Below are 267,735 nucleotides of genomic sequence, written 5' to 3'. Positions count from 1 at the left end.
TGAGCATCCAAGCTTTCTTTTGCCCGAAACCCTTTAGGATACACACACGACTGCCAAGCTTTGGCAGGCTCTGTCCCCTTCTCCCCTCAGTCCTCGGAAGGCCAGCGGGGCAGTGGCACAACGAGAGCCTTGCTGCTGACACTTCTTGTTGGTCGTGTGTCGGCACTCGCCTCCCACCCCTTCCGTCCTCCCCACTTCTCGCCGCAAACAACTCTACCTCTCCTGCATGCCTAATGCAAGCACTGCAGACGGATGATTCAGCACCTGGAGAATTGCAGACGCCTGAGATATTATTTTGAGCATCTTGGGGCAGCTCTGGGAAGGAACAAGGTGGATGAGGGTCCTGCACTCTCCCATTTGGCAGTCGTGTCCCTGCGTGGCCAGGTAGGTGCAGGATGCAGCCACGGGGCTGCCGCCTTCCTGGTGGCTTCTTGGCTGTGGATGCCAGGAGTTGAAGAGCCTTTTTTTCCACCTGCCTCAAGAGGTTCCCCCGGCAATGATCTCTCCCTGCATGTCCAAGTGCCTGAATTTGTCTGGTTTCATTCCCCACCATTGCCTTTCTTCTTCCTCTCGTGCTGCAGACGAGGTGTCCTCAAGGTGGGCATCACGATGGAAGAAGAGGATTATGACAAACTATTACCAGGGAGCACTTTCTCCCTGTTTGTTTTTTTTGTTTGTTTGTTTTTTTTTTTTTTGTTTTGTTTTGTTTTTTTGTAAGCTCAAATAATGCAGAACACATCCACAGAGATTTTGTCTCAGGTTTAGTTTTCCCCCAAAACCTTTAGTGTGTGTTGAAGCCCAAGACATCTCCAGCACAAATATTTTTTTTTTTTTTGAAGTTGTGAACGCCTGAAAAGAGAGGTTTAGGAGAGAACAACCTTTAGTGTCACTTATAATCTCCCTGCACGAGTCTCTGATATCCCTTGCTCAAATGAATACATACATCCAGCTTTTTCCCGGGCGTCCTTCAAGAAAATCAATGAGGAAACAGGATTTGCCATGCTGGTCTGGCTCGCCTAGGGTCTTCTCTTCAGAAGCAACTAGTCTCGTGCTCCAAAGGTGATAATCCTGTGCCAGGCACTCAAACATTTCTTGCAACAGCCTGATGGGGAAAGAATTCCTCTCAGGGCACTGCACCCCCCTCAGCATTTAAGTGAACGTTTCCCTGCCTTTGCCTTCACCTCATCCAGGTGACCTGGTCTCCTGTTTCCTTCTGGAGAGGGCCCACAATTTCCCGAGTCTTCCTCTGATCACAGATGCTCCTACAGGAACCTTTCTGTTTGACCTTGATGTCTCTGGCCAAATTTAATTCTAGAAGGGCTTTGGCTTTCCTAACCTGCTCTCTGTCTGCTTGGGCAATGTCTCTATGTTCCTCCTAGACCACGTGTCTTTGCTTCCACTGTCTGTAGGCCTCCTTTTTCTGTCTGAGTTTGTCCAGGAGCATCTTGTCTTTCCCTGTAGACCTCATAGTGGTTTTGTCTGACTTCCTCTTCCAACAGATATCGGGGTGCTTGCAGTCCCCCATGAGGACCAGGCCTTGTGGAGGTGAGGCTGCTTCTATCCATCCATAGACGGCCTCACCTGCTTCATCTTTTTGATCGGGGGGCCTGCAGCACACCCCCAGTATAATGTCCCCTGTCCCTGCTCTCCCCGTAACCCTGACCAAACACAAAACTCTCAACCCCTCGCCCATCCCCAGGCAGAGCTCCGTGCACCCCAGGGGCTCCCTGGCACAGAGGGTGACGCCTGCTCCTTGTGTCCCCCACCTGTCCTGCTGGGGCTGTTTGCCAGCCTGCTGCTGTCATTGCAGGGCTCTCCTTTCATCAAGGAAGCCGTTTATATTCCATGAAGCTTGATGCCTGTCCCCCTTTCCCCTGGCAGGGCCAACCACCCTTCCCTCGGTGTTGTCACTGCGACTCCAAGCCACATGCTCCATCTGTGTGGGAGACACGGTGCCTATTGCTGCCTGCAGGCACGTCCCAGCACACACGAGGTTGCTTTAACTTTACCCTTCTGCCTTCTGTTCACCGTCTTCCAGAGTTGCCCTTTCCAACTTGCTCCACGCTGCTGTCTCCAGGGTCTCTCCAGCTCCAATCTGGCCTCATACACTGGCAGTTCCCACTCCGAGGTAGCTCCAGTCTGTCCTTACTGGGGCTGGACGAAGCTGGCATGGTGGCAATGGTATTCATCTGGGTGTTCGTGGAAGTCTGATCTGTAATGGGCTCAGGTCACCATTATTTCTACCCAGCTGGGGCAGCTTGAATGTATTTCCTTTAGCAGACACCCTGCTGAAAGAACAGATCGCACACGGGGTGCAGACTCACTGCCCAGCACAAATCAGGGCTGCAAAGCCTCACGCCCTGCCACCACCGTGGTGCTCCTGGCTGCACCTCTGGTGAGCGAATCCTGTCCGTTTGCAAGATTTCCTCTCCCACCGGGCACACGGAGCCACGCAGATTCTTTAATGACAGCTGAGATTTGTGAGTGTTGACTTCATTATTCGGTAATTAAAATATTCCAGCTTCATTGCGACACAGGAGTGCATTAATCATTTATAGTATTGCGTTTGGATTCGACACCTTAGCAAACTTTAAAAGCAGCTTGTGCCGTGTATTCTGCTGAAATCTGGAAATTAAATCTCAAAATGTAGTAGTTCGTTGGCTTGAAAGATAGGAAAATGAGCTAGATTCACCGTGAAAAGAAAAAAAAATAAAAAGGAAAAGAAATAAAAAGTATGAAAGTCTTCTAAAAGTGACTCTAACCCAGCCTGGCTCGTGGATGCACCCGCTGCCCGAGGTGGTGGCACTGGGCCTGGAGGGGACGGCATCCATCTCCACGCATGACAGGGGGCTGGAGCTTGGCATGGCCACGCTGACCCTCTGTCAGCCTTGATGCAGCTTTGCAGAGTTTTAGCTCTGATAATGAGATGGGTCCTTCATCCTCGCTCAGAGGAGGGGCTCCTCGGGGGGCATATCTGGGCTGCAGGAGCTCCTTCCCCAGCCCCTCTCCCTCTTCTCCACGCCACCCCGTGCAACACGATGTGCCAGCTCCCGGAGCATCCCCTGAGCATCCCATCCCAAACCTTTCTCCCTGGGGGCAGGAGGGCAGGAATGAGGTGGGCCAGGCAGGTTTGGCAGCATCACTGTCACTGCAGGGAGTTCGGCAGCACCGAGTGCCCGTCCCCCTCCTCTGCCTCATCCGCTATTATTGGCAAACGCTCTGAGGGCCTGTTTGTGTGAATCTCTTGCACACAGTGGGGTTCCCCATCGATCGCTTTATTCCTTCCACCAGCTCTTAGGAGGCCCCTGAGGCTGTGTCTTTTCCTCTTGTCTGTGTCCTGAGACGAGCAGAAAGGACAGGGGGCTGGGGCTGGGGCATGACTCGCTCTTGGCCTGTGCTGTGCAGGGTGTTTCGGAGGTAGGGAGGAGAGGGGAAGCTTCACTTCGGATGTGCTTCCTGCAGGACCTGCCCTTGAGCTGGCAGCCACGGCAACCTCAGCCCCGATCCCCCTCTGGGTGGGGTGTCCCCATCCCCATCCCTGTCCCCGACCCCTTTCATCGCCAGCGCCACCCCCTCTGGTCCCTTCACAGCCCAATTAGCTGTTTGCTTCAAGTACCGCTAACCTCACTTGATAAGTTTACCTAATTGCTTCACTTAAGTTAATTACTTCTTGGCTGAACAAGAAAGCAACATAATTGATGTCAAGGCGTATTTGTCACTTTGATTAATGCCCTGGGAGCCGGGAACTTGGCCCTGGCCCCGCACCCTTCTGTCCCGACCATGGCCCTGGCCAAGGCTGGCAGCGCTGTGCAGGACAGCCCAGGGGCAGTGTGCTGGGGATGCTCCCTCCTCCGCTGGCCCCTGGGAGCTTCCAGGCTCTGTCTGTAAATCCCTTTACACGGTCCTGCCTTGGAAGCCGGGAAGCAGCCCTGTGCATCCGTAATGAGAGCAGCTGCCCGCAGCGTGGGCGCTGGGCACGTTTCGTGTTCACCTGGCAGGGAAAGAGGCAATGCTCGTGGCTCCGGGCTGCCCTGGGTGGCCTCAAGGGGACAACCCCCAGTCAGATCCACACCGAGTCCTGTGAAGTACTAAATTCAGCCCCTGCTCTGGCTGCCTGCGAGCTGGCACCGGGATCAGGATGTGTTCCTAGGTGATGTCTTTGAGTCCTGGCTGTTCCTGGGGAATTAGGATAGGCAGCGGGATGCTGGGCTGAGATCTCTCCTGCTAAATGAGGCTGGAGGCAATTGACAGGGAGTTTGCACCCTCTTCTTTCTTTCAGAGGGTTTATTTTATTTTTCTTTCCCTTTGCATCTGAAAGGAAATGGACGGAAGGATTTGAGGCAGTAGGTTAGCTCATAAAAAGCTTTCCTCGGGAGCGGCTGCTCACCGGACTTGGGGTGAATGCCCCAGAGAAACGCCTCCCGCTCCAGCGAAATCTTCCTCCTGTGACCTGCACCGAGAGGTGAACTTTTGTGGGAAAGAAAGATAATCCCCTTTGCTCACCGGGACTGAAGGCTCTGTGATAAAAGCTTTATTCAAGATCAAAGACATATTCTTTTTCCTTTTTTTTTTTTTTTTTTTTAAACTACTACCTTAAACAAAAAGTTTGGTTTACGCTGGATTGGAGCTGCAAGCGGTGACAGCTCCAGAGCTCCTCTCCTCGGCCACGCTGGTGCAGGGAGGCGAGGCGCCGCGACCATTATCCCCGCACAAAGAGGGTTCAGTGGCTCAGCTCTGCTGCCCGGCGCATGAAACCGCTCAGGATTCAGGTTCCCTTTCAGGCTGGGGATTATCCGGGCAGCTGGAGGAGCCTGGGGACTGATTCATGTTTGATCTTACTCAGCAGTTTCAGCTGCGAGAGTCTCAGGCTCCGCTCAAAGGTCTGGGAAGCCGCCTGAGCCCAAGGCGGGGTGAGACGAGGGCTGGGGGTGCTGTGCCCGTTTGTGCTTCCCAGGCCACGAGATGGCTCAGCTACAGGCTACAGGGTTGTGTCTTCATAACCACAACCCCAGCACCGGGGCCCTTTTTGTTGCTTTCTATCCTGCCCCTTCCAGCTGCCGACCCTTCTCTGCAGGTCTGGAGCCTAATAAAAGGCAAGGCTCAGCGACACTGCTGAGGGCATCCTCTATCAGCACTTGGGGGGCACCCTGAACTCTGAAGAAACCCAGAGGTGTTCCAAAATTTGGGGTACCCCACATCACAGGAGACCCGATCTGTGGGACATCCCCGTCACCTCTCCCCTGCCTCTGGACACCCTTTAGGCGATGTTTCAGGATGCCTCATCCTGCAGGACAGAAGGGCAGCTGCACGGTGAGAAGCTCGATCGGCAGCCCCACGCATTTCAAATGGTGAAACAAATCCCACGGGAGCCTGCTTCCACCCTCAGCGCTTATTTTCCCATCACAGCCACGTCCTCCTGTCTGCAATATGACCGAGGCTCTCGCTCACTTCCACAGCTACATCCTCTCGGTGTTTAGTCCGCTGTAAGATTAGGTTCCATAGGTCGAATCGTGTGCTCGGGATAACTCCTCTGAAGCTAATGGACTTATTATGGTCCCTCAATTCAGAGCTAAGCTCAGCAAACCTGGTCTGAGTTCGCCTAGCAGCGGAAAAATCTCTCTCCAGGAATAAAATTCACTCTGTCTCCTGCAGTGCATTTTGCAGGGAGATAAAACCTCACCCCTCTGTGAGCCCAGCCCGGCTCTGCAGCACCCACACCTGGAGCCAAGCTGTGTGTCCCACCTGCATGTGGCGAGGAGCTTCAGCTGGTCTTTGTCAGCCCGTCGTGGTGAAAATCCATCAGTGCCCCCCTGGGCATTGGAAAAGACCAACTCGCCTTGCACCGTTAAAGAAATAAAATAATTTGCATGATCTTTCAGATTGCAGCTCCAGCTGTTGAGCCGCAGCTCTGGAAGTGTCACCGGGTTTTGTCATGTTGTGGGACACACAGAAGCACACGTGCGTGTGCACGGGGATCCCCTCACATCTGAGCATCACACCAAGGACTCGCTGGTGGCTTTTTGGGGATCACGGTCCCTTTGCTGTGCGTCTGACCAGGCTGTATTTTTTTTTTTTCCCCTTTTGGTAAGTTCTGAGACTCCAGCCACCTGCAGAGCCAGGTGTTTTTTCAACACCTCCTTCCAGGCAGCTGCCTGGTGATGGAGATGTGACTTCCCTGGGCTGGGACGAGCACAGGGGGTGTCCCTCATGCCACATTCATCACACGCTGGCCTGCTGAAGCTGTGCAAACACTGACAGCCCAGCAGAAACAGGCAGGGATAGGGACACTACACCCCTGGTGCTGGGAGGTGGGATGACCAGCATCCCTCCAGCTGGCTCAGGAACAACTCTCACCACATCAGTGTTAGGCTGGGAGAGACCACAGAGACCACTCCTGAGGTTGAAACGAGAGGAGAAGGAAGGCCAGGGGACCCCAGAGAGAAGGGATTAGCTCACACAGCTTTGGGAAAGAGGGGCAACTTTCCTTGTCCTGCCCATGAAAGCTGTGGCCCTACCAGCAAATGTTTGAAAAGGGATAGGGATTGCTCCTGATCTCTAGTGGGCACAAGTCAGCAAACCCTTCACTAAGACTCACCTTGGTCAGAGTGGAAATCAGCACGATGTCCTTATCAACCTCTCCAGAGCCAGGGCTAATATAGACACTCGGTCCCACTACGCATTGCTGGGCTCTGCATGAACTCTGTCCTTGATCAAAGGAGGGCAACTGACCATCCCCAGCTCCTGGGGAAGACTTTTCTTGCCTGTGACAAATACGTGGAAGGTTCTCATGATGTGGGGAACGGGTGCTCCTCGGGGCTGGGCCAGCAGCGAGCTTCTTTGCCCTGTCCCCTCTGCACAGTGCCGGGGCTGGCGGGGACGTGGCCACGAGCTGTGCAGAGCAAGCTCCCTGAAAGCAAGACGGGGAGAGGTGGGCAGAGGAGAAGGTCACAGCCCAAGCCTCTTCAGAGGGAAATTGTCCTTTTCTTTTGAGTCGAAACTCCACCACTGAAAGGGTCACTCTGGACACGGGGGACCTGGCAGTGTAGCAGCTGATGGAAGTGCGCTCTCACAGGGTAATCCAAGAGCTCTAATGATCTGCCTTTGATCTCCTATTCAACAGGGAGATTTATTACAGCTTTCATTTCAAGTCAGAACTGATGAATTTCAGTGGACCTGTCGAGTGGCTACAATCTGGAGGCATTTATCTTTCAGGAGGAAGCGACAGTCTCCTCTCTTTGTCTCTTGGAAATGATAGGGGGGTGACATGGCACCGGGAGACACCTGCTGCGTGGCACCGAGGTTTGTCTGGCTCCCTGCTCGAGCCCTGGCACGGCAGGCAGTGCTCTGGCCTTTTCTGCTCCGGTGCAGTGTTAATTACTTATTGCACTGTTAATTACTTATTGCACCTTGCTCTCAGTCTTCCCAGCTTTCATGGATACCCTGCAGAGGCTGGGGTCCCACGTCAGGCAGCCTGTGGCATAGGGCTCCCCGGGTCCCTCCCCTGGGGCTGGAGGAAAACTGTGTTTCTCTAGCACAGACCTGGGGACCCGGTGTCCAAAAGCATCTCACCTGGTCTAAATGTTTTCTCTTAATGTCTCTCTGCCAAAGGTTCGCAGCAGCAGGGCCTTTGTATGAGCTCTGGAGGGGCTTGGGCCCCTCTCCAACACATGGAAAAGGTGCTTTGTTCCCAGACCAGAGACCTTTGCTAAATAACAACAATTTCATCATTGCTACAAGCCACGAAAGAGCTCCCAGGTGTTATCTGAGGCTGCTTCTCAGGTAGGACCTGCTCTGGGCACCTCTTCATGCTGTCCCTGCTGCTCCCTGACTGCACCAGGTGACAGCTATGGCAGGAGTGTGTTTTCTGCTGCATTTTGGTGCTGGTTGGAGGTTTTCCTGAAATGAGAGGTGTGTGCTATTATTCAGCACCCGTGACTATTTCCCCCAGCACCCAGAGCTGGTCCCATTGCTTCATTTGGCCTCTACCTCGTCCCCACCTCTTGCACCGAGGAACCAGCTTTCACTTGGCCACTGGCTGCACCTTCCCTCAGCACAGAGCAGTCACCACGCTTGTCCTTGGAGCACTAAACAGGCGATGACAGCAGCCCCCCAAGCTCCCATCGCTGTCACGACCCCGGCAGGTCTCAGCACCCCTGGGGTCCTGCAGGGCTCTGCCTCCTCCCGCGGGCTCTGCACTGGCGGCAGCTCCTCCGCAGGGCCCAGCGCTCTCCCTCCTCTGTCAGCAGACAACAAAGAGGCTCTGACATGCTTCTGCTCCTGAGCGGGGATGGGGTCTCCTGGGACCGCCTTGGCTGCCTTCCCTGGCTCGTCTTGACTTTGTGAGTGGTTATCCGAGCACGCTGCCAGACCCACGAGCTCCACAGCAGGCCCTCAGTGCTTTACTCCAGCGGGACCTCTGGCAGCAACGTGAAATCTTTCCTCTCCTTTGCTCCAGGGATCTTTCCTCTCCTTTGCTGTCCTCATGCACATCCACGAGCTTTACAGATGTGGGTCCAGAGCTGCACATTCAGGCTGTGTGACCCGCTCTCCGTGCCTTGTCCCCATCCATCTCCAGGCTGCCCTGCTGTGGCCGTGCAGCCCAGCAGCGATTTGTACGTGTGGGTGGCAGGGGAAGAGCCCCCCGTTGTCAGCCTGTCCCCTCATCCATCCTGCAGACAAGCGGCTGCCTGCCTGCCTGGCAGATAGCACCGGGAGGGCTGCTGCTCCCTGCCAGGGACTGCTAAAGAGCAGCCCCCTTATTGATCGGCCCTGTCACTGCTTGAGGGATGTGTTCCTGTGACGAGACTCCGGCATTAGCAGGCTGCACACACATCAGCTGCACCAAAGGCCACCGAGGCCTCCTTCCTAGGCAGGTACAGCAGGGACAGGGCTTGGGGCCACCTGCAGTGACACCTCCAGCCCCAGGGAGCCGGGGAATGAAGGTGGCTGAGGGTTATGGGTGTGCAGGATGGGGGGAAGACCAAGATGATCTTGTGTCCGGGGATTCAGGTGAGGAGGAGATGCTCGGTGCATGTCTGTGCTCACAACAGGAGTGCGGCTCACCGTGGACAATAAATGTGTGGATCCTTCCAGCTCATGCCCTGTGCCTGCCATTTTTCATGGGCTTCAATATCTTCAATGGCATAAAGGCTGCAGGAGCATGAGTGGGGCTACAGTGTTTATTTTTTATTTTATTTTATTTTATTTTATTTTATTTTATTTTATTTTATTTTATTTTATTTTATTTATTTTATTTTATTTATTTATTTATTTTTTCATTGAGAATGCTGATTTGCTATTCTCCAAGCTGTTAGTACGAAATAGCTGGCTTGGACAAAAATACCTCTTTGGAAAAAACTCAACATTTCTTAAATGACCTCTCTGGATGTTGTCAGAAGTCAAAAGCTCAGAATCTCTTCATTAGAGCTGGGCTGTGCTTTGACAGGTGAGTGTTGGCTCCTCTTCTCCTGGTTGGAGTTTGAAAACTTGTTCACAGTTCTTCATGTGCTCGTGGGGACTGGGAAGTGTTCACTGGGGCCACGCTGCTTTCTTGTTACAGCTTTACTGTCCACTTGCCTTCTGGACTGCTTTATCTTTTTATGGGGTCAGTGCTTTTTGATGGGCACCTTGCACCTTGCACCCTCACTAATGTGATTGCCTGGCCAGGCAAAGACAGAGTTACAAGCCACATGTGGTTACAAGCCAAATTTGTGGCTCACCTGGGGAAGATGGTCCTACAGATGGCAGGAGCAGGAGCTGGAGGGGAGGGAGGGCTTTGTTCTGCCAGCACAAGGGAAAAGGGCTTGGCTGAGGGTAGTAGATTTGGGCAGTGTGGGGCAAAATATGGGTAGAGAGATCCTTCGATCACTGGTGGAAATATCTGACTGGTAATTCTGTTTTTTGGATGGTTGTATCTGCTTCTGGGAGAAAAACAGCTACCCAATACCCGTGACAAGTCGTGATGTGCTGCATCAGCCTTTATATACTACGTCAGGCTCTGCCACCACCTTTCCAGACTCTGCTCACTCCTGTTAATGGGCTGATTGTTTATCTCTGGAATGGGCAAATAAGATATGGGTAGGATTTTCACCTGCCCCCTCATTAACATAACGCTGAGCAGGGGAGCAGGTCTGAGTGGTGCTGTCAGGCTTCGTTACAGGAATCCAGCCCAAGGAGACACGCAGCTTTGGGAGCTTGCTGCAAGGCCATCCGTCAAGCCAGACCCAACCATCCCCATGCGGACAAAATGTCAGAGCCCCAGCAGAGAGAGGTGAGCACATGGTTCCCCCTGCCCAGCACAGGCTGAACTGTACTCCCCTTAATCCTCCCGGAGGACGTAGCTCCTTTCCTGGGTAGCATCAAAGTGATCTTGGATTTCTGGTTACACACCTGCCTCTCTGCCCTCTCCTGGGGAACAGCCCGTGGCAGAGGAAAAAATATTTCAAGGGCATAAAAGTCAGCTTGTGAACACCAGCCCAGGAGACAAGATCCCATGTCATACAAGTGATCCTGGCCAGAGCACCTGGGCACAGCTGTGTGTGCTGGTATGGATGTGGGGATGAGTGGACAGGGTCATCTTGGAAAGGGCATCAGACAAAATCCCCTTCCCTTCCATGCACTCTCCCACTGAGGTTTTACATTATTTTTCTGCATTTTGAGCTTATCAGCAGGTTATTTTCTCAGTAAAAGCAAGCAGGTTTCAACAGAGAAGTCCCAAGATCACTTTTGGAGGAGTGCCCCATGTGGGGCATCGTGTCCGTGGTGCTGGCCCCTGGGCTGACACCGTGCCCATGCCTGGCACATGCATTCCCCTTTCCCTCTTGAAGTCCACTTCATAACCCCGCGTGATGCCAGGGACACATGGGCTTGCCAAATCACTGAGAAAATGTCCTGAAAAGGGGGTCCCACGGCGTGCAAGGCTCTCTGGGCTCGGTGAGGGGGGATGTGTGGGGAGCTGGCACCCAGGCTGGCAGGAGGCTGGGGCGTGCAATGCAAAGTCTCAGCCTGAGCCCCTGCTCGGTGCAGCGCTGCCCCTATCACCATTAAAGCAGAACACGGTGACAGTTTAAGCCCTTTCTCCCTAACGGGAAGTGGCATGCAAAGTGAAAGGTTAATGAAGGCAGCCGTGCCTTGCCGACTCCGAGCTCTCCCCATCCCCAGGCACCCTCTCTTGCTCGCCTATTAACACCCGTGCTGGATGGCTGGGCCTGGCTGCGTTTCCAGCACAGGAGGCGGTGGTGCAGGGCTGGACAGGAGGAGGCACCAGCTGCTCCTCTCCTTGCATGTGTGGATGAAAGGAGCAATCCTCCACACGTCTGGGTGGGAAGGCCCCTCGCCCTGCTGCTCTCCTCCTGGTGCAGCAGGTGCCTCGGGAGCTGAGGATCACAACAGCAGGAACAAAAAGCACGACTGCTATTGTCATTCAAGCTCGGTGGCAAAATCGTGATCTAGAGAAGGCAGGTTGGATTTGAATCTCCAGCTTGTCCAGCACTTTGCCCGAGGTGACCAGTCTGCATGATCCCATATGGTCCTCACCTGCCCCATCCAGACACTTTGTGCTGGACACAAGGGTGGGAAATGCACCCAAATACCAAGAACTAACCAAAATGGTGGAGAAAAACCTCACTACTCACCTTGATGTATTATCTTTTGGATCTGTACCTTCTTGTACTCCTCCGTCCAAAATCTAGGGCGAATCCCCAGTAAGCAGCTAACAATTTGATGCAGACATTCAGCCCCGTCCTGCAGCGACCTTCCTAACAAAACCTTCAGCTAAAACCTCAGTTCAAGCACCAAGCGTGCTCACAATGGCAGAGCTAATCTCTCCGTCTGTGCTGGTACAATTTGCATTATCCCAGGGAAATGTCACAGGTTACATGCTCTGGGGCAAGTTCTGCTCCATGTTCTCCTGCGGTTCAAGGGGGAATCGGCCACACTTCCTGCCTCTGACCTACCCTGATCCTCGCTCAGAGCCGTGTGAAATCTGCAGCCAACAGCACAGTGCTCTTGGCTCAAAGGCATGATGTGTAAAGACACAGGAGTGTAACTAGTGCCACTCAAAATCCCATCACATCAGCTCGGTAATGAAAGCAACAGCTCTATCCAAAAGCAGCTGACATCTCAAGGTTTTGGGCTGACGTGGAAAGCTCTGCTTAGAGATTCAGGGCAGGCAGAGGAAAGCGGATGCCCTGGGCTAGCAGGGCTGGGGAAAGAGCCAGCAGTGGCTGTCTGGGAGCCTCCTGGGTGGGCAGCATACGGTGCTCAGCCCCTCGGGGCAGGGAAGGATGGTGTGAGGCAAAGCCTGGGAGAGAGCAGAGTGTTGGTACTCATCCTAGGAGCAGCATTTCTGGGCAAATACCTGGGTCGGGCTGAGCTGGAGCTACATGTCAACCCAGTTTTGTCCGTGCTGAGGAATAATCACTGATGGGAGATGCTACAACTGGTCTTGGGGCCACCAGCCACCACTCATGGAGGGTCTCATGGGCTTTGAGTCCCCGTGAGCTCTTGTTGCATTCATCTCTGGCAGGCACCCGCTTTGGAGACACAGGGCACGCAGGGTTTGGGTTGGGGGAGTCACTACTAGGAGGTTAGAAGGGTTATTAGGGTTACTAACCCTAACTCTAGTTAGCAGTGATCGGGAGGACTCACTACCCTCTTTTTCAGGTCAGTGCCAAGCATTAAAGCAGAGGAGCTCTGCCTTCGGCTCTGCTGGCTCTGCTGCAGCTTTCCAGGGCTGGGTTCCCTGCCCCAGTATCCTCAGGACCCTTCCCAGGTGCTCTGCTACCACTGGGCAGCAGGACACAGCCTCCTGTCTCTCAGAGAGGCTCAAGGAAAGCACAGCGTGGAAAAAGACAACTTTCAGGAGAGCAGAGGGGAGTTTTCATCACATGGATCCTGGCTTTGAACCTCTTTGGGTGCCTGCGCTCTTGCCGCAAGTCCTGAGCAACACTCTGACTTCACACCAGTTCCTGGACTGGAGCAGGAGAGGGCCCCTCTCTCCTTGCTAATGAGGCAGCTCTGCTAACGAGGCAGCCCCTCGTTAGCATGGGCTTGGGATGCTGTGGCCGGCAGGTTGGCTCTGAGGGCAGGAGCACGGGGACAGCACTGACCTGCCTTTGCTGTCTCCTCTCTGAGTGCCAGCCCGTCCCCCTTAATGGGGAGCTTTGAAATGACTCTTTCATTTATCCTAATGCAATAAGAGCCCGGTTTGAGTGTGGTTTTTGTGTCGGAGCAAACTGTCTCTGCTCCCTGGAAAGGCAGTATTATGCTGTCTCTCGCACTCCAATATGCTAATACACCAACTCCCTGCAATTTCATTTTCAACAGGGACTAATTTAAAAGAAATGACCAGCCTGCCAGTGGACTTCAAAGATATCTTTTGATGAGTTTTAGCAGCTTCAGCAAAACTCTAATTTGAATTTCAGTGGCTGCCGTGTGATTTTCTCGGTGACAGTTAAGAGAGATGATAGCACCAGCTCCATCTGTCATTGGAGCCTCTTCTCTTCCCTCTTTTCACTGATTTGTTACAGAGGGGGGGAAGTGGAGAGGGGAAAAGTTGAAAGAGAGGGTGGTGAAATTCGGGTGCCCTTGCACACAGAGGGGAAGAGGAGAGCTGAAAGGCTGGGAGAGGTGCGGAGGGGATGGGGAGCAGGCGGGTGGCTGGGCAGGGCAGGGTGCTGAGGCAGTGCCAGGGCAGCCCTTCCAGCACAGGCAGTGCACTGGGGGGTTTGACAGAGCAGTGTAATGGCTCAGGCAATCTGGGTTAAACTGATAATGGCACAGAGGACGCTTTCCCAGGGAAATTAGCAAGCCTTTTCTGTCCAAGCTGGCTGCCCAGGCCAGGAGCCTGAGGAAGACGAGCTCTTGAAATGGAGAAAAATGACAGGTTTGGGGCTCATCTGCCAAAAACTGTCTCTGCCAAGCTGTGTGCAGCCCCTGCAAACCTATCCCCAGGGAGTTTCGATCCCCTTGGTGGTTCGATGCATTTTGTGGAGGTGCAGCAGAAGACGGGCAGTGCTGCAAACAGGCTGGTGTTCATGAGCCAGGACTGGGGCAACGCCACCGAGACCCAGTCCTGGTGAAAGACAGGGGTCAGGGCACCACCGGGAAATGCCAGACAGCAGGGCCAACGCAGGGACTCTGTTCACGTTGTAGTTGGTGAGGGGTTCTGGCCTCACCTGCCAAAGAGCCACAGCGGCCTGTCCTCACCCCAGCACCGCACGCATTTCTCCCTACAAAGGCTGCAGAGCATCCTGGCTGGATGCACGGCCCAGCTCCCCCTCGCCTCCTCTTGTCTGGAGCTGCCCCTGTTATGGTTGTCACCAGCGATTTCATGCTCCCTCTTATGTCTTTAGCTTCCCTTGTCAGAGACAGCTTCATCGTTGGCTCCCCTGTGCCGTGGGGAGTCCTCTCACGCTGAGCTGGCAGCTCTGGGGGCAGAGGCGCTGTGGCCTTTTGTTCACAGAGACCCAGATTTACAACCCCTGTCTGATGCCTGTGGACAGAGCCATGGCCGGGTGCAGGAAAGCACAGGTCCTCAGCACCCGAGCTTGCCCCCATCTCACCGGGGAGCTCTGCCCTGGGTGACAGGAGCCGCTCGGGCCTGCTCGGGCTGCCGGGGCATTGGGCCGCATGGGAGCAGCTGTCAATCCCGCTGTAAACCCCAGGCAACCTGCTCAGGGCCTGCTCAGCCTGTGTAAAATCTGGGATTACAGACTGGCTCGAGTGCCCCTTGGTCCCGATTACAGCTGCTTCTTGAGCCCTGGGCTGGGAGTCCTGCTGGCAAAGCCGCGGTTTTGTGTGTGCTTTCTGGTGCCCTGCACCGCTGGCTGGTTGCTCCCAATTCAGGTTTCTTAGTGCTGAGCATCCTGCTGGTGCTTCAGCCAGCATCGATGCCTGGCTGGGCCCCTGCCCTGGCAGAAAAGCCCTGAGAAGGGAGATCCGTGCTCCATGTGCTGGTGAAAGTCCGGCCCCTGTACCCTGGGTCTGTGTGCTCCCAAAATATCTGGGAGCCCAGCACCACGGGGGTCAGTGCCTGGCGGTGCTCGTGTGGGACACGCCATGGGGCCAAGGCGGAGTGGCAGGACCTCGCGAGCTGGAGGTGGTGTCTTTCTGCTGGGCCTGCCTGGAGGAGGTCCTGGAGATGCAGCTGAGGACCATCCTTAGCTTGGATCAGCCGCACGGATGCCCTGCCAGCTTTGCAGGGTCTCTGCATCATACAAGAAGGCAACGAGGCAAGGAATGATTAAACCTGAAAAATAAAAAAGGGGAAAGAGAGCAGGTAGGTGAGACTCCTGGAAGGCAGCTACAAGGCAAAGGGGAGGTTATACCCGAGCCTGCTGAGCCTGCAAGCTCACGGGGTTGGGGCCAAGGCTGCTGGTGGTGCCAGCATGGACAGTGACACTGCCCCGTGCTTCCAAGCACGCCCCTCTTTTCAGGTTAGCACAATTAATCCTACTGCTAACGAATGCAGCCCTTCCCCGTACCACCTCCTCGGCCGTGCTCTTCGAGCAGGCTCCATGCGGCCTGGAGACCCCCGGGGGGGCAGGCTGGGGGGCTGGGGGTCCCTGCTGCCCCCATTGTCTCCCGCGGCAAAGAGCTGGGGTTGGTGTCCTCTAAGCCCATCTGACAGCCTCGCCGGGGCTCTGCAGGCAGAGAGCGGTGCTCCCAGAGCCACCCGTCCCCCTGAGAGCCGCCGTGAAATCACTCCGACGTTAGGCACTTCCTAATAAAGCTGTCACAGACACCCCCATTATCTCCCGGCTCAGCCCCCTGCCCTCTGTTTAACCAGATAATCCGCTTTTTAAAGATACACTTTCCTCTGGCTCAGTGGAAGCTCAGGTCTGTCCCAGTTCCTTGTCACCGAGGCACGCCGAGGAATTATCAGCACGCAGGGCTTTTTTTATTTCTCTTTGTCATTGTGTGATACTGAAAAGTCTATTTTGTGGCTAATTATGCTGGCATCTGTGTGCCTCCCTTGGCGTGCATTTGAGCTTGTCCCTGCCGCAGTGGAACCGCATCTTTTTCCATTAGACATGCAGAGCTCAGGCCTGAAACTTGCCCCAGCCCCATGCACAATGCTGATGTCTGGGGGCTTCATCCATCCTTTTGTCCCCAGCCCTGGGAATTTCCCCTTTCTCTACCGGGGCGGGTTTTCTTTTCCAGCAGGAAGGTCTGCCACCAGACAGGGGCTGCAGTGTGTGCCTGGGCTTGAGAAGGTTCCGGGGCCCAGACTGCGAATTTTGACTGCGGTTCCCTCCCAGCAGAGGCCAACCGAGGGACATCAAACGGGGCTCCAAAGCTGGTGACAAAAAGCTGAAGGTCAGGAGGCACTTCTGTATTGAAGTACTGGCACAGGCTGCCCAGAGAGTGGAGTCTTCTCCTTGGAGAGCTTCAAAAGCCACCTGGATGTGGGCATCCTGCTGGAGCAGAGGGTGCCGGACCTCCAGGGCTGCCTTCCAAGCTCAACTGTCCTGTGATTCTGTGGCTCCTGGCATGGCTCTGCAGGGGAGAGGCAGGGTGGAGATAGTTAATCCTAAAACTGTGCTAAAACTGTACAGTTTTGCTGGGAGGCAGGAGGGTGGCAGGGGAGAGGCCACCACAAACCCCACCACTTCCAGGCTCTGCTGGTGGTGCTGGTCCTTCTCGGGGTGACACATGGACATGACCTGGAAACCCAGCTCAATAATTGTTCAGTCATGAACCAAGAGGCTTCAAAGACCAGCTATAATTGCTAATGCTTTGATTAGTCTCAGGGGAAATGTGGTGTTAAGCATCGCTCCATGCTCTGGCCACGTGAAAAAAAAAAAGCAACGTATCCGCCTAGAGAGGTTGTTGATTTATTTATGGACTGAACTACCATCTCATGGGATGATGAAGTATCTAAACGACATAACCTTGCTGAGGCAGAGCACCTGTGACACCTACAGACCTCACAGAACCGCAGCCAGCTCCAGAGGTAATTACCCAAGTTCACACCAACGCGTCTGGGGTTAAATTACTGCTTTGGAGAACTACTGGAGCAACACTACGGATTTCTGTCAGATAAGGTGTGTGACATTGTTTAGCGGAATAAAAAAGAGCCTTATCAGGCGTGTGCCAGCCCGAGTGTTTATTCAGCTCTGCAAGCAGCCAGGCTGGCCGCAGCTGAGGCCGGCCACCCGCTGTACCACGGCTGGGGGAAATGCTGCCCTGCGGTGGAGATGGGTCCCAGCACTGCTCTGCTGGGTGCAGCAGAGAAGCTGATGCATGCAGCATGAGCCTGGCCTGAAGGAAGCACTGCTAGCGTGATGCTGGCAGTTTTCTGGTGGCTGAGATGGGACCACACTGTGCAAGACCCACGGGTGGAAATGTCTCCGAGCTGCTGCTTGATAAACAACTCTCCTGTGTGGAACCACAGAGAGACACATGGCGCATCTTCTTATTCTGGCATGAAAGGATGAAAAGACAGAAATTAAAGAGGGCAGTGCAGCAGCTGAGCAGAGGATCATCTGAAGCTGGGAACGAGACCCTCACAATCTGTTCCTCGGTGTTAGAGATGCCCCTGCATCAACACAGGGCCTGGGAACTGCAGCGATGAGCTCTCCCCGGGGGATGGCATCTCCACTGAAAGGGAGGAAATGAGTTTTCCACATGCATTAAGACAAGACACGCCAGCATGAAGGAAGATGCTCCACGTGCCCAGAAATGCACGGGGGACTGCTGCGTCCTGGTGTCTCATCACAGAGGATAGAGCAGAAAGTGAAATCATGAAAATGATAATGGGTGGAGAACGATTTCCACATGAGAAGAGAGCAGAAGGGAGCTATTTAGTTTGAGAGGGGATGAATGAGAGCGAGCACAGTGAGATGGAGATAATAATGAACGGGACAGGGAAGACACGTCTTCTAGTCACCCTTGCTAGAGAGAGAGGTGCCTGGGGAAGTAAAAGGGCCCTTCTTGCAAATGGATGCAAGAAAGTACTTTCTGGCAGAGCAACTCAAGTGGTCTGACTGTAGGACTCGGGGCTGCATGAAGCAGAGGGCAAATCACCAGCACTGGGCAAGGCAGGAGACGTTCCCACCCCACCATGTCACTGCCAGGTTGCACCCCAGGGCGGTGAATGCAAGCAGGGAAAGCAGCCTGCTGCCTTGCAGGGCACTGACAGCACGTATGGCTGGGCAAGGGGCTTTGGAAATTGGGAAATACTGCCTGAGAAGCTGCTGGGGACAGTAAATTAAAGGTGATGGGGAACCAGCTGCCAGGGACCTGCGTTGCACAGAGGAGGGGGTGAGCTGAGCAGTGGAAGGATCCCTATAGGCTTTAGGACTGGTCAGAATTGACTTACCCACCTACAGGGAATGGGGAAGGAAAGGAGCACCAAGAACATCTCTTTACGTGTCCCTTCTGTCACCCTTCAGCATTAGAAAAGGATGTGGCTCCTGGGGCTGCTGAAGGTTCATGGTGTGCCAAGGGAGTCACTCTGTCCAGCCCTTGGGGAGAGAGGGAAGACGCCAGGTCCCTGTTCCCTCTTCCCGAGGCCAATATCAGACTGCTGGAGGAAGGGGTCCACACAGCCCCGTGCCTCTGTGCTGCTCCTGAACCCACACGCTGAAAGTGGCAGTCCACGATTTTCCCCGTCCCCGTTTTTTTTTTTTCTTTTTTTTTTTTTTTTTTTCCTGGGGCTGCTAGCGTGACAGTCCAAGAGGCTCTGCTGCGGTGGGGAGGTGCTTTGCACGGCATTTCCATCATAATTCTCATCCCCTGCTGAGCAACTCTGCCCTGGCCTATCTGTCCCCGTTTGGGCCAGATGGAGCAGGTGGGGGCGGAAAAGACCCCCGGGGCTGCTCCTCCTTGCTGCATCCCCACAGCATCCCCTAAGGTTTTCCCAGCCACGCTCTGCTAAACAATCCCACCGTGTAGTCTCGGCAGGGTGCAAAGCAGTTTCTCTGCCCTGTGGTCCTGCGCTGGCCCGGTCAGAGCAGAAGCACGGTGGTGGCAGATCTTCCACTTGGCCCCATCCTGAACCGCTGAGCGATGCTTTTGGAGGGCTCGGGGTGAGCTTCAAGGAAGCCCCCCGGCTGCTGCGTTCAGAGCTGCATCTCCACAGGAGGAGGTGGGTGGATCAGAGTTTGGCTTTTCTGCCAGGTTGGAAAACAGGGCTTATAAACCAACACCTGGGACCAATCCAGAATAGTGGTGGCTTTTATTTTTTCTTTCTTTGCCCTCTTTTTTTTTTTTTTTTTTTCCCTCCCAGCATTCCCCATAAATCAAAAAGTCGGAATTTGGTTTAGATAAAACAAACGATTTTGGGGGCTTCAGCATTGTTTAAAGCTCAGGGGTCACAGACAAAAAAAAAAAGGATACAGAAGCAGGGATCTGGGGCTAAGTTTTAAAGACCACGGACTTTGCAGATGCCCTGCCAGGGGGAAGGAGAGTACACATCACCAGAAAGGTCCATGTAGCAGGAAATCTGAGGGACTGTTTGCATTTATTTACAGTCAGCATCTCTTTAGCCAAGGAGAGCTGCACCGGCTGTCCTCTCCTGTGACTCCTCGATGATCTTCTGGGCTGGTGGTGCCCAGGTTGGGGCATGGCCAGAGTGCATCAAGGAGGGCTCTTGTGGGCCCCTCATATGCACGGATCATTAGGACAGGTCCCCATGGTCTGGCAAATCCCTGTGCTTTCCAGCCAGGAACACCACCACGTTCGGACACTGACGGGGTAATTGCAATATTGTCATGACATGTAGGAGATCAAAGGCTGGGTGCAGGGGAGGTGGCAGTGATGGTAAGAATGACATGCAGTTTGCATTTAGAAAGCACTTAAGAAGCAATTATCCAGTGCTGGGAGCCCTGGCCAGAGAGTGTGGCTCATGTATTTTAATGCATATTTCAAAGAGATGAAGATTGGTGCCCAGCGGGAGGGCCGGCAGTCGCAGCAGCTGTGTGCAGTTTGCTCAGGGCCAGGCTGCACTGCAGTGGCCTCACGCAAAGCTGTGGGCACACAGACACCTCACCCCTGTCCCCGTGTCCCCTGTGTCCCTACTTCTCCCTGCAGTGCCATCCCCGCAGGCTGGGAGGATGAGGGGTGATGAAGAACCCGGCACTGCTCTGGGGCTGCAGGGTGGCTCCTTGGCCGGGCAGCGGGAGGTCTGTGCTGTTTCAGACGGGGTGCTTGGCTCAGCTTGGCTCTGACCCTTGTACAAAATATCATGAATCAGCCTTCTGATGCCTTCCCTGGTGCAGCCAGGCCCTCTTTCCCCATCTCATCAGCACGGCACCGCTGGGCTGCGGCACTGCCAGCTCCCCTTCTGCTTACGAGCGGGTGCTGCTGGTGCCTCCCAGGGAGAAGAGACCACCTAGGAGAGGCAGCCTGGTCCTTGTTTTCTAATTAGAGGCAGGCTTAGGGAGACTAAATGGGTTAACCAGTAATGAATAAATTATCACTAGTAATTATCTTCTCCAGCGCTGGCTGGAGTGGTAAAGAACACAAGTGATAAGCCCCGAACTGGGGACCTGTCATCTTCAAGGGAGCATCCCACCGAGACCCCCCTGCTGCCAGGCTCAGCAGGGCTGGGGTGAACAGAGTCACCCCAAGCTCCAGCCCCGTGGGTTTCCCTGGGGATGTGCGAGGAGAGGATCAGGTCCTCTAAGGGTTTCTGGTCAAGGGCCTTTCCCAATGCAACAAGGGGTGATAAGAAAGGGAGGCGGTGGTGTGAACCGAGGCTGGGCACTCACACTGGTTTATGAGCACGTATGGAGGTGTAGGAGTGTGTACTCCTGCAAGGTTATCTGATGGAGGACTTCTAAGCTGGGATGCCTGGGATTTAAGGGAAGGCAAGAACTTCTCTCCTTTGCTTTCAGGTTTACACCCCAAGAGGACCCAAGTCTCCCATCTGCTGTGCCAAAGCAGTTCTGTTCTGTTCCCTCCCTTTTGGTGCACTTGGGCCTTCAGTCACTTCGTTAATAGTCTCTGGAGGAGCAGCATTTTTTATGAATAGAGAAGAATGGTCTGGAAATCCCCAGGCCTGGACATTTTACAGGCAGCCTTAAAGACAGAGTGTTGTAAGTAAGCAAGGAGCTGCATTTTTACTGGGTTGGTTGGAGCCTTGCACTTCACTTCCAAGCACCTCAGCCGTGCAAGCACACATCTTCAATGGGCTGCTGGCACCAGTAGGGACTTGCAATTCACCTTCCAAGGCACCTGGTATAATGCTGAGACAGAGGGGAAGCTTTCTGGGGCTTGGGAAAAGCTCTGGAGCCAAAATTTCCACTCTCTAAGGCTGGGCTGCAATTCCCAGGTATGATCCCAGATACAGAGCCATCTTCTGAGTTTGTTCTCCATGCCTGATGCCTCGGGGACCTCACTAGGATAAAACCTTTCTCTCCAAGCCTTGGGGGAGGCTCTGCTGCTGCAAGAGGCTCTGTATTCAGGGCCCGTGTCTGTACATGCCAGCACTAACCACTGGGTGAGACATGTCTCTAACCCTGTGAGAGACATCTCTTTCTGAAGGTTGGGGCGCAACCTGGAAAGGTGAAATGAGGCTTTTTAATCTTCTCTGGAAGGGGAAGGTCTGGTGCTTCTCCCCCATACCCCCAGTGAATTGCTGGTCGCTTCTGCTCCTGTATAACAGGAGGTTTTCTCCTCTCATCCTTTTACTGCTGCTCTTCTGCATGTCCATGGGAGGATGCTAGAGCTCCTCCAAAGCTAGGCATGATGAAGCAGCTTTTCTCACTGCCACTGTAGGCAATAGGTTGCAGTAAAAAAGAAGGTGCTAAGGTACTGGTCTTATTTTTTTCACGCTGGCTGGCTTTGAAACCAGTGTTTTTCACTGGCAGCTTTCAGTTGACTCAGGCCAAGGAAGCTAATTACAAAAGTGCAGCACAGGAATCCAAGGCACACGGGAACACCGTGGAAAAAAAAATGGAAACATATGAAAGACATGGTTTTAATCAGATTTTTCTGAAAGAAAAATCTCAGAAGAGCTTGGGACTGATCTGTGGCTGGAGAACTTGCAAAAGAGACAGAGACAGAGAGAGGTCTGGTTGCAGAGCTACCTCCAAGCAGAGAAATCAGAATTTAGGAGGCAGCCGAAGTCACCCTGCCCGGAGTGATGACTTTGAAGGGTGAGTAGCACATAGCTCTCACGGACATGGTTGAAAACACTTGACACACCAAAGTGACCCATGGCAGAGATGCGAGCAGATCTGAAAGTAGGAATGAAACCACCACAGTGCCTGGAAGCTGCCTGTGCTGTGATAAGCAGTGAGATCTGGGCCCTAAGTACTGGAGGCAGGCAGGCAGTGCAGGAGGCTGCAGACACCAGCAGGTGCACGGGATGGATAAAGCAGAAGGTGACCGTGTTATTAGCTCGGGTGATTTCTTCAAAGGAGCCAAGGACAGTGCTGAAGTAGAAGGTGAATGGACTCTAAATCTCAAAGCCAAGGTAACTTGCTTTACTTTGAACGTGTATATTTAAAAGCAAGACAGAAAGTATCTCAACAAAAGGCACTACCTCAGACAAGGGTGAAGAGACTTCTCTCTGCGAACATGTGGATGTGACCTGAGTGTGCTGGTGATCAGAGGAGATCCTGCTTCTCCTCACACTGCCACCCAACTATCCAAGACCCGAGCCGTGTAACTGGAGGACCAGAGGAACAGAAGATGGTAGCGGGTGTCCTCCTGGGTCCACCCACAGAGCTTTGAGAGGTCCTCAAGGGCTTGTAAGGATGGCTTGGAAGAGATGTGGTCTGAGGTCTGGAGCCTCGGTGCTCTCAGATGTCCCAGCAGGAGCCTTGGTCCTGCCATGCAGCAGACCAAAGCCTTGGTTGGTCTCTTGCTAGCTCTTGGTGCCCCACAGGAGCTTGGTCAGCACAACTGGGTGCAAGTGGGGACCATGAGAGAAGAGCTTGGTTGTGATGTCCTCGTGGTGGGGCAGTAGAGAGGAGAACAACCTGTGGGGAAGCTGAATTGATTTGAACAGCTCCTTTTGGGGCTCTTTCTACTTTGCCTCATGGAAAGACTCTTTCTAAACACAGAAGGGGGGCCGCAAAATGATGACATGACCCAGACTTGTATATATTTAAACAACAGAGACAGCTAGCTGTCATTTTGAGCAGGAGGAAGATGACCCTTGTGTGGCTGTCCTGCCAGTCCCCAGGCACTTGTCTTAGGCCCTGTAATGTCTGCATTTTGCTGAAGCTCCCTTCTGAAGCCTCTTGCCTTCAATTTAAGTCCCCAAACCAGAGGACAAATAAATGTCATCCATGCTAGGGACTGGGTAAATCTCACAATATCTGAAAATGGGGCATGGGGGAAAGTGATGCCAGCATCTGGCACCGTGACCTCTTGCTCCTCACCTGCCTGCTGATGCCACCACCTTCACAAAACGTGGCACATTTTGGGCAAGCCCTTGAGGACTCCCCAGGGGCAAAACTCACACCCTGGGCTGTGAGGTACAGCAGCCGTGTTAGCTGTAAGTAGGAGATGGGCTGGCAGGTGGGGCTGCCCCGTGATGCTGTATGCCACGCTTTGCCAAAGCGCAGAGGCTTTGTTAAACAGCTCCTCGCTCCTCTCTGCAGCTTGGAAGTGCTTGCACCAACTTTTGGGAAGAGCAAACAGCCTCCTGCTGACCCTGAGCCATGGGACTCCTGCAGACCTGGCTTCTCAGCTGCGGTGACAGCGCTGCCCCAGCTCTGGGTTTTACCTACCTCTGATTCCTGTCTCCGAGCCCTTTCCTCCCTGTGAAACATAAAGCGTGTTCTCCCTGACCCCTTGCCACCTACCCTTGAAACATAGATTATATTCCTGACAATTTCTGAGCGAATCTGTTAATTAGCTCCTGCGACGGTATTAATTAGATATAATCTCTTTACAAAATTCCAATTTGTTTGTTCATCTTCTGCTGACCCTTGAACTAACGAAGGGCTTTTCACTGACCCCCCACACTCCACAGGGAGTTAAATCTCAGTGAAATAAGGTGGAGAGGTGGATGTTTGAAGAAATTGGGCTGCAGTTCTACAAGGTTACCCAAGGTAACCAAGTTATTTATGACTTTATATTATAGCCAGAGCAGGGTGTGTAGCTCCAGTCCTTCTTAAATAGTCCTACATTCAACACCCCAGATGAAGGAACACAGCCCCTGGGCAGGGGACAGGCTCCAAATTGTGTATGTAGAAGCCCAGCTTGTGGCACGGTCCCCAAAATAACTGAATTTCACCATCAGAAAGAGCAAGCACTAAAGCTAAAACTGCATCTGGGGACCCCAGGGTGTGCAACCCAACCTGGAGGAGAAGATCTTAGCTTGGCACTGTCCTCCTTCATTTCCAGCCCTGCCTTTGCGTATTGGTGGTTCCCTCCCAGATTTCCTAAGGGGATAAAAACAGAGACAGAGCTGAACCCCCCAAAATCACACCCTGGGCAAGCAGCAAGGAGCAGTTGTGCTGTTGTCTCACCCCTGTCCAGCACCCATCTCCGCAGGGGACAGAGCTGGCTGAGCTCTGATGTGCTGCGGGTATTCCCACTGCTGTTCCCTGACCTCTCGCCCAATTTCAAGTGGAGCTTTGTTTGGTTATTTTGCAGTTTCAAAATTAATTTTGGAGAGTGTCTCATTGTAGGCTTTCAAAGGGATTACGCCTGTGTCTGCCCAGCTCTATAATTAAGCCTCTTTGAGATTTCCACTTCTAGCAGAAACAAAGTGCTTGCAATAAAGCCGACAGTTTAGGCAGCTCTCAGTGCATTTTGTCTGTGGTGTGAAGGATTCCTGAGGTGGGGCTGGAGGTCTGTCCTGCCCATCTCATGGCTGTGCCATTGGCAGCAGGGGTTAGGGGCCAAGCAGAGATCTGCTTGGGACAGCAGAAGCTGGGGATGCTGGAGGGTGGTAACACGGTGTGCAACACGCTTCCAAGGGAGGCTGCAGGACCCTGGAGGTGGCTGGTTTGGGTTGTTCTGCTTTGTTTTCCATCTTGTCTCCATTGTTTGGAAGCCTCGAGGAGAAATAACCATGGAAGTGTCCCCTCTTGATGTTCTGGGGGATTTGTGTCCTATAGCACAACTAATTGGTGTGGCAGGGGATGGGGACTGAGGTGCCACCACCATCTGGCAGAAATGATACGGTTCATCTGTCTGGGACAAAGCCCCAGGGATAGGTGAGAATAAGCCATGCACAAGAGAGGAAAAACCAAGGACGGAGAGGAATGGAGAAAAAGTTGTGGAAGAGCCTGGGAGGAAAGAAGCATGAGCTGACTTCAGGAAATGCAGGGGGTGCTCCAGAGCAGGAAGATGCAAGGGTCCGGGGCATTTACCCAAAGTCTACATGTTTCAAACCACCTGCTTATCCCACAAAGCCTTTCCCTTTGTCATTATCAGAGCCACTGCACCCTGGAGGCTGGGATTAAAATACACACAGTGCTGCTTGGTGTTTTTGCAGCCCTTGGTTTATTAGCTCCAGTTAATTTTTGTTTGTTTGTAGCATCTTTTCCCGAGAGAGCAGAGGGGCTGTCCCTGCATCCCTTCATTTTCCAAATGTATGTGCACTGGATAGAGAGTAGACGCTTCAGCTGCTGCTCCCCTGCTTGGTACAGCTTTCTGCTGTGGTTGCTGACTCTCACAGTGCCACCAACATCCCTGTGATATTTTTGGCTGCTTTCGAGCCCCAGCTCCCGGAGAGGTGGTTATAACAGCAAAGCCTTCATGACCATGCAGAAAGGAGGCACATGCTAAAAACTGCAAAGCAAAGGGGAGATATTAAGAGCAATGGGGTATATTTGGGTGCAGAGAGAGGATTTAGGAGGGGGCAGAGATGGTCCGCAGAGATGTTCCCCAGCCATGCCTTCAGACAGGGCACAGATTCATATTTTCTGCATGCCTGGAAGTGACTGGGGCAGACCAGGCCTTACTGACTTAAGCACCAGGCTGCCCCATCAAGGCATGAGCACGTGTATCTGGTTGGGCAGCGTGGGCATGGCAAGGCTTGGAGATGTTGGTACCAAAAAATGGTCCCTGGGAAGCTTTTGCTTTGCTAATGTATACAGCCCCAGTCCCTAACAGCTTCGTAGCAACTGCGCACCCACCTTAGGGAGCAGGGACTTTGTTCTACTCCAGCAAGAGAGAAAATAGGCAAGAAGGCAAGCAGAACACCAGTGCTGTGGGATAAAAGAGCATTAATGCCATTAATATCCAGCAATCAGAATTTCTTAGAGAGAGAACAGTAACTGCATCCCCTTCTCTCCTGCTCATCCCTTGCTTGTTTAATGAAAATCAGAGACAGCCATTAAAGAGCTGCTTAGCATTTCAATACGTTTAATATCCTCACTGATAAGGGAACGATGGATATTACCAAAAGGCCTTTCTTAAACTCTCCCCTTCTGCAGCCAGCGCTCCTGGCTTGTGTTTGTCTCAATTCCAATTCCAAACCATCCCCTTCAATGTGGAAAAATTATGATAAGATTTTATTTTTTATTTTTTTTTTCTAATATAAAGGATATTAACACACAGCATGACAAGGAAGAAAGGCGAGCCAGGCCTGCCCAGCCCTGACCTTAATTAATCGGGTGCCGATTTGCTCAGCTGGCCGAGGGCCTCCCACAGTCGTGCCCCGTGACAGCTCCGAGCATGGCAGCAGTGGGCAGGTACCTCGTGAGAAATCCCAAATTCAGCTCACTCGTGGCACTGTGGCCACTCCACAGCAGCAGCAGGGGAGAAACCCAGAGGTGGCAGAGGTGACAGCGGTGGCAGAGGTGGCTTGGTGCTGCTCTGCCTGCTCCCCAGCACGGGCACCTTGCAGAAGAAGGGACCTGCGGGTTAGGAAGGGAAAAAAAAAACAGGGCACTGGGTAGGGAAAAGTGTTGGCTGCCCCAAAAGGAGTGAGACACGGTCCCTGTGGTGCTCAGCTTCACCACCAGGGAAGCTGTCCCAGCCCTGGTAACAGCACGGGAACTTGTCGCTGCCTGGGATGCTGGCATTGCAGGGGTATCGCTGCGGTAGATAGGACAGACGGACAGACATATCCCGGGGATATGGGGGCGAGCATCCCACCCCGAGCATCCCCCTCCCGGGGGTTGGGGGCTGTCCTGGCTCTGCCGGCGGCCCGACGAGGGCGGCCCGGTCCTGAAGGTGGTGCTGTTCCCCCGACGGCTCCGACACCGGCCCCAAAATGTGGTTTCGGGGGGGCGAGCAGCGGGGACCCGGCTTCCCCCGGCAGGGACACGGGGCTGGGACGGGCCGACATCGGGTGAAAAGCCGGCAGAAACGGGCAATAACTACCGAGGTACGAAAGGAGGGATTAACGGGGAAGCCCTCGAGGGGGGGCTCACCCTAAGAGGGGTGGTGGTAAAAGAGGCATCGCTGGGCTCGGCTCCCTCTTTTGGTGATCCTCTGTTTGAGCTGTGCTTTTCTCTCCCTGCAGCATCTGTAAATATCCTCCCTGCAGCGTGACAGCCAGGTGTGGGGTCTGTGGGATGTGGTGATGACAAGGGAGTCCCCGGGGAGCAGTGAGGTGGCAGCATGCAGTGAGATGGGGGAAGCATCTGGGGGGTGCAGACATGCCCTAACCCAACCCTAACCCTAACCCTAACCCTAACCCTAACCCTAACCCTAACCCTAACCCTAACCCTAACCCTAACCCTAACCCTAACCCTAACCCTAACCCTAACCCTAACCCTAACCCTAACCCTAACCCTAACCCTAACCCTAACCCTAACCCTAACCCTAGCGTGCCTGGTTCCTAGGGTGTTTGGGGCTCCTGGGCTGCCTTGTGACGATGCCCATGGCTGCACATTGAGCTCTTTTTTTACCTTGTGTGGAAAGGAGCTGTGTTTCCAGTTAGGAGCACCACGGGCTTTTTGCACACGTTTGCATTCTGCATCAGCTCCTGACAGTGCCCAGCCTCCAGGCACACGCACTAATTAGGTGCAGGTAGCACATCCTGAAGGCAAATCCAAGAGCCCAGTGGATTCCTAGTAGCCGTGGGCACCCCCACAAGACCTGGATGGCCCACATACCTGGGCTGGGGTGGCACCAGGGGCTGGAGAGCCTGTGCTGTGGGTTGTTGTGTCTGGGTTGTGCTGAAAGTCCACAGGGTCCCTGTTTTAAGACATCACTCTGGGAGTGGATACCACACAGCTCTGCAAGGCCAAAGCTGGCTTCTGCCTCCCCAGAGGTTAATTCTAGAGGTTGGGACTAATGGTGGCGGTGTGGATGGTGTGAGATGTCGCTGTCTGCCTGCCACAGGGCCACCGTGTCCTCCCCACGGCCCTACGTCAGGGCCCTGAGCCGTGCTGCGATCCCGCTGATGACAGGATCTCTCCAGTGCTGTCTGCAGACGGACAGCTTCCCAGGCAGCCAGTGCAAAAAAAAAAGCTGGAGGGACCTCGTGCCCCAGGCCGTTCCCAGGTCCTGGTGATGAGTGCTGCAGACAAACCCTGCAGGCACGATCCTGGGTGACTGAATGGGGAATTGTTGCAATCCTGCTGTGAGCTGGGCAGGTACAGCCCTGCAGGGAGCTCCTCTTGCTCCAGCACGTAGGAGGCTGCTGGCAGCCCTGGGCTCTGTCATCTCGGGGTGCCCCACCTGCATCTGTAGGGACAATGCTGGGCTCCAGGGTGGGATGAGTTTGGCCCAGGGGGAAGACGGTGTAGGTAGGTGGAGGGCTTGTGACCACTCTGAGTCCTCCCTGAAGCCCTTAAGTAAGTCTGTAGACATGTAGGGGGGAGATCTTGTTCAAGAGATAGGTCAGACCTGGGCTGACGCTTGAGAGAGGGGGAAATCCATCTTTCCTCACATGCCTTTTCCTGAGCTGCCATCACACTTCGGTCTACCCAGCCACGAGCACACCTAAGAGTAAATAACACCTCAGGTGCCATAGGTGGGGGTCAGCACCTGTGGTAATCGTGGGCAGGTGTTGGTCAGCACTCAGGAGGGGAAGCATTCATGCTGTCGACAGACGCTGAGTGTTAAATGCTGGGCAGGGTACTCACCTGCCTTGGCATCTCCAAATGGGAAGGAGGCAGAGGCTTCTTCTGCAGGGGGGATGCTCAGTGCTTGAGGGACCCCCATGCAGGGTCCTCTTACACACAGCCTGGCCTGGCCCACCTTGGTGAGGAAATTGTGGGGGTCTGTGTCCCCCAGGATCTGCTTTTGAAGAAGATGACCCTGTCTCATGTGCCTAATTGGTTATAATCAGGCTGGGTGCTGTCAGCCCTGGCTGTGCCGTCCCCTGCTCCCATGGATGCGCAGGGGTCCCTGGCCCAGGACAATGTGTCCTGAAAGGCACCGAGGTAGGGATGCTGCCCATCTCCCTGACCCAAAAATGTGAGAGGAATACTTGCCACGGGGTCTCATCCTCTGGGTGCACCAGGACTGAAGGGCAACCCCGTTTCCCTCCACGTGTGACTATAACCGAGCACATGCATCCCATTTTGCTGGCCGGGGGGGAGAAACCTCAGAGCTTCTCCTCTCTGTCCCCACAGCCTGGGAGAGGAGGCTGGAGCCACCATCCTGCAGGCTGGGCCAGGACAGGGAGCAGCTGCAGCGCTGGGCCACGGCGCAGGCTGGCGGTTCGGCTCTGACAGCAGCAGGACAGGAGCAGAAAAGAGCGACGGGGAGCAGGAGCAGCGCAGGGGCTGCTCAGCAGCAAGCACAGCATGACGAGGGAGGGAGGAAAAGAGGATGGCCGGCGAACAGAGCCAGCATTTGGGATGCTCCGGCTGGGTACAGCATGTGTGCGTGTGGAGCAGGAAGGGGGGCTCGCTGCAGAGCCCACCCACCCCATTGGCTTGCGAGCAGTGACAGGCAGGCTGCGCCCTCCCCGCCGAGCCGCTCGCCTGTGTGGATGCGAGCAATGTGCGCAAAGTGCCTGTGCATGAGCCGCCGTGTGCTGTAGCTCCGGGCGCTCGCTGGCAAAAAAGGTGCCAGGACAACCCCAGCTGCCCCATCCCGCAGCCGGTGGCCCCGCCAGACCATGGCATGGGCGCAGGGGGATCTGACGTCCTCGCTCTCCATCATCATCGCCTTGGCTGCCTGCCTGTCTGCCACCACCAGTGAAGGTAGGGAGTGGGGTGGCCTTGGTGTGACGGGGCAGCGTTGGGAGGGACACCGAGGAGCGATAGGGCTGGGGTGTTCGGATGTGTCGTCAGGGGTTTGCGGGCAGGAGAAGCTCACTTTGCTGGGCTTAGTTCTCCCTGCTCGCGGGGGAGCCGAGCTCCGGGCTCCTGCCTGCCCGAGTTTGCTAATCCCAGAGCTTTTTGCACAGAGGCTAAACTTCGAAGCCTGGGCAAGAGGACTCGATCTCTGCAGCAGCACCTGCCCGCTCTGCCTGTCCTCCCCTGGAAGGGCTCTGCTGCAACGCGCGGGGGTGGCTGTGGAGGGGACCAGGCCACAGGAGCCAGCTCAGCCATGGTCACCTCCATGGAGGCAGCTCGGGCGTACGTGCTGGCGGTGCAGCTGCGGCACCGTGAGCGGGTGGGCACGGCAGGGCCGTACGGAGGGTGCGGGAGCTGGGAGGGCACTCGGGTGGCGAACTGTCCTGAGGGAAAGGGCTGTAAACTTCTGAAGTGGGAAGCAGGGAGGCAAGGATCCTCTCCCAGCGTCTGTGTCAGCACTGACAGGCCCACACCCGTGCTCGGGGCCAGCCCGTGCTGGTTGCTCAGCCCTGCTCCTGCGGCTCGGGCCCCCTCAGCTTTGGCAGCGCCGTTCCCGTGGCCTGTCAGCCCTTTGCTTGTCTCCTTCCGTGCTGGCAGCGGTGTGACTGCTTCCCGGGGCTGCTGATCTTCATCACCCGGAGATCTGCTGTTCCCACTCCTGAGCGTGTCCTTGGCACCGGCAGCAGCATCCTTCCTCCCTCCTGCTACGCCTGAGAGCCACGGCCAGCACGGCGCAGCCCTCCGCAGCGAGCCCCGGTGCTGGCGTCCCTACCCGCGGTGTCCCTCCTGCTCCCTGCGGCCCTCCTGGCACGCCGAGGCCCACGGGCTGCCTCGTGCCCTTTGTGGCACCCAGCCGGGCTCTGCTCCTGCTCCTGCTGCCATCTCCCCATGTGTATTCCTTCCTCCCCTCCCACCCATCTTGCCTTCCTTACCTGTACTGATGGTTTCTAGCTACCTGCTGGTGCCAACCCCCTTTTCTGCCAGCTGCCCACGTCCTGGCACTCCTGCTCCTTTCCTGCCCTTGTGCGGTCTACATCGGGCTCTCACTGCTGGGGGATAGCTTTGTGGGGGGAGGAGGGGATCCTGGCCCCCCTGAGCCCCTACTCCACACCATGGCAGCTGCCTCGTGCCCCTGGCCCAGGGCTGGCGGTGGTGCAGGACGCTCCTACCGGGCTGGATCCTGCGCTCCCTCAGCCTCCTGGCACTGGCACGGGGAGCTGCAGTGCTCCGAGGGGAGCAGCGGCCAGCCTGAGCTCGGCCAGCCCCGGGAATGGGCAGAATATGAGAGGCCAATGGCTTCTTGCTTTCCTCCTTCCTTGGGTGGTGAAGGGAGCAGAGAGGGGAGCTGGAAATTCAGCTCTCTGTAGGATGCAGGAGGCCGGTATGCAGAGGAGAAGAACAAGTTGCCATCATCCTTCTGATGTCTGGGTACAACCTCCTGGGCTGTTCTGGCTTGCCTTGCTCTTGTTCCTGTCCCTGTGCCTGCCCCAAAAAAGGGGCAAAGCCCAGAGATGCAGAATAGCAGAGCGCAGGCCTGCGCTGGGGCTGTGTGGTTCAGCTCGGCCTGCGGCTGTGCTCTGAGAGGGGACAGTGCCTCCTGTAACACACACAGGCTGCCCCTCCTGCCTATAAGGGAGATCACTGGCTGCTGGCGTGGGTTTTACAGCACCTACAGGGGCAGCTGGGCCCCGGGCTGCTGTCTGTGCGCCCCTGGCTGCGAAAGACCTGGGCTTTCTGCAAGACATTTGGAAAGGAAAGCTAGACTCTAGCCGTGGGAAGAGGAAGGGGGATGCATGGGGCATGGGGTGAGCCAGGCGGTGTGGAAGATGCAGCAGGATGGCTCCGGGCTGTGGCGGTGTCAGGATGAGGCATGGAGCCCGGCAGAAAGCCAGGGGCATTCCCTCCACTGCCCCAAGGATGCCTGACCCTCTGCAGCCCCATAGCAGCGTGGTGCAGTTTGGCGTCCGCTGGGCTTGGCCCTACGGGCGGAGAAAAGCCGGGGAGGTGGCCTTGGGATCCCCAGCACCCCGCGGATGGGTGGACAAAGACACCAGCACCAGGGCCACTGCTGGGCTAACACAGGGCTGGCAATGGGGACGTGGGGAGGTCACAGCACAAACCCAAGGCTGCCCAGCCCAAGGCTTTGCTGCCCTGGGCACAAATATGTTGGCTGCAATGCTGGCCATGGCCACGGCAGGCGGGGGCTGCTTCCTCCTGTGCACCCCAACACACCCCGTGCTTGTGTACAATCTGCAGGGTGCAAAATTTTACAGCTGCAAAGCAAAGGGAAGGCCGGCGTGTGCTGTGCTCTGTGTGCCCGTGTTGGGTGGCAATTGGTACGCTGAGATGTGCGCTAACTTGCAGAAACTGCCTTGATTTTCTTTCCCTTCCAAGAGTTCCCAATGCCCTTCTCTTTCCTGAAAAATTATTATTTTTTTTTCCAAAATGTTTTGAGCTTATATTTGTCCCTTTTTTTTTTTTTTTTTTTTTTTTTTCAGTGGGTACCCTGGCAATGGGAGCTGGTGGTAAAAGGGGATCGCCGTTCTGTGGGAAATGCCCACATTTCGGTGCGGCAGCCATTGCAAAATGCATTGAAAGCCAAACCGCAGATATTTCCTAGAGAGGGGGAAATCCGCAGGATATGGAATATTTTCTTTGGGAGCATTGAAAAAAAAAAAAAGTGTTTAAAATTATTAAATTGCATTGGAGCACAGAGATAAAAAAAAAAATAAAATTATTTTAGTTATTTTCAATATTATGGCAATAGTGTGATAGACTAAAATATTGGCAGTATATACACTGAGTTGCACAGCACAAGTATTCACGCGGATATTTTATGTGACTTCCTGAAGTTAAATAATAAAATGTGAAATATCTTTGCTGTATTGAAACAAAATCAAATTAGCAGAATTTACCGCATTTTGGGCTCAGCACGCGTGTGACAAGAGGGTGTTTTCTGCTAGAAAATGGCATTTCGCATCCTGCTGCTGGGCTGGGGTCTGCTCCAAGCCGCTGTGCCTGGCTCGGCCTGGCTCGGCTCAGCTCGGCTCGGCTCTCCTTTGCCTCTCAGCTGGTGCAGGCACTGCAGAGGAGATGCTGCAGCACCCGGCGGGGGGACCTGCAGGCATCGCTCCTGGATTTTTGGAGCACGCAGGAAGGGCTGGGGCAGATGAGAAGCGAGGGGAAAGGGCTAAGCGGGGAGGAAAGGGAGGGAATAGCATCGCCTCTGAAATGGCCGAGGTACCCGAAATGTGGCCTTTGGGCAGGGAAAGAAAAAAAAAGGGGACAATTAGGGAAAAAATAAAAAATAAAAAAAAATGTGGGATTTGGGATTTGTGAAAATAGCCAAAGAGGCCATGCTTAACTGAGAGCCTTACCAGTGGTGGTGGAGCAGGTGAGAGGGGACACCTCGCTGCTGCAAAGTCTGGGGCAGCGGTGGGAGATGCGCAGGGGAAGGTGCCGAGACACCGACACGGGGATGTCCGTCTTTTCACCAGGCCACGGGGCCGGTGCTGGGGTGTTTTTGTTCCTCCCCACAGCAGGGATGGGATGCGCGAGAGCATCAGGGTCCTCGGGAAAACCCAGCGCCTTCCCTCGCTGCCGACGCAGGGGCTGGCGCGCAGCACAGAGCGGGGCTGGTGCCAATCTCCCCTGCTAATCTCTCGATTGTAATCTCATTAATTGCCCCTCTGCTCAAACAGAAAAAAGAGGTAAAACTCATCCGCGTATTTATTCAAGGCTCCTTTGCTAGCCCGGCAGCAGCAGTGCCGGAGTTGGGGCTGTGGGCTCAGCACCGCTCGGAAAGGCAGAGGAAATGGCTTTTTGCAGTGGTGGAAAGCCTTCTTCCGTGGTGAGAGCAAACAAAAGGGTTTTGGTACAGGAACTTTCGGTGGTGGAGGCTGTGGAGAAGCACCGGTTTGAAGTGGGGAGTTGATTTCAGTTCTGTTTAGAAATAATGATATTTTGGGGCGTGTGATTTTTTGTTTGCTCACAAAACACTGGTGTGAAGCAAATACTCGCATGACTGTAGGTGGGCTCGTGGGGAATATGTTTCTGGTCTCACCTTCATTTATGTTCTTCTCACAATAATAGCTTACGAAAATTCTGGAAAGCAAATCCCTAAATTTTCAGGAAAATAATGGAATGCACACAGAACGAGCCTACTTTGTGAGCTTCTTTTTTTTTCCCATCCTTGAATACTTGTTTCCTGAATTCCTAGGGGTTTATTTACAGTGAAAATAAATGGGAACCCATTTTGGTGAAGGCGGAAATAGATCTGATGAATCCTAATGTAAGTACAGCAGAAAAGCTGATTGATTACTTAGAGGGACAAAGGAACTTTCTGTTTTGTTTTATTTTTGTTTTGGTTTTGTTTAAGTTTTGTTTTATTTTATTTTATTTTATTTTATTTTATTTTATTTTATTTTATTTTATTTTATTTTATTTATTTTATTTTATTTCATTTCATTTTATTTCATTTCATTTTATGTCTTATTTTATTTATTTTATTTTTGATTACTGAAAAATTATTAGAAAATGAGATTTTACCTAAAAGGAAAAAAAAAAAAAAAAGCAACAAACGAATGCCCAGAGCCCCTCAGTCAGGGAAGAGGGAGACCTGCTGGGACTGATGTGTGCTGGGCACACAGGGCTCCTGGTTTTATCCCAACATCCCAACACCTCTGCTCTTTGTTTGGTTGGTTTCTGTGTTTCACTTGTCCCTGCTCGCCTCCGCTCGCCTCGCTGGCAGCTTTCAGCACTCCCTTTATCTCCAGAGCAAATCCATTCATATGATAACTCTATTCATACCCTGACAGTTTTTGATAGTTCGTGCTCCTAACCCGGGCTGTTAGCATGACCAGTGCTCAAAACTGCTCTTCTGACCCCGAGAAAAAATTAACCCCTTCAGCCCTGGTTGTTCAAAAGTGAGCGGCGGGATCACGCAGGTGTGTTTCCTTCAAAACACAAACACACAAAAATCCCACGTGCTGCTTACAAAGATGTGTGGTACCTGAGGTCATAAATAACCACCTAAAGGGCATAATCCTTTCTGGACCAGGTACAGTCACACCAATAAAGCCTAATGAATCGTGTTTGGCCCAGGAAAGTATCAGACATTTATCTAAAGGCATCAGTGAAGGCAGAAGCATCGCCACCCTTAGTAATTTGTTCCAATGGCTTATCAGCCTCCGTGTTAAAAAACTGGGCCCCTTTTTTCCCTAATACAAATTGGTCTGGCTTCACCTTCGAGCCATTTATTCTTGTTAGGATTTTCCTGTGAGATTAAAAAGCCCCTTGCAGCCCGTGCTTTCTCCTTGAAAGCACACGGTGTGACCAGGGTCCCTCGCACTCCTCGTTGCAGCAAGCCAAGGAGATCAGGCTCTGCAAGTTCCTCTCTCAGAGGTTTTTCCTCCAGCATTAGGGTTTTGCCTGTGTTCTCTGCTGCAAATCTGGATTCTCACATTTAAAATATTGGGAGTCTTAACAGCATCCACCTTGTGCTGTGCAGGCAGCAATTGCTGGACAGAGGCAACCACAAATTTCGAGTCCGGTGATAAATTCACCTCTATAACGAAGCTTGATACTGATGTCTTTCCTCAGATGTGGGATCTGTTGCATTAGGAAATTTTCCTCTACAAATTTTAGACTCTCACAATATTTCATGATGGGCAGCATGAGACAGACAGACCGTCTGCTCAAACATTTTTAGGGTTCATATTTTTGTCCTTGAAAATGGTTAAATTTAGAAAGGTATTTTTAAAAGAACAAAGTAATTGACATTAAAGAAGTTAACTTGCTTAAATAAACTCATCAGTTTACAAACAGCTAAGCGTGGTTTAGGGTAGCCAAGGAATGTGAAAGTAAATTTCCTCAGAGAAATCAGAGAAAAGCATCTGACAGCCTGAAATACTGCCATCTGAAAACTGTTCAAGTAATTCAGGTAAGTGAGCACGTTTGCAAAAAAAATCACATTTTCTTCGGGAATCCTCCAGGGAAGATAAACCTCAAGTCTTTGTCAGGACTGCTGGGATGTAGGAGTCAGCGGGACGAGCAGGGTGTCTGCTTCAGGATGCTGCAGGATTTGTTCTGCTGATGGACTCGGGCTGAGTGTGCAGGGCCAAGTCCACTCAACTGAGGGCATTCCCATTTACTTCTTATTATTTTATTATTTTTATTATTTTTTCAAAGTGCTGGAGCAGGGTTCTGGAGAGGCTGTGGCCAAAAATCTCCATCCGGGAGACTTTGAATGCTTGACTGGACAAGACCCTGAGAAACCTGATCTGACTTTCAATGTGGCTCTGTCTGTCAGAGGGGGTGTAACACAGACCCCCACAGGGCTGAAAATCAAACCCCACAGCCCTTCCGCTATTCTGTGACTTCCAGATTGAAATTGCCCAGTTTCAAAAGCCCAGCCTTCCTGCCGAAAGGGGAGAGCAGGCTGTGCGTAAGGTCGGTCACCGGGCAGCGCGGGAAGTGGCTGCGTGACACTGCAGGAGTCCCCTTTTGGGGTAAGAAATGGGGACAGTGCAAAACCCCAAACAGGCAGGAGATGGCTTGTGGTGTACAGACAGAGTGCTGAGCTGCTCTGGGACAAGGAGCTGTTTTGTCCTACCCAGCATAGGTGAGAGAAGAGAAGGGCAAGTCAGGACTGATGTGGGGACCTCAAAGGATCCAGCGACACAAACCCCTCTGGAAAAGCTCCTGTTTCCATGAGCATCACATAGATTTTGATTACAGCGGGCTGAAAAGGTGTATAATTTTTGTATAATTTTTAAAGGTGCTCATGACACTTTATTACTGGTGGTTTGAGATGTGCAGCCTGTCCCTGAGCTGCTATCTCAGACTGCAGCCTGGTGAAAAGCCGGTGCAGAGCTGTGACCTTCTAGCTCCTGGATTTGGGGACGCCGGTCAGGCCAAGATTCAAGATGCTGTCTTTAGAGGTCATTGTTGTTTTTTTTTTGGGGGGGGGAGAGCTCTGTAGGTGTGACTACAGGGCAAGACCTTTTGCTTTATGGGGTGGTGGGGTGCCCAATGGGGCTGGACGGATTGATTTAGCAGGGTACAGGCTTCCTTCTGCCAGCCGAGGGCCGTGCTCTCTGCCGTGCACTGAGCTGGGGACACTGTGGTGGAGGTGGCTCACAGGAATCCCATGGCTAAGTCCAGATCTGGGGACTTGGGGCTTGCAGAGCCATCCCCGGGCTGTCTGCAGAGGATGCTGTGGGGACCCTTGAGCCGCAGCCGCTCTCCCAGTGCCTGCCCGCTCCCAGCCGTGCCACGGTCCCGCTCCTTCCCCTCGCTCACATCGGGTGTTTCCATGGAGTCCTTTGCCTCCCTGACCTTTCTCACCCCCATCCCCAGAGCCTTTCCACCTCCTCCTCAGTCTTCTGCCCTGAATTACAACAAGTCCAGCCGCCCCTCAGGCCTGCAGCAGCTCCTTCCCCACCGGCACAGCTCCTGGGAGCAGGGAGGCACAAGCAGACGTGTGCCCCCCACCTTGCGCTGAGCCTCGGTGCTGGATCTGCCTCTCTACAGTCCATCCTCGGGCCCCACACCAGCCTGCATTTTCTAACATTTTCTAACATTTCTGGGTTATTTCTGCCCGGCTCTGGCTGTGCACCGTGTACGCTGCTGCTGCACGGTGTGTGCCGTGAGGCTGGGACGCACGCTGCTGCCAGAGCGCCGGCGGTGCTTTAATTTGGGTTGCCTAAGCCAGCGTGCCCAATTAGCCCCGGTGTCCCACTGCACACGAGCATCAGGAGTCTCAAACCGAGTAAGAAATGTGATCATTTTATGTCTATATTTTCTCACCTATATTTTTGAGAGAGAACATTTTTTTGTTGTTGTTATTTTTTGATGTTTGATTTTTTTTTTTTTTTTCTGGGAAAAAAAAAGCTGCCCTTGAATTTCAAGATTTTTAGCCTTGGAAATACTTTATTTTTAGTGTTTTATTTTGATTCTTTTTTATTTCATATATATATATATATTATTTCATGACATCTCAGTCCTACCACAGATTATGCTTTTGCACTGTGCATTATTTTACGTGATATCACGCAGGGTCTGGAAGGATCAGGTTGATCATTTTATTTTTAAAACCTGAGCTGTGGCTTTTTGTTAGCACTGATTGAACAAACAAGCTTTCTTCCTACATCAAAGTATTTCCTGCTCCTGGTATATTGAAAAGGGGTGACCCTCTGGGCTAGTCCTTATGGGCATTATTGCTCCTGATGCAGTAAAAAAAATTATATAAAATTAAATACAGGAAGTTCACAGCAATAATCCATAGGTCTGACAAGAAATCCTGAGATAAGAACTAGGGCACATCCAAAACCAGCACTGCTTTTTCATAACAATAGTTTGAACATTTTTCTTTTATATATATATATATATATTTTTTTTTCAGCCTGCTGCTGGCATTTCCAGAAATGCGGAAATCCCGTGTTCTTGATGGATTTGGTGACATCTTTTATATTTACCTAAATTTCCTCTCTGGGCAGTGGAGCCAGCAGGTTCCTGGTGTGAGCATCCTCGCTGCTGTGCCCTCCGTGCATGCAGCCTCGTGGACAAGCGGCTGCTTCTCAAAACCCACCCGTGTCCGGCACAAAGCACTGCCCTGGTGCTGCCTCCTGTGCCGGCCGGTGACTGCTGTGCTGGGAAGGGGGAGCCTGAAAGCGAAGCATCCCGTCCCATCTCCCCCCGATGCACTGAGGAAGTAAGGCACGGATTTTGTCGTGCGGTTTTGCCCCCTCCCCTCCCAATTTTGGGAAGGTCACAGCTGGCTATTCAGCAGGCTGGTGGATTAATTGGTGGGATACAAATAGCTGACCCGTCCTGGCCCCACCTGCCCCTTCAAAGTCCTGTGTGAGATTATGGGAAATGAATGCCGCTGGCTCTTGTTCCCCTCCTGCCAGGGAGCCTCTCCCTGCCCCTTTCCCAGAGCCCTGTGGCTCTCCCCGCTGAGGTTATTCTCCCCGCTGAGGTTATCCCTTCCTGCCTTGTGCCCCCACTGAGCAGGCTGTGGCTGTGGGGTGGTGTGGGGCAGGCGGACCCGTGTGGGGCTGTGCAGGCTGAGCCCACCGGTCGTCGGGTGGCAGAGAGCAGGAGCAACTCACCGTGCTGCGAAGAGTTTAATTATCGATGCAAAAGGCGTTGTGGCGGGGAGGGGGGAAGAGCCTTGCTGTGAATCTTGGGAGGCCTTTGAAGTTGTGATGGAGAGGAACTGAAGCCCAAGGGAACGGGGCTGCTCCCACTGACCCTTCCTCCCCACGCCTGCGCTACAAAGCCTGCCGCCTGGGAGGGAGACGGTGGAGTAATTAGAGTGAGGGCTGGAGCGGGTTAACTATTAGCGAGGGAGCTCAGAGCCCTCTTTGGTCCCCCACTGATCTGTGGAGGCTGAGTCCCCGGCGTGCCACCCCCTCCCCGTGCCCTGATCCCTCTGCGCACCCCCAGGCAGGCTGCGGGTCTCAGCCTCCCCTCAGCAGCAGCTCCCCCAGTGCAGCTCTTGCACTGGGACTGCTGGATGTACTGGGACATAACGTGTCCCTGCAGGACCTGTGGTCACCAGCCCAAATGTTGAGAAGGATTTCCGAGTGCTCCCTCTTTAAGCAGCACAAGAGATGCAAAACGACCGAGGCAAAATGCACGTTCCCTGGGTGCCGGTCTCTGCCTCGGCTTCCTCGCTCATCTCAAGCGGTGGTTAGAATTTGGGAGATATAAATATGGATACAAATATGGATGCAGATATGTATGTAAATGAAGATGACGGTATAAATAAATATATATACACATACACATACATATACACGTATCTATTCTTTGACTCCTGCATAATTTGCATGTGTGGGGTTGTAACGTGCATTAATCACACAACATTACATGGCACAACTTTTCCAAGGAGCAAGTAGGGCTCCCTTGCACGAGGCTCCAGCTCCGGAGTCCAGTTTGCACTGGGGAAGCAACCTGCTTGCTCCTTAGGTGCTTCCATTTGAATGGGCAATCAGGCTTGACAGCTATTCCATCAGTGCGAGAATTCCCCCTGACACCTCCTGGTGTTTTGGCTCAATACGGCGAGTCAAAGCCAAGGCACAGAATAGTGAAAATCAAAATGGTGCTCAGGAAAAAAAAAATGGAGCTTGCAGTTTGAGACTGATACGTGCAGACAGTCCATAACATCAAACAGAATTACCCAGCTGTAGGATAGAGGTCTCCCAAACCGGCACATTTTCTGAGAAATATTTAGTCTGAAAGGAGTCCTTTGTGGCAATCTTGCTTGTGCTCCTGCACCAAGGGTGAGCTGCTTCTGCACGCAGGGAAGCGACACAAGCCGGGACGTCACCTGCTGGGTGCTGGTTGGGGCTCTTGGTGCTTGCAGGGCAGCGGGTTCCCTTTAGCAGGTCAGCCTCCTGGGGCAACCCGGAGTGTGTGCCGTCCAGGCTCCTATGGGAAGGCAAAAGTGCCACGTTTATTTGGGTCTGGGGCCTTTCCCTGAATGGGCAGTTGGGATTTGGGAAGGAGTCCACATGGGGAGCTGCTAAGGGCGTGCTTCTCTGCTGAGAATGCCTCTGCCAACTGAGCAAGCCATTCCCCTGGCACAAGCTCTGTAGTTCGGGATGGAGCTCAGCACCAGGAGGACCATGGCACAGCTCCCTGTGGTGCTCCGGGCAGGGACCACGCTTCAAGTGTCAAAAGCAGTGTGTGGCGTTCCTGCTGTCATGTGTGAGCTGTGGCATGTGGCAGCGACATGCTTGTCTAAGAGTTCACTTGCTCTTGTACCAGTGGAGTATTGACCTCCCCATATCCGAGCATGGCGTGTGACAGTGATGCTAGGCGGTTCTTGATGTGCACAGATATGTTTGCTTTACAGTAACTTAATGCAAGAGCTCCAGGACAGGGAGTCCCTTTGTATTTGTGCAATGCCCACTGCAGTGGGCTTAATGTGTGGGACTCCTGTGCACTTGGCTGAACCACTTCCCAAGGAATAAAAGCGATATTTATTTTATCCCTCTTTCTGCAAAGAGGCACGAGTAATCCACTCCACAGGAGCATGGCAGGGACTGAGTGCCCGTGTAGCTGTTTTTGCATCGAAGCACCTGAAAAGAGGCAGCTCCTTCCTGTGCGTGAGGCTGGGTGACAGCCAAACGACCCACGCTATGGGACGGGGTGCTGCTAACCAGCTCCAGAAGCGGCAGCAGGCGAGCTGGGTCTGCGTGGCTCTGTCCCAGAGCCTCAGGGCTCGCTAGCACCCACGCAGCGCCGCGCCGAGGAGCCTGGCGAGCATCCCTCCACGGCGGTGTGCTCTCCTGCTTGTGCAGGCTCCTGGCACTGCCTGGAGATCCCTTTCTGCAGTGAGGCTCAGCCGTGCCTACCTCTGTGTGTCATGGCGTGGGAAAGGGGGTGCAGAGACCCCGGTGGGGAGCAGGGCTGCAAATGTGGCCAGCCCGCTGAGGGTCGCCGGCACCGTGCTCCGGCGCTGTGAGCGGGGAAACTCCGCGGCCCAGGCTCCCGCTGGGCGAATTACCCAGGGAAAATAGGCAGAAAATCTTCAGATTAACAATAACAAATAAAAATGGATTTGAGATCTCCGAGGTAATTACGCCGTGCTGAGGGCAAGGGGCCTCTCTAGCAGTTGGAGCAGCGCCTTGCAGCGAGCGGAGGGGCTTGGCCTGCTGTTGGGCCAATGAAGTCACACAAGAAACCCTGGAAATTCTTTCAAATTGTTCTGCTAACATTAATAAATGCCTCAAAAGCTCCTAATCTGCTCTGTCAGGAGCATGACGTCCGGGTGTTTCACAGCCAGCTCACGTCCCTGCTTCTTTCTCCCCCCTTTCCTTCCCTGCCTGGTAATAGTAAATGAAAGTGGCACCCGTTCCTCCAGCTGCTGGGGCCCGCTTCACACGGAGCTGGGGCTGGAGCTGCTGCCCCGACGTGCCCTGTCCCCCCACGACAGGCTGCCGAGACCATATTCCTTCCAGAGACTGGGGTGCAGCTGAGCCATGGCCTGGCAGCCCCACTGAATGCCCTCAGGAGGGCCGGAGGGACAGCCAGGAGGGACATGGTGCCCAGCCTGGGCCTGGCCTTGCTGGGTGGCCACAGGGCAGGGAGCTCTGGGGAAGCTGGAGGCACTGGTGGGCTCTGGAGCTGGTGGAGCTGGTGCTGGGGAAGGGACGGCAAGGCTCATCTGTGGTCTGCACCCGCTGCACTCACTTTCAGGAGATGGGGCACCTCACTGGCACCCGCTCCTGAGCCTCTGCTCCCTCCAGGTCTGCAGCCTGGAGCTGGGGCCTTGTCTCCTTCACCAAGAGCTAAGCAAGGTCGTGGGTCTTGGAAGCACTTTGCATGGAACCAGAGAGTGGTTTGGGTTGGAAGGGACCTTAAAGAACTTCTTGGTCCGAGAGAGATCACCAGATCTCTCCAGGGACTGCCCGAGTTCCTCTCCAGGGACTGTAGGCCCCCTGTATAAAGCCACTATAGGGTTTCTCCAGAGCCTTCTCTTCTCTAGGCTGAACATCTCCACCTCTCTCAGCCTCTCCTCATAGGAGAGTTGCTCCAGCCCTCTGGTCATCCTTGTGGCCCTCCTCTGGACCAGGTCTGACCAGGTGTATGAAAGGGCTGGAGTAGGCTCAGGGTGTTACAAGGCAGAGATGAAGTTTCCTTTGCCTGATACTGGAGAACCTGGGTGTGGGGCTCACAGGTGTCAGACAGAGCAGATGGCATTCAGGGGCAGCACACACCATGCATGCAGCCAAGCCGTGGTGCCCCACTGTCCTCCCCCTGCCGACACCACATGGGTCTCAGTGGGAAGCTCCTGAACATGCTCAAAGTCATCCTTGAGTGTTCCCCTGCTGAAACCATTTCCCTCGCCTCGTGTCTCCTCGTTACGCTGGGCTCCTGGTGGCAGCAGGGCTTTTGAAGGGCTGGCTTTGATGGGCCTCCTCACGCAGTCCTTCTCCCGTGGTCCCCAGTGCAGTGTCAGCCGGGATTGCAGGGGGGTCCCTTTGTGCCGGAGGCAGGCACTATGTGTGCAATTACAGTGGCTGCTGAAGCAAAAAACTTCAAACGAGTTCTGCCAGGAGGGAAATGAGACGAAAGAGCTCAGCAGAGCCACCAGTAGAGCAGTGTCGCAATGAGAAAGGATGGCCCAGTTGTGTGGGCACTGGCCGAGGGTGGACCTGGTGGACAACCTGATTCTTGTATTTTGTTTCTCCAGCTCCTCTCTGCTCTACAACATATTTAACCTATTGTTTGCAGCCCCCTCTTCTCCAAAAGGGCACACCACTTCGTCGTACTGCTGGTACAGGTACAGCCCCAGCCCAGCAGCTCTGGGAACACCATTTGCTGATGAGCTGCAGCCAAGCAGGTCCCTGCCAGTAACGAGAAGGTGTCTCAGCCTCACAATGTGTACAAGGCACAATCGGGGTGCAAGGACTGGCACGTTGTGGAGGTTTGGTTCCTTGCTTTAGGGGGTGGAGTGCAAGCTTTCTAATGCGGTGTTTTGTTCCTGTGTTTTCCAGTGAACTTGCTAGACACGTCAACGATCCCAGGGGACTGGGGCTGGCTGACTTATCCCTCACACGGGGTAAGTATGAAGTGGTTGTTGGCATGTGGGGGACAATAGGAGGATGGGTGACCGCTGGCAGGGTGGATGAACCAGGTTGCCACCTGACCCTGAGCTCTAAGGGATTTTCTGCCCCTAGGAAACTCCAAAGTTGGGTTGCTCAGTGAGCAGTCACGCTGAGAAGCCTCCTGTTCCTTGCTGTACTGGGGAGGCACCAGGAGGAACAGCCCAAAATGACTGGGAAGCTCTGAACAAGCTCTGATTTCTTATTGGGAATGGATATATAAAAGCATAGCCCCACGGCATGGCCAGGAGGAATGCTGAGCCAGTCACTCCATCCTAGGTGAAGCCAGCCTGCCATCTATGCTGGCTGGATCCTCCCCACACGTTCCCTTCGCTTGCATTTCCATGGCCAGGTTTTCTACAGCAGCTTTCTTCAAATTGTAAATGTGAGTTTCGGATGGAAGTGGCCTGGTTGTAAGGATTTTTAATTTTTTTTCTCATTGATTTAGTGAACAGAAGAAATTCCATAAATACACACAGGACCAACTGCAAGGCATAGCGTGGCTTACTGCATACACAAAATGTGCGAAGTCGGGGTGCCTTCCTAGCTTTTGCTGTTGCGTTGATTTTTCACATCCACTCTTTTTCATCCGCTCTCTGAACTAAATGGTGCTAATCTTTTCAATTCCGCCTCCTACAGAAATCTTTCCAGGCTTCTAATCATTTTCATTGATCTGTTGCTTGAGACTTTCAGTCCTTGTGCTGTCTGTTTGAGGAGGAGTGATCAGAACTGTGAGTTCATAATAATAACAATGATGAGATTTATATCAGACATTATCATATATGTAAATAAATTAAATCATTAACTCCGCTCTAATTTTAGCAGTTAGCTGTTGCAATTATGACTGTCTTGGAAACATAATAGATTCATAGATCTAGGGTCAGAGGGGACCACGGAGCTAACGTGATGTAATCTCCTGCATAAATACAGGCCTTCACACGTCAGTTAGCTCACATTTGAGAAAAGCCTAGCTTTTAGAAAATTTGTCCTTGATTCCAAATTGCCAGCGGTGGTAAATCCTCCACACCCCATAGTGAGTCCTTCCAACACGTTAAAAGGTCGTTGTTAAAAACCCACCGCTGTGGGGATTTGCTCAGCTTTGGTTGCCAGCCCCCGAATCCTGCTCTGCCTTTGCTTGGGTGGTGGAGCTGTTGTCCTCCGGGCGCTCACGCACAGGCTGGCATTGGCAAGGAATTTGCCTGAGCTGGCTGGCATAGGCCTCCTGGGGACGTGTGGGCACGTGGGAGTGTGTAACCGTAGGGTGCTGGGGCTGGCTTGCAGGGCAGTTGCTGCTATGCTGCTCACTCGCACTGCAGCAGATGCCCAGCAGCCCTTTAACAGCAACTTCTGAATGCTAACTCATATCTGAAGTCAGCATTTTGGTGATGTTTATTACCAACTGATAATACTGGATGTAAAAAAAAAAATAAAATAATAATAATAGTCTTGTATAGTGCCTAAGCTTTTCTCTCCCATGGAATGCTGCAGTAAAAAACACCAATCTTAAACCACCTCCTGGCCATCTTGTGGTTTTGTGTCCTCCTACAAGTCCTAGGTGAGCCATGGGGTAACTCCACTTTTCACTTACCCTGTGCTTTTGCCCAATTCATGACCTTTTTGTGGAGACGATGAGCATACAGGTATGTGAAAACTGACCTGAACACCTTCTAGGAGTGTGCCTGGGTTTTGATTCTTGCACAAACAACTTTGCGTATTTTTTCCAGCTCGATGTTTTAATGGCTTCTCTGAACATTTGTCTGGCCCGGTTCTTTCTCCATGGGCCATTGCACTGCATCATCTTGAAAGAACATCTCATTCTTTTACCCTCCTGCTGGTCCTTCAGCTCCAGATGCTTTTTGGGTAGTAAATTCGCACTTGGAACCAGCTGCCATCACCACAGAAGGAGGCAGGATGGTTTACTGCTGTGGGGCACCCGCTGCCAGTGCCAATGATTTGTCTGCATCCTGAGGTGCCCTTGCAGCAGGGTTTGGGTTCAGGGAGAGAGGCTGGGTGATTCGGGCTCGGTAGCTTGGCACCACCTGTGTCCAAGCCTGGCCTGATCTCTGCTCTGGGAAAGGGCCTGAGTTTGCTTGTCAGCACCTCAGGAGCAGCCCAGACTCACCTCTGGTGTCCCTGAGACTGTCCCCTGCCCACTGTGATGTCCTGCACCTCTGGCAGCCCTGGGCTGAGCCCAGCTGCTGGTCTGGTGTGGAGATGGTGAACTGCGAAGCCACGTTTTGCTTGGGGTCCCTTCTTTTTGCTGTCACGTCCTTAATTCAGTTACTCCTGCTGGAAAAGAAGTGGCAGTGCTCCCCCAGTGCTACCCTTCCTTGCTGGCTGTCCTGCTTGAGCTGGGTGCTTGAGTGTGCAGATCTCCTCGGGTTTTGGGATTTCCCTGCAGAGTCTCTGCTCTGTCCAGGGACAAAGAGACACCTGTCACAGCAACCTCCCACCAACGGGTGGCATTGCTGGCTCTGGCTCCCTGGCTGAAGGCAAACTTGCGTTTGCTTTACCCACTTCTTTCTCCTGTTCTGTGTGAGCCCTGTCACCACACAGGTGGCAGTGGGGAGGTGAGTAACTCTGCCTGGGTGTTGGCTTGGCACTGAACAGCACAGATCACAGAATCACAGAATCACAGAATCACAGCACAGAGCCCCAGTCCCACTCCTGAGAGGCTTAAGAAGGGGTCCTGTGACAGCTAGCTCTGTCCTTAATGTTTTACAGCTTGCTTTCCTGGTACCTGCAGGTCCTGTCATGCTTTTCTGGGGTTCCTGGACATTTCAGGAGAGGTTTCCTCTTCTGGACACAGAGATCCTGGTGCACAGGTCCAAAGCATCAGAAGTGCGTAACTGGAAACATGCTGCAGTTAAACTTCACAGCGACAGCTTGTGAAGTCCCAATGTTTTCATCACATGTGTGAGCAAGATGAACCTACCTTACAGGAAGGATTTTCCTCTCTGGTTGGCTGTGGCCAGCAGGGGCAGAAGAGCAGGGGGCTCGTAGCGCTGGGCACAGCTGAGGGTCAGCAGCACTGCTGGCCCTGGGGAGTGTCAAGCCATCAGGGAGGCATGCACGGCCTGTTTTGACATTTCCTCTTGCCAGTTAATTGACTGAGGGGTAATTGGCTGTAATAGCTGCTCAGAGGTTTAATTGCGTCCCCCCTCACCTCTATGCCAAGACACGTGCAGTGAGCGGAAGGGTCACGGGGAGCATCCCCATCCTGCAGGCTGCGGCTCCTCTCAATTATGACTTCAAAGGGCTCCCAGGAGCTTTGCAGCCCACTCCGTCCCCAGAACAATTCCCTTTGCATTGAAAATCAGACTCTTATCGCTGCTGTCAAAGAGGCTGCCTCCGTCCCTTCTGTGCCTCTGCTTTGCCAGCTCTCTCCAGCAAAATGCCCCAGTGCCCCAGTGCCCTTCTTTCCCCTCTCCTTGCTTGGCACGTGACCCGCTGGATCAGAGGGAGCCTGATCGGCCCCTTTGCAAATTGCTTTTCTACTGACTAATTAAAATGCTGATGAGATAAGTCAACATATTATTAATAATTATTGTATCGTCTACTTTGATTTACAAAGTCAAACAGGAAATGATTTTGCTCAGACACAGGATATCTAAGGAGCTTGAATGATGCCTTGCAAAAGCTAATTATAGTGGAAGCACCTTGAGTGCCGGAGAAAGCCCCCCATACAGCCCTGACTTCCCTGCCGCCCCTTCCAGCACCCCCACAGCCTTTACTTAAATAACCAGCTGGGAGCACAGACAGCACATTTCTGCCTGTAGGATGGTCTCTCAGCAGTGTTTGCACATCATGGATGGGGATTTCATGCTGATGTAAGGCACTGCTCTGAACTCCCTGGGACTGAACAGTTTGCAAACTGTATGCAGAAGGGGATGTTTCTGAGGGTGAGGCCTTGGTCTGTCTGCTAAAACATCCAGGAAGAGAGCCTGACTCTGGTCCTGCAGCCAACAGCTAGCGTGTGGCTTTGACAGACAAGGTGTGACTGCCAACTCTGTCACAGTGCTTGGAGCAGGGCGTCCCATTGCTCTGAGCTCACCTTGCTCACCAGGGCTTCAGTCCGGGCTGTGCTGTGTACATGCTATTTAGATCCCCATCCAGTGTCCTGGCTGCCTCCTAGGAGCACCAAAAGGTATTGGGGCTCTCCCAACTGCCTGGGACTAAATCTTCTGTCCTCTGTCCCTTTGGTGTCCTTGCATCATTTCCATGGGTTTCTTTTCCAATCCAGAGCCTCTCTGCCCGGTGGAATACCATCACGCTATAGCTGCGGCAAACCACATTTTCTTTAAAAAAGAATTGGGTAAGAATGGAACATTGGGAAATAAAGATTTAAACAAGTAATTGAGATAAAAGCTCATCTCCTGGTGCTTGTTCAGTAAATGTTGCGTTATTGTTAATTCCCCAGACGTTGGTCACTACCAGGAGTTAATCACCTGCAGTGAAGCTTAGGGTAGTTAGCTGCCAAACAAATCCCTCCTTAGCCATAGCAGTGAGTGATTTCATGGGATTATCTCCATTAACACCCCCCGTCTAATGATTTATAGCTGCAATAATGTCCTTCTCTTTTTTCTCTCCCCGTGACAGTAGTGCAAGGGACTCAGCAGCTCCCAGGGAATGCCACAGTTCAGTGCTTGCTCTTGGGACAAAGGGATATCCTGCTGGCAGCTTTGCAATGTCAGGAAGACTCTGTGTCCCTCCCGAAAGCTGTCCCAGGGCCCTGGAGGCTTCAACCCTTGTCTTTTTCTGGATGAGGAGTGGGCACAGCTGGGGTGGCAAGAGGCCGAGCTCCTTCTCCCAGGGGATGCAGCCCCTCCTTGCATGCTTGTACCCCTCTGCTTCTCCTCCTCCTCCCCACTCCGCTGCAGTGTAAAGGCCCTGGGAGACTTCTAAGACCTTGCTCAGCCACCCAGATATCTGGTGTTTGCATCTTTTGCCTTTCATAATCTGGTATTTTTTTTAAACATGCGTTGACTTTAATTTAAACTATTAGGCAGGCCCCTGAATACAGATGTAGTCATACCCCCCCCCCCAGCACACACACACGCGTGTGCTCACCACGTTAATTATGATGTCCTCATTTCCGTCTCGCTAGGGGATCTTATCGCAGTGATGGGGGCCGGGCTAAGCTTGGTTTAATAAAAGCTGCTTCAAACTGGCAGCTGAGAGCTGGAGGATGCCGGCGGGGTGGGAGGCCGGGAGCATGCACAGGGCCCATGGCGTCACCAGCACCAGGCTGCTGCAGGCTGATGGAGACCCCTCGGCCTGGGAAGGAGCTCGCTTTAAAAGCTGAAGAGGAAACCTCTTCAAGTCATGGGACTCCTGAAGCGGGTCTTTCCATCCCAAATCGCTCTGCCTGCCTGGCAGGTCCTGGCAGAGCTTGTGGGACTGACGTTGCCTTGTAGCCACATCTGGGCCCATGGCTTCCAGGCCTCCCTCCATGTTTCCACTGGGGGCAGAGCATTGCCACGTAGGCCTGGCCCTTCTCAGGCTGGGATCCCACGGTGCTGTGTACGACCCAAAGCACAAGCTGGCAGTCCAGACAATGCGAAAACAAACACAACATTTGAAAGAGTGATGCTGCAGATGCAAACTCTCTGCGTTTTCAACCCTGGGGTGGTGCTTGGAGATGGGCGTTTAGCTCCCTGCTCTCTGCTGGTGGTGAGGAAGGTTCCAGTTCCAGCAGCACCACATGGGACACCATGGTCACGAACACCATGGTCACAAACACCATGGTCACGAACACCATCTCCTTGGGCAGATTTGGAATAGAAGTGAATGGCTGATGGTGCTGGAGACCCCAAGACAAGGCACCAACTGGGCACCAAGGCATTTCAGTGCACACAGTAACCTCTTCTTACCCCCTTGTCAGGCACTGCTGGAGAGCCATGAGCCCCACTGGTTTTGCTGGTGCAATGTGGGGAGCATCCCCGCTGCTGCTCTCAGCAATGCCTGCGCCCCGTGCGCCTCCTCCCATGTGCGGTTCTGCCTCATTTCCCCGGGGACTCGGCAGGGAAAAGACAGGAAACAGATGCTGTGTTAATTTGTGCTCAATTAATTGTGACAACGATCTCCACACCCTCCGCAGTGCCGCAGCGCATGGCAGGGCCGTGCAAGGGTTGTTGTTCACAGGCACAGCTTGTGCCTCCAGCAGGGCCGAGCAGGTATCCTGGCCCCTTTCCGTGTTGTCTGACTGTGTGCTGGGGTACAGAACAGGTCCTGGGTGATCTACCAGCCAGGTTGTGCCTGAACGATCTCAGGCATTTCTGAAATTCAGGAGATGAATTTTTTAAAAGAACCAGAAATCCTTTTTTTTTCTCCTGGCAGTGGCTTGACTTTCACATCCTTTGCCAGCGTACTCCCCTCTGAACAAGTTTTTGTTGAGGTCTGCACCTGGTACTGCTGCCTTTTTCAGGCTGCTTTGAGCTCGTTAGGAGTGAGAAGTGGGGTTTTCTCCTAGAGGTGAGATGCTGGGGGAGTTTTGAAGATGTACATCACTGAAACAACTGCTCTGATCACCCCAGCACTAGCAGAAGTCACCAGAAGGCCTCCTCCATGGGAAGCACAGGTCAAGGGGGTTAAATGAGGAAGGCATTCCCTATATGAGAAGGGAGAAGGAAGCAGTGTCTTACAGATATTTTTGATAAGTCTTTTCAATGCCTCTTGCACTCTGTAGGTGTGAGTTCCCCCTGCCCCCATGTCCCTGCAGTGCTGGTGGCCATGTAGCAAGGCTGTCATGGCAGATCCGCATCCTCACCTGCTCTTGCACACACCAGGGTGAAGTCTTCAGGCTTACCCGCTCTGTGCTGAGGATCAAGCTCCTTAGTTCTTAGCTGCTGCTGATTTTGCATCTGTCATGAGCCTCAGGTCACCGCTTGCATGACAAAACACCATTTTTGCTACAAGCCCAGGGCTTTATTTTAATGTGCTTGCACTGGTGCTTGAAAGATTTGTTTTCCTGATCCGTGCCCTGCTGCTGGAGCTTTGCTTGTTTCCCAGGGTCCAAAAATCTCTGCTCTTTTTTTCATTCTACTTCCTTCTTCTCCCATAAGAAGAATTGAGGGGTCCTGGACTGCTCCATGGGGTATGTGATAGGGTTGCCGGCTTGGGAGAGGGACGTGGGCTGAACAGGTAGTGGGAAACCCCCAGAGAATGGAAGGGCTGTGGGTCCTGGTGAGGGTTTGGTAGGGATGGAGAGGGAGAACTGTGGGGCAAGAGCAAGCCCCTAGAAGTGTCTGATAGCCCCCAACACCAGCATTGCTCTGAGCCCCGTGGACCCCTGTTTCTTGTTGGAAGTCCCGTGTTTGCTGCATGCTTCTCCTTCACCCTTCAGCAGGCACCCCAACCCTCATTCTCCACCAGGAAACCTGTTCATTTTGCTTATTATGCATGGAGATCGCATATCAGAAGAGACCAAGGTGAGCACCACACAGGTACCTTTCTGCTCCTCCTGCAAGCATCGGGTTCCACACCAGGAGAGAGGACTTCAGGCATGGCCTGGAGGACTAGCAGCCCAGATGCCTTCACCAAAACCACATTACTCTAATTTTCTGCCATCAGATCACCCTTGTGCAAGCATTCCTTTCTGCAAACACAGGTGCCATTCACCCAGCTCTGTGTCAGCTTGGGCTCTACTGCCCAAGCTGGCACATTCATAGTCTGTTCATCCTCATTTTCCTTTGGCTTATGATGGCAACGATCTCGTACCCAGATGCATCAACAAGGGCAGAGGGAGTTTGTCAGGGTGGATGATGGCACAGACTCCTGCATGCCCCATACCCACCGGGGTGGTGTGGAATGACCTGTTTTCTCTCTGTCTCGCAGTGGGATTCGATCAATGAGATGGATGAGTTTTTCAGCCCTATCCACACCTACCAGGTCTGTAATGTCATGACCCCCAACCAGAACAACTGGCTACGGACCAACTGGGTTCAACGGGACGGTGCGCGGCGGGTCTATGCGGAGATTAAATTCACGCTGCGGGACTGTAACAGCATGCCAGGTGTTTTGGGCACCTGCAAGGAGACTTTCAACCTCTACTACCTGGAGTCTGACCGTGACCTGGGCACCAGCACCCGGGAGAGCCAGTTTTTGAAGATTGACACCATTGCAGCTGATGAGAGCTTCACCAACGTAGACCTGGGTGTGAGGCGTCTGAAGCTGAACACGGAGGTGCGGGGCGTGGGGCCCTTGAGCAAGAGGGGGTTCTACTTGGCCTTCCAGGACATAGGCGCTTGCATCGCCATCGTTTCAGTGCGGGTGTACTACAAGAAGTGCCCGGCGATGGTGAGGAATTTGGCGTCCTTCTCCGAGGCCGTGACTGGGGCAGACTCGTCCTCCTTGGTGGAAGTGCGGGGAGAGTGCGTAGGGCACTCGGAGGAGAGGGACACCCCCAAAATGTACTGCAGTGCAGAAGGAGAATGGTTGGTGCCCATTGGGAAGTGTGTGTGCAGTGCTGGCTACGAGGAGCAGCGGGATGCCTGCATGGGTGAGTCCCAATTCCTGCCAGCAGTGCCTGCAAGGTGAGGGGTGGCTGTGAGGAGCTCTTGGCTTCTTTGGGCGAAGGGCTGAGGGCAGAGGTCTGCTTATAAAAAATGCAAAGACAGCCTCCTTGGGAGCCAAGAGCTGCCCAAGCCTTATCTGGCCTCCTTGGTGCTTATCTAAAGGGTCATGGGTACCACTGGCAAGCTGCTGGGGAGCTCCTGTGAGCCTGGCAGTGACAGTTCTTGGTGCACAGGGCACAGCTTTGGGACAGGGGCTGGCTTTGGGATATGGGCTGGCTTCGGGACAGGGGCTGCCCTGGCTGCAGGGAGGCATCTTCCCTACCAGAGGTCCCAGCCCTGTGCCCCCAGCAGCTGTGTGCCACGATGAATCCTGGCACACTCCCACAAAGCACACTTCTGGCCTCTTCGAAGTGTACCATTGTTCACCTCCCCCTGGCAGGCAGTTTGGAAGAGAGGAAAGCAAAAAAAGAAAGGCACAGAACTGTGCAAAACAAGGTTATCGCGTCCATCCATCACCCCTCCCCGGGGCTGCCGCACAGCCCTGCTGTCTGGGGGTGCGGGGAGCCTCCCCCGGGGTCCTCCGTGCTGCAGGGCAGGCTGCAGGCTGCCGACTGTACAAACTGTGATAAGGACACGGGGTGACCACAGCAGCCGAGCACCGGGAGCCGCCGCTGGCAAGGGGCTGTGTGTGTACAGAGCTCGGCGCACGGGGCTCCCAGCGAGAGCCCTCCGCACGGCTTTGTTTGCTCTCGGTTTCTTCATCAGAGGTGTTTAGGGGAGCAGCGCTCTGCCTCTGTAAATAAGAGCATGGGTCCTTTGTTTGAGTTTCGTGGAAGCATTAAGCGAAGCGCTTGTCTTAGGGAGGCTTGATGCAAGGTTAGGACGTCCGATGCTGGGCTGGAAGAGATCCAAGTGCTGCTGGGACCAACACTGGCTCTGGAGAGTCCCCAGCTATGTCGAGCGGTAAAGATGGGCAGAATAAATGCTTCTATCCAAAATTTCTCCTCTCTGTGACCACTGATTTGGAAGTCATCCCGAAACAGGTCTGATCAGAATATGTTTTCCTCTAGAGTGGGTGTGAAGAGTGTATAGGACCAGGCACGTGCCAGCATGGAAAGGGCATTAGCATGAGCTGCCTGGATGGCAGGATCCCAGCTCCACCACTGCAAGGAGCTGTGAGTTGGAATTTTGGTCCTGAAGGACCAAATGCCCCCACATGCTCCCCCTCCGGCAGTCCTATACAGCAGACTGCTCCAGGAGGTCACCACCCAAAGCCCGGAGGCTGGGAGCAGAGGGAAGCCCCAGGAGCTGCACTGTGCTCGGTCTGCCTCGCTTTTCTGTGTTTCCCAGGACACGATTTTCTGTCTGCTGGAGAGCAGAGCTGTGGGAGAGCTCTTTCTCTGCCCTCCTGCCCTTTTCTGATGGCTGCCAGGCTTGTGGGATCGCCCCCGATCCATTTCAGAGGGCGAGGGAGGAGGAGTGGTGCAACCTTCCGTGGTGGTGGTGCGGTGGGCACAAGCAGAGGCTGCTCCTTGTACAAAAAAATGCACTCAATGCTCCTGGGTGAAGCACGCCAGGCCTCGTGGAGTCAGAAACAGGACAAAAGTGTCTCTGGCCTTTCCCTGACCTCACCATCATCTCTTCTCCTGCTTTCCCTGTCCCATTTATCCTCAGCAGCTCCTGGCACAGGGAGTGTGATGGGTCAGCATCAGGTGAGCAGGGGCAGAACCTCCTTCCTAGCATCTCCTTTGCTGGGCGGCTCTGGAGCAAGAGTATCGATATATATTTACACATGATAGCAAACAGATGCAAATCTCTGATCCTAGCTTCTCATGCTTGATTGGGGCAGAGTTCATTTTTCATGGTGAAAAGTGCCTTTCTGGTATGATTTATAACCCAAGAGGATCTGGAGGAGTTGGAAATTAGCCGTTTTAATTGTCAGGCGAACAAAAGCAGGATTCCAGTGGCTGTCGTCCCCAGTAATTTTTCATTTTCCGTCACTGGGATGAGATGATATAAATCACTCCTTGTGGCCCTAATAATCTTTCTATAAATATCAAGGAAATTCATTTTTTGCTTGGGGGGAAAAATTAAAGAGTAGATACTTTGCCTTTATGGTAGTGTTTAAAATGTGATTCCAAATTAATTTCCTTTTGCCTTTCACAGCCAGATGCCTTATTTGTCAAAGCTAAAGATGTTTGAACAGTGGAGGTTTCTCCCCCTCCTTTTTAACATTCATTTTTCTAAGGACCTGCCAGAGTGATGGAAGACAGCTCAGGAAACCAGATCATGGCCAGAGCTGTTCGCAGCCCTTTACAGGAGACGGAAGGTTGTGCCACAGAGCTGGGAAGGACGGGGTGAAGATGAGCGTGGTGGAGGATGCACAGGAATCAGCAAACTTCCCTGCCTCTCATCTCCTTTCTCTAGGTTGTCACCTTGGATTGCCCCTTTCTTTGCCTTGGTGTGTGCTGGCTGGGATCTCCGACCCTTTGTATCTACCCAGTTTCCAGCCCAGCCTTTCTTGGGCTCTGCCAGCTCCTCAGACACTTGGCTTCCAGTCCCACGGCATCTTCTGCCATGGCCACCCCAAGGATGAAACCCCTCCAGGTCTCCCTCCCAGGGCACCACAGCCCTGCCATGCACTTGCTTTCCCCCTCCAGTTTCAAGGCTCCAAAAGACTTTGTCCCCCCCACTCCTCGCTGTCCACAGGCTGCTCTTTCCTCCTTGAAATGTCTCGGTTCACAGCAAGGCACAGCAGTATCTCATACACACAGCAAACAGCAACTTCTGTACCTAGATAGCAGAATAAATAATAGCCTAAGTGAAAAGGGCCTGAGCCATTTACCAGGTAAGAAGACAATTAGAATAATTCACTGTATTTATCCACAGCTGCTGTACAGAGCAAACAGAGACACATCTCAATAAGGTCAGTGCAATCAGGGAAATGAGAAAAGGGAGCAAGCACTTTCACACTGGCTCTGCTACTCTGGGAGGGAAGAAACCCATCTCCTCAAAGTGCTGTGTGGCTGAGAGCCAGGACACACGCACCTCATCCTTTGGATGGATGGGGACGAGGAGAGGAACCCTCAAGAGTCCCAGAGGCAGGTGTGCATCTTTGTGGTATGGGTTTTGGAGCTGTTCAGACACTTTTATTTAAAATCCGGGTCCAGGCATCTTAGCCTCAGGGTGTCCTGATTGCTCTGACTCCTTGCCCTCTGTGGTGCTCAGGGCCTTCATCTGACTGCTGCCTTTGGCTGGGAAACACTAATGAGGGAGTGTCTCTGATCTTGGGGTAGACTTTATCCAGCTCTGCTTGAGCTGAAAAGATGCAGCTTGTGTGCTCCAGGCAAGGGGATGAGAGGGAGACTGTCACTGCTGGGTCTCTGACACCTCCAGTACCCCAACTGAAGAAGAGATGGGGATGTGAGAAGGGTAGTTGTCCCCTCGTGGACAAACCTCTCTGCTGCTGGGATCTTTTCTGCCTCTTGTAGCACATGTCCAGTGGAGATGGATCTAGAGAGTCTTGTTAACAATCTGGAAGCCACTTAAATGTTTCCAGTTGGTGGAATTCATGCTGACGAACCAATCAGCAAATTTAATGTACCTTAAACCTTTCTTGTGGGCAACTTTAATCGAGCAATTAAAGCACCACAGCATTGCTAATGAAGAGGAGAAAATACCCAGCTTGGTGATTGTGTTCTCGTGAATACAGCTTTGCGTCCATGGACTTTTAGGAAGGAAGTCAGCAGGGAGGAGGCATCACCTTGCCCAGCACCCTGCCCAGAGGGGGAGCAGACTCCTTCTCCCTTTCTGACTCAGAGATACGCTGTGTGGCCGAGCCCTAGGCTTCTCTTTGCTTTCTCCAGCAGTGATTTTTTTTTTCCTGCCCATGTAAGAGCATCACACAGCAACCTCCAGCTCCTTCTGTCGTGTCTCTGTGTGAAGCAGCCACCACAGGCTGCTCTGTTGGAAACAGGACGCTGGTGTTGCTGGGCTGACTCCGAGCAAATCTCTGTTTTCCTGGCTCTGCACTGCATGAGGCCCCCAAAAGTGTGCGTGGGGGTCACGCGTGCCTCTGTCAGTCAGCAGAGATCAAACCTGGGATGTCAGGGTGCCCGTTATCAGGCACTTTTGCACTGGACCACATACATACCATACACAGTGGCGAGAGATAAATGCGTGTCAAAAACACCCTGTAACTGCAGCTCCAGACAAATATGTTCAAATACGTTTTATGTTTCTTTGAAAGTCAGCACAGATTTCAAGGAGACTTTCCCTGCAAGTCCCAGCCCAGGGATGCCAGCTCTGAGCTGCAGGCTCCGTGGCTGTGTTGCTCCTCGCTGATGCCTGCTCAGTCTCCTGTGCCTGCTGGCAGATTATCGGGCTGTTGTACCTGCAGTTAGCTGCACCACTGCCCTGGGTGCCTACCTCAGGGGGCTTCTGCTGTGAGTGATCCAAAATACTCTTTTCAAGCAGGAGCAGTGGCGGTTTTGAAGACATGCTATGAGAGTTATGCAAACATCCTTTCAGTGATGCCAGGCAGGAAAATCAAAGGAACTTAGTGATTCACAGCATTTGTATTGTTGGTTTGTAAGCCAGTCAGCTGCTTTGTTAAAAATACAGGCAATGGCATATGGTAAGATTATCACCTTCTGTTTATCCCATGCAAAGACCCATATATTTAATAAAACAATAATAATTTTTTAAAAGGGTAGCTTGTTTTCCAAACCACTTAAGTAAGGTAGGACTGTTTGGATTCCACGTATCAGTTTTCATATGGGAACAGACTGCAAAGAAGTGTCAGAGCTACAAATTGCTTGCAAGATTTGGACTGGACGTTAGGAAAAACTTCTTCCTCTGGTGGATTACGCCCTAGGACAGGTTACTGGAGAGGTGGCAGGATCTCCATCCTTGGTAATTTCCAAGACTAATATATAGAAAAAGCCAAGGCCACTCTGGTGTATTTTTGGGGATAATCTGAACACTCTCAGGTCACTCACCCAGGCACTTTTGGCCCCTTCCACAAGTGCTGATGGGTTCTTGTAGTCACGCTTGTCTTGTACCAGGACTTCCAGTTTATATTCTCAGACCTGGCTGCTAATGACTTTGTTTGGACCCCAGATCCACTGGGCTGTGTGGCATGGCTAATTCAGCCCAGCAAGCACATTAAAGCAGGGTGTAGGACAAGGTGGGCTTAGCATCTCCTCCAGCACCTTTGCTCACTCCTCTAAAACTCAAGCAACTTACTGGGAAGACTGCTCAAAAACAGAAGCCTTTTTTTTTTCCTTTTTTTTTTTTTTTTTTTTTTTCTTCTTCCCTGGAAGAATTGAGAAGGATGGAGATTATTGCAGAACTGCCCTTTACCCACAGACAATATAGGTTTAGTCTGTGGCTGCGAATTGTACGGTTTGCCACTTTTCCTCTGTTTGCTGTGCTTAGCTGCTGACACGGATGAAGGGTGAGAGTGATGCTAGGCTGGAGTTCAGGGTATTGATGGTAATGGAACAAATTTAATTTGTGCTTGGTTGGTCTCTGTAGTTCTTATAAAAAACACCAAAGAGCAGCTGGACTGTGATAGATGGGTCTGGCAGCACTGCAAAACCTTCACCAGGTTTGGAAAGAGCGTTTTTGGTTTGAACTCTTCTGCAGAACTTGTCCAGACTCAGGTCATCACCAGGTGTTTTTATTCTGGATTACCAACACACAGATGCCTGGAAAGCCACTGGGGAGTTACGAAACCAACAATTTGCAGGAAAGCCCTTGCTATTTGCACCAGTACTTAAACTGGAGATGGATCAATGCAATGGGAGGCTGGGAACCTTAAATTCACTACCAGCTCTTGCAAGATGCTCTTGCTTCCCACAGAGCAGCAGGACCAAGCCAAAAAATTTGTTCTGCGTTTGACTTGAGATCCAGATCCTACCCATGTCAACACTTCTTGTGTGATGCCTTCTTCCCCTTCCTGAAAACAAGATGCTACTGACACCACATCCCCGTGAAGGAGAAAGGGATCCAAAAAGCTGCTGGTGCTCAGCTGTGCGGGGGTGAGGGCTGTGCTGGCCCTGTGGTGCCACAAGCTGCTTTTCACTTGCATCTGCTGGAGTGCTGGGCCTTTTTTAAACCTCAGCCTCCTGTATATATCTGTAGCCATATATATATATATGCTGAGAGGGCTTCCACCCTCCAAAACTGCAGGGTCTGGGATTAAGTTCTTGATGTTTTGTGTGTCCTTTCTTCATTTATGCATCTTAACTCCCCAGAGACTTGCAGCAGGGATGCAGGGTTACCTTCACTACCTTCATCTGCATTCGGCTCCACTCCTGAACGGAGTTCTCTGGGTTTGTTTTTGGTCTGGTGAAAACTGCACTATTTTCAGAAACCTTAAGTAGTTCTGTCTAAAACCCTCCAACAAGACTGAGTTTTGTAAAGAGCTTTTTCTTTTTTTTTTTTCTTTTTTTTTTTTTCCCAATTCTAGCATTGGGCCTCTTGCTTCCACCTTACTACTGCAGGCTGTAGCATTTCCCCAGATAAACCTCGTAAAAAAGTCTTCAGCTCCAAGATAAGCCAGGCTGTCTCACCTACGCGAGGCTGCACAGTGTCTGCACCAGGCAGCAGAGCAGCACTCCCAGCACGTTGGGATTTGGACGTTTCCTGCACTTATTTCTTTATTTATTTGTAATGTGGAGAAGAAGAGCAGGGCAGAGGCAGCTGTGCCTTCAGCAGCACTGATTTCGGAGTCTTCAAGGGGGAAGTTTCCCCCCGTTTCTCTCTCCAAAACATTTTGGGGCGTAGAGCATGAAATTGTTTGAATTGTGGGGAGAAGGGGTAGGGGTAACATCACCTCTGGGGTGATGTGAGATGAGTTCAGGTGTGTGGTGTGGATGTGAAGTGGCACAGGGAGGGGTTGCAAGCTGGGGGCAGTGAGGCAGACGCCTGTTTTTAAAAGATGGCTGTGAGTAATATGCCTCTGTTTCAGTGTCTGTGTCATTCAGGAGCCGAGATCGCAAGCATCATGCTGAAAGCGGAGTGAAAGGAGATGGGATTTTCTGTGTTAGCTTCTGCTGCAGCCTGGAGGGCTCTGGGACCGGTGCCTGTCTCTGCCTGTCACAGTGGCAATGACACCTTTATTTCCATCTTTATCTCTTCCCAGCAATGCCAAAGGATAAGATTAAATCAGTGAAACCTGGGCGCAGTGCATCTCAAGTAGTAAGGCAGTTAACAAGACCTGCAGGCACAACCCGAAATGTGTTGTAGGTCCTTATTGTGTGCCTGGACACACCAGGGTCCTGCTTTCATGCCCTCTCCCAGGCTCCCAGAGCACTTCAGGCTGGGTTTCCTACAGTCCTGGGTGCCAGGATGGAGTGGAGCCCTAATACTGCCCAGCTCAATGTGGCCTTTGGGGATGGAGGGTGCCTTTCCAGGAGCCCTCGGTGTCCCACCAGGCACACACAGGGGGCTTGTCCCGTGCTGCTGCTCAGGCTGCAAAGACTGGCTCATTCCCTGCTAGTGTCTCCTCGACAGGTCCATCTATCATCTCCCCAGCCCTGCCAGTTTATCAGCAGATGTTGTCCTGTCCCCAGAGGACGGAGAGGGAGGGAAACAAGCGGACCGAACCGCAGATGGCTGGCAGAGCCGTGCCCACACTTGCTGTTTCTGAGACAAGCCTGCTGCTCTGGAGCCTGTCAGTGAGCTGGGAAAAACGGGGAAGATGTGTTGTGCAGCAGGGGGATCGGTGTAAGCCCCGTGGCATTAACTTCAGCAGGCTGGGATGGTGAGAGGGGTCCCACCCATGGGGCAGAGGGCTGGAGCTGTGCACCACCAAGCCCAGGCTCGGCGTTCCACAAGGAGAGGACACTGGCTGTTTGCCTGTGACCCTCAGGCATGGGGAAAGGGCATTAACTTCATAAAAAATATAAAAAAACAGAATTCCTCACCTTCTGCACAGCTCCTGGAAGGACACTTGTGACAGGTGGCAGAACTTGGTGGCGGTGAAGGCAGCAGGATGGCAGATCTGCACCTCCCTGGTGGGTGGCTGCAGATGTCCGTGGGTGCAGCGTGCGCTGTAACCATGGAGCTCTGCAGATTTTAGACCTGATGTCTTTGGCTGACTTTTTCTTCCTGGCCATTTCTCTGTTGGTTTGCTCTTCTCAGAGCAAACCCAGGAGGGCCTGGTCTTCCATGTGCCATTGGCCTAGCAGGGGAGAGCTTGGTCCAGAGTAGGATAGGCTTGCCATCGGGTACAGTAGGGATTTAATTCTTTGTGCATATTCCTGAGGTGAGCTCATAGCTCGTTCCAAACTGAGCCCTAGCACATGGGCACCAAGCTGGTGTCCCATCTCCCATGCCTGTGAAAGGCCTCGCAAGTGTCTTGCTTCCATCCCCAGCAAGCACTGGCACACCCGGAGGTGTGTGACCCGTCTCTCTCCAGCCTTCCTGCGTGCTTGTGCTGTCCGGGTGCAGGGAGGCGGCTGCCAACAGCCCTGCACTGGTGCACAAATCCACCTGTAATTTGTCATTTAGGTTCATTTTCCTCCTGGGTGCATTTAAAATAATTGTGAATTATTGCTACAGGCAATTAATGTTTCTTTACAGCATTAAATGCTAAGTGATTACAATTGCTTGGTGCAAATCTGCTGTGCTTCACGTTCCCATATTTCCTCCTGGCCTGTCTCTCCGTACCTGATATATCATCATTTCTCCCTGCCTCTCATTAAATATTGGTGAGGGGAACCGCTTCAGTGTCTCTTGAATCAGGAGTCCCTGGCTACAGGTTGCCACCTGGGTAGAGATGATGGTGGTTTGCAGGGCAAGCTCACGCAGGGAGTTGAAGAAGTCAAATCCTGGCATGCACGCTGCTTGGACTGTGGGGCTATCCCTGATCCCGTTTGGTAGGCTGTGCTCATGCTGTGTTTTCATCCTTTCCCATGCTGAGGAAATGGAAACTTTTACTTCTTAGATATATATATTTTTTTAATTTTATTTTTTTGCCAGCTGACTACCTCCTGAATTGGTCCACAGTAGAGAAGAGAGTGTAACAGCCCCCACCTCTGCCTTACACCCATCTCAGTGCCCAAAACCAAGATGCTGCAGGCTCTTGAGGTGTAAGAGCAGAGAGTCCCTGTCTCTCTTGGTGCATAGCATCCCGAGGAGCAGTCAGCAGCAGAGCCTGGCAAGCTGCCTGGCCTGTCCTTGGTGTGGCTGGCTGGGACAGCATGGCTCCTCTCCCAGCTCTGCCTCCCTGCTTTTCTGTCCTCCTCCGGTGCCTTTGAAAGCTGTTGGAAGAGAGTCCCTTCATGGGACATCTTGCCGAAATTGCTCCCTTGTCTTTGAAGCAGTGCAAAAGTGCTTCAGAAGCTGAGGACAGAGTCTGAAGAGGGACCAAGAAGCAGCAAAGCTTCCACGTGTCTGGAACGTTGTCTTCAGCTACCACTGCTGGAAGTAGCTCAGTTATAAGGAGGCGATTGCGTTACTGTGCAGCTTGGGATATGTGAAATATGTTGGCAGCAGTCATTCTAGGGAGATCCGTGGCAAGAGAAGGAAGGTTATTAATAAGAAGACAAATCAGCACCTAGGAGCAGAACAAATGGACAGCTCGGAGGAGCCCAGATCACCAGGGGTGCTGGATTGCAGACAAAACACTTCTACATGCTTGGAAGGAAAAATTGAGGGTGTATGCAGAGCTGGCCACTGGGGGTAAGGACGGGAAAATGAAGGTATTACTACCTCAGTAGGGGAAAAGAGAAATGAAAAGGGCCCAGAATAATGCTTGAAACAGTGGAACTGGTCCTGCAAATGCTTGATAAATATGGAGACTCAGACAGAGAAAGCCTGTTTGGAACTGAGATCTTCTGGATGGGAGGGATCCTGCCACACCAGACAGACACCTGCCGTGACACCTGTCACTGCTGAGCTAATCAGCTTTCCTAACGAGATAGGACACTGATGGCAGCCCTGGTGTGGGATGAGGACACGATCCCACTGTGCAGCCACCGGCACCGGGCAGGGGCAGAGCAGCCGAAGGTGGGCTGTGTGACCAGGAAAAGCTCAGCCTGGCTCAGCTGGCCTTGCTGTCCCCCTGCAGAGAGCAGGCAGTGTGCATGCAAAGTCAGTTTGCTGCAAAGCCAAACGAGAGAAGGTGTGCTTCCTTGTGCTGAGCAAGGGAACACGTTGCTTTGTACAGCACCAAAGCAGGGGCACGCAGAGGGCCATGGACCAGGTGTGGAGATCTCAAGTCCTGAAACCACCCATGTGGATGTTCGTGGGCACCTAAAGACACCCAGCATGTGTATGGGAAGCACTGTGAAGTGAGGAATGTAGTTTGCCCCATAAATGATGGTGCTCAGAAGGGGTAGTGTGGGGTGGTGCAGAAGGTGCAGCTGGGAGAGGTCTGGGCAGCAGGCACAGCTGCCAGGAGAGCACACCGAGCTTCACAGGCACCTCACAAAAAACAGAGGCACCCGAGTCTGCCTGTGAAACAGTGGGGAACAGGTCCTGGGATGGCAGCGCACACAGCCTGGGGGGAGAGACCAAAGCAGATTTCACAGAGCCCAGTTTCCAGCTGCGTGGCTGGAGGGGGACTCACCTGGGCATCAGGGAGAGGGGCTGGGATGGGGCAGAGAGTGGGGTTCAGTTCAATTCTGTGCTGCTGTGGGCTGCTTCTCATCCAGGCACGTCCCCCTGACCATTGCCCCTTCCCTCCCTCCTCTGCAGCCTGCCAGCTGGGATTTTACAAGTCAGCCCCCGGGGACCAGCTGTGTGCCAAGTGCCCCTTGCACAGCCACTCGGAGAGCCGGGCAGCCCGCGTGTGCCGCTGTGACAGCAGCTTCTACCGGGCTGTGCAGGACCCCCCCTCGGCTGCCTGCACCCGTAAGTATACCCCCAGCTGCTGTGGCTCCTGAAGACACCTTATCTTGTCTTCAGACACATCGTCGTGTCTTCACACACGTCTAATGCTCCCTGGCTGGCCCAGCACACAGCCATGGCTCTGAGCAAGCTGCCCAAGGTGCTGCAGCAGCCTTTCAACCCGTGTTGCATGAGCTGAAACCCCCCCGGGCAGAGCTCCCTCGCTGTCCTCTGGCTCGTCCTCATCCTGCAGGTCTCCAAATACCTGAAACTTCTCCATCTACCCCATTTCCCCCGGGACCCTGCTCTGCCAACCCCAACCCCAACGGCATCCCCCCGCTCTGCCTGAATCCTCTGCTTCCCTTCCAGGTCCCCCCTCGGCTCCTGTCAACCTGGTCTCCAGCGTGAACGGCACCTCGGTGACGTTGGAGTGGGGGCCGCCGCTGGATAAGGGTGGGCGCAGCGACATCACCTACAACGTGCTGTGCCGGCGCTGCGGGGGGGACGTGGGGCAGTGCGAGGCCTGCGGCAGCGGCACCCGCTTCGTGCCCCAGCAGATGAGCCTGGCGCAGGGCGCGCTGACCGTCACCAACCTCCTGGCGCACACCAACTACTCCTTCTGGGTGGAGGCCGTCAACGGAGTGTCGGACCTCAGCCTGGAGGCCAGGAGGGCTGCGGTCGCCAACATCACCACAAACCAGGCAGGTAGGAGGAGCAGACATCCCCCGGAGAACGCTTGGTCGTTGACAGGGACGCAAAGTGGAGCAGGAGTCTCTCAGGTTGTCCCCGCGGCCTTCTGTCCTCTCCCAAAGGGCCCAGCAGCAGGTCCTGCTCTGCTCGCAGCTCACACCAGTGCCAGCCCCCGGCAGGCGACAACAACCTTAGTGGGGAAGAGCCTCTCTCGTGCACATTTCACCTTTGCAAATCCCTTCCTGAGAAATGCTCTTTCCCCAGGAAATTCTGCACAACAATCCAGCCCAGCTGGGCCAGGACCTTGCTTCAGGGTCCCCTGGGCATCACCGCAGAGCAGAGCTCAACTAAGCACCTCTCATGCACTGTGGGAGAGGTGACAGGGCAGGGACAGACCCCTCTTGTTAACCCTCCCAGTTGGAAACCAGCCCTCTGCCCCTTCCCGTGATGCTGAGCCCCCCTCTAGGGAAGAGATTGGGGCAAATGAAGCAAACACAAGCCCAATACCCAAGCCCGTTCTCCCATCCTTCACAGCACTCAGCTCTGCATGGCTTTAATTAAAGCAGAAATGTGTTTTAAACCATTTCTAGGGACATGCACAGGGCTCTGGCTCCCTGCTGCCGTGCCCATGCCCTGTCTTTGTGTCCCCAGCCCCGTCCCAGGTGGTGGCGGTCCGCCACGAGAGCGCGGGCCAGAACAGCGTCACCCTGCTGTGGCAAGAGCCCGACCAGCCCAACGGCATCATCCTGGAGTACGAGATCAAGTACTATGAGAAGGTAAAGCCACGTTCGTGCCTGCACATCAGCCCTGCTGGGGCAGATTTAGGCTGGGTACAATTTTTTCCTGTTGCTGTCATGCAGCTGTGAACAAAGAGCTATTTTCAAAGATTTTGTTCCCTTCCTACGGTTACGCTGTGCTGAGATTCTTGGTGTCGCTTCTCCACAGGACAAGGAAATGCAGAGCTACTCGACCCTAAAATCCAAGGGCACCACTGCCACCATCTCGGGGCTCAAGCCCGCCACCCGCTACATTTTCCAGGTCCGGGCTCGCACCTCTGCTGGCTGCGGGAGGTTCAGCCAGACTGTGGAGGTGGAAACGGGGAAACCAGGTGAGTGTGTGCAGCTGTCTTGCTGGAGGTAGCCCTCCGGAGACATGCTCATATGTTAGAAAGAGGAGAAAGAGCATACAGGGCAGAGAGGATCTGGGGAGATCCTGAGGGTCCAGACTCTTCTCCCTGCTGGCTTGCTGCATCACTGTGGCTACCCCAGATCTGTGCTCGGTTTCGCTGTCTGTAAATGGGTCTTGTGGACTGGGAGAGACCCAAAGCTGGTGGAAAGGTGATGGTGCTTTATTATTGAACATAGCGACCCTGGTGGGGTAGGGGGGTCTCTGAGCTCAGCGGAGCTTTCCCCACTCCAACTCACCTCCTTCCTACCCTATTTCTCCCAGTCTCTCTCCGGTATGACACGATGACAATCGTCTGGATCTGCCTGACCCTCATCACTGGCCTGGTCGCGTTGCTGGTGGTCCTGATCTGCAAGAAGAGGTAAGTGTGTTCTGGATGTCCATGCAGCCTGCCACCGGGTGGGACAGGAGGGATGGGAGAGCCTGGGCACAGCTTTTCTCTTCTCATTTTTGGGCAGAGCACACATAGGTCAGGGCATTGCCTTCACCCTGCCTTTGGGCTGCTGGGGGCAGCAAGAGACAGGAGCATCCCTCTGAGCCCTGTGTCTCTGTGACAGGCACTGCGGGTACAGCAAGGCTTTCCAGGACTCTGATGAGGAGAAGATGCACTATCAGAACGGGCAAGGTAGGACCCTCCCTGCTCCTCCTCCTGCCCCTGGGGTGCACAGGACCTCAGCCCCCTGAATGGGCAAGGACCTGGACCATTTTCCCCAGCACTGCTGTAGTTTTTAGGGTTTTGTCCACTCCTGCTTCTGGGGATGTGTCGAAGAGAGATGAAGTGGGGCTCTGGTCCCAGGGGTGTACTGGTAATGGGGTTGTAGCGGGTTCATCTGAGTCAGCAGCAGGTCAGAAGAGTGGGAAATGCACCACAAAGCCACGTGAGGGGTTACGAAGGAGTTGCTGGGGGTGTGACTTGCATGGAGGAGATCTGGATGGCCACGTCCTGGAGTGCCTTGGGTTTCCTTGGGGATCCCCAGCGTGTCACCCCAAGGAGTCCTGCCCCTGCCTGTCCAACGCCCAGCTCCTGGGCACGCACCTCACTGTGGGGCTGTGTGGAAGAGCTTATTTCCTCTCTCCCCTTTGAAACCTGACAGTGAAATTCCCCGAGTCAAAGTTCTACGTGGACCCCCACACATACGAGGACCCCTGCCAAGCCGTGCACGAATTCACCCGTGAAATTGAGGCTTCCCGGATCAAGATTGAGAAAGTCATTGGGTCTGGTGAGTCCCCAGCCCAGGCTGCCTCTCTGCATCCCATCTGCTTGGGCAATTTGCTGGGAGGCAGGGACATCTCCACGGCCCGCTGGGACCACAGCAGGCTGCACGGTTCTGTAACAATGCTCAATCAGGGCTTCATCTGCTCCTTATTTCCCTGAGATGAGAACCGTGAGTAGGATGCCTTTTTTTTTTTTTAGTGCATGAAATAAACTCTCCTGCGTCAGCTTGGCGCAGGCGGGAGCTGCTCAGCCGGCGTGGCACCGATGGCTCAGCCTGACACCGGCAGATGGCTCGCCCTGTCCCGCGTGGGTGCTCAAACGCGGCCACCCTGCTCTCAAACCTCGGAGCAAGCATCTGGGGTGACAAGAGACGAGCAAAATAGCAAGCAGAGTGGTAAAATTTCAGAACAAAATGGGATTTTGCCTAGGAACAGGGGCTTGCAAGGAAGCACAGGACACAACCAGAGCCAGAGCTTCACCAGCAGTGCCCCGGGGGCTGATGAAGGCTCACACCGTGTGCAGGGCCAGCCAAGCTGACAAGCAATAGGAAACCTGACTGCTTGTAGCAGTGGGCATCCCTGCTGCTATTTATCTTCAATGGCTGGAGCACGCTGCAGGCGTACAGGGCTGGGCAGGGCATCTGTGGTGCTGGAGGGTCTGTGCAAGGAGCTGAGCACCATGCCCTCACCTTGCACATGCCCTCACCTTCTCTTGCCTTGCAGGGGAGTCTGGAGAGGTGTGCTACGGCCGCCTGAAACTGCCAGGGAAGAGGGAGATCTCCGTGGCCATCAAGGCTCTGAAGGCAGGCTACACGGAGAAGCAGCGGCGGGACTTCCTGAGCGAGGCCAGCATCATGGCACAGTTCGACCACCCCAACATCATCCACCTGGAGGGGGTGGTCACCAGGAGTAGGTGGCCGGCGGGGACGGGGTACTCTGGTGGGGCACAGCTGGGGGCATATCCCCCTGGGGGCACCATGGGGATGGGGGTCAGAGGCTGCTTTGGGCAGACGCCATCCTTTGGCTGCTTTGGGTAATCTCTTGTCATTTATCCTGGGGTCCCCTGCAGCCCATCCCCTCCTGCTGGCAGCACTGGAGACCCCAGGGCAGCGGGGAGATTTCCCATTCCTGGGATCTGCTGAGGGAATCGAGGAAAATGTGGCTCCTCCAGCACAGTGCTGCGGGCTGGCAGGGAGCAGCCTGGGGGGCTGCAGGGACTGGGAGCCCTGTGCAACCCTGCCTCTTTGCCAACCCCTTCCCAGGAGTTATATCTAAATTGTGGGTAGCTTGTTCCTGATCTGAAGTGAGGCTGAAGGTTTCAGGCTTGGGCCATGCTTCGTGCCGGGAAGCTTTCTCTCCTGATTGGCATTCCCCATTAACATCTTCAGATGGAGACAGGCTGTCCCCGGCAGCCCTGCTGCTTTTCCTCCTTCCCCTTTGAACCCTATTAGAGAAATGAACCGCTTGTTCCTGGCTGCAGCCCAAACCTCTGGCAGCATCTCGGCAGTCCTTGGGAGGGGGCTTAACGAGATGAATCAAGACCACTCCTGGCATCTCCTGTTACAGGACAAGCTTCCCATGCAGCCCTTGCCCACCTTGCTGCTCAGAGCTCCCCGGTGCCCCAGGACAGGGTGATTGGATTAGGAGGAGTCCTGCCTATTAGCGTTTGTTTTAAAGGCTGCCTGTATTGAATAATAATTTGGATCCTTCCTTCGCAAAGGCACACGGCGATGCAGAGCGTTATGTTAATGGCATGCAAATTTCAGTGGGATAAGAAAGCTGACCTAGCCACATCAATAGTGCCTGGAGGGAGGGGTAAGCGTTGGGGTTTTGGCCACGTCTCCACCACTGTGCCCTTCCTGCATTGTGCAGGGTTGAGACCACCCTACAGGACAGCAGGAAACCCACCAGCCTGAATTAACATCGCTCCCAGCAAAGCCTGGCACCAGGCTTCTCGGAGGAAGGTGACTTGTCTATTAACTTGACCTCCCTTGTCTTCTGCAGGCAAATTGGTCATGATTGTTACTGAATACATGGAGAACGGCTCGCTAGACGCCTTTCTCAGGGTAAAGTGCTCTCTTGTATTTGTATTCATTGCACATCCCTCTGGGCTGCAAGGCTGGAGATGAGGTTAGTTCGCGCTCCTCAGCCCCATGACCACCGTGGCCCCTGTGTGAGAGCAGTGGGTGCTGGATTTCCCCTCTCCAGCAGCTGCTTGCCCCAGGGCACTGCAGCTGGCTCCCTGCAAAGGCAGGGTCACCTGCCCAAGCAGCACTCAGAGGTGCTGGGAGGACGGATTTTGGGCCAAGACACAGGTTTTGGAGTTAGAGGAGGTGCTACGCCAAAGAGCTACTCAGGAGCTAGTTTAATGATAGCAGTGTCAATGGGACTGCTGAAAAAATAAAAATGAATAACCTCTGTGTTATTTCCTCTCCAGAAACACGACGGGCAGTTCACCATCATCCAGCTGGTGGGCATGTTGCGTGGCATCGGAGCAGGCATGAGGTACCTGTCTGACCTGGGCTACGTGCACCGGGACCTGGCTGCCCGCAACATCCTGGTGAACAGCAACCTGGTCTGCAAAGTGTCTGACTTTGGCCTCTCACGCATCCTCGAGGATGACCCTGATGCTGCATATACCACCACGGTGCGTGGCTCTTGGTGTTCAAACTCTTTTTTTTTTTTTGAGCTTTATAGGTGGTGATTGCCCCAAGCCAGTGAGGGTGTAAAAGTTAGACACCCAAGCCAAGGTAGGCAGTGCAGGAGTGGAGACGGTCACCTCACCACTGCTTCCTGGACATGAACCCAAAGTGTTTCTGACCTTCAAAGCATAATATGAGAACACTCTCCTTCGTAAAGAAACATCCCACAGCCAAAGTGTGCAGTGAACAAAGAGAAGCAGGGTAGGAGAGCAGGGAGGTTATCAAAACTCCCCAGCCAGCAGCTCCCATTAGCATTCAAGGACCACTCCACAGGGATGCTCCCATGTCCCTGCTGGAGTCCATCCCTAGACTCCATCAACTCCTTCAACCACAGGTCAGTCACTGTGATAGTCTTCAGTAGCATGGTCACACTCTCCAGGTGACACCTGGGGTGTGGAGAGGACAGGAGTGAAAATTCTTGAGCTCTTTGACTTACAGGTACTTGGCTTTGCAGCCTAGTTGATTTTGTTTTAATGTAGGACACGTTTGTCTGCGAACCTATTTTAAGATTCTCTGGCCAACCTGACAGCGCTGGAGCTTGATGTGCTCCTCTAGTGGAGGTCATAAGAGGGGAAATGAAATTCATTGAGGGAATGTGTTCTTTTTGCTTTTCTCTGGACATGAAATAAATTATCGTTCTCCCGAGGCAGTCCTTTGGCAGATAGGCTTCCCTGATGTGGGTCAGTTTGGAGAGGCAGCTGAGGAGTCTGAGCATCACTTTTCAGAAAGACCAGGACTAGAGAGGCAGGAAGAGCTTCACGTTGGTTTGGGCTGGCTCCTGGCACTGCAGAGCATGGCCTAACGTGGTTGCAGGTCTGAGAGGTGGGTGCACAGGGACTCAGCGTGGAGAACATTCCTTCAGGACAACCTTCATTTCAGGATTCAGCTTGGTAGAAAGGCAAGAAGGGGCCCAAGGCAGTCTCTGAGCTTTTTAATTTTAAAAAGGAATTTCAGGAAATGGTGTGGCAGGGACTGTACTGGACCAGGAGGGTGACCTGAGTGACCAGAGCATACGTATTGACCTACCAGCTGACCCTTTCCAATCCTGCCCAGTTTCTAGAGATGCTGTCTTAATGTATCCAGCGTGAATGCAAGCAGAGAGGTCAGTAAAGTATGGAGCTGCCACTGTGCATGGCACAAGCAGAGGCTTTGAGGCATCCAGGCACGGTGAAACCCACCAGAGCTGGTAGCTCCTACCTGGTGCTTAGCCCAGATAAAAATGAACAGGGGCAAGGGAGCTGCCCGTGTTTTCCAGGCAGAGGAGCATCCCAGCGAAATGAAAGCTTCGTGCTGGTGCTCCAAAAGGTGGAAACAACCCAATAGGTTGGGGGCAAAAAGGGAACAGTGCACAGTGAAGCGTGCAGGATGCAGCTGTTCCTTCCTATGGGAGCTATGAAAATAACATGTTCCTTGCTTGCCGTTGCAGGGGGGCAAGATCCCCATCCGCTGGACGGCTCCGGAGGCCATCGCCTACCGCAAGTTCTCCTCGGCCAGCGACGTCTGGAGCTACGGCATCGTCATGTGGGAGGTGCTGGCCTACGGCGAACGCCCCTACTGGAACATGACCAACCGGGACGTGAGTGGACGTGAGGCCTGCCTCGCCTCCTGCCCCGTCCCGAGACAGCCTAGCAGGGGTGCCAGGGAAAAGGGACCCACAGAGCAGCCCCTGCCTCTCCTCACACCCCCTCTGGGCTGTGCACAACGTGCCTGTCCCCTTAGTGGGGGCCCCGGTGTGTTGCCTGGTGTTGCCCCTCGTTTTGCTGCACGGTGGCTCCTGGCTGTGTCTGGTTGGGCACGGGGGTCTCCCACCCCTGTCTGCTGCTCTGTGCAAGCCTTTCTGCGAGCTGGGGAGCTTCAGTGTACATTGTGCCACCTTACCAATTGCCTGCCAGGGGTCAGGGCTTCCTTAGGATCGCTGACACCCCACTGCATTGACCCATCAGTTCCTCCCACACCCGCTGCCCACACGTGGCTTCCACGAGCCCCAGACTTGTAGCACCCAGCAGCAAGCTTTGGGGGCCACTCTTATATCAAGAACAGCACAAAAACTAAAGTAAAAGGTAGGTTATTGCCTGGCTAAAATCTGGGTACAAAATTTCCAAAAGGAGGCAGAGAACGGATGCTTATGGCTCTGCAAAACCATAGGACTCCTTATTTTGCCTACAGGTGCCGTAAATCTGCCTGCTTTCTCCCTGCTCTTGAGTCCTGGGGATCCCCCCTCTCTGTGCTGTTTTTCCTGTGAAAGACAGTGGCTTTGGTGACAGATGGTGGCTGCAGTCACTTGCACAACCTCGTCTGCGTAGGTCCTTTGAGCGGGGTTTCTCCCAGCTTTGCTGAGCAGTGGCAAGCCCCGGTTGCAGAATAACTGAATGTGAATGAAGCCCTCATGACTTATCTGCTGGAGGCAAGCTGCAATATTTTAGGCCTGTTGGTCCACTTAATAGATCTGCTCTCAGAGCAGTGATTTCTTGTACATGTGTGGTATCTCAGCTTACTGCAGAGTCCGCACACAGCTCACCAGCAATAAAAATTGTCATTTAGCATGAATCTTGTGTACACCTCCCTGCTTCCCCTTCTGATGGCCTTAACAGCTCATGCACCGGGGATCTCCCTTGTGCACAGCAGTTCAGGGTGCTCGGAGCCGGGCAGGAGAGCAGCTCTGCTCCAGCGCCGTGGCTTCCTTCCAGGTCATTAATTCGGTGGAGGAAGGCTACCGCCTGCCCGCCCCGATGGGCTGCCCCACGGCCCTGCACCAGCTCATGCTGGACTGCTGGCAGAAGGAGCGCAGCGAGCGGCCCCGCTTCTCCCAGATTGTCGGCGTCCTGGACAAGCTCATCCGAAACCCCGACAGCCTCAAGTGCACGGCCACGGTGAACAGGTAAGGGCTCGCCGTGATGGGCAGGGCTTGCCATGAAAAAGGGATATTTTGTCCAGTTCTAGCAGCAGTGGCTTGCCCTGTGACCACGGGTTACGGTGGGCAGTGGTAAACGTCCTGCATTTTGCTGCCTTGCACCCACCAAAGTGTCCCAAAAACGGGGCTGAGCCAAGCACGTGCAGCACTGCCCACGTAGCAGTGTGCCCACCTTCACAGCAAGGGCTCTCCGGGTCCTCCCCTCTCTGAGGTGGACCATCTAACACCACCACCTCCATCCGAGCTCCAGGGCTAATTCATCACTTCTGTCCCGCTCTCAGGTTCACCCAAACGCCCTTTGACAGGGGTCTCCTCGATTTCTCCGGCTGCCTGACAGTGGAGGACTGGCTGGACTCCATCCGGCTGGGGCACTACCGGGACAACTTTGCCATGGCAGGGTACTCCTCCCTGGGCATGGTGATGCGAATGAACATCGAGTGAGTACCAAAGAGCAAACAGCACCGATGGGGCTGCCCCACGCTGTCCCACTAGCCCCAGGCAGTGGTTGTCCTCTCTTGCCTTCCTTGACCTAGACGGTTCATCCTAGAGGGGCATGCCAGAAACACATCCTTCAGGAAGCAGGGTTGGGGCTGGGGCACTGGGCCCAGGGCTGCTGTCTGCATGGAACAGGAGTGCAAGAGAGGCAGGAATTGCCCCCTAGAGATAAAGGCTGGGTGAAGGGGTGTTGAGAAAGGCTTGTCCCACTGTCCATCCTCCTCCCCTTGTTGTAAAGAGCTTGCTCCTGCACCTCTCTAGGGGATCTGTGAGGTAGCTGGTGCCACAAGCGGTACCAGAAGAGACGGCAAATACATCCTGGGCTTACATTCACCATCCTCTGGTGTTAGCTTTCGTACCAGGGCTGGAAAAAATCTCTTCTACCTCTGAGGAGAGTTGCTCCTTGCCAAAAGCAGTAGCTGCCGTGACTCAGAAAGGATGTGACAGTGAAAGCGTTGGTCGAGCTGGGACGGGTAAAGCAGGAGGAGGTGAAAGGGAAGATGGAGAGATGCAGGCAGAGGGCTGTCAGCTGCATTGATCGGGGGCTGTACCTGGGGCCTTCGCCGTGGCACTGAACGGATACAGATCCTTGTTTCTCTCACACACTTTTGAGTGCAGGAGGCTCATCATCTGCCTGTCTTTCTGACTGGATTATCTGAGGGCATCTCGCTAAAACTGCATCCAATTTCAGAGCATCGATCTTGTCACCTACTAGCCTGTCAGGAGCGGTGTCCCTTGCTCCTGCTCTCCCCTCGGCTGTCACAGCAGCCCTGTCAGGAGGCTGTGCCATGGGGAATGATGGCCTCTCCTTCCCTGGGGAGCGTGTCACGGGCCCCTCGGGCAGCCTGGTGCTGAGGGGCAAACGGAGAAGAGCCAGGGGAAGGGTCCTGGGCTGGTCCAGGGGGTGTGCATGCAGGGAGGAGCTGTGTTTCGCTGGGCTTGAGGATTGTCTGACAGTGTCCTTATTCTCCAGGGACATTCGGAGTCTGGGCATCACCATGATGGGCCACCAGAAGAAGATCCTGAGCAGTATCCAGGCCATGCGGTCCCAGCTGCTGAACACAAATGGCCCCAGGAGGCATCTCTGATCACCGAATTCGCAGACCCACATCGGACATTCCTTAACACTTACCCTGACCTGGGGGCAGCAGGGTGGTGAGCAGGAAAAAGGGGCACCAGACCAGGATCTGGAACTGCTCCAGCATCTCTGATTTGAGCTTCAGTGGAAATACGGCTTTCCAGTTACCTCGACAATCCTGCTGCCTCCTTCCCCCATCTGAAGCGGGGAGCAGACTTCCAAGCAGGCTAGAGACAGGTCCTTCCTCTCTCCATCCTCTACTGTGTCCCTGTGGGGCCGGGGGTCCCCATACAGCTGTGCTGGACGGGTGGCAACCCCTTCACACAGCGGGATGGCCCCAGCAGCACCTGCAGATGGAGGGGTAGCACTCATAACAGCAATACCAGGACCAGCAGGACTGGGCTTGTCACGGGCCCCAGCCCCTGTGGATCTGACATGTGGGGATTTTGGTGGAGCCCGGAGCTGAGGAAGGCCCCACAGACTGCCATGTGGCCCTGATCCTTGCAGTTGACTTTGTGTTTCACCTCCACTAAGCCCAGGAGGGCAGGGGATGGGGTACAAGCTGACAGTGCTAGGCAGGCTCTGTGCAGAGGATCCTTTCCCCCTTTCCCCACACGGGGAAAGAAGCAGCCAGGGTCTGCTCTCTGGAGCCTCAGGAAATCTCAGGTCCCACAGGAGACTCTCTGCCTCATGAGCACACCAGCACTGCTCTTCTCTGGATAACAGCACAAGCATCCCGGGGCAGCCCAGGCATGCTTTTTAGGGCCACAAGCTCAGGTTTCTCTGCCATCTCCTCCGGCCTCCCCCAGAGCTGCACCCAGCAGAGAGTTTGTTCCCATCTCACCTGGTTGGGGGCCAGAGGGATTTCTGCCAAACTTTCTTCTTATATCACCCTAGAGAAACCCATGCTACCTGCCTATACCTGGGGCTGCCAAGTCGTCTGCAGAGTGGGGGTCCCAAGCAATATTTCCAGCTGCAGCCACACAGCCCTGTGGCTGGAGAAAGGGGCTCTGCTCAGCCGTGTCAGGCAGGGCTGGCAGGATCTCCAGCACTGCCCGGCTGGTAAGCCAGGTGACAGGGAGGTTGGCCTTTCCTCCTCATCTCTGTCCCCTGCAGGAGCATCTCTTTGGGTAAGCTTCCCTGGTATGGAGCAACAGCCTCCAAAGACGTGTGGAGCTGGTCTGAGAGCTGAGGTGGATGCAGTGATGCAGATGTGCCAGGGAGGGTGAGCGGGCTTGGGGGCTGGAAGGCTTTCCCGAGTGTAAATACGATTTTCTATGGGTTGGGGACTGTTTTACTGAAATCTGATGTTATGTACACAAACGTTTCTCAAAGCACAGAAGCCCCAGATGTGGGGTTGAACTCACTGCAAAAAAAAAAAAAAAAATCTCTGCTGGGAGCACGGCTCGGGTGGGGGGGTGGGGGTGCTGGAGAAGGAGAAGTGCTGGAGGGGGGCCCTCGCTGCCTGCTGGGGACCCGCCACAGCATCCTGTCCTGAGCACTTGCACAGAAAATCCAGCACCACCCCAGTGCAGGTACAGGCAGGATCTGGCCCAGGGTCTGCTTCTCCCAGCACTGTTTGGGCACCAGGCGGGTGGGGGGCGGGTTAAAGCCATTTCCCAGTTGCAATAATCCGGGCTAAACTGGCCTTTCTGGGGCTGGCTTAGCTTCCTATCCTGGGCACTTATGTCCTGATGGCTTCTCTGGCTGTGGCGGGCACTTTACTTCTTCCTATGGAAGCTCTTTGTACCGGGGGACAGATGCAATGTGTTGTTGAATTCGTGTTGCACTCCGCATCCTGCACTCAGACCCGCCACACACCCGCCCTGCAGAGTGACCACAGGCATCCTCCCGAGCCCTGCAGCACAGGGCAGTGTGCACCTCCTCCTGGACAATAAAATTCCTTCTTCCCACGGGCCATCTCCTCGCCTGTTATTGCCCCTGTGCTGCAGAAAACTGCCTTGCCACTCACGGAGAGTACAGGGGCCTCGAAGGATGCTTCGCAGGCACAGAAGGACCAGCACTTGGATGTGCAGCTAGCCACCTCCTTCCCTGCAACAAAAATCCTCCCATGTGTGAAGGATACATCCCTAGGGATGTCCTTTCACCTGCAGCCCCTGCCAGCCCCATCCAGCACCTCCTTCCCCCCAGACCCTCCTCTCTGGCCTCCCATCGCCCTCCCCAGTGTCCCCTGTCCGGATGCATTGGCTCCAGGCTGGAGAAGCTGCTGCTGTGCAGCATCCCCAGCTGAGGGCTGAGTTTGCAAGCCCTGCCATCTGCTCTCAGGTCTTGGTGTCTGCCTGTCTTGTCACTGTGTCAGGACTTTCTACCACCCACATGATGCCTGCAGGATGCCTGCTGCTCCTTGTGTCCCTTAACTTCTGCCCTGGTCCCTCCTCCTTTCCCCATCACCTCCTAAATCCACCCATCAGCGTTACATCCCACCTTTCGGGTTTGCTGGAGCCTTTTACTCAAGGAAATATGGTTGGAAGGGGTCTCTGCAGCTCACCTCACGCAGCTCCCCCACACTTATGCCAATGCACACACCTGTGTGGGTTCCTCTCCCCACCACGCAGAGACGGGGACAGCCACAGTGCTCCTGGCTCATTGCAATTTGGCATTCGCATCATGCAAAGCCACTTGTGGACAGGGCTTGGGGAACCTGCTCTGGGAAAGGAGCAGATCCAGAGGCCAGCCCTTCCCTCTGAGGACAGGAGACGGAAACCCTGGCTTGGGCTTGGCAGCAAATAACCCCCCTCACGTCCCACAGCAGCCGTCAGGACTTTCACACCTTCTTAGATATCTCCAGAGGGACTTTTATTCCAACTTGCACACTTGAGAACTGCTCTTGGCTCCTTTGGGAGCCCGCTTGCACCCTTGGGAACCTGGTAAAGCAGTTTCCTTTTCTAGTCACACCCGATATCACTCCAAACTACCGACAAACCGCCTCTGAAGCTTTTAATTCACAGCTGACCGTGCTGGGTTTGGCTGTGTCAGTACCAAGCGAAGCTCTGCGAGCTCCGTGTGCCTGGAGGTGGCAGCCTGGGCTTGCCGAGCACCCGTGGAGCCCTGCACCAAGCCGCCCGTCTCAGCTTTGTGCCAGCTTTGTGCAGGTTTGCAGGGGTCAGAGCCACTCCGTGGATGGTGTTAACAGATGGCAAACTCAGCTTTGTGTTCACTAATACGAGTCCTGTCTGATCACACACCAGCTCAGTCTGCCAGGGAAGGCTGGATTCCCAAACCACTTTCTCTCTCTGCTTTTAGCACGGCCATTTAGCATCGTGTCCAAGCAAATTACTCAGGATAACATGAAGCGAGATAGAAATACCCTCTGTGGATGCCATTTGAACCCTCAGAAGGGTCACAGGTTAAGCTCTACATTGACTTTGAAGTGTCTCCTCGGTCACATCTGGGTTGGAAAGCACCGTGGAGGAGTGGGACAGCAGCACAGGGAGCTGGGACTGGCCCCAGCATCATGTACCTGGCCTGAGATGTTTTTTTTTTTGTTTTTTTGTTTTTCTGTGCAGAATGTGAACAGGATCCTCAGTTCTGCACCCTTGGCAGCTTAAGGGTCTCGTAGCCAACAAGCCAGGCACTATTACACCTGCTTTGCTGAGCAGGCTGTCAGTATCAACCAGGTTCAGGAAAATTAGAGTCTTTCAAGTTTCCTGGTTGAAATCCCCTGGCAATCGTGTCTCGGGAAATCCCAGGACAGAGTTACTGTGTCTCTGGCTTATGCAGTCCTTCCAGAAGGGAATTGCAGACCACTTGCAGGTGCCAGAAAGATTTCTGCATACAAAGCTGGCAACGCTTCCTTTACACAAGCCGCTGTTTATTCCTGAAATTAAAATAAATAAACAAATAAATCACTGAGTTCAAAAAGTTGCACACCACACAGGAAATTTGTGAAGAGGGTAAAGGCCTTGAAACTTGTTGATCCTGACAATCAGCCACGGCACATTGTAGATTCTCATTTTTCTGACACAGAAAATGAATTATTCCCCAACATTCACTGATGTCATCCTCAGCCAAGAGCCTTCCACTCCTGTAGATTTCTTGTTACTCCCTGCTTTACCACCTTCCCCCAACAAATTGTCCAGAAAAGTGGCCCTTGAAGGGGCAGACAGAGGGATGGAGGGTGTGGGTGGGGTGGCACCCAGTGACTAAATGGGAAGCCATCCTGTAAATTCACTGCTTGCAGCACCAAGGAGAGGGTTTGCAGCTGAGCAGTGGTGGAGGCCTGGGAGCAGTCGGCAGCTAGCAAGGGAGTCCTAGTGCTGGGCTCTAAATCTGTTATCAAAAGATGAGGTTCCTCAGTGCAATTCCTTTTTTTCTCTCACATTCAGAGCTGCCAGTGAAGGGTCAGCAGCACTTACGAAATTTTCAACTCTCGCAGGTTTTGAATTTACATGTTTTTTCTTTTTTTTTTTTTTCTTTTTTGTGTCTGAGATGGAAGAAGATTATGAATAAAAGATTAAAATTTGAGGTCTCCCAATCATTTAAGAGCAATGCAATGAGTGTTTATTATGGGAACGATCACGAGCCAAAAAAACTGCTGCGTGCGTATCAAAAATTAGCAGCCAGCTTCAAACAGGGCCCAAGCAAAAGGCCCCCCAGCTGTGAACAGCGAGGACGTGCCACATCCCTGGAGAGGTCTGAAGGGAAGGTGGTGCTATGGGACAACCCATGGCGGGTGCCAGCCAGTCTGTCTGTGATGGAGACAGCCCCACCATGATTGTAGTGCTGGGCAGGACAACCCTCAGGTCTCTTCTGCCAGCCCATGAAATGTGCAGGCACTGAAATATCTCAAGACAGAGAAACCTCATCAATAAAAGCTCAGCATCAATTGCTGAAGTGTTATGGCTCAGCTTGCTGGGACATTTCCAGCCTTTCCCCTTCTTTTACTTGGTCATGAGCTTCTCAGGACCAGCCAGGGCCCTGCAGTGCATGTGCCTGGCCCCATCCTGCAGCTCCTTCCCCCTCCTGGAGCTGCTGTGGGTTTCAGCCTGACCCGCCAGAGGACAGCAAGCACGGAGCAGTTTCCATGAGCCTGTTTCTGCAGGCTTTATGGAAATAGATGACAGCTGGAGAAGGAGCGTGCGATGTAGCAGTGCCCCCACAGACAAGACGGCGGCAGCCCCAGCTTGCACATACACATGTCCAGAAGGAGGCACGAAGGAGGGATCTGTGACAGCTCCCTGTACAAAAAACCTTTCCTCCAGGCTCACAACGAGCCCTGAGACACCATCCTGAACGAATGTGCTGGGTTTCAGCTCCCTGCCCACATGCTGGGGCAGTGCCAGGGGGGACAGCTACAGTGGGACGATGCTCTTTGAATTTCCCTGCACACACATCCTGGGGAGCCAGGAGGGTGCCGATTTGGGGAGCCTGCATTTTGTTTCCTCTCTGCAGAGCAGCTGTCAGAGATGCCCAGATGCAGGCAGACAGGATGGATGGATGGACGGATGGACGTGGCTGGGCTGAGCGATGCTCGTGGCATCACGGGGAGAGCTCCCTGTGCTTTGACAAGTCCTCTGGTGTCGGTGCTGACAGCCACAGCCGCTGACTCTGCCCTCGCAAAGCAGCGCCTTCACCTCGATCCTCTCCCAGGACTGCTGCCATCACTGACAAAACCTCTTCCTCAGCTTTTATGCTCTCTTGTGTCCTCACTTTAGCAGGAAAGCCCCCGACACTGCTCCTCTGGCAAGGGGACTTGGTCCTGCCCTTGGGGAGAGCCCTCCTGCTGCCCACCTTGCTCTCCTTAAGCATCAGGCTGCTGATCCTGCTCTGTCCCAGGGCTTTGGTGCAACCTGGTAAAAACCTGGTGCTGGGTGCTCTGCAGTGTCCTGCAGCCTTTTGTTTTCACACAATTTGCCAGGACTACCACCATATCTATATTCAGGTTTACTTTTCAAGCCTCGCTAAAATCCAAGTGCCTTGCACAAACCGAAGTGTGAAATTTGAGAGTATTTGGTGGAAACCACAGCACCGCAGGCTGCTCGAGGCACACGGGGCTGGCACCTGGGACTGGCTTGCAAGGGTCAGGATTACAGCTGGGGTGGTGTTTCCTAGATTTTTAAAGATGTTTAGCATCCATTTGAGGCATTTATGATGAATGCCCAAGGCTCTTACTTCTCCCAGGTGGCTGGTGTAGGTACTGGCATCCGAAGCATACGACAAGATCCAGGCAGAAGTGCCATGGGTCTGTAGATGCTGTGCAGGGAATTGCAAACATTTTGGCTTGTTTGTCCCAAATCCTTTTCCCTGTTGTGATTTCAGCATCTTCCCATGCAGTGAGAGCCTGCAGACTCGGGGGGCAGGACAGGTCCAACCCTGCTTCATTCCCAGGAGGTGGGGTCTGCCCTCGGGGAGCCCCTTGCTGCAGCAGGTTACATTTGGGGGGGCTGCTCAATGGGTGCAGGTCCCTCCTCGTGCACAAGTCCCATCCTGTGCCCAGCTGGGTCTTTGGCATCCCTTACAAAGACAAAGCCCTTGAAGAGCCACTTCTGGGGGCAAGGAGCAGCCACCCTGCAGCCAGGCATCAGGAAAAGCCCCCAGCAGGCACGGAGGATCCTGAGCAGAGCCCCGTGCAGCTCGCTGCTCTGCTGACCCCCAGAAACCAGAACCTGAGAGCAGGTGAGTGCTGACTTCATCTTCCCTGGGATCCTGCAGACTCCTTGGAAAGACCCAGCCAAGCTCCCTGTGCCAGCCCATCCTCGATGCAGCCCTCGGTTTCTCCCCTCCGTGCTCTTCGGGTTCCCACCCTTGCTGGGCAGGGCTCCCCCACCTTTTGCACCGGGCTTTATCTCTCCGAAGTGGAACAAAGCATGAAATGTGAATGAGCCGCTGTGGCCTGTCGCGTGCTGCTGGGCTGTACCCTGATTCGATTAGCGCTGATGTTTCTTTCATGAGCGAGAGGCTTTCTCCTCCGCGGAGCTCTTTGCTGCAAACGCCGAGCTCAGTCACGGAAGCAGACGGCTGATTAACCACCCGCTGCCTGCCGCGGCTCCTGCCTGCTGCTCCTGCCTGCCTGCTGGCCATCCGCTCCCTCCCTCCTGTCCCTGTCCCCATCCCTGCCCGCTGCCATCCCCTGCCACCTCCTGCTGCTCTGGAGCAAGCCCCGCTCCCTGCAGCCTGCTCTCGCTGCTGCTGCCAGCATCTGGGTTTCTTCCTCTTCCTAGCCTCGTGTTTGCCACGGTGCTTTCTGATGCCAAAGGTGTTTTCGTGACGTGGTGGTGTGATGGGGTGGAGGGGTTACAGGACAGGGCGCACGGCCAGGCACCTCCTGCATCGATGACACAGCGTCTGCTCCCGCTCTGGGTACACAGGGTCAGCTCCCAAATCCTGATCCGGCTGATAAATGTTCTCTCTTTAGCACGATCTTGATGATTTTCCTAATGACCAGGCCTGCGAAATAAGCCTGGCTCCTGAGAATTCAGCTGGGCTATTTCAGGCAGCTAATTGTACCTAGCAAGGACATTCCTACTGTTCACATTTTTGCAGTTATCTGGGACGATGCGAGTGCTAACGGGCTTCCCCTGAGCTGCTCTGTGGGGCAGGGAGAAGGGGACACAGCAGAGACCGCGGTGTCTCTGTCTCTCTCTGTCCCTGTGCTGTAAGGTAACCTTGAAGCTGGCGTGTGCCATCGGATATAAAACTTTGTGCACAACAACGTCCCTCGGCTGCCTTTGTGCAAGAACCATTCCTCCCTGGCTCCATCCACACGGATAGGTGAGCACGTGGCTGACGCTTGGCAGGAGCTTGGTTGCCTCTTTCCCACAGGAACAGTTGCAGGAGGCATCAAAGGCACCAACATTTTGCACAATTAAATGCTTGAGTACCTGGAAAAAGCCTGGCCGAGCTCGTGGCTGAAAACTTTGCCTTTTGCATCCCTGAACTGCATCCGCGCCGTTAATTACGTGTATGCAGTACAGGTGGGGGCTGAACAATATCCTCCTGCGAAGACTTTCAGCACTCAGTTGCCCAAGGACAACCTGATTTTGACTGTTAATTGGGTGGGCTGCATCAGCTGTGCCTCCCCAGCTCAGCCCAGTGCAGCGGGTGCTGCTTCCAGACCCTTTCTGCAGCTCTGCCCTCGCCTCCAGCGGCGAGCAGCGATCCCACGGCCCCAGGGAGCGCTCGACACGCGAATCCTCTCGCGCAGACAGCGCTTGACACGCTATTGCTGGCACAACACAGCGAGCAGCCAGGGGTTTCTCTGACACACACGCTCCTCCCCGCAGCGCCACGGGCCCATCCTTGCTCCCACCATCACGCCAAAGCCAGCAGCTGCTGCTCTGGCAGTGTGCGTAATCCTCGCCCTGCCTCTGCTGCTTTTGCTCTGCTGTCCTCCCCGTTCTGCTCCTTGCTGCCCCAGGACACTGTGCATCCCCTCTGAGGAAGGGGATGGCTCTTCCAGTGTGCTCTCCGCTGGACTGGAGGCACTGGTGGGCGATGCTGGGCCAGCTGAATGTTCACCCATGCCATAGCAAGCAAATAACCTCCACCCCACCCACATGGTACAGTTAATTGATTTTTTTTTCCCAGTTGGATTTATTGTTCTTGGATTTTCTGGTTGATCTTCATGGTCCAGTCTTCTCCCAGCTCCAGCTGCCAGTAGCTGGGCTGGTCGCAGTGCGCCTGCCCTGGGAGGCCCCCAGCAGTGAGGGTGGCCTCTGACCACGAGCTGAGGTCCCTCCGGGTGACTCAGGTCCAGCTTTGCCTCCTCAGGGCCCTCCTCAGCCCTGCTGTGTCTCACTCCTTGGTGAGCAGGAGGCTGGGTGTGCAGGACTTTCCCCCTGTGTCACCAGATGTCACTTTGCTCCTGCGTCTGGGTGCCTGGAAGCATCCCAGGGGCTTCTTCCTGCCTGAGGGGGGCTCAGACCCTACATCAATCAAGGGATGGTGACACCCCCAGGTGTTTCTAAATCCTGTGCCATTTCTCCAGATCATGCACTCTCGTTTAGGGCCATTTAAATGTACAGAAGGCTCTACGTGTTTGCACAGAGGTTTGGATAGCTCTGTACGTGGAGGAGGATGGTGAAGGATGTCTGAGCTGCTGCTGATGACATACAGCTACCCAGATTTGTGCTGCCAGCTTGTCGGAGCCCTGAGACTCTGAAAGAGGGCTCAGCTCAGGAGTGAGGACACCACCAGGCTCCCCTTCTGCTAACCTGTGGGGTATCTGGTTCTGGCATCACCCTGCGGGGAGCTGGGGCCAGCAGTGGGCTGCGTTTCACTGCCGCAGCTTATGACCTCCAGCCAGGTAGAGACAGAGCAGCAGGGACAACCTTGGGACCCTGAAAAATTCAGCGTGACATGGAGATGGCCCAGAAGGTCCTACCCAGGTGGGAAATCCAGGCTCTGAGGAACAGGGAGTATCCTCACCGTCCTGTACTGCTGCGGTCTGTACGGCGAGGGTTGGCTTAACCTGGGCATGAGGACGGTGAGGGGCTGCGATGGCTCCTGCTGGGGCTGCCAGGCTGAGGTGGAGGCCGACGGCGTGTGCTTCTTCTGGACTTCGGGCTTTGGACTCCATCTGCTGTAATAAAAGTGGAATTTCCCCAGCTGGCACCAAGCTGACTGCACAGTGCTGCCGGTGCGCAGCGGTGAGCGGGATGAAATTAGGGCACGCAGGGAAAAACTAGGGCATGGCTGCAGCCTTTGGGAATTCCGGGTGTTTCCCGAGGAAGCTGAGACCTCCGCTCAGCTTGGTTAGAAAAGATGCCAGGAGTGGTCTAACCCAGCAGCAAGAGGACGTGGGCTATTCCAGCTGGTCCTTCTAGCAACGCTCGTGTGATTCGGGGCTTTTGGGGATGTCCCCGTGATACGGGGGAGCTGCCTGTGTGTTTGTGCTGCCCAGCACTGGGGCAGAGATGTCCCACACCAGTTTCCCAACTGGGGAGGCCCATCAGGACGTGCCCAGCACCCTGTTGCTGTGGGGCAGGACCAGGCTGTGCCTCGTGCTGGGGGCACAACGTGGGGATAGGAAGGCTGGTGCTTGGGCATCTGTGGGGCAGGGGAGGGCATCTGATGGACGGCTGGGGGGGGCACAGGTGTGTGTGGTCACACACACAGCAAAAAGCTGTTTTTGCAGAGCCTAAAATGTCTCCAAATGAGAGGATCCTGCTGGTACCGTGCCCAGGGCTGGGTCTCTGCCTGCCTGTGCCCCTCCAGCACCCTGTGGTGCCCGTGCAAAGGGGGAAAGCAGCACCCTGGGGAGAGCAGCACCCCGTGCTGTGCTGGAGCCAGCAGTGACGGGGAGGTGTGGGCTGCTCCTGCCCATCTGTGTGTGAGGAAGACGAAAATACAGACCGGTGATTTTCTCTGGGGGGGCTGAGCACAGATCAATCTCACTGAGCGCTGTGAAGCCTAAAGGGCACCTTGAAAACTTCTCTGCTTTTGTCAGGAAAGAAGCTGATTTCTCTCTTCCCGGGGCTCCTTGGGGACTTCCCCACAGATTTCCAGCATCAGAGAGAGCAAATTCCCTACGCCCACCCCGCTTGGTTCTGCGCCTTCCCCTGGCACCTTGGGGCAGGTTGTGCCTGGGGGCTGCTGCAGACCCCCGGACACGGCCCCCCAAGAAGGGATGGGGCACAGCAGGCACCACGGATCCATCACCATGGATGCCTGTTTTCCCTCAACAGCAGTCTCTGGTCTCTGCTGCTCTTGCTTAAGAGACCTCAGCTCTCCAGGTGGGCAGCATGGACCCATCTGTGCCCCCCAGCCTGGGGAGAGAGCCTCACCCCAGCCCCACGGATCCTGGCACGGCGGCAGAGCTGAGCCTCCTGGGCTCTCTCCCTCTCTGGCTGAGCTGCGCAGGATCAGGCATTTGCTCCTAGATGGCTAAAAGTGGTGGGGCATCCCCCCCACTCACCCATCCCACAGGCCAAGGGAGCTGTGGGGTGGCAGACCAGGTCAGGGCATCGGTGGCATCCTCGCAGCTGGTGCCAGACCCCGCACACGGGGCAGATTCAAGGCGTTTCCATCCAACAAAAGGTTTTCCTCCTCCCTTCCCATCATTGCTACAACCTCTTGTCCCTGCTGGCTTGTCCAGGTCCCAGGCCTGGCTGTGTTTCAGCCTCTTTGCTTGGCACAACGAATGGGACAGACATCCCTGTGATGAGAAGGGAGCAGAGTTTTGGAAATGCTGCGGGGCTGGAAGCAGCAGAAACTTCAGAGACCTCCCCATTCCCTTTCCCTGCCCCAGCTGCTTATGGCAGGGCCAAGCTAGGAATGAAAAGGTGACAGGACAAATCTTCATGAAGGCCATAAGCAGCACTCCAGATCTTCCAAGAAAAGCCTCCACCACCCCGTGCCCCAACCCCACAGCAAACTAGGGTCACCCCTACCCTTCCCTTGCTCCACACGAGTGGAAATGTCCCCGTGTCCCATAAGCTCCAGTCAGGGCTCCTTGCCTTGATACTGTAATTTAGCAACACGCAAACAGTTGTGTTCTGAAATTAAGCATACGAGGAGCTTTCCTTAAGCCAGAAGAATTATTTCCACATCATTTCAAATTTTCTGCTCTATTAATTTCCCTCTAGCCTGTCATTTTCTTCATTTGTCCCAAGGCTCCTGGGGTTCAGCAGAGCCAGCACCAGGCATGACGTGCAGCCCCTTCTCCTCTGGCCACGTCCCAGTAGCTGTTGGGGCAACTTTTGGGGATCCCCAAAGGTTCATCCCAGTCCTGGTCTTGCAGGAAGGCTCCCACCTTCACTCCAAGGGTGGAGGTGGCTGGGACCAGGCTGCCTGGCCTTTCTGCAGGGATGCTGGCAGTGGTGGGGGCTGCTGCCATCTCTTGTCCCCTCTTAACACTGCGCCTGGTGGGATGATGCTGGCAGGAGGATTTCAGTGCCCTGGCACCATCAGCATCTCCCTCTGCCACAGCCCAGCTGGGAGCAGCTCAGGAGCACAGCCCCGTGTTTCACCCACCTCCGGACTGAAGGCTTCCAGAGGTCCCTCTGGTTCCTGCTTGGAGCCAGTCAGCCGGCTCTAAACTGCGTGCTGTGATTTCCCAGTGAAGCAGCAGCTCACAACAGCTCTAATTTAACCTCCTGGCCTGGCAGCTCCACCTTTACGGGTCCTGCTCGCAGCACCTGGCAGCGCCGTCACTGCAGAGGGTCTGGAGATGGGTGGAAGAACAGAGGCAGCACAGCACACACCTGCTGCTCACCCCATCCCCAGGCTTTTTCTAGTTTCTAGTGACTTGAAAACCTCTTATTTCAGGTCTAATGACCCACTGGGCTGGACAGCTCTGCTTCTGGGCTGCAGGTGAGCTCTGGGAGCGGGATGCTCTCTAGCACTTGGGGCTGGATTAATCCCCCTTCTCCCCAGTCTCCATATATTTACTCCCCCGTGGTGGTCTCTCATTAGCATCCCACGGCTGTCCTCCAGCTGCTCTCCCTGTTTACACCATTTCCAAGACCATGGTAGGACTTTATGAATCATTTATCTTAAGCAGCAATTATTGTACAAACAACTTATTAATACCGTGGCTATCAGCTTGCTCTCGACATCAGAGGCAAAGCGTGAGGCATCAACATTGCCGAACGGTGATTGAGAGAAGGATTGTTTCAATTATGCGAGCCCCCCCCCATGCTCTCCCCCCCTCACACAAGCAATTTCAGGGACACCTACAGGGTACGGGGCTTCAGCAGCTCTCCAGCATTGGACTCGAAGGCAGGAATAAGGCAGCAGTGAGCAGGCAAAGCAGCTGAGCATGATGCCAGGGCATACGTGCTGGAGTTTTGCAGGGTGGGCCAGGAGAGGAGAATTCATCTGCACTGGTGCCCACAGGGGCGATGGGCGAGGAGGCTTCAGAAGTCATCGCATGGGGTCTGGGAGGGTGATGCCAGCATGGCCACGTTCTGGATAGACTTGCAAGCAACCCAAAAAAAAGGAAGCACCAACGTGTCTGCAAAATGCACAGGATAAACAACACAGCCCTCTGCCTTTGGTCAGTGGGGAAAACTTCAAAGCTAAAGGTAAAGTGAGTTGAGTCACAGCTGTGAATCCTGCTAGGACCAATTGCGTTTGCACAACCTCCATTATTTCGGTTAATTTGCGCTATAATGTGCAAGGCTTCCTGGTGACAACTGGCACAGCAGCTTTGCTCTGTCCCATTCAGCATCCATCAGCCACAATCCCATCTGAGCTCTGGAGAGCTCAGGAGTGCTCCGAAATGTCCCTGGAAGCAGCAGGCACCCTACAGGGGCACCTTGGGGCTGGCCTGTGCTTTGCTGGGGGCACGGAGATGCTCCAGCCCTTGGCACTGGTCAGCTTTGCTCTGGCCGTGCTGGATGAAGCAGCCCACCTCAGGGGAGAGCTTTGGCACAGGAAAATATTTCAGGGGCAGGGTTCAGACGGGGCAGGGTTCATCGCAGGGGCAGGGTTTGGGCTGTAGAGAGAAGCACGTGCAATGTGCAGGGGTGAGCGAGGGGCTTCGCCTCACCTTGCACGGAGCAGGTAGGGAGTTGAAGCTGCAGGAACACAGGCTGCGCTGGGGTTTGCAGTCACGGGACTGGCACGAAAGCTTTTTTAGAGACTTCTTCAAAGCTGGCGCGTTTGAGGCTGGGGTCACGGCGAGGCCATTCCCTGTCGCTTCTCCACCAGCTCTTTCCCCGAACACCCAGAGCTGTTTTCAAATGAATTAAAATGAATCACCTCTACTCCACCGACAAACTTTTCTCCTCCACGTTCTCCTTTGAAGATGCTCAAAACATGTTAGACTTATCAAGAGTAATTTTAGAGAAAAACAGAAAAAAAAATATGCAAACTACAGACTCAGGCCCCTGAAGACCAAAGCACTGTCTAAGAGCTCTTCTAAGGCGTGCGGATGCAATAAGGCTGCCTTATCTCGGAGTCAGTGCTGGAGTAGAGAGCCACGTAACGAGGGACTATTTCCCATCTGCTGCATAAATCTAAAGTTACTTCAGGCAGAATGAGGAATCAGAAGGTACTTCAAAGGCATTTTAGCTCTGTATCTGTGTCAAACTGCAGCTCTAAGCACTCTGTGTTGCCCTCCTATTAAAGATGAACTTTTGTACTCTGTTAGACATCTTAAAAAGCATAAAACATAAGTTCATTTGCTTTTCAAGTACTCCCCCCACCCACCCCCTGCTCGGCTCCTTTGCAAGATACGAGACTGTTCGGGTATTTGTGAACAAACAACCTTGGTTTTGCTGCCGAGTTTTCATCTCCCTGCCAGCACAGGCGGGCTGGGCTGGGTGCAGCTGAAGTTCTCCGGGCTGCCTGGCACCAAGGGGAAATTGGTGGCACGTTGGTGGCACGGCAGAAGTGGCTGTCCCAGGACCAAGTGCTTGCTGCCCACCAGTGTGTCCCCAGCTTTGCCTGGGCTGAAAATATTTTGGCCAGGGGAGAGGCAGCTGTGCCTGGGAGGCACCGGGAGAGTTCAGTCCGGGAGGAGAGCGGATGGGGCTGACTGTCCCAATCCTTTTCCTTGCAGAGTTTGTGGCTTTATTAGCATTTCCTACAAAAGCTGGTGACTTATGGAGGCTTTTCGGCTGTGAAAATGAGATCACTCTAAGCTGGCACTAAGCCCCATGGCCTAGGTGGCACCCCGAGGCGGGGCATCCCCATGCACCCCCATGCAGCACCGTGGGGCATGCTGCCTGGGCAGTGGGGAAGGGAAAATAAAATTTATGTTACTGAAACAAAAGAAAGGGCTTTGTTTGTTGTATCCCAGTCCTTTTCCCACTTTGGAGGGGAAGAAGGGGGGATCTGAGAGGCCACAGCCACCTGCCCAGCCTGCCTTGCACAAGCAGGGGTGCAGAGCAAGCCCAGGGCCAGCACATGATGCTGACCGTATCGTCCTTCTCCACGTCCTTTTTGACTTGATCAAAGATTCAAAGATTTCTCCAAGGTCTGAGAGACCTGAATACTCTTTACGTAATGTCTTAGGACTTTCTTAACAAATTATGTTTATCCAGGTGTCTATAAAGTCTGTTCGTCACTCTGGTTTGCACCAATTGCTTGACGTGGCATTCAGACCTGATGGCCATGTGCTTTCCAGATGGCCACAGAGCTTTTTTCCATGGATTGCTGTCACATCTGTCACCTTCCACACCAGTTTCAGCAATACATTGGAGATTGTTGCTGATTTGATTTCTTCTAGAAAACTGTGTGAGTCCCACATGGTCCTGGCCATTCATAACTATGCAGGTGCTCACTTTGCTCTAAAAACACTCCTCTGACGCCTTCCTTTGAGGCAATTTCTCAGATTTATACCCTGAAAGAAGCCCTTATGGTGTGGGACATTCCTCGATGGGAGGTGTGCAGAATGCCACTGCAAAATTTAATTTCATTTTTCTGTAAATCTGTCTGTTCCTCCTGTCCTCCTTTTATGCACTGTCATCTCTCATCCCCACCAGCCTCCTGACGATAGGGGCTCATAAAGTGAAGGAAAAATGGCATTCCTAAATTTTAAGCTGCTAGCAATTTGTTCTTCAAAAACATTTAATCTGATTCATTATTGTTTTGCACTTAATTTGCCAGGGTCTGTGCACTTTTCTGTTTTCCTCATTTGGACAGTAGTTTCTTTTTGTTTCTAAGATACATTCACTTTACCATTTAACCACAGTAGCATTTTAAAACCTAACAATTCTGTTGTACAGTGCTTAAAAGAGCATTTCTACTATTCCTCCAGCTCAATATACAGCTTATAGCAGTGCGGAGGTTTCACAAATTTTTAAACACTACTATTTTTATTTTTATTTTTATTTTTTTTTATTTTTATTTTTATTTTTATTTTTATTTTTATTTTATTTTATTTTATTTTATTTTTTGGTATTTTATTTTTTTTGGTATTTTATTTTATTTTATTTTTATTTTTATCTTTATTTTTTCAAAATACTTTAGTCCTTTAGTCTGCCCTAAAAGTATAGTTTATCATATTAGAAGATAGCAGACGCAGTTGTGGACTAACAAGTGTGACCAAGACCCCCAAATGGATTTACCTCATTTGAGAGGCTTTTCCATTAATTTGTTTCACTCCAGGCAAATTATATGTGCCTCTCAAATTGGGCTTAGTGAAGATCTTAGTCACAAACAATTGGTCTCAAACCTCAGAGATCAAGGGTAGTTGATATCTCTTTTTTCCTGTAATCTAATTTGATTCCCAATAGTCTGTGGCTAATGCGGGCACACAATGCACCAGACGAAGCGTTTGCAGCAGAGACAGGGACGTACAAGGCGGTGTTAAGATCTCACTTCCATTATTATGTACAGCTCAGCTAAGCACAGCCAGGAAGGGATGACAGTTGCGACAAACGCTGGGAGGATTTGGGGAGCGGAGGTATTGCTTTGCACAGAGAGCTCGGCCTGACACAAGCAGGGCTGAGAAAGGAGATCGCAATCTTTTAAATATGCTTTGGGTGATAAATAATGAGCAGAGAAAGGAATTATCTGATTTCGGTGACGATTCTTTTATCATCTAAAATCTGCATAAACTGCCTGTGACCACGTTGACACGGAAAATTAAGAGATTCATAAACGCACAAAGAGGAATGGTTTCCCAAGCAGGGGGAAGGGGACAAAGAGGCTTGAGATTAATACCAGAACGAAGGGTCAAGGCAGAAGTGAGCCGGGTGTTAGAAATGCAAGTACTCATGCAGCCAGAATAACGGCATCCCCCCAGAGAGGTCCATCACTGTCTGCTCGCATCTCTTTGTCAGGGTGGTTGTCCTTGCCTCAGTCCTGCTGACCACCTGCAGAGCCAGAAAGGATTTTTCTCCTTAATACTTTTTCCCATAACTCCATCTTTTGATTCTCTTCTCTGCAGAAGCACCGAAACAGCTGGAATAACCTGCAGGATAAGACCAGCCAGGCCTTGCTTGTCCATCAGCATAACTGAGGTCAGGAAGGAAGCTTCCCCAGCCAGAGAGGCTGACATTTTTCTCTCTGTACCCTAGGTTTTATCCTCTTTCTCCTAGGATTAGCCGGAGTTTTCTCCAGAGATACTGCCTGCTCTCAGTTCTCTTCCTTGATACCTGCCCAGAATTGCAATAGCAGCCTGGCTTTGCCTTCATGTGCTGTAAGGCTTGGGAATGTGCAGCGAATGTGCTTCGGAGCTAAGGCACGGCGTTATCGTGCCTGTAGGGAGCTGAGTTTGACTCTGATTGTCCAGTCCCTCTTGGGCCCCCTGGCCTGGGTTTGTTGCTTTCTGCTGACAGCTTAGTTTCTGATGGAGGAATCTCTGAGGGCAAAGGGTGACTTGAATGCCTTGTGCATCAGCAGCAAAGAACTGAGTGAAGAGTTGAGCCTTAAAGGCATTATGATCAGCCTCCAGCCTGGGCTGTGCGAATATACATCTATATAATTTTGACATGTAGATATTTTTTACATATATATAATTATATATATAATTTTACATATATATAATTTACAAATACAGACTGTATTTGCTGTGGTCTCTGCTGAAGAAAGATTGCAGAGGGATTTTTTTTGTCTGTCTATATTCTGCACAGGTCAAGGCCACAGATTGTGCCCATGGAGATTGCTGAAGACCTGGGTGAACCTGAACCTTTCTTCTCACCCATGGACAAGGGGCTACTGAGCTGGGAAGGGTCCTGTAGGGTTTAGAGAAGCTGCCCTAAAGCAACATTGTGCCAATTACATCCTGCAAAGGATGTGGAAATCCTAAGAGGGGGCTGAGGCAGGCTCATGGCAGCTGGTAGAAACGGGGGAGATGCATTGCAATTCAGCACTTCTTCTCAAATTCTTATTTTAGCAGCACCCAAATCCTAACAAATCCTATCAAAAACTGCAGACAGCAGTTCTGAAATGAGGGCATAGGTGGGATATCGGGGTAAGGAACCACACATCACCTCTCCTGCAGAGTTTGCCCCTACAACCTGAACCAGAGACAGTTTGAAGCATGGAGAAAGATGCTCGGATTCACTTGGACCACTGCAAACACGGCAGCACCTGCCAGTGCATGGCAGGGGGAAGTACTGCAGTTTTCCAGGAGTGCATAGCAGTCAGGTAGCAGGACCCAGAGGTGTGTGGATAGTCATGGAGACCCCACCACGTGTCCATGACTGGCCACATGCCAGTGTTGGCTCCCAGGTGTTTCCTACTGCTTCTGTTCCAGCAAAAAAAAAAAAAAAAAAAAAAAAAAAACCTGCAGGACCTGAGGAATAGATGTGCAGCCTCCATCCTGGTAGAAGCAGTCCATCATGCACCATTCTGGACCATCCTTTAGAGGCAAAAAGTGCTGTGGTACAGCTTGGGCTGTCCATTTGCATTCTGTGCTCCAAGATCCACAGCTCAGCCCACTGCAAAATCCCCATGGGGATGCCAGCAGCCGTGGAGGGGCCCAAGACTTTTGTGAGGACCAGCCAGTCTTTTCTGATTACCAGCAGATGGAGGATGCACACAGAGATAATTAATTAATTGCAACTTTCCCAGTCTCCAGACTTTGGTTTCTATTGATCTCAGTTTTATCTGGAGTAATAGAGACAATTAGGAGGGAACACAGCAGCAGAAGTTAATTACCAATGGAATGGAAACTGTGCCTTTCAATTTATTAAACTTTTATCACAAAGCAGCCCTGCTGCAGAGGCACTGGGAGAGGCCGTGTGCCTCCCTGCGTCCTCCGTGCCACGCAAGGCGCTCCCCACACTTGACGATCAATAATAAATGATAAACTCATCCTCCTCGTCAGCGGGGCCAGGGCTCCCGCGCCAAGCTCTGGGGGGACCAAACCCTCAGAGGAGAGCATCTGGGCTGCTTGGACGGGCAGTGCTCCCTCCCGATGGGAGCCTGGAGGCTGATGCAGCGCGCTGCTGCCAGCCCCGCTGCGCCCCGCCGTGCTGCCGGCTCCTGCAGGCAGCAGCGGCTCTGCGGGGGCCAGGAATAAAACTCATTGCTATTCCTGTCCTGAGCCTTCGGTGGAAGGCAGCCCTGCCTGCCCACGGCATCGGCACGCTGCGGCGTGCTGGAGATGGAGAGAACAGTGGCCGTGAAGAGAGGAGGCAGCACGGAGTGAGAGAGGAGGAATTGGCCCAGCTCAGAGAGCTTCGCAGCTGGTTTTAGATGAGCTTGCAGGTGTGGGTTTCAGGCAGGCTCAGGAACACATCTCCCAGCTCTCCTTGCTGAGATATGTGTTGCCTCTTATCAAATAGAGCAGGGCTGGTGCTTCTGCTCTGCGAACACAGCTCTGCTGCCCCTGGGGAGCCCCTTCCCTTGACAAGAGGCTTGAGTGCCCAGCAAGGATCAAAGATGACCTTCCCTTCCTTCTGCACTGGCCCAGCTTCCTCCTGCACTTCCCTCTACACCTTCCTCTGCATGTCCAGGCAGTACAGCTTAGAAAATGCAAAAAAAAGACCAGTCCATGTCCCTTGAAGAGATTCTGAACCATCACGGCTGCCCCAAAGGCTCACCCCGGCCTTTGTGCCTGCCACAGCCACTGGCATCTGACAGATCAGGGATGCTGTGGCAATTCCTCTGTCACCTTCTGCCCCTGTGGCACAGCGTGGTGAGCATCCCAACCACCTCCCCAGAGCCAGTCTGTGAGCTGCAGAGCAGGATCTGGCTCAGAAGATGAGCTCTCTCAACCCTTTCCATGAAACACAGGGGAGAAAATGATTTGTAAATTATTGCAGGTGTTTCTGAGGGTGGTCGGCCAAGCAATGTGACATAAGGGGTCTGCCTCGGGCTTGGTTTTAACTGTACCAGCCTCCAAAAGGCCATGCCATCTTCATGCCTGGCCCATCTCATAGAGAAGTTTTTGGTTACGTCCCACTGAGCTGAGTGCCACCTTTGTACCCCCTGTCCTCTCACTCTACACCTCCATCTCTAACTCCTTTAAAAATCCGCACTTAAGGGAGTGAAAGATGCAATATCTCCCCCTTCTCTCCCTTGAGGAGGAACAGGAGTTCCCTTGGTGTCTTTTTTTATGTCCCCTGCTCCATCCTTTGACCATTTTGGTGGCCTCGGTTGGTCTTGTCATCTGCCATGCAGTAGGGTGGCCAAAACTGCACACAGTGCTCCACTGAACGCAGAGTAGAGGGAACGATGACTCTCCTGGATGTGCCAGCTATTTTTTTGCTGATGTAGACCAGCCTCGGGACAGCTTCTGGTGCGGTGCCAGCTCAGCTTGGCCTGACCTGGCTCACACAGCATTGGCCAAAAACAGAGATTTCTGCATCACCGGAAAACTTTCTTGGGTCCTTTATGAACACATTGAATGCTCCCATCCCAGAATGCACCCAAACTGTATGTGTGATGCAAAGTTCCTGTTTATTAACATTTATTTAAGATGGTTCAGTTTCTATGGGAGTCTTTTTTGAAGCAGTATGTCAAAAGGTGTTTTTGGTTTGTTTGTTCGTTTGTTTTGTGCATCGTATCCCCTCACTCAGCAGTACCACTGACTATTTCACAGAGGTTACAAATTTCAGATTCTTAATATGAGTCAACATTGGACTGGGTTGCAAAGGGAAAGGCACTCTGGAGCATCTAACTTGCTGATGGCTGTGTGTGCATGCTCTTAAAAACAAAGCATCTATGGGGCCTGACCAATATTTGACTAGGATATATAGGTTTTAAATCCCTGATATGGTAGGCACAAGCTAATTAGTCATGTTTAAATACATGGGAGATTGCTGGAGCCCCAAGCCTGGGTGAGCTGTAAGACTTATTTCTACCCTGCTAGTGAACTGATTTGCAGGAAAAATAGGGGAGGAGATATTTCCTCAAGGTGAAATAGATGTTCTTGGAGGATATGAGGTTTTAATACACGGAAGATTAACCCTCACAGCCTTGATTAGCCCTACACAGGGATTCACAGGTGAAGCAAATATGAAAAACACAAAGAAAACCATCTACGGTTAGAGAGATTTGGAGCATACAACTTTTTATAGCAGCTCTTAACCAGTTCTGGTGACACTGCAGTCAGCTTATAGCAAAAAGGAACACGACTTTGGAGCCAAGGCAGAGGCAGAGCAGAGGCTAAGCCCTGAGCATCCTGGTAAAGCCAGCGTCTGGCTGCTGCAGGAGCCTGATGCAGGTGGCCGGGCTTGGCCAAGCTAGCAGAACTGACAGCCTCACCCTGCTCTGGTTCAGGGCCTTGGCTGGATGCCCCAGGCTCAGCACCACAGTGCCAGGGCCCTTGCAGCATTGCCTGCCCATTTTTCTAACACTTTTCTTGTCCCTTCCTGGGGAATCTGCTCAGCAGTTGTGTCCCTCCTGACCCAACAAGCGCTGGGTCAGCCTTCATTTACATGTCACTTGGCACATCCTTCTGCTCGCCCGAGAATCCTAAATTCAATCTGATTTCAGTCTGATTACTTTCCCCTCCACTTGAGAGAATTAATTAATCTCCGGCTCTGCTCCGGGCTTTTTTCCCAGTCGATGAAAGGAGGAAGGAAAGGGTGGTGTATATGTCATTAATCATCATTACATTAGTGACTCCAGAATTAGCTTGCCTTGAAAGCCAACACTTGTGCAGCAGAGGAACTCTGCCACATCCCTGTACAGTGAGATCTGGACCTCTGCAGAGTTTGTCCGGAGGGAAACCAAGGTGTGGGAGAGGAGTGACCTTCATGTGGCTGCCACACAAGGGAAGGGAGGCAGAACCTCCTCGCTGTCAGAGGGACCATAACGCCATGAAGCACCTCCGTATGGATCAGTACTTACAACTCCAGGCACGTGTAGTCAATGCTCAAGTCAAGCCAGAGCTTCATGGTCCTTGATCAGCATCACCAAACCTCCCCTGAGGTGGCCAACCTCATGCCCAGTGCTGCCTCCATGCTCCGATGCCCACACAAAATTTTCCTTCCACTCTGCATGGCCTCTATGTGCAGACGGAGGATGAAGGATTAAGAAGGCATTTCCCCGTAGCAAGCCTTGCCATCCAGGCATCTTATTTACCTTCAACTTCCATTTTCCTGAAGGAATAGTACAAGGAGGTCTTCAAGGTTCATCGTGGTTTCTCTGAGTACAAAGCCTGTGCACATCCTGCAGGGAGTGCTGAGTGCCTTTGGAGAGCAAGGGGAAAGGTCCCACCTCGGACAGGCTGTGCAGGCTGTGGTTCTTGGTGACAGCACTATCTGGCTTCATTCATCCCCTGAAACAGCGACAGGGATTTAGATTAAATATATTAAATATATTAATATATTACATAGATTAAATTTATCTAAAGATAAGTATATCTATATTTGCATCCTATGGTTTGTTTTCCTGAGCACATTTTAGCTCCAGGTCATTGTGCCTCTTCCTGTCTGCCTTTTTCTACAAGCTTTGATAAATGAGCATCTCCTTAGCTTCCAGAACCCAGACACAGGTTCTGTTTTGCTCTCCCATGCCCCCTCCTCAATTCCGAACGAGCCAGTGGCCACATCACATCTTTGCAAGGGCTTGGACAGGCAGGCAGGGAGGTTGTGTCCCTCTACTGCTCCTCTCCACACCTCAGCACCCCTCCACCTTGCTCACACCAGCTCCGTGTTTGCCCCCATAGCCACAGCACTGCTCTGATGGTGCCCCTGCCTGCTACGACCTCCAGTCTTCTCCCAAGGGCACTGCTTCCCAGGATACAGACCCCATCTGATAAACGTGACCTTCCTGCCTCAGCCTTTGATGTGTGACCTTGCAATTGGCCTTGTTAAAATGTATGTCTCTGAAACGAGCCCACCTTAGCCAGGATGCAGCATTACACTGTCATTACTGATTGCACGTCTTGCTTTCTCTGTCTCCCTGTAAATAATGTATCCTAATAACCAAGCATGCAGAGCAGGCTTCCTTTAACAGACATTGCCCAGAGTAACCGTGCTGAGGAAGCACATTCACTCACGCTATGCCTCAAAGCACTTCATTAGTACATCAGAAAAGGCCAGAAAAACAATGCAAATATTCTGATCAGCCAGCGCTTTCAGAAGGATTTACTGTCCCCGCCTGGCTGTGCTGAGCCCAGAGCATCTCCTCGCACCCAGCTCTGCTGCAGCCTGCCTGGGATAAGGCATCTTGACAGAAGGCATTTTGGGCACGAAATCTCCTTCCAGGAGCTGCTGGCCTGGAAGCATTGCATGAAACCCTGCTGCTGCTTTCCACCACCCTGCCCCAGCAGCAGGCAAGAAGTGTTCCCAGAGCTGCCATGCCCTGCGGGCCATTACATTTTCTCTCCACAACTTGTAAGCCGTCATCAAAACTTGCTCTCCTTAGCTGTGGCCCTGTTGGCAGAAAAGCAAGAAACGGTGAGCTGAGTGAAAATATACCTGTGCCAAACTTACCCACTGTCACAGGCACATTTTCCCCTGGTGTAAATCTTTTTAAGGAGCCTTCGCAGGGTTAGTGTCAGGAGTGAAGTGCACACTGTGTTAAGTCACCCCCTCTTTGCAAAAATAAAAAAGGAGGCTGTGCCTCTGGTGCAGCCCCTGAACAAAGAGCTGGGCAAAGCTCTAAGACTGGGAGGAGGTTCTGGTGTGGCACTCGACTCCCAGTGAAGTTCCACATCTGAGCTATCCCTGGCTACTGGGTCACAGCGAGCACCTCGGTGCCTCAAGGCACCCTGCCCACTCTCAGGAAAGACAGAAGAAAGAGAAGTTGCCCAGAGAAACCGTGGGTGCCCCATCGCTGGAAGTGTTCAAGGCCAGGTTGGACGGGGCTTGGAGCAACCTGGTCTGGTCCCATAGCAGGGGAGTGGAACTGGATGGTCATTCAGCTCCCTTCCAACCCAAACCATTCGGTGATTCTATGAAACTTTGTGAGATGAGAAGGCTGACAACCAGCAGAGCCACCAGCACCACCAGGGTCAGGCCCCTGAGCCCAGCACGGCCACTGCTTCGATGAGCACTGACTGCATCGATGAGCAGTCCTGAAGCTGCACTTGCACAGCCAGTGTGCTCCTTTCTACAAGCTCCTTCCCCTGGAAAGACCCTTGCTTGCACCAAGTGGTTAACACCAGATGAATTTGCTGTGATTCAAGGTGTTATTACAATGAATGTGAGCGTGAATTAATAATGGCACTTTGAAGCCACTCTCTGTGCTCGCCTCAATCCCTCCTGCTGCATGAGCAGCTCGGTGCTGCCGAGGAGCTGCAAACACGCTGCTTCATTTTGCAATAATAACAGCCTTGCGCTAAGAGAGATAAACAGCATGCGGAGGTTTTGCTGGCAAAACACAATCCTAAATGAACTGCTAAAAAATGGTTCGCAAAAGGCTATTTCCAGCTACTCCACCCAGCTGGAGCTGCCTCTCCTCCCTGTCCATTGCAGGAGGGTCACTGCCCTGGGAAAGGCAGGGAGGAACGAGGGATGCAGGCAGGAGCTTGGTGTGTAGGTGTGGAAACTGGCCTGAGCATTTTTGTGGGGTGTACTGGGAGCAGCAGTAAAAGTCCTGTTCCGAGATAACTTCAGCTCTGGAGAAAAGCAAGGTCTCCAGGGATGGAACCAGAGGACTGGAGCCAACTTAAGGCTGCACCTGTCCTAAGGCTGTGCCGGGAGCCCCACTGTGCAGTGCAACGAGGGAAGATGATTTGCAGAGTCAGGACTTGGTGTAATGATGTGCCTGGATGTGCCTGCACAGCATTTTGTTGCCAATCATATGTAAGCTGCTACAGCTTTTAGTGGGGGTCTCTCTCATTTTCCTAATGGAGGAGGGTTCTCATGATCGTGAATAACTTCAGGAAAACTTTGGAAATCTGCCCCTGGGTCCCTTTCCTCCTCAGTCAGGGAATGTCCCGAGTCACTTTTGTGACAGATCCCCAGGAAAAGCAGCTCGTCCCCTGGCTGCCGCTGCTGTTCGCTCACTCTCATCAAAATGCAGAGCATCCTTTACCTCTGGCCAGCTTACAGTAAGCAGTTGTCAGACACTTCTATAATCCCAGGTATAATAAACCTTCCCTGGCTGCCTGATTCCTATATCTGTCATGTGAGCCAGCTGTGCGTGAGGAAAACACTTTGCATGCAGATTATTTATCCATTCTCAGCCTGATCCAAACAACCGCCCCCAAAACACAATCAGACAGCAACATTTCCTCCTTTCCAGAGCCTGGTTTTAGGGCACTGGACTGAGAGTTCGCCCTTAGTGGGGGCATCCCACAAAGGTCCATTTAGGTCCTGTTCCTCTGCACAGCTTTCCAGCCGCTCTGCCCCCAGCCTGTAGTGCTGCATGGGGTTGCTGTGCCCCAAGTGCAGGACCCGGCCCTTGGCCATGTTGAACCTCATCCCATGGCCTCTGCCCATCGACCCATCCTGCCCAGGTCCCTCTGCAGGGCCTTCCTGCCCTCCGGCACATCGACACGTCCCCCCAACTTGGTGTCATCTGCAAATTTACTGGGGGTACACTCAATTCCCTCATCCAAGTCATCAATAAAGATATTTAAGAGAATGAACCCTAATATCGACCCCTGGGGAACACCACTGGTGACCAGCTGGATTTCACTCCATTCACCACCACGCTCTGGGCCCAGCCATTTTGTAACCCAGCAGTGTGCCTGTCCCAGCCATGGGCTGCCAGCTTCTCCAGGAAAATACTGTGGGAAACTATGTCCAAAGGTTTTGCTGAAGTCCTGGTCACAGGAGATGAGGTTGCTCAGGCAGGACTTACCTTTCCTGAACCACCCAAATCAGGTGTCTTAAATATATGACAAAACTTTTTCCCAGTGAGGGTGATGGGGCACTGGGACAGGCTGCCCAGGGGGTTGTGGAGTCTCCTTCTCTGGAGACATTCAAAACCTGCCTGGATGCGTTCCTGTGTGACCTGATCTAGCTGTTCCTGCTCCAGCAGGAGGGTTGGACTAGATGATTTTTCAAGGTCCCTTCCCAAATCCCTAACATTCTGTGATTCTGCCAGCAAGGCTGCTTCTTACTCCTCTCTCTCCCAGCTGCTGCCTTTTATATTTTTTTTCCCCTTTCTTAAATATGCTCTCAGAAAGATGAAAACAACATCGCTTATTATATCAGCTCTGGCCAGCAGCTTCTGGATTCTTCCCACAGAAGCCACCCCTATGGCCCCCTGCTACACAAACCTTGCCACATAAACCCACTACACATGTCCAGAAGGATGGCATGCAACATGTTTGCACCCCATGTGCTCCATCACCCTTGCAGCAGTGAGGAAACTGCTTTGCAGGGGCCTGAAGTGCAATTTGTTGCCCGGTTTGCAGAGCTGTTCTTTGCAAAGCCTGCTTTTCATCAGCCCTAGATACTGGTATGCATTGCTTCCATGGTTGCACAGAGACACCCTGGGTTTAAATTCAGGAAGGTGCCCTGTCTAGCACAAGGTGTGAATTGTCACTAAACAATTTCTAAAAGTTGACCTCTGGATCTGAAGGCAGCAGGCAAGGGGAAAGCAAGGAGGATCAGTGCCCGTATCCCCACTGCACAGCCAAGGATGCCGAAGGACCAAAGCACGATGATATAGCCAGCTAGCTATCATCAATCACGGGGCCTTAGCAGAGGCTTCTGAGTATTTAAATCATTAATTAAGATTAATGAAATGCACTTATGCAGTTTATCTAAGTGCATGTTCCGAAACTGAAACCCAGTCATTAATTAGTGAGTGAGACAATTTGAAGGGCTCAGTAAAATCCCCTCTTAAGCCCCAGCAAGACACAACAGCATGGCTCCGTGCACAAGGATATGGCTTTACCCAGGAGACGTTACACCAAACGGGATAGTCACAGCTTGAGAAGAGACACAGACTATTTTCCACCAATCCTACCAGTGTGCATTTTTAGTGGATTTGGGAGTCTGCCCAGCTCAGGACTGGGAACAGGAGACACAACGTACTAAACTTGTACAGTTGCAGCAAATGTGAGGCTCCATTTGGCTTCCTCAAATAAATTAATTTGAAAAGCTCAGGGCTTACCAGGATTAGAGCTACCAGGAAATATTGTTGCCTGATCTTCCCATCCCCAGGATCCTGAAACCAGGAGGTAGGACGGCAGCACCTCCCCATGAGGATTCATGTGGATAAATACGTCCAATTACAGGATGAATCTGAACTGTAAATGGCAACATCTGTTCCACATCATGCAAAATGCCCAGCTATAGGGTCTTTCATGTGTTGGATTGTGCTCGTCCTCGTGCTAGGGAATCTGTGTTCACCAGGCTCAGCTCTACAAGACCAAGGCCCACTGCCCAAGGCCCTCTACCAGGCCATGCTCCCCCCGGTGCCATGTGTGGGTCCCTGGTACCTCCTGTGTGAACATTTTGGTGGTAGGGCACTAGACCGCAGTCTTCTTCTGCCTCCTGGTACAAACTTCTACCCAGATACAGAGCCTGGAGATGAGTTTCAGGACATGCCTTACAGCCACTCACTAGGGCATTTGAGAAAATAGTGTTACAGAATGACTTTCTTCACAGCGCAATAAAATAGATAGGTTGGCAGTAAATTGCATCAATTACGGGGAGCTCAGTAATTAATTAGAAGCCAGGAGTCTTCCCATCCCTCAGTGCAACTCTGAAATTAAGAGCTCGAGTGAAGAATAACTTCCAGGCCAGACCGTCCGTGCCGGGCCCACACGATGGCCTCCCACGCAGGCTCACCGAGGAGTGCAATCGCATCCTGGAAGATGCCAATCGATTTGTTTCTGAGCAAGGACACAGGTCTGACCTCTGCCTGCAGAGAGGGGGAAGAGGACTCGAGCAATGCCTGTGGGAGGGGATCCAGAACAGTTAATACAATTTCAGGTGAAAAAAGTGGCCTCCTAGGCCGGGAAGGGGCTGTCTCCTCATCGGAAAGCAATGGGGGTGGTCGAGCAGAGGAGGGGGGGAGCACAGCAGAAACAGAGAGGCTGGGGTCTGCCTGCAGAGGCTAACGAGCTGTTGAGCTAATGAAAGAGCCTTACAGGATTCAACATGTGTGAGGATCACACTGGTGGGAGCCAGAGCCCAGATAGAAACAAAGAATAAACCAGAATAAAGCCTCGTGTCTGCTGCAGAAGAGCTCAGTTGTGGCCTGGAGGGGACAATGACAAGTAGGCATCCCTCCAGCCCATCACAGGCTGCTTTGAAAACACCAGGCCTTGCTCTGCCCTGCCCTGCTGTGGCTTGGTCGGGATATTCCTCAGCAAATCTGCTAAACCAGAGTTTTGCTAATGGTGCCTGCAAGGCACCAGCCGGGGTCCCACCAGCCAGAAGCAAAAGCAATCAAAGCCTCCGAAGCAGCAATCAGACGCCCTCCAAATTGAGCAGACGTGAGAAGTGAGTTTGTAACTTCAGATCGATCCAGCAGCCAAGGTCACTTAGAAGGAAGCTGAGCTCCTGGAGAAGCTACCGTGGTAAGCGAGTTGTAATAGAAATAAGTTGTAATAGCCTCCAGCTGGCAGGGACCTCCAGCTGCCGCTGACCCAGTTAATACTAACACTAGCCTGCAGGAAACTTCCACTCCATTTTCGAGGCATTATGTTAGTGAAGCCAGACACTGGCATAGAAAGGAGCCTGGGAAGGGCACACAGTATTTTGCTGTGTGGGCAGCAGAGCTTGTGGCAGCAGCGGGGTCTGGCTCCGCACAGGGAGCAGTGAGGTGCAAGGAAAGGTGCCACTGCAAGTGTCACTGCAAGCAGGTGCATGGCGATCCCCGTTCCTCTGGGACAAAATTTCTGTGCCTGGTGTATTTTCGGACACTGTCAGACTCGCCCAGGCATCGCCCTCCACTAAGGGCACTTCAGGCTTTGCAAGAGCCAGACAAGCAACTGATGTTTCCCCGTCTTCATCTCTCTGCAGCAGGTTGTGGAAGGATTCAGGACGGTCCTGCCTTAGCCTGACAGCCCCAAAGAGTGCAAACCCCATGTAGTCAAGACTGGGGAGTCAAAACAAAGCCCAAAGACAAGTACACGGTGCCCCCCTACACACACCCCTCCCTTATGTCCATCACTTTGGATTTGGAAGGGAACATCACGCTGTCCAGGGAATCTCCAAGAGAGCCTTGTCTCCTGAGTCCATAGCATCAAGCCAACAGCTGAAACAAGGAAGGAAGGACTAGGGTTTGTATTTCTCAAGCTAGTTTTTAAATCCTTGAGGATGTTTAGAAGGGCTGTGGGCTCTCTCTTCTTGGCCTACACTAAGCACTGCCTTCTGCACATGAGGTGGGAAAAACCCCAGACTACAAGCTGGGAAATCACTGCTGGAGCAGGGAAGGGTTGGTGTGGGAAGCAGTGGACACCAGGCTGAAGGTGAGCAAACCACAGATAAGACAAACTGCACTTTGGGCTACATTAGGAGGGTTGTGGCCAGTAGGCCAAGGGAAATTATTAGTCCTTATTACCAACAGGGGGGTGGGGGGTTGGTGGGGCACCCCTCCTGGGCTGTTAGCCAGCCAGATGAGGTGGAAGATAAGGTGGGATATGACCACAACTGAACCTACCTGGGAGCAATTGCAAGAAAGATGGAGCCAAACACTCCACATCAGTGCTAAATGATGTAGCAATGAGCAGTGGCCACAAATTGGATCTTAAAAGATCCAGGGTGGACATTAGGAAACAATTCCTCACTGCTATGTGGTTCAGCCTTGAGACATGTCTCCAGAGAGGTGGGTGATTTCTGTCCTTGCAGGGTTTTCAAGAATTAGGTAGGCAAAGCAATGATCACCTTGATTTAGTGTTGGAAATACTCCTGCCATGAGCAAGCAGCTGGAAATGAGATCTCTCAGGTCCTTTCACAAACCCTAATGGGACTTATAGCACTATGCCTGGTGAACATGTGTGCTTAATTCTCATCATGCCAGGCTAACCAGCCCTCTTCAGAGACCAATGCAAGTAATGCTGGGTCACAGGCCAGCTCCCACCATTTTGCTTCATCAATTTTCCCTTCATCTCTGGGGAACCAGCCCCAAAGCAATGCTAGCCCTGCCAGACACACTTTGCCACTGCAAAGCAGGTACTCCTGTTGCATGCCCTGGGGCTCCTGGCGTGTTGACAGTATAGCTCTGGGCACCCTCCTCTGATCCCATCTTATTTATGGCACATCCTGCCCGTCTTCTCCCAGCTATTAGTGCCTGAAACGTCGTAATTTAGATTCTGGCTGTGTTTGATTGCAAACTCTTCCAATCTACAAATTTCAGTGACAAGCACTAGAGCAGCTCATTTACATGCCAAAGTGCTCAGTCTGAAACTGCTTGTTACACAAGTGAATAAATAAATAATAGATACATTAAAGATTGGTAAACAATCAGCCAAATTATCCAGTGGAGGTCTAGTAATGAAAAACACTGATCCATAGCATAGACCAAGAAGAGGAGGGATGGGGCAAGGTTTCCCAGCATTGCCCAGGGCAGCTCAGCATTGATCTATCTCCCCTCATCCCATGAGCCAACTAGGATGTGCACCAATGCCAGGAGACAAGGAGCAAGGGCTAGAGCATGAAATTCTGGCATTTAAAGCCTATACCTGTCTTTGTCCCTCGCACATGCACTGTGTAAAGCAATCTGTCATATTCTCCTGGAACAGCACTTGTTACACGTTGAGTGTCGAGTGCCCGTGCAGCCTGACTTTCAGCTGGCATCTCAGGAAATCCTTCCAGGGCACCTGAACCATTTCAGCTTATTTTTTTTCATTGAAATGTGGGACACTTCTGAATCCACGCCAACCTTGTAACACCTTGCAGGAACTTTATCTGGTGGTCAGCAGGGCTGGGCATTTTGGGACAGGCCAGCTCAACGACAGCAAAATCACAGCTTTCCAGTGAAAGGGGCTCGGTTATTCAGGCATTGTGAAGCCATCAGTGGCTGCAGACACGCAGATGCTCTGAGCAGTCCCACGCTCCCGGCGGGTGCGGGAGGCAGATTGGGATGCCAGTGACTGAAAGTGGTGATGTGTGCGGAACCTGGCAGCGCTGGTGATTGCCCACCACCTGTCTTTGTCACTGCCTCCTGCACAGTGACAGGTAGGTGCTAGCTACCTGATTTATCTTCCTCCGAGAGCTCCTGCCCATCACTGCTCAGCGCTGCGGGGGATCCCCAGCAGGGAAGGCAGCAGAGGAGCATCTCTCCCTGTTGTCTGCTGTCAGGCAACTCATGTGTGCTTGCCAGCACTGGGAACACAGGGAGGAGGCTTTGCAGGGGTCATTTTTCTTCCGTGAAGAGCTGCAAGGGTGGGCTGGCACTGACCTACCTTGCCTGGCACCACCAGACAAGAGGGCAGCAAGAAGGCAAGGGGGGGCACAGATCTGTCCTCTCCGGGGTAGGATGTGGGACCACCAAGTGCCCTGCAGAGCATTTTCATCCTCTAGTTTCTCCCATGTGCACTTATTTTCCTGTCTGCCTTGGGCATGGAGCCGTTTCATGTCCCCTGGGGTTTCCCTCTGTTATCCCAGCCCCTTCTGCATGCCAGAGTCTGTTGGCAGTGGTGCTACACCACCTGCACGAGGCTTCTCGTCACTCCAGTAATAACCTGCCAGGGTTTTGCTGCCCCTCACAGCTCCCACTGGCCTGGCCCTCACTGAAGGAAAACCACTTTGGGGGTGCCAAACTGCTCCCAGTCTCAGGGAAATGCATTTGTGGACCTACCGGGGAGCTGCTTTATTCTGGCTGTCGAGCTGTGATTTATCAGTGCTTATCCCAGACGTGCAGTCGGACATGCTGGGATGTGGGCTGTGGGATCTCGGGCATCTCCGGGGCTACGCCACCACGCGTGGCTGAGCCAGCACTGCCACCTCGTGGCTTGCTGAAGCCACCAGGACTGAGCCATTCGGTGGCCACTACAGCCTGCAGCTCCTCTGGGCCACGGGTGTCCGAGATGCAGATCAAGAGGAGAGAGGCGCTCGGAAGATGGGCAAGGAAGACCTGGCTTAGCCACAAAATACCCCAAACTCAAGCGAATGGGGCCAAGCACTGCTCAGGGGGCTCAAGGACCTGGAGGAGGTGCTGTCCGGCCCAACACCAGCTTCCATGAGATGCTGGAAATCCGTGTCCAGTCCCTTGTAATTCAGCATTTAAGTGAGGTTAAGGGGACAGTCAGGGACAGAAGACACGTGAGCACCAGGACATCCATCAACCCTGGACGAAATGATGGAGTGGTCTCATTTTGGCTGTATATTAACAAAGGGCAATAGGGCAGAAATACAATTACTGTCCAGAAACACCATTTTTTGTAAGGCAGGTCTTTTCAAACTCACCTGTCATCTTTTCTTGACACGATTACAGGCCTACTTGACAGAGGAACTATGTTGATAGAATAAAATTGCTTTTTCTTCTGGGCATCTGATTTATTATGGGCTTGACATTTTGATTAAAAATGTGTATTATATTGCATTAAGAGGGGATGTGAATTAAAGACCAGCTCAGTGATAGATCTCCAAAGGTAATTATTAATGGAGATATACTGATGAGCAAAGTTTTGTGTGCAAGAGTCTCCATGGTTGATTTTTTTACTAGAACAGCATAGCATAGCACAAAACAGTTCAGCTGGAAGAAACCTACAAAGATCATTGAGTCCACCTGCCTGACCACTTCAGGGCTAACCAAAAGGTAAAACATATTATTGAGGGTGTTACCCAAATACTTCTTGAATACTTACAGGCATGGGACATCAACCACCTTACTAGGAAGCCTGTTTCAGTGTTCGACCATTCTCAAGGCAAAGAATTTTTTCCTAACCTCTTCTGGCACAGCTTTGTGCCATTCCCATGCATCTGCCATCCAGAAGGATCTGGACAAGCTTGAGAAGTGGGCCCAGGTGAATCTAGTGAAGTTCAACAAGTCCAAGTGCAAGGAGCTGCACCTGGGTCGGGGCAATCCCAGGCATGAGCACAGACTGGGAGAACTCATTGAGAGCAGCCCTGCTGAGGAGGACGTGGGGGTTCTGGTGGATAAAAAGCGCAACATGAGCCAGCAGTGTGCCCTTGCAGTCCAGAAAGCTGCCTGCATCCTGGGCTGCATCAGCAAAGGGGTGGGCAGTAGGGGAGAGAGGGGATTGTCCCCCCTCTGTTCTGCCCTAGTGAGACCTCACCTGGAGCCCTGCGTCCAGGTCTGTAGCACAAGAGGGATGTGGAGCAGTTAGAGCAGGTTCAGAGGAAGGCCATAAAAATAATCAGAGGGCTAGAGCACCTCTCCTGTGAAGAAAGGCTGAGAGAGCTGGGGATTTTCAGCCTGGAGAAGAGAAGACTCCAGGGTGACCTCAGTGCAGCTTTTCCTGAGGGGAGCATCCTTTGCGTGGCTGCTGGAGCAGCCCCCTCCTGCAGCAGCAGGACTTTGCCCTGCCTTTGGGCCTCCTCCACCCTGGTGTTTCCCCGTGCTGCTGGACTTCTCTGAGGTCCCAGAAGGCGCCAGCACTTCTGCTGACCAGGCTGTTCCCTGACTGTGACCGGCACAGCCAGGGTCGAGGGCAGAAAAGAAACTGTGGAAAGAAGTGAAACTTGGCACTTCTGCAACCGTGTAAACCTCTGTGCATGCAAGGACATCCCGCCCTCCCTGCTGCTCTTCCCCCCTGCTCCTGAGGAAGAGCTGCCTGCAAACAGAGCTGCCGATTCTCACTGCTCCCTTCTCACCCCCGCCAGGAGGTAAGTCACCCTGGACAGCTGGGGACACGTGCCTCTTCTGCCACCTCTCTCCCGTCTTTGCTCCCTGTCCTCATCCTTCTTCCACTTGCCCCCTAGCCTCCACAGGAGTCTGAAGTAGGAAAAAGGGGAGGAGGGGTAAATCTGTTCTCACTCCACCGTGTGGATGTGGACACTGCTGGGTTTTGCAGGCTGTTCCCAGACCGATTATCCCAGGCTTTGGTATGTGTTCAGGACATCCCTCCTCTCCTCCAGGTCTGCGTGTTGGGGACCTGCACCCCTTGTGCTTTTTTTTTTTTTTTTTTTAATCCCTTTACTGCTTATTCCTTTCCTGTTTCTCTCTCCTCCACTGTGTCTCTTTACACCCTTTCCTCACCTATGCTCTCCATCCCATGGGAGTGCTTACTCCCCAAACACAGGAGGAGTCAACCTCTTCATGCACCAGAGGCTTTACGCCCTGCTCTGTGTCCCAGGCTCTCCCACAGCCCTGCCATGGGCACACATCAGGGCTTTTCAGTAACATCATTGATTTCAGATCACGCAATGAAACAGGGAAATTATTTTCAACATTCCAACGTGGTGTCTGGCTACCTGAATTAAACAACACGTAGGTGGTGTAGTGGGTCTGTGCATGCACACTTGTGTCTGTGCACTGCACATCTCCACAGCTCTGGATGAAAACCCACGTTTATACTTGCATGTCCGTGTCCAAGGTGCATCTGTCGCTGCGTGCACCACGTGCATGTTTGCTGTGATCTTGCCTCCACCCCAAATTCCCCCTCTCCTGTGCTTGCAGGGACTGCAGGATGCGTCTCAGCCTTTGGCTGGCAGCCAGTGCCCTAGCAGCAGTGCTGGGCACAGCCCTGCCTTCAGAGCAGGTGTGTCGGGCACCGGATGGCAAAGACGGATTCCCTGGGGTCCCTGGCCTCAATGGGAGGCCAGGGCAGAAGGGTGACGTGGGGGAACCAGGTAAGGGGCAGCCAGGGACGCGCAGTGTTGGTGGCCTGGGAGCCTCGAGCCTCTTGGCAGGAGCAGAGCGGGCTGCAGGAGCTGCTTGGGCCATGCCAGCCCTGCCAGCTGTGGCATGAACATCACCTCAATGTCTCTCCCCAGGGAAACCGGCACCAAGGACAGGCATCCACGGACCCAAAGGGGATGAAGGTGAGCCGGGGCCTCCTGGCAACCCAGGAAACCGGGGCTTCCATGGTCCACCCGGCCCCCCTGGGGTGCCAGGGCAGCCAGGACCAAGAGGGGCCAAGGGGAAGGCTGGCAATATCCTGGAGCAGCCACGTCCTGCCTTCTCTGCCTCACGGAAGTCCCAGACGAACCGGGGCAGCACGGTGGTGTTCGACAACATCATCACCAACCAGGAGAACTCCTACAGTAGCCAGAGCGGGCAGTTCACCTGCCGTATCCCCGGGCTCTACTACTTTGCTTTTCAAGTGGTCTCCATCGGAGACCTCTGCCTGAGCATCACCAAGAATAGGGAGCGCGTGGTCAGCTTCTGCGACAACAACAGCCGCAACATCCTGCAGGTGAACTCGGGCAGCAGCGTGCTGAGCCTGGCTGTGGGTGACCAGGTCTCAGTGAGCTTTGACCCCGTGAAGGGCAGCCAGATTTACAGCGGCTCCGAGGCAGACAGCGTCTTCAGCGGCTTCATGCTCTTCCCACAGACGGGCTGACGGGCCGTCAGCCTCAGGACTTGCCAGCCCAGAGCTAAGCTGCTTAGCGTCAGAGCACTGCTGTGTGTGTCTCCGTGTCTTTGAGCCCTGCGAGCGTGTAGGATGGCCTTATAGCACAGCAAAGGCCTCAGCAATGGCCTCAAATTTAACAGCCAGCCAGGCCCTGTGCTTCTGCCAGGATTACCAAGCAGCCAGGCCGTGGGTGACCACTGCAGTGCCAAGACCAACCCAGAAATTCCCTCCAGGCTGTGATGAGCCTGCTCTTGTCTGTGGGATGCAGGCAGGCCATCCCGCTGCCTCCTGGAGGCCCCAGTAGCCTTTTCTGCTCCCAACTGCTCAGACCCTACACCAAAGGGGATCAGTTGTCACCGGGGCTGTTCTCTGGCACTGTTCCCAAGTGTGAAATCACCATGTGCCACTGCTTTTGCTACGCTAACCACTGTAAATGCCTTTCTGGTGCAAGGCCGCTGTTACCTCTCGCATTGTCCTCATCATTACAAATAAACCTCTTCTTCCCCGACAACTGCTTGTGGTTTCGTTCCTACTTGCAGCAAACTGTTGATGTCCTGGGCTGTCCCAAGCTGCCCAGGGAGAGAAGTGATCCCAGCTTGTCTCTAGATAAGACAGGAGGGACCTGAGTGTATGAGCAGAGCCTTCACTTATGGGGAGGATCGGGGGAAGTCTCTGGGCCCGGCCGCCCAGCCAGTTTGTAACCCAGCAGTGTGCCTGTCCCAGCCACAGGCTGACAGCTTCTCCAGGAAAATACTGTGGGAATCTATGTCCGAAGGTTTTGCTGAAGGCTAGGCAGACCACGCCAACAGCCTTTCCCTCATCCACCAGGCGGGTCACCCCAAGAGATGAGGTTGGTCAGGCACGACTTGCCTTTCCTGAACCCGTCCTGGCTGGGCCTGATCCCTCGATTGTACCATGTACATTGTGTGGTTGCATTCAAGATGTCCTGTTCCATCACCTCTCCTGGCACCGAGGTCAGGCTGACAGGCCTGTAGTTCCCTGGATCCTCCTTACGACCCTTCTTAGAGATGGGCGCCACGTTAGCAAGTCTCCAGTCATCAGGGACCTCTCTGTATGACCATGACCACAGATAGATGATGGAAAGCAGCCCAGCAATCACATCCACCAGCTCCCTCAGCACCCTCGGGTGGATCCCCTGTGGCCCCATGGACTTGTGACAGTCCAGGTGAAGCAGCAGGTCTGTAACTCTTTCCATCTGAAATGTGTGTGTGGGGGGGTTCTTCTGCTCCCTGTCCCAGACTTCCAGGTCAGGAGGCTGAGTACCCCGAGGGTAAGCGGTCTGGCTAGTAAAGACAGATGTAAAGACATCATTAAGAACCTCCGCCTTTTCCTTATCCTCATCAGTCATGTTCCCCCCTGCATCCAGGAAAGGATGGAGGTTCTCCTTGGCCCTCCTCTTACAATTAATGTATTTGTAAAAACATTTTTTGTTGTTATCTTTAACCACAGTGGCCATGTTGTGTGCTCATGCTGGGCTTTAGCCTTTCTGATTTTCTTTCTGCATATGCTGGCAACTTCCTTGTACTCTCCCTGAATTTCCCGTCCCTTCTTCCACCGAACATGAACTCTCCTTTTCTCCTGGAGACTCAGCAAAAGTTCCCTGTCCAGCCACGCCGGTACTTCTGTTCTCCCAGCCCCTGCTGCTGTGGTGGCAAGGCATGGCACAAGCACAGGTCTTGCAGGACAGCCAGGGAAATGCTTGCTCAGAGAAAATAATCAGGCAGGAGGATGTGAAACTCGGATGGGGGCCAGCCAGGGGCTGCGTGTCCCTATCGGGCTCTTTCCTAACTGTGTGACTTCCTCCGGGAGGGTGTCGCAGAGGGAGACGCAGGTCGTGCAGAGCCAGCAGGCAGTGCCCTCGGCACACAGGGCTCCACAGCTCAGGATCCCACACCCTGCTCCCCTGCTGGAGGTAAGAGGTGCTGTACAGTTCCTTTGGGGTGGGCTGCATGGGTCCGGCAGCACAGCGCAGTGCTGGGTGCTGTGGAGGAGGCAGGAGCACTGCCAGGCACTCTTGGGGGAGCATGCATGCCTCTCCTTCCCGGGGGAAGACCCACTCCCTTGGGCCAGGCGCTGTGCTGGGAGATCCCCAGCGGATGGGAACTCGATCCCGTTGTGCAGGAGGAGTCAGGCTGCTGCTGGAGGATGGGTGAGATCAGCTCGGTGCAGCATGGAGCTCCAGCCTCGGGGCAGCGTGGTGCATGGCTCTGCAGTGCTGTGCATGTCTGCAGGGGGCTTGGGGTGCTGAGCCAGCAGAGCTTGGGGCTGGCAGCGGATACCCCAAGTCCTCATGGCTCTGTCCAGACTGAAATTTTAACCCACTGGTGGCTGCCCTGGGGTTGATGATGATACCAGAGCCTGGTATCATCACATATCGGCCTCCCCACCACCCAGCAATGGGCATGGGGAAGGTAATATTGAAGGCTCCAGCTGCTGTGACCCTCATAGCTCTGAGCCTTCTTTGCTTCACGGACTGAAAGCCACCCTGCCATGGCACCTCATCCCAGCACTTTCTTTCCCTTTTCTACCATCCAGAGCTCCAAAATGAGGCAGAGCTTTTGGAAGCATTTCTGTCTGGCCCTCACTCTCCTACCTCTGTACCTGGGGTCTGCAGTGACCGGAGATCCCTCCCACAGCTGCTATGGGGCTCCAGGCCTGCCAGGCACGCCGGGTGTGCCAGGCAAGGATGGCCGAGATGGGCTGAAGGGAGCCAAAGGAGAGCCAGGTGAGTGAGCAAGGAGGGGAACCATGAAGGCTGTCAAACCACAGGCACTGAGCCTGCCTTAGTTGCTGGTATGGAGAGCAACGTCCCTGCACTTGGAGAAGTGCTCGATGTTCCCATAATCTGCAGACGGGGCAGAAGGAGAGGAAACAACCTTCTTCTGTCTGATGGAAAGGGTCTGGGGGAGTCTCTCCCCATGTCCTTTCATTGTGGCTCACTCCTTCCCTCCTCACCTCTCCACAGGCATCCCAGCCATTCCTGCTACACGAGGCCCCAAGGGTATGAAAGGGGAGCCGGGCAGCCCTGGCTTGCCAGGCAAGACGGGCCCCGCCGGTCCCCCCGGTCCCCCTGGAGACCCCGGGGAGATGGGCAGTGCCGGAGAGCCAGGCATGCCAGGCAGCTACAAGCAGAAGCACCAGTCGGCATTTTCGGTGACGAGGCAGACGGCTGAGCACCCCTTAAAGAACATCCCCGTGATCTTCAACCACGTCATCACCAACACCAACAACGACTACGACACCACCACCGGCAAGTTCACCTGCAAGCTCCCCGGCCTCTACTACTTCGTCTTCCACAGCTCACAGACAGCCAACCTCTGCGTCCTGCTGTTCAAGAACATGAAAAAGATGGCCAGCTTCTGCGACCACAAGACCAACACCATGCAGGTCAGCTCAGGTGGCATCCTCCTCCACCTGCAGGCTGGGAACGAGGTCTGGCTGGAGGTGAACGACTACAACGGCATGGTGGGCATCGGTGGCTCCGACAGCATCTTCTCGGGGTTCCTGCTCTTCCCAGACTAGAGGAGCACCGGAGCTCAGCCCAGCACACCAAGCCCTTTGCCCTGCCCTGCAAATTCTGTTGCTCGCTGCCAGGCCGTTGCTCATGCCCCAGGTTTCTCTGCTGGGTGGGAAGCCCCAGCAAGAGAGTCCACCCCAGCCATAATCCCCTGGCTTGGGGTTTGTGTGCAGTCCCTGAGCAAGGGGGCCGGGCACATCCAGCTGGATCTGTGCCTGCAGTGACAGCACCAAGCCCCTGGAGTCCCATTGGCACTGCCTCGTGCAGCAAAACATCTCCACCTCCCACACACTGCCCTGATAACACCCCGTTACCTTGTGCTGCTGGAGCCAGGGCTCAAGGGTCTTTCTGTGTCTCTCCCCTTCCCACACTGGATGCACCAGGGACAGTCAGGGGTCCTGGAGCAGGCTGGAAGCAACAGCTTTGCCATGAGCTGGCTGTGGAAAGTGTCAATAAATCCTTCCCCAGTACTCCTGGCTGAGCATCTTTTTTTTTCTTCGTGATTTGCCTTTCTGCAGGTGGAGCCCATGTGTGGCTGGCTGGCTGTGGCACGCACAGGAGCGCGTGTGTATGTGAACTGGCTGCTTGCCTGCACCACGTCTGGATGTCCCTGAGCCCTCGCTGGCTGGGCTGTGCTCAGCACCAGCCTCACAAACCATTCACAGCGCTGGCTTTGCTCACTCAGTAGGGCCCCCAGCTGCACTGACAGCAGGAAGGGGACCCACCCCTTGAGCAGTGCTCACTTAACGGGGACAAGACGCCCCCAGGAAGGGGCCCTGATATTCCCCTTCCCACCCAAGTGGATGCAATTCAGCTGCCCACACAGCAAGCCTTGTAGCCAGGTGTCAGGCAGCTGGGACATCCCCAGGGACCCTGCCTCACCAGGCACTTACCCCCTCCCCATTTTCAGATGACAGCCAGAGGGCTCCGCCACCTCCGCATGCACGGTGCAGGCACCAGAAATTTATCTGGGGACAAAGACGTCGCTGCTAACTGGGAAGAAATGGCCAAGGGGTGCCTGAGGGTGTTGCATGATAGCAACAGGGAATAGCAGGGGGTTGGGAAAGACCAAAACCAGCCTTGGGCTGAACCCAAGAAACTCCTTCAAGAGAGGCCGTGGTTTTCACAGCAAAAAGGTGCAGGGTGGCCAGCTCTTGGCCAAAAGGGGCTGCGTGGACATGGCTTTGGGAAACAGCTCTTCCCTGGTGACTTCTGCTGTCACCCTCAGTGACCGCTCAGCACTGCAGTGACCCTCTGGGGAAGGGATCTGAGCCACATCCAAGGACATGTGCCACCCCCAGATGGTGTGGTAGGACAACAGTGAGAGCTGCCCCACTGGAGCAGGCTGGTGTGTGTCTTGGTGCCACCAAACAAGGCTTCCACGAGGGGTAGTAAAGCCCAGAGGTGCAGGGTTAGCTCTGCAGGGACCTGGACCACAAAAAGTGTTACCCATAGGGGACATGGAAGGACAGGGCAGGGGAAGCACAAGAAGCCTCACAGAGCCGGAGAGAAGGAGCTGATGTTTGTGGAGGCTGCAGAACCCACCAAAACCCAACAGAGCCTTTTCTTGGTGGCTTGCTGCACACTGGAGCAGGAGAGCTCTTCTCCTCCCAATGGTCTACACTTTACCTCCACAGGGCATCCACAGAGAGTGGAATTGGAAATACTTTTATTGCAGGGTAAAATCACTTCCCATTCACAACATTTAGGAGAACCTGGGGGCCGGATTCAAGGTGATAGATGCTCAGGCCATGTCACACCCTCTGGGCTGGTGTCTCCTCCCAGCAGAGCTGGGTATGTGCAGGGAAGCCTGAATGAAGCCAGCAAAGTGAGCGTGCAATGCTCCTCTCTCCCGAGGGACTGCCCTGAATTTGCATCGAGCTCATGGCAGTGTTCCCCAGAGCAAGCAGAGCTGAGCAAGGCACGGAGACCCCCCCAGGGCATGGTGAACGTCCCCCTGCTCCCCAGGGCCAGAGCTGTTCACCTGAGGGACCCCGGGTCACTGTCTGAGGACTTCACATTCTGCTGAGCTGACAGATGGCATTCATAAGGGATATGAAAGTGACAATGAACTAAAGATAAAAAAAAAAAAGGATGTGGCCAGATTCTTTCACAACAATCCTTGCAGCAAACTTCTGCTTCCCTGCAGGGTCATTTCCAAGCAGGACGCTGGTGTGTCCTGCTCTGCTTCCCGGTCTGTGCAACGAGAAGCTCGGGGTAAGAGCAAGCTGCCTGGAAGGCTGAGAACCAGCTCCCTCCTGCAGGTAGGAGCACATGGGGGACCCAAAAGCACAAAGGGGGGAAACCAGTCCTTGTGTCACTGGCACTTCTCTGTGCCCGGTGCTTACCCCAGCCCTGGCTGCACCAGGAGCTGGGGGAAGGAGCTGAGCTGGGGGATGCAGGGAGGGCAGAAGGAAGATGGGACCCCAGGGAAGCCCAGGTGACCGTCCCAGTTAGGCTAGTTAGATACAGAAATACTTCTGGGATGGAGCAAGCAGGTGGCAGGACAGAAGGGGAAGCCACGGGGGTTAGGACGGCAAGTTGGGTGATATATTTTTATCTGCAAAGACTAAAGGTGTTCCTCAGACATAGTGGTGGAAAGCAAGGGCTTGAAACTGCTCTGGCCTGGGGAAGGATTTGGCCCTGCACTTTGTGGTCCTAAGCTGGGATGAAGAATCTCTCCTCTGAGGGAGCAGCAGGGCTCGGAGCAGGGAGCTGCAGGACATACCTGTGTGTCCCTCCTGTGCAGCAGGGCTGTCTCAGGCATAGACTCCTGGCAGCAGCACAACGAGGCTGGGCATCAGTCCTCTGGGATGGGCTAACTTGTGGGCGTTCATGTGGCTGGAGCTCTGGACACTTGTCGACGTGGGAAGAGACTGAGAATCCTTCCCAACCTGCCCAGAGGGGTGATGAGCAGGGTGGATTTAGATCCACAAGGAGACGCTTTCCCTTATTCGTGTTATCACCCAGGAGTGCTTCTAGGCATCTTCCTCCAGAGGGGCTTCCTCATCCCTCCCACTGCCTGGGGCTACGTAGCACCTCAGCATCCTTTTGTGCTCCAGCAGGGAAGACAAGATGCAGACCATGTGGGTGATGTTGATCTGCTTAGCCGGAGGGCAGCTCGCGTGTGCCACGCTCTGCAAGACTTACGGCACCATCCCGGGCATCCCAGGGGCACCCGGCCAGCCTGGCAGCAATGGCAGAGATGGACAGAATGGCCCAAAGGGTGATCGAGGTAAGGGGTAGGGGCTGCAGGTGTGGAAAACATCATCTTACAAACACCAAGAGGAGAAAAAAAAAAACGTGGTGAAAAGCACACGGCTGGGGGGAAAGTGGTACAGCAGAAACCACTTTATACAAGGCCCTTTGTGGTGTTATCAGGCACGGGTGATGCTCAGGGACAGCAGGGGATGGGCAGACAGCAACACCATGAAGAAAACACCATGAGGGACTCGGGGATGGAGGGTGTACATGGGCAGAGAGCAAGGGGAGCCATGCCTGCTTGGTGGGCAGGGGTCTCCACTCACCCACTGCCCAGCACAGGTCCCTGTGGTTTCCTTCACAGCGTCTCCTCTGCAGTCCCACGGGGCTCAGCTGTGACCACAACACCTCTTCCTCCTGCTTTTTAGGTCCCCCTGGCCGGGCGGAGGACGAAGGAGAAATTGGGGAGAAGGGAGACCCAGGAACACCAGGGTACCCGGGGAAGATTGGCCCCAGGGGCCCCGTGGGTTCAAAGGGACTGCAGGGCCCCACGGGACCCCCCGGTCCCCAGGGAGACTCTGGGGACTACAAGGCCACCCTCAAGTCCGCCTTCTCAGCGGCCAGGACGATCAGCATCTTCCCTCGCCGGGAGCAGCCCATCCGCTTCGACCGTGTCATCACGAACGAGAAGGGTCACTACGAGAACCGCTACGGCCGCTTCACCTGCCGCGTGCCGGGCATCTACTACTTCACCTACCACGTCACGTCCAAGGGCAGCCTGTGCCTCAGAATGAAAAAGGGCCGGGGTGGCAGCAAGGGCGACGTGGTGCTGACCTTCTGCGACTACGTGCACAGCAGCTACCAGATCACCACCGGCGGCGTGGTGCTCAAGATGGCAATGAACGACTCCGTCTGGCTGGAGCCAACGGAGAAGAACGCCATCGTGGGGATCGAAGGGTCTGACAGCATCTTTTCCGGCTTCCTGATCTTCCCTGAGGCTTAGCCTGCTGAAGACATCTCCCTAGACGCTCTTTGCAGCCCTTGCCCTACCGCTGGCTCCCCCTGCCAAGGAGCAAGGACTCCCCTGGAGATGACTCTTTGCTCCACATTCGGTGCCCTCAGTCTTTTGTTGCCAGTCTTGCACATTAAATGACAGCGCGTGCTGCTGCTGGTCCCCTCCCGCCTGGGGTTTGCTTCTTTCCCTGTCTTTGAGCCTGGCCCTGAGGCTTTCCCAGCCCTTGGGTTTGGTGTGGGAGGAGGGGACGGGAAAGCAGCCTCGAAAATCACACAGCACACCCACTGGCCCAGGGACCAAACAGGCAGGACTGGGGCCACGGGGCACCCACGTCAAAGCTGGGGTGCAAAATGGGCACTCTGTTTGCTGGGGCACAACGGGTTGGGTCCAGGGGGACTGCAGGCAGGGCCCTCACCCTGCTCTGAGCAGGAGGCTCTGGGTGAAGCTGTGCCTGGCCTCCAGCAGGCATCCTGCTGCTGCACCACAGAGCTGACACCTCACACAGCACCCAAATACCCAGGCCAGCCCCACTGCTTCCCAGGAGGCTGCTCCCTGCGCCCCAAGGTGCAGCCTGCACTCATTAGCATCTCACAGCCGGTCAATTAATGCTGCAGATCACGCTGCCTCCTTATGGAGGTGTGCAAATTCCCTGCCCAGGGTTAAGAAAAGCGAGGAAGCCTGGTTCCCTGGGCAGAGCTGTGCCTGTAAAAGTGGGTTGCCTGCAGCCCCCAGGCCAGCCACACCATGCAGCAACTCACTCAGGATGTGTTTTTGGGGGGTTCTGTGGGATTTGAAAGAGGCTGGATGTAGGGGAGGGTGCTAAGGGGTCTCACGTGGGAGGGGGATATAGAGGAAGCGTTGCTACTGAGATTTTAGGGCTTGGTTTTAGGGCCCCACAGCTCTGGGCTCAGCACATCTGAGAAGAAGGAGCTGCCTGCTCCAGTCCCAGCACAAGACGATGCCTCCCGGGCCCACACGGTGCCGCTGCCACCGATTTGAAGGCTCCCATTTCTGTCCGAGATAACGAAACAGCAAGTGGCACCGGAGGCTGGTGCCCCACAATCACATCCCTGTCCCACTGGCCGCAGGGGCAAAGCTTGTAGGGACCGGGCAGAAGTGTGAGGCTCAGCTCTGTCTTGCCTTGTCTTCCCCACGTCAAGGTCGGGGCAGAGGTGTTCAGTGCTGCAGCCCGAATCTCCCTTTGTCAGGCTGCTTTTAAAATGCAGCTGGGATGCACATGGCATATTGCAGCTGGAGACTCAGCCCCCAGACAGAAGCAGCCTTACAGGCTGGGTCAGGCACCTGCAGCTAGCAGCATGGGTGGAGGAAAAGGGTCAGTATTCACCCCAAAACACAGACATGGCAGCGTACACCTACCACATCTCCTGAACCTTCAGCAGAATACACCAAACCAAGGAGCAACCAATATACTGGAGGACAGAGCTGCCATTCATAGAGGCTTGACAGGCTGGAGAAATGAGCTGCCACGAACCCACTGACATTTAACAGAGACAAATGCAAAGTCCTTTATCTGGCTTGGGATGACCCCAGTGCAATAGGACAAGCAGGGAGGAAGCTTTGCAGGAAAGGATCTGGGATGCTGATGGACAAGAAGTTGGAACTTTCTGTCTTTCTGTATAATTGATATAATCCAGTTGGACTTTTGAAAAGTCCAACTTTCCAACTTTTTGAAAAGTCTCACCCTCAGTCCACTCCGGGCCCCTCTGGAGTGGAGCTATTTTTCTTTTAAAAAGTAATGTCAGACCTAAGCCCAGCATCAGCCAAATGGTTTCTGAGATCTGCGCTGTAACCAGAGAGGGTTAGAGGACCGTGCAGACACCAACTATCTCTAAAATGAAGCTCTGTGCTTATGTGGTTGGAAAATAGCTGCAGAGGGCTATGCTTCCTCCTGTGGGTCTCAGCCAGCAGCAGCCCAGCTTGCATCAATGCCACCTTAGGAATTAGCTTCTGGGGAGGACGGTGTGCTGCCTTCTCCCTGTCGGCTGCCTCAGCACCTCCCTCAGGCATGCTGAGAAAAGAGGGTTGGGGACCCAGAGCAGCCAGGGTGGGCTGTGGGCTGTGCAGTGATGCTGCTCAGTTCTTCTAGGGCCATCCAGTGGGTTTATGACCCTGCAGGAAGCCCTAAAGCCACAGAGAGAGTTACCACCCTGGGGCAGCTGGAGAGGACCCCTTCTCTGTAGTTATCCCAGTGCCCCCCTAGGCAGGAGCTGCAATGCAGGTGCCCCTTTCCTACGGGATCCGCCCACAACAAGAGTCTGGATCACTATCCTGTGGGCAAAGACCTCTGCAAGACCTCTGAAAGATGTAAGTGGCACTCAGGCCACAGCAAAAAAATAAAAATAAAAATAAAAATAAAACAAGAAAAATTAAAAATAAAAAGGTAGCTAAGCACAGCTCATTGCTGACTTGGTATCAGACGTCACTCAGTAAAGGCAGGACTGCTACAGCTGTGCTGACAGCCCTACCTGCACACACACACACCAGTAATAATTAATTACGTAATTAATTATTCCATGCAAAACAAACGGACCTTGGAACAACAGGACAATTAGCAGGAGAGCTGGAGAGAAACCCGGTGCAGGGCCAGGTGCAGCCTGCTGGTGGGGATGCCCACAAGGGCAGCTCCACTTCCAGTGTCTCACAGGGAACAGCCAGCTCACACCTGTGATTAATTCTGTGATTAATTTAGGGGAGCCTGTCACACAACACATTTTAACCCAGCCACTTCTGCACTGAATGCATTGCAGGGCTTGTTCTCACCCTCAGTCAGCTCAGTCGGAGCTGACAGAGCCATCCTAGTGCCCTGTGCCCGTGCTCACACCTGTCTGTGCATGCTCACACTGCTTTGTGCATGCTCACACCATTTTTTTTCACGGCACCAGATATAAAACTGGGGCAGCAGCATCTCCTCGTGGCCAAGCCAGCGCTTAGGCCGTGGAGCTGCACCAGGTGGAGCTGTGGCCCTCGCCTATGGAGGCTGCGCAGCCCGGCCTGCAGCGAGGCCTGGTGCCTTTCCAGGCAGGTGCCCGGCAGATTTCCCTTTCAAAGCCGAGGCAGGAGGGAATTTTAGGCGACTTCAGAGCAGGAGTGTTAGGGATATAAGTGTCACAAGTGTTCAGGGACACCAAAAGGCACCCAAAAGCACTAAGGTCACTTTCTGGGGGCTCCCTGCTGCCAGGTACCCATCTGAGCCAAAGATCAGCGGAGCAAATGTACTGATGAGCAAAAACGCTGACAAAACACTGGCAGGATTTTAAACTAAAATCTCCCTATTTTGCGGCACATAGCAGCAGAGATAGAAAGAACATCACATTTTGTTTTGTTTTCTTTTGTTTTGTTTTGTTTTCCTGCATTGTCCAGTTGGGGCTGTGAGGGTTTTCTCCACGTTGAGGCTGCAGAGCAGGAGTAAGCAGGCCTCTGGCAGGGTGTGATGTGGTGCAGCATGCTGGCTGCCTACCAGATACATGGAAAGTGAAGCTAAGCTAGAAAGATCGAAGCACATCACAGGTTGTGTTTAATGTGGGAACTGCAGCCGCATTCTCTGTCAGTAAGACTGCGCCAGAGATGTTGGTCCCGCAGCCTGGCCAGGTGTCGAACTTCCCCAGTGAACACCGTGCACATTTAAACATGTTGATTCCTTTGCATTGAACCCAGTCAGTCACAGGAGCCTCGCAATCAAGGAGGCACATGAGGTGTACAGGCAGCAGACCAGCACGAGGGACCAGCACCCTGAGCCAGCCCCACTTCTGGCAAGGTTTCTGCCAGCTCCTCATCAACCCCGTGCTGTGCCCTGAGGCGCGTGGTGGGAACAGACCATGCTCTCCACCTGTCCCACTCAATTCCCACTCCTAACCCACACTCAGTTCACCCCAGTCCTTGCTGGAAATATCATACACTACGGATGTGCTGCCCGGAAGAGCCTTCTGGAGTCCATGAAGTGAAACCTCCCATGCACATCCTGCATAACAGCCATTCTCCCACCCAGCTCATGGCTCTGCTCCTAGACACAGGGATGCGTTTTCCCTGAGAGCAGTGCCCTCCTGAGCAGCCCCCAAGCATTTCCTTCCCTTCAGCCTCCCAGCTGCAAAGGAAAGTCACTGGTACCAGTCTGGTGGCTGCTCTCCTTTGTCTCTTCTGCCTTTGGGCAGGTTTGTGTCTCACCGAGCTGTGCCTGTTGCCAGCATTGCCAGATTCGGATGGGACACAACGAGATCAGCTCACATTAGGTGGACATGGAGGCCACACACAGACCTTTCCCTGCCAGCATGGTAGGAGCCATCTGAAGGGTCAGGGCTCTGTGGGGCTCAGTCCTCACCCCCCCACGGGTCTGCTGGGCTCCCCTGTAGGACAGGCACTGCTTGCAGCCTCGGTGGGCCTCCTGCAGGGAATGTGATACAGCACTCAGTAGTACGAGACAGGGAAGTGAGTGCAGAGAACAGCTCCGATCCCAAATCTAACCTTGGGGTGTCTGAAAAGTTTTTTTTCCCTATCCTTACTCAGGCTTTTATTTGAGTATAAATGGAAAGGAGCAATTGCTTCTTTTGGATCAATTGCTTCTTTTGGATCAATTGCTGCTTTTGCCTGGAACAACACCGACTGGCTTGCCTCCTGCTTGGAGCTGCCCAGGGAGCTCCCACTTCTCCCGGCCCCTTTGCAGGAACTGGGAGCTGTGGAGGCTCTGTTCTGGGCTGGCCACCAAAGGGTTAAGTCCCAGCCCCTTTTTTCTGCTCTGCCTCCTTATGAGGAACAGCCTTCGAAGGGCTGCAGAAAGGCTCTTTCTTTCCCCAGCAGATCTCTGGGAATGAAAAGTCTGTGTTCCAGATATTAAATTACTCATAAAATAGTTGGCCTGTCCCCGAGGCGGCTCAGCAACCCCCAGCCCCGCCGCCCGCTCTGGCGGGCTGCTGATGTGCATCTGCATGTCACCTCCTGCTACAAGGTCAATCTCTCCAATTTAAAGCAGCAACGTTGGAAAGCAAACCAGATTTCAGCCGGAATTAGCTTCAAATGGAGCATTCAGGGGACTCACGCTGGGAAGGGAGCACAGGAGGGAAGGACCAAGGGAGCGGGGGCTGAGGGGTGATGCAGCACGGCCTCTGAGCACCCCCGGCATGGCAGGGCACCCTAATGGGTGCAGGTTGTGCTGCCTGGCCCTCATCGAGCCCAGGGAGGATGCTTGGCAGCCAGGAAGCTGGCTGGAAAGGGCTCACCCTCCAGGCCCACAGCAGCTCTGGGCTGCGGAGACACAGCGTGTCAGTGTGGGTCTGGGAGAGCCGCACGTTGCTCTGCTCTCCTGTCTGGAGGTTTTCTGTGTTTTGTGAGAAAAAGGAAAGGTAGTGCTTCTTATTTCTTCCACTATTGCCTCCTGAGGGTGACCAGGAACTAATCAGTGACCCCCTGAATGCCTCCGTTTCCCCACTAGTAGCAGACCCTGCTATGTCGCATAGCCTGTCCTACCCGCCTTGCTGCAGAGGTCTGGGGGCTTCAGTCCTCATTTTTCAGTATGTACCAGGAAGATGAGCCTTGATCTCTGCTGTGAAGTAAGTCTGAAGCCCCATCCTTGTCATATATACAGCCATGTGCCTCACATGACATGAGGCTAGAGGTGAGCACTCGTGAATTAATACACAGGGCACGTAGCAGGCACATGCACCAAATGCAAGCCACACAAACACCATGCAAAGCACAACACGCTTTCAGCACTCAGCATGAGAGCAAGGCATGGCCAGGCTGAGTGATCTGTACTGGGCCAGATGAGTCCAGCAGCGATCTCCACAACCTCCCGCTGTCCTAAATCTTGCGTTTACATGCAGAGAAAAAATATCATGCCAGACAGCTAGGAATACGCTGTGCAGCAAGACACTACCATGTGCAGCCTTGCGAGGGCTGCTAAGCCACAGAAAGGTCCCCAGGGAAATGTGTGTAACACACATGGGCACATACCTGAAATACCCATCTGGTTTTTGAACAGGAATTATCTGTGAGTCCACAGTCCTGGCTGAAAGAGTAGGGCTGAAAGCTGGGAGGGGGGGGGGGGGGGGGGCTGCAGAGCAGCCCCCAGGCTGAGCACTACGGAAAGCAGCCCCGAGGGCTGAATGCCGCTGCCCAGCACTCCCTCTGTTCCCATTATGTGCCAGGAGAGCTTTTGTCTGGGGATGCTGGCATGTGCAGTCACCAAGGAGACGGGAACAGCGGCAGGTCAGCAGCAAGCTTGCAGACAAGCTGGGAGGGAGCTGGACAGCCTGCACAGCCCAGTGTCCTCTGCTGGGACAGGAGCGGGTCCTGGGTGGGTCCCTTCTGCAGCCTGGGGCAGCAGGAGGTCAGGCCCTGGGAGCACGAGGGTTTTGGGGACTGTCTGTGGGAGTGCAGCAAACCACATGAGGCACCAGCAAGGGGAAACACCAGCATCCACTGAGACCTGGATTTTCCAGGCCCTTCTCAGCCCTGGGGTGGTCTGAAGCTGGGAAGCCCGGAGGAGGCAGCACTCTTTTTCTCTAACATCCATGTAGATCCACCACAACCACTCCAATGCTGTCCTCAGGCTCAGGATGAGTCCTGACAATTACCTCTCAGTCCTTCGGTCTCCGTTTCCATCGTGTTTGTCCCAAGCCTTGCTGGAAAGCAGGTCCTGGGAGCTCCAGCTGCAGGCCTAATACAAACATTATTTTGCAAGGAGCATTTTCACACCTAGTTTGTTTGACTCAGAGAAGGGCCTGTTTCCTGGGTGAGCAGAGGGAGAGGGGAACAAAAAGCCTTTCTGAAGGACAAACAAATGCTAGGGGGGGGTTGTGAAACGCCACAGCACTCCCCTGCCTTCCCAGCCCCAACAAGCAGCCACGAGCGAGTGTCCTAAATGGCAGTGGAAACAGCAGCTCCTGTCACCAGCCAGGCTGGGAACAGTAGGATGTAGAAAATGAGTGAGAAGGGAAAGGTGGGCTGGGGGATATCCAGGCTTGTCCTCCTCCTCCAAACTTCTTCATTGTCCTACAGCTCCCAGCAGGGTTTGGTGTCATTCCGTCTAAATTTACAGCCTCTTCCCTTGTATTTTTGTTTTGTTTTGTTTTTAAAAGTAAAATGTATTACAGAAAAATCAGAAGTGTCTGAATATTGGGCTTTCATGACCCCAAGGACCTTTGCATTCAAGCAGCCTGAGCCCAGGCAGACAGAAACATCACACATTTATTATTAACGAGTTTTGGTGTTTGTGATTCTAGATTTTATATATACATATATATATATATATATATATATATATATATATATATATATATTTCAAATCAGCTTGTGTTCTGCATCTTGCTTATTTTTTCCTGCCAGCACTAAAATGTGGATGCTGTCAAATAACCATAATTTCCCCAAGTTGCATTTCTTCTTAAATGTCCTTGAGTCTAGTTTTGCTGCAACATCACTTGTGCTAGGAGCACTCAGCGAGACTGAAGTAAGCGTCACAGGAGACAGGCAGTGGGCCCCAGATTTCCTCCAGCAATTTGCAGCCTTGGAAGAGCCACTGCCAGCCAAACAAACTGGGTTCAGCTGCAAGTCTGGCTGCTTGCAGTGTGTCACAACCACTTGGCACAGGCTCATATCACAGCCTCGGGGAGGTGGTGGAGTCACAGCCCTGGGGGGGTTTAAGGAAAGGTTGGACACGGTGCTTAGGGACGTGGTTTAGTGGGTGACATTGGTGCTAGGGGGATGGCTGGACCAGATGATTTTGGAGGTTTTTTCAAACCTTAATGATTCTAGGATTCAGCGGAGGCTACAGATGCTCTGACTCTGCGCAAGACCACTGAAATGCCCATTTTCATCCTCATTTCTGATCCACACGCCTGATGCATCTGCAGGCACATCCTTCCTGCGTACCCCTTCTGCCAAGTCAGGGTGATCTGCTGCAGGCTCAGTGGCCTCTTGTGGCCTAGGACACAGTCCAGCAGCTATCAGCAGCACACGGTGCAGAGATTTTTCCCCCAGACCCTGCAGCTTTTCTTTCCTAAGCAGACTTTTAATCCCAAAGCTGCTGGTGGGGTGTCTCTAAATGAAGAACAGAAGCGATGTTCCCAAAATGAGCCTGGAGCATGGCCCAGAGAGCATTAGCTATGGGGAGGAGGCAAGAGATCCCTTAAGGTTACTCAGGAAATAAACAAGTCAATAAGTTACATTCCTTAAACGGGTAATTCTGCAATTAAATTTTGATCCAAATGATTTCCTCTGACGACAAAGAAAATGAGCGCGCCTCGGTATAGTTAGGTTCCTGCAAGTTTTGTAGCAGAGTGTGTCAGGTAAAGGACAGAGGGAGTGTTAATGCGAGGAGTGTCTGCACTCCAGACTTACAGGTTACCAGTCTTCAGAGTCTCCATGGACAAGAGCCCTTTAGGAAAGGCTCCAGCCTGAGCCCGTGACAGTCACCGAGTGGTGTGGATGCCCTCGTGTGAAGTCAGAAATTGCACTGAAACCTTATAGTGGAGACTAACAATTCACCCTTTAGTGCACCCTCTCCAGAGTGGATTTTCCATGTGTACCAACAGCATCAGCATTACCAGAGATGCAGCACAGCATCCCACGGGAGCAGTGCTCAGGGCAGGCAGCTCTGCTGTAGTTAAACTCTAAGCAAATAAAACGTTTCATAAGACCTGAAGGCAGACACCCCACAGGTGATGGGCCTGGCTGTGCAATTTGTGCTGGAGGGTGCTGTGCAGACGTGCTCTTGCTCTGGGGATTGTGCCAGGGAGGGCAGAGGTGCAAACCCTGGTTCAGTTTCCACCTGGCCATTCCTCTGCTTGCTCTGCTGGCAGCATGGCCTTGCTCAGCACTGAAGACGCATGCAGTGAGCCCTGGCAGGACTGTGCATGCTTGGAGGACACCTTACCTTGGGCAAGATGCCCTGCTAGCACCCTTACCACCGCGTTTTGTGGTGCACGGCCACTTCGCCTCGTACCCCTGAATGTGTTTCTCTGCTCGGTGAGACACAGTGCACGCACTACACTCGATTGGAAATATTCCTGGGCCTGACAGGGATGTCACACTGCTTCCTCTGAGCGGCGGGCAAGCCGCCAAGGAGGGCACGTTGGAGCACGAAGGGCTGCAGGTATGCTCGTGCGTCCTTCCAGCCCAGACGCACGCTTCAGGGCCCTGTTCCATGCCCTGAAAATGCAGCCACGGCACCGGGGCTGCACACATTTCGGCGAGGGTGGACTGCTTGACATCCCTGAGCTGCCAGGGCTATTGTGCAGCAGGATTTTTTTTTTTTTTTTTTTGCCTCCCTGCTAATCGGGGACCGTCTGCTCTGTAAAAGGCCGGAACACAAAGGGCAAAATGCCGCAGCAGGAGATGACTGCGCCCGGGCCAGGAAAACCCGTCCGACATTTTCTTTCTTCCCCGCCTTTACCACTAGATGTCAGAGGAAAGGCAACGATGCGGCCCTCCTCGGCTCCCGGTGGGGATGCGGGGCCACCAGCCCCGTGTCCCCCCCTCCTCGTCGTGTCCCCCCCCCATCTCCAGGGCCGGTCCCAGCCTCCGCCTCGGTGGCCCCGGCTGCGCTTTGTCTGGCTGCAGAGCCCCTGAAAAAACCCAGCGCTTTGGGACTCTGGGGGTTCAATGGGCATTGAAATGCAACTGAAACCTTTTTTTTTTTTTTTTTTCCCAGCGCCTGGCTAAGCCGCCCGCGGACCCTCCCAGGAGGGAGCCGCCCGTGTCCCCCCCCTCTCCAGGCTCAAAGGGGGCGACGCCGTCCCGCCGGGACCCGTGGCACCTACAGCAATATGGTCCCTTCAGACCGAGTCGGACAAACAAGGCCTTTATAGGCACTTTCTTTTCTTCTGGAGGGGAAGGGGAGAGAGCCGGGGGAGAGCTCGGGGGGCGTCCCAGCGCAGCGGAGCAGCACACAAAGGCGTGCAATGAAAGGGGCGCCAGCAAATCCTCTTATAGGGCCTGCGCTGCGGCCGCATTCACAGCCCGGCCCCATCTGCTGGGGGGGATCCCCGGGCTCAGGGGGGGTGAGGGGGAGAGGGGCTCTCCCTGCCCTGCGCCGCCAAAGCAAGCAAAGCGCATTCAGGGGCTGAGAAAAGGGATGAAAAGGAAGAAAGGCTGGGCCACGCCGCGCAATGCAGCTCTGCGGAGCGGGGAGGGGGCTGCAGGATGGGGGGAGCGGCTCATGGGGGCCGTGCGACCACTGCCCCGGCCTTGGGGATGAGGTGGGAGCTGGGGGAGCCTTCCCGGGGGGGGGAAATGATCAACATCGGCACCCACCCGGCTCCCTGGGCACCCGGAATGCCCTCCAGCTGCCCCACGGGACCCTCCGTGAGCCTAACGCACAGCCTGGCTGGTGGGACCTGGTGGGAACCTGTGGGGCTGCAAAATACTCAGTGCTTCCCATGGGAAGCCAGTCTGGTCATGATGTCCCATACCTGGGACAGTGGGTGCACAGCTTCCAGGATATTAGGGAGCTTGGCAGGGCTCGGGGCAGGGACATTGGTGTCCAGCGTCACACAAACCTCAGGAACCAGAGGATTGGCACGTTTTGTGCAGATGAGGTCAGAAGGATGAGGTCCTGCCAGCCATGTCACCATCACAGGGTGAGCAGCCTGGTGCTTCCTCAAAGCCAACAGCTGGCAGGGCCAGACGAACTGTGGGACCACAGAAGAAAAGGTGGACAGCAGCTTCCAGAGCCTAGAACCCATGTAGAGCAAGGACATCTCCCTGTCTCTCAAGGCAGTGCTCATGTTCACTGGGGCTTTCAGCTCCTAAAGAGACCAGGCAAAGCTAAAAGGACGGTATTTCTGTATGAGGCAGGAAGAAGCCAGGGCTACTTTTAGTCCACTGTGTGGAAACCATCTGTTCCTCCCCAGAAGCAGTTGATGGTGACTCAGTAAACAACTCACAATGATACAGTGATACCCGCTTCTAAATGCTTCAGGACAGCAAACATCTCATCTCCCATGGATGGACTCACACGCATTGGGCCTCTGCTTTTTCCTGCCCATCCTGCAGTCTCAACTATCAGCATTGTACAGTGGTAAGCACAAGAATGTGTCTAAACAGGATCAGTCTACACCAGGGATTTGCTCTCTGCTTCCCCAGGCTCAGGGCAGGCATGGATGAGCAGACCAGAAAAGGTTCTTCTGGACCTCCAGACGAACATGGAGCTCCTCCAGAAGAGCATGGGTTCTTCTGGAGATGCTGCCCAGAGGAGCCCAAAGCTTGGATAGAAGCAACCTAACCCAATTCAAAGTCTTCAGCCACTTTTGGCAAGGACTGTACAGTAATGCCAGTGGCTTGCATGTACTGCAGCAGTATGGAGAGAGTGGGGGAGATGCGATGTTCTCTCTCATATGGGCTGAGGATTTATTTAATTACTGCAGCTAAGGCAGCTTGCGTCTCTTTCTAGCCTGGCGCCGGTCCAGTCCAGGGAGTGGTCCTTCCTCTCTGGTGGCCTGGAGCCAGTGCTCCAGGAGCCCTTCCAAATCTGTCATGATGTGGTTGGGTCATGCACGGGGAGAACATCTCTTTCCTGCAGCTGGGTGGAGATGTCAGGGAAAGGGGACAAAGTGCTGGAGAAGCAAAGAGGATCAGAGCACCCCCGTTCCATTAGGCTTTTCGAGAGATGGTGGGCCAGAGAGATGTGGGGCTGAGGTCAGGTTATTACTGGTTTGGACGGTGGAGGAGCCCCCGGTGGAGCAGGTGGCTGTGGCCTGGAGGAGGCTGCGGCCTGTGGAGAGCCCCCGCAGGAGCAGGCCCCAGGCCGGAGCTGCAGCCATGGAGAGAAGCCCACGGGGAGCAGGGGCAGAGAGGGACCATGGAGGAGCCGCAGGTGGTGAAGTGATAGGGACTGACCCCAGCCCCCATTCCCTGTTCCCCTGCATTGCTGTGGGGGAGAGGAAATGGTAGAGGGTGTGTGTGTGGGGAGTGGTGGTGGTGTAAGGTGTTTTTGTTTGCTTTTAGTTCCTACTGCTCTAGTCTCTTATCAATAGGCAATAAATTACATTTATCTCCTTTATTGGTGGTTGGTGAGTGATCTCCCTGCCCTTATCTCAACTCATGAGCCTTTCTTCATTGTATTTTCTCCCCCTTTCCCTTCTAGGAGGGGGGGGGTAAGAGATAAGCTTTGTGGTGTGGCTGCCCATCAGCGTGAAACCACCACAAGCATGCGTACCCTCGGTTTGTAGCAGCACCTCTCAGACCCTGGGCACTGCCTGTGTGGCTGCCCTGCTAACCAGCTGCTTCACCAGCACAGCCTGCTCCATTCAAGTTGTGGAAGGAAAGGAGAAGAGAAGGAGAAGAAGAACTGGCAGTGCTCTATTTAGCCACTGAACATGACCATCAGATGACCTGGATGCATTTGGAAGAGCCAGCTGGAGCAGTTCTTTCCCAGGTGGAAGAATACATCGCTTTTGTCCAGCCTTTTAGTCCAAGGATGGTGTGTGAGGCATGTGAGAGGAGTGGGTGCAAGAACGTTGCTGGCATCTCTTTGTGCTGAGGATCCAACATCATCCAACTTCAACGGGCCCGGTAAAGTGAAGTGAGTGAAATCAGAAAAATACAAAACAAAACAAAACAATAAGGTATTCAACCATAACAAGGCCACTTGTTAAGCTGCAGATAGAGAAAGGAAGTGTTTTCTTTTCTCCATCTAGCAGTGACAATGAGAGACACCTCGCAGATAAAAGTCCATTGATCCAGGAGTCCTGGGGAGTGAGCAGGGAGGGAAAGTCCATCCCACCTCTGCTGCTGTCCGAGTTCAAGACAAGCCAGCACTGACCACTCCAGAGCTCTCTGCTCCTCCTTCCCCACTGCTGCAACACAATCCTGGGCTTCCCTCTGTAATAACACACACTTAAAACACACCTCCTCTGATCCCCTGGTCAATGCCCTATCCTACCTACTGAGCCTGAACTTATCTTTCTTAAATTACTGATCATTTAGTTACTACAATCTCTGGAACACCTTGCCTTGATAGCCTGCGTGGTGCTGAGCAGCTCTTTGAGAGGAGTCTCCTTTGAGAACCAGAATTGCTGGAGATGACTGAATGGGAAATTTACATTTCTTCAAGACTTAGGCTCAAAATGAGGAACCCTTCTCAAAAGGCAAGATGGTCAGATGTACACATGCCTGATGCACGCTGCACTCTGCAGAGGATAGCGTTAGGTGCTTCGGAGTGGTGCAGTTTTTGGTACAACCCATTGCCAGGGGCAGCTTCCAGCCTGTCAGCCTAGGTACAAGTCCTTACGACAAGGGCAAAGAGGTTCAACACATCACAGGTCAGGGTTGTTTCTTCTTTTTGCCTGTGATGGAAAGAAGGGTCTACACTTTTTTTTTTTTTTTCTTTCTTTTTTTTCTTTTCACTTCTGTTATTCTGAAGAGAACACCATGGGTGTCCACCAAATGCAGACACACTCCTGCAGGTCCTGCAGCGCTCATATCCAGGGGCAGCAAGTTCCCTGGGCAATCTCACAGGGGTATGAAAGCACATCCCTGATGAAAAGGACCAGAGATTGCATCAGAAGGCCTGCAAAGCCTCCGTTCCCCTCCCAGAGGCCAGCAAAGCCTCCATGAGAGTGAAAAATGTTGATGATTGTGTCCTATATTTGATTCCAGCAGGACGTGGGAGGCTGAGCACTGGCCAGCACGCCAGGTGCAGTGCTCGCTGACACACACGCATGGCAGGCACCGCTTCCCCCAGGCAGGATCGGAACGGGGCGCGTAAATCTGAGCCGGTTGCTGAACGCGAATTGCCTGATGTTTTCCGACAATCCCCCTTGCTGCCCTCGTTGCAGACAGTATCTGTCTCCCCCTTCACCCTGCAGCTCTCACAGCCTCCTTTCTGGCTGTTGCGTGGATTTCTCATCCTGGCTCTCCTCCCTTTCCTCCTCCAGGCCTGGCTCTGCTGGGAGGGGCAGCGCCTTCCCGAGCCCCCCAAAGGCCAGGGATGGGCTCCTGGAAGCAGAGCCAGGGCTCTTGGCTGCCGAGCGATGCTCTCTTTCCACACGGGGATGGACGCAGAGCGGGGGCCGACGAGCAGAGGGACTTGCCAACCTGCCTTGGCTGCAAGGCTGGAGCCCTGGGAGCCTGCGGGGCTGGGAGGCTGCAATCTGCCTCCGATCTGCTGGTATCCACGCCGCATTCAGGCCAGGCTTGCAGCAACTCACTCTTGGCAGTGCTCCTACGCGGGGCTCTGGGGCTGCACTGTTTGCTTATCTAGTGCCGTGATTTAACACAGACGCAGGAACTCACACACTCTTTCCCAGTCTCCTTCAAATTACTTTATTGCTTCCTGTCAACTAGCCGAGCATATCCTGTTAATATACAATCCCCAATGAGCAGTTTTCACAGCATAATCCCCCTTTGTCAGATAACGCAGCTCCCCTCCCAGTGGACGGCCCGGTGCTGGGCATCTAAGGATGCAGGATCCCAGGACGAGGTGGGTATTTTTCGGTTGAAGATAAATCCCAGTGCCGCAAAAAGACACTGGCTGGCTGCCAGTTTTGTTTTACTTCCCGGGCTCCATCCATAGGTGACCTCTCAGTGGATGCCTGTGCTGAGTGCTCTCCTGTGCTGTGATCACAGGGAGGGCCCTGCTGCTGGAGCCTTCCTCCCAGCTCTCGCATCCCTGCTGGGAGAAGTGCCTGCACCCCCAGCAGAGGGGCAGCAGTGACTCCAGGCACTGCAATCTTGGAGCTGATGGCACCCTACCACCTGCTCTGAGGACTGTGGAGCTCCCAGCAGCATTCAGCGATGTCCAGCCAACATATCTGCCAAAGATTGTTGTTTTCTGGGCACCGGCTGTGTTCCTCCTCCATGCCTCAAATCCTTTATCCATCCTGCTTGGGTCCCATGTGAGGACATCCCCGTCTCCAGGCTTTGCATCTGCAGCATGGTCACACTGCTCTGCCCTGCCTGGTCTTCTGTAACCTCCTTGTGAGCTTTCTCCATATCCTCAATGTCCAGCTGATGTGCCACTTGAGACCATGCCACTCTTTTCTCCTTGATATAAGACTGGGGAGGTCCCTTTCAGGGAACACCCTTGTGATTTTTTTTGATTCCGTGATGCGAAAGCGCCCTGAAGACCAGGTCACTGCAAAGCCAGCATGTCACCTTTGCCTTCCCCGTGCCTGTGCATCCCCTCTGTTCTTGTGGCAGGTGGCACCGAGGCCCAGCTGCTCCTGGGCTGCCTGCTCTGCAGCGTGGCAAGCAGGCAGCGCCGCTGCAATGCAGAGGACAGATGGAGGAGCTGGCTGGGCCATCAGCAGCCGAGGGACAGAGCACGGCGCTGGTGAATGCAGGTGCAGCTGGGCTTGGTGCTCCAAAGGCAAACAAAGCAGGGAGGTGATCAATCTGCCTTCGAGGCTAGTCCTAAAGTTGTTCATCTACAGCACTTCTGACACTGCCAAAGGGTCACGGCTGAGGGCAAATGGGGGTACATAGCCCAGACCCTAACACCTCTTTTCCCTAGGGAGCAGATGCCTCCACTAACACTGCTTGGCATAATCCACCAGATCTTTTCTTGGGGCCATTTCTTCAGCAAACTTTGGTATTTCAGGGCTCTGGAGTCTGTTCCCGGTAGATCACTTGTACTCTGCAGGCTGAAAGTCGCTGTTTGTGTCTGCTCCAAACGTGCCCCTTGTCATCAGACTCCCCCTTTGGCCCGAGGACAGGGAACACACGCAGCAATGTCATGCAGCTGTAGCAGCACATGCAGACTTATTTTTGTGGTTGTATTTCCCAAGTTTCTCCTTGATCCTGGCCCTAGGACAGTTTCGTTCTCTGAAGTCATTCCTGGAAGTTGGGGACAATAGTGGTACTAGCTGTTGTTTTTACTAGCAGCTGGATCTGCCCTTGAGGCCACCCCATGAAGTATTTGTGATGCTCTATGCACTTAACACCTCCGTAGCTGGAACATCCTCTTACAGAGCACAGTTCTGCTTGTCACAAAAGGAAAATCCCATCTGACCAAAGAGCAACACAGGTCACTTACCTCGGTGACATCTGAATAGACAGTCCTGGAAATAGACTCCAAATTAAAAAAACAGTTGAAAAGGAGTATCTGTCCTCCCAGGTAAATCAGAAGCTGATTTATTTCCTCTCTAACATGCCTGCTGAGTAATGTATTCAACACGGAGCCAGCCCAACACACCTCAAGTTTGGAGGACTCTATCACTCTGCCTCCAGGGGATGGAGCAGCCACCTGCCCCTGCCCCTGCTTCTGCTCCTTTGCTCCAGCACCCTGCACTCGCTGTCCTCTTGAAGCCCACAGCCCGGCACCTATGCAGCAGCTTTGGCTCTTGGTACCCACAGCTCTCCAGACAAAATGCAAAGTATCTCAAGAAAGCAAAAAAGCAAAGAGCTTTTTTAATTAAAACCAAATTAAAGACCTATCTGATAGCAGCCTGGAGATGAGTAATGGGATGCAGCAGCCTTTGTCTCATGAGCTGAGCTCGGAGCAAATGGGGCCAGCAGCCAGGCAGCGGGGACGTGCTGGAAGTCCCCATCCACCCGCTGGTGCCTCCTGGTGCCAGGGAACGTCTGCTGCTGCTCAGCCTGGAGGCTGGGGTCGTCTGGTGCAAACCTGCTGCATCCACAGCATCTCCAGGGCCCAGGAAGGGTTTTAATCACAGAAAGGAGACAAACTGGGGCTATGTGAACCCTGAGAGACCTGTATTGAAGATTTCCCAACTCTTCATTTCCATGGGCTTCCCAGTGTGTTATACACACCCAGATCCCTGTTTCAAGAACTTGTTCCATCTCCACTTGAATCCCTTTGAGTTTCTTCTGTCCATAGCACCATCTGCAAAGCAGTTCCACAGTTCATCTCCCACCCAGGTGGAGAGTTACCTCCCTCTGAGCACCACCAGTCTTTTCTAATCTGACCCTGAGCCTCATACAGGTTTCATTTGACAACCTTGGCTTGTTTACAGGAAAAGACAGAGAGCAGACGGCTTGTTGCTGTGCATGTGAGGTTGTCATTGTTTTCCCCATGTGCATTGTTTATCCTTTGTCACCTCCCTGTTTGTCCCTGTTCCTGTCACTCTGGGCCTGTTGAAAAGTATGGGTCCCAGTCCAGACCCTGCAGGACTTCTCCACTTGCATCCCCTACTGCTTGCTCCAACTCCCTGCTGCTCTCTCTTATCCAGTTAAAAAGACAAGGAGCTTTCGTCGTACTGCTTGGTTGCTTATTTTCCTTAAAAATACCTTTGGCAAGAGACTTAATGGAAAGACTTTGGAAACTCCAGCAGCTGACCTGCACACTGACCTGCATGTGTTTGGCCTCTGTGAAGCACTCCAAGGGGTTGTGAAGCAGGACTCCCCTTTGCAGAAGCCCTATAGTGTCCCCCCCAGCAGTTAGCTCTTAACCAAGCGTCTTTACCTCTGTCCATTATTACAACCTGTGTCTTGTACAAGCTTCAGGCTGCAATTCTCTAGTTCTTTGTGCTTTCCCAGGACTTCTCACAAAGGCTGGCATCATGCTGGCCACCACAGCATCCCTCAAGACAGCTGTTTCTCACACTTTCCTTGGGTAAAGCAGGGGTCAGCATCCCCATGTGCTCACAACAGTCCCCTGAGGGCACATTCAAGGAGCAGAAGTTTCTCAGAGACCAGCCAGGATGCTGATGCCAACTGGCCAACGGAGTCTCAGCAGTTGTAAGTTCGAGGCCCAGTGTGGAAAAAAAGCAATGTGCCTCCTCCATCAGCAATATTGAAGGGCTCAGTGAGAGGATGGAGAGCGTGCCATGACCCTCCTGAGCATCGCAGCCCACCGGGTGTGTGGCAGGGACCCGTGCAGCAGCCTCTCGACCAGCTCTGCTCCATCCCAGTGGAGCCGTGGCAGCGTGTCAAGGGGAGGGGAGTCCCCTGAGTGCCGTTTTGCTGGTGGATCCCTCGTGTCGCCAGGGCAGCAGCCCAAAGAGCAGATGGATGGGCTGTTCCAGGGGCAGCCGTGCTCCATCCGTCTTTGCTAATTGGGCAGCGTTTCCTCTTGCTCCTTGCCAGATCCATCTCCTGTTGGCGGGCAAACGCAGAGCAGGTATCAGCTCCTGCGCCGGGGCCAATGCTTCTTGAGTCTACCGGGATGCCTCCTCTCACTCTGCCCTGAATGGACCCTGAAATTTCTGAATTTTCAATGCGAGCCCCTGCCTCTCCTTCCTCAAGGATGTGCTCTGCCTCCTCACTGTCTCCACCATGCTGGCCCAACATGAACATCGCGCTGCTCTCCTGTGCTGTGTGCTTCGCCTCACCTTCATCTCCCAGGGCCAGAGCTGTCCCTGAGCAGGAGTGGATTAACTCATCACTAGAGCTTATTCCTCTGATGAGTCTTACAAGAAAAAAAAAAAAAAAAAAAAGAGTAAGCAAGTTAAGTGTTAGAATGAAAAGCATGCACATAAATTTGCCAAGGAACAGGGGCACCCAGCAGCTCTCTCGCTTGCAGGACTTGCTCCGGCTCCGCCACATTTCAGCCAAAACCTTACGGAGTGGATATTCCTGCAGCCAAAGAGAAAATGTGAAATGCCTGTTATACAACATGCAGCGCTGCTCCTCCTCGCGCCTGACCTTTTGTCTGCAGACCTTGGAGGGCTTTTGTCTGCACACCACACCGCTTGTTCCATGCTGCTGCCTCGCCGTTAGCTTGCTCCTCTTTGGAAAGACCCAGGCAACCCGTTTCTTTTCCATCTTCCTGCTGTGAAAGATGTGGCTGCCTCCTTCAGGTCTGTGCTTTTATAGTAAGCACCTCTTAGGAGAAAAGAGCCATTTCACAACACGCCGGTGTCTTTGATCCTATATGTGCTTTTTCGTCAACCTACGATGTCTCAGGGCACCGGAGAATTTTGCTCATGAGAGCCTTGAGCATAACACATAATATTGCATTTTTTTTTCCATAGTGTTCGTAAGCATTTGCAAAACTCCTATTTTTAACACCGACAATGACAAAAAACAGGTAGTTTTCTCCCCAGTTTCCTATTAAATGCCATTTCAGCATTTTCAATTTCAAGGATGCCACCCTGTAATTTTATAGTATTAAGCAGAGACCCGAGTTTGACTTTCCAGCTTTTCTAGTTTCCTTCAAACAACTCCAAAACTATTTTCCAGAAGAATTCTGGATTGTGGTTGCCCTGCCACAGAATAGCATGGGTTACATCCTTTGCTTTTACAAATCTCTAAAAATTACAGCAATTAAATGTTGCGTCCTTTTATGTCATTTCCTCTGCCAATATGCAAGGCCTGGCAGTTTTGTTATCAGAGATTAACTACTGGGCAGTTTTGTTCACTAACATAGCTCTTTCTGGTTAACTGTAAAATAATCAAGGGTTGAAAAGAAAATATTTTCCAGAATACAAAAACTACCTTCTGCCAATCATGACTCATGGTTGTAAAATCTTCTGGATTAGATTTACATACATAACATTATATTCTGGTGATGGCTCCACCCGTTCTTTGCTGTGTATCTCAATCCCTTTTTTATTTATGTATTTTTAAAAACTTAAAGTAATAACTTGTAATTTTGATCACTGAATTTCTCTACATTCTGGGAAATTAGGGGTTCCTTGTTAGTTCTATGCTTTTATTTAATTTGGCCTTCTTCTAAGTTTTTTTCTTCCTATCTCTGTAAAATCCTACCCATTTATGATGCCCACTTTTCCAAGAAGACTCGACATATTTGTAGCCCTAAAGGAGCTTTATTCTTCCAAAAGTTTCTTTTAACTCTGCAGCCAGTTAACATGCAACCACAATCAGATCATTTCTACAATACCTAACCTGAGCTTTGCCTGCCCGTGTTTGTCTCTGACTGTCATAATTTGGTGTCAAATTAGCTGTTGAACAAAATATCCAATTCTTCTGCCCAATTCTAGATTTCTAAATCTGTTTTAAATGCTTCAAAAGTGCCTCTTCTCTTTAATTTGTTCCCATGGATACCATTCAAAAGTTACATTCATTTTCGGAGTGCAATGCTCTTCAAATCTTTAGAGCAATCTACCAGTTGACTTTTGCTTCCTAATTTAGCTGAAGGCTCTGAAAATCTAAGACTTCAGATATTGCAACGGCAACAAAAATAAAGCTACCTTTCACTCCTCGCTCCTCTCTGCAGCCACGCTTGTCTCCCTGTAGAGATAAAATCCTTGCCTGAAGCTTTTCTAGGGCTCTGCAGCATTCCTGGGGGTCCTGGCACAGGGCGATGTTTGCATGACCCGTGCCATCCACTTGCCTTCCTCCTTGCTGTTTCTCTGTCTCAGCCCCGCTCCTGGCTCCAGGTAGCATCAAAGTGCACGGCAGGCAGGAATCTTTCATTTACCAGCGGAGGAGCTCAGAAATGCTGGAGGAAAAGAGCTGGAGGGAAGAGGGAGCTGCTGCTCCCTCCGTTAGGACCCTGTAACAAGCTGAACGGGTCGAGCAAGGAAGGCTCCGAGTGTCACATTTCAGCACAAGCCACCCAGGGCCAGGTATCTATCTGCACAAAGCGTAAGGGGATGCAAAAAAGCCTTATCTTGATGCAGCTCTGCAGAGAGAAACCTCCCTCCCCACAGCCCCAGCGGGGCGGGGGTGGCTGCGCTTGGCAGCCCGGCCACCTCCTTTGATTTGGAGGCCGTAGCCCGGTAAATCTGGGGAAAAATGTGGCCTGCTCTGGGGGAAGGATGGAGAGGGAAGGGGGTCTGAGCACCCTGAATAATGCCCCTTTCCCATATGGATTGGGAAGTGGGGATCTTCCTCCCAGACGTGCTGGGTAGCCCTGGGACATCCCCTATTGCTCCCCGACCTCCTCCCCAGGGACCCCGCGTGGTTCTCCGGCAGCCTTTTGGGCACTGGGGCGAGGAGAAAAGGCAGGGAAGGACAGAGAAGGGGCTCTGCTCGGGGTCTTGTGTCAGGCTACAGCCACGTCCCGCTGTGGGGTCTCTTGCTGGTCACACGCCCTTGACTGAGGCTAGGAAAAAATGCTATTGGGAACAGTTCCTGCATCCCTGCTGAGCTGGGGAACATTAAGTAGGTGATAATAAGTGGCCCCTGAGCAGGAGGGCCTGCTCTCCTTTGGATAGTGCTGCCCAAGACAATTTATCATTCAGACAAAGTATTCGGGGAAAAAGGGTTAAACACTGCCCAGCCTCCCCAACCAGCAGTGACTTGGGTTATCTGCAGCATGGCTGCAGGGCTACATGGTGCCTGTACATGTTCGGGGATCAAGAGTTAAGTGTTTAAATGATAAGTGATATCTTAAAAACATAAGTTTAGCAACGAGTCTTTGCCGACAATACTACACTATTAGTTAATAGGCAGAATTAACTTACTGGCCTGGGGCCAAGCCCGTCACAGCCAGAGCCAGAACAGCTGAAGCTGCTTTTCACTTGGGTTTTGCTTTTATGGGATTTGCTGCTGCAGGGAGACTCCAATTTCTGTAAAAATATGCTAGTGTTTTCCTCCTCCCAACCTGCCCCTGGAAGCTCAAGGCTCCGCAGAGCCCGAGGGACTCAGCCGGGAGCTGGAAAGCTTTCCTCTCGCATGCAGGGACATGAGCGAGGGTGCTGATTTCCCGCAGGGCGCCTTGCCACAGGCCCCAACCAGCCGCCTGCCTGCGCTCGGTGGGTCCTCACGGGCAGATTTACTGCTCCAAGTGCCACCAGGGGACTCGTTCCCCATCCTCGCCACCCAAATGAACGTCTCTCTTCCTCTTTTGGGGGCCTGAGCGTGATGAAGTAGCTCTGGGGGAAAGGGTTTCCCTGGGCTTTGAGAGGAAGCTTCTCCTGGGTCTTTGTGGTGGCCAGGACTCCTTGGAAGGTGCCACCTCTGGCTCTGGCACGGCCCCACTGAGCCTAGAGCCCACGCACGACAGCTCCACAACACCCACTGCACAGAGCAAGGAGCAGGTTTGCTCCCACCAAGCTGGCAGCAGGACGGAGAGAGCTTCACCTGCCCCATCACCTCCCACAGCATCTCCCTCAGCTCCTGTCGGTCGCCTGCTGCTGCGCCTCTTTAACCTCGCAGGGAGAGACACGAAGCCACTTCCTCCAGGTGTGATGAGCCAAGGGCTTCATGTGCAAATACAACCTGTTCTTCCTGCACCAGGAGCTGCGGTGAGTCACCATCAAACCCGTTTTAATGTCCTCTAGATGCCATCTCTCTTCTGGCTCTGCCTGGGAACCAGCGCGCAGTCGAAGCTGTCCCATTTCTGTCACCTCAGTGCTGCTGCTTTCCCAGGCCAGACTTCACCTAGCGCTCCTTGCAGCGGGGTTTAAGGATCCCTGGGTGGTGCTGCACGGGCATTAGTGCCCCCCTGTGCTGTGACCTTCATTTATGGAGGCCGCCGAAATGGACTTGGGGTGGAATGAGAGGAAAGGACACTGGGGGAGGTCTGGTGTCCATCACCATGGGGTGGCATTTCACGGCACTTGCGAGACCACTTGGAGCTGCTGGGTTGTGGGACAGAGGGTGGAGGCTGGTGGCACCCCTTGTGCAGACTGCAAACTCCTGTGAGGCCTTCAGAGGCCATTCCATGAACGCCACAGGGATATGACGGTCACTGAAGGCCCTTCCTGGGAGCAGAGAGAAGACATGAGAGGGGACCAGAGCTCAGCAGTTCATGACTGACTCTGAAGAGCATTTTCTGGGGAAAAAATAGACTCCAAAGAGTACATGAGAGCTTCAAAGTCGCTGCAACGGTCAGACAATAAATCTGTTTGGTCCAAAATCCAGTCTCTAGGAGTCTAAGGGGATGCTCAGAGAAGGAGCTGACGAAGACAGAAGGTCTCCAGAAGACAGAAGGCTCCTCTGGGACAAAATCCCCTCTGCCCCTGACAGCACAGGCCTGGAGGGCTGTAAGAAAATCCTGAGGGTCTCGGACTCCAGGCTTGTGGAATCAACTCCGGAGATCTGTGGTGGATCCTCAGGGACATACCTGAGGGCATCGCACTGCACAACAGCCCTGGGACCAGGAGAGGTTGAGGGTATGGTCTGAAGAGTTTGGAAATGAACAGACCATTTCCTACCCGACGGGAAATTTTGAGTGCTCCGGAGCCACGGGGAGCGAGGGGTGCACTACAGAGCCTGGGAGCAGACAACAGGTGAGGAAACCCTGAGGACAACACGATGGAGCTGGCCCACAGGATCCTCAGAAGGCTGCTGCATTGAGCTTGGTGCCAACCTCCAGCTGTAGGATGTCCCAAAAGGGGACCAGAGTCTGCCCTTGGTGACGCTGAGTTAGGGGAGGTCATCTGCCTGACGCACATGCCTTTGGCCGCCACCACCAGGGAGCCTTGACCTCCTCCAAACACAGCTGCAGCTGGCAGGAAACGAGTTACCTGGAACCGGTCAGGGAATTCAAGAGGTTCCAGCTTAGACATTTCGGTGGCTTTGGCTCACGAGGTCCCTAATGGGCAGATTCGGCTTCCAGGCGCATGGGGAAGTTGGGGATGTCGCGTGTCGCGACGGAGACACGGAGCTGGGCCTCAGCTCGCAGCTTTAAGGAAAATCTCACTTGTCCCAACCCGCTGTGAGGGCTTGTGACCAGCTCCCAACCCCCCCAGCCTGGAAATGGGGGAATCCCTGCTCACGCCCCAGTGGGGTCGCTGACCCCTGAGGGTCTCCGGGTCAAAGCCAGGCTGAGCCAGCCGGTAACGAGGCGCTGCTTTGGGGCCGGCTCCGTTTCCACGTCCCTCCAGACGCTCTCCTTTGGCTGCCCGGGGGGTGCAGGGGCCCGGCCCCACGGTGTGTGTTGGAGGGGGGGGCTCGGGGCGGGGATGCCCCCCCCCGGCACCACCTCGGCGGAGCCCCGTGCGGCGGCCAGAGCGGAGCAGAGAGCGCATCCCCCGGAGGGGGTGTGGAGGGGGGGACGGACGGACAGACAGACCTCGCCCCCCCCACCCCCCACCCCCTTTCCACTTTCTCAAGCGCTCGGTCAACCCCGCCGGGAAGATTTGGGCTGAAATCACGGCTTTCTCTGCATGATCGACAGCTCCGGGACAAACCATCGGCGGCCTGGGGGGGAGCCTCCTCCCTCCTCCTCCGCTCCTCCACCATCTCCCGCACCTCCTCCGCTCCCCTCCTCCCCCATCCCCGCCTCCCCCTCCCCAAAATCACCGCCGCCCGCCGCCCCCCGCCGCCCCCCGCCGGCTGCGCGGAGCCCGGGGCCGGGGCGGGCGGCGCTGGGGGGGCTCTCCCCGGAGAACGGCGGCGGTGGGCTCGGCCCGGCCGCGACGGCGGGGGCCGGCGGTGAGCTCCGTGCCCGCGGCCGTGCCCGCGCCGGCGGCGGCCCCAGCGAGGGGCTCGGCTCGGAGCTGGGCTCGGAGCTGCGCTGCCGCCGCCGCCGCTCCCCGGCTTCCATGGAGCGCCGGCAGCGCCGCGTCTGATGCCCGGCCCGGCGCGCACCATGGGGCCGCTGTGGCTCTGCTGCCTGCCCCTCGCCTTGCTGCCCCTGCTCGCCGCCGTGGAAGGTAAGGCGTGTGTGGCTTCTGTGTCTGCTATACCGCGAGCTCCCCTCTCCCCTTTATTCATTTTATTTTTATTATTTTTTTTTATTATTTTTTTTTTTCGGGAGGTGGCACTTCGCCTTCCCTCCCCCCCCTCCCCTCTCTCTTCTCCTCTTCTCTCCTCTCCCGCCGCACCCCTTCCGTGCCGCCGGAGGGGAGGCGAAGTTTCGGGGAAGTGCTGCCCCAGGTGGAGGTGCCGCATCCGGAGCCCTTCGGTTTTGGGGTGGGTGGGGGGTTGGGGAGGGCTCCCCGGACCCTCCCGGTGGCTGCGTGGCTTTCTCCTGCCCCTTTTCTCCGCCGTCCCTTGTTGCTCAGGTTTGGGCATCCCTCGCCGGCACCTCCCCGGGTGCTCGCTGGGCACGGCGGAGCCTCTCCCCCAAGGGATGCCCGGCTGGCAGCTCCGCCGCACCGTGCCCGCTGCCGGGGCGCACACAGCCAGGCCTTGCCGGCATCCCGGAGCTGGGAGCCGGCTCCCCGCAGGCGTGCGCGGCTTTCCCGGCCTCCCCAGGAGGAGCCGGGCTCCCCACCGACTTCCCCAATTTCCCCCGTGCCGAGACAAAGCAGAGGCAGGCGGCAGGTGCGGACAGAGTGCGGGGTGGGTGCGTGGAGAAGGTGCCGGGCAGGAGCCCCCATCTCCCCAAAGGGGGGTTTTGGGGGTCCTGTGCCCGAGCGCATCTCAGCAGCGCCTTGGGTACACCCCAGGAAGGACCACGCCAGGCTGGGGGTGAGCTCCAGACGCCGGGCTGAAGGCTGGCCAGGCCCAACGCGTGGCTGCCCTGCATGGGAGAGCTGCGGCGAAGCCAGCGAGGGGGCTGCGGAGGACCCCCGAGGTTCGCCGGGTGCTCGCTGCTGGCCCTGGGCGTGGAGGCGCCGGGCGGTGGGAGCTGCGCGGCCGGTGTTTGTCTGGAACATGGATGAGGCACCATTTATTAAGTTGGAGTTTTGGGAGATGACTCATGGGTTGGCCAGCTATACGTCGTGATATTTACAATATGGGAGCTTGGCATAAATAGGACTATTTACGTTGCATCGGAGAGCGCTAGCCAGCTCTGCTATTCAAATGAGCCTTGTATGGTTTTAATTAAGGGGGGGGGGTGGTGGTGGTGGTGGTGATGAGCATGTTTGTGGGAGCATATGTGTCCACATGGGATGCGTGGCCCGATCAGCCGGCAGCATTGCCACTTACCACGGCGTTTGCTCAGCCAGCCGGGCCCGGGAGGGATCGGCCACGCCGAGGTGGTGCCGCTGACTATGGGCAGGGAGGGATGCGGGTGGCTGTGCAGGGATGGGGTGACACGACGGGGTGATGCTGGGCGGTGCGGGGCTTATTGCTGGTCCTGGGGCTGCTGTGTGCTTGCTTGAAGACGTGAGGAGCACGGGTGGCATTCCCACCGCCATGGCAGGAGCTGGGTGCACAAATGCTGGATTCAAGGGATGGGGAGTAGGCACCTGGGGGCAAGGGGACAGTGAGCGCTGGTGGGAGGTTGAGCCCACCCTGGAGATGATCACTGTGAGATGTGTTCCCGCAGAGGTGAGGATGCTCTGGGGAAAGGGCTGCTTCTGTGCTTGGCTCCAGCAGCCGTCCCCATCTGACTGAACGCCTCATCTAAGGTTTGGGGGGTTCCTCTCAGTGGCCTTGCTGCTACCTTTGTCCACGTTGTGTGTCTCCTGGGGTTGTGGTTGCTTGCAGCACTGGTGTGGGCAACCAGCTACCATGTCCTGGCCTTTTTCTCCTTGCAAAGCCTTCCGGAGAGCTGGTGAGGCAAAAGAGCATGGGATGCAGCCCCTGTGGTGCACCTCTGCTCCTTCCTTCCCTCTGGGAGCTGCTGTTTCAGGCAGTGGCTCATCCCGATGTTCCGTGCCATGCATGGACACGGTGTCCATCTGCATTTCCTGATGCTCTGGGCCCTGTTGGTGCATGCAGACTCACCCGATGGTGCCCAATGACCACGGAGATGGTGGCTGGACCCTGCTGGGCACCTCCGCAGTGGCGATGTCCCCTGCGTGGCTGTCACTGGCTCTGGCACATTCCCCAGTGTGTCCAGGGCCAAAATCAGGAGAGCAGGGCACATTCAGGGAAAAATGAGTTCTGGTTATTTGCCCAGGGATCCTGCCTCCTGAGTCCTGTTTTCAGCTCTGCTACAGAGCTTTTCTGTAATGCCGGTAATTTCACTTGTCTCCTCTGTGCCTCAGTTTTCCTAATTACAAGGCGTAAAATAATACAAGCGTCTCTCCCAAGGGAGCTGCGAGGTTTTGTTAATGAACATGACAAAGTGCTTTGGGATCCGTGGTTGAAAGTGCACTGAGAATACAGTCTTAGTCAGTGTGTGTGTGTGTGTGGTGTTTATTTATCTACATGCTTTATATTTCTCTGTACACTATATATTCACTTGCATTTAACAAACCTTAATTAGAAACAAAGCCGATAGGGAAGGAAATATAAACAGGAGTGTGCATGAAAATTGGAAGTTGATTACTCACTGGCCAGCAGAATGCATGTCTCAGGCTCAGGAGGAAAGGCTGTTTGGTTAAAGAAGGCTCTGTTAAAAGGAAATGTGAAAAGAACGTAAAACATAAATCAATATGGAAAACAGGGAGGTGGATGACAATGTACATAAAGCAGAGGTTAAGAATTGCATACAGTTGTTAAGGCAATTGCAAGGTAACGTATCTGTGGCTGAGAAAGTTCAGGCTTATAAAAGGAAGGCTTTTTTTTTTGTGTGTGTGTGTGTGTTTTTAAAGAAAGTCAAGAACAAAGGAGTCCTGGAAGGGTCTGGATCCCACACCAGTTGGTAACAGTACTGCTATCACTAACGGCTTCTCTTTGTATTCCTGCTCACATATGCTGCTTGTATGGTGTGGCATATCTGGAGTAGTGATACTTCCAAGGTATTTGGGGGGGGGAGCCGAGGATGGGAGTTATGGATTTCAAAATCAACAGCCTGGCTAACTCACATGCAAGAGAAAAAAAATGAAGGCACTCTTCACCCCTTTGGAGTTAACTTTTCATAAACCTTGCAGCGCTGGCAAGTTTCCCGAGGCTTGGAGGAAAGCCAACCGTGTACCAAAAAATGTGAAAGGAGAAACGAGATGGTCCGAATATCTACGAGGGCACAGCTAACCTGGGAGCTGCACAGAGGCCCCAGCAGCTGGGCCCACAGCAGGTCGGACCCACGCGGGCTCTGCAGGATGAGCAGCGGCAGAGTCTGGAGCGGGCAAGGGGACTTTGCACCCCGTAGGGTTGCTGAGCATCCTCCTGCTCCTCTGCAGGGCTGTCGCTGCTCCAAGCCTGGTATCAAGCAGCAGGAGGCTGGTGCAGGAGGGCTGTATCCTCTCCTGGAGGCATATTTGGGGTGCACCGTGGCCAAGGGGCTGGGGAGAGCTGCACCTACACCCAGCTGCACGCTCCTGCGCCCGTCCTTTGGGCAAGCTGGAGATGGGACCTGCTTGTTTGTGTTGAATTTAATAACGTGTTGTAATGTACATAACATGCATTATGTATTTATTGCATTGCATACATGTGCATAATACACGGCATGTTGTGTTTTATGTATGCGGTGGAATAAGGTGCTGTTAAAATATGGTCCTCTCTTGCACCCGCGTGGCCCAGGGGTGACTTGGTCGTGACCTGCTGCCGAGCACTTCCACCGCCTCCCCCAGGCCCGGAGGCGGTGCAGGGAGATGCCAATTAACGCAGCACTCAGCCTGTGCTTCAATCTATCTGGTGCTGTCGCTTCTTCTGCTTCCCGGCCTCAGTCAAGAAAGGCTTTGCCCACCTCTCCGTGGCTGCGGGCTGTGCCAGGGAAGTTGCTATGCCCCAGTGCCCCAGGGTGGGGACATCTGTCCAGGCTGTGATGTGACCGCAGGAGCTGTGCCATGGTCCCGGTGATCCCACCTGCTTTTGGCTGCACTGGGGCAACCTGGAGCAGCAGGTCCTGCCGTTCAAATGTGGGACCTGCAAGGCACACATGTGCGCCTCTCCCCAGGTGGGAAGCCCATGAGGAAAACCTGGGAGCTGTCACAGAACTGATCCAGATGACCTGCTCAAACCCGTGCTGTAAATGCTGTCCTGAGACTGGGCTGATACCAAATGTTTGAAAAGTTGGGCTGGGGTGCAGAGCAGAGACCTTGGTTTTGGGTCAGTCCTCTGCTCTGACACAAACCCCTCATGCTGCCTCCCTCTGGTTCCATTTCCTGGGTTAATTTTTGACGAGATTTATTTCTTGGGCACAACTGCCCTTCCCATTGTTGGGGCAGCTAGGGCGAGAACTCCTTTTAGAGACCAAATAATTTGGTGCCCGATTTACTATCCACGTAGCTGCAGTCTCAGCACCTAGCACATCTGCTCCTCTGCCTCTTGCAAGTGGGAACACTTGCTCCCGATCCCTGCTGTATTTCTAGATTCTCTGGCTGATACAAACCCAGGGAGTAGGTGCTGTGGGGAGATGCCATGGGGACAGTGCACCATCAGCTCCTGGGGACACCCCAGGGAGGGACCTGGGGGGCAGCGGGGATGTGGCTGTGCCTTGGAGAAGCGTCCGAGGGGTGTCGGTGCTGCCACACCGCGGCTTCCCCCCAGAGCTGGGAGCAGAGGTCTGCTTCGCTGATGTGCAGACGGGCAAAGGATCTGTCTGCACTAGTCGGTGGGCGGTTGCCGTTTGTGTACACATACCTGAACTGGCTGAAAAGAGGGGTGGGCACCAGCATAGCTGGGAAACCTGCCTGAGAAGCTGGGTAAATACTTGATGCTGAGATACATCCCGGGCTCTCTGGTGAGTGAGGCTAAGCTCGAGTGCTTTTGTGCAAGTGCAGCCAGAGCGGTGATAAATGAGAGGCTGAGTCCGCTGCTCCTGCCCTAACATGTGGCCGGCTATACTGCATGCGTGTCTGAATGGGACCGTGGAGGTGGGACATGTGCATGCACCTGTCTGGGAGCGGGTACGTGGTTCCCTTCTCGGAAAAAGTCAATTTTTACCAAGAAAGACCCAGTGAGGTCCCATCCACTGGTTCCTGGTTTGCCGAGACACGAGAGCAAAGCACGACTGCCCGTTCCCTGTGTGAAAAACCCAGCGTGAAGGAATGGGGGTAGGTAGGAGGGAGATCCTCGAAGGCAAAAGTTCAGCAGTTAGATAAGGGGGTAAAGATGGGGCCTCCCATGATAACAGGCTGGCGAGCGCCCAGCGGCATGTGCAGGCGGGACCAGCAGCATCCCAGTGCTGTGCTGGGGGGGTCAGTGGGGAGGGCTGAGCCTCCTGGCACTCAGAGCAGGGAGCTGCAGGGATGTGGCCTTTCTGGAGGCCCTGCCACAAGTGTGTGAGAAATGAGGGGTGCCCCAGCGGCTTGCAGAGATATGTCAGGGGTATTTTATATTGATACCGTGGGTCTTGGGAATGCGCTGGACAGGAGGTTTGTGCCAGGGTGCAGGCACCCGGCACCCGAGCTGAGCAGCGTGGAGGTGAACGAGTAAGCTGGCATCATGCTGTGCTTGCGAGCCCCTCTCTGGATTTCCATGCTCGAAGATGAAGGGAGCAGCATTAGATCTCTGTTACCCATCTGACCCGAGTTGTGGCACTGATTGCCAAACGTTAAGGGAGGTTAAACAGGCTGCAAGGGCAGAAAACACAGCTATAATTGCAGATGGTACTTGCCTCGGTGTAAACTGGGTAAATGTCACAAAGGGGCGTTATTCAGAAATTACAGTTTTAGTGACTGTGAATAATTGCAGCTCTTCAGAGAGCCCACGAGAGGAGGATCTCTTGATTTAGTCCCGAGCAGCACTCACGGTGCCGTGCAAGGCATGAGGCCGGCTCCATGGGAGCAGCTGTACTGTAGCTCGGTTCAGCCTCCAGGTGGGAAGGAAAAAGGGCTCGTGAGCTCCAAAAGTTTGTGAAGCTTTATCAGTTGGTCCCATAAATTATGTTCTTTTCACTTCAAGCTTGCACATCCATAAAATCACCAGCACTTGAAAATGCTATACAGTAACATTTTAACTCAAGCAAGGGGAACGACATAAAAATGAAGCTAGCTGAGGGAAGCAGCTGAACTTGAAAAATACTTGCATGTCGTGTGGGAAACTCAGAATGTGCATGGCTGTTTAAAGTATGGGTTGAAAAAGACAAAAAATAGCCATCCTGATTAAACATCAGATTGAAGGAGGTCACCAGTGGTAAAAAGATGTTCTTTAGAAAACGGAAATGATGTCTAAAAGAGGAAAATAGGAAAAAAAAATTATAAACTATGGCACTGTGAATGTAAACCCATATATGGCAGGCTGAGAGGAGTTTGAAGAATAGTTTGTGAAAAGAAATGAACCCTGCACCAAATAAAACAAACAAACAAAAAAAACACACACAGAATCAGGAAATCAGAGAGTGCAAGGTTAAAAATAATCAGAAAGGAACACCTCGGGGAGATGAAGTCTGATTTCAGTGTGTCTCCCCCAGAACGGCCATGGTCAGGGGGCTCTTGTGGAGGAACTGAGACTGCCCTGCAGTGAAGTGTTAGCTTAGGAGGTCACTTTTTATACAGTAAATCAGGAAAATAGATATTGGGGCCGGAGCAAATGGGACACACGTGCTTTAAGAAGAGCTTCCTGGGTGATCTCAGCAACTCCATGCTAGTAATTTTAGAGGAACTCTTACAGTTTAAAATCTGCTTAAAGGAGGGGAAACAGCCATTTTTCCCAATGGATGGGATTCGGCACGAAGCTTGTGCTGTGCAACATATCTATAAATGAGCGAGAAAGGGGTGGGAACTCTTAAGTTTGGAGATTATACAAAATTATTCAGGATGATAAAAACAACAGTTGTCTTTAAAATATTGTAAAAGGATCTCATGACACTGGATAACCAGGCTATAAAATAGCAGATTAAACGTAGTCAGTGATGAATGAAAAGGGATTCACATGGAAAAAAATTACCCTAAACCCATGCATGCACAGTGGCAGTCTTTAAATTACTTATTAGCATTTTAAGAAAGAGATCTTAAAGTCATTGTGGATGGCTCTTTGAAAGCATCAACTCAGAACTGGGAAAGGCTGGGAAAGGAGGGCGAAGATGGTTGTGCAGGAGAGGGAAATGGACCCAGGGGAGGGTCTTTGTGAAAGATGCAGCTTGTGGAGAAGGAGAGGTGTGCCAGACGCAGGAGGTGTGAGGAAGGTGGTGATGAAGCGGTGACGATTCTTTATGTCATTTTTTATTTTTTTTTCACTTGGCCTTGTGTTCTCAAGGGGCAGGTTTAAAACGAACAGAACCAAATGGGTTTAAAACAAGAGGCAGCGCAGGGCGGGGGCAGAAGATCGGTATGAAGCCCATCACTGCACGTCCCGAGTCCAGAAGGACATCGTGAAGCCCTGAGTGCTTGCCTGCAGAAAGCATCCTCTTCCCTGAGCATCTATCTGCTGATGCCCTGCTGGAGGTGGCAGGGAAAATGGGAGGCCCTTTGGCTCAGCCTCGTGTGATAGATGTGGTGGCTGGGGAGAGGGCAGGGCCAGGCAAGGCTCCTTGTCCCCACTCTGCTGGGGGATGCCTGTGCACAGCAAAGTCCTGTTGCTGTCTGCTCTCAGCTTGGCTCTCAGGACTGCCTGCAGCCACCGAGGGCTTCATGTCGCTCCGTTTTGGCCATTGCTCTGGCTGTAATCATGGACTCTTGTGGCCCTCCGTGTCTTCAAGCCTTATGCAGGGCTTGTCCTGCTCTTTGGATATCACTCTCTTCTCTGGGAAGCCTGGACGGGGCTTTGGCGGATTTGTGTCGGGTTTTCCCAGATTAACCTGGCACCGAGGCACTGGGATGGGGGTTCCCTTGGGTGCCAGGGTTTGGATGCCCTGCTCTGCACCGAGTGCCACCTGCCAGGGCGTGCCACCAAAGCCGTTAATTCCAGCAGAGCACCTGGGCAAGGCCAAGGTCCTCCAGGAGAGCAGCCGTTAGCGCTCACCTTTGCCCAGCTCGGCGTTTCAGAGGGTGAAGACACCTGGGGATGCTCACACCCTACCAGGGCCGTTGGGGCTGTGAGGGTGGGAGGCGTTAAGCTCTGCCAGGGGCCTGCTGGGGAGCGCAGGCTGGGTTTAGGCCAGCTGCAGGAGAAGGGGGGGAAGCCCGGTGGTGGCGGGGCCGGGCTCCCTGCTGCAGGAGGAGCCAGGCCGCAATGGGGTTGCTCCCGTCCTCAGAGCCCCTCTGTGGGGGCCATGCTCGTGGGAGCCCCCCCGGCAGGGTCAGGGCTTGGCCCCAGGGGTGACGAGGGCGGCCGGGCGTGCGAACGTGCCCGAGGTGGAGGGGATGCCTCGAGCCACGCGGGCTCGTGCTCCCAAGGCCAGATAAAGGGAACAATGGGCTCAGCGGCCGGGCTCCTGGGCCCGCTGCTTGTGGCTGGCTGCCGAGGCTGTGGGGTTGGGAGGGGAGGGGGCAGCTGGCGGGCAGGCCGCGAATGGCAGGCCTCCCTCTGCTCCCACACAGGCTTTGAGGGTCGCAGGGCACCCGGCCTTCAGGAGAGACCGTGTCCCAGGGGACCTTCAGGGTTATCCCACGCTGAGCAGCTTTGCTGCATGCATCCAGCCCAAAATGAGCCCATGTGAGGTGCCACCCCAGCTACAGGTGGATGACATGAGACAGGAGGCTTCGCAGTGATAACCCAGGACTGATCACAGCTTGGGCAGGATGGGAATTCACCTCATGGGCTGCACAGCCTCGCTGTGGCTTGCAGAGCCCCCTGCTCTGGTGCTGCTGCATGCAGTGAGACAGAGGAGGGGAAGAGCTGTGGGGAAAAAGGGGTGAGGAGGCTGGAGCGGGGGCTGGACTCTTTGGATCACTTGTCCAGACCCTCTATGAGTTTGAACAACTTCAGCAAAGGGATGCAGGAGGGAGAAGACATCTCCATTCTCCACAGCACTGATGTATGGGGGTTATAGGAGGCCTGCTGTGGATGCGAAGCCTCACATGTATCATCGTGTGGCAGTGTGTGTTCTTCTTAGCCCAGAGTCTCCTGGGGCAAGGGAAGACTGATGGTAGCACTCTGCCACGAAGCTGGGTGGTCTTTGGTCTGCAGAGAAGATCCTGCTTTTGTGTATCTGCCCCCCCCCTCTGCCTTTTTGAGCCTCTTAGGAGGCCACTCATTTGCACGGGTTGGCCCCAGAACTGAAGTCCTTTGGCTTTGGCTTGCTCGCTGAGACCAGTGTTGAGTGTGATGTCTCTGAGGACAAACCAGGCAGGAATGGCCTGTTCAGATGCCTCCAGATTTGTGGTTTGTTTTGTCTAAGACGCATGCATCCAGGCCCATATCTACCTGGATCTACTCTTACCTGCTCCCTCCAGGCTTGGACCAGTGGCTGGTGCTCCTAGGAAAGAGATGGCAGCATCCTTCACTGCTCTTGGCTCCCGTGACTCTGCAGCTCACCCTCTCTGTGTATGGATAAGATGCTGCCCCTGGGAATTTAGCTTCAAGCCTTTATCACACGAGATGCAGCTCGTTCTTGCAAGCTCAGCTTTTGGGGTAACAGAGCTTGTACACACTGCAGCAGCTTTTTGGGGTATGCTAGTGAAAAGTTCCTGGTGTTTGTGTCCAGTGTTTGAGTCCTGTGGTGGGCTGTGTTGGGTGAGGGTGATGTGAATCTGACCGAGAGAAGATGTCTTGATCCAAGACATGCCTGAGGATCACACAATCATCCCATATCTGCTGTCTATTCTGAGAATGGATCCAAAGAAGTTGTTTATGGTCTTCAATACGAGCTAGGAGTGCTCTCGATTGACAAATGCTGGTTTGCATTTTGGTGCACAGAGCAGCAAGCATGGGAGAAAGTCACAACCTCCCCCAGGCCAGGATTGGGCCACCTACACCAGGTGGTTGCAGTGGAGGGGTGCTTGAAGCAGGAGGCATGAAGAGAGGCCCCGGTGCACACGTGAGAGGTTTGTGCGGTGGTGTGAGCCTGAAAGTGGGCTGCCTGGCCTCCCCGGCCTGTGCACACCACATGGCTGGGTGTGAGATAGGCTGGGACACGTGAGGGGTCACATCTCGCTGTGTAGAGGTTATAGTCGCGTTTTATGATTTGCTTTGCTTGTAATCCTGTTTCCAGGCTCCACAACTGTAACTCGGAAACCTTTACCGTGAGCCTCACTTAATAAATCTTTGCCTTGTTTTGCTTTTAAGCCTATCTGGTATCAGGGGACAAAGCAAGCAGGAGAAATGCGTGAACTGGGGGCAGTGCGGATGAAATAAAACAAGGTGTACGAGCTGGCTGGAGCACGCTGCCTGCAGAGAGAGGGGGCTGGCCAGGCTGCAGAGAGTTAATTGTGGTATGCCAGCTTTGGGGAAAGCATTTCCTGCGGCGTGTCTCTCCTGCAGGATCCTGCTGTCTCTGAGGTTGCTTGTGGAGCGCCCTGTGAGCTGTGCGCAGAATGCAGGTGGCTGAGCACTACTTTTGTGCCTGTTTCCAGCCTTTGTATGCACGGCCCAGCCTGCGAGCTGCAGGCGTGCACACCAAGATAGCACCTGCATGCTGAGTGTGGGCAGACGCATGGCTTGCTCAGCTCCAGGAGGAAAAGCAAGCTGGTGGTTTTTATTTTGATTTTTATTTTTTCTCGTGGAAGGGGAGCAGAGAGTGGCAAGTAGTCCCTCTGGAAGTGGGGCTGGCCTCGGGGTGTGTGCTCCTGGCACAACGTGGTGCTGTGGCAGCGAGGGGCAGCTCAGGCGGAGCAAAGCAACCCCACCACCAGTCCAAGGGGCATTTTGCAGCCAGGCTGAGCAGTGTGGCAGGACAGGAGAAGCTTGGAGTTGTCCCATCCTTGCAGACACTGGGACAAAGCCTCACTGCTCTTCCCTAACTCATGGTGTGCTTAGATAGCCCCAGTGTAACTGGGACCCTCCCGGGCTTTTCCTGTCCTTGGCACATGTTAGCACTGCTTTGGAGGCTTGGAAAGGATAAACACAAAAGTGTGCTTGATGCCGCGTGGAAATCCCTTGACAGCAGACACATAGCAGAGCAGCAGGGCCACTGGTGTGGGTTGCAGGAGCAGGCTGTGCCAGCTGCTCTGAAGGGGAAGGGGAGCCCAGCACCTCTACGACTTGCTGTGCCTCTCTGCTCTACCCTCAGAGAAGCTCAGAGAGTCCTGCACTGCGTCCTCGGACAAACACAGAGCAGCCGGGAGCAGGGTGGGCACAGGGAAGGTGCTAATTAGGACGTTGGCAGCATTAGTAGGGGTTAGTGTCTGGCTAGTGGGAAGTGCTGACTGGGCAGTGCAGGGTCTGCTCTGTGTCGCTCTCGGCGTCAATCTCCAGGCAGCAGCAGCTAACAAGTCTGGGGGTGGGACAAGGCCAGCTCGTGTGTGTGATGGAGCCGTGCAGGGGCAGCTGGGTGACAGTGATGTGGCACCGGTGGCCAGATCTGCTCTGAGCATCCCCTTTTCTCCTCCTCCTGGCTCCTCACCTTTCTTTTACCAAGACTGTAGAAGAGATGGAGAGCAGCAGAGGGGAGCGCCTGCCTGGCAGAGAAGTTGCTAACGATGCTTTTTTTTTTTTTGCTTTTTTTTTTGGTCTGATGTCAAAGTCTGTGCCTTCAGATTGAATAGCTGCCATGAGATTTTGCTGTGACTGACACCTGTTCTGGCTGGAGAGCGACAGCTTTTGATAAACACAGATCCTCTGGAAACGCTGAATTTGCTGGCAGCTGCTCCCATTTGTCGTCTGGGTCTCTGTGCCTGGGTCTGGCTGATGCAGCCTTTGCGCCGTGCCGGGAGGTTGCCGATGCTCCTTCTTGCGTGGCTGGGAAGGTTTTGTGGGCTCCCCTGGTTTAAGCTGTGGCCAGGTGCAAGTAAAGCTTTGCTGGGGAGGGAGTCCAAGGTGGTTCCTTCCACCGGGCTGAGCACTGGGGCCGAGCGAGTGGCTGTCTCCATCCTGGTGGGATGCGGCTCGTGGGTGCTGGGTGTGTGCACAGGGGGCAAATGGGCATGGGCCAAAAGTTTTGCCTTCCAGCTCGTCCCCACTGTTTGCTTTCATCACTCAGCATTGCAGAAGCCCATCCCTGTGTAGCCGTGGTGCTGAGCATGGTGGGAAGGAGAAGGAAAGCTTTTTTGGGCTTGGCCCCGCGGTGCTGCTTTGCTGCTCCCTGCTGCTTTGGGGCACTGTCTGCATAAGAAGAGGCGTGTGGGTGGCTTCGCATTTTGGACTGCACGCCTGGAAAGCAAGGGGTGTATGGGGGATGCTGCCAGGGGCTGCAAGAGGTTTGGGAGAGGTGCTTTTGAGGAATAACTGGTGACAAAGAGGGACCAGCAGAGCCTGTGCTCCCCTGTGGTGTGCCAGGCGGGGTGGCGGGGACTGCCCGTACCGTGTGGTGCCAGAGGAAGTGAAGCAGGTCACCCTCCGGTAGAAGCCTTGCCCTGTAATTTGGCTGGCCTAAATATGACCTGAGCTCCTGTCTGTGGGTGCTGAGCCCTTGGAAAGCTGACCTGGCATTTCACCATGTGTTTGGGAGGTCCTCGGTGTGTGGGCTATGCAAGGAAAAAAAAAAAAAAAAGAAAAAAAAGTGGGATTTACTTGGAGGCTTGGGTCTCCTGCCGATGTCAGCCCTGGGTGTGTCCTCCATGGGCCCTGTACTGCTGGGTGGCTGGGGGTGCTGAGAGGGGCTGGGCACTGCTGTGGGTCTCCTGGGCCAGCAGGGATCACGGAGCCTAACCTGTCCCCATCCCGTCCCACAGCAGTGTGCCTGCTCCCCGCTCCCCTCCCTTGTGCTCTCCTGGGTGTCTGGGTGGTGCCCCGTCTCCCTTGGCCACATCTGGCTTTGGGTGTGCAGCCCCAGATGTCTGAGGGTTCTCCCTCCTGCTGCTGCCTTTCCCCTCCTGTCTTTCCCCATCAGAGGACGCCTCCGCCTCCTCCACCAGCGCGTCTGACAGCACCCAGCTGCAGGCTCCTGCCAGGGCTGTGTCCTCCCCAGCACTGCGTGGGGCTTCGCAGCTGACGGGTTGTCCCTTGTCATCTCTCATCCTTGTCCAGGACGCACGGGATGGATTTCCATCAGAGCTCCCATCTCCCCGCACGCTGTGTAGCTGGGGGTCCAACCCGAGTGCATTGCTGGAGGGAGAAACCACGCAGATGCTAATGGCATCAGGTGATAGCATCGGAGAGCACTCCCCAGCCTCCTCCCTTTGGCTATAGGAATGTGCTGCAGGCTTGCGCCGGGCTAAAATAAAACTGCTGGCAAAGTCCCATCCCACATAAAGAGACCGGCTGTACGCTGAAGGACACGTTCCTCTTTCGGCTGCTACGGGTGGGGATGTTCGCGGCAGGGTTTCTGAGGTGACCGTGTCTTTCATTTGGCTATGGTCATGCAGGAAAAGGGTTGGAAATCAGCGTGATGGTAGTGTTTAGTGCTCGGTGTGGTCTGGAGTTGTAACTCTGAACGGCCACCTTCCACGGCCAGGGGTCAGCGGGAGATTTGGGAGCCCACCTGGTGAGCAGCGGGTAGTCCTGAGGGAGATGCCACATCATGGAAGGGAGCCTTGGCTGGGTATCATGAGGGTAACCGAACCGACGTATGAGTCAATACAGCAAAAAAAAAAGAAGTCTTTGTTCTCTTCCTTATCTATAACAATAAAACAAAACAAACATTGTGTTCAAATTGCCTAAAGACGCTGGTGCAGTGCCTGCTGGATCTTGTAGGGTCCATCTACCAGCCGCGCTGCGTTAGACCCCACTTGTCTGATGTCAAGCAGTCCTGCTCCCCATAACCCACAGCAGCGTGGAAAGCTCAGACCATGCACAATACATGATGGCAGAGGGGAGTAAGGTGAGGGGTCTGCCTTGGATTCCTACCCCTTTTCGTCTTTCCTTCTAAGCAGAGCTTAGCACAGAAATGTTCCTGCATCGCTCACTGGTACCCTGTGCTGAGCCCGGGCACACTGCTGAATGGGAGGTGCCTGCTTCTCCAGTCTCTCCCCTCTGATTTTTATTTCCTTCTCAGGTGGCCAGATCAGAGCATCTTGGGGTTGGTTTGGCCCTGCTCTGGCAGAGGCACTGGGTGGCACCCGTGGGTGCCAGGACCCTGCCTGTCCCTGATCCTGTCCCTGACAGCAGGGACACAGCTCAGATCATCTCACCTTTGTGTGAGATTGGCCCAAAAGGCAGCTTTCTAACCTCTGAACACATTTTGCAATTGGATTTAGGTGGTGTCTTAGGAGGGTGACAGAGGGCCCTTTGCTGGACCTGGGGCTGCTGCTGGGAGAGGACACGGGGACACTTCTGAGTGCATGTTTTATGCAGCTGCATCTCCTGTATCCAGCCTCTGGGACCCAAAAGGAGTCCTTGGGGGTGCTCATCCATTGACTCTGGGCTGCAGCAGGGATAACTGTCTGCTTGAGATCAGCGTGGTGACTGCCATGTAGCTTTTATTTTGGTCTCTGAGGATAGGGAAGCCTGCTGGAGGTGCGAGTGGCGATGGCCTGCGGCAGGGTTTGCAGGAGCAGCCGTGTCACTGATACGGCAGCAGGGCCCAGCGGGCTTTAATGCTTGGAATAGTTTTGCTGCTTGCATTTGCAGGGCTCCGACAGGGATGAGACTTGCTGGTCTCCATGGTTTTATGTGCCATGGGACTGTGCCAACAGTTTAATCACAGCTGAACCCTCATAGAGCAGCATAAAAAATGTTGTAGTTGGGATTAGGTTACCCATCCTTCCTATAAAAGACTCTATAAACAGTCCATCAAGCCCAAGAATTCCTCTGTTGGCTGTGAGGTCCTTTGCTCTTAATGGGTCTGGCATTTGCTTTGACTAAGTCTTTTGGCGGGGGGGAGGAGGCACGGCTTTCAAGCAGCCCCCAAAGCACGGCTTTTCTGCTTGCATTAGTGGGGGAACCCAACTGGGCTGCCTTGGCAGAGGCGGTGTTGGATGTCAGTAGGTCTGGCTGAGGAGGCAGGGGGTAAGAGGCAGTGGTGACAAGCCCAGAAGGCACTGACAGCAGCAGCTGCTCTCTCCCTATTGCTACGGGATTTTTTTCGGGATGGATTTGCCATTTGCTGGGGCACTGGGGAGTGCTGCCTATCCTTGGGGTGGGCGAGGGCCTGAGAATTTCCTTTTCACATTTTCCAGAACACCTCCGACCTGTCTTGTCCCTGCTGTAGTTTGAGCGAGTTCCCCACAGCTCCTGAAAACCCTAAAATTCAGGCTGGGCACTGAGTGGTCTCCTTTTAGCCATAGGTGCCCTGCCACTATCACCTCCATACGTGACGCCTGCTGTTGAAGAGCCCCCAGGTTAACAGCACCTCTGAGACTTTCTTGGTGCACTGAGCACTCCTGTTCACCCCTTCCAGAGCCACGGGAAGGTGATGGATGAATGCACGTGGTGCCAAGGCTGGTTCCTGTCCCAGCTGCAGCATCCCCTTTCTAAAACCATGCTCATACTCCTCCTCTCAATGGAAAGGAAGAGAGAAATCCTGGGCATCTCCTGAGTACAGCTGACAAACAGACCGGGTTGTCAGCTGTGGTCTGCTCTGTGTCCACTTTGCCAGGTAGCTGAACAAGGGGAGCCCCAGAGATAAACCCCAGGTGTTAAAGAAGCTCGTTTGCACACCCGGATTTAGGGCTAATCCCTCACACTCCCAAGGAGGGCCCTGGCTGTGTCGGCAGGTCCTGTTGCGGACACCTGCCTGCTTGGACGAAGACCGAGGCCGTCCTGTTGTTTCATGCCCAGCGAACGTCTGTCGGGTGGGAACAGCTTCTGTCCTGCTGTGCCAGAGCTGGGCAGGGGGTGGAGGCGTGCAGGGAGGCGCTGAGCTCCCGGGTTCCCCCACCTCACTGTCACGGAGTCACTTGGGCCATCTGGAGCTTTTCCTGGCTGGTGCCTGCATCTCCTGACCCACACCAGCAGCCCCATCAGGGGTGTTTGCTGGAGGAGCCCAGGCTTTCCAAGGCCTTTCCCCAACATAGTTTGAGTTATCATCAAGGATTGTGCCCCCGGCCCTGCCCCAACTTTTCTTAGAGGATGGTTTGATCACTAGAAAGTAATGGGTTTTCTACAGTAAGCTGTTAGCAAGAGCCTCTTGCACAGAATCCTGCGGAGAACAATTCAGCTCACCTGGCTAGGATGGCAATTGTAGATCTTTTGGCTTGTCTTCAGAGACCCATCTCTCTCTGTCGTTACTATCTGTAGAAAATTAACGACTACATTAAAGTCGAAGCATTATTTTTCTGTATGGCTAATGCCAGGCGAGGTGAATCCCACAGCCTTCACCTGAGGATGCTCTGTGGGTCTGGGAGACCATTAAATATTCTGGCATCGGTTTCCTTCATCCCTCTCCAGCAAGCTGAGCGTAAGGCGAAAAGCAACCTGGGGCCGGCTCCTGCCGAGCCCACTGAGGTCTGTGGGGGCTGGCAGCGCTGGGAATTGTTACTTGAAACCTGCCTGCTAATCAGCTCTTAATCCCTTTAGCGTGTTTTCGGCGATACGGAGCAGTGCTGCTTTGTACACCCGGGCAACAGCTCGCCTGTGGCTGGCAGCGCTGGCTCTGCCTCGCTGTGCTGCCGTCACGCCTTCTGGCTTCAGCAGCCTCCTGCATGGGCACGGTTACTCTCACCAATCAAACTTGTAATCTCAGTGAAGAATGAAATCAGATTTGTTTGACAAGACGTGTTTCCCGTAGAAGTATGTTGACTGGTGCTAATTATGCTCCTGTTCTTTAATTCTTTATGATTTGAATTGCATCAGCATTTTCATTATTTTCCCAGAAGTGATTTCAGGCTAAGCGAGACCTTGAATGCCTACGGTTTTACTGCATTATAATCATAGTGCATCTACTAAACCTGATCCTTCTTGTGCACTGAGACGCTTCTGTGCTATTGTCTTTAAGGACTTAGCAGCTTTCCTTAACTCTCCTTCTCCTGGGCATCCTCTCATGGAGTCTTACTTGCTGATTCTTGAAGCCTGTTGAATCTTTGCCTGTGAAGTGATACTGTTTGATTTTTTATTTTTATTTTTTATATTTTTTTAAGTTCTCCCTCCCCCAGTCCCAGACCCTAAACTATTATGAGCTCAGTCAGAAGTTGTCTCCTGCCTTGTGTTCCCCACTGAATGGTGGGGCTCGTGGTCGGCACCATCTGTTCCTCACCCTCCTGTTGCAAGTGGCCAAGATCTTTCAGAAGTCTGCTCCTGCCTTCCAGAGTGCTTCTGGGCTCATCTCTCCTCCCTTTGGCAGAGGAGACAGGGATGCTGTCTGGAAGCATGGGACTGGAATTTGCTGTGTAGGTTTGCTCCACTGCCCAGTTATTCATGCTAGTACTAGAGCCAGTCTTTGGAGCTTTCTTGTGGTTTTATTCCAATTTGATGTTCACGGTTGGTCCCAGAATTTGATTTTTCAACCTATTCTGGAGGTGTCTTACAGGAATTTCATGCAGCCATGGTTCCTTGGGCTTGTTTATGAAAGTGTCAAATCGGAAATGCCCAGAAATGAAAATAAACGATGGCAGTAGCTTCTCACAGCTCCACAGGGTACCTTGTCCGTGTAGAAATGAGCTGAGTTGTTTGGTCACCATGTGGTCTTGATGCATTTAGTCAGGTCGTGGCCAAAGGCTTAGTTATTTTCTAGGTGCTTGCAAATGGTGTGTGTGATTTTTAAGAGAATTACAGTCAAAGAGTCCCTAGGTCATTACTTATGTATGAGCTAAGGAATCCTTCTGCTAACAGGAGGCAGCAGTCCTGTCCTCCAGGGGCCTATGGAAATAAAATCCTACTTTCCTAATAAACACACGGACTGTGGTCATCTTTTACAAACCTTTAGAAAGAACTACAGCAGGGGAAGATCTGATTTCATGTAAAGCAAAACCAAACCAAACCAAAGCAAAACACCCTGAAGGTGGTGCAGCACTGAAAGGTGGCAGGATCTCCATCCATGGGCATTTTCAATACCCATCCAGACAAGGCCCTGAGTAACCTTGTCTGCCATGGAAATTAGCCCAGCTGAGAGTAGAAAAATGAACTAAACATTCCCCAAACAACTTTTCTTCTCTGTTTCTACAAATTCTGAAATTTTTACTTGGCGTTTTGCCTTTGTGCTTACAAAAACAACACATCTTTTTCTTCATTCAGCCATGCCAGATACAGGTTTTTCAGGGGTTTTCCTTAGGAACTTGTTTCATTTCATCCCAGTCACAATAAAATAAGGGTTGCCTGCTAATTCTTCTTCCGTTTTTTGTATGTCGCCTTTGTATGTGGGGTTTTCACCAGAGTTTTGTTACTCTTAGGTTGGTTCTGGTTGAAGTTGCTTTCTTCAAGGATTGTCAAACTGTAGCCTTAAAAATAGAAAAGGAAGTATAAAATCTCTTTGAAAACCCCTCTGATTTTCATTTGTACTTTTTTTGTTCCTGCTGCTGGTTGACTCTGCCTGGAAATATTCTCAGATCTGGTAAATTAGTACATTCAGAGCATCTGGCCAGTTTTGGGTTTGGCCTGTCCTCCCTTTCCCCAGTGCAGGCTGCGATCACCAGCGCTGGGGCAATTACTTGCTTCCAGTCCAGCGATTCGGATCTCTTTCTGTGTCATTAGGAGGTACAAAATTGTAGACCTCGGGGTCTTTAATGGACTTTGTGCATTAAAATTATGTAACAAGCCTGTCCTCACCGATCGCAGGGCGCGCTATGGTGTAATGATGACAGATATTGACAGGTACTGAAGGCAGCAGAGTTTCAAGGCAGTGTGAGAAGCAGAAACCTGATGGTGAGAGCTGGGTTGCTGGGTCTGTGTCCATCACACGTTGGCTTTCCATCATGTGTTGTTGCCCCATTTAAACCCCTGAGCATGTTTGTGATTTATACTGGTGCGATGTTGGCTCAGCTGAACCAGTGCAAATTGAGATGTCTTCTCTGGCATCCTTTCTGGATTAACTGCCCTGTGATGAATTTGCAGTGTAGAGCAGTCCTGCCCTGTCTGATTGGCACGTGTACTGGTTTCATACTGGTGGCTGGCTAAACTCTCTCACTACCCCTTCTCAAAGGAACAAGAGGAGAAAATATGATAAAAAGGGCTCCTGAGTTGAGATAAGAGCAGAGATCACTCTCCAATTACTGTCATGGGGAAAACAGACTCAGCACAGGCAGTTTAATACAATTTATTGTCTATTGATAACAGACTAGAGCAGTAAGAACTAAAAGCAAATAAAAACACCCTATTCCCCTTTGTTCTCCCTTGGTGTTGTCTGAGACTTCCCCAGCTTCAGGAAAGGCAAAGTATTAGGAGAAGGGAATGGGATGCTTTGGGACTGAAAAAAGACCACTGGTGGCTGGACTCAAGAAGACATGCAGTGGTAACCTCTACTTTGTGACCAGGAGGTAACCTTTGGTACCCTATTTTGCTGATGGGGAAGGAAGGACCATCAGCAAAAAAACAGCCAAAACCAGCTTTCAGACGAGGAGTCCTGCCTAGACATTTAGTGGTGTCTCACCAGGGAGAGAGTTGGTTTTGGGCTGTGAGGGTTCAGTTGTCTTGATGTACTGCTGCTGGTTAAGGAAAATGAGTAACTTTGGCATCTGCTGAAAGGTGGGCGAGCCTCTGAATTTGCAAGACAGATGCCAAGGCACAGAGACTCACACTCATAGCCATGAGCCTGTTGTTAGGATAGGAGACCCCGTGTTATTCATGCCTCGCTGACTTTGTGCATCTACTGGATTTTTGCTTTCACAACACAATAAAGAGAAAGCAATTTTTTTTTTCCCCCCACTAAGTTGTAATACTAAACAGATGGCCACTGTGGAGTAGGCAGAAAGGATTGTGTTGTCAGTGGGATGGGGTGGCTCCTACATCCTTGGATGGTTAAAGTGGAGATAGGTCTTGATGACATAGGAGAGTGTTTCCCAGACTGTATTTCCAGCCAAAAATTCAGAATTGTGCATTGTAGCTCAGCTTGTCAGAAAAAAAGGACATTGGGGTGGCAAACTGGGCTCTGGATGAGACAGTGGCGTGCATCATTATGTGGGGAGACATTGTACTGGGGAAGTGATTGGAAATTACATTTGCTTACCTTCTAGGAGACCGAAGTTTTTCAACGCCATCAGTAAAACAGGGCATCTCTGACTTTGATCAGAGTAGGAAATGTTTTCCAGCTGCGGTCAACCCAGTTCCTGAGGGTTTCAGTTTTTTTTTTTCTCCAGTTTTATGACTGGGGACCCCTGCCCCATTCAAAACAGTGATCAGGATGCCTGTGGATTTGTCCAGTCAAGTCCTGAAAACCTCTAGTGCTGAAGATCCGCCACCTCTCTGGTGGCCTGCCTCAGGGCTGTACTGCCCTCCTGAGGAAGCGATATCCTAAATAATCCTTTAATATCCAACCTGCACCTCCCAAGTCACAATTTATATTTTGAAAAGATCTCTGAGGGGTCAAAGATGCTCCTGCTGGTGTCACCTGCTGTTCTCATTTTACGGGATGACATTAGTCACTGTTCTCACTTTATGATATCATATACCTTGAGTATAGCAAGGGATTGGTAAAAACCATGTTTTCCATTCATTCCTTTCCCCCTGTTCTTCAGTAAACCGGACCTGTCCAGGAACAGCCAGGTTTGTGGTTTAAACCATGTCTTTGTATTTTCTTCTGTTACTCTGCCCCACATGATGATGGTAAATAAAATGCACTGACCAATGGATTTGGCCATGATCTTCAGGGCCCCGGGGACCCTATGCTGGGTGTCTGAGAAATGAAGCTCCGAGGATGTGGGAGAGGAGCTAGCCCACGAGTAGGTTTGTCTGTAAGGCATGGTACAACACTCCTGCTGTGCACGAACTATAAAAGTCTTCAGACATCTATGAGACTTTGTAGGAGTGGTGCTGAACTAAATACCAACTGTGTTTCAGAGTTTCTCTTTCCTTTTAGGAATAATTTGCAATCATACCAGAGCTTCAAAAAGCATCTGAGTCAGATACGGGTGAATTATTTGCAGACAGCAGAGCTGTTTTCTCCTGCACAGCAACAGCTTGAATAGTCTGGAGAGGGAGGTTTTGCTTCTTGCAAGTGGAGGATGCAGCACCATGCTCCAGGAAAGGGCACCCAGATGTGCCCAAGCCCTACCTGAGCAAGCACAGCCAGACCTGAAGGGTCCTGAAGAAATGCTCCCCCCATCCCTGTTCCCACCTAGCACGCTGGCCCCTTCCCATCAGCCGCAGTGGCTTTTTAATAGCCGTTTCCCTGTGAAATCGGAAGGATTGCTGGCTGTGAAATACAAACGGTATGTACTAAATGCTGTGTAATGGATTCCTCTTGAATCATTTCGTGCCTGCGTGTTTCTAATAAAAGGTTTCGGGAGCGGGGTGGTTTTGCTGGCTGCCAACAAGGCTGAGCAGTGAGGAGGCTGGGTCCTGCTGTAGGGGCAGCAAGTGGACAGCCCAGCCCCTGGATGAGCACTGGATGTCTGCGAGGCAGCCAGCTCTGAAATGCTGTGGGGGGCGATGCCCTTTGATGGGGGCCCGTCAGTACTCTGCTTTGCTAGGGAAAGAGTGCTCTTTGAGGGAAAAGGGCAGCAACAGGACTTGCTTTTCATTATTGTGGCACACAAAGCTACCCATGAGGACGTACCCCATCTCCTTTTGCTCAGGCTGGCAGTAACAATGCAGAGATCATGGGGATGTGCGGCACGGTCCTTTAGTGTGGAGGAAAGTACGTGGGCAGCACACGGCGCTTTCAAACTGAGGGGCAGATGAGTCACCCTAAGAGTTTTTACAGAGGTAAATGGGGTTTTCAAACCATTTATGTGTAATTCAGAATCATTATGTGTATGGGGGGAGGTTCCCATGGTATTACAGCAAAAAAAGGATTTTATAGGCCTTAGTGCAGCATTTGCTGAAGGGGCTTAAAGCTGGCTGGTCTGAGGAAAATACCATAAGTGGGTCATCAGCACTTTTTGGGCAGCACTTCTAATGAGATCCCTGTCTGCAGCAAGTACCAATGTTGCAAGAGTAGTAAAGATTGGAGAGGATAGATTAGTTACACCCAAGGCAGTTTGGTGCGTCATGGGAACAGAAATGTGTCTGAATCCGGCCGAGCCCCACTGTGTGCCTGGGAGCAGACAGTACAGCCCTTGGCTGTGGGGTAGAAGATGCTAACCGGGATGTCTCGGGCTCTGGAAAGACTTCTGAAAAGTGTTTTCTTGGTCTGAAAGAGCTGATCAGATACTTGCTTGATAATGCAGGACATATCAGGGAGTGCTTTCTTTGTGAAATGGAGGCTAGACCTGGGTCTGTTTTTGGTATTTGCGTTCAAAGGAGAATCCAAATGAAAACAAAACAAAACAAAATACCTGCAGTCATGACTCAAGGACTCAAGGTGTGGAAAGCCTGCCCATCATTTGCTTTATCCATCAGATTCAGGAGTGTCTTCTGCCTTGTCTGCTGGTCCCGGCCTGGAGGAACGGTTGTTAATAGTGAAGGTCTGCGTAATTTAGCAGGGCAGGACTCTGTGGCTTGGAAGCTGGACTAATTCAGATGAGTAGAGGAGCATGTTTTTAATAACGTGCCTAATTAACTGTGCAGCAGTTCACCCAGGGATGTAGTCGATTCGCTATTGCTGGTAATCTGTAGATCAAAGGTGACTGATTTCTCATAAACAGTCTTTGACCCCCATGGCTCTTCCCTCTAGCTAATACCCCTCTGTCTCCAGTGTCCTCAGGCATGTGCTGGGCCGGATGGCCATGCAGACAGCCTGACCAGTCCTTTTTCTGTCTTTGAAATGTGTAAGCCTGTGTTTAGGGGCAGCAAAAGCCCCTTCCTTTTGTTTCATGGAGGTGTGTGCTGCATTGTCTCTGCTCACCCCAGCCTGGTAGGTGCTGCACGGAGGGGAGTGGGGCCACAGGGAGCAAACATTTCCCTGGTAAAATGTACCCAACAGCAGATTCAGTCTGCAGGGATTCGGTAATAAAAACAAAGATGGCTGGACGCAAACCTAGAGAGCTGCTAACAGCCTTCAGTCAGGGTTACCCTGCTGTGTGACAGCTCAGAAGGCCAAGGGGGGACATCTCCTGTGTGCCGTGGCCTTGTTCCTTCATGGGCAGAGCTCCCTGACAGCCCAAAGGGAGCCCACAGGACACAGTGCAGTGCTGTCTGTGGCTGTGGATTTCCAGACAGGGTCCAAAATGATCCTGCACTGTCTGCGGTTCTGTGCCTTGCTGCCCTCATTCCCCTCAGTGGATGCCCACAGCCAGGCTCTGTGCAGGGCCTCCAGCAGCGCCTGGGTGCCTGAAGCAGGTGGCACAGGTCTCCAGCCACATCCACAGCCCCGTCACGAAGCAGGCCGGGGAGGGCTTTCCGAGCGGGGAACCTTTTAAAAACACTATCGGGTGCTTCTTCCTGAAAGGCTCATCCTTGTCTAGATAAATGCGGGGAAGTCCTTCGGCCCACGCTGGGCAGTGTCGGACCAGATGTTCGTGCTTCACCCAGCTGACCTCCGGATCGATGGAGCCGGGAACTCTTCTTTGTTTGCCTGCCGCCACGCTTGGACGCCCGCTGCCATGTCTGTGATGGCTGGCTTGGCCTCAGACAGCCACCGGCCAGCAGGGCTGGCGTGGGGGCCCTTCTGCCCCCAGGGATTGGGATTTCAGGGCGTGGTGGGATGCTCCTCGCTCAGCCCTCCCCACTGGGGCGGCTCATTTCACAAGGTAGGGATTGTTTCAGCACTGAGCAATTGGAGGGCTTTTTCATGTGAGTAACCCCACCAAGCAAATTTGTGATATTTGAAGAAATAAAAGTTATCAGAGGGAGTCACAGAACTGTAGGGGTTGGAAGGGACCTCCAGCCATCATCAGGTCCAGCCCCCTGCCAAAGCAGGTTCCCTAGAGCAGGTTGCCCAGGTCCAGATGGGCCTTGAATATCTCCAGAGAAGAAGACTCCACAGCCTCCCTGGGCAGCCTGTCCCAGTGCTCCGTCACCCTCACCATGAAGAAATTATTTTGCATGTTGGTGTGGAACTGCCTGGGCTCCATTTTGTGGACACTCCCCCTTGTCCTGTCCCCACAGCCCACTGAAAAGAGGTTGGCCAAATCCCTCTGTCTCCCACACTTCAGGTATTTATAAATAATAAAACACCAGGTTTAAGGACAGCTTTACCAAGTTCTTCAAATCCATGTACCGTGAGCCAGAACTGCATCAAGAGTTAATTATTTTCTCTGAGAGGAGTAAACAAAAGGTCAGCCAACAGATTTTTATTCATCTATAAATCTCCGGCAGTGTGAGCAGATAGAGGGGGTGAGCAGCCCTGTGCATCCGCCAACGTCCATGCAGCAGCCCCGGGGCCTCTGCTCCCCAGGCAGGATACATCAGGAAATGACAGAGGAGCATTGTGTCCTTCCCTGGTGGGAGGCAAGGGAAGGTATTCCCTTGTGAATCAAGGTATTTTTCTCTCGAAGGAGACATTTTTCACTCCAGAGCTGGCCACTTCTCTTAGCTCCTGGCTCCTGTGTGCACTGGGGTTTGCTCACACACAAGAGCACAGGTACTGGTGTGAGCTGCAGCTGCCCACACAAGGAGACCTGTGCACGTGTGAGCTTGTGTCTACATGTGTGAGTGTGTGCTGCACTGGGTGCTGGGCCCTGGGCACGCTCCTGCAGAGCTGGCACCATCTTATCCCAATTGCTGCCCTCCAGGACACAGGGATGGGTCCTGGGCCACTTGTCTCACACATTGATTTCCCACTGGGAGGGCAGCGTCCAGGCTGCAGATGTTGATGATGAACAGCCAGGTACGTGCCATGACGAGAAGGAACTCACTGGAGCAGGCAGCACCTGGCTGTGGATGCAAGGGAGATCTGGAGAAGGGTTTCCAGCAGGGTGGGAAGAGCAGAGAGCCCAGTGAGGCTGCCCACGGCGGCTGGCTGTCCGTGGGTGCTGTGCTGCCCTGCAGCTCTGCTGTGCTGGGGATGGCAGGAGCCTGGCAGTCACCTGAGCTTGAAGACCTGCAGCCAGGGCTCTCTGCTCCGTGGGAGGATGTCAGGAGCTCTGCTGCAGCTTGCTGCCCCTTTCCCTTTTCCAGGCAGCTCTGCCTCTCTCACTCCATGTCCTGCATGGGGGGAGAAAACCCAGCTACCCGAGCCCTCCAGGTGATGAGGGGGTAGAGGGAGCTGCAAAGCCCTGGCTGGTGCTCCAAAGCACTGCCAGGGGATGACTCAAGGTGAGATGGGCCTGAGATGGGTGAGATGCGGTGGCTCAGCAGCCTCGAGGCTCCCCATGGCACCGGTAGCTGGAGGTGGCTGGGAGCAGCCTCCCTGGTGTGCAGCAGCATGCTGAGGCACGCCGGGGTCCCAGGTGCTCCCGAGGAGATGCTCTGGCCATGCACAGAGCTGTGTGTGCGAGCTCACGCTCTGCCTCACAGGCAAGTCTGGTCTTGAGGGTATCTGAGGCTGCTTTGGGCCCAGACTGCACATGTGCCCACTGAAACATGCTGTGTGTTGTAACTTCCCAGCATGTCCCAGTCCAGCAGCTCAATCTCCACTGTCAGCGAGGGGATGGCAGCAAGACCTGGTAGGCTGCGGTGGTTGCAGCTCCTAAAAGGGCTTTGCAGGTGGGTGAGGAGATGGGGATGACAGAGGAATGAGTACGGTGTTTAAAGAGGGAAAAGAGCAGAGTCCTCTTCATGTCGTGCTCTTGTGGGTCTGGTGCATCCCTCAGCGGGAGACGGGACTCAGGCCCTCCACGGATCCCTTCCCATCACACTTGTGGGATTCAAGGATCATCTGCAGTGCAACAGCAAGGGGAGGATGAACTTGCTGCTCCCTCATGTGTCTTCCTGCTGCAGACATTGATTTATAAAGTCTGCTTCGTGCTGAGTTCGGGGAATTCAGGGGATGGTGCATTTTCCGCACAACACTTTTCGCCTGATTTCCCGTGTCAAGGCTGAGGAGGCTGTCAGGTAACGCCTCGGTCACTCCGTACACTAAATTTCGGAGTTGTGTTGCTTTTAGGAGACTCAGGCAGCAAGTGGTAAGCACTGCGAGTCTGTGTGTTTTGGCTGGAAGGTGCCACAGGTACGGCCCTGAGGACACTGCTTCCTCACGTCATTGTCATGCGGAGGTCCAGAGGTGTCGATCAGTGTCAGGCTAAAACCAACCTCTAAATTCTCCAGGCACTGCTGCTCACACCATACCGTCCGTCCTGCTGCTCTCCTGGCTGCTCAATGTTTTTTTCTGTGCTGTGCCACCCTCAGGTGTGATCACCCAGTGAGTTCAGGTGTTGTAAGGGTCCAAGGTGCTTGATGCTCACTGATTTTTCTCTGAGCCAGCCCTTTCCTGGGGCAGGTGGTGGGGAGGGCTCCCTGCTTCCAGCCGTAGAAGAGGAGCAATACCTCGTCCTGGTGCAGGAGCTCTGGGGGAGCTGAGCAGTGCTGCGAGATGTGTGTGTGAGGAAAGGGAGTGAAACAGAGACCTTCCCTGCTGGAGATCCTGGGGCTTCACTTCTGGGATGAAGCAATGTGTGCTGCTTCAGAGGCACAGCTCCGGGATGTCTCGGGCACAGCTCCGGGATGTCTGTCCTTCAGGGAGGTCTGGGACAGGGGTCCCATTGCTGCACCGACTTTACAAGGCATCTGAGACATAGAACAAGTGGAGAGCACTGGGCTGAGCTGCTGGGCTCCTTCTTTTTGGTCTGCAGAGCTCTCAGCCCCCTGTCCTCTCCCTCCCTGATGCTTGCCGTATTGTCCTACTTCCCGGCTGCTCAGCTGATGCCTCGGGCGTCTCTCTGGCGTGCTGCTGCGAGGCCGCTTTGGTTTGACTCGTCTCATGCCAAGACGTTGGCTGAGCTGTCCTGGCAGCTGCCACAGCTCTCGCAGAGCCAAAGGGTTAGGGCTTGGTGATCGGGTCATGCCTGGAGGGCCAGGAGGGCTCCTGCAGCCATTCACCTGGAGGACAACCATGGCTTCTCTGCAGGCAGCACCTCAACTGCATACTTGGGGCTTTTACTTGATCTGGGAAGGGCTTTATGAGCAACTGGAGGTCCCTGTATTACTTTACAGACCTCATCCTTGGAGGTCTCCCCGGCTCAGCTCAGCAAAGCCCTTGCGGCCCCGGTCTCGTGTTGGGGTTGAGGTTGGACCAACAGCCCAGGCTTCCTTTCAATAAGCCCCGTGGGATGCTATGACAATTTTCCCAGATCTTGGACTGCTCTGTCCCTGCTTGATGCTTGGCTTCGTTATAGCAAAAGATGTCAAAGGAGAGAGGAGTGCTCTCGGTGCTGGGGGCCATCCTCTCCCCACAGGTCTGCAGGGGATGCGCTGACCACACGAGGGGCTCCTTGAGAGCAAACATTTGCCCTGTGCACCGTGGCGCTGCCAAAAACCTCCTCCAAACTTGCTAACACAGCCCTGACACCATCACTCCTGGTTGGGGCAGGGTCACAGTGACCTTGGAGCAGCATTTAGGGTGGCAGGGAAATCCCACAGCACAGGAGCTGGGTCCCCCGCTGCCCCCCCGGGCACAGGCAGTGGGGTGTGCCAGGAGCTGGTGCCTTTCCTGCAGGAGTTCACACTCAGGTGTCTCTGTGAACTTCCTTCTCCGTAGCTCTGATAGCGTTTGCTTTTGATGTATTTGAAAATTCCCCTTTCTCTCCTTTACCTTCGCCGACAGTGTATTTTTCACTGATACGTTAACTTCCTCTAGCAACCGTCTGCATTTTATAGCTGCTAATTTACTGCTGCCAACTTCCCCCTTTTTTATTTATACAATATGTTTATTTTTACTGCATTTTTTTCTTTTATTCAAAGCCAAGACAATTTTTAACTAAGGACGCCTTCTTTTATAATTGCAGATTTACGAGATTTTGGCCAAGCCTTCTTAAGCTAGCTCTAATTACTCTCCATTGTTTTTGTTTACGTTTTCCCCCTAATCAATTTTTGCTAATAATCCCTTTCAACTTTTGGAAATTGCCCCTTTTCCACCTCCAAGTGTGTTTCTTATTGGTGGGTGCAAAAATCTGTTCCCGCATATGTGTGATCAGATTCTGTTTGCCTGTACCTAGGCAACTGCTCATCTTCGGTTCATTGATCTGCTCGTCTTCAGCTGTCAAAATGAGGTCTGCGTTGTGATTGCCCACATTGATTGCGGGTTTGCTGTGTGTTGGAAATGAGCCTCTTTAAGCGGTAGTCTCCAGGAAGGGGAGGGAAGCCTTGTGGGACGTGAGCACAGCCCCTGGTGCCAGGAGGATGCTCGGAGCAGCCCAGGCAGAGGCCAGCACCTGGGGGAAGCGGGGACCCAAGCAGGACAGAGAGGGGCCGAGGAGGAGGATGGAGGAGGAGGAAGGAGGCACTGGATGGGGCTGGCAAGGACCTGAGGATGAGCTCCTCCAGCAGTCCCACAGCTGATCTGCGTGGGAGCTGCTCTTTTCCACCCTGTTCCCAGCCACTGACCTCTCCATCTCGTGGTGTCTCTGGGTGGGCCCAGCACACAGAGCTCCCAGGGGCTGTCCTGCGTGTGCAACTTGGTTTTCTGCCCTGGGCATCCCACCTCTGCTCGCCAGGAGGGTCCTTGGCGTTTGCCTCCTCGCAGTGCCAGCGGCTGGGTGTCACCTACGATGTCCCTGTGATTCAGACATGCTGGACTGAATCAACGTGCTCTTTTCCTGGACAGGTACAAGATGATGCTCTGCCTGCTCATCCACAGGTGCTGCTGCTGGCCGAGAGCATCCAGGGAGCACTGTGCTCAGAGAGAAGTGGCTCAGAGAGAGAAAAGGAGTGCTGGTGAAGCGAAGACGAGGCTTTTCTAGGGACGGTGTCCATGCTCCCCATCCCGTTTGCTCTGCTGTCTCCTGCCCGTGCAGGACCAGCATCAGCCTTGTGCCATCCGCTGGCAGGGTGGCCCCTTGGTTCAACGCGCTGACAAGGGAGGTTAGACGAGTGTGTAATGAATTACCCATGCATGAAAGAGGAATCCCTCTCCGTGGTGAGGTATTGAAGATAGAGTTTTCCCCGCGGAGGAAACATTTGCAGCTCACTAAAAATACCCACTGTTAACAGCTGCCGTCTCCATCGCAGCTTTATCTGTGGTGTGGGGCCTGCGGAGATGCGGGGTTCACATTTCTGGTGTGGCTGTGCGCTAGCCCCCAGGGACACCAGGGGGGCTGCAGAGAGATGCTGCCTTATTCTCTAGCCTCAGGACCTGCTAGAAGGAGCTCAGACGGAGCACTGTGCCAACCCCTTGCCAAGGATTTTGGAAGCTCCTGCGTCTGTCCTGGGGAGAGGCTCCCCGTGGTTTGGGAGCCCAGCCCGGAGGCCCCTGCTGTCGCAGCCAGCTGGGGGGCACGGCGCACCCCTCTGCAGCTTGGCACAGACGAGCCTGCAGCTGGCCATGTGGTTCCTCTTAAGCTGTTCCCACTTGGGGCTGCCAACCAGAAGCAAATTTACAGCCTGTCAGTAAAAACAGTGAAAAGCAGGAACGCTTGGCTGGCAGGTAGGCGCACGGCGCCAAACATGCATCGGAGAGCATCCCCACTCAGCTGCATGCCCTGTGCTTCGGCTGGCTGGGGCTGGGAAAGGGCCTGGGACCCCCTCATCACCCAGGCCTTTGGGCTCCGTGCGGATGGGCCTGGCAGTGCTGGAGGAGCGGGAGCACCCGCAGGTGCCAGTTTTTGGGTGCTCAGGCACAAGTCAGGTGCCTCTGGGTGTTCCTTCTTTGCTGGGGGGCTCTCCAGCCCTGCTATCCGTGCTACTGTCCCAGGCAGAAGCCAGAAGAGGTGCGTGTGCTGTGGGCATTGCACTGCAGCTCTGCTGGTCCCCTTGCTCCTAGCTGCTGCTGCCAGGATGTGGGGAGCATGGCAGGTTTCTCCTTTCCAGGCTGTTGGAAGCAGTTCCTCGCTGCGACTGGGCTCATCCTGCCCGCTGTAGGTGCCTGGTGGGGGTCCGTGGGTGCTCAGAGCCAGCTGGACCCCTCAGACAGGGGCTGGCTCTGCTGGGATGGGACCACCAGCGCATCCCCTCCAGCTCCGGGCAGCAGCACTGCAAGGAGAGGATTGCTGTGGGCACCCCCTGACATCATTTGGCAGGATCTGGTCGGGAAAGAAGCTAACCAGGTTAATGTGCTGGCACTGCCAGGCTTGCTGGGACACACCAGGGTCCAGGCTTGGTCTTCAGCTCTCACTCACCGGGTCCTGGTCTCCTTTCCCCACTTTCCTTGCCCCCGGCGTGCCTGTGCGCGGTGTGGCCCTGCCCTTAAAAGCCAGGCACAGGGCTGTGCAGCTGCGTGTCACTGTGTGCTGCTGGGGCTCTTGCTGGAGCTTTGGCTGTCTTTGGAGATGATATCTTTTCCCCTGTAAATGTTATTACCCTGTATATGTTCGGGTGGGGGGGGAGGAGGGGTGACCATCTGTGTTTTCCAATAAAAGCAAATTAAAATTGAAGCCCATTAAGGACAGCTCAATCAGGATGCTGAGCAGGGCTCCGCAGCCTGCTGGGAAGGAGCTGCTTCCAGCCTCTACCACCTTTTGTCATCCTGGGTGGGTGACAAAACCTCGTTTAGTGCCAGGGGTGCTGGGAGGTGGGATGGGGATCACCGCACGCACCTGAGCCGTGCGCTCCCCCCGCTCTGGGTAGGGCGGTCGGGGCACGGCCCCACGGGGACGAGGAGCCAGAGCTATGCAAAATCCATGCCCCGTGCTCATGCTGCTCCTCCTGGTCCTGTCAACACTCGTTGAATCAGATGATGAACGAGGTTGGTGAGGAAAAGGGATGGATGTCGTGCAAAGGCCCAGCATGTGCTGCATAGCTGGTGATACCACTCAGCCTCTGGGCTTTTTGCTTCATCCCAGATGTTCTAAGGTCCCCTCAGCCCTGTGCCCAGGCACAAATGCTTGTCTGGGACGGAGGATCCTGTGGGGCCTGGGTGTCTAGGAGCAACCTGGGCAACCTGCTGTAGGGAACCTGCTTTGGCAGGGGGGCTGGACCCAATGATCTCTCGAGGTCCCTTCCAACCCCACAGTTCTGTGATTGTGTGATGATGGTGGGAGCAGGTTATGATCTTGTAAAGCTTCCTCTAGGGCCAAAACACCTGCAGGAGCAGCTCAGGGGCACCGGGCCTCCAGCCCCAGGGCTCTGCGGCTGCTGGTGAGGAAGAGGAGCCTGGGGCTGCTGGGGGGGACATGGCCAGGCTGTGTCCCGCCCCGAGGGGTCTCGGTGTCTGCTGGATCCATCCTGGCAGGGCGGATAAGGCTGGGTGCGGGTAAGGATGAGGCTTTTTTAACCCCTGGGCCTCCCTCCCGCAAGGTGTCCCGCAGACAATGGGGTTTGTGTGACTGCAGAGACTGAGTCATTAGTGCTGACAGTAGCAATGGCTGTTAAATGTCTGCATCTGTGTCTTCTCTGTGTGGCTACTGCATTCCCGGGAGCAGCGGGAGGGCCCCTGCTCGCTGGCATTTAGCATCTGCATTGTCTCTGCTCGGCAGCCTGCCCTCGGCTGAACTCAGACCACCTACAAACCCCGGCTCCTCTCGGGGCAGGCGCTGCCAGCCGGGGCTGCATTCCCTGGTGCTGCTGGGGCAGCTTTCTGGGGTCCCCCGGTGGGGTTATCGGGTTTCTGCTGACCTCTGGGGCAGCCAAAGTCGGGAAACGGAGTGGCCGGGACGCATGTGCAGTGACGGCCCGGGGCAGCGACAGCCAGGCCTAGCGTGATCCCTTCTCGCAGCCAGCCTAACCTGCGTCTTCAACAGAGTCCCAAGCCTGGAAGATCACAAAATCGGAATTCTTTGCGGAGCCCCAGCCCCTCTCAGTCCTCCTAGGGGCTGGGGCCAGGCTGTTTCCCTCCTGTAAAGTGGATGGGGCAGGCAGCGCGCTCTGCCTGGCAGCATTACTGCGTGTGGACGGGCTGATGGTCGGCTGGGTGGTTAGAAAGGAAGACACGTGCTTGGGCGATTTGCAAGACCTAAAGCTGGGCTTGACCCCTCTTTGAAGGGGGGTTCATTCTGGTTTTAAGTGTTCTGGCAGTGCCTGTGATGGCTGATAGCTTCCAAACTAGGAGAAGCAGGGCTGAGCTCACAGGCCCTGCTGCCATCCCTGAAGGAGCCCCTTGCAGGCACTCTTCAGCCTCTTGCATGGGGCTGAAGAGCTGCCTGTGTTCATGCTTCGATGCTGGGGAAGGAGCACAAATGATCATCGAGCAGGACAGGAGGCAGGGTCCTCATCCCTTGCACCTCCCTGCCCGCTCCTCCCTGGGGTGACATCCGACCTAGAGTGGTCCCAGAGCTGGCCCCAGTTTGCTTTGGATGCCTGAGGCTCGAGCTCCAGTTCTCCATTAGAGCTGGGGTTTTTGTCCTCCCTCCAGTACCAGAGGGACGCAGAGGGAGCTTGCTGTGGGGCTCCTGGGTTGTGGTGTGACCTTTCCCTTGCCAGAGCTATGTAATTTCTCTGGGGTTGGGCCTCCCTCTTCTTGCCTTGTTCGCCCCCAAGAGATCAGATGTGCTCTGGAGGGTGAAGATGCTGGACGCTGCCTCTGTTTGTAGGTCTCTCAATCTGTCTGGACCCTATTTTCCAGGCCAAGGGGTTGAACAACCAGGTACCTGTCTCCACCTGGTTTCTCACCGTGCTGGGCCTGCCGGCACAGACCGCTCCTGCAGCACGGGGTGGCCTTGGGGGCTTGGGGCTTTGGGCAGGATGCGGGCAGTTCCCATCCCAGCCCAGTCGTTGCTTCTCCTCGCTCCCTATCAATCACTCTCCCTCTTGGAGTTTAAGTGGATCCCTGAGTGAAGTATCCAAAATATCCTGTAGCCGCCGGCTCACAATGCAGCGTGCTGTTACCGCGCCAGCGGGTCGGCCGGGGGGGGATTGGGTTTCAGTTTGTTCCGCTGGCCACCGGCCAGGCAAAGCAAAACTCGGTGCTGCAGGGAAAGGCCACTGGGTTTGCTCAGCCCCTCTTAGCTCTTGCTGGCAAAAATATTATAATAAGGCTCCAGTAAAGCACGGGAGGCAGAGAGGAGCCTTTCAACTGCTGGAAGGATAAATAGATCTGCAGCGAGGGCTCCGTGGGGCGGGGGACAGACGGGTTTCTCATTAACTGCCCCTCCTGCGTGGGGATGTGGTGGCTGCACCTGAGGCCGGGCTGGAAACGCCGTTCCACGAGCACGTGTGCCCGTGCAGAGCCGTTGGATGTTTTGCTGGGCTCCAGCACGGAGTCTCGCTCAGCGCCAGGGTCTTCCCTCCCTTCAGTGTCACTCCAGCGTGGATTAATCTGATGAGGTGCATTTGCTGGGCTTCCAGGCCCTCCTCTGGTAATGATGCACAGCCTAACCCGTGTCTGCCTTGGCTGACTCGGGGTGACTTTGCTCCATCAGTGAGGTCTGGGTAACTTCTTGCCTGCACATCCAGTTTTGGCCACAATCATTTTAATTCTGGGTCAGCCTAGGAGCTTGTACCTTGCGTTAGTAATGTTGTACCGGGGTTAAAACACTGGCAAGTGCCCTACTCTGAGAGAGGAGCTGACATGCGAAGTGAAAGGTGAAGGGAAAAAGCTGTGGGTGGAAAAATGAGGGTGGAGGCCTCAGCTATCTGTGGGGCTATTTATTTGTCCAGCTGTTTCTTTATCTGGATGAGTTTGGAGCCTGCAAACGTCAAGGATTTGCCAGGACTTCTGAGAAACCCAGGTCCAGATGTTCTAAATTGGTCTGAATTGGCAAAACTCCATGGAAGTTATTTTTCCGGACATGGAGAAGTGTGTCTGCAGCGCGCACAGATCCCCTGCTAATCCCTTGCCCCTCCAGCCTCTCTGCCACCGTCTCCTGGTCCTGTCACTCTCCATCCCCAGCCCTGGGCATCCCGTGGTGGAGGCCCCGACCCCAACCAGCACCCACTGTGATCCTTGTCCTCTCCTCCCAGCTCCCAGGCCTCGGTCCTGACCTTCCCAGATGGGCCGAGCTGGTGCAGCCAAGACCCCCACGCTCATTTCACCTGTGGCTGAGCAGCAAGGAGGTGAGGCAGGAACGTAGGAGCCCCTCTCCCAGGTGATTGCTGTGAGCGTGGGGGCCGTGGCGTGGTGGCAGTGATAAATTTCTGCATGCCAAGGGCTCGAGCTGGGATCCAGCGTGGGGCAGAGACCACAGACCCCGACGTGCTCCTGTAGCAAGCAGCAGTGCCTCCCCTGGTAGGCCGTGACAGCAACGGGCCCCGGCGCTGGCAGAAAGTTGCTTATTGAAAGCATCTTCAAAGTGAAAAGGACAGGCACTTATCTCCTAACCGTCCCGCGGGGAGCAGTGCGGTTTCTGGTGGGAAGCAGGCCAGAGTTGCGTCTGCTAGTTTCGAGCAGCTGCAGGTTTATTTATAATGCTGTGGGTAGCATGTGAATCTGCAGATAAACACGCGGGAGGGAATAACACAAACAACAATATTGAGAAAATACTGCTCCGACAAGAGCATTTCACGGCACTGCAGCTATCGCCAGCCACCAGAGATGGGCCAGGGGCCAGACACCCACCCGTGCTGCTCCTCTGGGGGTTTGCTCTGCATCGACACTGTTGTTGGTGCAGGGTCGCTCTGTGCAGGGTGCTGGGGGTCCCGGAGTGCCTGGACCTGCTGTGGCACCTTCCTGCAAGCAGCCCCCAGCTCTTGGGTGTCATCCGAGCTGCCAAACCAGGAGGATGGTGTTGGGGAAGTGTCAGCAGCGGCAGCAAGCAAAGCTGCTAAATCTGCTAGCCGACGCAGGCGACTTCCCCCCTCTGTGCTAGGGGTTGGTTTTGGGGCTGCCCATCCAGAAATCGGTCCATCCATGTAGTCTGCAAGATGCTGGTGCAGGAGCTGGGCCTGCTGGGTGGCTGGAGCAGGGTGTGGGCGTAGGGACAGCCTTTGGAACCAGAAGAGCTGCTGGGTTGCCTTGCCAACACACCGTGGGTCACAACGGGTGCCAGGGGCTGAGCACGCTGTGGACTGCTGCGTGTGGAGGGCTTGCTTCTGGAGGACAATAGGCTCCTGCTTTTTGGGGTGTATCACACCTTGTAGGAGTCTCTCACCTGCGGCAGGCCTGTGCACAGCTGACATCTTGGGACCTGAAGGTGAGTCACCGATCTGCTCAGAGATGTCTGTGCTGCCAGCATGAGCATCTCCCAGGTTATCACACCTTGATGGGCCAGGAGGAACCACGGTGGCCTCCTGCCCAGCTCCTGCTCCTGCAGCACGTGCTTGCCCAGATTCTGCCTCACCCGGGATGGGGAAGGATCCAAATGGTAGTAGGATTGCACCTCTTGATGGTTGGTTTTCAGAGGTGAATGCCTTCCCTGCTAGAACAAAACCTTGTTTTCCATCTGCTTTACTGGGCTCAGCTCCCAGGCAAAGCGGTAGCTGCAATTTCCCTCGTGGGCTAAGGAGCTCTGCGTGCTGCTGCTTTCTTCCAGCGCAGATCCTTACAGACCACAGTCACCTTCCAAACTCCTCTTTGGTGATCTCCCACAGACCTGCAGCGGCAGAATCCCACCTAGCTGAAGGAGAAGTAAGCCCTGGCAGCACCACAGCCTTTTTCTTGAGCAGCTGAGCTGGGCAGCAAGGCCTCATCTCGCCACGTTAAACCTTCCTGGTTTATTGATCATTAGCTCACACTCAGTGACAGCGTTTTCGGGATGAGATGACAGAGCACGGCTTGGCTGCATCTTCTCAGGGCCTTTGACCCCCCACAGCAGTTTCTTGCCATGGAGATTTGAAGTGCTCTGAGTCTGGGAGAGAGGCAGAGAGAAGCCACTGCAGATGGGGAATATGCTGGGTTATTGGACACTGCTCCTGATTTAGTTGGCTGGAGAAAAGAATTAACATGCTTCCCTTGCCTAGAAATAAGCAGCTTCTGAAGGATGAGACAGTGAGCTTCCCTGGAGGATTGTACAGCCTCTCCGAGCTCAGGTGGGGGGTGTGAGGAGCTTTTGTCCAGGTATACAGGTGAGATAACTTGGTGGCAGGCCATCGTTAGTGTGTTTTGAGGTCAGCCAGCAATGGGTGGTGGATGTATCCCACCACCACCCTTGAAATCCAACCTGGCTTCACATGCACGCTTGCTGTCAGTGCAGCTAATGAGGTTTGCTCGAATTTGTGGGGACCAGTTATTTGTAATTTTATGGAATTCAGGCAACTACTGCCAAATGCTGACGTGTCAACTGATCCCATAATGCTTTCTGGACATTAGCCAGGGAGACAATTTGCTGGAAGAGATGTGTAAAAAGGGGCACAAAGAGATGTTACAGCTGTGTGCAGTGGGGACCATGAGCCTGGGGTCCACCCTAAATGAAGGAGGCTGATAAAGAGAAGCCTCAAAGAAAAGGAGCTGTGTTAGAGTGAAAGAATAGGGGCGCTCGGTTAATCTAGTTATCTTCAGGAAGGCTGAGAGATGATTCATTTGGCACTGGTAAGCAGCACAGGAGGGAAAGGAGGTTTTGGGTAACAGAGTCTTTGTGAAAGTAAAAGGAAATCTAATAACTGGCAGCGTAAGTTCAGACCAAAAGTAATGGAAGATAGATTGTTTTAGGAGAAGATAATTGACCTTTGGAAAAACCTGCTTGAAACCTGCAGTTTTCTACTCCTTGTTAGCTTGTGTTGGACGTGGTGCTTAGGGACGTGGTTTGGGGGTGACGTTGGTGGTAGAGGGATGGTTGGACCAGATGATCTTGGAGATCTTTTCCAACCTTAATGATTTATGAAGATGAATGTCCTTGGGCCAGCTTGGGCAGATGCATGTCCCAGAGGAGATGGGAAACTCTTCGGCTGTGGGTTAGGGGCAAGGGCGAGGGCTTTGGACAGTGCTCTGCATTAATGTGCTGGGCACATTTCCACCGCACCAAGTTTTTATAAAAGAAAAGGCTTTTAAAATGCAAAATATTTCAGAATATTGTTTTTATTTGGGGAATTACTTATACTGTTTTAGAGCGTATCTTCTCTTACATGAGTCACTGCTATTAATGTATTTACTACGCATCATTGTCATTGATAGTTACAATAAATTAACAAATAGGGTTTTTTATTTTTATTTTTTTAAGTAATGCAGATTCTAGCTAGCACTGAGTGAAAAATGTTGTTTTCCTTCTAGATCAAAGTGCCACTGGTGTTTTAATGAAAAAGCCAGATACTTTGATAAAATAAACACTATTATTAAACTATGTAAACAAATACCCAGTTTAAAAAGAAATTTCATAAATCTGAATGACAACATTTCTGTGCTAGCTATTTTCCAGAACTTTTCTGAGTGGGAAAAGGACTATTTTTGCTTTCCACTTTTGGAATAAAACCAAATTTTGAAATGCTGGTTTCCTGTGAACTGGAAACCGCTGGCTCTAACCAGGAGTAACGAACAACCCACAGCCTGAAAATGATTTACTGCTAGAAGTAGGTGCAAGTAGCATATCTATGCTGAGGCACTTTTTAGCTCACTTATGGGAAAAGAGAACTTACGTGGACTGCTCAGCAGGCTGAATAACAACCATTTTGCCATTTCTGCATCCAGCTTTGTCTGTTCAGATGATGGATTTGCACAAGGTCGGTCTTTTCTTCCTTTGTGTTCAGTGAAAGTGGAAAAGGTGGAGACGCTTGTTGGGAATCTGTGGCAGGATGCTTGTGGTTTTTGGTGGCCAGGAGCAGCACCAGGACACGGTTGCAGCCAGGAAGTCTCCAGCCCTCCTTCTGCTGGGGGAACTGGGTCTTGGGTCTGTAGGCTGGTGACTGGAGATCCCTACTAATAGGGGCTGTCCCGTTGGAGCGCTCTCAGCGGGCAGGCTGTGGCTGTGTGGGTGTACACCTGGCACGTAACGTGCTTTTTCTTGAGAGCCAGAGAGCCCTAAAACTTCAGCGTTTCCTTGCCTGCTCCACGGTAATTGGCAGGGCAGGGGAAGGGAAGCTGCAGGCTGTATTTCATGCTTGTGTCTTGATTGTGCATGCAGTGGATGCTTTCCAGCATCCGTGCAAATGTAGTTGGCATCCTGAGCGCGTGCACTCAAATCAAGAGCTGGTTCATGTTCTCCATGCAGAGCAGAGAGAGATGGTTTCTTCTGTGGCCATCACCTGGGGCTTAGCCACAGAAGCACTGGCTGGCCTCTGTCTTGTACAGTCTCTCCTGCAAGCTTTATGCTTTCCCCTGGCTGGGGAACATTCCCACACTTTACCCAAAGTATTGGCAGGGCATAACCCTAGCATCCCTTCTCTTGCCATCAGCCTGGTGTAATTATGCCAGCCAATAGCTAATTAGGATTAAAAAACATCAGTGCAGGAGATACGATGAGTTTTAGGAAGGACAAGGAGCATTGTCCAGAAAGTTTTCTGCCTGCATGGCTTAGGAAGCCACCTTCTGCATCTGTAGCAGCGTCTGACATATTTCTGCCCAAATTGCCTGGAAAACTGACTTTAATATTGGTTTAATCTTTAAGTATGGCAAGTCCTTGAAGTGCTGTTCCTTCCTGTCGGCTACTGCAAGGCCAAGGATTCTGCCTGCCATGCACAGTGCTGAGAAAAAACATCTCACTTTTGCAAATGGGAATGAAAGGGGATGGAGAGAACCTGTCCGGGCCAGGGCTCCTCCTCAGCCACCACTGCAGAGCTGCTCCCAGGCTGTGATTTTGGATTTTGAGGAGGAAACTCCAGCTGGACACTGCAGGGAATGAGGGAGCCAGGTCCCTGCAGAGCAGGGAGACACAGTGCTCCGGTCCCTGCTGCCTGCTCGCTGCCTGCACCTACCTGAGCACAGGCAGAGGGGGAAAAGCAATGGTAGGGCTGGAGCAGGGGGATGGAGGGAGGGTGAGGAGCAAGCCCTGGAAGACCTCCTTTCCTCCTCCTGCCCCTTCACCATCCTCAAGCCCCAGACCAACACTGACTCCTTGTTTTTCCTTCCTCCTGCAGAGACGCTGATGGACTCCACAACGGCCACAGCAGAGCTGGGCTGGACGGTGCATCCTCCCTCGGGGGTAAGTCATCCTCCTGCTGTACGGGAGCTGCGTGCCAGGGCTGTGGTCTCCGGGCTGCAGGTGGGGTTGCTCAGTGAAAGGCACCTGCTGAAGTGCTTTGGCACTTATAAAAATATATAAAAAATATAAAAGAGTATAAAAACATGAAGGCAATTTTAGTTTCTGGTAGCTTTCTTTCTACTTCCCCAGACTATCCCATGTTCAAGAAGGGCAGTTCTCACCTCACAGCATCAGGCTCATGTGATGTTGGAGGACTTACCCTCGCTGTGAAGCTGCCCTGTAGTCAGTTAAAGAGGAGGGAGAAGGAGGAATGAAATGCGAAGGCCACTGTCATTTGTCCCCAGAATCTCACGTGTTATCTTATTGCTCATCACCTGCTGCAGGACAGGGTCAGGGCATTGGCCCGAGGGGTTGCACACTTAGCAATATGGCCCTGGGGTAACGTGGACCCAGACAAGGCTGTTAAGAACACCCAGCAACTCACGGCAGGACCTTTGCTAGCTCGGTGTTGATTCTCTCCACTTTGCTGTCACCAGGAGTCCCCTGGGCCCCATCCCAAGGCCACCCAGGACAAGCTCCTTCAAACCAGAGCTTGGCCAAGGCAGTGTGTCTCTGCACATATGGAAGAGGCCCCGGCCACCTCTGTCTCTCAGAGGGTTTGTGTGGGGCACTGAGATGCTTGGAGCATCCCTCCCCTCTCTGCCCGCGGTGGCTGGGAGCAGCTTGGGGCCGTGGTGCCCGACACCCCCTGGCTGCCTCCAGCTGGTGCTGGGCTGAAGGTGAGGCTGGCAAGGGACCCTCGCAGCACCCCGAGCCAAGCTGTGCCCCCTCATACAGCGTTGTGCTCGCCTTTGGGTCTGGCAGCTGAAGCTGAATTCCCTTCCCCACGCATGCTGAAGGCTCAGCACCCAGCCCCGGCCGGGGCCAGATGAAGACATTCCTTTGGGCCTCACCCCGGGGCTGACAGCCCTCTCCCGGAGCCAGCTTGGCAGAAGAAAAGAAACGGATGAGAAAAGCCTCTGTGGAGGAGATTAAACCCTGCGAGAGCGGCCTCCTCGGTCTGCCTGGCCGACCCGCGGTGCCGGGGCGCGGGGGGCTTTCGGCACCGGTCCCCCATCACCATGATAAAGCCCCGCACCCGCCTGCCAGCCCGACCGCCCCACCAGCTCCAGCCCGGCCGCCGAGGGGGGATGACGGGCACACAATGGGCAGGAGCAGAGGTCAAGTCTTTTTCTCTCCTCGCCCAGCCTTTCTTGTTTGCGGTTTTTCCATATGTAAAGCACGCCTTGCTTCCAGCTCGCCAGCCCCGCGGTAATGAGGCCTGGGCCTGCTGGAAGCCGTCTCTCCGTATTATTGTGCTGCCTTCTTCTTTTGAGTTCCCGGCATGTTAATTAGAGAGCGAGGAGAAAGGGAGAAGCTTCTAATTAAGCGATGAGGGGCTGATGCACAGGGGTGACTTTCTCTCCCAGCTGGGAGAAGGGAGCTCGGGAGCGGGGCGTTGCGGGATCGGCTCGGCCAGCGGTGCCAGCGGCCCCACACAGCCCCTGCTCGCCGTGCTGGGCACCTTGAGCTGGCCCTGGGCATCCTGCTCGGTCCCTCATCCCTCCTGGGAGCCTCTTAGGAAGAAGGCTTTCAGAAAGCCCAGCACGGTGCTGGTGCTGCTGGTGGGGTCGCCTCCTGCCCCCATGGATGACACAGCTTCAGCAAGATCGGGTGCAACCAGGGTCACCTGGAAGAAGCCCCTGATTGCTGCTCTGTTTAGTGTTTTATTTCTGATTATTAGTAGGCTAAAAGTAGCTTTTTTAAATTATTATTATTAGTTTTTTTTCCCTTGCTGTGGAGCTCCTGTGCTGTTCGTAGCTCTCCCTTTGCCCTGCCTCCACCATCCACCGTGAGCCTCAGGCTGCAGAGACGCCTTCCACCACCTGCGCCTCCTGCCTCACGGTGCTGAGTTCCTCAGGCTGTGTCCTGAGCCCTCCTGGGGCCATGCAGGAAGGAATGAGGGACAGGTCAGGTGCTGGGCATCCCTGTGCCCAGGTACTGTCATCCCTGGTGGCTGATGTGCTGGTTTGGAGTGGTCCAGGCAAGGGAGAGCCAAGTCAGAGGCAGGGCAGGGGAAGTAATTGTTTTCTTATGTCTTGCCCTTGGTCCTTTCACCCCAGCAGTGCCCTAAAAAGCAGAGAGATCCTGCATTTTTCCACTAGCATGCCAAATTTGTTACTGGAAAACAAAGCAAAGGCTCCCCCTGCATTTTGAGAGGATGCTCTCCTCCCCTCCCTCCCCACAACGGGAGCAGATTTGCAGCCATGGCCAATCAGCAATGGTTGGAGCTGTTTAGGGATCTTCCCTGACAGCCTTCTGTTCAGCTGTTAGCCTTGATGTGCAAAAAGCAATCTGTCTCTCATCTCGGGAGCCTCTCTCTGCAGTCCTGAGTGCCCTTGTGAAGCTGTTTGCTGGCCACAGGGCGGGGATATGGGGACGGCTCTGCTCCCGCAGGGCTTTTACTGCAGCCCTTGGTCCTGGCACGGGTGCTGGATCCGAGCACCAGGAGCATCGACTCTGTGCTGCTGTCCTGCCCTGGGTGCTGCAGTGCTGCCAGGGCAGGGCTGTGCCATGCACGGTGAATTTCGGTGGAAAACAGCTCAGTTTCCACCTGAGCAGGTTTACGGACAAGTTCACGGGGAGCTGCTCCAGCTGGCTGGGGTTGTGTCACTTTAGCTGGACCCCAATCCCTATGGTGGTTGGGCCCTTGCTCACCCTTGCTGCCATGGAGCCTTGCCAAACCCAGGACAGAAAGGGATTTTCCTCCTCCCTTCTTCCCTGGGTCACCTCTCTGGTGCAATCTGCCCAGGGTGTTCAGCAGCACGGTTTGGTGGGGTCCTCAGTGACAGGAATCCTGCTGGATCCCAGCGGGTAAATCCCATCTCTGACCCGCTCTGAAGTGTCTCCCCGTCCTACAAAGGATGGAGACAGCAACAAGCCCTGAAGGACTGGACAAAAGGGCAGAGACCTGGACATGGCCAGCCAGGAGTGGGTGCAGGTAAGGGTGGTGGTGTAGCTGCCCTGAGCAGAGCTGGTTGCTGCTGTTAGTCAGCTGGGAGGAGCTGGGCTGACCTTCCCATGGGGAAACCCAAGATTATTTGCAGGGAAAATACACTGACTGTGAGCTGTGTTGCTGGGAAGGATGCTACTGCAGGGCCACAAGCCGTGGGACATGCCACAGGCTCACTTTTAAGACAGAGGGCACTCCGGCTTGGGGCTGGCCCCTGTGTCACACCAAAAAAAAGTCGGTCCTTGTAGGATGAGGGCCACCAGAGGGATCGAACCCAGCACGTCCCCCATTCTGGATACGTGGCGAGGTCAGGCAGGCTCCCGTAAACCTTCCCACTGGCTGCTGGCCAGTCTCTTCCTGCACATCCTGAACCGTGGGCTTGGTCGAGGAGGCAGGGTGGGATCCCACGGATGGTGAAGCGCTGGAGGGGGCCCTGAGCTGCCCTTTCCATCCCCAGTCCCCAGGGGGATGCTGAGGGGTTTTGCCAGCCCGCTGGCTGCCTGCACCTTGCGCCGTGCTCCAGCTGCAGCCTGGAGGAGGTTTTGCAGTCACGTTGCGAACTCCTGAGAAAGCAGAGTCTGTCTGCCACGTTTGTAACCGTAGCGGCACCGGGGGGAATACATCTGCTAAAGGCATCGTGTTACTTTGCCGGGAGGCTCTGCAGTTGTGAGGCCTCTGCAGCGCCGCGCAGCCGCTCGGGGGGAGCCCCTGCTAAAGCCATTACCGCTGCCGGCGCGGTGCGTAGCCCCACCGTGCCCCGACGCACCCAGGCCACGTGTGGGGACGTTTTACCCAAAATGGTTGGGATTGGGATTGACACCGGCATGGGCACGGTGTGGCACAGCTTGTACGGGGCCAGTGTGCCCGCTCAGCGTGTGAGGGGATTGGGAAGAGGCAAAGCAGGCGGGAGCCCCATTTAATGCCGTGTCTTTTGGTTCCGTGCAGCCCACTGACTTTCTTTCTGTCCGCAGTGGGAAGAGGTGAGTGGATACGACGAGAACATGAACACAATCCGCACCTACCAGGTGTGCAACGTCTTTGAATCCAGCCAGAACAACTGGCTCCGGACCAAGTACATCCGGAGGCGAGGAGCACACCGCATCCACGTGGAGATGAAATTTTCCGTCCGGGACTGCAGCAGCATCCCTAACGTCCCAGGCTCCTGTAAGGAGACTTTTAATCTCTACTACTACGAATCAGACTTTGACTCTGCCACCAAGACTTTTCCCAACTGGATGGAAAACCCTTGGATGAAGGTAGATACAATTGCTGCCGACGAGAGCTTCTCGCAGGTGGACTTAGGTGGGCGGGTGATGAAGATCAACACCGAGGTGCGCAGCTTTGGGCCCGTCTCCAAAAACGGTTTCTACCTGGCCTTCCAGGACTATGGAGGCTGCATGTCTTTGATCGCAGTGCGCGTCTTCTACCGCAAGTGTCCCCGTGTGATCCAGAACGGGGCTGTCTTCCAAGAAACTCTTTCAGGAGCGGAGAGCACCTCCCTGGTGGCGGCTCGGGGGACGTGCATCACCAACGCGGAGGAGGTGGATGTGCCCATCAAGCTGTACTGCAACGGGGACGGCGAGTGGCTGGTGCCCATCGGCCGCTGCATGTGCAGGGCAGGCTACGAGTCGGTGGAAAACGGGACCGTCTGCAGAGGTAACTGCTTCTCTTCTTGCTTCAGGTGCTCATTTTGCTGCCGCGGTGGGCTCTGCTGATGTTGGTGCTTGGGATTTGCAGCCGTGGTCTGCAGGGAGCAGGGCTCATCCATCCCTTGCAGAGGCTCTTGGAGGGACGTGTGTTCAGCTATGGTGCATGTGCCACTGAGCTGTGCCTCTGGTCTGCAGCCCCCAAAATTCTGGGGCTAGAACGGAAGAGGGAGCAAGAGGAGGTGTTGAGGGTCTGGAGGAGAGGGAGGTTCCTCCCTGGTTGCACAGAAACAGGTACGGGGCCTCGCAGGAGGAACTCGTTGAGTTTCAGTTTACATCCTGTGGCTCGGTGTGGGCTGAAGTGCTCCTGGGGTAAGGGGAGCAGGGCTCCAGGCACCCAAACATCACGCAGTATGAAGGACCCAGCTCCCTGCAGCATTCTGCTGGGGAGGTGCATATGGTCTAGGACTGGATGTGTTCATGGGGTGCTGGTGGCCAGGCTCGCCTCTGCAGGCTGAGCATCGCCAAACCTGGCTCCCGAGCTCCCTCCGTAGCCAGAGGTTCTTCCTGGGAAGGGGTGCAGGACATCCACAGTGTCCTTCTAAGTAGAGGGTTCTGCTTTGATGGAAATTGGGCCATGGGCACCAAGGATGGGTGAGGAGAAAGCAGCCAAAATGATGTGCTTAGCAGTGTGCTGGGTGGGTGTGCTCTGAGCTGCTGGAGTTAGGAAGACGGGGAAGTGGGAGAGCTGCAGAAAAGGAGCAAGAAAGCAAAGCAGAGCAAACCGTGGCGTTTGGCAAACCGATTCTTTCTTCCCTGTCCCAGCCAAACATCAAAATCCCATTACAGTTTTGATAGCATCGGCACACTGAGCAGAGCTGGAATTTCTCTGAGATCAATTATAGATACGTCAGCAGGCGGTGGAGAGCCTCAGGTGCTGTGCAGGGAAGGAGCTGCAGGAGGGGACGGGTTGCAGCTCCAAGCAAGCACGGGGAAGGTGCTGACAGTGGGGAGATGGCCATGCCAGAGAGGGGGAGAGTCTCTGGCAGCATTTGGCTGGGCCTGCAGGATGAATAGTCACAGTGGTCCCTCTGCCATAGGACTAAAGGCGGAGTCTGGGGAGGGCATGAGGAGAAATTCAAAAATCTGGAAGTGATTTAGCAGTAGTTACTTGTTGAGGCCAAAGGTTCAGAAGTGAAGCCCTTCACGGACATCTTCATTTTGCTACGTGGCTTCTCCTAGGAATGCTCACCTGGAGGACAGAGCACCTCCACTGCTGGCCTGCTCGTGTCAAGCTACAGGTCCTGACGTGCTGGGGCATCCTTTAATATCCTTGCTTTAAACCCCTGTCACAGGGGCACTGAGCAGCGATTCCCACCAAGCTAAGAGGTGATCAAGTGCCCTCCAGCTGTAGCAGGGACGGTGCTGGGGACGGGGAGCACTGCTGCAATGTGAAAAGGGAGCCTCGATAATCCCAGCCTCAGGGGGAGGCTGGATGCTTTGCTGTGCCCAAGGGAAGCACTCACAGCAACACAAGAAAGCCAAAATGATTCACATGAGCTTTTCCATCTCAGCCCTTTTTTATTATCATGATTTTTTTGCCCAAGCAGCCCCAGCCCTGCGCAACGCTTTGCTCCGATGCAGTTTCAGTTTCTGAGCTTGTGCTGCTCCTTCAAAGCAGCTCCCCAGCCGTGGAGCCAGCCCAGCCACGGGGCTGTCCCTCTGAAGGCAGCAGGGTGTCCGGCTCCTCCATCGCAGCGTCCCCTTCTGCAGCTTGGTGCAGCAGCCGGGGGCCGAGCTGGAGGGAGCGAGCAGGAGAAAAGCCGGGTTCTCTGCTTTGTCTGTGCAGCAGCAGCAGCAGGATTTTGGGAGGTCCGGTACATCGGCAGCTGTTTCTCCAGCCGGTGCTGGCGTGCGCGTGGCCCCACGCTCCCCGCTGTCATTAATCACCTGGTGGCCGGCAGCCTGCCCTCACCGTGGGGCAGCCGCCTGTGGGGCTGCGAGCGGGGCTGGAGGGGGCCCTGGGGGTCCTGTGGGATCGGAGCGTTTCCTCCAATTCCCCCACCAGCCCCAGACAGAAAAGCTGGGGTGAGCAGGGGGCAGGAGCGGAGCCATCCTGCAGAAGTGGCGGGACACAGCCATAGCATTCCTGTCCTCTTCCAGATCCTGGTGAGGCAGTGAGCGTGCTGGGGAGGGGGCTGATGACCCCATCTGGGTCAATAGGGCTGTCCTGCCCTGCTCCACAGGGTGAGGTCCCACGGGGCTGCAGCCCTGTGACCCTGCCCTGCTCCCATCACATCCCGGTGCCAGCACCCACAGTGTGAGCCGTCTGGCTCGGGGGGAGCCCGCTGATACATGTGGCCGGCAGGTTTCCTCGTGTTTTCAGGGGCGGGAGGGAATCTGGGCCCTTTTCCAGCAGCAAAACAAAAGCAAATCCGAGCTGGCTTTCGGCGCGAAGTGCTCTCACACGGCTCGGTAGCCCGAGCGGGACGTGGCAAGGAGCCTGGGGGATGCGGCCCACTCGTGCTGCCTTTGGGTCTCGGTGGAAAAGGGCACCCCGAGCAGCGGGCAGCCTGTCCCCGTGCAGCTGCAAGGGGCTGGAAGGAGCTGCTCATTTTCTCCGCCGGGCTTTTCATCCGGCCAACGCAGCGCAAGCCGGCTCGCAGCAGCAGCAGCAGCAGCAGCAGCGTACACGAGGGATATTTATGGGGGAAGTTCATGCATCTAACAGCTTAAGCTCCTTTAAGCTCGCAGCCCCAGCACAAAAGGATTTGGGGGCAGTTAACAATTCGGCGTGGTTAAGAGATTTTCATTTCGCTGGGCCTTGCTCGCCGATCCCGCAGGGCCCTGCCGGGGCTGCCTGGCCCTGCCGAGCATCGCCCCGGCTCCATCCCACGGCGTGGGGCTCATGCATGCTCCTGCCCTCACCACCCCCGTGCCCGTCCCTGCACACTCAGCCCCGTCCTCCTGCCTCCCTGCTTCACCTTCCCCTGCTCTCCGCCTGCCTTTTTTTTCCTCCATCTCCCTGTTCTTTGTCTGGCGGCCTCCCCCCTCCTCCCCCGCCTGTCCCTCCCAAGCAGCATATTAAGCGCATTTCTGTCTCTGCCTCCCTTATACATTGGCTCTGCTCTGCAACAGAGGAGGCAGAGCCATTGTGCTCCCTGCTCTCTCTCCTCAGGCTGGACGGCAGCTGAACGCTCCCCGTGACGGTCTCTGCCTGCTCAGGGATGGCAGCCACAGGCCGATCCTGGCCCTTGAGCCCTGCTGCCATCTCCAGCCTCTCTTCTCCTCCATCTTCCACTTTCATGTGCCCAGTGAAGTGGGCAGCTTCTTCTTTGTTGCATTTGTGTAGTATTGAGCGTGGGGAGCCCGAGCCTTGCTGTGGTGACGGGGTGGTTTTGGCCTGCAGGAGCTGGAGGTGGTGCTCTCTTGCCATGAGGCGCACGGCATCGCCCCTTAGGGCCACGGGCATTGCCCAGGAGAGGAGCTCAGGGCAACAGTGAGGTGGGGAGACTGGAGACGTGCTGAGGAGAGGAGAAACCTGGTCACCTAGGTGGTCTGTAGAAGATCTAGGTTGCCATCTGCCTTCTCCAGCTCAAGGTTGAGCAGCGGGCTTGGTCCCACTGTGCTGTGTTGGGTTTTGGTGTGGGGCCAGGCCTGTGCTGACGGTTTGGAGGAGCGTGCTCGGAGGGGCAGCGTCTTCCTGACGTGCCGAGGAAGGGTATGTTCTTGCTGTCTTGTGATCACGTCCCATATGTACGTGATGTTTTGAAGATACGGGGCTATTTATGGCTCCGTGCCTGTTTCGGTTCTGGGCCTCAACTGATAATGCTGGACCCAGCCAATAAATTGCAAGGCCCTAGGGGTAATTAAGTTCTTACAGGAAGCATTCCTGGTTGAGCTAGAGCAGATACAGCCAATTGTGATGTAAATGTTTCCAGAGAAGGAGAATTACCCGTTAAATGCTTCCAGTGGTTGTTCCTGCTTCCCCCCCTTACCCATCCCTCCCCCCTTACCAGTGCCCCCCAGTCCTGACTGTGCCTGGCCCCTGGACCCCAGGTCACGCATTCCCACAACTCTGCCTCCATCCCTCTAAGAACAATCCTCCACCCCTCAATGCCAGAGAGGATGGCACCTCCCTCCCTGCGAGTTCCCTGTCCCTGTTACCCCAGGTTTGCTTTAACCCTCATGGCAATGACTTTGCAGTGGGGTGTTCTGGCAGGATCCTCGTCCTTCGTGGAAGGACCCCCAGCAAAGGAGCGGGGTGCCCTTGGTACTGCAATGCACACTGCTTGCTTGTGCCCAGCTCACCGAGGCACACGTGCATCCGTAACCCACCACCTTCACTACTTACCGCACCGCAACTCCCATGTCATCGGCTAAGTTTATTAGGAACACTTTGGGCTTTCTCCTGGGTCATTGATAAAAATGCTAAATAGCCCAGAGCCACGAATCAAATCTGTTGGCTCTAGTAGAAACAGACCTGCTCTCCGCGCATTCCCTGCTTAGATCTCAGACCGTAGCAGTATCAGCTAGCCAAGTTTTAATGCATTGAATATGTCCCACGGTGTCTGCAGACCCTCTGATTTCTGAATCAAAATATCGCGTGTTGCCGAGGGAAACGCTCTTCAGAAGTTTGGGTGCGTTGTGCTAACGCTGTTACCTCTCCAACCAATCTTGTAATTGCATCAAAAAACATACAAGGCTAATTTGCCTTAATCTGTTTCCCATATATGTTCATAGATTGGCACTGCTCTCACTACCTTCCTTTAATCCTTCACCGACCAAATCCCCCAGCTGGCACATCCTTATTTGACTGGTCCTGATGTTGCGGTGGCAGTCCTAAAATAGCCACGAGTGCCTCATTTAACAAATGGCTTTCTCCTACCTCTCTGAAGCATTGCACTATTTCACGGCATGTGGAAAGTGAACATTAGCTGTCAACTGGTTCATCAGCCAACTCTTTAAAAACTCTTAGGTAGATGCTATCCTGACACACTGATTTAACAATGTTTAACTTTAGTAGCTGCTATTTAACATCTTGAGTTACTGCTGGAATGGAAAGTATTTCACCATCATCCTATAAGATGATTACATCACCTGGCTTCTTCACAAGTACAAAACAGGAATTTGTCTGCCTTCTCTACAGGGCTGTTGACAATTTAAATGCTCCCAGCCTGCAGTGGCTCCATGTCATTGTGGATGCTGCTCTTTGGGCTTCTCCCTCTCCTCCCTTTCAGTCTGGGGAGCAGGAACCCAGCCCCTTCCACCTCTTAGATTCCTCTCCCTCCTTCTTGCTGACCCCCCCACGTTGTGAATCCAATTAGGGTTGTGGTGGGGCTCGCAGCTGCTCTGCATTAAATACACCGAGCCTGTTTGGTGCACCGTGGAGCCAGATGAGATGCCAGCCTGTTCTCTTTAAATTCCTGGCTTGTGTTTAGGTTTCTGGAGGTTGGAGCAGAACAAGAGGGTGTGAGATGAGGGGGCTGAGGCTTTTTTTTTCCCCTGGTGGTCCCAAACTCCAGGAAATGCTGACCTGGCAGGGAGGAGCACAGGTGGCCCAGGACAGAGGAAAGACAACGCTGCTGAAGGAAGCAGGTAGGCAACTCACTTGGAATAGGAAAAGCTGCTTCTGAGGGACTAGACTTCATCAGCCAGAAGCATGTAAAGGAAGTCAGAGGGAAGAAGAGGTGGGCTGAGACCTTCCACAAGAGGTCTTACTGCTCAGAGGAGAGGAACAGACTCGGTTTTCCAGCATATGAGCGTGAGCTTTGAAGGTCAGGGTTGTTTCAGAGCACTCCTAGCCCTGTTGTGAAAGGGTATGGAAAGCCCCAGGGGCAGAAGGTTGGGTGCAGAGGCTGGAGCCCCGGCGTAACACGGGGGCTTCTGTGGCGCTCACATCTGTGCAGATAACAAAACTCCCCCCGATTTATTTTTACACATGAAGCAGCGTTTTGGATCTAATACCACATTCCTCTTCTTGCTACACCCATGTGAGCTGGGAATAGCTGTGCTCACTCCTCTGGAAGGACCCAGGGGGAGAGCCTGATTTCTTCCTGCTTTCCCTCTCTCGCCCTCATAGACCTCAGATTTTTATTTATTTATTTATTTATTTTTTTCTGGGAATAGTGGTAAACATTAATAGGAACTGGAATAAACAGCTGGGATCCCAGCCCAGGCCTCTAGGATTTTAACTCATTACTAGCATAAAGGGAAGGTGTTTTTACTGGTAGCCATTAGGTTTTAGTTTGGATCGAGGTGCTGAGAGGTGTGGGAGGCAAGGAGGGCGTTTTCCTGAATTTAGAAGAGTGCTGATTCTTCATTGTATGTAATCTGAGGAAAATTGGAAAAAAATGCTGCTTTTAAGGATGGTGTTCTTCATTTGAAAATTTTCTGAGTTGGGCCAAAACCAAGGGATTATTTTGAACGTTTAATTTTGGGAAATGCCTTCAGACATTCTCCCTGGAGAGAGCTGCCAATTTAAAGTCAGTGCGATGTCAGATGATCTTTCTATAAGAGCACGGTTATTTTATTTAATTTTAGCAATGCAAGGTAAAAAACTTACAGAAAATTTAATCTAGAAGCCATGATTAGCTTAATTAGCTCCAGGGAAGCACTTTATTGTTCCCCATATGCCTTAGAAACATAGTATATCACTGGAAAGTATGCATAAAAGTCCCCATAAAGGTTAGGAAATGGAATCAAAGCATTTCACAGCTAACACGATGGCTGTGTTTATGTAGAACAAACAACATGTAATTAGTTTGGGCCAAAGTAAGCATTTTTGCACGCTGTACTTCTGGAAGGAGACCTGAGGCACGGTGACACTGACCAAGAATATGCAGACCTCGTGTGAGCGGGGGCTGTGATTTCAGGGAAAAGGGGTGCGAAGGACACGGTGCAAATGCCCTCATTTCTCGACATGTAAGGAATGAGTGTCAAAGACAAGAAAAAAAAAAGGCAAAAAAAAAAAACACTATAATGTTTGAAAGGTGTTATAAAGAGAACAAACAGGGAGGAAGGGCTGCAGGACCTGGCCACCAGGTGCTGTGGGGCAGGAGCCCAGAGTGCTGCCATGTGCTCTGGGTGAGCTGTGACTGCACTGCAAGCACATTTGCCAGCAGAAGAGTCTCTGAACCAGCACCTCAGACCGCTTCTGTGCTGGAAAGCATCAGCAGAAGTCCTTCCCCAAGCACAGGGAAGCTGCACTGCCTGCATGGCTTGGGTGCTTTTCAAATCCCAGCTTTGTTCCCAATGGTGCCCACAAGAGCACGTGGTGCTGCAGGTCAGCATCCTGCAGGCTTTAGCATTGTTCTGGAAGGAATTTGTGTTTAGGATGCTGTGGAAGATCCTGCATTAAGCAGTGGGAGTCATGGGTCAAACAGTCATTCTGTTTGGAGTGCTTGTGTCTGCCCCCAAAAATGGGGAAACTGCCCTTAGTATGCAAAAAAAAAAAAAGGTAATTTATAGTCTTACATATGGAAAAGGAGGAAAAGGTATCGTGTGAGCAGGAAACTGTAAGGCACAAGGTCGTTGAAAGCAGGGTGTAAAGGAGAGAGAAAACCCTACAGAGACCAGGAGCTGCCGGCTCAGTGCACTGTCCTCCTGCATCCAGAGAGCTTGTCCTTAGAAAGGTTCCCGACGTGGGGCCCTGGTGAACACCACGTGTTCTGCAGGTAGGTGACTCCTGCAAAACCTTTCCAGATCTCTGAAATGAGGTCTTCAAAGACAGAGAGCTCTTCCTTGTTTTGGTGGGTTGAAACGACACCTGGACGACTTTGGAGAGTTTACATCTAGCTCCTGGTGTCAAAAAGCCCGTGCTCATGGCTCCAGCAGGCCAACAGGGCTCTGACCCTTGCAGCCTTTGCAGAGCAGAAAGCAGCTCTGAAGTTTTGTTTGCACCAAGTCAGTGCAACGAAATTTGTGCACTGCAGGGAGGCGTGGGGCTGCGGGACATTGAAGGATAACCTCACGCTGCACCAGGCCCCACCAGCTGCAGGTGTCCGGGGCTTTATTCAGAAGCACGTCATCCTGTGTCCAAGCACATCTCATTTTTATGACAGCTGGAATAAATTTTCAGATGACTGCAATGCTTTGTCTAGGGCCAGAGGTGCAGGGCTGGGAAGAGCACGAGGTGTGCGATACAACTGATGCTGTGAGATGCAACCGATGCTGTGGTCGGAGACAGATTGCTGGTGATTAATTAATGGTGCTGGGGGGTGGCTGGCATCCCCTGGCTGCAGTCACATCCAGCAGAGCCCACTCACCCCCCCAAGGGATTCTGCAGAGGCAGACAGGGGTCGGTGGAGAGGAGGTGGGTCTGGAGGGGGCATGCAGGGCAAATCCAGAATGCCCTTTGAGGGAGGGTCTGGTTCTTCATTAGATGGGCACTGATGGTTTTCAGGGATGACAAGCTCGCGCTTGCAAAGTCTTTTTTTTTTCCACTTTGAGGCTATTGTCACATTCAGAGCTCATGGAGACCCTGTGGTCAAGAAGACAGTTTTCAAGTCTGAAACCAAAGCTAGCAATTTCTTTTCAAAACATTGTGATCCCAGAAGCACCGTGGTTGTTACACCCGCAGCTGTGACAGGAGACAGGAGTAGTGAAAATATATGGACACATGATAAAGGCTTTATTCATCTCAAACTATCAAAATGCCCAAACCCTCAAGATTATTGAGAATTAAAGTGCAGCCTGAAGTGGAGCCCATAAAATAGAGTAACATGGATGCTTTTCTCCCAATGGCAGTTCTTCCAGTCTGGATGGCATTTCAAAAGACCGTAGTGACTTCTGAAGAGGCTGTAGCAACAGATAATATTCGTCAAACAGCAAACAGCACCATCTATTAAATGCACTATATCTGCCTTTTTATGGCATCATCTCTCCAGGAGGCTTTCTGCAGAGACATGGAAATGGTCTGTGCAGCAACGCAGGCTTTCAGACACCAGCCAGTGGTTTCCATCACGCTGTTCCACCTCTCTCCCGGTCCTTCACGAGAGAAAATTGCGTCTTTTCTGTCCTGGACCGTGCAGAGCTCACAGATTCGGGCTGGTGCCCAGTGCAGTGGCCCGAAGTACCCACAGAATAAGCCACAGAATGAGCTTTCCTCTGTCCCCTTCTCTCTTCTCCTTTCCTTGTCCCTCCAGTCTTGCGCACAAGTGACCATTCTCCAGACTTGTATCACTGTGACCATGATCAAGAGCATTGCTTGGGCACATAACCTGCCTGTTTCTTCTAGTGCTGAAGCGTGCTGTCTTCCAAATGGCTCAGGAGCCTCCGGCACAGAGTTTGGTTTGCAGGGAGGTGTGATGAAGGAGGGGGTTACACCCCAGGCTGAGCAGCCAGAGAGATGCTGGAGCTGCTCTCTTCTGCCAGGCATCACCTGGAGGATTCCTGGAGCAGAAGGCACGAAGGTTTCCTGTAGGGAAAGCACTAAAGCTTTAGGCCCTTCCTGGTAATACTCTGTGGGGCAAGTAAAATTAATTCTGACCCTGTTGGTGTGTGTGTGCATCCCTCGTTAACAAACCAGAAGCAGAAGATGTGGGGAAAACAGGAACAAGAGAAACACTTGGGGAACGGCTCACACCCGGATAAGCTTCTCGTTCACCTTTACCTGCTGTGCACCCCAATTACGGACTAAAAAATGCCTTCATTTACCACTGCATCGCCTTTGCAGAGCTACCCGCAGTCCACAGCACGCCCTTCATGGTGCGTGGTGCCTCACCACCCTTCCTCTTGTTCAGAGGAGGTGACTGATGCCCTTGCTGTAATTTTCAGTCACCTTCACCAGCACAGTGGTTATGCCATTACTGTCGCCTCTGTCAGCTCAGACGTTGAGCCGTGCAGTAATGTTAGTGTTTTACTCTCAATTTACACCCTGGGAGTGGACCTGTGGCATTGACTGAGGAATAAGAGATGCGGTAGCTGTTGTAAGAAAAATGTCTCCGGACTTTCTCAAACATGATCTGTGGCTATGTGAATCCCAGCCTTCGGACCTGCAAAAGGTCTGGAAGTGGCACTGGAAGTGGCAGGGCAGGCCACTTGGCCCTCTGTTATTGCTTACAACGTTTCTTCTCATTTCTAAAGAGGATTAGGAGGCTGGAAGAGGAACTTTGTCATTGCCACCATGAGTATGGTTAATTTGCAAACAGAGTGAGAAACCTAAGTGTATGTATCTACAGGATAGCCTATAATTAGAAATGGTCTTTTTTTCTTTTTTCTTTTTTTTTTTTGCTTCTGGAAAGGTTTCTGCTGTCTGGCTCAGATGGAACCGATCCCAGTTTGTTTTTGTTTCTCTTGAATTAGAGCACGGCTGCTCTTTCCAGGATTTCCCAGGCGAAAATATATGCATGAGGACCGCGCATGGTTCTTCGTCGTGGATATGTCAAGCCGAATACACAGGCACTTCACACGCAGTCCATGCGCACTTTGATGACTTTGGGGTTCACTTGGCCCTCCAAACCTTATCAGGAGCCCTGGCAGGGATTTGCCCGTACTGCTCGTATGTTCCTATGGAAACCAGAACCAGGATCTCCTGCGCGCTGCAGTGCTGGAGGGGCAAAAGCAAACATGGGTGGGAGGGAAGAAACCAGCGGGGTCGTGGGCACCGTGTGCCCTCCCTTGGCACCCTCAGCGGTGTGCTGAAGCTCCCTGAGAGTGGGAGAGAGGGAAGGAGGCAATTTCAATAGCCTGAGCTTGCCTGCAGCATCCCTGCAGCTCAGAGCGGCCAGGAGCAAGGTGGCAGCTCAACAGGCATGCACAGCCAGCAGCTTGTGGGTGTGAGGTCTGCTTAGCCCAAGGTGAGCTTGCAGGGTGCTGGATGCAGCACAACAATAGCACTGCCCACCTGTGTAGCTCGCTAACGAGCAGGTTTAATTACCCTGGGAGGAGCTGTAGTGGTATTCTTGTGCTTGGTCCGTAGCCTCTGCCGCACAGCCCTGCGCATCGCAGCTTCCCCGGGGAGGGGGCTCCTTCAGGCAGCTGCTGGCTCCTGACACAGCCATGGATCTCAGATGTCCTGCACCGTTCAGGAGCTGTGATCCCAGAGATTTCGCCCTTTTGTGCCCGGTGGGTTTGTGGCAATGCCCTGGCCGCATGCTGGCACCAGCACATCCGCACCCTTTGGTCGGCGTGCCCACGTCCCCGCTGTCCCGTGCCACATTTCAACCTGCGGGCCCGGTGGTGGCTGCAGCAGTGATGAGTGCTGGAGCTGCTAGCAGGCTGGGAACGTCTTTTGTCAAAGCTTGAGATGCCTCCAACCTCCTTTAATTAAAGACAATTACTGCTTTCAGCCCCTCTTCACAGCTCAGCTGGGTTGTTTGCAAACACACAGCTGCGGGAGGCTTTGTGCCCCTCTCTGAGTCCCGCTTCCCTGGAGACGCGCGGAGGTTTCCTTATTATCGGCATTACGGCTAGAGCAGCTGAAGAGGGGGGGCACCCCAGGCTCCCAGGCATCCAGGGTGTGTGGAGGTGCCTGCAGAAAAGCTTGCACGGCCTCCGCAGGGCAGCCTGGAGCAGCGCTGCCTGTCCACGTCCAGCCTTTCCTGCAAAACCTCCCGCGGGGTGAAGCGGCACGCGGCGCCGTGGGTCGCAGCGAGTGGTTTCTGCCAGAGGTGTGAAGAGAAACGAAGGACGGGTGAATGACAGACGGGGGAGGCATCTGAGCTGCAGTGAAGGTGGCTTTTGCTCCAGCTTCAGAGACAGGGCTGATCGGACCACGGTTGTGAGCACTGAATATCTGCTTTTACACAGCGCTCTGCTGAGTTAGCCACGACTGTGCAGCCTCATCTCTAGAGGCTGCTTTGCCTCCCTGCAGGAACTGCACCAGGCGGGCCAGATTTGTGCTTTCTTGACTGAACTGTGCTCAGAAAAAAAAAATCCGAAACCTCCTGCAACCAATAACCCCTGTTTCTGTGCTTGAATAACTCAGAGGCAGCCAAGTGGAGCTTAACCAAACTTTCCAAAACAGTCAGGGCTGGCTCAAGAACAAGCAGCATCCACTGCAGTCCTCGGGGATGCTGTTTCCAAAAATATGAGCCTCAGCACAGTGGCTGTGCGTGAAGCTGTCTCGTAGCCCTGGCTCTCCTATGGCTCGAGCATTGCTCTGCAGAGAAGCATCCAACCCCAGATGCCGCGGCCAAGGCCACGGCTTCTCCGTTTTCAGGTGCTAATGGTCTCCTCTGGGAGGAATCGGAGCAGGAGTTCCTAGCAGGCAGGCCACTGCACGCCTTTGAAGCATTTCGTTGTTAAATCCATCGCTGGGGCCTGAATGGTAAGTGCTCAGCATTCAGGCTCAGGGGAGCCAAGATCCTTTTTGAGCTACTAACAGCCTGACACTGCTCTGTCTTCTCGGATTCATTTTGCAGCTCTGATTCCCTGGTGAGCACTAATCACTGGGCTGAGCATGAAGGGAAACATACCCCACAAATGGGAAGCCCAGAAGCTATTTCCCCTTAAACAGCCTCTCTGTGTACATCTTTGATCTGTTTTGGGGTGGTTTCTTATTCAATAGAAGGCTCTTGAAAGCCGGCAGGAGAAATGGTGCTGAAGAGGTAGAGCAGCCTCCTAGAACAGGTTTAATGCACGTGCGGGCCCCGTGCTGTGGATTTAGGATGGATGGGGGGAGATGTACGGAGTCAGACGGCTGTTGCACGTCCAAAGGTCAGGGCTGCAGAGCCAGCCTGGACTTTCTTACACTCCTGTAGCTGCCGCATTCACGTCTGTGAGGTGATGGAGTTGCAGGTTCACAATCCATGGGTCCGTAGTGCTACACCGTGCCATGGTTCCTCCTGCTGGCACGGGAGACCGTGGCTGTCCTTAGCCCACGGTCTGTGGCTCAGCAGAGCCAGGCACCTCATTTGGCAGCGCCTCTACTTTCTATTCCAGCAGCTAATGTTGTTAACTTGGTTCAAAAAATGATATTTTTGGGGGTAGCAGAGCAGGAGGCCGTGCTGGATGGTGGCCTGGAGACGGGCATCCTTCAGGCTGCATCCCCGCTGGGTCTGGGTGTTGTGAGGGGTGCTGTGTGCTCAGCTGCGTGGTGAGCAGAGCTTTCCAGAAATGTCCTGGTGTTTATCAGTCTGTCAGCATCTGCACAGCTCTGATGGTAAGAGGAGCAAGGTGTGGACGGAGGGCTGCTGCCTCCCAGCTTCTGGCATGCTGGCGGTATTGTCGGTGCCGGTGGTGTCTCGTGGCAGTAAGTTATGCAATTTAATTATGCACCGTGTCAAAAAATACATCCTTTGTTTTATGCATGAGGGATTTTCTTTTTTTTTTTTTTTTTGGGGACTCTGCATTCTTATATTTTAAAAAATTGAAAGCAATCATTTCTCATTCATGATGTCTGCTATATTACTGATGGCTTTGTGTGCCTCCCCGAGTCGGCTCTTTTCAAACGGAAGGTCCTGATTTGATAGACTCACCATATGGAAGCTGCTCCGTATCCCTAATCATTTTTATCATCTACCTCATGACCTTGTCTAAGGGTGACCACCACTGCAAACGCTGTTCAAAATGTGGCTCCATGCAGCAGCTTAATAGCATTCCTGTTTTGTACCGGGTTCCTTTCTTAATAATTCCTTACATTTTCTCTTTTTTTTTTTTTCTCTTTTTGATGATGGATGAGCTTTGAACTGGTGTTTTCAGAGAATTATCTCTGGTGCTGCCGAGATCTCCTCCCTGCATGTTAATAGCTAATTTAGTGCCCATCATTGTGTTTGTATAATTAGGGCTCTTTTTTACCCAAGTGCATTAGTTTCCTTTTGTCACCACTGAATTTCAATTGCCATATTATTGCCCAGTCACTCAGCACCCACCCTTGGAGGGTGGTAAACCTGGCTCTTTTGGGGATGTCAGGGGACAATGCCGCGTCACCCTTCTCTCCCTGCTGCAGCCTGCAGGTGGGTGTCCTGCACAGGGTGCTGGGAGGGGGCTCTTTGTCCTGCCACCCCAGTGAGCAACATCCTCAGCAGCCGTGTTCCTGCCCAATGCTGAGGATATGTGTGCTGGGGGGGACGTTACCCATTCATTAAGCAGTGGCTGATCACCTTTGGCTGGAGCTTGGCACAAGGAGACTTCAGTGAGGTGGAAGGAGCGGGAAGGATCTAATTGCAGCGATAGCTCTTTGCAGGACAATTAAAAGAAGATGGAGCCAAGGCCCCGTTAGTGGTGCCAGATGTAGCTTGAGAGGCTCGGAGTGGACTTTGGGAAAAGCTAAGAGAGTTCCCAAGAGAGGTTGAAGGTCACCATCTGTGGGGACTTGCAGGACTTGGCTGTGCACAGCCACAGCTGCCCTGATTTATGTTTGGGCATAAACCAAACCCTTGGGTGAGCCCAAGGCTGACCCAGAGACCTCGGAGGTCTCTTCCCACCAGCCCTGCCAAGACACCCTGAAAAATCCTTCCTCGTGACGTGCAGCACTGCCACTGCACGCCAGCTGCAGCCTGCTGCCAGCTCGCCCCAGCAACACCCTGTGACAGCTGGGTCTGCTCTCCGTGGCTCAAGGGGGAGATGAGAAATAAACCTGCCCAGAAACACAAACAGGGTCCTGAGAGCCCTGAAAAATGCCCTTCCACCAGAGACTTGAAAGAGCTCAATATGCTCAGCTTCTCAGAAAGAAAATTAAGAGGGGAGATGATTACCAAAAGGAAATACCAGACTCTAAAGTGTTTTTTAATCTAGCAGGGAAAGGTATAACAAGAACTGGTAGGGTTAAAGTGGAGCTAGACAAATTAAAAAATTAGGCATGTGTTTCTAAGTGATTAACCACTAGAGCAAGCTAATGAGAAAAGAGGGACTTCTCCATGTTTTGGAGGATGTAAAACAAGATGGTTCATTTTCTGGGCACTTGGCCTTAGCCAAAGACAAGCGAACAGGTTCAGCAAAGCACAGCGAGATGAAGCTTGGGAGCTCAGCTGGGCAGAGCTTATGGTCCCCAGGATGCAGAGCCCCCAGATTTGTGCCAACCCATGGAAATATCAGTCTGTGCAGGGGTTTGAGAAGACCCACCACGTGTCTGTGTCTGTGAGAGCTGCAGCAGTTTCACCTCAGCAGGGGGATCGGCGTGTAGGCACTGCCCGGAGCTGTTCCTGCACCTCCTGTCCACTGCCAGCACCGTGGGTGGACTCAGTAGGAGAGCTGTTCCCTTAGACTGCATGAGCCATGGGGCTCCTTCGGACGTGATGTCCATTGTGTTTTCCCCCGAGCCAAGCCCACAGCATCTGCCAGAGCACCTCTGAGGGTTTGCAGCCTCACCGCAGTGGCAGAGGGGCTCTCACCACGGCAGGGACCCCTGAAAACCCCCTGCAAACCCCCCTGCTGCTGCTGCATCGTGTTTGCTCCCATTGAGCTCCGCTCCTGCTGGCCCTGCGGTCCCCAAAACAATTTTCCTCCTGCAGGTGAGGCCTAGGGACACGGCTCTATGGGGTGTGATGAACCTGGCTGATCACCTCCTGGACGAGCTCGGGGGCAGAGACCAACAGCTCCCGATGAGCCCCAGGCTCAGCCTCGCACACCTTGCACGCCTGAGCTCCCGGTGAGCCACCAACCCGCGGCGGAGGAGCGCGGCTCATCGAGGCTGAGCTGCTTTCATTAACTAGATTAGCTGCTTTAATCTGCTGAAAGTGAGAAGCAGTCGGTCCTGCTTGAGGAGGCCACGGAGGGGCTTTTTTTGGTGAGAGGTAAGGGCAAGCTGCGGGGCCGCGGTGGAGGCAGCTGGGAGCCAGCTGGCTGCAGAGGGACTGGCTCCCGCTGGCCTCCGCTGCCCTTCCTGCGTGCCCTTTGTGTGTGCAGATCTACCCCCTTCTCCTCCCACCTGTTCTCCACCCCTTTTCTTTGTACGGATAGAAGAGTGTGCAAGGGATTAGGCTGTTTCTGTGCCGGCCCCGAATCGATCGCCCCGTTGCAGATGCACGTGACCGTGCATACACACTTAGCCCGGACGTGTTTGCATACACGCACAGCCACCCTCCGTTTTTTTGCACTGAACAAAGAAACGTGGCAGCAAAGGAGTTTGCAGGCCTGAAAAGGAGGCTGTGGGAACGAGCCTGGCCTCCTGGCCCTCGCCAGCAGTGCAACGACCCTTCTGCAGTGCTGTGGGATAGCCAGCGCCCATCCCTGACCCCGTAGCTCTGGGGTCTGTCAGGCATCACCACTCCTGCTCTCCAGCGTCCCAGCAGCCTGGGCTCAGCCCCCCTGGTGTCCCCCCCCCAGCTCTGTTCTGCCCAGCAAAGCCAGGAGACCTTCCCTTCCAGGGCTCCTCACTGAGCCAGAGCACCAGGAGAGGTCTCCAGGCTTGGTTTAAACAGCTCAAGTGACAGAATCCCTCCCTGGCTGGATTAATTATTTCAACCCCTCTGCCAAAAAAAAAAAAAAAAAAAAAGAAAAAAAATGCTTTCTCATCTGGCTGCATTTGTCCAGCTCCAGCAAGTGACTGTGCTGGCGGTGTGTGCCACCATCCTCTGTGCACACACGCAGCTCCTGTCCCCTGGCCATGCAGGGCTCTGCCAGGAGCGATGTTTTTGTGCCTTGACTCTGTCCCAAACTGGAGACAAAACTTTATACCACATACACCATAATACAGGACGCTTGAGGCTGGTGGACCAAGTATGCTCCACCACAAAGGACGAAAACTCCTCGCTGCATTTCTCTCCAGCTGCATATAAAAAATCATCTTTCCTACGTTTCTTTGCTGTTTGTGCCCTGCTGTTACCCCTGCGCAGAGCAGGGGGTGACTCGCCCAAGGACACAAAGAGTCAGGGGCAAAGTTGGGACGCCGAAGTTGAAATCCCAGCCCTGGGTTTTAGCCACTCCACCTGCTGCCTCCACTCTGCATCAGTGCTTTTTATTTCTTGGTGCACTCCGGCTTTTTGCCCAAGGAGAAAAGGATCATGCAAATGATTTGCCCCAAAGGATTTGTGGAAGCTGTTTAAGCCGGCAAATGCTGCCTTCTCCCCAGCTGTGCCATGCAACTCAGTATGCTCATGAATTTTCCCCTCCCCTAAGTGCAGGAAGGGGCTGACAGATGTTAACACACGATCAGGGTCTCAGGAGAGAGGAATTAAAGCCACACTGGACCCTTCGAAGACACACATTAGTGTCAGAAATTTCTAATCAATCAGCTCAGAGCCTCCTGGGGTCAGAAGCCTCTTTGAAACTCAAATGGGGAATGGCTCCTAATGGGTTTTATTTTCATTGCTATAAATTGATTAGCGTTAAGATAAACAAGTTTTGTTTCCTTCTGAAAGCTCTAAATATGCTCTGGGGGAGGAGAACCAGCGGCGTCTGATTGCTTCCCATTAGGACGTCTTCACTTAGCTCCTACCCCAGCACCAGTTCGCACCAGACACGAGACCCTTTTTTTCCGCAGAGCTGGCTAAAGGTGATGAATGCATCACACAAAGAGGCTTCGGCACTGCTGGAGCTGGATGTAGGGTAACGTAGAAGGCAGGAGCATCCTTGTTTCTTCCAGGTTGAGATGTGAAACACAGCTTGACCCTGGAGGGAAGGAGCTCGTATTTGCGTGGTGGAAAGTGTCGCTGTGTTTGGGGAGCTTGGAGGCTGGATGGCTGCATGTTTTCAGAGCTGCCTGGCAGCTGCCATGCATTCGGGAGACACTTTGTGTGGATCAATGCTCTGCTGTCACAGAGTTTACCCTGCAGGGTAGACGAAGCCATCTGCAGTTGTGCTGAGGAGCTGGGGAACGAAGGGGGGTCGGGTGCTCAGGGCTGAATTGTGCAGGACCTGGGTGCCCAGCTCCTTGATGGGCACAGTGAATAAGACTGCTTTGCAGGAGTGGTTCCCCTGAGTGGCTGCTCAGCACTCACTGCTGAGTTAACTCTGTGCTCCCTGTGGCTTTTGTGCTCACCCTACAACCCACCTGTGCTCCCTGTGGCACTCTGTGTTCCCTATAGCTCAGTGTGTGCCGTGCACAAACAATTGCGTGCCCCCTGCAGCCCTGTGTGTGCTCCCTGCAGCCTGTACAGCCCATTTGTGCTCCCTGCTGCTCCCAGTGTATGTTCCCTATAGCCCAGCTCGTTGTCTAGAGATTGCTGTGTGCTCCCTACAGTCCCACGTGTGCTCTGTACACCATGATATATGCTTACTGTAGCCTGCATGCTTGCTGTCTCACAGCCTTTGCTCCCTACAGCCTGTTGGTGCTCCCTACAGCCCCGCTTGTGTTTCCTACAGCTTGTTCATGCTTCCTACAGCCTGTTTGTGCTCCCTGCAGCCTGAGCATGCTTCCTACAGCCTGCTTGTGCTCCCTACAGCCCCAATGGGTGCCCCCTTCAGCTCTACCTGTGCTCCCCAAAGCCTGGTCTTTGCTTCCTGTAGCCTGTGTGCTCACCCTACAGTCCTACTGAGCTCCCTTCAGCACTGCATGCATGCTCCCTACAGCCCAGGTGTGTGTTCCTTATGCCCCACGTTTCCTTCTGCAAAACCTGTGTGCTCCCTGCAGCCTTTGTGTGTGCTCCTGGCCCCTTGGGGAGCAGCTCTTTGCTCCTGCCGTGCCCAGCTCCCTCACACTGAGCAAACATCACACCAAGCTGCCTTGTTAATTGTCTTGGCTTTGCTCACATGTCTTCAGTCCTGGTTCTTTCTCCCAACCAAAGGCGCAATGGTGAAATAAGGGCAGAGCCGTCAACATTGTAGTGGCTTTGCTGATGGTGATATAAAGCCAGGATGGTCCTGCCCATCCCCTGCCAAATTATGGATGTGGAAGACACTGGGTGCCAGTCTCAGTGGTAAAAATGGATGTTGTGCACCGCTGGGCTCCCTGGCTGTGGCAGGGGGATGGTGGCCAGTGATGAGGGATATGGCAGATGCTCCCAGGCGGTGCTGGGGTGTGGGGCTGCTTGTGGTGGCAGCGTCTGCATGCTGGGTGGTGATGGCTGGCTGGTGACACAGGATGGTGACAGCACTTTGCTGTCAGTGGTGATGATGTCTCTGTTCTGGTTCCTGGCAAGGGGCTCGCTGGGGTGATGTGGACACTGGGCATTCCTCTCCTCCGAGGCGACCAAGCGGTGCTCGGCTGTGCGGTGAAGCCCAGGAGATAGGCAGTTCATATTTCTGTACTGAACAGGGAGCTGACATTAATGAACAGCTAATTAACAACACAGGGCTTGATGGTTGCAGTGTCAGCGTCCCTAATTAGTCTCACACTAATCTGCTTTAATTAACTGTCCCTGTCGCAGTTTTAATTTAATTTTCAGCTCTAGACCAGAGATAGCAGTCCTGTGAGTGGGTTCCAGCACCACAGCACTGTCTGTAGTTGGGCAGACTGGCAGGGCACTGGTGGCCAGCGGAGGGGAGAAGCAAGGTGGTTGTGCACCACCTGCTGATGCTCTCCCAGGGATGTGTAACCACCACTGCACAACCCCATCAATCCTGGTCCCCGGGCATGCTGCTGCCTCCAAGAGCCCGTGTTTTTTGGGCTACAGGTAAGCCAAAATCATCAGCAGTTGCCCCCATGTTTTTTTATACTGCTGCTTTGCCTGGATCACCCTCATTTTATGGTGCAGTGAGCTGCCAGCCCTGCCCTGTTCTGGTGCAGTGGGGGCTTGGTGTTGCCCACAATGCCTGTGCCTGCTGTTGTGTTATTCATTGCTCGTTGGGGTCTGTCACCAGAGATCACAGAATTGAAGGGGTTGGAAGGGACCTCCAGGGGTCATTGGGTCCAACCCCCCTGCCAGAGCAGGTTCCCTAGAGCAGGTTGCCCAGGTGGGCGTCCAGACGGGAGATATTCAAGAATAATTTGTTTGGGAAGCAACCTTCAAAGTGAACTAGTCCAACCCTCTACTCAGAGCAAACCCAGTTGCATCAAGATGCTCAGATCCTTGTCCGGTTGAGTTCTTGTTGTCTCAAAAGCTGCAGATTATGTTGGTAACCAGTTCCAGAGTCTGATCACCTTCACAGTGAAAATGTTTTTCCTTAAATATGTAGTATCATATATGGGAATTAAATAACAGAGGAAGTTTTCTTACAGAAATTTGTAAAAGTCCTTACCAGTGATAATATAAACCTGCTGAGATGTCTGTCAATGGGCAAGTGAATCATTTCCTGCACAGCACTGAAGTCTGGATCATTCAAATTCCTGAGAAACCGTAAGACACCAGGTCTTACCTCTCTCAAAACCTCTCTCAAGTAAAAGCTGTGTTGCATTGTGTGAGATCTCGAGACAAGGACACAAGAAGGGACTCAGGGCAGCTGGAGGACGACCTCCCTGCCACCACCTCAGGGAGCCCCTGCTCCTTCCTTGGCCAATAGGTTTGGAGCACCTAGGCCTGGTACCTTTTTGTTTGGCTTCAGCCTTTTCTGCACCCGTATCGGTCACTGAGCACTTTCTGCCTTGTCACTTTTGTGGATTACCCCCAAAATGAGTGCTGCACAGCGGGGCCAGCAGGAGGGTGCTGGGGACCAGCATGGGGGGGAACGGGCTCCATGCCCCGCTCTGACAAGTGCAAGTGTTGCTGAGATCCTTGTGTGCGACGGTGGGTCAGGGAGGGGAGCAAGCTGGGTAGATGCTTCGTTATGGCTTCTCCTGGGAGCTGATGAAATTACAGGAACAAATTAAAAGGAAGAATGAGCAGAAGTCTCTGGGCAGGAGGAGAGAGCTGCCTCAGAGGCCTAGAGGTGCTGTGAGGAGCCTGCAGCCAGTTGTGACAGGACTGCCCTTTGCACAACAGCGTCCTTGCCCATGCTGTGACCTTTTCCATGGTTTTCCATGGGAAGGACCAGCAGCCCCAATGCCCCCAGGCAGTTCATTGCCCAGGGAGCTGGAGAGTGGGAGAGGGGAGAAGGCAGAGGCCTCACCCCGAGGAGCACAACAGCTCGAGTCCTGCTCACGTGGGCCCAGTAAGAGCAATTCCTTGGCACCGTCTGTAAGCCACAGCACGCACCCTGCTGGGATGCAGGACCCAACATCACACAGCATTAGTGAGGGCTGCACCAGGAGCGGGCTGGGAATTGCACCCTGTGCAGTGACCCAACTCTGCTTTCCATCTCAGGTTGGCCTCCTTCATCAGGCAGGGCATGAGTCTTACCGAATGCTAACCGGTCCCCATGGGACCTTGTCAGGGGCCATATTAACCTGTAAGAGCAGTGTAGGGCCTTTAAAGCAGGAGTTCGTGCTTGGCAGCATCCCAGAGAGCTATGCACTTGTGGGCTTGGTTTGCCCGTGTAGATTAACGGGGCTCTGCCATCTGTCCTGCACGCAGGCCTGCCTGGAATTGCTCCAGATGCCTTGAGCTTTGAAGAAAACCCTTCTCCTGCCACAGCCCCTGCTCTGAATAACCCAGCTGCTTCCCACCTAGGCAGATGTGTTTTTTTCCCCCCTTCTCTGCAGGCAATGGAAATCCTATCAGCCACAGCCGTAGCCACGCTGTGGGCTTCGAAAGTGGCTTAACATTGGGGAAAATGCAGTGAAGGTCTTGCAGGAGAACTTTCAGGACCCCTCACAACCAAATGAGCCCTGGGCTCAGGCACTCTGCTGGCTAAGAAACCTGTATCTATCTACACGTATATTTTTATATCCTGCTGGGGCACGAGGAACCACCAGGTAGTCCTGTGCAGCTCTCACATCCCATCCGAGTCTGACCCAACGTGCTGGGTGCTCTCCAGCTCCTTCCCCTGAGGACCTTCCTGATCATCTGCTGCAGCTTCCAGCTGGGATGTTGCACTCAGCCCATTCTCAGCAGCAGCCCCATGCTTTTTGGCCTGTTTGCTTCAGTGTGGTGCTGCAAACTAAAGGCTGCTTTTTGCAGGACGCAGCCGGGAGGATGGTCGCTGAGCATCTCTGATCCCCCTCTGCAAAGTGATTGGTAAACCAAGTTCCTGTAAATGAAACCCTTTAATACAAAGAAAATATTTCAGGGGACTTTCTTTAGTATCGTTTCCTCCACTGACTGCCCCTGTCAGTGGTGGTGTTGTCTCGACCAAGGTCGGTGTGAAGCTAAGCATCTCTTACCCTTGAAAATCATATGCCACGATATTATTAGTTTGGCTGGTCCCCTGAAACATTCTCTCTGGGACTGGTTTAATAAACATCAGTACTCACATCACAGTTTTCCTTGGCTGACTCTTAAAGCTCTTGGGTACTTAAAGCTCTTGGGTACGATTTATCTAATCCTGCCTAGCACTGGGAGCTGATCATTGATATTCTTCCTACTTTAGGGGAGAATGGAAGGTTTTAAGGAAGTGTCAATTTCGAAATGATCCTTCTCTTTCTGTGTACGCTAATGTTCATTATATATCACTTCCTTTATCTGTAACAATTCACGTTTTCAATGTACTTTGGGGGCAGGACATACCTTTTACTATGGCTTCATTTTTCTTGCCTTCTTGATTTCCACCTTGTTGCTGTTAGTCTTGCCCTGTTCTTTTCACTGCCATCTTATCTACATTATCAACCACTTATATTTTCTGTGTGCTAACTTAAAGCCAGTGCTGCCAGTTCATGTTTTTAAAATACATTTTTACTCCTTCACTCTTATTTCTTGGCCAGAATTAATTTTTGCTGACAAATCCATCTTTGCATTAGGAAATTGCATTTTCCTGGGGGCAACAACATACTTGAGGCAATCTTGGTTATCGTTCTGGGTGTGTTGTTTGTCCTTCCAGGCCTTGGTGGCTTTGCTGACAGCAAAACAGAGAGCTGGGGAAGACTCATGATTTATTGACAGCTACTGTTAACTGCACGGAGGCAGGAACTGAGTTCAGCTTTCATCCAGCTGAAACCATCCAGCACGCTCCCGAGCTTGTGTTTGAGCAACCTCACAATTTTCCATCTCACGTTGCTTGCAATTTCTTTTCAAGGTCTCTCCGCTTCGCAGTAGGAGTACGAAATCTGGCGGAGAAAAGCTTTCAGGCGTGGAAGGTGCATTTTGATGGATGCAGCTAAAACCCTCCCAAATAAGGGGAATTACAAGCTGTTGAAAATTACCTCTTCCTAATCTGTGTTTTCTCCACAAATTATAAACATTCTGTGATCTTGGCCTCAGGTCCTGCCATGCAACACTACTCCTGATGGATATAGACAGATAATTATTTGGTGCTGCTTTTCCCTCATCAGAACATCCTTATAGAGAAAGTTATCAGTGCAAGGGAAACCAGGGAACCTAGGGTTCAACCTTCTCCTTCTAAAGACTGATGTTGATCCCTTGCACCCCTCAGTACTACACAAAAACTCCTAACAAATGGATGCATTCAGTGTAGAGACAATGCCAGCAGTGGAAATTTCTCCTGGGTATTTATTCAGTTACAGGACACATTTTCATTACAGCTGTGCAAAACAGGGAGGTTTTCAAAAGGATTTTGTAGAAAATGATATGTAAGAGCCCTGCCAAGGGGATTTCTTTGCACTTCATGAAAGCAAGCACGTCAGGATAATGCTGGAGTGAGGTTGCTCAAACTGCTTTAACTCTCCTTGCATGCAGCGCTGTGCCATGTGGTGATCTTGGCGTGGTCGTGCTGCTTTTTCTCAGCATCTTGCTCCGTCCAGAGTACAGGATAGTCAGGGCTCTTGTCTGGAGAGACGTGGAGAGTCTCACCCGCTGGGGCCCACATTTTCCCACTGGTTTGTCCTAAACATCTGGCAGACAACAACAACCAATGCAGAGGAGCCAGCTATGTTATTTTGCTTCTACAGGAGGAGACAAGGAGGCTGGAAATTAGAAAGGAACATTAAGTGTGGATGAAGTGAAGCTGTAGCAGATTCACATTAAACTCGTGCTGTCTCCTGGGCTGTGTGATGGCACAAGACACGTTGACCTCAGACGTGCCTGTGAACACACAGCAGTCTGGGTATCCCTATCAGGCCCCAGAGCTTCCCAGGCATCTGGGGACCCTGAAGCTGGTGGCAATGCCAGCAGAGGATGATCATACCACACAGCCATCCATATTGTGCAAAACGTCTATCAAATGCAGGAAAAGAGCTCTTCTAGTCAGGTTTTGCTTGCCTTGCTCTTCTCTCTCTTCCTGCTTCCCCCTCTCGTGCTCATTGATACCCCACGTGCACGCAGCTGCCTGTTCCTGCAGAAGCCAGCGTGCTCCCTCCCATGCCCTGTCTGTCCTCTGCACGTGGGGAAGAAATGGCACGTGATTGTGTGCTGCAGATGCCGTGGTGACGCACACACACACGAGAGGGCTTGGGGGCTGGGGAGGGCCAGGAGGGGGTGTTTGAATTGCTTTAATCCTGCTATTTCCAAACATTCCAGCACTCAAGGCTGCGCGCTTTAAAAATTGGCTCTCCCCATTGTGAATCTTCCTGATTAGAATACTTCATGTGCTTTATTTCACCTGCAGTGCTCAGATAGCAAGCTGACTGCTCCTAAATAATGCTTCAGCCCTACAGACAGTCCATATAAACACAGATGGATGCAGTGGCAGACACCGGGGTTCCAGCCATGCCCTCTCTAGGGGAGGAGCCGTGACTCACAAAAAACTCAGCCTTGCTTTCCCAACACTCATCTTTCCTCCTCCAACCCCTGGCTCAAAGCTGATAATGCTGCTGTAGGGAGAGACTTTTCAGAGGCCGTCTGTAGGATTTCCTCTACTTTGGAGCATGAGGCTTCAGCTGAGGAGGCTGAGGGGTGACCTTACTAACGTTTGTAAATATGTAAAGGGTGAGTTTCAGGAGGATGGAGCCAGGCTCTTCTCAGTGACATCTGATGCTAAGATAAGGGGCAATGGGTGCAAGCTGGAACACAGGAGGTTCTGCTTAAATATGAGATGAAACTTTTTCACAGTGAGGGTGACAGAACAAGGAACAGGCTCCCTGGAGGGTTGTGGAGTCTCCTTCTCTGGAGACTTTCAAAACCCACATGGATTCATTCCTGTGTGACCTGATCCAGTTGTTCCTAGGGATTGCACTTGATGATCTTTCAAGGTCCCTTCCAATCCCTAAAATCTGTGATTCTGGGATTCCAGGCTGGCACCGTGGTCCACGAGGTGAGTGTGTGTGATAACAGTTCCAAGGGACTTTGCTGTGGAAAAGGGGACTGTCATTTTCAAGTGTGATTGATTTAGCAAAGCCTGTGACTTTAAGGAAAGTGAAGATGCAAGTTTGTTCCCTGCATTTCTACAAATGACTGTTTAACCTTTGCGCTCTGGTTATAAATGGCTGGTTTTGCCTCCAGGCCACCAGCGTGTTTGCATAATCCCACTCACTGTGCATGTATCCCTACAGCCAGGAAGTGGTGGTCCATTGAGCAGGGGACAGAAGGAGTTTTGTGATCATTCTCACAAGTGCCAGAGTGAGGGGATCCACTGCTGCATCATTTTATCAGGGTTGCTGCTGGTAATCCACCCACGTTGCTGAAGGACAGAGGAGCTTTAGGATCTTAAGTCTAGTCTCATGTCCTCTGTCTTGTTTCCTTATCCTAAAACTTGGCAATGTTTCTGATTTTCCCAGAGGAGCACACCCAGTTTTCACGTCTGAGCTGTGAGCCTGTGTTTTTTTGGTCTCGTAAATGAGAAATTGCCACCAAGAAGATCGCTGAATGCTCCCAGGCTTCATTTTTTTGGGTTGAACTGCAGGAGGACAGGGGCACTGGGGCAGTTCCAGCTCCTGGGAACATGTTTTGGAGGAAGGCTGGTTCTCCTCCGGTTTCATACTTCATAAATAAGCAGACTATAAGGTGTTTTTGGAAAGCAGAGGTGGATGGCGTGCAGCTGCCCTGGGTGGTGTGTGACCTCCCTCCCCATGTGGTGCTGCCTGCCTTCAGCTTCTCTGCTCACTGCAGGCTGCAAAGTTACTGTGCAACTACATCCCCCGTGATTTAAACCACCATAACTAACCATTTTTAATCAGCCCTTATGCCAGCTCCACTCAGCACCTAGTGCTGACAAAGAACAATGTTGTCATCTGGAAAGTGGCTCCTGGCACTTCACCAGCTGGCTGTATTTTAAGCTTGTCTAAACTGGGTGCTAAGCGGCGTTAAAACATGACGGTTAAATGTGCCCACTCCAGGTTTTCCTGGCCACTCCCGTCTCCACCTGGAAAAGCTTCTTGTGCCCTGGAAAGGCTCCTTTGGGAACTGCACCTAGGCAGGGTCTGCAGAGTGCCAGCTGGAGGTGGAGAGCACAGGGACGGGGGGCACTGCCCTGCCCCTCTTGCTATGGAGAGTGACGGCTGATCCATTTGGAAACGGTGCTGCCAAAAATTCTGAACGCTGGCTGTGAGGGATTGAGTCAGGTAGAGATGTCCCTAAAAGCCCTTGTTTTGGGCAAAGTCTCAGACTTTGCACCCCTGACCCTGAAACAGATTTCCTTCCTGCTCCTTCAATATCCTTAATCAGGGAGATGGGTAGGGACAGGCTGCTCACAGCACAGATATCGAACAGCCACAGATGCACTTGGAGCCTCGGGAGCTGGAGGCACACGTCGGGGGCCTGATCCTGTCTCTGCTCACATCTGGAGACGTGAAGTGACTCCGAACTGGGACCAGGCAGCACCCGCAGAGCTTGGCCAGGACCTCCACAGACCCGTCTGAGGATGCATCTCGTGGAAAGGGCTGCGGGGGGCAGAGCAGCCTGGCAGGCTCCGTGCGGGCTCTCCCGGGCTCAGGCTGCTCCCCAACGGGGTGGGCAGAGGGTCCACTTGAAGGGCTCTCGTCCAGGAAAAGCTCCCTTTTTGCTTTCATGTTTCCTTTAGGATTAAAGTCATTCTTCTTGAGCTCTAAACATGGAATGTTTGTCAAGTTTACGAGAGCTTTTAGAGAGGCTTTTAGAGAGTACATCCTATCCCTTCTTTTATAGGGCTGAGATAAGATTATCTTTGTTTTAACACCAATTAAAGCAGGAAGGGTTTATAGGATTAGGGGTTTTCCATCAGTGCAACTTTGATGTCACCACTTGCTTGCTCAGTTTGCTTCTTCCCTATGTTAAAAGGCTGGGAGCTGTTCCTGTTAACATACCACCCTCCGGAGGCAGAGCTCTCCCGGCAGAAGCTTTGGGAAACATTTAAACAAGACCAAACAAAGGAACAAAATGTGAAAGTCTTAAATTCTTCTGGAGACCACTTGGAGAAAACTGGCTTACTGCTTAAGCAACCACTCTGTCAGTGTGTAGCACTGCAGTGTTTACATTTATTGAAAAAGGTCATGCTTTCTGCCCTGAAAAACATTTTTTTTTTTTAATATCAAAATAAATTGCTATAGTTTAAGGAATCTACAGTAAAACCAAAACAACCCCACAGTTTTGCAGTCAGAGGCTACAATACATGCCAGTGCATTCTCTGCAGCGCGTGAAAACCAGAGGATGAATAAGGAGAACACGACATTTTGTACATCTCCGAGCACGTATCTGCACAGAAATAACTCTGTGGCTCAGTACCTCGTCTGGCCCAGGCTGGCATCACTCCATGCAAATAATCCCTCGACTCCTGGTGCAATGCTGTTTTCTATCTCAAGCTCCGGGTAGTTTGGCGCATGCCAAGCCGCTGAGACAAGGTTTTGGGGTTAAAACTGAATTACCCGGTATGCCAAGGCTGGGAGCACTCCTAGACCAGCATTGTCCAACGTTCCTGTCCTGGTGGACTTCCAAGAGGCATTTGGACAATGCCCTCAATAATATGCTTTAATTTTTGGTTAGCCCTGAGGTGGACTCCGACCTCTGTAGGTCCCTTCCAACTGCACTGTTGTAAATACTCCAGCTCTGGGCAGGAGAGCACCACTAGCTGCTGAGCTCCGTCTTGCAAATATGGATTTGAATGCTCTTCACACGTCTTTAGGAGCAAGGAGGCACAAAGCACTTCTGGATTTTCAACCCTCCGCTTGATTTCAGTTTCATGTGGGAAAGCTCGCCTCTGCAAGTGAGCTGTGAATTGTCTTTGGGGCTGGCCCTTGGTATTCAGCGCCCTGCAGAGCATACAGATCCTGAGAGGTTTAGGGCTCAAGCATGTCCTCTGCATAGAGGAGGCTTCTCTCGGGTGTCTGCTGAACAGCTCTAGCAGGATTCATGCTCAATTATGGTCCTTGCCATCTGTAATCCGAGGATGCTGGGAACACCCCGGTCTCTTTGTGCTCAGGCAGGGATGGAAAGCTTTCCCTTTCTCTTTAAGATCCCCCGTGACAGGTCAGGGAGGCTGAACCACCATCAGGTAAGAAATTCCAATCATTTCTCACTGACAGCTGAATCCCCTCACGACTGATGGATGCGCCTCGGCTCGCAGGTGTGCATGCCCACAGGTGCCGGTGGTCTAGCCAGATGCTTGAACTTCTGCACAGTGCTAGCAGGGAGATGACCTTGTGAACCCTGCAGAGGCAGAGGACTCCAGCTACAGGAGGGATTTGCTGGCAAGTACCTCCATGAACCCTGTCCGAAGCAAGGGCTTGGCCCTGTTGCTAGTGGGCACCGGGACAGAGCTGCTAGGGTTTGGATGAGGGTGCCTTTGGATGATTTGTCCTTCGCAGGGCATTCCAGTGTGCTTCTTTGGAAAGCCTCCCAAACAGGGAATCACTCTACCCTGGCTGGGCCTCTCCACACCTCTGTGACAGCCCAGTACTAAGGTCCCATCACACCCCCACAGTGACTCAGTGCTGCCTTCTGCACATGTCCACAGAGCCAGTGTGTCCCACTTCCACTCTTGCACACTGTGCACACCCAGCACTGTCCCTCTGCATATCACAGCGCCCCGGTGCTGTCCCTGGAGTGGCTGTGAAGAGGGCTGAGAGATCAGAGACAAAGGGGTGGTCCACATTCCTGTTCTTTTTGTTTGTTTGTTTGTTTTTGGCTGAATGTGTGAGGTTAAGAAGTGACCTCTTGAACTGTGCACCCAGTGGTGAGCTGCAAGCATGCAGGGTGCAGCATGGAAATCCTTGCTGGAGACACCTCCAAGGGAGTTGTCTGATGGTGCCCTGGGCTGAAGCTGGGAGGCAGATGAGGTTCTCAGGGGAAATTCTGGGGAGTAGTATTGTGGAGGATGTGGGTTTTGGAGTGTTGGCACTTTTGCTTGGGAGGCAGGAGCAGGAGTACTTTGGGGAGATGATGTGGTCCATCTTGATCTCCTTGAGGTGCAGGATGCTGTTCAATAACAGCATGGCGAGTTATCTAAAAGCTGTTAGCAGTGGGAAGATACTTCTGCAGGCTTGTGCTGTCAGCTTCTATTTCTGTCCTATGGAGAATGACTGGGTTAAACTGGAACATTTGCATTGTGGATTCTTCCTTTATTGACAACTCTTTAATCCACATCACAGAGGTCGGCTGGGCTCCACGTTCCTCTCCAGCTAATCTCTTTTAACCCTGTTTTCCTTTTTGCATTTCTATCCTCTGCTCTCCAAGTGCTGTCACTGTCATTGTCAGTGACAGCACCTGGCAATGGGATTAATTGCTTATCTCGAGTATGAGGTAGCAGTGTGGGCTGCTAATTACATTTATCAGGAAGGAAACGGTAGGACCTCTGCAGTACGTGGAGGAAGGCTGTCCCAGGAAGGATGAGTGTCGAGAGCTGGCACCTAGAGGCTCAGGATCCCGTCTTTTTCAGAGCTAGCAGCCAATGCAAGGGGGTAGGTGTTGCTGCCTGCCTCCTGCACCACAGCACTGCAAGGCAGAATTGAATCCTCTTCCCTATGGCAGTAAGATTTCCAGGAAAAAACATAGGTAGATCCAAAGGCAACATTGCTCTTTTGGTTTATTTAGAGGCCATCATTTCGTTAAAGTAACAAAAAATGTGAAGGCCTGAGGACAGGAACAAGCAGAGACTGGGCAACTTTTGCAGGTGAGGCAAAGTGTTTTTGTATAGTTTGGCTCCAAGGTACAGACCCAGCTAGGGGAATGTGCACTTAGAGCTAATACACCTCTGAGGGGAACTGGGAGACCTTTGATCATGGCTCAGTGCTTTGAGCACCAAGCAGTGCATGAGAGGGCAGGATGCAGGATGTGGCAGAGGGGACCAGCGTGGGCTCTCTGGGCCACAAAGTGCATCATCCCTATGGGGTCCTGTAGCTCTGGGGCTACAGAATCACAGAACTGTGGGGTTGGAAGGGACCTCCAGGGATCATTGGGTCCAACCCCCCTGCCAAAGCAGGTTCCCTAGAGCAGGTTGCTCAGGTAGGTGTCCAGATGGGCCTTGAATATCTCCAGAGAAGGAGACCCCACAGCCTCCCTGGGCAGCCTGTCCCAGTGCTCCGTCACCCTCACCGTGAAGAAATTATTTTGCATGTTGGTGCGGAACTGCCTGGGCTCCATTTTGTGGCCATGGCCCCTTGTCCTGTCCCCACAGCCCACTGAAAAGAGGTTGGCCAAATCCCTCTGTCTCCCCCCCCTCAGGTTCTCTCAGCCTCTCCTCACAGGGGAGATGCTCCAGGCCCCGGATCATCTCTGTGGCCCTTTGCTGGCCTCTTTCCAGGAGATCCCTGTCTGTTTTGTGCCGGGGAGCCCAGAACTGGGCACAGTGCTCCAGGAGAGGCCTGGCCAGGGCAGTGGACCAGGCAGAGGCCTGCCTATCCTCCGCCCCCAGCCCTGGAAGGGGATGAGAGGCAGCTGGGAGATAAGGCTGGGGATTTAAGACTCCTCAGATCCTAACTGACAGAGCCTGGGCTGCTGCTTTCCATCAGCTGTTAAAAAAGCCTTGCTTGAGTGGAAGAAGGCTGCCAGGAGAAAAAAGGCCAGGCAAAGAGAGCTGAGGAAGGCCACTCCTCAGAACCATTAGCATGGATTTAAGGTGCCATTTTAGAAACTTCTATTATAAGAGAGATGTGCTCGTGCTGAGCTGTTTGCAGAAGTGGTCTATGCAATGCTACGATGGACTCTAAAGTCCAGGGCGGTTTTCATGCAGAGGCACCTATGTGGAGCCTGTTCAGCTCACACTGAATTAGTTAAAAAAGAGGTTAGAGAGAGGCAGTGGGACTCGGGGCCTGCAGACAGGGATCCCCTCCGTGGCCTGACCTGCACAGTAGTCTCAAGGCTTTTTCTTCTACACTGGCTGGGTAGGAAATGAGAACACCGGGCACTGCAAAGGTCTTTGTGCTCTTAAGAGAGCTGCAGCCCCTGTTCTTAGCAAACCTGCTGCTGTCTCATAGCCATACTCCAGAGAGGCAAACATCCATGCCGGTGTGCAGCAGACAGGCAATTAAAAGCCCATATATTTGCCATGAACCCCTATTATCAGACCTCAGGTTGGTGCTAGAGGTGGAGGAGCTCACCACGTGGTAAGCTGCAAAGCTCTCCTGATTCAGTGATGGGCACTGTCAAGCTAATAGCACTCCTGGGATAAAGGATGTTCTGGTAAATAAAGCAGTTCTGCCATAGGAATCTCTATGCTTTTCACAGTTTCTGCTCCTCTCTCCAAGCAGGAGTTTCTAGAGAGGCTCTGCCCCCAGCTCCCATTGCAAGCAGAAGGGAAAGCAGCAAATTCCACAGCTTCTGTCACTACCCAGGGCAGAAAATGGGTGTCCTGACGTCTTCCGACAAGTTAGGAGAACATCCGTTCTGTCCTAGTGGAATTCATTTTAGCCCTGTGTGAAGACTTGTGTTTGGATTTGCTATTTACTTTGGAAACAGGGAATTGGGTGGATTCCAAATTAAAAGCTGTTTTCTCACTCAGGAAGACCTGGAGGGAACAAAACAGTTTTGAACAAAATAATTAAATTACTTTTGGAAGGTGTCATTACTTGGCCAAAAAAAAAAAAAAAAAAGAAGCTTTGCATCAAATTTCAGTGATTTCGCTGTCTTTCAGCACGATTTCGGAACATTTCAAACAAACCATACCAAAATGCTCTCATTTTGCAGGATTATTATGTCCCAGGTATGTAGGGAACACTTCCTGGAGAGGAAGATAGGTGCCAAAAGCAGTAGCTGTGTTTTTAGGGCACATGAAAGGAATTTTAGCAGTCCCCCTTGGTATGTTCTGTTGAACAATTGTTCACTCCCTGAGTTTTGCCCCACTCCGGGAGCAGCACATGCAGAAGTGCTGATGGCAGCTGGTGGGGAGAAGCAAGGCACTCGCTTAGAGCATGCAGTGTGCAGCCAGCCCTGCTGGGACCCCCAGCCTTTCACTCTATGCCAGTCCAAACCTTGGGAATGCTTTTACCTTTGTCCCTTGGGTCACTTAATCACAGCAGTGTAGGTGTCATTTTGAGGTATCCCTATCCTGATACAAAAGAAGTTGTACAGAAAAGTTGTTATTTTTAAAATAAGCCTTGGGAAGGTGAAAGAGGCCCGTGTCTCAAAACTTCTTTGGTCAAATGACCCTATAATTCACCCTGAATGTCAGGCTGGAGTAATTATATGTGTTGTTTTTATCATGTTTCAAAAATTGGTATTAGTACAGGGGCCATGTTATCATTTCAGCCGCAGAGCCACCATCACTTCTCTGTAACAGAGAACTGGCACGCGCAGTCCAAATGGTCTGGTCTTGGAAGGAAGGACCTCTGGAGGAGGGAAGATGAAAATTGGCAAGCCCTTTTTTTGTTGTTTTCAAAGGAAAAAAAAAAAAAAAGTACTTCTCTGTACTAACTCTTACTTACAGAAACCCCAAGTATATGTTTTTCCCAGGCTGTTTTTCTGATCTACCTCATTCCTGACAAACTTGGCAGTGAATTGAAGTAGAAGTTGGTTTAACTTGTTTCAGTGCAGAAGCCACCTGCCACCCCCCAGGCTCTTCGTTCTGCACAAGAAATTAGCAGTGGCAGAAAGCTGCAACCAAGAGTAATCACCGAGAGCCATGATGATGAATAGGTACAGCCAAGCTTTTGCATTGGCATTGGTGATCTTTTGAGTTGGAAAGGATCTTCTGGTGGTCTTTGCAGTGATATTTTTAGCCATATGTACTGTATCTGTTAATACTGTATTTCACATTGTGGTCCAGCCTTCACCAGCCATCTGTTGCAGGCACCACACACATTCCCTGAACCACCCTCATCCGTCATGCCTTGCTCAACACAATTTTTTGGGGCTGCTGCTAATGGTGCATCTTCTTCAACAGTGGGTGGCTTAGAGGTCAGAGCCCCAGGAGGGCTAGACCCCATCTTGCTGCTGCTTGTGTGGCTGAGCCCTCTAAGCAGTGTGATGGCATGATTAGCAATGGCATTGCTAATTGCAAAAACAAGAGGAAAATAATGAAGAGCAGAAATGGTGGGCACTAGCATGAATGTAAAATTCTTCGGAAGAGTGGAAGAGTCAGCACTGCTTTGTACAGGTCAGTTCTGCCTCCCCTAAAAGGAGGACACCACCCTTTTCCCACCCAAAGGCTTTAGTAGAAAATGAGCAGCCAGGATCCCACGCTGAGAGTGAAGATGCTCTTGTGGCTGAAAGGACTGGTTGAGAGATGGTAGCAGAGGGTAGGAGTAAGTGGCCAGTTCTGGCAGCAGAGGGAGGTCTCTGGTCTGTCCTGCAAGGTTTGTTCTGAGATTCATCCTCCTGAGTGTATGTGCAGAAGTGACTAACCCAAAAGTAAACAGACAAGGACTGACTGTGGAGAGCTGCAAAAGTTGCATGCCGTTATGAGATGGCATGAGTGGGGAACGAGAGAACAATTGTCATCCAATTCACGTGAAGTAATATCAGAGGGAGAAAACTACTCCAACTACACATACACACACACTGTGACAGGTTGTGAGCTGATCTCTAAGAAATAAGACCTTGGGACAATGACAAGTAGTCTGGGTGGTACACTGGTGGTTAAAAAACAATTTGGTTTTTGCTAATTTTGAGAAAAGAGAAGAGAATAAAATAGTGAATATCATGCTTCTAGCACTGGACATGACAGAGGTTTGTACAATCCTAAGGGGAGGAGGTGGATGACCACTGAGTGTGCATTGCCAATGCCAGTGTGAGTTTACATCAAACAACTGGGCAGCTTTGAAGCAGAGGACAGCAGTTCTTCACAGCACATTACTCCACAGAGCTCCTTGCTTCTACTTGTAATGGGTGCAAAAAAAAAAAACTTACATGGAATAAAAAAGTGACTGGGTAACTTAGTGAAAGAATGCAAAGAGCCTGCCTCTTAGGATGTCCCTGAACCTGTTGGCAGGTGGGAAGGTATTCTGGGCAATGCATGTGCCCAGCCTGTGCCATCCTCTTTGGGAGGCTGCTGTTGCAGGGAGGACTGTGGTGGCTGTGGACTCTGAATATCCTACACGACTGTGGATTAAAATCCCCTTTGTAGTGCTGAGACTCATTGAGAAGACCCCATTCTGTGCTTGCGGTTGGGAACGCAGTGGGAGGGACATCTGCATGGGAACCCCATCTCTGTAGGCGGTACGAGCAGCAGTGCCTGCCTTTTCAGGGCCTTTGGACCAGCTGCTCTTTCTCCAGTTTGTTTATTTCAACTAGTCAGGTTTTGGCTTTGGACACTGCAAAGCCCCAGGGGTATTTTCTGGCAGTGTTGCCAAGCTCTGGGCATCCCCATCAGCCCTCCTTCCTTGCTGCTCACTGTTGCTCTTGGTTTTCTTCCAGGCTGCCCATCAGGGACTTTCAAGGCCAGCCAAGGGGATGAAGGATGCATCCACTGCCCAATTAACAGCCGGACAACTTCGGAAGGGGCCACCAACTGCGTTTGCCGAAATGGATATTACCGGGCAGATGCTGACCCTGTCGACATGCCATGCACCAGTATGTGGGCTCTGGGCAACTGGGGAGGGTGGCACACAGCTGGGAAAGGAGACATCAGTCAAAGCACGAAGGTCTCTGTCTCAGTGGGATTTTGGAGGAGATTTCCTGCCGGCCTCTGTCTGAAAGGCCAGGGTGCTCAGAGCCCCTCCTCTGGAGTGCCCTTGCAGTGGGGGCTTTTTCTTACCACGGGCCAGTTCGTGCTTGTGAACATTGCACACGCATACAGAACAGAAATTTGGGCTGCTCTGTGCAGCTCTAGTCTGTGGGATGTCTTCAGTGTAGGGCTGCACCTGAATGCAAAAACCTGTGTGTAGGCACTCAGGAGTTCAGTGCAAAGGCTCGGAGCCAGAAACGACAAAAAATAACTGGTGAATTTTGTCACGGGCACTGTGCGGTCATACCAGCAGGGGCTGGCCTGGGTTAAGTAGGCAGGTTTTGTTCCCACTCCTGCTTTTGGCTGTTCAGCTTGCTGCACACACCTCTGACACTGAGAGAAGCAGCAAGCTGCATCTTGTCTGGGTCTGGGGAAGAGGAGGTGGTGCAGGACAGACTGCGATGGCACAGGTCCTGTAGCAACGAGCAGGGTTCCGGCTCTCACACCTCTTTCTGTCTGTTCCCTTCACAGCCATCCCGTCTGCCCCTCAAGCCGTCATCTCCAGCGTGAACGAAACCTCGCTGATGCTGGAGTGGACCCCGCCGCGGGACTCGGGGGGCCGGGAGGACCTGGTGTACAACATCATCTGCAAGAGCTGCGGCGCCGGCCGTGGGGCGTGCACGCGCTGCGGGGACAACGTGCAGTTCGCCCCGCGCCAGCTGGGCTTGACGGAGCCTCGCATCTACATCAGCGACCTGCTGGCCCACACGCAGTACACCTTCGAGATCCAGGCTGTGAACGGCGTCACCGACCAGAGCCCCTTCTCCCCGCAGTTTGCGTCCGTGAACATCACCACCAACCAGGCTGGTAAGAAGCAAACCCCTGTCACCCAGCGGGACCCTCCAGGCTGAGACCCTGGGGAAGGGAAGTGGGAGGCAGAGGATGATCCCCCCTGGGTAAGAGGTGCTGGGTGAAAGCCTGTGTGGTGAGCAGGACTTGATGGGGAGGGAAGATGTGGCATGGTGTCTCTTGCGCTTTAAAAAATGATGATAAAAGAACACGGGCAGATGCAGTGGCCTGGCAAATCCTGGATGAATCCCAAGTCTCAGATAAGAAAAATACCCCTTATTTCAGTGAAAAGCTGGAATGTGCTCCACGGCAGAGCTGCCATCCCAGCTACCACAGCAGACCACCTCATGTCACAGTCCTCTGGTGTCTCAGCATTTCCCTCTGGCATCGGACACGTAACTGCTTCCGAGGTGGTTTCTTTGGTGCCAGCAGGTGCACACACCGTAGGTGCCTTTAATCCTGGCTGCTGGCAGCCCTGCAGACACAGCAGCAGCTTTCACAGCTCCTGGCAGGCCCTGTTGGTGTTCCTGCTTCCCGAGGAGAGAAGGTAAGATCAGCTCCAGTGTTTTGACACACGCTGCAATCTCTGCTGAGAAAGCACAGCCCATGGCCCAAATGCCAGCACAGGTCCTGAAAGCGGAGGGAGGCTGTAGGGATGAGGAGCAGGGAGCCAGGTGTACGGGATAGCTGCCTGGAAAGCTTCTCCAGGTCCTGTGCTGCTGCAAGCCACCCGCCAGTGCTCACAGGCCCCTCTCCACTGCTCGTGGTGAAGAAGACCAAGTGGCAGAGCTGGAGGGGTTTCACTCAGGGCCACCAGCTTCTGTGCTGGCCCAGGAGGCTGCTCCCTCCAGGTTTTGCTCTGGAAGGGGTGCATCTGGGTTGCTGGCAGTGCGGCATCCTAGGAGAGCCACAGGTGGCAGCTGTGCTGATGGCAGAGTGCCCCACAGGGCTGCTGGTCAGGGGCTGCTCTCCCCATCCCTCCTGGAAGCCATCTGGAGCTGGAGCACCTCTTGGGGCTGGGTCCGTGCTTAATCCTATTGCACAGTGGAAGTGCACCAATATGGTGCGAGCGTGTGAGGGAACAAGCAAGTGTCTGTGTCCTGTCTGAATGCTGCAGTCTGTGCAGGGACTGTGACCGTGCCCAAGGCTGCCCTGGGCACTGCATCACCTTCAAGACTTTTTTTGCTGATGTTGAGCAGCAGTGGTACAGGTGGGCATCTCTTGGTTGGGCATGCGGAGTGCTGAGCCAGAGAAACCAACTTGCAATATGGAATATTCAGAATACCTGAAAGCAGAATTAGCAAGGCTCCAAACCAGGAACACAAACGCTCGTGACACAGAGAGAGGAGCTGGTCTGGGACAGTGACTTATCACAGCATCCTTCTCAGAGCGGGCTGTGCCTGCTGGAGATGGGGTGGGACGCAATGAGGAGTGGCTAGGAGGGGTCTCTGCACTCCCCAGCACAGACCCACCCCGCCGAGGAGTTATTTAGCACTTGCATTTCACACTTTGCAATTATGCGGTGTACTTGTTATCTCAATGTATGTATAGCCCGTGACTTCTTCCAAATTGGCACAACTGAGAGTTGAGTTGAAGGCAAATCCTCCTGCAATCCCCTGATCCTTGATCCTCCTCCTCGTGTTTTTCTTGTTTGATTCTCCTTTATTATCAGGACTCACACTTCTCAGCCTGTGTGATGTCTCTTTTAATATATCTATTCATTAGCACTAAACAGTAACTGCTTGCTAATTCCTCTGTAATTAGAGGCTCTGAATTCTTCAGCTTACACTGCCTGGCAGCCTCCGTGTAGATCATTAGCAGTTGGTAACATAAGCTGCAGACACAAAGGCAGAGCTGGGACAGGAGAATGGAGGGTGTTGTACCCGTGAGAGGAGGGTTTGCAGAGGGAGGGGAGGGATGAGCCTGGGAATTGGGGCTCTTTGCACGGGGAGGCTCTGGCTTGGGCAGCCAGCTGGGGCAGGGGACTGAGCAGGTGATAGGGTTTTGCTCCTGTGGCAGCCAGGTGATGCCCACCACCATCACAAGAAGTGATTTGGGGTGGGGTGGCTGTGCATGGACAGCACGTGCAAGCTGGCAACTGCACGTGAGTGAGAAGGTTGTGTATTGAAAGCTGGCCTTAGAAGGCAAAGCAAAACCACCCTGCTTCACCCAGGGATAAATGGGTGACTGCTGGGGGACAGGTGCAGTACCTGGGTTTGGTGCTTTTGGGTGTGAGCAGAGATGACATAGCAGCAGCAGCATCTTTAACCTTCAGATACCATAAATTCTTCAGCATCCCAGGGAAAAGCTGACGTGGTGGGAAAACAACCCCTGTAGAATGGCCAGGGCACAAACACTGAGTGGGACTGGAGGAGTGAAGCTGGTGGATGTGATGGCGTGGTGACAGCTGACCCTAAAGAGAAACTTAAGATCAAAGAAGGTGACACACCATTCACCTTCCTGTTCTCCCAGAGAGAGACAGCAGCAATCATCGCTGTTATTTCGCTCCCCAATGATTAATTGCTGCCATCATTTAAAACATGCACTTTGTTTCTGCTCTGGATTTCACTGACTCTACATCAACCGAACTTATTTTGCAGTTGTCTTGTAGGACATTTCTCTTCCTGCAGACTGCGAGTAGCTTCTCCCAAGGAAAAATAAGCAATGATACCAAGATCAATCATCCTGTCTTACTATGAGGTGGCTTTCCAGAATGTGACTCTTCCTTTAGCTCTTTGTGGACACTTTCGTACTCTCAATCATACATTTTTAAAACTACATATTGTACCTAGCAGCAGCACTACTACAAATAATCTCCTTCCCTTTCTCCACTCATTGTTTGCTTTCCACATTCAAGGACTGTGCTGTCTCACTCAGCTGTGTGATGAGCTCCTACCTCCCTGGTGGTCTCTCTGACAACATCTTGGTCCCTTCAGATGCTGCTTCCTTGGATAAAACACCCCATTCTGCAAGCAGCATCTATATTTGGGTTTCCAGACCCAAACATCACCTTATAATGGTTTTCTTGGGCTCAGCCATCAAGTTATGACTCTGTAGAGAAGCTGTCCCCAATGCTGGCATTTTGAACACTTTATGAGTAGTTTGCAAGTGAAGTTTTCACATCGTCCCCTAGATCTCTGACAGTTTAATGGAGAGTGCTGTCTGCACTCTGCTGGACACAGTGTGAGACCCCACAGAGTGACAGTCTTCCTACAATAACCTCAATTTCAAGTGTTGTAAGTGATGCTGATGCTGAACCTAGAGTCTCACATGTTTTAATTCTACCTAATCTGCTGAACTCCTGAGTTCATGAAAAAAATCAGGACAGTGTGACAAGAGTCATGCTTCAACAAAGTCATGCTGCCGTTCCTGATTTGGTCCATAGCCCAGCAAGGCTTGTGGAAGGGACATCTGAAATCTCGTGATTTACCGTCCTGTTTGCAGCAGGATTATCACCAACAGCAGATTGGTTTTCTTGAGTTCTAGAGAACTCCACCTCTCTGGTGAACTCTCAAGGCCAACATCACCCTCCTGGAACAGATGCGTTTCATAATTTCTACCCTGTCTCTGTGGCTCATGCCCCTTGTTACATCCTCTATCCCTGCTGAGAAGAGTTGATTCCACCCTTTTTTAGCTGCTCTCCAAGCAGTTGTAATCGAGATTAAATTCACCCTTACCGTCTTCATTAGCTGGGGTTTGTAAGCCCTCTGCTCCAAGCTGCCTGGTCCGTGGCCTTGTGTCCCATGTTGGCTGGTGTTGATATTGTGTTAGCTGGCCTGAGATTACCCAGGTTTGCCCTTTACTTAGCATTATTGTCTTTTCAGTCCCATCAGCAAAGCGGCAGAGCAGAGGGGAGCCTTGAGGGTGAAGCCACCTCTTCTTAGGAGAAGGTTGATCGAAAGAGAGCATGTGAGAAGGCCAACATCAGGCTGTGCTGGGAGGTGGCTTGCTGCATCTTTCTCTTGCATGAGTGGCTTAAAAAGATCAAAGGTATTTAATCTGCAGAAAGGCAGGTTTTGTTAGAACAGAAAGTATAATACTTCCCTTTTTAAAATGTAGAAAATTATGAAGGGCCTAAATCAGCACAAGAGAAATAAAGAGGGCTTGGAAGAAATGTTCCCTTTCCACCACTCCTTGCTCCCTGGTCTGTTGCCCAGCTCAGTGGATTTACCCATTCCAGCAAACTCTGCGTGATCCCCATATTCTGTGCCCTTTGAGGCCAGGTTGTGTTTTCTCTTTGCTCTTCTCAGCAAGCTTCTTCAGGACCCCTAAGCTCCACACTGCATTTTTGCCACAGACTGCTCCAATTCCCTGCCTGTTGCACCCTGCGGCCAGGTGGTACCTCGCCCACAAAGCCCAGCAGCTCTCCAAGGAGGGAGGTCCAGGACTTTCCATCTGGCACATCCACTCCTGTCCTAAAGGACCATGATGTGCAAAAGAAAACAAACACACCGTGTTTCAGATACATGGTGCCACAAAAAAAAACCCTTTTCTCAGTCATTCCAGAGCAAGAGATCTGTGCCAAGAGGGTGGCTGAGAGGAGAGCTGAGAGCCATGCCAGCATCCTCGTAGCGAAGGAGCAGGAGGGAAGCCAGGGGTCAAGGAGCTGAGCATGGCCCAGTGCTTGGGATAATGACACTTGACTAATTGAGGACCATGCTGTGTGTCAACCCTCTCACTTGTGGTAACACACAGCCTCTGCTTGCTAATTTGTGGCTATTCTTTGGGGAGGTCTAAGGAGGGGGAAAATCTTGGTGCTGGGAGGATTTCGGTATCCATTCATGCTGTGGACAAGCTGAGTGCCCTGGGAAACTCACAGAGGGAAAGGGCTCCTTGGGCAGGGATGTCTTAAGCACATGGGAAGGGCTGCTCTCAGTATCAGGCTGTGGCTGGTGCTTGTTGAGAAGGGAGGAGAAAGCGCTGATCTCCAGATCATACAGACAAATTCAAGACCTCCCAGCGCTTGGGGGAACAAGAACATCCAGAGTTTTGAGAACGTGTCCCTTTTGTGAGGGACTCTTTTATCATGCAGGATAAGAAGGGATGATTAATTCCAGTGTCAGAGGCTCCTGGCTGCAAACAGAACCCAAATGAGCTGCAATAAAGCTCTGGGACAAGTACCACACTGTGAGTACCAGCTAGCGTTTGACATCAGAAACAGATTTTTGTTCCTAATAAACTGATCTGGAGAAGCATCCACAGCAGGCAGCGGAGTTCAGTGGCCCATTCTCTCCGTTGTCGTGTGGATACAGATAACTTGTTCTGTTTATTTGCATTATTATTATGGTTAGATCAGTATGTTGTGACATGGGTCCTTTAGCTAGGAAGATGTACAGCTCATACCAGTGCACTAGATTCATGTCAGACATTATTAGGGTTTAGATTTCTGCATCGTGGTACATATCACTGCCCAAATGCTTGCATCCCAGCCAGGTATTGTCTATAGGACCAGGATGTCCAGCGGTGCCTGTGAGCTCATGAAAAAGTATCAAATGCAAGACTGGACTGTACATAGCAAGGTATGGACACCAGCTGCCATGAAATCTCACTGCCATTTCAAAAATTAGGGTGAAACTTCAGATGGTCATTACATATACATCTGGGTACCCACGTTCAAGAGAGCTGAACTGTGCTGGTAGCAGGTACAGAGAAAGGCCGATAAGGTGAGTGGGACACAGGAGAACTCCTGTTACAGAGTTGTGTCTTTAGTCTTGGGGAAGGAGATTTAATTGCTGCCGGTAAGGATACGGTAGGCTGGAGGGACACCAAAAAGGCAGAAGAACTGTTAAAGCAGAAGGACAAGCAGATGGTACAGAGTGCTTGGTGATACTGTTTAGGTAGAAAAGCAGAAATTTCCGGAGCTGTGGAGCTATCTCCCATGTAGAGGAGCCAGGGTAGAAGCCTGTTTGCCTGTGTGACAGGGCAAGCAGGAGTTTTTAGGGTTATTCCTGAGGTCCGTTTCTTCTTTGGGAGGCTTCACTGTATGTGCTTCTCTGACAGCTTGGCCTGCTCCCCAAACCCAAAACCACCTGAAAGCTTGGCATCCCCATGGCTACTTCCCTTGTCTGACATAAACAGCCAGATCTTATGTTCCGTATGGAACCAAGTAGCCATCCATGCTAGCCAGGCCTAAACCCTTAGCAAGAACAGGTCCTCACAATGCTCTACACCTAAAGCAGTGAGTTGGCCTGTTTGCATATACCTTGTCTTCCGTTTCTCTTTGTCTTTCCCCTTGGCACAAACAGCAATTCAACCTTCTTGTCTGTGGACACTGCCTACACAGGAATGTCTCAGTGAAAGCACAGTTCAACCACAGCTTGTGTTGTGGCAGCAGGACCACACCACAGCCCTGCAGCCTTCTGTCTTGGCTCTCCAGTCCTTCTTCTCCCACTGCCCTTTACTACGGGATCGCGTGTCCCATACCCTCCTCTTCATCCCCAACTCCCACCGTCACCCGGGCTGTCTCAGACACGGGGCCATTGCCACTAAAATCTGATTTGGCTTGACATTTGCTGCCCACCTCTGCCACTGGAGACTGCCTGGAGCCAGGGCTCCCAGATGGTAGGAATTTTGCCAGCTACTGGCTCTTCAGGACTCCTCTTTCTGCCTCTGTGGTGGACAGTTGGAGGGTTGCTGGCAAAGCAGGGCATAAGCTGCATGGCTAGTGCTGTCCTAGCAGATGCTCTCCTCCTCCCACTAGCAGCTCTGTGGGCTCCTCTACTTGCTGACTCCCAGGTTTCCCTGTTGCATAAATTACTTTGTGAGTTTGAGGATCATTTTTTTTTTTTTGCACACCTACCTGGGGCTTCAGAAACCTGTTCCATAGCATCTGGATCTGACTTTGTGCAGGAAACAAAAGCTCATCCGTGATGGATGGGGGTGGAAAGTCCTCTCTGATGAATCAGTGCTTCCCTCTTCTGCAACGTGCTGCCATCCCTGCCGTGTGTGAGTGCTGGGAGCCAACAGAGAGTGGTTCAGGTGCTCACCTTTTGCTTATGTGTTCGAGGGGTGATTTATCTTTACTGCTCCACTTGGCAAACAATCTTCAGTGCTAATTGCTTGCTTGCGCACAAGGCACTCAGTGCCAGCACTCATGCAGGTAGAGATACCAGAGGCAGGTATGTGAGGCTGCAGACACAGGCCAGACCCAGGAGAGGTGCCACTAGCAAATATTTCAGGATCATGGTGTTTGAACAGCTGAGCATACGCTTGGGGGCAATACTGAGCAGTGGTGCATTTATGTTGACCATAATAGATGGTTGTATCAAATTGGGTTAACGTAGCCACCTGGCTGTTTGTTCCTTGGCCCATCTTGGAGTCCCTGCGATTTAGGAGTCCCCTCTGTCTGTGTGCAAGATGGTAAGTCAGTGCCTGACTCAATTCAGGCAGGAATGTCCTCACTGTGCCTGTCCCACCACTGCCTGGTCCACGGTCATCACTGCCACTGGCAAGAGTAGGGGAGGCTGCTGCATTGGTAGGGCTGGGCAGGAAATGCTCTTTCCAGAAAATAAAGCAGCCTGGTATTTCCAGAATTTCCCAGCACATAGAGGGAACCCAACCTGGCAGTCGGCTGTGGAAGAGAGCAACGGAACAAGTTCAGTCTCAAGTTAGCAAGGCTCAGTATGTCCTAAGGGATGCACTGCTGCAGGCATCATTCTTTCAAGCTTTTATCAGGAAATATTTCTCTGGTCTGTTTTCTAGTTTTGAAATTTCAGAATTAGTATGTTCCTAAGAACAGCTTAGGCTGCATTTAGGCGCTTTCTAAGAAAATGCCATTTTATTGAAGTTTGGAGGGGCGGCTTCTGCCAGCTTGCTTGCTTTCTGCCAGCCTTGCACTGATGCCATTGCCTTGATCTGGAACAGATGATGTTTCCATGCGAGGAGTGGGCCAGGAGGTGGGAATGACCGTGGCACTGAGTGACCCCAAACCCACTCTCTCAGGCTGCCTGACTGGATGCTGGGTCCCCTGGAGTGCCGGTGGAGTATCTCCTCCCGGAGCTGAGAGCAAAGCCCAGCCCTCCTCCACGGGCAGGTTGGCAGCATGCAGATGAAGGCTACAAACTCGGTTAAACAAAAGCCATAAAGACAGCCAAAAGCCTTCTTCTGCCTGAGCCAAGTTACTGGGCTTGTGGTATTAGGAACTGCTTTAAAGGCTATAATTCACACCAAAGGCTTTGTTGATCCAGATGGAGCCTGAGCCAGGACCCAGCTTTGCCCTGCCTTGCTGTGTGTTTAAGATTTTCCAGCGTTCACAGTTACAAACTTGGGAGGCTGAGAATTGGGCTTGCGGGGACATTTTTCAGGCACTCCACACACAGACAACGTAGGTATCAGCCTGGTTGGGCTACCTTGCCAGCAACAGGCCAGGAACCTCCGAAATTAGAATCTAGCAAGCTGTGAAATACTGACCATGTTGCTTTCAGTGCTCGTGTCAGAGGAAGGCATCTCAAACTCAGGTCTGTTCTCCAGGAGGTCTCACAGGGCCCTGTTTTGGTACTCAGAGCAGACAATGTGAAAGTTTGTGGTGTTTAAATGTCAGGAGAGAGCAGTGAAAAATGGAGAAGGTTTTAAGTTTTAGGTTTAAGAAGGCAGTCACCTGCTGGGAACCACGTAGGCCTGGCATATCTCGGAGCAAGGAGGGAGAGCCAATTTGGATTATATTCCCCTGGGGTGATACTGGTGCAAGACACTCAGGTCTGTGGGGAAGCACCAAGTGAGTTGTCCTGGCTTTTCACTCTGTCCTGCTTAAGAAGTATGGGTCCCTGAAACTCTCAGAAGGGAGCTGAGTTAGAATGAGGGTGAGTGAGCCCTAGGTCTTCTTGGCCTCCTGCGTGCTTCCATTGCAATCCCAGGACAGCTGTCTTTTACAGTAATTGCAGGAAGATCATCCTTCAGACTTCACCTAAGCCCGTGGGGAGGTAGGCACGCATACATATTTTACCTGCCTGCAGCCTTGCATGGCAGCATTGTGTCTTTCTGTCATTTCAAACCTTTTCGAGTGCCGCTGGAGCCTGGATCCCAGCCTAGATGTCACCAGGCCCTGTGGCTTCACGGTTGGAGCAACCCGTGCTCCATGACTGATCACAGCACCGTCCTTGTTGCTGCATGGCATCGCCCTTTAGTCTCACCAGAGTGAGCTGCTCAAGTTGTGCATGGCACGGAGTGAAGAAACAGATGAGGCTTCTGGGCATCCCGGGAGCCCTGTCCTGGGGAACGTGCTGCTGTGGTACTACGGGGGATCCCACTCCCCACGTCACAGGGTCTGTCGGCTGTGTTGGAGCTATCTGGGTCACCCAGTAAAGTTGCAGCCCTGGGTAAATGCACTAAAAGAGAAGCTATCCCACTTTTCCCAGTAGGTTTTCCAAGTATCTGCTTTTGTCGCATTTGCAGGGCAGTTGCAGTAGTTCAGGCATCTGCTGCCAGATGCTCTGTCAGCAGCCTTCTCCCCGTCTCCCCGTTTACGGCTCCGTCCCTTGGCCTCTGGACTAGCTGGTGCCTTGCAGCATCATGGTGCATTTCCCTGCCACTCTGTCTTCAGCTGAAGGTCATGCAGTTAATCCTGACCCCAGATCACAGCCGCTTCTGCAGGCGGGTAATTGAAAATGCCAGAATTCCCTGCTGACCCTCTAATAATAAAAGCAGTTCCCTGTCCAGTAACCTGACACTTCAGGGACCAAGATCTGTCAGAAGGGCTCCAAAGAGATGCTGGAAAACTCCCAGCTGTTCACCTCTTCTCTCCCCTGGGTAATTTCAAAGTGTTGCTGGGGAGAGGCCATGGGCTGGGTTGGCTTTGCTCTCTCTCTGTCATGAGTGTTTTCCAGAGCAAATGTTGACTCTGTCTGACATAACATGGGTTAGTGGTATTAAAGTGATCAGAGATAGCGGTTTTGCTGCCTGTAACCTGACTCTTCCAGCTAATCCAGAAGAGGAATGGAGACACTTTGATTACACCGTGGTCTCAACAGCGCTGACCCACAAACAGGCAAGGAGTGGAAGGCTGGGCCTGCAGGCCTGGCGAGTGGAAGAGGTGGGGGGCTAGCTGCAAAATGGGTGGCAGATCGCAACTGGCAGCATTTTAAATAGATATACAGATCACAAGGGAGAAAATGTGGAAAGATCCTGATGTTCCCCACCATTCCAGAGGCTGGAGCCACACAGTCATACCAAACTCCCCCATCAAAAAGCCAAAAAATGCTGCTTGAGGAGTCCGAGCCTGCAGGCAGCTCCCTGTAGCCTTACTGTGGCTGGTGGTAGTGTCCCATCCAATTTTATTCCCTTTACAGCAGCAACCTCCCAGCCTGCACAGTGTGACTTTCTGTATCTTTACAGCAGTGCTGAGGCTCTGCAGGCTCTGAAGTGGTGTTGATTTGCTGTGGACTTCATCAGCTTTGTAGCTGGCTTTTTACGCAGTGTCACATCACTGGGAGTCAGGCCTACTAAAAACCAGTGGTGACTAGGGAAGCTGTGGGCCCTCTCCAGAAAGAAACAGGAGACCAAGTCACCTGGGGTATGGAGGAGGCTGAGGTACTCTATGACTTTTTGCCTCAGTCTTCACCATCAAGAGTTCCAGCCACAAGGCCCTGGGTCCCAGAAGGCAAAGGCAGGGACTGGAGGAATGATGAACTGGCCCATGTAGGAGAAGATCAGGTTCGAGACCGTCTCAGGAGCCTGAAGGTGCACAAGTCCATGGGACCTGAGTAGATACATCTGTGGGTCCTGAGGGAACTGGTGGATGTAGCTGCTAAGCCACTGTCATGACTTTATGTTTCTGCCCCAGCAGGCATTTGACTTTTCTTTGGAGATGGTCAGTCAAGCAGGATGTATGATCCCAATCCTTCCATGAAGGCTCCTAAGTATGCCAGTGCAGTTGTCCTGATATGCTGTGTGGTGAGAGCTCTTTGTTTGGGCTACAGTCCAGCCTGCTGCTGACGAGGAATCCAGTTCAGATCCTCCATCCAGACTTTGACTCTGGTCTCAGGTATCTCCAGCCAGTAAAGTTGGAAGTGAGAGGGGCAGAGCAGTGAGGGAAGGATGTCCTGGCTTCAAGAGACACTTCACCATGGGACTGCAAGGGGCATTGCTCAAGGCAGGAGGAGCTCAGTGGTCCAGGCATGCTCTTGGAGCATTAGACCAGGGTAGCTGGTGAGGACAAGGTCTGTTTAGCTGTCATTACAATGTTGGCAAAACTCAGTGGTTATACCTCTCCTTCGGGGAGGTTACAGGTATGTGGCTCTGCTGTCAAGACCTGAGAGTGAAATATGTCTTGAACCCTGTCCTTCTCATGTGCTTCCTGCCTGAACTCAGGCAGCTGCTTGCACTGTGTGTGGGCCATAAAAAACAAACAAACAAACAAAAACAACAAAACAACAACAACCAAAAAAAGAAAAAAAAAATGCCAAAAAAAGACCTCTGTAGATTTATCCAGCCTCTTTTACAGGCAGAGCTGCCCCTGAGCCAGGGAAGCCAGTTCAGAGCCTATCGGATTAATTGCAAAAGCTCCAAGCCCCAGCCAAGAGGAGGATCTGGCTGTGCTCGGTGTTGTGTGGCAGTGCAGATGCTTGGGGTGAAGGCTGTAGAAGTATCCCTAACATTCCTCCATGCTTCTGCACCAGGGAGGTTATAACGTGAGAGGTGCTTGCTGCCTCCCCTCACAATGCACTGCAGGTTTTGTTACAGCAGGGGACAGGTCATCTGCCTTTTTACATCAGTGGATTTTCATTAAGCGTGTTTTACACTCCAGCAGTGGTTTTGGCACGGTTTATTTCTCCAGCCACGGGGCTCTGCTAAGAGGCATCCAAAGAATCTGAGGCCGTACCAGATAACGATGATGTAGGAAAGTGCATTTCAGGGACTTGAATTATTCATTTTGCCTCACAGTGATGTGGGGTCCAAGGGTTTTAATCGAGCAAAGAAAGATTCCCTCTGCTGTAGAATTGCAGCTCTGTTTAAATTTTGGATTGTTGCTGTATGCATACACCTGGAGACACCTTCAGGATAACCCTGCCCCTGCTTACAAAGTGATGGTGGCTCTGAGACCTGGGACGCTCCAAATTTGATCTGCTTTATGTGTCACAGGGCAGGTCCCTTCTCCAGCATCCCCATGGATTCAAACCCCTCCCATGAGTAAGGAGAACCTTACAATGGTTAAGGGAGTGTCTGGCACTGGGCAAAGCTTGCACGTGGAAGTGGTCACTGTTGTCACAAGGCAACAAAGAGAAGTCACTGTTTGTGGAACAAGGTGATGGATCCCTCAGTGACAGGTTAACTGCTGCCATTGAGTCTTTGGCATTAGCAGCTTAGCTGTGCTCTGGGCAGCACTTTGGCACAAAGTAGGCTTTGGCACAAAGCAGGCTGAAAGAACAAAAACTTTTTTTCTTTTTGTCCTTCTCCTTTTTGCAGTTTGTTTTATCGTCCCTTTGAAACACTCAGAAACCCAATGGAAGTAACCTGTGTGCAGCTGATTCAGAAACAACAGTTCAGGAAAGTCAGCTTAGATATTTTAAGTCTTTTGCCATCTTTGCTCAACCTCATAAAAAAGATCAAGAGGGACTCTGCTCAATCAGATAATGACAGGACAAGGGGGAATGGTTTTAAACTAAACGAGGGGAGATTTAGATTAGAGGTTAGGAGGAAATTCTTCACTCAGAGGGTGGTGAGACACTGAAACAGGTCGCCCAGAGAGGTTGTGGATGCCCCATCCCTGGAGTGTTCAAGATGAGCTTGGACGAGGCCCTGGACAACCAGATCTAGTGGGTGGCATCCTGCCCATGGCAGGGGGGTTGGAGCTGGATGATCTTTGAGGTGCCTTCCAACCCAAGCTGTCCTATGATTCTACGATACTCACCAGCCATTTGGACTAGAAACCTCCAGAGGTCACTCCTGACCTAAATATTTCAGTGATTTTATTATTGGACATTTTCCTGATGTCTCTGGGAACAAGAACACTTACTGAGAAGATGCAATGGTGGAGGAACAATCCTGCTTATCCTGAGATGCCTTCACCGTAGGTGTAGGAAAAGAGCTGAAGTTGCTGTAGCCATTCATCTCACCTGCCTCCACCCTAAGATGTCGTGTATTTGCCTCATTAAGGCTTAATTCATGGCATCCTGCTGTTGGGTACAGTTTTTCTATTCTTGGGTGTACTCCCATATATGCAGGAGGCCAGCACAGGGACTATGCATTGCTGTTCCCAAAACAGAGCAGAGTTAAATTTCAGGGGTGCTTTTGACGCTGTATTTAAGTTTTGATTCCCCATTTGCAGCACCCTCTATCACAAGCTCCCAGGGCATTGTGTGAAGCGTCTCAAGGTGTGACAGTATCTGTGGTGCCCTTTCAGAAGTGGCTTTAAACATCTCTTAACTGGATTAGGCAAGCCCTGAGCCCCACCGTTTAACTCTGTGAGCCAAGCTAGGTGTCCTGGTTTCAACTGGGACAGAGTTAATTGTCCTCCTAGTAGCTGGCATGGTGCTGTGTTTTGGATTTGGGATGAGAACAGGGTTGGTAACACGCTGATGTTTTAGTTGTTGCTGAGCAGTGCTTACTCTAAGTGAAAGACTTCTGGTTTCCCATACCAGCCTGCCAGCAGGGGTGCTGGGGGTGCACAAGGAGCTGGGAGGGAACACAGCCAGGACAGCTGGCCCAAACTGGCCGAAGGGATGTCCCACACCATGTGGCAGCATGCTAAACAATAAAACTGGGGGAAGTTGTCTCGGGGAGTGCTGCTGCTGCTTGGGGTCTGGGTGGGCATTGTTCAGCAGGTGGTGAGCAATTGCCTTGTGCATCACTTGTTTTGTACATTCTATTATTATTATTATTATTATTATTATTATTATTATTATTATTATTATTATTATTATTATTATTATTATCCCTTCGTTTTCTGTCCTATTAAGCAGTCTTTATCTCAACCCATTGGTTTTACATTTTTCCCCCCAGTTCTCTCCCCCATCCCACTACAGGGGGAGTGAGCAAACAGCAGTGTGATGCTGAGCTGCCTGCCGGGTTAAACCACAACACCAGCACATGTTCACCAAGTACTCAGGCATCTGGGCCATGGGTGGTCACAAATGATTTACACACATGCTGCTCTAGCTGTTATTGTTTTTAGTGGCCTCAGCATTGCCTGGAGAAGCAGGAGCAGCGTTGCAAGAGCCATGCCTCTCCGTGTTGGCAGGGAGTGCATGGAAATAGAAGAGGATACCTTCCCCAGTTGCGAGGTCAACCGTTGAACTTGTGTCTGGTTCCTGGGGCATGGTCACCTCCTGGTTTTGTGGTGGGACAGCTCTGGGTACACATGGCTTCTGTCCTGGAAAAGCGTGTGCGACTGTGGGATCAGTCCACAGAGCACGTGCAGTTCAGATGTATGAGAGCCCACGGGCTTTGTACCCATCCCCATCAAAACCCAATCCCTGCTGTGGGGCAATCCGTAGCTTGGTCACATCTTTCCAAAGCCTTTCTCCACCAAGAGAAGTGCTTTTCTTGGAGATTGCAGATATCCTATGAAATCTGTGTTGATGTGAAAAATAAGAAGTTCTGGCAACAGCTGACAGGCCCCAGAAATGCTCCCTGTGTTTTATCTGAGCACCAGCATGAGAAACTAATCCCAGCAGTTTGTAAATGTGGGCCTTGAAGAAGGAGTGGGACTGGAGCAATAAGGATGAGTATATCAGGTGAAAGAGAAGGTGTAAGATGATACAGAGAGTATCGTCTCTGAGATGCATCACTAGAGACTGGTGAGCAATGAGTTTGTGTCTCAAAAGGCTTGGCTTGGCCAGAAAAGGATCGAGGGGTTGGAGTTTGGGAGGTGATGCTGTGCAAGAAATGTGCTGTAGCCACGCTGGTCGAAGCAGCGCAGTCCTACTATTGCTGTGAATGCACATCCTCAGCTGGCATGGTTTCGGTCACTGCTCATGATGCCAAGGAAAACCAGGCTGGAGGTGGGTGAGCTTTACTTTCTGTGCCTCTCCTCCAAGCTGTTTCTCAGAGTGGGTGTCAAGTGGGTCGTTCTTCCGTGAAATATTGAAAGGTTTGGACCTGATAAAAGCTCTTCTGAGTGCAAGCCTCTCTGCATCCATTTGTAACAGGCCAGGAATGTGAGTGATGGGGAAGTTTTCTCACTTCTACTTTCCAGTCCTCTCCCACCCCTGAGGCTTCCTCTCTGCCCTCAAGCTGCTGATGCAGTGAGTCTGCTCTGTCAGGCTTGCCAGGGCTGACACTGTGCTGGAATTATCACTCTCCAAGCCTGGGTTTGCTGCTTTTTGAGGTCTGGAGTAGCCTCCAGTCTAACCTCAGTGGAGGCTGTGTTGGAAGTGCCACCAGCAGTCTGGGTGCAGGGTGGGCAAGGACGCTCAGCTCACCGGTGTCAGCCACAGAAGAGGAGTCAGCACAGGCAGAGAGCTGTAGGCTGGTACCTGCAATGCCGCGGCATTTCTGCAATCGACACCCGAGCTAAACAGATCTGAAGCAGTCCTGGCTGCTTGTTCACCTGCCCTGGTCCACAGCAAACAGGATCAGAATGGCTCAAATGTTCCTACCTGGCCATGTGTGCCTGCCTGCCTCATGGGCAGTGCAGGGGTGGACAGCTGGCTGGATTGTCTGAGGAGCTGCTGGAAGGTCCCGTTGTTTGGTGGGAAAAGTCTCTGGGTGCACTATTTCCAGGGCATTCTGACAAGGAGGAGAACTCACCATTGTCAGCATGTCAGGTCAGGTTTATGTTGCATGCTCAGGCTGCTGTGCGCACCTCCCTTGATTGGCATGTTCAACTTGCAGACCCAGCATACCAACGAGGAGAGAAGCTGCTTGCTTCCTGCATCTGTCTGTGCCTTATAAACCTTCTCTGTGCAAATTTCAAAGTACAAAACCTCCTACTGCTCCATGGCAAGCAGGGAGGATTGCATATTGCTGGGCTTGTAGAACTTTTCCAGGGAAATAAGGCTCTGTTTGCCCCAAACCTAGGCTCATTTTGCCTGGGAGTTGTCTCTCTCCAGTTTTGCTGTATGCTCCACTACATGGTTTCTAATTATGAATTTTTAGTGATCGGCGGAAACCCTAACTGCTCCCTTTAAACAGCCAAATTCAGGATCTGCTGACCCTTGGAGAGCCCTGCCACTGCTGGAAGAAAATTCAGTAGCTCCAAATGGCAATAACACGCCTGCCTGCATCCAGTGAAGGGATATGGGTCAAATCCACACCAGCGTCCGACTGAGACCTCTCTCTCTCTCTCTTCCAGCTCCTTCAGCTGTGTCTATCATGCACCAGGTCAGCCGCACCGTGGACAGCATCACCCTCTCGTGGTCTCAGCCTGACCAACCCAATGGAGTCATCCTGGATTACGAGCTGCAATATTATGAGAAGGTACTGCGGGACCTCGGCAGGGTTCAGCTGCAGGGTTTGGGGAGAGGAGGTGCTGCAAAGGGCATACCCTGGCTGCTGTATTTGTCTAACCACTACTGAGGAGGTTATTTCTCTCGCTGCAGCTGGCCAGGTGGGTGGCACTGGCTGTCAACCTTTTGGAGTCCAGTGTGGTTCCAGGGGACCCTGCCTGATGCTTAGGCACTGCATGTAAGGAACATACTGCACTGCTGATTTGATTCAGTGGGAGGCTGATGTGTAAGGATCACACAGCTCTGACTCTTTCCTCCCTGAGGAGCATGTCCCTTCCACCTCCTCCCTATGGAGGAGTGGTGTCCTACGGGTCTGGAGCTGTGTGGCTGCTGAGGGACCTGAAGGCCATGCTGATGTTGGTCCCAGGACCTGCCAAGCTCTGCATGGCTGGTGAGCTTCATCTGTGATACCCAGGGGAGGTGGGGACTGGTAAGCAGGATATTTCTCCTTCCAAGAGTCTGCCCCCTTGCACAAGAGCTTATAAACTATATGTTAAAAATGCAAACTAACTAATTAAAAAGCTTTATGATTAAATGGAACTGATTTTTTTTTCCCAGCAGTTGCTGGAAGAAATGATTAATCCCCCCCACTGCCTGCCTGTGACCTATTTTCTCATCACCAAGAGCCAGAGGGAGAATGGGGAGGTGGGGGAGCTTCTTCGTAGGCTGTTAAATAGGTCCTGACCTATATTGCATAAATCACAGCCTTTTATTTGACCCTTGGAAATGATCCCAGAATATGTGGCAAGATGGATGAGAAAGTAACAAGACAGATCTGGAAAGCAAGAGGGGTCCTTTCTCTGGGGACACGCAGAATGATCTCAAGGAGTTCTTTCTCCCGATCTTGCTTTCTCTTAATCTCATCCTCTTTCTTTCTTCCCCTTCCCCTTGGTTTTCTGGGGGAGGCTGTAAACAGAGGGGGTTTTTGACTAAAGGGGAAGCTGCTGTTCGTAGCCTCTCTTGGCAGCCAACCACAAGGTAATCGTGTATAAGGTAATCCCCCTGTTGTCAGAGATTTGGACACAGTTTGTCCCTGATCACAAGGACAAGCAGCCCGAGCCACACTTGTGCAATGGTTTTCTTGGCACTCGATTCCTGGGAGGGTGCTGGCACTGGCAGAGAGGACAGCACCAGCTGCCCCACATACTGTTGCTGCAGCTCTCTCTGCCCTGGTATTTGAACATCTTGGTATATATTTTTTTTTATTATTATTATTATTTTTGCCAGTGCTTTGGTTGAGAAGGAAAGTGTGTCTTTATCTCCACAAAGTTGTATGTCATTCTCAGAAGGCATGTCCCTAAACTACTCTTTGTTAGCCTTTACTCTGAAGTCCCAGTTGCACACACGAGGTTTGATCTGGTAGCAGTCAGCAGCAGCCAATGTATTCAAGTGCTTCAGCTGATCAGTGCTTTGGATGCAGGATATTTTACTACGGATCAGCTCTGGATTCACTAACTCTCCTCCTTTGCCATCCCATAGTGTCTTGAGTGTTGAAGAGGCAGCTTAATTAGAGCCACAACCTATCTGCTAACACCCAGACTGCTGCTGTCCATACAGACACTCATTTCTCACCCCAGAAGAGCCTGGGAGCTATGGGCCCCATGGATCCATCCCCAGAGTCGCCAGCAGGGCCCTCCTACCACCTCTGAGCATCCTTCTTGATGGGGCTGAAATTCAGCCATGTTATTAGTTGGTATCCAGCTATGGGCTAGCTTTGTATGTGTGGCACTGTTTGCTTCAGGAACCACAGCAGATTGCTGCTGTTGACACGCACAGAGCAGCTGTCTGCCAGATTAAGCTGGTTGACATTTTATTTTTCTTTGCTTTCTTTTTTTTTTTTTTTTTTTTTTTCTTGGCTGATAAAACATGAAGCCACTTCTGAAAATCCTTTGGGCATTTCACAGACTATGTGCGTATCAAGAAAGTCTTTGTAGATCAGCCTTGGGTTTCGGCTTAGATTTGGCTTAGAGGAAGGGGAATCAGGTGAGGACTCAAGATCAAATCTATCAGGAAGTTAGAAGTATGTTATTTTGAATTAGGATTTCCAAACTCAAACCAAAATCAGCAGGAAAAGCCTTGCAAAAGCAAGGTAGGAGAAACAGCCAAGGGGCTTAGACTTTAAACCACTTGGGATGCCCTGGACATGCCAGAGAAGCTCAGAAGGGTAAAAGAGTTGTCTGAAGTGAACAAGCAGGTTGCTGGAGTGATGATGTCTGAGCAATATGCCAAAGGGAAAGAGTAGGTTTGATAAGAGATTTGGCAAGCCATTCTAAAGTTTTACCCAGCTAGGCTTCATGGAAGGTGCTAGGGAGGTTTGAGGAGAGTGATTATACTGGAGTTACGCTCACCCTGGTTCCAGCTATGGGACTGTGGAGACACATAAATGCTCTTTCCTTGCAAGAGGGGATTAAAAGAGAGCACAGGCATGAACACAGCTTCCTGAGACAGACAGATGTCGGTTTCCTAGCCTATAAATCATCCTAAGTGTGCCTATGGCATTCAATTTAAAGTCCTCCAGGATGAGGGTCTGTGGGGATGAGGTTCCCTCGAACAGTTGGGCAAATGATTTTAAAACAACCACGTTAATGCCATCCAAAGGCCTGGGAGGTTTCATCCGAGCCCTTGGGCACTATAACTGTAAACACTTGCTGACCTATTTCTCTCCTCACCTTCCTGGGAAAAGGTCCAAGGGAGTGTTGAGGCCTGCTCAGGCAAACCAGGCAGTAAGTTTTCTGTGAGAAGATCTTTTTATCTAAGTACCTGTACTGGAGCTTTTCACTGTCATTAGTCTTAAATACCAATCACCCCAATGATACCCAAGCACCTTCAGTGCCAGGTCTACATGGCAAAACTGTTCCTGAACACTGTAAATGGTGGAGTCTCAGGCATTTGCAGAGCTGCTGTGTGTTATGCTGCAGTGAGATGCCATCAGCAGTGCCAAGCCTCCAAGTTTGACTGCACGCTTGGAGAAATCCATTCCTGCCGGACCACTCTCTTACCAGCTACCCACACCAGAGCACTGCTGAATCAAAAACTTAATACAAGAAGAAGTAAACTCCCTGAATGTTCTCTTTGTCTGCTTTCCAGCTATAGTCTGCACAAACCAAGGTCATGAGTGTAATCTATCTCGCAAATGCCAGTGCACTTGCAATTCTACTCCAGCATGAGCCACCAGACTCTCCCATGAACGTGAAGAGGATAGTGGTGCAGCAGACCACAGGGAATGGCTGTTCTCTGTGGGCCTCTAATGCTGCTCATACCCCAGCATCTGGCTGCAGAGCATCCTCTGGAACAGCTTGTGAGTGAGGGCACCAGATCTGCTCTCAGAAGTGGCTGAACGTGAAAACAAAGTCAACAGTGTGCAGGGAGGACAAGAAAGGAGATCAGCTGCCCTAAAGGCAAGCTCCATCATTCAGTGGTGGCTGAGACAATCTCTGACTCATCCTGTGCTCCAGCAGCTGAGAGGGCTAAGACAAGAGCATGACACAGCCCCTTCCAGGCAAGGAGCAAACAAAGCTGAGTGGCTCTACATTGACTTTTGCTTCGTCAAAAGCAAAGGCAGCCAAAGCAGTATGAGAGCAACAGAGTGCACAAGTTGCACCACAGTGTGAGGAAATCTCAAACACAAGAAGAGGGCTTGTGCCTGATTGCCTGTTTAATACCTTCTGTCCTTCAGGAGTCCATTGCTGAAGACATTGGTGAGGAGGAATGGATGTGTTTCTCACTTTCCTTGCTGAGAGTCTCACTTTGATCTCATGGTAGCACGAAGAAATTCCTCCCTGTCACCCCAGTGGAGTTTCACAGCTGGGAGAAGTCCCTCAATCACAGGTCCCACTTGATGGGGTTGTGCAGACCCTGTCTGTGTGACTTCTTTGTCAGTCCCTGCCTGCTTGCTCATGAGAAGTGAGGTTATCTCACCTCGCTGGCAAGCCTGTGCTGGGTGGGATTTGTTGGGCTTGCCGAGCCCTTTGCAGTGACTTGAAGTTAGTAGTTCTCAGTAACTCCCTTGTGAACTTGCCAGCACAGATTTTGAGCTGTCAGCTACTGATCTGTTGCAACCAGTGATCCTGCCAAGGCAACCTGACCTGCCAGATTGGAGGTGTTACCGGAAAGGATAAGCACTTGCAGCATAGCTACAGAAATGTCATTTAGAAATTGGTGTCTGTGTGTGTGTGTGTCCTTTTGTGGGGGAATCACACTCACAGCTCGTCTTCAGTTCCTTGGGTTTGAAATCTTAACCATGGTTACTGGTGAAGCAGGCCTTGTGCGGAGGGGTGGTCGCAGTACTTCTCCTGGGGTCCCAAACTCTTTGTTCAGGTGGGCTTTACCTCCAGCATAGGCCAAAGAAAGTGGGGAAGATCAAATAGGCAGGGTGCTGTGGCTGGATCAGACACAGGACAGAGTGGGGGAATGGTGCTAACAGAAAGTGGGTGCAGAAAGGGGGAGCAATTCTTATTCCCATTGAGCTCAAGACTTGGAGACCTGGTGTTTGAGGCTGACACCTTTATCAGAGCATTTCCTGAGATGTGGCATTTAGCCAAGTGATGTCATTACTCGCATTCCTTCTTCTGTAGTTCCCTGCTGGCAGACGGAGTTGGAGAAATGAATGTTTTGCTAAGGTCTGTGGTTTCCCCAGTCACCGAACCTGTGCCACCCATTCTGTCTCGTTCTGTGTTTCCTTCTAGACATGCCATGCCTGATTCTGGAGCACGGTCCAGTGCCTGGGCTCTCCCTTCTGATGACATGTGTGTATTTTCTTGGCAGGATCTTAGTGAGTTAAATTCAACAACAGTGAAGAGCCCCACCAACACTGTGACAGTGCAAAACCTCAAAGCTGGCACCATCTACGTCTTCCAAGTGCGGGCACGTACTGTGGCTGGGTATGGCCGGTATAGTGGCAAGATGTATTTCCAGACCATGACTGAAGGTAAGTCTTCAGCTGTCACTGCATAAATGTGAAATAAGGCCTACAGAGACTTGAACGAGATGGAGATACATGGGTAGTGGTGCTTCTCCCCTTCCTGGTAGTCCCATCAAGGGTGCATTGACAAGTCACATGCATTTATTCAATCTGGCAAGAACTGGTGAGGGACATGGGTGCTTGGTGGTCCATGCAGGGAATCACACAGTCTAGGCCAGTTTCTGCCATGCTTTTCTGGCATGAGGACCTGTCCATTCAGTTGGATTCAGAGGGAACAAAATTTATGATGTTCATCTGCAGAGATGTTGATGACAAATACAGCTTTGGGTCTCTACTTGCCAAATTTGTGCAGCTACAGAAGACAAGTCAAGCCAGTTTTCTGGCCCTGAGGCCAAGTAGCAAGGCACAGCATGCTTCCACGGGACTGACTTTCCCACCCAAAAAGGATAGCTCCATCCAGCCTTTCTGCTGGGGAGCATCCCCCTCACAGCCAACATGAGTCACGCTTGGGACAGGGCTAGCTAGCCCAGAAAAAATCCATGCCAAGAAACATGTTAGCAATAACCATGCAAATACAGACCATTGCTCAGGCCTGGGCTCTGGCCCTGATGAATGTATTAGTGTCTACCCACCCTGTAACCAGTGCAGTAACGCATTCTTTCTTCCTTGCATGTCAGCTGAGTACCAGACCAGTGTCCAGGAGAAGCTGCCGCTCATCATCGGCTCCTCTGCAGCAGGACTGGTGTTCCTCATTGCTGTAGTCATCATCATTATTGTGTGCAATAGGTAGGTCAGTCTGAGTGCAAAGCCTGAGCTCACATCAGCCTCAGGGCTGGGTACCCAGAGGCTCGCTGTGCTGGGGCTGTGCGAGGGGACGGCAATTAGAGAGGAAGGGTGGCAGGGATAGAAGTGGGGATGAAGGGAAAAGATGCCCCCACAGCACATTTTTCAGCCTCGATCAGTCTGTGCACGGTGCTTAGGAATGCCTTTCTTTCCAGAAGACGGGGCTTTGAGCGTGCCGACTCCGAGTACACTGACAAGCTGCAGCACTATACCAGTGGCCACAGTACGTACCGTGGTCCCCCACCAGGCCTGGGGGTCCGCTCTCTCTTGGGTTTGTGTTCCTGTTCACTCATTCCTTGTGTTGTGCGGGAAGGGCTCAGGGTCTCTAGCCAGGCACGTGTGTGCATGTGAAAACAGGAGGACCTTTGTGCTGGCCAGGGCTCCAAGAAACATGGCCAGATCCTTTCTTTGATCCTTGCCTTAAGAAAGCTTCTGCCCTTGGGGTCTAACAAGGTGGAGCTTCTTCAGGAAGCCACTGGAGAGATCTGGACTGCATTATGTGCCTTTGGCTTATGTCCACTTACCCTCCCTTCTTCCCCTCATTTCAGTATGCATCTACTGAATACTGCCTCTGCTTCCCTATGCCCTTCCTAGACGTGTTCTGTAGCATGCTGTGTGCATCTCTGAACCAGCATATTGCATCCCCCAGAATGACATTCATAGCTCAGAGTGACATTCATAGCTTGGATCCCCACTTGCATCATCTAGATCTCCTCACCTGTTCCCTGTGCTCTAGGTCTCTGTCCTGCTTAGTAAAGCTGATGCTCTCCAGACCTGTGTGCTTTTGGGTGCTGACCATGAAGTGGGCACCCATGCATGCTCTACAGACCCCTGCAACATCAAACACAAACCCTTCCGTGTGCCCCCAAAACCTCATTCTCTTCTGCTGTGCAGCCCCTCCTAACACACCCTATCTTGCTGCTCGGATTCCTGAGCTTTTCCCAGTTTGTGGGCAGCAGAGAGACCCCTTCCCCAGCTTGCCTACATCCTGTGGACCATAGCCCATCCCTTTGCTTCCAGGATCCTAGGAGATATGATTTATCCATCTATATTTTTACATATATATATATGCCATGTTATGCATTGTATCTGTCTATATAATAGACATTTTTATACCTGTAATGTTATATATCTGTATCTGTAATAGATACAATACAAAACATGCCCTTTCATGCAGCCTGCCTCTTCTGATATACCCATGCACTGCAAGACACTCCTCACAGCCAGCATTCCTGCTTTCAACCTCTCTGTGCAGCCTGCCTCACCCTCGTTCTCCTCATCAACCCCTGGCTGCATGCCCTCTCCAATGGCTTTTTCCTCCCTCACTAGAGATCACTGAAATTCTGCTTTGTCCATATCTCCGTTATTGTTTACATTATTATACTTAAAGCTTCAGGATTTCTCTCCTTTTTATACCTTGTTCCTGTACAGACCTGGGCCTTATTCAGAAAATGGTTGTGCATGTAGTAAATCAGTAATGTTTCTGCACAGGACTCACTGCTGTTTCTGCATTTACCTTGGAAAAATGTTCTGAAAGGCAGGGTACTGAACTGCAACTCCGTGCCTGAACAGCAGTGTTCTGGCTGCATTGCTGTAACTTACCAGTAAAAATGACACTCTTCAAGAAAGATTATGTAAATGCAACTCTCAGTTGTTTGTCAGTCCTTGCTGCATGTGTAAACATACATTCACACTTTCTCCCAGGGTCTGGTGTGTAACATGACAGCTTCAGGCTGGGATGGCATTAATAGCTGTGCCTTCACAACTGTTGGAATAGGCTAGATGCCACCAGATGAACTGTTAACAGGCCTGGGGTGCATTTTAGCCATATCGTCATTCAAGACACCGATACGAGGCATAGTCCCTCCTCAGATTCCCAGCAGTGACTGCTGCAGAAAGGCTACAGCTTTTGGTTAGCAGATTGCCAAGGCACAGGGAGTCTGTAAGCCTTTATGTTGCAGCAGCTCGCCTGAATGGGTCTGACCAGCACCCTACACGTGGACCTGGGAGCTGTGCCACTGGTTCTGTGCTGGGCTCCTTATTTAGTGAGTTGTGGTCTCTTCTCTACAGGACTCCCAATTTGGGGTCTGGCCAGAGCCCAGAAAAGTGAGTATAGAAAGGCCAATAGCTCCCTGCTGTGTGCTAACTGTGGGCCCAATGTTTATTACAAGCCAGGCCTGTGCAAACCTGGCTCTGCATGTTGTTTCTCAAACTTCTTTGCTGTGTCTGCTTCACACCCTTGATTATGCAACTTCCTGAGGTTAAAAAAAAGAGACCCTCATCATCAACAGCATTTTGGTCCACTTCATGGACACGCATCTTTGTGCACAGAAACACACACACACACAAACCTGCCCACACATGCATGCGTGTGCACACAACCCCATGTACACAAATAGGTTTCTCTAGTCCTTGATGCCAGCCATTTGTCCATTTGTGTCTGTCTGACTCTCTCTCACCTTTATGCAGTGACTCCAGGGATGAAGATTTATATTGATCCATTTACCTACGAAGATCCCAATGAGGCTGTCAGGGAATTTGCAAAAGAAATCGATATCTCGTGTGTGAAAATTGAGCAAGTGATTGGGGCAGGTAGGTAAACTGTGCATGTCTGGCTGCCCCTCAGCAGCACAGTCTCCTTTGTGGTCTCAGACTTCGGTGAGGATTTAGCCTTCCATTTAGTGGGAAAACTACTGTAAGTAAGGTCTTATACTTAGCCTGCCTGGACTGGTGGTCTCCGGAGGACACCCAGTGCTGGAGACAAGGAATTCCTGTGTGCACACAGTGTCCAACACTCCTCACCAAAGGATGGAGGCCTTTGCTGTGGCACGAAGGAGGAAATCCAAAGCAGTGGTTGGCTCAGGGGTGTTCCTCACGGGGTCCCTTAGGAACGGGGTCCCTCAGGGAGGAAGGCAGAGATCCAAAAGGCCAACAAGCCCTACCTGTTTCTCTCTGTTCACAGGGGAGTTTGGTGAGGTGTGCAGTGGGCATCTCAAGCTTCCCGGCAAGAGAGAGATCTTCGTGGCCATCAAGACGCTGAAGTCTGGCTACACAGAGAAGCAGAGACGGGATTTTCTGAGCGAGGCCAGCATCATGGGGCAGTTCGACCACCCCAACGTCATCCACCTGGAGGGGGTAGTAACCAAGAGTTCACCAGTCATGATCATTACTGAATTCATGGAGAATGGCTCACTGGACTCCTTCTTGAGGGTATGAGATTGCAGGAGCACACAGGCCCAGAGAAGGGCCAGAGGAGACCTGGAGTGGGGGGTCCTTCCCTGTGCCACTATAACTATGCCCAGAAACTCCTGGCACTGGGGCAGCTGCTGCATGCTGCAGAGGGCTGTGGTCTCAGGAAAAGAAGTGGCACAAGAGCTGTCATGTTACATGTGTTTGTTCACTTGTGCTAAAGAAGTGCCACTCAGTTTCAGAGGGCTGTTACATAAATCCACATACAAAAGGCACGTGGAGCATGTTGGAGCCTGGTGGCCCCTCTACAGACAATCTAGCTTTTCAGATCTTTCTGTGCATCTTACACAGCATCGCCCTAAGGAAAAAGCTGAGCACCCTGTTTTGTGATTGGTGAGGGGTGAGATGTACCCGAATAAAAATGCGTGCCCAAAGGCCTTTGTAACCAGGCCACAAAACAAGAATCACCCCGATTATCAATAAAAATGCATATTGTTCCCAGGGTGTGAATGTGGGTGGATCAGGTGATGTGTTACAGGATGACAAAATGCAGCACTTTGGTAGATGTACGGCTGGGGACACAGCACGTGCAGCTGTGCCTACACGTATGCAAGCCCACAGATACATTTACAAACTCTGCCTCTGTGGGCATGGAGGTGAGTTCTGCCAGATCTTTTACACAGCAGAGCTTCAACTCCAGCTGCTGTGTCTAAATATTTACACGTTTGAGTCTGAGACGAATAAATCACTGTGTTGACTGGATGTTGAATTCACCTGATAGGAATAGATTGCCTCTTCTGTGCAAGGTGTGGCAGAGATCAGACAACAGCCGTTGGCAGTGATGCTTGTAGGACATGAGGGTGACTTCCAACCCCTGTAAGCTCTTGACTCTCCACACTCTTACTTTGAGAAGGAACTTAATGCTGCTTGTGGTATAGCTGTGCCATAATGGGGTGTAAGCAAAGGCTACTGTCTGTTTGCCTGGCAGGCTGTGAATTGCTCCTCTCATGCAGATTCTTTCCTTTTCCCCTAAGCAAAACGATGGGCAGTTCACCGTGATCCAGCTGGTGGGCATGCTGCGGGGTATCGCAGCAGGCATGAAGTACCTGGCCGATATGAACTACGTGCACCGGGACCTGGCTGCCCGCAACATCCTGGTGAACAGCAACCTGGTCTGCAAGGTGTCTGACTTCGGCCTCTCCCGTTTTCTGGAGGATGACACTTCTGATCCCACCTACACCAGTGCACTGGTAAGGCTGCTTTTAGAGCGGGAGGGATGGGTGAGGAAGGAAAGAGTCAGGGAAAGAGAGAAAGGGGACATCTCCTGTTGACATTGAGAAGACTTTTCTCAGGGTGCCAACAACAGGCATAATGTGCCAGATGGCAAAAATAAATTAAATTAACCAAGAAAGATTTTCTCTTGCCAGTTGTCATTCCAGTGGCTGTTGATGGGCTCTGTAGCCATGTCTATGGATAACTGAACCTTCTTCCAAACGTGTCTGCAAACACATCCATGTCTCTGATAAAGCCTTTAGATGTGGATAATGAAATATCCCGTTCCAGCATGGCCCAGCTTGGGGTCCTGCAAGATGCCACCCTGACAGATTTGTTGCTAGGGCAGCAAGTCTCTGTATTTTTACCATTACTGTCCAACTGTGCTGTCCTGCTGTCTGGGAAGCCATGATCGTTTTTCATGTCATGTCATGGGCTCAGCCCCAGAAATGACAGACTGAAGTGTAAATGCTTGCTGGGCAAAGCCGTGCAGTACTAGACACTGATCTCACAGAAAATCTTTCTAAATTAGAGAGAGAAATAATTTCAAAAACAGCTTCACGATCACGTAACAGCTTCCCAGGAACACCACAATACCAATGACACAAATGCCACTGAGGACTCGTGGCCTGTCTTGGAATACAAAATGTGTACCAGGACCAAGGACTTATTTGAAGACTTTCATGTTCAGTAAGACTGCAGCCAGTAGTTTTCCCACGTACCACTTTTTTTTTTTGCAAAGGCATAGAGCATCACTCCAGTGCAATGCCTATGATAGGACTTCTTGGAAATGAGTGTTGATATAGCTGGAGCAGGATCTGTAGGAAATCATCTCTCACCAGTCTTTTGAAGCTGCTAGTGGTGAGATGTCTGGCATAGCTCTTTTGAATTTTAACAGTGCTTGAATACCTAAAAGCTAAAGTTTTAATTCTTTTTATTCTGCTCCTGAGGTAGCTAGGTGACAGCAAAATGATGGAGGGAGATTCAAAGAGAAACAGTTTGAATTTTTCTAATTTCATAGTCATTCATTTTTCTACAAAAGACTCTACCAGCACAATAGGCATTTTGGCATGATGAAGATAACTGTACAGCAGTAGGCAGATGGAAGGAGCAGGGCTTATTTAATATAATGAAAAGGAGGCTGAATGGATGCCTAAAGCTGACCTGCAGTACTTGAAGAGCAGTTATGAAGAAGACAGAGTCAAACTCTTTGCAGTGCTACCAGGTGATATCATATGGGGCAATAGACAAAAATGTAGCTTGGGATGTTCAAGTTGAATAATAGGAAAAGCTTCTTCCCTGAGAGGGTGGTACGGCCCTGCACCAGATCACCAGACAAACTGGGGGGGGATCATCATCCTTGAAGGTTGCCAAGACCTGGTTAGACAAAGGCATGGCCATCCTGATTTAGTGTTAGGGATAGTCCTGAGGTCCCTTCCTTCTAGGATTTCACCAGTTGGATGAAAATATGTTGGACACATCTTTTTCAGTTGTTCTTTCTTTTTCTGCTACCATCCTCTCTCTTTTTTTTTTTTTTTTCCTGCAGGGTGGAAAGATCCCAATACGGTGGACAGCACCTGAGGCAATTCAATACCGAAAATTCACATCAGCTAGTGATGTGTGGAGCTATGGAATAGTCATGTGGGAGGTGATGTCGTATGGAGAGCGGCCTTACTGGGATATGACCAACCAAGATGTGAGTTACTTAGAAACAAGGAGCAGGAATACTGAAATCAGGAGCAGATTGCAAGGCCAAAGCATGGTTATATCTGGACTCAGCTGATGGCACGTCCAGAACCTTCCCTGTTATGGGAGATGTGTCTACCTTTGGAAGAAATAGTGGGATTTTCTTTGACCTTTGTTCTGGTCCCATTGTGCTGCTGTCGCAGAAGTTAGAGACTGTATAAACCCTACTGCAGTAGGATCAGATTAATGTGAACAACCTCAGTTATGGCAGACAGATACCTGGGAGGAAAGGGAGGAGACAGTTAAAAAAATAAAAGTTTCCACTGACATGACAGCTCCTGAAGCACCTCCAAGTCCACCCATCTGTGGACTCTTGAATTTGTAGGCTTCCCTGCCTTACAGGAAAAGAGAGTAAGACCCAAGCTCCCACCCGGTTTCACAACTCCTCCCACCTGAATGGCAAATTAGACATTTTTCAGGTCAATACAACTCCATCCACACTATGTCAGGTTTCTTCAGAGAAGGGCAAATTCCCCAATTTTGTGGTGCTCTAATTGCTCAAGTGAGTCCCTAATGCCTGAAGCAGATGATATTTTAGCACCTTTTGCTGTACATGGCCTTGTCCCAGCCCCTGGCATACTTGAAAAGGTTTTTGTCTCAATTCTCTGGCCACAAAGAAGGGTGTTAGAAGTTATGGCCTTCTCCGAAATGCCAATTTCCTTCCCATTCACATTAGGGTTTCATTACCACTTGCAGTTTCAAGCATTTACTGCAGACAAATGTTACTGCTCCTCTCCCTACCATGGTATCCCTCTGTATGCTCGGCACTCTGCTGTCCACTCCTGGAGGCCTCCCCAGCCTCTTCTCCCGCTGCTTGTGCCACAGAGCATCGTGCCCCAGAGGCTGTCACCACTTAATTGCTGCTGGTGCGCCCTGCACGTTAGCACATGGCACATACTCACTGTAGTTTAGCCTCCTGACCCTATGGTGTGAGTGCCTGGGGTGGCAGGATTGAGAATAGAGAGAGCAGCCTGTGCCCCCTTGCGGGATGTGTCTTCTGGCTGCAAGGCAGGAGGTTTCTTGGGAAATTATGCAGTCAATGTCAGAGCCAAGTGCTTGATGTCTGCGTCTCCCCAGAGCTGCTCTCCCCTGCTCTCCCTCCCCTCCTGTCTCAGATGGATCCACCATCCAGAGAGAGAGCTGGGAGAGGGGACAGCTTGCACCTCTCAGGAGAGTCCCTGAATGGGAGCCAAGAGCTTCGCAACCCACAGCAGTGATTTCTCAGGTTAGGCCTTCACAGGCCCAGTGGGTCACCTTCTTATCCAGCCAGCGCTGCCTCTTGGAGGAAGGAGAGGCAGAAGGACTCGTTCCATCTGGCACATGTGGACAGCAGCAGTGCCAGCCCCAAGCTGTCTTGGATCAGCCTGCCCAGCATCCTGGCTAAGCACAATGCGTGGAGCACTCTACTCTATCCTCTTCCTGAAGCCACAATCCATCTTCAGCCCTTCAAAATACCCCACTTCTCACCCCAGACTGCCTGCCGTGGATCTTCCACTTACCCTCCCTTGGAGTGGCAGCTTTCTACTGCCACAGCACTCTCAGTATCACCCCTTCCCTGCTCCCATCTGCAGTGTCCTCCACTTTCTCTGTGCAGCCTTCCTGCTCAACAACATATTCGTGCTGCTGTATGGATATGACTGTCCTTCCACGGGAAGGCATTACAGCCTTGGGGTAGCTCACCAGGCAAGTAAGGAGATTTCTGTCCTTAGTAGTGTGCAAGACATATCTGAACAAAGCTGTGGCTGCCCTGATCAAGTAGTGAGACCAGATAGAGACATCAAGGTCATTCTACCAGCCCTGTTGGGGTTCTTTCAGTTCTTTCCCCTTTTTTATCATCCCCATGAAGAGTTCGTCATTTCAAAGTGTTGTCCCTGATTTCAGTTACTGAAATATCCTCCGTTCTGCTTTTTATCCTTGTTTCTGTTTTTTTGTTGCCATGAAAAAGCCTGTTTCTAATGTACAAAGTTTCTGCTTTTCTTTCAATGCCCCTTCTGTGTGTATGACCCTATGATGCATAAAGCCAGGAGGGAAGGGAGTTGAAGGTCTGTCACATTCCTCTGTCAAGAGAACATATGCCCCTGGAAGAAACCATGGACCTCTGTCTTCCTTGATCACCCAGGGGAGGTTTTGGGCTGTGCATGCAGAACAGGGAGCTGGGGTTCCTCTTGAAGAAGATCCTCTAATCTTGTGCATGTGCTATTTCCACTGAACATGGCAAGACCATGCATTTTCCCAGGTCCTGTAGAAAAGATCAGACAAGTGGCAGGCAAAACCTTCTTGTGTTGGCCCACAGAGCTGTAGCTTGGCGTAGGTGAGATGTGCTCCAACCCTTCCCTGCATGCCATAGCAAAGTTCTTCTGCATGTGGCTCTGCTGACCCAGGTGTCTGTCCTACTCACCTGTGTGGATGAAGCTGCGCTCCAGTCTGTTGCACAAAGGTCTGTAGAGAGATCCAGCTCTCATTGCTGGTTCAGTGCACTCAGCCCAGGGACATGACACTTCTGCATGGAAGGGTTGGAGTGTATGCAGGAGCGAAAGCAGCAGTGGAGAAAGGAAAATAAGGACGGCTTCCCTGGTCCTAACTCACTTAAGAGCAACCCCTTTCCTAGATGGGGTTGTTCTCCCTGTGAGTTACAATGGTGTGGTGTGATGTACCCTGATATAAACATGGTGCTTGGCCACAGAGTGCCCACCCAGACGAGAACATGAACTCTCTCTCATGAGATGACATGAGGAGGGCTGGGAGTTAGAGGGTATTGTGCTGCTACAAGAGTAGTTTGCTGAAATAGGCTACAGTAAGTGTGTGCAGAGCAGCCCTGTTGCACGGTGGTTGGCCATGACAGTCACCCTCAGGAGCTGAGAAAAGGAACATTATGAATTAAATAAGTGCCTCTTTGGCCACCTCCTCCATTCAGGGATGAAGATGTTATTGCCACTGTATTGATCTCTTTTTCTCTTGTCACAGGTAATAAATGCAATTGAGCAGGACTATCGGCTGCCACCCCCCATGGATTGTCCAAATGCCCTGCATCAGCTAATGCTTGACTGTTGGCAGAAGGACCGAAACCACAGACCGAAATTTGGGCAAATTGTCAACACTTTAGATAAAATGATCCGAAATCCTAATAGCCTGAAAGCCATGGCACCTCTCTCCTCTGGGTATGCATCTTATCTTGTCTTTTGGCTTCTATTTGCAGATCTACCGTCCTTTGTGGCCTGGTGGGCACTATCCCTGCATCTCTCTGAGCTAGCTGTTGTAGAGGCTGCTTGACCTGTGTAGTTTGGACCTTTATGGGAGGATGTCAAAGTCGCTCTTGTGTCTCTCTGGCCAGCTTAGATTTCTGGGAACACAGAGAGTTTATTGAATTGGACAAGGTCCTCTGCACAGTTAGAGGAGCGTCATGGTTTCATGTACATGTGATTGATGGATGGGTATGGATGCTCTTGTAGCCCAGTCTTGCATGCAGTGGAGGCAAGTAAGGCCTCATCAAACAGTATGATGTTTCCCAAGAACAGAGGTGAGGACTGCAGCAACTTATGGGAAGCACTGGCGCAATTCTGGGAGTGCATTTACCCCCTTGTGCAGCCACGATTTGAGAGTTGTATCCCATGGTCTTTGATAGCTCCATACTTTCCTTTACAAACTGATCCAGAAACAGGCTTCGCTGGTGTTCTGCACAGTCCTTGCTTCAGCAGGATGGCGTGGGTGGTAGTGCTTACTGCAGTGCAGGCACTATGAATGCTGCTGGTCCACATCCTTCTAGCTAATGGAGGGTACAGAAATACACACGCTTATCATTGCTTGTTTTGATCGTTCTCTATTTCTGTGTTTCAGGATTAATCTCCCTCTACTTGACCGCACAATCCCAGATTATACCAGCTTCAACACTGTGGATGAGTGGCTGGATGCCATCAAGATGAGCCAGTACAAAGAGAGCTTTGCCAGTGCTGGCTTCACCACCTTTGACATAGTATCGCAGATGAGCGTAGAGTAAGTGCCCAGGCTTCAGGTCCCAAAGTACAAGGAAAAGTCTCAGTAGTTTACCAACAATTGGCCATTAATAGATTTTTTACTATTATTATTGTTATTATATGATGTAGTTTTACTTTTATAGAATTTGTTACCTTATGAACCCACTTTTTGTCTATTCTGTTTCTGCAGAAATGTCTGTGTTCTACACACTGTCTTGTGTCCAGACTGTGTGTGTAGCTCTGTATCTGCAGAATTCACTTCCACATTGCATGTCACCATTATGAAAATGAAAACAATAATGAGGGTCTCCAAAGCCCCCACGTGTGACAAATGGAGATTTCAGGCTGGCATCAGGCAGTTCTGCAGCTACTGGAGAACACTTTAAGACCCCAACATCCTCTTGCATGTTTGGTTTATTGGCAATGAAAACAAACACGCGGCAAACAAATTTCTCCTTAGGAAAGGCCTCTGAAATTCCATGTGGTTTCACTTTGGTCTAAATTGTCTTGTATCCACTCAAACTTTCCTCACTGGCAAAATTTTAGCAAGTTCTTCAGAGGGAGCAGGCAATTGAAATCCAGTTGTGGTGGTTTTTGAAATCTCTTGGGATTAAGTGGGGCTTTGATGCCTCTGGGGAAGATTTGTAGTTGGTTGCAGTTAGATTTAGAAATCCTTCCTGAGAAAGCGCCAAGCATTGAAGGCATCAGTAAGTGCTACGATGTCTCTGTGCATAGTAACTTGGAATGTTTATTGGATTTGGTGCCTATTTTCACACTTTAAAACTACCACTCAATCAGAATCCATTCACAGAAACAGCCAAACTGATCTTGTTTTGGCTTTCTGTTCTTATTTCCTGCCGGGAAATTCACATGGCAATTCTGGCTGTTTCAGTGTATCCGTGGTACAGCCCCAAGGCCCTGGGGATGGTTTTGGCACACTATAGGCTGTGTTCATACAAGAGGAAGAGGGCCCACAAAATATGAAGAACTTTGATCAAACTAGGACATCACACCCACACCTCAGCCCAACTCTGCTGAATCTTGTGGGTTCTATTTGTGATATTATCTAATAGACATATTGCAGGCAGCCCAGCTAATGAGGTCTGCATCTTTCGTGGACATGATCAGTGTCCCTTAATGCTATTTCTCCCAGTACCTCACTGTGTCCTTCACAATATCTTCCAAGTCCCTACCATGTGCCTTCAACACAATCAAAAGAGGACCCTCAGCTCCTTCCCATGTCTCTTCCACATTTGTCACCTGCTTGGCTGGACATAATAATAGAGATGATTAGAGTTCAAGCTGTTCCACCTGGACTGTCACAAGTCCGTGGGGCCAGATGGGATCCAGCTGAGGGTGCAGAGGGAGCTGGTGGATGTGATTGCTGGGCTGCTTTCCATCATCTATCCGTGGTCATGGCTTGTTCTCATGTACTTTCTGGTTTGTTCTGATATGCTGTGTTTGTTTCTTTCCTCCCAAAGGGACATTCTGCGAGTTGGGGTCACTTTAGCAGGACACCAGAAGAAAATTCTGAACAGTATCCAGGTGATGAGAGCACAGATGAACCAAATTCAGTCTGTGGAGGTTTGATATCAACGTGTCCTCATGCTCCGCTTCCTTGAAGCCCTGCTCCCCTTTGCCCCTGTATGTCTGAGCTCTAGTTCTTGAGTGTTCTGCATGGATCAGAGACAGGCAGCTGCTCTGAGGATCATGGCAACAGGAAGAAATGCCCTATCATCAACAATGAATAGTCTCCAAGAGCTTCTAGAATTTAAACAATGGAAAAAGGGAACAACAAAATAAAAAAAAAAGACAACTATTTTGAAAACAGACAGACAGACAATTATTTTTAAATAATAATAAAGCAATTGCATTCTTGAAAAGGGCTCCAAGACCAGGAGTCTCCAAAGGAAGAGAATAGAGCAGCTTCATCTATTTTCCTCTTGCACAAAGTTGCTGCAGCTGGGCCCAGACACCTCTGGAGCAATGAGACGTTTTCAAGAAGATGAATGCGAGGATAGATCCCGAGAAGCACTTCTCTTTCTCACATGGAGTGGCAGCTCTGGGGATGTCCTGCAGCCGGCAGTACTTTCTGAAAGCCCCTGTTAGCAAATCAAAGAGGAAAGAGAGCAGAGCTGAAGCTCTCTGGTGTTGTGGAACCAAGTGCATCTCAGAAATCGTTGGACTTCTTCAGAAGCTGAAGACATTCTTTTTTTTTTTTTTTTTTTTTTTTTTTTAAACAAGTAAACTGAGACTAGAAGAGGCTGTTTCCGACAAATGAGAAGGAATCTGTAACACTTGGGTGGGGGTGGGGAATGGGGAAAACCAGTCCTTTTTACATCTCTTATTTTCTCTTGTCATGGAACAGTTTTGTGAGTGACAGTTTCCTAAGGGTCCGTCCATCCACCCTCCAATGGCATCATTGTTTCATACATATCATATGCACAAGACTTTTAGTGATGTCCTCACTCGATGCCAATGATCTTTTCCCAGAAGACTTCCCAAGTACAGTATGTAGTAGATTTTGATTACAAATGCTGACGTGTACCTTTATTTTTTGGTTGTCATTGTTGGGAGAATTGTCCTTTTACATTGCTTTGTTAACACCAATTTGTGAGTTTGGGGTTGGATTTTTTTTTTTTTTTTTTTTAATGAGAAGGAAATGACATTTCCAAGCGTCATATCATTCAAGAACTTAAATCCTTTCCTTGTGGAAGGAAAAAAAATGCAGCTTATTGACAATATGCCAGGAGAATAAGTTTTTTATATGCACATTTCCTCATGTTTGCTTGTTTGTTATTTTGCAATTTGTCGTGGCCTGACAGATGTTTCTAACTGTTGGGTTTCCAGTTGTTCACCGAGATGAAGTGACCACCTGCTCAATGCAAGGTTGCTGGTGCAATGATGAGCAGCATCACAGAAGGGTTTTTTTTGTTTGTTTGTTTGTTTTTTGTTTTTGTTTTACAGGGGGGAGGGAAAGACGGGGGAGGATAGATGTGTGGTGGGAGGGAACGGTGACTCCACAGCTGGCTGCCAGAGCCCCTTGGAGATGTCTGACTGCTTAGAAAAGTGTCAGAAGTGGGTCGGTGCATGTACCACAGAAAAGCAGGGTAAGCCTGGTCCTCTAAGAGGAGCTTAGCACACAGTTTCTCCGAGCCTGAATTGTATTAGCTGCTAGGTTGTGGATGCCTCACTACAGTAACCAAACTCTGTGGATGTGCTCTGTGCACTTTGGACACGCAGTCCCTTCGCTGGACAATGCACTGGGGGCTCTGAGACGGCTTCAGTCTCAGCCAGTTGCCTCTTGGAGAACCTGGGCGAGCAAAGGAAAAAAACTCATCTAGCAGCCCAGGTCTCTGGAGGAAAATGCCACGGCTGAAGCTGAATGGCCAGTCAGCGGATTTATAAATAACTGAAATAAATACTTTAGTTACTCAACAGGTCTTTGGTATGTGTAAATACCACCAACCAAGTGCAGGGGAAATACAAATGAGAATAATTGGACTAGTTATCCCTGTTCAGCACCATCTCATATCTTCTGAAACATGCCTACCACCACCCACCTTCCCCTGGCCATTTGTGGCGTATTTCCACACATCTCCTGGCCATATAACGTGAATTTACAAACTCTTGTCTGCCATTGCCATGTCATTCGTGGGGTTCTTCACTCAGTTTCAGCAGCATGGAGTGTTTGAAGGCATGTGCGTTGGGAGCTGGTTTGCTGTATTTTCCAGGAGCTGAATCCAAGAGGAAGTCTGTAGATGAAACTCCCAGGCTGTCTAGACCTCTGTGATCAGATAGCATCTCCCTAGACTGCTTGCAATATGTGAGGCCATTTTTAAAGTACTTATAATTTTCTTCTTTCAGACCAGATCAGATGATGAAGCACATATGAGTAGCAGGAGACCATTCCCTGCAAATGAGTTACTTCTCTGCTTAGTTTTTTCGCTGTCCAAATGTTTGGTGCACAGCTTCATCAGCAGGGGCCTTAACTGAAGGAATTTTCCACCCAGCTCCTATTCGTGTTAGATCTGTACTGGTGGATTGCATTTTCTTTTGTATATTGTATTTCCCTGCTCTTGCACCCAAAAGTACATCTGTAGTCACCAGATGAACATGAGCAGCAGATGTGTGCTGGGGGCTTTGGGATGTGTTCTGCTCCCAGTAACTACATTGCGTGCCCTCTGACAGCAATGTTATATCCTATTATCTGCTTTAGGGCAGAAGTGGAGAGAGTTCAGGGTGAGTGGGCAATAGGTGTGTTGTATGCAGGTGGTGCCTGGACATTTGGGCTGCCTGTCCTATAGCCAGTCTGCTTTAATGTGTGTATCTAGCTGAAGGGACGCTTCGAATGCCCTTGTGTTCAAAAACCGCTGCTCCTGAAACCAGGAAACAAACTCAGTTTTAAAGAGCAGCATGCAAAACATTGATGGTGCCAACTAAGCTACGGTGTTGTCAGAGGGCACACAGAGAAAAAAAAAAATTCCTCTCCACACCCCCTGTCCCACAGAACTGCTCTCATGGTGTGCCTCTTCCACAGCGTAGCTGCTCTGTTTCTGTTTTAACAGTTCACAGCTGCCAGGTCCCCAAGGCATGTCTTTCCCCAAGGCACGTCTGAAGCTGTTTGGTGGCAGGCCAGGCTGCGCCAAGCTGCCAGCCCACAGCCAGCCAGCTACTTTTTGTGCGAGGGAGCTCTGCAGTACAAGGAGAGCTGTCTGCCCAGAAAACTCACCAGCAAATTCCTGTGGGGCAGCCATGTGGAAGGAGTGCACGATCCCCTTCGGTTTTCTTTCCCAGACAGCTCCTGACTGCTCTGCACCCTCTGCTACACGCCTGCACGCACCAAGGACAAGCAACGGCCAGGCAGGATCCCCCTTCAGAGCCAGCCACTGTCAGACAGGGCTTGGAAGGACACTTCAGGTCATTTGAAGACGTTTTTTTCTTAATGCACTGAATCTCCTCACTGGCTAGCATCACACACATCTACCTACCAGACCCAAGCCACTGTGAAGGATGGGACCACACAGCTCAGTGCCACAACGCACCAAAGCCATGGCAGCTGGGACAGAGAGAGCACATCTTTTATCTCGTCCTCTGACCAAAATCACATGTAACGAGTAACACATTCCATCTGATTACCAGGCACTGCTAGCATCATATCAGTCTGTATCTGATTGTGAAGGACTAACGGTGAATTGGACCTAAAATAGAAACGATCCATAAAATACTTCAGTTTTCTGCATCCTTCCAGCTTTTCGGAGAGGATGAGGAACCAGGCTCCTGTAAAGTGCTCTGGTTGTAAATGCTTCTGGTGGATGCTGCAGTTGGTGGCAGTCACCAAAATGACTTTAATGATTTTATTTCATGAGTATCAGTTGTGCTGCTGGGAAATATGAGTCTAATGGCAAAATTCAACTTCATGTGGAGAACAAGTAACAAGGGGAAGACACGTGACATTTACACTGTGAAATACTATGGTGCATGTGCATGTAACAAAAACCATCACAATGAGATTTTTTCAGGCATCTTGTTGCAGTTATCACATTTTCCTTCCACCTTTCAAGCTAGCTTCAAGACCTACTCTTCTCCCCTGTTTTCTACTGCCATCTGTTGCTGAAGGTCACCCATGTCTTGTGCTGGCATCCAGCAGAAGAGCTGACCAGGCCATTAAGATGAAAATACTGTATTAGTTGGCCAGTGATAAAATCAAATCTTATAGAGCATCAGGGAGCAGAGTGAGGAAAGCAAAGCATATATGGATAATAGAAAGGTAAAAGAATCACCACAGTGCTATATTTTATGGGTCATTTTCAACAGTTGCCACCAGCCCTTTACCTGGAACTAGCAGCGAAGTTGTAAGCCAGGCAAAATGAAAAATGAGTTTTCAAGATAGAGCACTGCCAGGAGTCACGAGCTGTGGGGACACAGGCACAAGGCACTATGTACTGCACTGCCCCTCCACAAATTATCTTCTACCACCACCACCCCTAAAATCCCAGGTCTACCCTTCACAAACTTGATGGCGATTTGTGTCTTGCAGCAGCTGAGGATCTGCTTGTTACGGTCTGGCTTCTCGCCGTGGTATTCCCTTTACCAAGCAGTAGCTTCCACCGGCAGCAACCTTCTGTGTAATCTGGGTAAATGCTGCTGTCACAGGGTTTAGCAATTATACAGTTATTACCTCAGTATTACGATTCAAATGTGAAGAGTTTTATCCCCCAACTCCATGGCAGTCATGGTACAGCAGAGCCTTGTTTGTGCTGACAGCATGCACCCGTGTTTCCATGTGCAGGGAGATACACACCATCGTATCCTGTGTAGGGCTAGGGAGAAAGCAGGGCTACACCTTCATGGACTCTGGCTTCAAAAACCTCCCATAAAGTGGCTGCTGTCCAGTGCAGGGATGGCTCCTGATCCGGCATTCATGAGCTAAGAAGAGAGGTTTTGTAGTAGGTGCTGGCTACGCGAATATTTTTTTTTTTTCCCCACACCCCTTGAAGTCATTCTTTGTATTGGTGTCCAAGGAAAGATTCTTCCCAATAATGGTCATGCTGCAGATTAGCAGAGGCCTGTAGAGAAAACCTCTTGGTGCATTTGAGCAGCTGAGAAAACGTCTTGGTAAATTTTCTAGGCTGATTTGTATGAAACCTGCAATCAGGGCTTGAATTCTGCTGCATCAGTTGTATCCTCTAACAATATAATAAATCTGTGGCTGTCTTGGATTTATGAATCCAAAGTGCCTGGAAGTAACACTGTTGTCCAGTTTGTTGTAGTTGAGTCTATTTCTTTAATGCATTTCATCTTCCTTTCTGTGTGTCTGGCTTGAGACTGATTTAACGTAGGTCTTTTCCATCTTGAAAAATTTTACAAGTTCTTCACATATAGTATTCATCATTTCCCCCTTCAATGTCTTAAGAACAACTAACATTGCACCAACTTCATTGTTACAGTCTGCTGGCAGTTATCCAATGTCATAAAAGACATCCTAAAATTTAATTTCTTTGCTGTGTTCCCCTCTTTCTATGCCGCGATCTCTTAGTGAAGCTAGTGCTTGACATGCCTTCAGCTCTAGGATCAACAATCCTTTATATCAGACAATTGAACCAAATTACATGTCATCAAAATTTCAGTCTGCTTTCTTTCCATGATTCTGCCCTGGATCTTTAGTCTGTGACTTGAGCACCAGTCCCGCCTGCTTATGATGTTGGTTCCACCATGTTCACAATTCAATGCACTGATTTCATCTTGTCATTGCCGAGAACTACTGGAGTTCTCCTACTATGCAAAATATTTTTTTTTCTCTCTTCAGACTCATTTTGGCCTCATTTTTAGAATTCTCCAGGATGATTTTGCTTATTGCAGCTATTGAACACTTCCCAAAGACACGACACCACTTCTGTGTGTGTTTACTTTCATAATGTGATGCATTCCATAGTCCTAGAAAGCTCCCTGCATTTTGCAATTATTTTCTGAAATTTACTTTACTATTCTCTCTCTGTGTTAGTGCTACCCATTCTACTGTCTAATGTAAGTTGCAGAAATTTAGGGATAGAATCAAGAGGTCTTCGCTCCCCTCAAATCTGTGTTTGTCTTAATTTTCATTCGGTGCTGTCCTACAAATAATTCAGCAGTTTCTGTTGTTCTCAGTTCTGTAAGAATTTTGCACTTCTCTGCACTCGTGTGCTTTGTAGGAGAGCAGCAGCAGTCCCACTTAAGTAATATGGTTTGATCACTGAATCATTTTTAGTCTAGCCATGGACTGTTTTTGTGGTCCACGACTGCCATTCAACAAGCCAGAGGACTTAACCTCATGTGCCTCATATTTTTCAGAAGCTCTTTTTTTTTCTTGAAAAAAAAAAAAAAAATTTGCTTGATCCTTTTCCCATTGTTTCATTCCAGAAAATTTCAGGAATTTATCAGTTGTCTTAACTGTAGCTTCTGCTTCTACCTCTAGGGCCAGTCTTGAGTTCCTGCACAAATAGCATACTGTGTCCTTTGATAACTCTACGAAGTCTAAGAGGTAAAGAAATAATCTTTAATGAGTCTTTAACAGCCAAACAGCTATGTTAGCAAAACTAATGGAAGGAGTTCAAGGAAGCATGTTATCCTAGCCTGGGGTTAAAAGAGACAGTCAAATCCCACTTTTCCCCCAAACTAATTCTTCTGCACTGCCCTCTTGTTGGCTCCAATCTGTGGTCTACAAGCTGGCTTAGGAGTTTGTAAAATAGAGGATGCCAAAAGCACCATACCCACCTGAAGAGGTCCTCATGCATTGTGGACACCACCCTGAGCCACGTAGTGTGGCAAATCCACACCCTTGCTTGGTCTTTTCTGAGAATGAATGCAAAGTCTCTGCTAACAGATATTAGCACCCAATGGTCTGCACATAAGGATGATATTATGGGCCAGTACTGAATGTATTGATGTACTTAATTCTCAAAGGGATACACAGAAACTAAGAAATATGCAAAGAAGGGCCACAGGAACAGCCAGAAGACTTTGGAAGTATGAGAGGGGACTAAATAGATTTTGGTTCTAGGTGTGACAGAGGCAAACGATGATATGAAATTTCATGCCATTAAATCAGGGAAGATGTGAGAAAGGTGAGTAAGAAGTAGTCACTATTTCTCACAATAAAAGGGCCACAGGTGAAGTGAAATATGCTGTGACAAAGCACAGTGATTGATGCTGGAACTCACTGCTGCAGGATGTTGATGCTAAGCATTAGATACTTTCAAAAGAGGATTCGGCAGATTTGTGAAAGTAAGATCTGTAGTAGCATCCTCAATGCAAAAATACCTCTTCTGTGTTTTTTTTTCTGGGTCATGGATGCCTGGGGGCATGGAGTGTGTGACACAACTCCTACTAGCACTGCTGTTATACCATCTTGTGACTGACACGTTATGGCTTTTTCTGGTGAAGGATTTCCACATGGAGACAGAGGGGTACACCCCTGTCAGGGGAAAACACTCAATTCCTCCTCCTGGTTCCCTGTGTAACGAGGCATCCCTGGGATTCACAACTGCAGCGTATCATCAGTGCTCCAAGCAGCAGTAATGGCACAAAAGGGAAGGTTTCTTGGTGGTCCATCATGCTGAATGTGGAAGCTCCCTGTGGAAGCATCCTTGTCTCAACTTTCTTTTCCGGTTCAGAGAACCTGAGGCATGGAGACAGATGCTGGAGGAAGAAGTGTTCCCTTTCCTTCTAACATGGTTTGTTTTCTGACAGTGAGACTGTTGCACCTGCGTTGGAGATTAGCTCAGCCTGCATGAGCAGTCTCTGCTGGTTGCATGGATATGAGTCCAAATAAATACACGAGAGCCTTAAGGATGAAAATTCAGGAAAGAAGCCTGGGACAAGCTTCTAAAATGGTCAAATATGTCTCAGTGCAATTCAGAGCTGGGCTAGGAGCCTGCAGTGAAAGCCAAGAGGCATCCCAGAGCACAAACCAAGCGTTGGGGCCTCCAGGACAAGACACAGTCGGGTATGAAGTGCAAGGTTCAGTTGTGAGTGCTGGGCCAGTTCTGAATTTGTTCTCTTATGTCCTGGGGACAGGTTAGATCCAGACAAAACTTATGTTTCTTAGGATACCTTGATAGCATAAATAAAAAGCTATCTGATACAGGCAATGATTCATTTAGCTCTTCCAAGTAGCCCAGGAATGTGGCAGAAGATCCTGTCTGAGGCAGAAGGGATGCTGGCTGTGTAGTCCTAACACCCTGCCGACCTCTCTAAGCTATGGAAGATGAGGAAAGGGACACGCTATTTGTATTTTCTTCTGATCTATCTTGTTTGGCCCCCTCTAAGTCTGATCTCCAGTATGACTCTCTGTTCTTTCCTCTGTTCTGGAAGGGAAAGAACCAGCGTACTTCTGGCTGATGGTTTTATAAGCTCTCTGATGGTTCTTTGTCTTTGAAAATCCCAGCTGCTGTGTTTATGATCCTGGAAGCACTGGGGTCATATGAAAATCACAGCCTTTATTGTAATTGGGGTAGTCCAAGCCTCATATGAGGAAGCAAAGTTGCATGGCTGCAGCTTCCATGCTGGCAAGCCCTGCTTCTACTGAGCACTGTGTCTGTCCTACCTTACCTGAGTACCTCACAGTCTGTAAAGCACACGTCCTAGAGACAAGCTAAGGCTTACCGCAGGACCGAGGTACAGAGAAATAAAGACTGACAGCCACTGCAGAAGTCAAGGGTTTGTAGAGACATGAGCATGGACTGTCAGACAATTTTAGTGTCTTGGTTCCCAAACATGTGCCCCTCTTGCAAAGAGAGCAGTCCATGGCACACACAGCTCTAGTGTGCCAGTCTGTGCTCCTTCTAGAACTTCCAGATCCTCCAGATGCTGAGGTCACTGCTTCATTTCTCCCCTCATCATCATGGCCTTCCTCAAACAAGACCACACATCTCATCACACCCCTTGTCCTAATGCTGGAAAAGGGGTGGGACAAATCAGGGACTGGGGAGGTTGCATCCGCTCCTTCACTTGTGATCCAAAAGAGAGACCCAAAAGGATATTCTCTACTGGATCCCCTCCTTTTGTGACCTCATCCATTTTTCACACCGTGAACCTTACATCCCTTTTCTTTCTTATTGCTTGCCCCCTATCAGTTGCTGTCTCTTCTCTACATTGCTTTGTATATTCATCGTGTAGAATCATAACATCTGCTTGGGTTGGAAGGGACTTAATCCAACCCCCTGCCATGGACAGGGACACGTCCCACTAGACCAGATTGCCCCAAACCCCATCCAGTCTGGTCTTGAACACTTCCAAGGATGAGGCATCCACAACTTCTCTGGACAACCTGTTCCAGCACCTCACAACCCTCACAGTGAGGAGTTTCTTCCAAATATCTTCTCTAAATCTACTCCCCTTCAGTTTAAAACCACTGCCTCTTGTCCTATCACTATATGCCCTTGTAAAAAGTCTCTCTTCAGCTTTGTTGTTTCTTTGTCCTCTGTCCCTCTCCCAGGATAGAATAACAGGATGGGTTTGTACTCCAGGTACTCTTTTCCTTGGAGCTGTCTCAGCACATCTCTGCAGCAAATCTTTATTCAGTTACATTTCTTTTAACGAAACATCCCTCTCTGCCTGTCCTCCCTCAAAACATCAGCCACTTCACATCCCAGGTCTTTCTGAAGAAGGGTGTAGAAATTTTTATGAAACTGGGGCAGGAGTGCCAGGATCCTTGGTCAATGTTCCCATGGAATAGTTCAAGGCAAAGGGTCCAACCCTACCTCTTACCAACAGGCAAATGAGCACAACCATCAGTCTGAGCTTCAGAGTTCTCTACCAGTCTTTCATAAAACACCCGTGCCCTCAACTTGTAAACCTGTAGGACTAAGATATCCATAAGGTCTCTGACAACGTAGTTATGTCGTGCCTCATCCTAGGGCAAAGGAAACCTTCAGATTGGTACGGGGCTGTGCAGCTGTAGGTTTGTTTTTCTTCTGTTTCCTCGTGAAGAGTTGGCTCAGCACAGAAACCCTGCTAAGTTTTGTGGGAGTGTTCAGTTGACTGAAGCCAGAGCCAAGCAGTAACGGGTCCTGCTGGAGAAATGATCATGGTGTTTCAAATTGCTGTCCTAAGTAATTTTGTGATGGTTGGACTTGATAATCTTAAGGGTCTTTTCCAACCTAAATGTTTTCATTCTACTCTGTGATCACCACTCACTTGGCCAAGCAATTCTCTGAGATGTGGTGGGTAGCAGGACACAGATGAGTTGTAATTAGGACCTCAAAGACCTCCATGCAAGCTGAGCTGGGAACAGATAGCCAAGCTACCCTCTGCAGCCTCAGATATTGTGTATCAATAGGTTTCTGAGGAACTGAAGAGCCAACATAGCAGCCCATGTTTCTAAGACTTGCAGGGACAACCCGTCCCAGCTCAACAACTAGACCCCAGGTTAGCAAGGCAAGGGAGAAAGAAAGAGAGTCCTGTAGGGAAGGCTTATGCCAAAGGCTGAAAGGTGATTTGGGGAGGTGGCAGTACTGTAGTAGGAGAGAGAGAGGTTGAGCATTGTGGCAACAAGTCCACCTGCTTGTCAGGACCTTAGATTACTATGGAGTGCTTGCATGGCTCCTCCAACACAAAGTGGGAAGCAATCAACCTTGAATGGAAGAGTTGTGGAGAAACTGACTCTATCGTAGGGAAGTTTATAGGGAAATTTTGCCAGGCTCTGAGCTCCTCACAGCTTTGGCCAGCGTAGGATGGGGGAATTTTGTGGAACTTCAACTACTCCAAAACAAGCATTTCTAGTGAAATTCTCTTTTTATCACCATTGGTCCAAGGATCCATCAGCTGGGCTCCAGGAGTATCCCCAACCTTAGTTTCCTACTGTTCATCATCCCATGTGTTGGTCATGGCCCTGTGGACAATGTAACACTTTTCATGACAACATTTGTATTTTTTTTAATTGTGAATGGGGAGATAGTGTGCAGGTCCTTGTTACACAGGGATGTGTCTTCCATTCAGATCAGGGCTTCCCCTGGCTTTGTCAGATGTCTTTCAATGTTACTGAGAAAAATAAATAAAGAAAGAAATCAGATGTATTTATAAAGGAAACAGAAACCCGCTGCTCCAATGCCTTTGTAGGAGTATTTTTAACAAAACATTTTTTCAAAATAAATGTGAATTGTAAAGTTTAAAGCGTTTCCTTGTGGCTTTCTTTTCTAGGTGCTTTGTCTATCTTTTACCCTTCCCAAGATTCCTGCTTGAGTGTAAATATTGTGTTAGACAAACAGGTTATTGATCTCTTAGAGGGAGGAAAACATGCCCAGAACCTGCTTAATGGGAAATGACTTCAAAATAAACACACATCACTCTTAGCTGGCTTACACGATTTAGTCTGAATAATTAATCGGCAAATAAAGTCATTTACTCCACTTGTAAATTATCCAAAATAACACTTTTTTTTTTTTTTTTTTTGCATTAACTTGTGTTTTAGTTAAAAAGATGCCACAAAATCATATGTGCACGTATTAAGCATTTATGTAACTTTGAACTTACAACTTCGGTGATGACGTTGCTTGGATGACAAGGAACAAGAGGTATGTTAGTCCAACAACATTTCAGCTGCCCAGTACAATGACACGCATTCTTAAAGAGGATAAGGAAAGAAGGCAATTCATTATCTAAGCAATCACGTTCCTGCTTAAACCCAACACTGAAGGTAAATCATAGCTGTTTTCATGAAACTTTTGCTCCCTTCACAGCCCTGCATGTTAAAATAAAGTAAATAAATAAAATCACCTACATAAATGATCACTGCAGTTCAGATTCTATGGAAATGAACTTGATGCTCTTAATATAATTACTACCCCTAAATTCTTCCCTGCAATAATACTTCAACCCTTAAATTCACACACAATGGGAGAACTGGGTGTAGTTTAGATGACCAATATGAATAATATAGCAAATAGACTCTATAGAACATTAAATATTATAATCTGACATTCAGCAGCAATAAAGAGTTTGACTTGCAATAAGAACATCAATAATTTAGTTCACAATCACAGACCTGTGATGTCTGTTTCTGTCACCCTCCTACTTCCTTTCCTAAGGAAAAAGATATTTTTGCATGCATGTCTCAGGAGAACCGTAGGTTTGTTTATAACTTTGAGGTAAATATTTCAGTAGTCATAAAACACTTCTGCACAGTTACATTTAGAAGGCAGGAGCTGGATGTGTATCTAAATTTTTGGATCTGGACCTGAACCTGCCAGCTCCAGTCTCTGCACATGATCACTACATGACAGCTCTGAAATGACTTGTCAACCAGAAATACAAATGGAAAGCAACAGAACAAAACTGATGAACTAGGCAAGTCTTTCATTTAGGTATTACTCAGCATCATTACTTCTGGCAGGATAAATCTTGAAGTAGCCAAACAAGATGTAAGTTTGCTTCTTTTCATAGGGTTCTGGAAAGGCTCTAAAGGTGCTTGGGTCCAAAACATTTTTCCTGTGGTGACAATTCTTCTCGAGGCCCTGGAATTTATGAGCAGCTAGGGACAGAAGCCACTTGTTCAGTGTGTGTGTGGAGAAGGAGGACTGCAAAAATTGGGAACAAGGTAGTTCTGAGCCATCTGGAAGTGAGTACATCTGATGCTTGTCCATCCAGACACCAGCCCTCAGTCCATATGCAGAGCAATCACAGAGGAGGGTCTTGGCAAGACAACAAAGGCATTGCTTGTCTTTCCTGTCATGAAACCTCATATCCCATCTCACTGGCCACTTCAGTTCACCAGGGAAGAGTGCTGTCTCCACCTAAAGCAAGACCTGATCTCTATTGGAAACCTATTGAATAAATGATAGGGTCAGCATTAGCTACCAAGGGCTTCTGGGAACAAACCTGAGGTTCTTCCCAAGTAAGCCACATTTTCAGCAATATTAGTGTCAGGTTGGTGCATTAGTCTGGGCCTGTCTGCTCCTGACTTGCCCATGACCAAGTCTTTCTCCATGAACCCTCTCAGCACCCCATTTCTCCTCCAAGCATGACTTTCTGCATCAGGTCTCCCACTCTCCCAAAGTATCCTTGTAATGTTGAGCGTTGCGAGACCCCAGTCACCTGGGTTCTTCCATGTCAACTGCATCTACAAAGCACACACAGAAAATTAGTGGAAGGTCCTCACCCCACTTGACAAACATGAAACTGGTCTTACCTGGGCTGCTTCCAGTCTGCTTCCTTGCTTTCAGAGCAAACCATTAAAAAGGAATCTCAGTTGGATAGGTCTCATGTATAAACCTGATACAACCACCCTATAAGCTTTTCCTTTCCTGACCCAAGAAGGGAATTTTACAGGATAATGCTGTTTCTGTCCTCTGTCATCCATTCCCCAAGTAACTGATTGTTGCCTGGAGAGCCAGCTGGTAAGAAATTATCAGTGAAATATATGGCTCACATTCCCCTCTCCTTTCAACAAACAGCAGCACAAAATCTCCCTCAGAGCTTCTCCGCTACACTCCATGGAGACACCCTACTGCTTTCTGGGTGGTTTATATTTTTCTTCCATCACATTGATACAAATCATGCATAACTCAGTGAGCTTGAGTGGAAAAACACTTGATGAAAAACTGCTGCATAACCAGAATCTACCACGGGTGTCTAGGGTTCCAAAAATGATATTTACCTAAAGAATGACATTAGAGGGAGATCTGTCATTACATCTCAGCTCTCCCTGCAGATGCCACCTGGTTCAGACACACATGTGAAGTCAGGCTCCAAAGGGCTAAATCATGATGTCTAAAACTGCGTGATTATTTAAGCACTTATATTTCTGCCCCAGGAGACATAGATAGCTCCAAGATTTTCTGGATTGAACAGGAGATGCTGCACAGCTCGAAACCTGTTTAATTGCCTCTCCCGCCTACATGTGTGTACTTCTGGGGGCAGAATGGCAGCTCACTTACTCATATGCTAAGTGTTTTTATACTCTTTTGATAGAGCAGAATTACAGGAGGCACAGCTGTAAATTCTTTCTGTCTCAGCTGGAGGGAAGGCCTGACTTCAGCTTGTCAACCAAGAATGAAGCATGAAGGCCAGGGACCCATTTATGGAGCTGGATTTACACTTCATAGTCAAGTTCATCTTGAAGGAAACCTTAAAATCCAGAATGGTTTCCCTGTCCTCTCAAGAGAGTCTCTGTTCCCAGACATCAGGATTG

At 52.3% G+C, this 267,735-nt stretch overlaps 5 protein-coding genes and 1 long non-coding RNA gene across 13 annotated transcripts; all 6 read left to right on the top strand.

Annotated features, from left to right (window-relative positions):
* The first annotated feature begins 29,829 nt into the window (after positions 1–29,829).
* On the top strand, positions 29,830–74,732 carry EPHA8 (EPH receptor A8). The gene is made up of 17 exons (XM_068658572.1): positions 29,830–30,023; positions 43,631–43,695; positions 51,575–52,238; positions 62,965–63,120; positions 63,466–63,801; positions 64,438–64,562; positions 64,732–64,894; positions 65,236–65,332; positions 65,529–65,596; positions 66,066–66,191; positions 66,910–67,095; positions 68,191–68,252; positions 68,624–68,833; positions 70,315–70,464; positions 71,576–71,766; positions 72,081–72,236; positions 73,268–74,732. Exons 1-17 carry the CDS (start codon positions 29,939–29,941, stop codon positions 73,380–73,382), a joined length of 2,955 nt encoding a protein of 984 aa, XP_068514673.1. The 5' UTR covers positions 29,830–29,938; the 3' UTR covers positions 73,383–74,732.
* Positions 74,733–106,672: 31,940 nt separating this feature from the next.
* On the top strand, positions 106,673–109,029 carry C1QA (complement C1q A chain). Its single transcript, XM_068658679.1, has 3 exons — positions 106,673–106,827; positions 107,621–107,793; positions 107,938–109,029. Exons 2-3 carry the CDS (start codon positions 107,631–107,633, stop codon positions 108,504–108,506), a joined length of 732 nt encoding a protein of 243 aa, XP_068514780.1. The 5' UTR covers positions 106,673–106,827; positions 107,621–107,630; the 3' UTR covers positions 108,507–109,029.
* Positions 109,030–110,265: 1,236 nt separating this feature from the next.
* Positions 110,266–112,526, top strand: C1QC (complement C1q C chain). Of its 2 annotated transcripts, none has more exons than XM_068658573.1 (3): positions 110,266–110,451; positions 111,075–111,264; positions 111,505–112,526. In XM_068658573.1, the coding sequence occupies exons 1-3, from the start codon at positions 110,281–110,283 to the stop codon at positions 112,059–112,061; spliced, it is 918 nt and encodes a 305-aa protein (XP_068514674.1). In that variant the 5' UTR covers positions 110,266–110,280; the 3' UTR covers positions 112,062–112,526. The 2 variants fall into 2 exon arrangements, with proteins under 2 accessions (XP_068514674.1, XP_068514675.1); XM_068658574.1 differs by having other exon boundaries at positions 110,319–110,458.
* A 1,647-nt stretch (positions 112,527–114,173) lies between these two features.
* On the top strand, positions 114,174–116,438 carry C1QB (complement C1q B chain). Of its 2 annotated transcripts, none has more exons than XM_068658575.1 (3): positions 114,174–114,320; positions 115,119–115,291; positions 115,686–116,438. In XM_068658575.1, the coding sequence occupies exons 2-3, from the start codon at positions 115,132–115,134 to the stop codon at positions 116,258–116,260; spliced, it is 735 nt and encodes a 244-aa protein (XP_068514676.1). In that variant the 5' UTR covers positions 114,174–114,320; positions 115,119–115,131; the 3' UTR covers positions 116,261–116,438. The 2 variants fall into 2 exon arrangements, with proteins under 2 accessions (XP_068514676.1, XP_068514677.1); XM_068658576.1 differs by having other exon boundaries at positions 114,176–114,320; positions 115,122–115,291.
* Positions 116,439–140,114: 23,676 nt separating this feature from the next.
* EPHB2 (EPH receptor B2) lies at positions 140,115–255,506 on the top strand. 4 transcript variants are annotated; one of them, XM_068658193.1, is made up of 16 exons: positions 140,115–140,691; positions 179,495–179,559; positions 183,583–184,267; positions 218,646–218,801; positions 219,427–219,762; positions 235,973–236,097; positions 240,891–241,053; positions 241,725–241,833; positions 242,049–242,161; positions 244,360–244,482; positions 244,853–245,100; positions 246,114–246,329; positions 247,898–248,047; positions 251,062–251,255; positions 251,932–252,087; positions 253,550–255,506. In XM_068658193.1, exons 1-16 carry the CDS (start codon positions 140,607–140,609, stop codon positions 253,656–253,658), a joined length of 3,033 nt encoding a protein of 1,010 aa, XP_068514294.1. In that variant the 5' UTR covers positions 140,115–140,606; the 3' UTR covers positions 253,659–255,506. The 4 variants fall into 4 exon arrangements, with proteins under 4 accessions (XP_068514294.1, XP_068514293.1, XP_068514296.1 ...); XM_068658192.1 differs by having other exon boundaries at positions 242,046–242,161; XM_068658195.1 differs by having other exon boundaries at positions 140,117–140,691; positions 242,049–242,113.
* Positions 189,293–196,094, top strand: LOC137843219 (uncharacterized). Of its 3 annotated transcripts, none has more exons than XR_011089413.1 (3): positions 189,294–189,855; positions 191,798–191,933; positions 192,709–196,094. It is a non-coding gene; the product is annotated as an uncharacterized lncRNA (long non-coding RNA). The 3 variants fall into 3 exon arrangements; XR_011089411.1 differs by lacking the exon at positions 191,798–191,933 and adding an exon at positions 192,321–192,452 and having other exon boundaries at positions 189,303–189,855; XR_011089412.1 differs by lacking the exon at positions 191,798–191,933 and having other exon boundaries at positions 189,293–189,855.
* Positions 255,507–267,735: the final 12,229 nt, after the last annotated feature.

This window comes from Anas acuta, chromosome 22 (assembly GCF_963932015.1).
Source record: "Anas acuta chromosome 22, bAnaAcu1.1, whole genome shotgun sequence".
Taxonomy (NCBI): Eukaryota; Metazoa; Chordata; class Aves; order Anseriformes; family Anatidae; genus Anas; species Anas acuta.
This window is presented reverse-complemented; position numbering and strand designations above follow the sequence as displayed.

What these genes read in the sequence shown, in the direction of transcription:
- EPHA8 (XM_068658572.1), top strand. Translation starts at nt 29,939, where the DNA reads ATGGCATGGGCGCAGGGGGATCTGACGTCCTCGCTCTCCATCATCATC. An exon ending in CATCACCACAAACCAGGCAG is followed by an intron (nt 63,802 to 64,437) that starts GTAGGAGGAGCA and finishes TTGTGTCCCCAG; the next exon opens with CCCCGTCCCAGGTGGTGGCG. An exon ending in GGAGGGGGTGGTCACCAGGA is followed by an intron (nt 67,096 to 68,190) that starts GTAGGTGGCCGG and finishes TGTCTTCTGCAG; the next exon opens with GCAAATTGGTCATGATTGTT.
- C1QA (XM_068658679.1), top strand. Translation starts at nt 107,631, where the DNA reads ATGCGTCTCAGCCTTTGGCTGGCAGCCAGTGCCCTAGCAGCAGTGCTG. An exon ending in GGGTGACGTGGGGGAACCAG is followed by an intron (nt 107,794 to 107,937) that starts GTAAGGGGCAGC and finishes GTCTCTCCCCAG; the next exon opens with GGAAACCGGCACCAAGGACA.
- C1QC (XM_068658573.1), top strand. Translation starts at nt 110,281, where the DNA reads ATGGGGGCCAGCCAGGGGCTGCGTGTCCCTATCGGGCTCTTTCCTAAC. An exon ending in ACCCTGCTCCCCTGCTGGAG is followed by an intron (nt 110,452 to 111,074) that starts GTAAGAGGTGCT and finishes TCTACCATCCAG; the next exon opens with AGCTCCAAAATGAGGCAGAG. An exon ending in GGGAGCCAAAGGAGAGCCAG is followed by an intron (nt 111,265 to 111,504) that starts GTGAGTGAGCAA and finishes ACCTCTCCACAG; the next exon opens with GCATCCCAGCCATTCCTGCT.
- C1QB (XM_068658575.1), top strand. Translation starts at nt 115,132, where the DNA reads ATGCAGACCATGTGGGTGATGTTGATCTGCTTAGCCGGAGGGCAGCTC. An exon ending in TGGCCCAAAGGGTGATCGAG is followed by an intron (nt 115,292 to 115,685) that starts GTAAGGGGTAGG and finishes CCTGCTTTTTAG; the next exon opens with GTCCCCCTGGCCGGGCGGAG.
- EPHB2 (XM_068658192.1), top strand. Translation starts at nt 140,607, where the DNA reads ATGCCCGGCCCGGCGCGCACCATGGGGCCGCTGTGGCTCTGCTGCCTG. An exon ending in ATCATTATTGTGTGCAATAG is followed by an intron (nt 241,834 to 242,045) that starts GTAGGTCAGTCT and finishes CTTTCTTTCCAG; the next exon opens with AAGACGGGGCTTTGAGCGTG. An exon ending in TGAGCAAGTGATTGGGGCAG is followed by an intron (nt 244,483 to 244,852) that starts GTAGGTAAACTG and finishes CTCTGTTCACAG; the next exon opens with GGGAGTTTGGTGAGGTGTGC.